Below are 288,358 nucleotides of genomic sequence, written 5' to 3' on the forward strand. Positions count from 1 at the left end.
GTCGCAAGCCTGTCGCGAGATACGTAATCATTCTGCCGTCACGCACCTGTAACTTTTCAAAGTTCCAAAGCAATTTAATATCACTGCTTTTACCAGTACAGGAAAACATCGTGAGGAAACCTGCAATCCTTAAAGCTCTCCATAAAATTCTCATAGGCGTGTCAAGTCCACCAACCCACACTTGGCCAGCGTGGTCGACTACGGCTTATTATTATTCTAAAATTATTCACGTTGTTGCTAACAGAAATTAGGCACTTGTGTTTGGTAAAATAAATTTTAGCAGAATTGTGCCAAAAATTTAAACAATTTTGCGCAGGTACCTTAGCAAAGGCATTCCTTGATACGCTGCACTTAAAATGTAGATGGCGTGGTTCAAGGCACGGCCTGAAGCGGTTCCCGATGACCTCCCTAGGTATTAATGAGGAGGTTTTGGTTTTTTTTTTAATAGTAATTTGTAGACCCATTTGATGTTAATGGAAACCCATCGCCTATATATATAGCAACACTTCACAGTGCCGCCATGTGTCCATCAATTGACGACCAACTAGCGCAGTGGGCAGCGAGCCTGCTTTCTGAGTCCTAGGCAGTGGGTTCGATTCCCACAACTGTAAAATGTTTGTGTGATGAACATGATTGTTTTTCAGTGTCTGGGTGTTTATCTGTATATTATAAGTATGTAGGATCGGGCGGATTTTAACTTGATCCGTCCGACATCGTGTGGGCAATTTTCAGGTATCGTGCAATAAGAACACCTTTAAATTTGACTCGCTTTGTTCGAACACTGAATTTAACTAATATCGTAATAGCAAACTTTTAAAATAATAACCACTAAGATAAACGTAGGACAGTTCCGTGACGACGTCTTTCTGCCTTGCGTCCCAACTAATTAATAATCCCAATCTAGTCAGTAGACCCCGTCACGACTCTGTCGAAGCGCGTCAAAACTGTTGATGCATGCTAGCCGCTAGCTGGCGCGTTTGCGTTGCATTTTAGTGTCCGTACTCATTTCCGGCTGCGACAAGTATTTATGTGTATTATATTCATAAAAATATTCGACAGCTATCTTAGTACCTATAACACAAGCTACGCTTACTTTGGGGCTAGATGGCGATGTGTGTATTGTCGTGGTATACTTATTTATTATCAATCCGAGGCGTAGGTATTAACTATAACGCCTCATGTGTCTTTAATAAATAATACCCGCCACCACGCCATTCATGACGGAACACTGCAATGCTTTTTGGGGCAGGAATAAGCATGGATTTTTATATACAACGTCTGAATGAAAACCGAAATAATACTCCAGAGGCTTTTGAGGAAGAGGTACATAAGATAATGATGTACTCTCGGACTTGTCATTAAAACCAAAACGTTGATTGTTTCTGTGTTCTGCTTTATATTCCAGGAAACATAAGGTTCCCACGGTATTTGTGAAAAACCGTGATAAACGCGGACGAATAATAAAAACAAACTAAAACTTTACCTCTTTACAACATTAGTATAGGTACCTTCCCGGAAGAACTCTGTCATGAAAAGCTGAACTCCTAATAATTGTTAGTAATTCTGACAGGTTTCCTATAACTTGTACCGCATGCATGCACGTGACACATTTTCGGCGGAGCAGTTCCGAGGAAATGTGTTTCCACCTTGCACATTTTGTACTGTTGCATAAAATGCTGAATAAAACTTGACTCCTTATTCCATTTCCCAAGGTGTTAAACGGGTCTTCAAAACATATGTGGAAATAGAATTTTTTGGCGATATCCTTAGCGCTGCGTGAGCGCTGTGGTTTTAAGTGCTGGTTGCGGATTTGATAACCGGCAGAATAATTAAATTTTTAAATTTTCTCTGGTCTTGTCTGTGAAGCTTCGGGTGTGACTAGTTATCAACCTACCAACGAAGACGTGCCTCAAAGCGATTTAGCGTTTTATTTTCTTTTTATTTTATTTATTAGGGACAGTAATGTTAACAGAAATAGCAAAATAGACTTAGCTAAAAATAAAATAGCACTAGCATACCCACATCATTGTCTAAAAACTACTTATCTTATATTGAATAAATAAAGCTACAATAAATGTGAAAAATAAATTTTAAATGAATGTAATTATTTCAGGATTCCGACAGGATTTCAACCTGTGTCTCTGCTACTCCAAGTAGGTAACACACATACAAATTATAAAATTGAAAAAAAAAGATCATAAAAATAAATTAACAATTATTTACTTACTGCAAGCTACTATTAAATGGGACTTATTATTTTTATTTTTATATATTCCGCGTTCCGGTATAATGTTGCGGAGAAACCGACCTAAAAGTCCACCAATCCGCACTGGGCCAGCGTGGTGGACTACAGCCTTAACCCCTTCTTACTGTAGAAGGAGACCCGTGCCCTGCAGTGGGCCGATAATGGGTTGTAATGAAAAAAAGGTACGCCTGTTACCATCTTAAGACTGCATTATCACTGACTTTGGTCCTTGGTTGATCGATACAGGACCTCATGTTGCAGGGCGTGTTCTTTGCATGCCCTGAGAAGCGTTGCCATGTTTATAGGCTATGTTTTTTCCCTCTTCGCACGTGGTGGACCATCAATAAGAAGAAAAACTTAAAATATGGTTTGGCTAACAAAACTTGCAGGTTTAACCCGAGAGTTTCGTAAGCCGAACGATTTTTACCAGTTCCTACGTAGTAAGCGGCTAACGTGGAAACTTATGAATAAATTTCCCGGCAATCCGTCAAAGTTTGCGGATGCGATAGTGCGGACAACCGCTTTAAAACTGTGCAACTTTGTAGATTTCCAACTTAGGACGCGTTAACATAGAGCGTCCGTTTTACAGGTCCGTTTAAACGTATATATTGCTAGCGTATGTAGTTGTATGAGCGAGTTCATTCAGAATACAGTATTCCGGATCCAGTATAAAATAACTATCCGACAAAATAAGCAGCAATCCGTTTTACGGGTCCTTTGAAACGTATATGTTATAAGCGTATGAGTTGTGTGAGCCAGTTCACAAACAATAAACTACCAATTGACATCTTGGAGATGTCTCTTAAAAAGTTCAAAGTTTGTATTAAACGTAAGCTTATAGAAAAGTCCTATTATAGTATAAAGGACTCGTAAACGATAAAAAAGCTTGGGTGTAAATTATTGCTCTAACCAGGTTGATCTTCTAATAATTTAAAATGACATTGTGAGATGGTGATAACAAAAAAAAAAAACACCTGGCTAAGTTTGTTGTGGGCTTCTTCTTAATCCGGGACGCGTTTGGAACCCTCGTAGCTTTAGTTTTAAGTTTACGAATGTGGTTATCGCCATCATCTCACTACCGTGTAATTCTTATGTACGCATCAAAAGTGCCACCTATGGGCCTACTTGAATAAAGATATTTTTGACTTTGACTTTGACTATGACAGTATTCCGGATCCAGTAACAACAGAAATAGTTACTGATCCGTTTTATTGGATCGAAACCGCGCGAGACTTGGCAGTGGCACGGGGGTGCGCGGGGTGCGGTGTGCTGCACACAGCGCCATTTACAACGTCCACCCTCGTAGAAAGTAGACGATACAATGAAGAACGAAAGTCCAGTACCGTCGGATCTGTTAAAATGGGTCCGGTAAATGCTGTGCGAATATCCTCCAGTAGCGACGGATAAGTAAAAACGATCTTGTAAATGCTATGTAATATATTACCACCAGTAGCGACGGACCAGTTAAAATGGATCCTGTAAAATCGGTTATTCTATGTGAACGAGCCCTTATATTCTTTGCCTTCTTTGCTAAGTTGAAGTTGACTTAAGATCCCAGTTTTATTACTTTCCTTTCGGATTCATTGCTGGTGAACTTTAAAGTAATTCACACAATTTCAAAAATACCTGTGTCAATACCTCTTCGACCATTGTACTCGATGAATTACTTTATTATATTAAATATTTATTTAAGTAACGCCTAATCTAATGAGATTTCTAGGCATACCCAAACCGTTCACCAACAGTTATCATCTAAGAGTTGATGAAACGTTTATCATCTATAGACATAGTCGTCTAAATCATTATGCACATTCGATTTAGGCGATACCCTAGGCTTACTGTAATGGGGCATTCGACACAAGTTTTTTTTGTATTATATGCTACGACTAGTAGCCGTAGTTTCTTCTATTTTAACTTAAATACCTTAATTCGGTGACGACCTCCCTGGCAACGGTGAGCGCTGTGAATTTAAGTAGGAGGTCTCGGGTTCGGGTACTAATCAAGATATCATCGATGTAGCATCGTAAGTCGTTCTCCGTTGCCTCTTTCGACACAAGCAGAAAAAAGAATGGTAGTGAAAACTGTATTCTGATCTGCCATCAGACGACAACACAATTAATCTGATCCTAAGGAGCTCAGTTGGATTTACTTAAGGGGGGGGGGGGGGGTGACTACGGGGGTTTTTCTTTATTTTTTAATTTTTCTTTCTTTCTTTCATGCATGTAACATGCTAATCTTTACTTCGAGTGTGTGTGCTAGAGTGTATATGCTTAGCGTGTGTTTTGTGTGTGTGTGTGAGAAAATCTTTCAATTGAATTTATTTTAAAATAATCAAGTTTTTCCGCCTCTTAATGAGATTGAATCTGATTGATTAAAGCCACTTAAACATTTTAACTTACAGAAGTGTCTTGGTAAAGGTATAAAATGCGTTACGTTTATTATGTTACAATTTAAACGAATTCCTTGTTACCGGACCGTAAAATATTAATTAATTACATTATATTTTGGTCGACCGCTGGCTATAAAACGCATAAAGGCTTCATTAATTATACAATTGCGTTCGGTTAAATAATTTATTTGTTTTCGACTAACTTCCAAAAAGGCGGGCGTTATCGATTCTGTATATTTCGATGGTTAAATTTGTACGATTTGGCGTGGAATTGATATTTTTTTAATTCAATAGCGTGAGCATGTGTTGGAAAACGTGGGTATTGGACATGCATGTTGTTTGGTATATAAAATAATATAATACATAATTTAGTTGACTCCTCACTTCTTCTAAGTAATTTTGATTTTGCATGTCGTAGGGTAAATGCTAGTCGTAAAACTCCCTTTGCGTGGGCTAAATGGAAGACGAGGTATTTGGCAAATAATATAATACATAATTTAGTTGACTCCTCACTTCTTCTAAGTAATTTTGATTTTGCATGTCGTAGGGTAAATGCTAGTCGTAAAACTCCCTTTGCGTGGGCTAAATGGAAGACGAGGTATTTGGCTGGTCTTGTGCGTGCAATGCTTTCAACAGCAATAACAATGTGAGGCGGACATTTTCTAAGTCAAAATTGGCACTTTTAGGAAAATAATTATGGCTAAATAAGTAGTAAGCTTTTTAATGTTGTTTTTTTTTTTTTATTTTGTTGTATAATTTTATTTTGGTACTTAGTTTCTAAGCAATTGTGATTAATGTTATCATTTATGTATAAATAAGTTGTTTATGTGATATACAAATACGGCATTACTTTTATATATGATAGTATTGTTTGTTTCCCTTGAATAGCTAATGAATAAAATAAAAATAGACTCGTTTTCTCAGATCAAATATATAACATTTGATCTATAATCGGACAGACCATCCCTTTACCAAATATTTGGTATAAATTGTGGATAAGCGTTACGAAAGTAGGTTTGTTAGAATGGTATCATACTGCCCTCTTATTTTATTTTTTACTTTTACATTTGATAACTGCTTTGAAAAAAAATACACATACATACAATATTAGATTTCTATTTGTAGACAAAAACTAGTTACCACCCTAATGACAAAGACGTGCCACTTAGCGATTAAGATAATTATATACTTATACTAGCGGACCCCAGCGCCATCTGATCTGTCGGGTTGATTTGTGAATCTAAACCATCTAGGGTGCCACCCGAACGCATACCAAAAAAATCATTCAAATCGGTCCAGCCGTTTAGGAGGAGTTCAGTGACATACACACGCACACAATAAACATACATATAAGACTAGCTTTTGCCCGCGGCTTCGCTCACGTTAAGTTTTATTTTTGATTTGTTAAATTTACTACAAAGGGTTAAAAAAAGGTCTTGCTGCTTATAGAAAAATATGAACGGAAATTACTTAGAAAATCAGAAACTTTCATATAAATTTTGATCCCCTATGAAATACGTATTTCTTTATTATAAATCGAAAACCTAAAATCAAAGTTTAATTGATGTAGCTTGAAAAATAAATTGATAAATGGAGAATTTTTTACAAACTTTCATCCCATATTTAACCCTGATGGAATTTAAAAAAATCCTTTCCTAGCGGACGCCTACGTTGTAATAACTATCTGTGTGCAAAATTTCAGCCCAATCCGTCAAGTGGTTCGAGCTGTGTGTTGATAGATCAGTCAATCAGTCAGTCAGTCAGTGACCTTTGCCTTTTATATATTTTGATAATATACAAGTTATCAGCTGCTCAATAAATATTTTACGCAAAAAGGGTAGGTTAGGTATACTTTCGAAAATTTGTGCAGTTATGCTGATAATGCGTTTGGTGAAAATAATTGGTCATATACAATTACCAATCAAGTAATCGGTGAGTACTAAAGCAAAAATGATAACTTTTAGTTTTTTAATAGATGAATAAAATAAAAAAAATGTTTGAAATAAAAAAAAATATTTTCTAAGATTACGTTGACGAAACAGAGACAACTATTGCAATATCCTGTACAACCAATAGCTTGGACATGGTAATTATTAATGATATTATCACTCGCGTTTAGATGTAATTAATGTTTTAAAAGATAAAATTTAATTAAAAAAAAAAAATTGGGATTTTTCATAAAATAAACTTCTTTCTAAAAATATAAGATAAAATTAAATTTATATTTTAAAAAAAATGAATTAAAATAAAACGATAATTGTAAATAAGAAATGTGAATAATAAATGATTAAATGTAGATTAAAATTGTAGCTATATTTAATTAAAAATCGATTAAAATAATTTCTCAGCTTGAAATGACAGCTTAATTTATGTTATTTTTATTTATAAATAATAAAGACAAAAACAGGTTATATTGATAAAAAAAAATCTATTTCAGTTTCATACTCTATATTTAATAGAAGTGTGAAGTTGTTTACTCAAAACCTATTATGTCATTATTACTTTATAAAACTATTTACACTGTAACTTATAATTCATCTTACTTAAATTTGTATTGTTTATCGAAATTATTACTTACGAATAACTATTAATTAAATTTTATTCAATTAATTATTTAAATGTATATATATATATATAGATTATTTATTTATTATTCATAATTAACAATTCATCTCAAGGCCCGCGGATAGACAATATTTTTTGTTTTCTTATTTGGCGTATAAATGTACAAAAATTTTGGATTTCCTAATCTTGAGCAAGCAACATAAAGCTGGCCATGTGAAAAACATGCACTTGATAAATTTAATCCCGTAACTTGTAGCGACTGACCTTGAGCTTTGTTAATCGTCATCGCAAAAGCAAGGCGAATCGGAAACTGTAATCGTTTAAATGTGAATGGTAAATCGCTAGGAATAATAGGAATACGTGGAATCAGAACATCTTCTCCTTTATATTTTCCGACTATTATTGTAGCTTCAATCACATTAGGCATAAGTTTTTTAATGGAAAGTCTAGTTCCGTTACATAATTTTGGCGTATTTAAATTTCTAAGAAGTAGTATTGGAGATCCAATGTTCAACGTCAGCTTGTGTGAAGGCATTCCAGGTGGCTCTAAAGAGTTAAGAAATTCGACTGGATAATTTATAGCATCATTTTCTTCTGTAACTGTGTCAATAGATTTATATTCCGTAAAAGTTCCAGGAATCTTTAATTGTATCCTATCATTTATTTTATTTACATCATCATTCTTAGGAGCTAGGATAGCACGCTCACAAAGCCAATCATGATTCTTAAAGTTGGTGGCGATGTTAGGAAAAACTTTATTGTCAAGATCTTCTATTGATGACTGAAGTTGACAGAAATTCTGTGGGAATGATATTTCCTGTGTTGAAGGATCAACTGGAATTTTACCATCGCCCATATCTAAAAGTTGCTGAGCAAATGTTTTAGCAGAATCATCTTTAAGTAAATGCACACGCATATTAGTCGATAGTGTAATTTTTTTGACGTATTTCCAAAGAAACGAATACTTAAGGCATGCATTCAGCTCATCTGCTGGTGTTGATCGCTGAATAGCATGTTCGTTTTCTCCGTGGAAAAATACATGGTCATACCAATTTTTATGACAATCGGTTGAACGGGGCGGAAGTCGATACTTGACAGCGCCGCCTGGTGGGGAGTTACATCAATGGACATAGCATGTTCGTTTTCTCCGTGGAAAAATACATGGTCATACCAATTTTTATGACAATCGGTTGAACGGGGCGGAAGTCGATACTTGACAGCGCCGCCTGGCGAAGAGTTACATCAATGGGCATAGCATATAAACCTTCTCCGTGAAAAAATACATAAGCATACCAATTTTCATAATGATCGGTCAAATAGTTTCTGAGTTTATCGATGACATATATACAAACATCCTCTTTTATATATATAGATTACAAGCGGACCCCAGCGCCATCTGTCGGGCTGATTTGTGAATCTAAACCATCCAGGGAGGTTAGGAGTTCAGTGACATACACACGCACACAAGAATTATATATTATTTATTATGGGATTATTTTGGCATATTTAATTAAGTTTTTTTCTTTTTTATTGTTAAGCACGCTTAGCAAACCTCTCATCATGTAATAACTTTTGAGTTTTCATAAAAGTGAATAATTTTCTTATGAAAATAATAAATTTCTTAAACCGCGAGAATGCAACGCTTCAACTTTTTCATGGCTCAATGTTGCCAACAAAACTAGATAACCAATATTTTACGATATTATTTTTCGGTAAGTCATAACACAGACTAGGTATATAGTTGTTTAAATAATGAAATATTTGCTTTAGAATTATAACGCATTATACAAAGGAAATAGTTATTATTTTGGCATTTCTATATTATATTCTATATTTTATTTTATTATCTATGAATCCTGAAGTGATGTCGCTGCATGTACCTAAAGTAATTCTATGGCGTAACGTAGGTAAAAGTCGTGTGTCACTCGAGCGAGTTTTTGTTTGTTAGCGAGCGATTAAACTTTTTTTTCTTATTCTGATACATTGGCAAATCCAAATCCTTAAATTGTAAACTTAAGATGAGAACTTAGATCTTTGATAATAAATAGATCATCAAACCTTTAAGTTAAAATCTAACTCCGCTTAGTTGAGTTAAACTTTATAATTTGTACCCTCTGCCTCTAAAATGCGACCAAACTTCACTAAAACAAATAGGGGTTACGACAAATAGCGTACACGTGCGGTTTATGGCATCTGTTAGTTTTTATTTTAATGTGCAGACTAATTAAAGACATTATACAACATATTTTTTAATTCCTTAGTAAAAATTTCTTTAGAACTTTTTAAAAGCAAACCTAGAAATTGTTTTATACACAGTGGTAAATGAAGAAATAAAATTAAAAATATATTCAGATAAAATATTTATTATATTTTTTTTTCTTTTTTAGAGTTATTTCAATAAACAAACATCACTAACAGGTTACATAAAAAAGTAATTGAAAAAAAAGTTAGATAAAATTTGATTGGATATTTATTTTATGCTTCGTTAAGCATCTGGAGTTGACCCCGGTTATTGAAACTAACCAAGGTGCTAGGTTCGATTCCCATGCCTCGCCTAAGCATTCTGCGGAGTGCACGTTTATTCGCCGTACACGGTTATATCGAATCGGTGATAGCGCAGTGGGTAGGAGCTCGACTTCACTTTCGGGGTCCGTGTTCGAATCTCAGTAATTAAACGACGGTGAAGAAAAACATCGAGTGGAAACCTGCATGCCTGAGAGTTCTACATAATGATCTCAAAGTTATGTGGAGACAACCAATCCGCCCTGTGCCAGCGTGGTGGAATACGGCCTTAACCACTTCTCGCTGTGGGAGGAGACCCGTGCTCTGTATTGGGCTGGTAATGGGTCGATATGATGAAGATGATACCACAATGACAAAGACCAAGCAATACCGCTGATCTTCTCTTATTGTTAAATAAGATCATTAAATAAATAAATAAATATTTACTACGACAATACACACATCGCCATCTAGCCCCAAAGTAATCGTAGCTTATGTTATGGGTACTGATGAATAAATATAAATACTTATAATATACATATAAACACCCAGACACTGAAAAACAGTCATGTTCATCACACAAACATTTTCCAGTTGTGGGAATCGAACCCACGGCCTTGGACTCAGAAAGGTTGCTGCCCACTGCGCCAATCAGCCGTCATTACATTATTTTAGTACATTATAAGAGTATTTCTAGATTATTTTCTTGTTTCTAAGAAATTCGTTTTGTAGAAATCCATTCTATTGATAGTATCGATACATTGAGGGAGATTGTCAACCTTAATTAAATGTTCATTCCATACCTACCTGACTAAACGCTAGTCTAGACCTTTTGCAATTAAGGATCGACTTAATAATCTAGGGCGCAAAACAAAGCTACTCCGCGTTTGATCCAATGCGACTGTGGCTTATGCGTTACCAGCTCTATGGTCATCACGTAGTTGGTGGAGTGCCCCGTGGTGGACAGGGTACCAGCGCGGACCAGCGTCTTATACGTTGGACATTCGTAGAGGCCGGACGCCAAGCGATGGTTCTGTTCGGGTTTCATGTAGATTATCGCCATTTCTGCGGAAAATATAACAAATATACAGCGTGTCCCATAAATAATGGATCAAACTTATGCGGAAGATACATCACCCAATTATCTGAAACCAATTTGATCAGTTTAAAAAAAACCGTAGGTTGGTTAATCAACATTTCTTAAATATAGTTCAACAGTTACATACCACGATAATATTTTGGATTTGTTTATATTTCGACCCAGTTGCATGGATCGTTTATTACTAACCGGTACGGGCCGGAATATGTAAACAAATTAGTCATCCTGAACGAACTCGGAAGAAGTGTGTCGTTACGCGTGCGGCTATCTTATTTTTAACAAAGTGCCGGGAAATTAATGTTGTTCCGACTTGTGTGAGAATTGCGCCGCTAAAGATATTCCTAATTCCGAGCAAATTCTACGCATCGCGAGTGTCAAGTCGGAGTCCCGTCACGACCACGAACCATCGACAAATCCAAAAAATTATCGTGGTTTGTACCCGTTGAACTAGTTTTAAGGAACCGTAGTGACCAAGTTTATCGGTTTTTAAATTTTTTTTTAGTTTGTACATTTTTTCTACTCTAATACAGTTATTTTAACGCAGTACCACCTGTAATAAAATTTTTTTTTTTTATCTGATTTCTTTTATATATTGCTGATTAGTTTAATAATGTATTATGAAGACCATTTTTGTAAATAATGTTTTTTCTGTTTCGGAAAAAAAGTTACAATCTAATAATTAATTATCTCTGATTAAGACAACCCATTATAAACAATCTCTTGTAAAAAAAATGTATCACACAAGTGCGGATCTTTTGTGTTTAAATGACAAATCCTCGTTTCATTAGCGGTGTTGAAAGCCTCGTAACCTCGGATATGCCTGCCAAATTCTACTCTCTTGCTCTATGTTTATGTATGTGTAACTACTTTTTTTTTTCTCTGGTATACGGGTATAAGTGTACTAATTCATTCATTCAAACTGCAATCTCATTTTATGCTAACTGAAATAGCGATGGGCGGGTCATGTGGCGCGCTCTAAAGATGAGTGGTGGAGCGAGCGAGTCTTGCACTGGTGGCCCCGTGACCAAAGCAGGCCGCGCGGAAGGCCGCGCGCTCGTTGGAGAGACGACATTGAAGCTGTCGCAGGGCCCACTTGGACGAGGCTCGCCATTAATAGAGTGCAGTGGGGCAAGATGGAGGAGGCATTTACCCGAAGATGGGTCCCAACTAACTTTAATGCATGTTTATTTTTTAGATTTTCTTTATTTTGTTTATTTCTTTTTTTTTTTTTTGTAATTTGATATGTTGCTTGGGATTAAATGGCTTATTTATTTATTTATTTTATTTTTAATTCATTAATGCCTGATAGTTCTCCGTAATGTTCTCTAAATCGTTTAGTCTGCCAATCTGCACTTGACCAGTATTTTGGGACCGCCTATAACCTACTTATGCCTTCTCATGAGAGTAGACACGTTGGCCGGTATTGGGTATGGGTGGACGATGATGAATGAATGAATAAATGAATTAATACATTTTTATTGTACACCAAAGAAAAAAGTAGTTACAGAGTAATAAACATAGCGATTTGTTCCAGGCAATCTGAGGCGTAAAAGGAAAAAAACATAGAAAGGAGGTACAACAAAACAAAATATAGAAAACATGGAAAAAGGATGATGATAAGTAGAGTAAGAAAGATGCCACCAAATTGTACTCTCTTGCTGTATGTTTATATATCTGTAATCTGTAACTAAATTTTTTAATTAATTAGTTCATGATACCAAAACCATAACAAAGAATCTACCTTTAAGTGTGAAGAAGCCATGTTGGGCCGACCCCGAATAAGAAAAGGGACAAGAAGAAAAGTACGGTTACCAGTATGAAGCTCCTTTGGACGACTCTCTTCAAGAGCCATGTCCGCTCCGTTCCAACGAGCACCTTCCAGGAACAGACCGCTCACACAGCAGCCGTCGTCTGGCTTCTTTTGCGGAGGAAGCTGGAGTGCCTATGAGGTGGTGGAGAAGCCATTATTATAACAAGCATAAAGCTTGATGCAAGGTGCCTTAGTACAAGTTTTGTTCTCGCATGTCAAACTCTATACCGACAAAGCAAAATGGTCTCTCTATTTAGAGTCGCAAATCAATCATCCCGTCAAGAAACCCTAAAACGCTTAACCTAACCTAACCTGATTCAAATATGATCCATTTACTCCAATGTTCATTTATTCAAACAAACAAACATTTCAAAGAATTTCAAAAGCAACCTACTGCAGTAAATCTTTGATAGAAAGATAGTCACGAATAAATGATAATAAACATGATAATACACACATCTAGCCCCAAAGTATGCATAGCTTGTGTTATCGGTACTAACTAAGGTGACTGGTGAATATTTTTATGAAAATTATACATAACATATTTAATCACTCAAACATTTTCACGCTGTGGGTCGCTGCACACTGCGCCAAACGGCCGTCAAATTAATCAGCTAAATAAAGTTGTTTATCAGGTACCTCGAAAGCATAAGACACGGTGTCAATGGCTATGACATGTTTCCTTGCATAGTTCTGCAAGGCGCCGGTGAGGAATGCTTGCGGGAAGTAGAATCCAGATATCCAGAAGACCTTAGGGATCCCACCATCAGCCCATTGCTGCATGAATTGGACACGCATACACAGGTCTTTAACCCACGCCGCTGGCAAAAGAACTAAGTATTAATTTCCAAATGGCCCCTGCCGGGGATTGAACCCGGGACCTCCCAATTAAAACCGCACCGCTCACCGCTGCACAAAGAAGATCGTCGACATGGAATTTATATTATCAGTAAGGATTCAGTTAAAATTATGATATTGAATTTTATTCAATATCTCATCATCATCATCATATCAACCGACAGACGTCCGCTGCTGGACATAGGTCTTTTGTAGGGAGTTCCAATTTCCACGGTCCTGTGGCGCTTGGATCTTGGACTGGACTTAATGTGGTCTGTCCACCTCGTTGGGGCCGACCAACGCTGCGCTTACCAGTGCGGGTCTGCCATTCCAGCACCTTGGGACCCCAAAGTTCCATCATTTCCCCGAACTATGTGCCTGGCCCATTGCCACTTCAGCTTCGCGACTCGTTGAGCTATATCATTAACTATGGTTCTTCTACGAATGTCCTCGTTTCTGATTCTTCTATCTCCCGCTGAGTGACTCTAGGCTTTCATATGAGGCCCATATTTAGCGACCATGTTTCTGACTCTGTTTCAGGTCATCACTGGTTATATCTAATACTATGTTTTTTGCGCCTCGTCAAAAAGCCCACCCCTGGTTACTCCCGGGCCAAAAGAGTTCAACAGTCTGATAGTATTTCCGCACTGTATAGCGAACGTCAATCTTCGGGGCCAGGTAATCCCTAGAGCGAAGCCCCTTTCCCGCGAACGGTGCCCAATCGCCCGTTTTCACTGACGAAGGACAAGGCTATGCCTAAGTAAGGCCTTATCTAAGATTCCATACTTTTACCTATCACCAATCGATTTTCACTAGGCAACTCATATAACCCATCTTGTCTATGGTTATTGCCAAAAGGTGTGGCGCGTCAACGTCAATGTCATCTGTCAAGTGTCAGTTTACGAGTCTCCGAACTCTGCGATCCGCCTTTTCCGAACACTTTGACATGACATTGAAATTAATAGTTGTGAAAGTTTTTTTTTCTGTAGGGGACACTTGAGTCACTATGCATCTGATTAAGTTGATTCCTAGGTTCAGTGAAAACTGGTATTAGTGCTTAAACGACGCCTAAAATCCCGTTTGAAACTCTTATTGCCAACTAAAATAGATTTCCCACATTTTACATATGAAACAAAAAGAAAAAGTCTATCTGGACGTATAAAGATGATAGAAATTACTCTTACCCAGAGGTTTAAGCGAGGGGTATGCCCGTGAGCTCCACATACTTGGCACAGCATTACGCGCTAAGCTATTTGACATGCTTTCCAATGCCTCCGACATCACGACCAGACCTTTTAATGCTTTTTGAAGATCTCTGGACACAAACAAATCAGTCAACACGGCTAGCATAGGTGGGAGAAATAAAAGGTATTCCCCGGTTATATTCAGAGACAAGGAATCAAGTTAACTTTTCCATCTGCATCAGCACAGCAACATAGAGAAGTTAAGGTTTGATATTATACGTATCTTCTTCTTTAGGTACCTCCAGAGTGTATGCATAGGGTATGCAGATGATATAAACTGAAGAAAATCACCCGTACGAGTTAAAAAAAAACGTAAGGATAGGCATTGTAAGAGTTATAAAAAGCCTACCCTTAAGTGTTTATAACACGTAGTGATGATTTTCTTAATTTTATATCATCTGCATACCCTGTGCATACTCTCAATGCACGCCACTGGGTGCCTCTACAACTAGTGAAGGTTGGCCGTCAGTTTTTGATAATTTTCCTTCTCTCTCGCGAGGCTAAACAGCTGGGCGGCACTTATACGTATATTATCCGAAGATATTTCTCTCACTTATACGTATATTATCCGAGGATATTTCTCTCACTTATACGTATATTTTCTGGATATTATCTAGTAGGAGTACAGCTTTTTTGCAAAGCTCGTTTTTGACTGAAGGGCGTGGGAGCGGGTGTTATTACATGCGCATGAGATTTGACACCTACGCCTCAAAAAAACGATGGACACAGGGCGGCATATTGCAGGACGTGCTCCTTGCATGCCCTGTGAATTATTACTTTATTTATAAGCGATGATTGTAAACTTATTATCAGGTGAGCCACCTGCTTGCTACGTGAATTATTACGATATAAAAATAAAAATAAACCACCCGCTCGCCAAACACCCATGCTCGAAGAGTGGATAAATTGTGGGAGAAGATAGACATATTGTCCTTTTACCGTGGGGATAAATTACTCCTGTGAATACTAGCCTTGCTGTGTTAATCCAAAATATAGCAACGTCAAATAAATAAATAAAAATACTACGACAATACACACATCGCCATCTAGCCCCAAAGTAAGCGTAGCTTGTGTTATGAGTACTAAGATGGCTGATGAATATTTTTATGAATAGGACAGATAAACACTTATAATATACATATAAACACCCAGACACTGAAAGACATTCATGTTCATCACACAAAAATTTTCCAGTTGTGGGAATCGATCCCACGGCCTTGGACTCAGAAAGCAGAAACGTCAAGTTCTTTGACTTACTATATTTCCATTCGCGAGAAACTCCACTCACAAAAATACAAAATACTTATAACAGGTTATATTACATATGTTTATCTTTAATTCTTGAATAAATATATGAACTTTTATTGTAACCCATATAAATAAAAAAAATATAACAGACAACAATTTTTGTTGTTATTACATCTTTCATTCCAGTTGTCTGTTACATAGAGCAAGTTAGTTCGAAGTTCTAGGCAACAAAAGGCGTAAAAGAACATAGCTATGGAACTAAGTTAGGTGGTGCGAAATGGTTACTTAATTACATTTTATAACAAAATTAATATATATGTATAACAACCATAATATATATAAACATACATAAAATAAAAATAAAAATGATAAAAACTACACAACATTTTGTATGATTCTTTAATATTTTGTTATACTAAAAATCTACTATTATTTCGTGGTTCTCAAATACACACTTTTTCTTTCTTTCTTTCTATTGCCCGACTGCCCCAGATGTAGGTATGTGATATTTTACGTAATAATCTACATTGATCTACATGCTCTTGTTGTACTAATCTAAATCTGTCTATTTCTACTAAGCGATAAGGCCGCCTTTTGTATTCTACTTCCGTCTATGTATTTATATTCTTCTTTTATTTCCTTAACTCCATAGGGCTGTACAAATATAATAATAAAAATTGGTTGTCTGTAAAGTCGGCTTACTGACGATAGTTGAACGTGACAACGTCGTAAGAAAATACTGATGAAATGGTTGCATTTTTCAAAAGAAAATTTTAATTTTATTTGTTTGATAGATATTATCGTTGCTATAAACAATTGACACCACATACACTTTTCACTGCACTTCATCCTTGCCGAAAACATGTTAATGAATTATTGTATAGAAGCCGTCCACGCGGACGCAGCGCTCACTCAAGTAGGAGAGAGACAGATGTCGAACGCGGAGGCCGACTGTGCCTCTTTGTCGCTCGTTCCGCGCTCTCGCTTGCACTTCAAGCCTTGAATGGAACGCCTCAGAGCGAGGTAACGCCGCATACGTCATGTTTTTTCGTGCGTGCAGCCGGCTCCATCGAATTATAAGACGTTGTCACGTCAATAATTTCCTTTGATTGCGCCTCAGTTGGAATACACTAGTTTGTTTATTTAAATGAACTAACCTCAGAGATGTGTTTATGACAGTAAGCAGCTTATTATATCTTATTGCTTCTTGTATCAGCACGGTGTTCAGGGACTCCTTGTATGATACAGGATACCTGGTGGCAAATTGGACGTTTGAATAGTTCATTGTTCGCTTAATTCCATTACTTATAGAACCATTTCCCAAAAGTATATATAAGGTCTACCGTAAAGTTCCGTCCGTTTTAGAATGAAACAAAGGAATACACTTTTTTCATACTTTGGATAAACTTTACTGAATAATATAATTGCCATAATTATTTATGACTTCTTGCCAGCGTTATGGCAATTTGTATATCCCATTTAAAAAAAATGTCTTATCTCTAGAGGCCAAAAATTGAACCAGTGCTTGTCTGAAATCTTCTTCGTTCTTGAATTGTTTGCCCCGCAAGAAATTTTGTAAGGTCAGAAACAAGTGATAATCAGATGGCGCTAGGTCCGAGGAGTATGGTGGATGCGTCAGAATTTCCTCTAACATCATCTTGACAGTATCGTCGTCGATCAAAGATGGTCGCCCAGAGCGTGGCTTGTCAGAAAGGTCGAAATCACTTACATGAAATTTTTCGTATCCGAAACCATCTTCTGCATTCTATCATGTTCTACCAAACACTTTCAATACATTTCTGTACGCTTCTGTAGCATTCCTTCCTTGTTGGAATTCGTACAAAATACGTAATCGTAAATGAACTTTGTCGGTAGCCATGGGTACGCGATCGCGTCTCACTAATTACTAACAAGAGCTTAGTTTTAGTTCATCTGCGACGAAAATGTGTATACATTGTTAGCGATCAAAAGAAAGAGCCAAATATGTGTCCCAGGAACATGCGCATACTTGTTGAAACTGATTCTAACCAGAGCGGACAGAACTTAACGGTAGACCAATTATTATATTGTAACCATCATCATATCAACCCATTGGAGCGACTAGATATTATGCGGAGGTACAACATCAACAGATTTGACGTAGGTGCTCTAACAAGCCTTCTCTCTCAACCGACCACGGAAGATTTCAGGTCAGTTGTTGAGATATTTTTGCGTAGGCAGCAATAAAAGATTGTATCTGTTACATTTCTCTTACAGAAGGTATTATTGTAATAATTAAGTTTTTTGCTATTTACCTAGTTACTTATGGGATGATGGGGCTGGCATATCCGTGTTGGATTAAAGTCCCAAATAAATAAAATAAATAAATATACTACGACAATACACACATCGCCATCTAGCCCCAAACTAAGCGTAGCTTGTGTTATGGGTACTAAGATAACTGATGAATATTTTTATGAATAACATACATAAATACTTAAAATATACATATAATATAAACACACCCAGCACTGCAAAACATTCATGCTCATCACACATACATTTGCCAGTAGTGGGAATCGAACCCACGGCCTTGGGCTCAGAAAGCAGGATTGGCCAATCGGCCGTCAAATAAATAAACATTAAGAAAAAAATATATCAACCCATTACCGGCCCATTACAGGTTACGGGTCTCCTCCCACAATGAGAAGGGGTTAAGTACCTTGGTTCACCACGCTGGCCCAGTGCGGATTGGGGGACTCCACACAGCCTTGAGAACATTATGAAGAACTTTCAGGCATGCAGGTTTTCGATTGTTTTCTTCACCGTGATTTTTAATTGCTTAAAACGCACATAACTCGCACATAACTACAAACAAAGGTTGTCTGGGAGAGATCGCTTTAGCGATAAGACCGCCTTTGCACATCTAAACTAGTTTTTTATTTGTAAATGTGTTTCTTTGTATTGTATTTTGTTTTTGTGTGTGCAATAAAGAATTAAATAATAATAATAACAATGTTAAAAGCTACAGTCTGTTGGGATTCGAACTCGGCCCCCCGAAAGGGAAGTCAAGGTCTTACCCACTGGGCTATCACCGCTTGTAATATCTAGTCGAAATTATCGAAATTTTCCCTTTACCTCAATCTTTATTTTTACTTTAGATAGAGTTGAGTATAAATACTCAACTCTATCTAAAGTAAAAGTAAAACTTAAAAAAAAAAAATCTTTCTTTCAAAAGCAACTGCAAATTCAAGTGACTCTACAATTCTCACCTTAACGTCCGAGACACAGGGGTATATCACCGCCTAGTTTCAAACTCTACGAATTTACTAAGAATGTCTTAAAAGACAAAACCCAGTTCTAAACATGGGCCCGACCGAGGGATGAACCTAGGACCTTGTCTGCAGTCGATATGCTTTCCACGACCGCCATTATTTTTTCGTACAATAAGTGTAAAGGCACTCACGTAGTGGCAATTAACTTCTGGTCGAGCAAAGGTGGTAGTACACCTAGAATATCCTTGGCAGCCAATTCTGTCATCTCCTCTGCGGACAATCCACCTTCACCAATTACTTCCTTAGGTTGGAGATTGCTTAGAATATCTGTGAGAGAGAGCACAGGAATCTTTGAATTTATCTTATTTATATCTGAAATTATTAAATGTTTTTTTTTTATTTAAATAGAGACTGAAATCTCGGAACCTGCGTGATTGGAAACACCGTCTCTGCTTCTGCTCCTTTTGTCAGTTTTATATCCAAATTCAAAGTTAATAAACTTGTCAAAGATAATTTTTTGTCTGAATCTGCGGATCTTCAACATGCCCTTTCCCTTCTGTTTTATTTGTGGTTTGACAATATTGTATATATTTATTTATTATTGATATTAATTATATAGGTATATATTAATTATTATCAGTATCTATATATTTTATAGTAAGTTTATTATATGTATATATTATATTTGTACATATAAGTATATATGCATGTTTATTTAAATGCACCACCTACCTCTCTTCTTGAGCTGTGTTTAACGCTTTTGGTTGGAAGGAAAGGAAGAGATCGCTATGTAGCGATAAGGCCGCCAAATTGTACACTTTTAGTTAAATTTTTATTTATAATTTTACTATATGTTTATGTGGTGTACAATAAAAGTGTATTATATATGACACCACCACCGATTTAGAACGCAGATTCTCCCGAAAATAAGAAGTCAAGTAGTCGTAATCCTCACTTCCAACAACTTAATTTTTTTTTTTTTTTGTAATTTTTATTCTACAACACGTTAGCCCTTGAAGAGAAGAGAAGAATGCGGGCTTTCAAGCCACTTCATCATTCACATTCCTTGCTATCTCGCATGTTACAGTGGTATCAGTGGTAGGTAGGAGGACCGTTGCTTTCAAAGCACTCAGGCTGCGGTAGCCGGAGCGTAGCAATGAATAAATTTCAAAGGAAGATTTCCTTCAAGTGCAGATAAAATTAGGTGTAATATATTGTGTAAGGTATGAATACTTACTGATACAAGTTCTTGTTTCCGATGTGGCGTAACTGATGTTAGCATTGCTATGGAGTCCAAACAAAGACGGGTCGTCATTCAGCGGCAAGGTGCGTATGTATTTCGTGTAATCATCGATTGTGAACCAAGAGGGTTGCTATAAATATAAGTCAATCATTTGAATTAAACAATAAATAAGAGACAGTCGCTATAAGACTAATAGAAAATGCATATACTAATAGGTAGGAGAGCCGTAGCTTAATTGGTAAAGCGCTCAGGCCACGATTGCCAGAGAGTCGCAGGTTCAAATCCTGTTGGTTCCGAAATGTTTTAAATGCATTTTAAATTTATAAAATTAATAACTAAGAGGTTTGCGTTTATCTGCAATTAGCGGGGTAACGAGCACTGTGAGATCTAGAAAACGTTAATCTGAAAAATATCACAAAGAGCAATTCTAAAGCTGTAAGAAAACTCAGTCGGTTAAGTAAATTATTCTATCGGAGGCTCAAAATCAGCCACTTTCCAACCTTGAACTCAAGACACTTATAAGTGGGAAACACTTAATCAATTAAATGATATCAACCTATCACGAACTCCCTGAAATTCTTGCTAACCATCAATAAGTCCGGACAGGAAATATAAGAAACGAATTGAATTCTATCGATTCTCAGCATCATTGAATTATAATATAAAATTTATATCTTCATAGAGTGACTCCATAGAGTGACTCCATAGAGTGACTCCATAGAGTGACTCCATAGAGTGACTCTATAGAGCGTCTGGTCGTGCAGGTCAAGGTGGAGGGCACTAGAGGTCGAGGAAGGTCAGCCATGCGATAGACCGATCAGATTAAGTCTTCTGTGGGTGGCCCTTTGCACGAGTGCACCAGGCTTCCGGCCAGCCGAGAGAAGTGGCGTATGCTGGTGGGGCGTGTGACATCTGCCCTCAGAGACGCTTCATGATGACCACGACCACTCTGTCAAGAGTGTAACGACAAAGAAGAAGAAGAAAATTTATATCAATACAGTTGATTTTATGAAAAACTATATTAAAGATGCTGTCGATAAGAATCACCTGTTTGTAAGCACCACTTTCGTCGAAGATGCAGCGATCATTGAGAACAGCAGTAGTGTAATAGTCAGATAACAAACACAGCAAGCATCGCCGATCCCAGTCGTCAGTAACACGCCCACCGTAATTAATATGCCCTGCTGTGTAGGTCAACATCTAGATTCATGATAAAAAATCATAAAGGTTCATAATATAATGAACGTCAACACATTTTATGAATATAGTTGTAGTGAATGTGTACTAGTGAATTTGGCTTTTGATTAGAACTTGTGACGTTCTTTATGTTACCGTGACGTAGCATTAAAATAATGGTGTGAATTACATAAGGTGTATATCAAGGACGCTAGGAGTCGTTAAATACCGGATATTTAACGTGTCGTTATAGATGTATCGGTTTATTTATTTATTTCATTAGAGATACCAACGATACACTGCATTATCATTTATAATTGTAAATTATAGTCCGAGTACAGTTATCACTTACAGGTATACACAACATTGAAGTTAGACCGGTTAAAAATAATTAAATGAAATTAAAAACAAAAATACTAAGAATATAAGAAATTAATTTTAAACACATGATGAAGATTGATAAAAATTAAAAAAAAAAAATAGTACTCTAAGTTTATTTTCATCTTAAGGCTAAATAAAATGATAGGTTATAATAAGCTTTGGTTTCATTTTAGCACAAGCATTACATAGTGAAATAAAATTCTTACCCTTAAAGGTACTTCAGAATATTCAGTGAGGAACATATGTAGTTGAGAAATGCAGATCCGGAGATCACCATCAGTAAATTCATAGGGAATGTTGAAGCCAAGTGGACCAAACTTTCGCCGCTCCAGTACAACCCCATGGAATAGACATAGAGAAAACATTAGCCACTGCAAAAAAATATCCAATATACTAAAATAATTTTAATTAAATTAATAATTTTTTTTGTATAAATAAATATACAAAAAAAATCATAACAAAACAAATAAAAGAGAAATCAAAATGTTTTCTTTAAAGTGCAATATGGCGAACCAAAATAAATAACGAATCGTGTCAAGTACTTAATTGACTTTTCCATGAGCTACGGTGAAAGAAAATATAACTATGGAACCTTTAACAAAAAAAAAAAACTTTTATGACAGATACCAGATTCACAAAATAAATAATCATAGAGGTCAAAATTTTAGAAATAAAGGTGTAAATATAAAAGGCTTCTTATCTTAGACTTTACCTTAAAATTGGGAACTTTGGTGTCCGAAGAGTTAAAGTAATCGATGAAATCTGGAACTTGATTCATGTATGCTTTTAATAAATTAGCCTTGATACCTCTCGGTGGTTCTACTGTCATTTTGTACCCTGAAATGGTACAGTAAAACGGATTGAAATAACTGAATGGAAGGAAGAATAAATATGATCTGAAAACGAGCAGTTTTCTGAACTCTAGTGCCATGGTATCAAAAAATCCAGAAACTAATTACTATACTTACCATTTTGTAAGAGAGCAACTGGGAAAAATGGAGAAGGGGTCGAGGTTAGCCACAGACGGAAATCCTTATGCACCACTTCTGGTAGGATTTGCTCTACATTTAATTCCAGCACAGGCATCCAGGATGGTGATAGATGACAATTCTAACATTGAAATAAGTAAACAAATAATAAGTAATTGTAAAATAAATAAGTAATATTATATAGTTCTATGTTTGTGCGAGAAATTGGTTTAAATTTTGAAGGGAAGAATACTTGAACTTTGCTTTTTAATTTGCGTTCGGTTTGTTGTATTTTCCTACGAACACGTATACGTTGTAAGGTACTAAAATGGTCTGTAGTCACAATTAACAATTTGAAAATTTAAAATGTACAAGTAACCATTTAAATTATCACCTGGAAAAAGACCCAATTTCCAAAGTCACAACCAACTCTCATCATAGCTTCAGCTATAGGCCCTTGACCTTGCCCCAAGGAAATGCTTTCAAATCTCTTGCCCATTTTCATCTTATCAGCAAATTTTAATAAATCTAAAAAAATTGTAATATTTTTGAGTCAAGTTGAGAGCTAATGCAGGTGGAGATTATAAATTTTGTTTATCACAAAGTGAGATAAATATTTTTACATATACCTAAAATTATATTAGAAGAGAAACTAAAGAAAGTGACAATAGAAAACCAACTCAAAATATAATAGAACATAGCATACTAACCTGCCGCAGGATCAGTACCAGTAGAAAGAACAAAAATTATAGGAGCTAAGGGATCGGACTCCGCATACAGAGCAGCTAAATCTGCTGGCTGTGGCTCTACGAATCTTGCTCCTAAACCTGTTACAACGTAATCCTGAAATAAAAGAGTATCTTGGTATGAGAAAGATTTTATGGTATTTCTGATTTAAGATGAAGAAGAAGAGAATAAGTGAGGTGATTAATAAGTAGAGCGTCGTTTAAAAAATGGTAGGCATCGACTTCAACGGACAGGCTAGAAACAAGGAAAAAGGAAGAGTTAGTGTTGCTTAAACGGGATCTGAAATGTCAGAAAGTCGAAGCGTAAATAATGATCATTGATTGATGATTACTTACGACTGCTTTTTTTACAGATAATTTTTACAGAGTATTTATGTGGAATAAAAACTCTGTGTGTCCCTTGATCGACCTATAAGTGAGAGTACGGGATTCACTTGCGTCACAGCACTCTCGCCACGGTTTTGATCCCCAATGTATGGCAGATCCCATCGTCGATGGCAGTAAGGTTCCTCGGAATCCTCTTAGGAGGCGTGCGCTACACGGCACGCATATACTGCGTTATCATAAAAAATGTATCTTTATAACGTTGAAATTTTACCTGAAGCCCAGGAATAAGTTTGTCTGGTCGAAGACATTTTAATACAAGTAGCCTTTGGAAAGCATCAAGCTGTGAATCCAGTGGTTTTGGGTAAGGTAACCTGAAATCGGTTAGTTGATTTTTTTATTATGATTTTTAGACCAAGTAGGTAGTAATTGTAGCTACTTTTGATTCACATTGCTGATCGCTCAAATATCTGCGGTGCGTTCATTAGAAAACATCCTACTATTAAGTGTGATTAAAAAAAGTGTGTTAGCTGTTTTATGACATAGCGGAAATAAATGAGTGATATCTGCATATCGTCTGCGAAAAGTACAAAAATCCTTTGTGCGGATGGGTATATGCTTTTATAACATGATACCTAAGTTTAAACAATATATTAAACGTATTTAACCAATCGTGGTTACTACACGATGACAAGGCTGCTTGGAGCAGGCCACTCCGCTCTGATCTCTCACAAAACAGAAAAATTCTGAAGATTGTTAAACTATAAAATGATGTCGGAAAAGAGCAATCTGCTGAGTTTCTTGCCGGCTCTTCGCAGTAGAATCTGCCTTCTGAACCGGGGGTAGAGTCTCTACAAACAGACAGACTTGTCGTTTCAAAAGTGCTTATAAACTAGGCCTAGTTTATAATAAGCACTTGAAATAAATGAATTTCGAATTTTGTTTTTTTTTTTTATGAAACTTATTCTAATAAAATAAAAGAAGTATCGCGTAAATTTGGTCGAGTTATATTGAAGCACCATTATCAATCTTGTAAAGGGTCCAGAATAGGGCACGAGTTTCTCAGAATGCTAACTTTGATGGAGACCTGCCTGTTTTTATAAGTTTGCTGATAAATAAATTACTTGTGTGGGTTCCACGCGTCGTAGTAGGATTTGAAGAACTTGATTTGGTTCGGAAAGTCGATAACAAACTGGTGCATGGTTGGCAGCGAAGCAAGTTGTTGCATATCTAGCCACATTCGAGTTGATACCCACTTGGGTTCGGGGTTATCCAACTCCTGAAAATATAGAAAAGGTCCGAATATATTGACATAACCATCTAATGATAAGAAACATAAATACTTGTCCCTTATCGTGAGCGAATTTTCAGAAGGTAAGGCCGCATGATTTAACGTAATTAACTGAGATCTTGAAGATTGCATGAAGCAGAACCATTATATAATGACTGACGTCGACGTATGTCAAAAGTATTAAAGTTTCGAAATACTTTATTTATTTAAATAATACATAGACAGCTAACTAGGTCAGCGCTTAAAACAATAATTTATATTGTAAATCTATAAGCATTAAGATCAAATTTCATGTATGATATAAATCAGTTGAGTTAAATCAACTAGCTCTATTTCCATTAATTTATTCAATTCATAGTTGCAATCAGCCTTACCTCTTCAATCTTGGCTCCATTCAACAAGAAGTTGAACTCCTGACTCCTTATAACTCCTTTGTCGAGTAGAATTCGAGCGCAAAGCAGAAAAGCGAATAGTAGCTTGTGTCTTTCAAAGAGACTTCTGCACACATTCTGATAAAGCAGGAAGGTGAAATGGTCGATTATGGTTTCAACGCGTTCGAAAATGTCTTCTGCAATTATAAAAGAAAATATTGTTGAAAACAAATTTTTGGAGTTCTGAAAGAAAAATCCCGATTATTAGTAGCGGCTCTTTTAGAGTTCACACACAATAATGCTTAGGTGATACATAACAATAACTGTGCCGAATTAAGAATAAGTCTAATCCATAAGGGTCGAAGTATTTGTAGATAAGGGTTTTAATATATTTTGTTATTATATATTTTTAGGACTACTGTTTCTTGTTGTTTCGTTGCGATAAAGTAATTTTTTGCATCTATTTATTTACTTAAAGATCCCGCTCGCGATTTCCCATAAAATTTGCCTTATCTGGGAAGTCAAATAAAAACAATGAAGAAAAAATCACTCATGTAGAAAAGTTGCTTTTATATTATCCCAAAAACAATGCAGAGCGATTTATTCAGTTTAATTGGATTGTTGCAAAATTATCAAAAATATTAAGATGAGGTTACCATTAGGCTCAGTCTCAGACATGCTCCTCACAAATAACTTGACGAACCATTCCAAAGAGTATTGATACATGGGGTCCACGTTGGCCATACCGGATAGGCAGAAGAATAGTATCTGACCACGATTCGCCACTGGGACGTAACCCTGACGAGCGTCGTCTATCTCCGCTGAAGTACGTTCTATGTCTTCTACTTTTATCTGAAAGAATTTAAACACATCAAAGATTTTTTAAAATACATTATATTGATTTTATTATTCACTGAACTGCGTAAAATATTTACGATATTAACTTTTTATATGGGTGCGAAGCTTTTCCAATTATAAGCAGACTACATAACATTATACCGGAATCTCAATATATCAAATAAAACCTGATTTTCTGACTGAGTAGACTACAGAATTTGACCCAGATAGAAGTAAAAATAAGCGTGTGTGCACACACACGCGTTAGAAGTTATACTTCTTTGGCGTAACAAGGTATTTTTTATTTTTTTATTTTATCTTACGCCTTATTCTACGTTTGTAGAGAAAACTACACTAACAATAGACAAAAAAGGTATTTAATACATTGAAAGTGTTAATATAACGCATAATCTAGTTATCTCATTATCGGACCACGAAGTTTCATGGAACATTAAAATTTTAGATTTTTGTACAATTGAATCAATTAAATCACCGGAATGAGCCCGAAGACTTTGACAATTGAAAGTGTACAAGTGTACACTGTCAAACCTTATAGCTAACTTCATGGTGCCGGTTTTTTGTGCGCGCACATCGTAAAAAGTGAGCTGGCGGACGATGTATTCCCCTCTCACTCGGTTTCGCAACCACCTTCATCCTGTTAAAATCGTGCAACCATGTGCGCGCGCATTTCGTATAATTTAACACCCATTATTTCTTCCTAACGCCGCTAACGAAGTATAACTTCAAAAATAATAAAACTAAATTTTTCATCTGCGGTAATTAGATGCAGTAGTTTATTTATGTGGAATATGGTTACAGTGATTCCCGCGGAAATTTTTAAATTCTCCTGGATAAAAAATGCTGCCTTGTTTCCAAATCAGTGCAGTTGTGAAGGAGTAATCCACATTTATCTTATTAGTGAGAAGTAAGATAAGTAAATAAGTGAACTCACCAAAATTTCAGCGCTCTTAATTTTAATAGCTTCAAGTGTTAGTATGAGAGGTAAATCATCTACTGGAGATCCTTCGCTGTTAGATAGACCGTACAGGATGTCAGCTTGCATCTCAGCTAGCTGTGTTGACAGTTGAGCTCGTGATACAATAAGTTGGCCACGTAGCTCTTCTAAATCGGGTCTTTCTTGTGCCACCACTATTGAGAGTAACTGTTCTGCTAAGCCACTGTTAAAGGATTTTTACTATAGTTCATTTTATAGCTACGAGTATATTTATATCTAGTTAAATTTGACCCAGTATTTTAATCGAGACGAACTTTTTTCTGAATTTCTGCTATCGAATCAGATAGCCCTCGGCCCTGGATAAGGACTTCGGCTTTACTCTCGAGGGGCTTAGTTCGAATCCCAGCACGCAATGCACATAACTTTTCAAGTTATGTGCGTTTTATGCAATTAAAATATCACTTGCTTCTACAGTGAAAGAAAAAATCGTGACGAGCCTCAATGCCTGAGAGTTTTCCATGTTCTCAAAGGCGTGTGTCCTTCAATTTGCGCTGGACCAGCGTGGTGGACGGCCTTATCCCTTTTCTTTGTGGGACGAGACCCGTGCCCTGTAGTGGGCCGTTAATGGGTTGATATGGCCATAATTTGTTTTAAATTTCATTAAATTAATAATTTAATGTTGGTATGAAATTAAAATAGATTTTTCTTCTTTAAGTAACCGCTTTTTTATTTGAAAATAATTATATAGTTTAATATTTATTAATTTATTTGTGTAAATCTTTATTTTTACAGCACTCTGTGTAGGAAAATAAAGGACGAATAGAGAGAAACACAGAGACTGGAGTAGAATTCGAAAGGCGGCCTTATCGCTTAGAAGCGGTCTCTCTCTCTGCGGTTTTAAATGCATCTATAAAATTACATCGTATGAGTGACAAGCTGGCTCTTTTCTAGCTAGTTTAAATCTGTAATAATGAATTAAACATACCTCGGTACAAGCGCAAAGTTTACAATTTGCACTTTAACAGAGACCTCAGGTGTATACTTCGGATTCGGTAGTTTGGTCGTGATATACAGACGAAAACCTTTTGTGAAGGGGATCAGTGAATCACCCAGTTTTAGCACTAATTGTCCAGCTTGACGGAAGTATTGTCGCTTAAAATTGTAAATAGATTAATTATTGGACGGATAAGTCAGAAAATAAAATTAGATAGTTAGAATTTTAGACTATATATATTATTGAATTTATTAAAGGCTTGGGTGTAAACAATTGCTCTAACCAGGTTGCTTCTTAAATATTTTCTAATGACAATGTGAGATGGTGATATCAAAAAGAACACCCGGCTTAGTGTGTTGTGGGCTTCTTCTTAGACCAGGGCGCGATTGGAACCCTCGTAGCTCTAGTTTTAAGTTTACGATTGTAGTTATCGCCATCACTACTCACTGCTATGTACACATTTTGTATATAATAACGCATCAAAAGTGCCATCTATGTGCCTATGTGAATAAAGAAATATTTGACTTTGACTTTGACTTTGACTATTTCGATACCTTATATAAATGGGCTTCTAAAGTTACAGATCCTGTTAAAATAATATAACGCTGCGACTAACTGAGACAATTTAATATGTATTAGTTTAATTTAAGCTGATCGTAGTATTACGAAAGTTGCAATCATTATTTTTTGTTTTTTTAAACTCTAATAGACTAGCGCTTGACCACAATCTAACCTGATGGAAATTGTAGATGTGGCCTAAGATGCGACGCGCTTGCCTAGAAGATATCTCTTCACTCTTGTTTTAAAGATACCCACCCAGGTTGTAAGAATTAGGAATACAGAACTCGGAAGGGCGTTACAAATCCCAGCCATGCGGAAAGAAGATGCATTATGATATTAACAACATAGGGATAAAAATCCGCCCGTTGCCTTGCAGTGCGATGGTAGAAAGGTAAGGAGGGGATAAGATCCCAAATAGTTCCTGAGCTTTGAGCTGCTTTATAGGATACACTACCCAAAGTGTATCCTATATAACATCGACAGACTGGCTACCTGACGACTATTATCAAGACTGTAGTTTAGCCAAAAGTGGTGAATCCTCGCCTACGAGTCTCCTTAATAATACACGAAAGTAGTTTTCTTGCATTGCTCTACTGGGATCGAACGATTATCACTGACAGGTATATTACAGCTAATAGACCTGATATAGTGCTAGTCGATCGAGTGCGCCGTGCAATAATCGACATGACGATAATCTGGTGAAAGCTGAAAAGGAAAAAGTATCTAAATATTTGGACCTTGCTCACGAGATTACCGCCATGTGGAATATTGAGTCGACCGTTATTGTTCCGATCGTCGTTTCAGTCATTGGTCTTCTCGCGAAAAACTTCGACCAACATCTTAAGAAGCTTTCGCTTGGTTGTTGGATCACGGGTCGGATACAGAAGGAAGTAGTCCTTGAAACGGCGCGTATTGTGAGGAGGTTCCTCACTCTGGAGCCCTGACCGCCGGTTGCTTGGGCATTCAAAAGCCCCGCAAGCGGAGGGTGGATGTTTTTTTTTATGAATTTTTAATAGTGTTTTTTTATTTTATTTCAAAGCATTGTTAAGAATTTAAAAAAAAAAGAAATGAAAAAGAATAAATGAAGATAAATAACGAAATAATATTATAACGGAAGAATATTCTGGATAGGTCCAGTTTTTTCGGATTGATTCATTCTGGAATCAGAAAGAATCGTTCAGAATTTATCACTAACGGCCGATTGGCGCAGCGGGCAGCGACACTGCTTTCTGAGTCCAAGGCCGTGGGTTCGATTCCCACTACTGGAAAATGTTTGTGTGAAGAACATGAATGTTTTTCAGTGTCTGGGTGTTTATATGTATATTATAAGTATTTATGTATATTATTCATAAAAATATTCATCAGTTATCTTAGTACCCATAACACAAGCTACGCTTACTTTGGGACTAAATGACGGTGTGTGTATTGTCGTAGTATATTTATTTATTTATTTATTTTATTTATTTATCACTTACTTTAAGAACGGGGTCTAATGCAGGATCAAGCTCTTGCCCAACATTTTCCAACAAAACAGGTTTTCCAAATCGCAAAGCAGATTCGAAATTCCTCAACAAATCTCTATCGTTTGGTTTGCAAACGATTAAACCTTCTATTTTGCCCTGAAATATATAATATTTCTTGTGTATTTAGTTTTCAAAATATATTGCGATTTTTTAAAATTCTTATTTGCATCCCTATATGCCCTTGCATATACGCTTTCGCGCAAAAATTACTTAACCGATCCTCATTAAACTTTGTACACAAATTTTTGTAAGTGTTAGAAGTAATATAGGATACTTTTTATCCCGACATTAAGCTCGGTTCCTTTGGGAGAGGGGATGAGTGTTTGGTGATTTTACACCATAACTCCGACAAATTATAACCGATTTAAATAAATATTTTTGCACTATAGAGGTTATAATATGTGTTTAATTTTGCCCAAACTGTGGTTGGAGATAGAGGACAGAACTCCCAGCGGACAGCCCCCCCTCATTTAAGGCTTAGCGATACTGAATACTTTAATTTTTTTTTTGATCTACAACTAAATTTAATGCCATATCAAAAAACAAAATCCAACGCAGACGAAGTCGCGGGCAACAGCTAGTAGTTTTATAAGTTACCGCGTAAGTTACGATAGGTATGTTTTGATGTGATGATGACAATAACTGGCAATCCAGCCGTTGATATAATGTGCTTCTAACAATATAAAACAATAATAAACAGTAGATCGTGGCGTGAAGGCCATTCTTGAGTAAATATGTAAACACACCCCCCCCCCCCCCCCCCCTTTCCTGTCGATGCCCTCCTCTTCCCGTCGGTGTCGTATCAGGCGATTTAGATAAAATCGCAAACTAAGGTCATATACTTAGCTCGTAGCTTAGAATAGCAGTAATAGCCGAGGTAAAAAAGCGGTGATAGCACGCGGTCCGCACGCACCTCTTACTTTTCTAAGTTAAGTGCGCCTTAAACAACAACTTAACTTAACACTTGCTTTAACGGAAACATTGTGAGGAAGCCAGCATGCCTGAGAGTTTTCTATAGTTTTCTTAAAGGCGTGTAAATTCTACTAATTCGCAATTGTGGCGATCAATATCGAGAAAAAAAACTTCTGTTATAATATACGAGTATGTGTGCAACAAATGTTAAAGACGTGTTTGACGGCCGATTGGCGGCGACCCTGCTTTCTGAGGACCCAGGCCGTGGGTTGGAAAATGTTTCTGTGATGAACATGATTGTTTTTCAGTGTCTGGGTGTTTATTTGTGTATATTATTCATAAAAATATTCATCGGTTATCTTAGTAACCAAAACACAAGCTACGCTTACTTTTGGGCTAGATGGCGATGTGTGTATTGTCGTAGTATATTTATCTATTTATTTCATTGATCGTCCACTGGCACACAATGCTAATTATTGAGACCTTTGCTCTGAAGTGGACCGTTCATTGGTCGTTAAAATGATGTTAAAAATTCACCATAGCTCGAATCCACTTGTTGGCTTGCGTCTGAGGGTCAATGATGAGAGGCCAGCGTCTTGAGTTGGACATCAGCACAGCGGATTCAACTGACAGTGGATCACGCGGTAGACCGTACATTTGCCAATTTCTTAAAAATAATGTTACGCAATTAAAATATCACTAGCTTTATTTATTTATTTATACTCTTTATTTGTACACCACTCAAACAAAGAAACAAGACAAAAAAGAACAAACACATGAAGAATGAAGCAGGATACAAAAGGCGGCCTTATCGCTAAGTAGCGATCTCTGCGAGGCAACCTTAGGATTAGGAAAACTAAAAAGAAAACGAATAGGTGGGGTGCACTTTTTAATACATACATACGAATATCTACATACTAATACATAAACCAGACTACACAAATACAAAAATACTATTGATAAATATAAAAAATAAATATACTAATACATATCTTAATATACCATAAATACTTAAATATGAGTTTGAGTAACTTGAACCTTTAACGGTGAAGGGAACATCGTGAGGAAACCTGCATACCTGAGAGTTCTCCATAATGTTCTCAGAGATGTGTGAAGTCCATCAATCCGCACTGGGCCAGCGTGGTGGACTACGGCCTTAACCCCGTCTCATTGTGGGAGGAGACCCGTGCCCTGCACCGGGCCGGTAATGTAGGATGAACATGAATAACACTTTGACGGCCAATCGGCGCAGTGGGCCTGCTTTCTGAGACTCAACGCAATCTCACTTCATGGTAAAAGATGATGCAGTCTAAGATGGTAACGGGCTAACCTGTTAGGGAATATGGTAGTCCTTTACAGATTTCTACGCGACCTCCGGCACACTAAATCGCTTAGCGGCACGTCTTAGTCGGCAGGGTGGTAGCCAGCCACGGCCAAAGCCTCACACCAGACCAGACCAGAGTAAATTCAGAAATCATAAATACCCAAATCCGGGACCTCCTGTTTAAATTCACAGCGCTCACCGTTGCGCCAGACAGGTCGACAAAAGTTCCGTAGAAACAATAGTTGTTAAATTTCCATTACCTTATAACAACTGCGTCGCCAAGAATCGTAAGCGGTGTTCCACCTCTTGTATGCGGTACTTTTATTTCCTGCAAAGAATTTTTAGATTTTATTTTCTTTCACCTATTATATTACCAAATAATTCTATCTCGTATTTATTACTGAAACAATTTTCATCTGAGTAGTGGTCTGTTTGGTGTGGAGTATAAAGATTGAAGTTAAAAATAACACCGTACAAATTCTCCTGCTTTTCGCGGAGTATAGCAAATTAAGCTTAATTTTGATAATATATGATGTAATTTCACAATGTAACGCCTGCTTCTATCCAAATCTGAGTATGATCAACTTAACATCAAACTTATGTTATCATTTCTTATCTTTATATATATATTTCTTGTGTGCGTGTGTATGTCACTGAACTCCTCCTAAACGTCTGGACCGATTGAATGAATTTTTTGGTATACGTTTGGGTAGCACCCTGGATGGTTTAGATACACAAATCAGCCCGACAGATGGCGCTGGCGTCCGCTAGTATATTATAAGATAAGTTTGATGACCATGCTCGCTCATGATCATCTTACTCGGATTACGGATTACGATTTCCAGTTCACGTTGACAGCGTCGGTAGATATCCCATCAAGAGAGTTGCAAGGTTCCAGTTGCTATTGACTAACTCTTAGGAACATTCAAAGTTATTCAAGTTTACTGCCAAGTTTTAAATTATGAAAACAATAATTTCTGCATTTAGAAATTAGGAAGCAGCTGATCAAATGAATTGCCTATTCAAATTTTTTTTTGATTGAATTGATACCGCCGCCGCATCGTGCAATTCTCACTCGATATGGGATGCTCCTTATTTACCAAAGTAATAATTTAATTTTCTTAGTATTTTTTTTGTTTATTAATGTTTACAAGCGGTGAGAACCCAGAGGGTAGGAGTTCGACTTAATTTTCGGGGAGCCGTGTTAGAATCCCAGCACACACCTCTAACTTTTCTGAGTAATGTGCGTTTTAAGCAATTAAAATATCACTTGCATTAACGGTGAAGGAAAACATCGTAAGGACACCTCCATGGAGGAGACCCGTGCACTGTGTTAGGCCGGTAATGGGTTAAAAATAATGACCATTGAAGAGTATACACAGAAAAAATTAACAGTGTTACTTTTGTAAGATGAAAATAGTTCGCGTATATTTATATTTACCACGATATGGTTTATCCATTGATTGAGTAGGTCTCTTCGGAATTCATCTGTAAACGGTGTAACATATCCGACAGCACCTTCAAAAGTATAAATAAAGATAACAGACGTTTAGACCATCAACCCGACTTAAAATATCAATTGCTAAAACGGCGAAGGCAAACATCGTGAGGAAACCCGCATGGCTGAGAGTTGGAAACCTGCATGGCTGAGAGTTGGAAACCTGCATGGCTGAGAGTTTGAAACCTGCATGGCTGAGAGTTGGAAACCTGCATGGCTGAGAGTTGGAAACCTGCATGGCTGAGAGTTTGAAACCTGCATGGCTGAGAGTTGGAAACCTGCATGGCTGAGAGTTTGAAACCTGCATGGCTGAGAGTTGGAAACCTGCATGGCTGAGAGTTTTTATAGCATTCTTAAAGGCTTGTAAATTCTACCAATCACTTCACTTTCTAAGAGGATGCCCATACGCTGTAGTGGGCCAGTAATGGGTGGAAAATGATGAAGAAAAACTGCTTTATAACAGACTGTAATTCATAAAATACTTTCCCACCTTCGTACGGCCGACTGGCGCAGTGGACAGCGAACATCCTTTCTGAGTCGTGGCCGTGGGTTCGATTCCCACAACTGGAAAATGTTCGTGTGAACAAAACAAATAAACATGATTGTTTTTCAGTGTCTGGGTTTTTACCTGTATATTATAAGTAATTCTGTGTATGATATTCATAGAAATATTCAACAGCTATCGTAGTACCCATAACACAAGCTAAGCTTACTTTGGGGCTAGATGGCGGTGTGTGTAATGTCGTAGTATATTTATTTATTATTTATTTACCTTCTTGAGCTGTGTTTGACGCCATTGCCTGGAAGAGATCGCTATGTAGCGATAGGGTCGCCAAATTGTATACTTTGGGATAAATAATAAATAAATAAATATACTACGACAATAAACACATCGCCATCTAGCCCAAAAGTAAGCGTAGCTTGTGTTTTGGTTACTAAGATAACCGATGAATATTTTTATGAATAATATACATAAATACTTATTGTATATAGATAAACACCCAGACAATGAAAAACATTCATGTTCATCACAATTGTCCAGTTGTGGGAATCGAAACCACGGCCTTGGCTCAGAAAGCAGGCTCGCTGCCCACTGCGCCAATCGGCCGTCATTATTCCGTCGTCATTAGCCGTCAAATATTTATTACAATAAAATTACTATTCTTCAAAATATTAACGAATAGTATAAATGAAATATATCTTACAAGCACTTAACATGATGTCTCCAATTAAATTCACTTGCGCAATATCCAAGTCTTTGATAGTTCGAATCCATCTGACACGTTCACTTGATAATCCGTTTAGCAATCTAGAACATTTTTTTGAAAAGAACTAAATAGATTGAGTCATTGTGTTGCATTACATATAAGAAATAGTCAAAAACTGGCTGATGTTAAATCCAAAGTTAAAGTCAAAAATATCTTTATTCAAGACTAACTGATACCACGTCGACAAGTTTTTCATAAATCACTGGAGTTTTTTCGCATTTTTCGGTTATTAAAAATATCACAGGAACCGTTAGACAAAAGGTATCCTATATCCATTTTGACCCGAAATGTGAAAATACTCTTCCCGGGTAGCGAAATTTGCGGCGTAAGTAAGTAAGGCGGCGAAAAAACAGTTGAATTAAAAAGTTTCTTATGAACTCTTCCTCAATTATGAGAGACTCATGATTGAGTTCTAGAGAAGTGTTGTAGAGCTTAATAAACCGAGTATTATGAAAAGGCAGACGAAGTTGCGCGGGTCAGCTAGTTTTAAATATTTTAAGACCATTTTCGTAGTACTACAATATCACCTCATCAGCAACACTGCAAATTGAGTTCGTGAGAGTAAAATATGGTAAGCAAATTGCAAGAGAGTCACGTTTGCAACTTGTTTAATATTAGTCTAACTTGCAGCGACTGAAAAAAGGATTGAAAAGACTCCCTGGTTAAAACCTTTTTTTGTTCTTTGTCTCAACCACGTTCATTTTGAATTCGTGAGTGTAAATTATGATAAGAAAATTTTAAGAACATCACTTTTGCAGTATGTTATACTTTAGTCAACCTTTTTATCACAAAAAAGTTGCGAAAAGACTTCATGGTTTAATTGTTATTTTGCTCTTTTATCTCAACCAATCGACGCTGTCTTAGGTTTTGTGAGAGTAAAATAAGGAAGAAAGAAATTTTATATTTACGATTAACGGACAAACGGATTAAGCCTTGCTTTGTTTCACCTGTTAGCACGATCCATTCTTGCCAAGCACTGATTAATGTCGTCCTCCATTTTTCTCTTTTCATCTTCCTTCTCTTGAAGATAAGCGTTCAATTTTGCAATGCCTTCGAGGAGAGCTTGCATTTTCGACTTGGCGTTTGCCAACATTGCTGTAAAACACGGATAAGTTTTTATGGATTATAATTGTCAACGCCAATGACAGCAGCACGATTAAGCTGATAGTGTGGACTAACTATGTTTATGACTAGATAGTGTGAAAGGAACCTAATACTATAATTGTTTATTGTTTATGATCAAAATCGTTTACTCCGCTGCAAGATTTGGTCGTTTATTCTTCTTCCTGTACTGTATAATACCTGTAATTTCTCGTGTGCTGGTTCAAATAACCAACAATAGTGATGGTGAACTTTTTCATCGCGTCACTTTTCTTCTTGAGTTGAAACTACCTATATTATACAATATACGTTTTCGAATAAATCATCATCCGAAAGGCAATCTACAGCTGCCCAAGTGTAGATTAGTAAACTTCGCACGCCTTTGGGAACACTGGAGAACACTTTCCGGACGTTTACTCAACGATTACTCAAGATGATTTCCTTCACCTGATATTAACCGCCTAGCGGCATTGCACTGTTGCAATGCCGTGTTCTGGTTTGAAGTGCGTTGTTGCCGGTGTTATCACAGGCAAATAAGACTTAACACCTCACCACCTCAGGTTGATGGACACAGGGCGGCGGCAAAAAAAAACTATTAAGGAGAAAATCTTAAACCGTCACTGCCATCCCTAGCTATCAAATGGCAATAAAGAATAGTTAAGCCACCTTCAACTGCAGCTAGTTCTTTCGTCGCGCGCTCAAGAGCTTCCTTCTTGGGTGCAACTGCCTTATTAACGTGATAGAATTTGTACATTGCGTGCACCCACATGCATAAAGACATGCACGCTTTGGAGACCTGCATTTGAAAAATATTGTGATATCTAAAATGGTTTTAAAATAAAATTAAGCTACAGTACATGGTAACAATCAAACAATAAGCCAGAATCCTGATTGATTTATTTGACTTATGGTTGGATAACTTGAAAGTGGTATTGATAGAATTCACTCAGATCTAAATAGGCTGCAGGAATTTTTAATCATCGCTAGTTATTATCTTTCTAGTGTAGACATACCGTCAAGCGATTAGGGTACCGATGTTATGTTTCAAAATTGCTCATTTGAAATAGTATAAAACTCTTTGGCCACCATTTTGGGACTGGATGTGTGATGCTGTAATAGGAGTGTCCAAGGAACTTTTGAACGACTTATAATAATACTAAAATATTAGTACCAGAAACACACTTGTTCTTTTTGTCCGTTTGAAGTAGAAAATAAATGAGTTATATCAATACCCGAAATTAATAGTCGTAATTAGTCTAGTCCAAAATTTTCAGATGTCAAGTTGAGGAGGAAGATAGCATCTTTCCTATAGTCTGTTATCTGTAAATTTTGGATCACATCGATTATTGATTTTGAGTGGTACTAATACAACCGTACAGTGGATATACAACGCAAATTATAAAATTAAAAACCTTTAAAATTTTCATTGGCTCATAGTTAGGATCGGTGACGTATTTTTTGAGCTTCTTGATCATCTCCTCAGTTATGGACTCCTTGTCGTACTTCATGAGGGAGTCCAAGAATGCGGTTGGGTCAGCCAACATTTGCGAGCCTGGTTTCCAATAGTTCAAGACTTTTTGTCCAAAACCAGGTCCTTGCTCCTGTGTAAATATAGTATTATTGTTTCTTATATAAAGTGCCCGGGTCGAAGTTTTACTGAGAAAAAATTTATTGAGGAGATCCGCAGATGAATAAACGTAATATAACACAGCAAGTTGCGATGTTAAAGTGATGATATGTAGGACTCCAATATGCTGGAATACGGCAACTACGCACGAGTGTGTAGTATAAATGTTAAATTTCCATCAGCAAAATACACTCTTGTTTATATTTCATCGCAGGTATTGTTTGAATAACAGCCCACCTTCCTGCAATTAATCCTTAACAAATATTTCCCGTATACTCTAAATTTCCCATGTTAAAAGTATTTTATGTCCTTATCCGGGACACAGACGATAACAGACATCGTTTGGAACTACATTAAATTTCTTTTTATATCCTGATCATACGTTCAAAATTGAAAATTGAAAATTGAATATTTATTTATTTCAAGTACTTTGGTAAGTATTTTGGAATTTTGGACCGTCAAGTCTGTCTGTTTGTAGTGACTCTACCACCGGTTCGGAAGGCAGATTCTACCTAGAAGAAGCCGGCAAGAAACTCAGCAGTTGCCCTTTTCCAACATCAACAATTTATATTTGACATTTTAACATTAATTTTTCTATCTTGTGAGAGATGAAAGCGGAGCCGAATGCTTTCAAGCAACCTTGTCATTAAGAAATTCATCAATTGTATAGTAACCTCGCTGTAATAAATGTGTTTTAACATATTCTTTAAACTTATGCATTGGTAGGTCCAAAATCACGTTAGGAATCATATTATAAAAGCGTATACTCAATCCCACAAACGACTTCTGTACCTTTCGCAGATGATATGCAGATGACACTTATTTATGACCATTTCTTGTAAGTCGACTGTTCATGTTCATTTACAATAATAATGTAATTGAAGTGTTGATTGATTTGATTATTTTCTAATCACTGACCTTAATAGGTTTGATGTCGAATACCACACATAATGATTCGATAACCAGCAGTACGCCTGCAGGTGGTTTCTTCATAGCTTTCACTTCCACTATGTCATTACGGTTTAGTTCTTGTAAGGCCTTCTCAGCTGCCCTTAGCGCTGGCATTGCTTCATCTATTATTACAGATAGTATATAATTAATCACGCGTCGTAATTGAAAAGTTTGCAGTAGGCACAAAGTGCGTAAAGAGCAGTGAGAATCCTCAGTGCTCTTAAAATATAAATGAATTAGGGGTTGCCAGCAACTAAATCTGAACTTCTTATAACCCGTGAAACAAAATAAAAAATTATCGCGGTGTCTGTGCCCACCTTCCGAGAGCAAGATATAGGCATTATAGGCATTTAAATAAAAGTTAACACATCCAATTTGTAGAAAATATCTTGATTAATTAATTTCAAATTTAAATTCACTTGATTTGGAACTTTGAAATGACAGACTTTAATAAGAATTTTCGGTCCCTGTTTAAGTCTGTTAAAAGGTAAACCAAAATTTATAAAAGAATATTCACGAGCACCCGAAAACTCGAAGAATATCCTCTCAAAATATCTAATTGCTACTTTCAGCTGGTTCTCTTAGAAAATATAAATAGCATAAAGCGAATCAATGAAAAAAATCTTGCCTAAATCTCTCTGCGCATCTTCAGCCATTGCAGTGGTTTCCTTTGCCATCAATTCAGCTATGCCTTGTTCCTTTTCCACTTTTATTCTAGCATCTTCTGCTATTTCCTGAATAATGTTAAGCAATTAAAACAAAAATAAATATTTGTTAAAGATAATTTTTGTTTATCAAAACTGTTTTGAGTTTTATTTATTTATTTTAAAAATGATGCTAATATTAATGGTGAAGGAAAACATCTTCAGGAAACCTGCAAGCCTAACAGTTTTCCATAACGTTCTCAAGTGGATCACGGCCTTTACCCCTTCTCATTGTGGGAGGAGACCTGTACCCTGTAATGGGTTGATGTGATGATGACGCTGATGATGCTAATATTTTTCCTAGAAAATTAACTCATCATTCATTTCATCATTTATTTATATTGTTATCAACCAGACTTTTAGAATTATATTATCATTTCATTAAATTAACTCACGGTGTCAACGGCGATTTGTTCAATCACTTTTCTGGTTTCCTCGGCTGCCTTCTCCATTAATGGTTTCAACTCTGCCAGTTCGATTTGCAGTTGTTTTACTTCTACTTCTGTTTGGTTGAGTTTGTTCAGACCTGTTCATTATTTGGAAAATAAAACGTCTTAATTATCTTAAAAGTAAAAAGGTTCCAATAAAGATGGAGTGAGATAGGATTGGTGAAATGAATAAATGAATTTATCGATACTCTAGTTTCTATGGAAATTGAAACCCGTTTTATTGAATGATTACAAAACACCCTTCTGAGAACTAAGTAATTTCAAATGGACCCTTTGAATTTTGCGATTTCAATCTATTGGTTTTTAAGAAATTAATACTCATTCCTAGAAAATAAAATAGGGTGTTATAATTTCTTCGAATTACTAGATTTAAAAGTATTTTTTTCATAAATCATTATATCAGTATCACCTTTAGGTAACTAAGCTAATTAAGTAGCTCTTCAGAAATCTAGTAGCGCTACAATACTATATACCTATCTATTATACCACGTAAGCTGAAATAAATACTTTGTACTGAAAATTGATTTTAGTTGATCTAAAAAAATATTATGGATCTCCTACCTATTGTAAATAAGCCACAATGACGCATTTTGTTTTATTTTTTTAAAAATAATGAAAAAATTAAAATTGTTTTTCAACAAAAATTACTTTGCATAGAATATAATTCCACAACAAAACAACGTTTATTAATGTTGATTATCAAACTATGTTGTGTAGATAAACCTTGCACTTTACAAAATGTTCTTATAGACGTTGTTAAGGAGATAATGAAATGTTTAAAATAAGTCCGTTTAACTGACTACTGGGACACAGTTCAGTAGTCAATGAACAATTGGATTGTTTTACAATTACACATAGGTATTTTGCAATGTCAATGTACCAACCTAATAATTATAACCTACAAATATTATACATGTAAATATTTTGTGAAGTTTTTTATTTGTATTTTGTAGTTGCTATGTTATAAATTATGTACAATATGTTATAAATTAATTAAATAAATGTATAACCCACGTGTCACTCACTCAAAGCTGTGCAGCTTAATCTCGAATTAATACCATAAGTGTAGGTGAGTCCGTGGGGAGCAGCTAGTTCAATATAAGTTCACTTCTCTGTGTTCTTACCAGTTTTAAGAGCATTGGACTCTGTGAGTATAGAGGTTTGCTTCTTTCTGAACATCTCGGCGTAAGCTCCCAGCATTTCCATGTACGACATAGGTGTTACGTAGTTAAGGCGATTAAGTTGCGCGAGGAACTTAGTACTCGCATCCACTACGCTTTGGTGGGCGAAACAGCACACAGACTAAACAAAGAACATTATAAACATTATAAATGTCAATGTAAGTTTGTTTGTTACGCTTTCACGCAAAAACTCCTTAAACGATCCTCATGAAAGTTTGTACACATATTTTTGGAAGTGTTAGAAGTAATATAGAATACTTTTCATCCCGACATTAAGCTCGGTTCCTTTGGTAGAGGGGATGAAAGTGTTTGACGTTTTTACACCATAACTCCGAAAAATTATAACCGATTTAAATAATTATTTTTGTACTATAGAGGTTATAATATGTGTTTAATTTTGCCCAAACTTTGTGTAGATCAGATGAATGTGGTTGGAGATAGAGGACAAAACTCCTCAGCGGACAGCAGCAAACCCTTGATTAAGGCTAAGCGATACTGAACACTAAAACTTAATTTTTTTTAGAGCTACAACTAAATTAAATGCCACATCAAAAAACAAAATCAAACGCAGTCGAAGAAGCGGGCAACAGCTAGTATAATATATATGTACGTTGTACCACCGCCAAGTATATATAGCATTTTTTTCTACGCCTTTGGTTGCCTGGAAGAGAGCGCTTACGAGAGAGATAAGGCCGCCAAATTGTACGTTCTACATTAACGCTCTTTTGTATCTGTATTTTTGTGATTCTTTTGTGTGTATCAATAAAAGTGTATTCATTTATACATTCGTTCATATCCTATTAAAACTAGTTTAAGAATTACAAATAAATCAGAATGAATGCACGAAGGAACTTCTCCAAAATAGTCAGAAAATATATAACGCAGATGCTTAAAGAATCATCATCCATTTGATCCGAAAAATGATACTTATTAAACCAACAAAAACATTCCTAAACGAGTCTAACTCACGCAGGTAGCCCGTCGCAATGATATGCTGAAATAAAAATAACAGGTCAGTCTTCCAGTTTGCAAAAGGACTTGTTGTGCCGGCAACACATAGCTTAAGATACAGACATGAAGAAAAGAGTTAACATCTTAGACTGCCATCGGAATTTAACTTATGAAAAAAATTTTAAGTTATGAAAATTAAGCTTAATTTGCTATACTCCGCGAACAGAAGGAGAATCTAGCAAGCATTATAGACAAATAATTTGCAATAAAATAAAATTGCGACTATAATTAAAGATCTAAGCTATCCTATCTCTTAAGTTGGACCAGACTGCTCACGGTGTGCCAATTTAATTTAAAATCGCTTAAGTAGTTTAGGAGTCCATCGCGGACAAACATCGTGTCAGGAGATTTATATATATTAAGATTATGGATTTTCGCAAAGTAAGGCCTGCTTCTATCCAACATCTGGTGAGATCACCTTGAAGAGAACAAAACAAAACGATGAAATAAGTTTTGTGGAATACTTACAACTAAAGACTCAATGACTTCATCAGTGGTGCGCAGTTCAGGCATGTTAAAGAAGAAATGCCTCGCCACCGACTCCAAAGCGGATTTGGGCCACTCGCTGAACCAGTCAATGGTGCAACAATTGACAAGTGATGGGAATTGCCGCAGGCGAGCCCTGAAGATCTGTAAAAGTTGAAAGATATTTTGGCGTTAGTCAAAATTTTGAATCCTTGTTTTTTAGATATATATATACTAAGTACTAGCTCTTACCCGCGTATTCGTGTGCGTGTGATTTTGTTTTTAAAGTATTCAGTATCGCTAAGCCTTAAATGAGCATAGTAGTATATATATAAAACATGTGACTGTAAATTAATTATAGACAAATAATTTGCAATAAAATAAAATTGCGACTATAATTAAAGATCTATGCTATCCTATCTCTTAAGTTGGAGCAGACTGGTCACGGAGTGCCAATTTAATTTAAAATCGGTTAAGTAGTTTAGGAGTCCATCGCGGACAAACATCGTGACAGGAGATTTATATGTCGGAGATTAAAATTAAAGTGATTATTATTTAGAACGCCATCTGTTATAAAATAGTTGTACTACACAAAATTGTGAAGCGCCGTCTATGTGCGAACTCAGGTATTGTTTGTTCTAGTTTATTTAATAGCTCAATTGACTTCGACATTCAAAATTAAGTCACTCAATTGACTTGGACATTTTGAGGTCAATCGTTCGGTTGAGTTTGACATTCAAACCTGGGTGGGGTTGGTGTGGCGGGGGTTGACGGTTCGTTTAGAGTAGGGCTGGTGCCCGGTAAACAGTAGTTGTTGAGAGCTTAGTGGAGCATGGTCTCTAGTCACACCGCCGCGCCAAACCCATCGTTCGCTACATAGTGCTATTTACCTAGTTATTTACAAAGTGTTTAAAAGTGATATCTGTGTGAACTACAGTGTGTTAATTATTATTCGGAGTGGAAATATTGTGTGCAATAAATCATGTGATTAGCTTCTCGCGTTTATTTGCCCGAGTACCCACAATTATGCAATCGGATCAAGAAGAAGAACTCGCCCACGATAATGAGGTGCCACCGCGGCCTCCGTTTTATATATATTAAAGATAAGCAATTGAGTCTGGCCTTTTTATTTAATTATAATTGCAGGACCAAGCAGATGGCTCACACGATGGTTAATGAAAAACTATTGTAAAAAGTGCAACATATCGCAGGGCATGTAACAAACACGTCTAAACAAACTACCACCCTCATCATCTGGATGCCTGGTATTCTTCTACTGTTCGAAGTACCAGATCTTCTTTACCGCGCACTTGCAAATATGGAACAATCTCCCATCTGATGTGTTCCTCAAAATTACAACCTAGGGTTATTCAAGGGGCGGATAAACAAACTCCTTAAAAGCCGGCAACGCATCGGTGGCTCCTCTGGTGCTGCAGATGTTTATGGGCGGCGGTGATCACTTACCATCAGGTGACCCACTTGCTCGTTTGCCCGCTATTATTATAAAAAAAAAAAAAAAAAAAAACTACCGCCATGTGTCCATAAACCTAATGTGCTTCTGATAACAATGGCAACCGCGTTCTTCGCACCGTGATACAGCGCCAAAAGCACGACTTCTAAACACCGGAAATGTGCTAGAACATTAAAGCTAGTATATTATTTACTTATTTACATTACATTCTTAAATACATTATTTACATTAAATACTTAAATCTATATATATAAAAATCAATGCCACTTTTCGTTGTAATTTTATAACTCAAGAACGGGCTCACCTATCGAAACCAAATGTGGAGACTTTGTTCGAACTATTAGATAGATGGTTTATGTGAAGTTTGCACAAAATCGGTTGAGCGGTACTTCATTTAACACATTTTATTACTAATATATTCAATAAATGGCGGATCATTTTGTTACTGGGGGAAAATTGACAAATTTAAATTTCAGATGGGGATTGTGCTGTCAAATTGGAACTTTTTTCAGTTTTGACAGTATCAGCATGTTGTTATGTCATTCATGCGGTCATTTAATTTTGGACATGCTTCGATTAAAGCAAACTGTTTTTAATATGATTTCAATAAGAAATTCATCAAACGTAACCTGGCTGTATTGATGAAGCAAATATCTCGCAAAGTACTCTAACCTCTCCAACGGGACTCATAACGACAACTATGTGCAGATTGCTTCGCACACGTTTCTGGTAGCAAGCAAATAGGTTTGCCTTTGTAGCGGGCAAGTTCATTTCCATAACAGCATGTCTAACTGACATGAAGATGCTGTCTAAATCTTCAGCTTCGTATATGTTCGGGACGTCTCCTGAACTCAGTATATTGTTCAGGTCTTCAAGAAATGATTCCATTTTTATCTGTAAGTGTAAAACCACAGAATTAAGAACACACAGAATCCGCCATTATTGAACACAGTGCGTTGTGTCTAAAGGCAGAGGAAACGCTCCGAGCACGTCTCACGTTCTGACGGCCGACTAGCGCAGTGGGCGGCGACCCTGCTTTCTGTGTCCATGGCCGTGGGTTCGAATCCCACAACTGCAACATGTTTGTGAGATGAACATGAATGTTTTTCAGTGTCCGAGTGTTTATCTGTATATTATAAGTATTTATGTATATTATTCATAAAAATGTTCATCATTCCTCTTAGAACCCATAACACAAGCTGCGCTTACTTTGGGGCTAGATGGCGATATGTGTATTGTCGAAGTATTTATTTAATTAATTTACACCCGCGGAATGTTACTAGCGCACAAATTTTTCCCATTTTATGGTAAACGTTTAGAACATTAGTGGTAAACTAATTACTGTCAACAACTAATTGAATGAAGTTACTAACGGCCTGTTCGAGAAACTCTACTAAAGTGGAGTGGTTTCTGATGCTTCAATATTAGTCGTTAGTACACGGCTTCTGTATGTTCTAAATTCTTTGTTTAAAACTTGGTTCAGTTTTTCTGCGATATCTACTATGCGATAGAATATATATAGATCTGCGATATAATAATACGTTTTTAGCTCAGATTTAGGAAGTAATAAAGGGAATTTTAACAGTTATAAAAAATTAGAGAAAACCCAAATATCTTAATATTTATCTTATATCTTTAAACGAGCAACTCTTGTATGTATATAATTGGAATCTCGGAATCAGCTCCAACGATGTTCATGAAATTTAGTATAAAGGGGGTTTCGAGGGCTTTAAATCGATCTAGCTAGGATTCATTTTTAGAAAATGTAATTTTTCCGGTAATAACCGATCTGGTGCAGACGAAGTTGCACGGGTCAGCTAGTTGTCTTTAAATAGAAAACAACTCTTTTCGCTTGTCATGTCAATAGGCGCCTTAGTACCATCGCCTAAAGCAGTATTAACAAACAAAGAGGTGTTGCTACGTGATTTAGCGTTCCCGTATTGTTTACGATGGTTTATAACTGCTACACCCCTAACAGGTTAGCCCGTTACCATCATAGACTGCATCATCACAAACCAGCGGGTGAGATGGCAGTCAAGGGCTAACTGAAAAAAGGAAGAGGAAAAAAAGCTGTATTATTAAGATAATACTGTTTTAAGCGATGATAGTAACGCCCTAGCACGGCCTATGCTAGGAGTCGATAAAACTGTGGGAGAAGATAAGGCAAAAGACAAGCTTTCTCCGTTAAGAAAATGTCTCCTATCCATAATACCTACCGCGCACTTGCAAATTATGGAACAATCTCCCATCTGATGTGTTTCCTCAGAAATACAATCTAGGGTTATTCAAGGGGCGGATAAACAAACTCCTTAAAAGCCGGCAACGAATCGGTGGCTCCTCTGGTGCTGCAGATGTTTATGGGCGGCTGTGATCACTTACCATCAGGTGACCCACTTGCTCGTTTAATTCAGGTGACCCGCTATTAATATAAAAAAATAATAATAATAAATTAAACTGACCTGAGCGTCGGAGAACAAAAAGACGATCCCACGATTCTCAGCGCCAGCCTTTAGCATGGTCTTCTTGAGATCGTCTCGCCACTCGGCCTGACCGTACGCCTTAGTGATTTCAATTTGCATACATTGCAGTTCAGCCATATTAGCCGCCAACCGAGACAAAGATTGTCGACCTGCCAATGAACGTTAAGTTACAAACCATTCTCGGACTTCGTAATCTCTAAAATATCCTAGTCTATATTTACGCGACTACCCAAAACTTTTCCATATTTTCCATCTTAGTTATCAGTTGTTATAATAAATATGCATGCTATTGACCGACTTAGATGAATGAGTTATTCTAACGATACTTTAGTTGGAACGCGGAAATGACACCCCGGAATCGCCTTACGCATTCGGCAGATTATGGAGCGTGGAGTGGATCCTTACCAACTAGCAGCAGATGTCTATCGGCTGTAATTAAGTTATTTAACAGTAATAGTTGAGTGCAATGTGTATTCAAGGAACATTGTGGATTTCCACAGACGAGCTCTTTTACAATAATCTCTACTGCGTACGGGTCATCTCCAAGCGGCCAATAGGCCGATCGTGGGTACGGGCAACGCCATAGAATTTTTTTCAGTATATTATTAAGTATTTTTGTATACTATTATAGTGTAAAAGAATACCTTAGTGACAGCAATATACCCACTTAGTTAACTTTTCTAACTGTATAACAACATTTGCAATTGTATTATTTTCCTACTTAATTTAAAATGACATTATTACTTCTTTCTGATTATTGTATTTTTATTCTTTAAATTGTAATGTAATTTATATTTTATTTTTTATTTTTATAAACATTTGCACACTGTCTGTGACAGTCGATTGTGAAGGGTCTGTTTAATGAAGTGTGTTCTTGTTTTTAAATAAATATTATTATTTTTTTTTATCTATCATTTATTATTAATCTTTTTTATTTTTTTTTTTTTTCAAATTATTAACAATGCTTAAAAATAAATTAAAAAACACTATTAAAAATTTATAAAAAAAAAAAAAAAAAAACTTCCACCTTCCGCTTGCGGGGCTTTTGAATACCCAAGCAACCGGTGGTCAGGGCTCCAGAGTGAGGAACCTCCTCACAATACGCGCCGTTTCAAGGACTACTGCCTTCTGTATCCTACCCTTGATCCAACAACCAAGCGAAAGCTTCTTGAGATGTTGGTCGAAGCTTTTCGCGAGAAGACCATTGACAGAAACGACAATCGGAACAACAACGGTCAACTCAACATTATTATATTAATCCTAAAAGTTTTCAACAGTCATCTTAGTACCCATAACACAAGCTACGCTTACTTTGGGGCTAGATGGCGACGTGTGTGTTTCCGTAGTATATTGTATATATGTATGTATGTAACATACCTGATCCTCCCATACCCAATAGTAAAGCATTCGCCATAGGCTGCCTCATAATTCTTGAGAGACGACATAAATGCGCCACTGCGTCTTCAAATAAAACGAGGTCTAAAGGAGCCGTCGTAGATAGATTATACTCGTTCAGGTAATGCGACAGAACTTCATTCAGCTGTTAAAAAGATTCTTATAAACATAGTTGTATAACTAAATCCCGTGGAAGTAGTTCCCTTCCGATATTTAAGAGTCGTCTGAAGGACTACTACCTCTCTTTGAGTGATGAAATTTGAAGTAGATTCTTTATATTCTTTTTTTTTTTTTTTTAACTGTGTTAAAATCTACTTATATATATTATGTTTGTTATATATTTATATATATTATGTATATTTTCTATTTATATATCATGTAGGTATATTTTATATATTACGTATATTTATTTAAATTATATATGTATTTGTATCTTTACATTTTGGTATTTATGTATATCTATCAACACTCTTGGCACTATCCCGTTCTCTTGCTGTAAGTCCTATCTACAAAGGTTGCCTGTAAGAGATTGCTTGCAGCAATAAGGCCGCCTTTGCATGTCTACATTGTGTACTGTATACTCCTTACTGTTTCTTTTCCTGTATGTTATACGTGCAATAAAGTTTCTTCTTCTAAATCCAAAAAAAAAAGTAAATTATATCTAGTTAGTAATTTTTATCTCGTGGAAGACTTGGGCCGATGTTACTTACCATCCCATTGACAAGGTAGCGATTATTTACGTCTTAACAGGTCAGCCCGCTACCACCTGACGCTGCATGATTGCATTCAAGGGCTAACTGGTAGTTGGTTAAAGAAACGAAGATTTTTTTTTAATGCGAAGTGGGTTTGCTTGTTACGCTTTCACGATGAAATGTTGCATACGTAGTTTTAAGTTTATAGTTTATTATTATTATTATTAAACTCTTTATTTGTATACCACAACATTTAAAATGTAACAAAAACAGAAACATCGAAAGAAGTAGTAATACAAAAGGCGGCCTTATCGCTTAATAGCGATCTCTGCCAGGCAACCTTAGAATTAGGAAAAAAAAAAGAAGAGGAGAATAGACTGCTGGTGGTACAAATATTAAAATACATACATGCAAATAACTACATGCCAATACATAAACTAGTGTGCACAAATAGATAAAAAGTAAATAATATAATAAATAAATAAATATAAAAATAAACTAATATATATAATAACAACACTTACATAATTAAATACTTTAACATACAATAAATGAGTAAGTACATATATACATACTATTAAAAGTCGTTAACAATATAATGGGCCTTAACTGCTCTTTTAAATATCGCCAGTGATTTGGATCGTCGTATGCTCAATGGAAGCGCATTCCACAATTCCACAGCTCGTACGCTAAACGAACGCTTATAAAATTTTGACTTATGATAAGGCATACACAGCGTCAGCGCACGGCACGATCTTACACCAGATTGCTCACCAAGAAAAGTGAACTTCTCTTTTAAATACGAGGGAGTATTTAGATGAAATAACACACAGTACAGAAGAGAAAGTACATGCATATCCCGGCGACGACGAATAGGAAGCCACTTGAGTTTTTGTCGAAATACGGAAACATGGTCATATTTGCGAAGGCCAAATATGAACCGAATAGCCAGATTTTGAAGACGCTCAAGTTTATTAAGCTGATCCTCGGTCAGATTAAGAAAGCTTGCATCCGCATAATCGAGAATAGATAGAAAAAGAGAATGTGCTAGCATAACTTTGGTCGGAATTGGAAGAAATGATTGCAGCCTTCGCAACGAGCTCATCGCCACAAACACTTTCTGACTCAGCTCTTTGACATGCACTGTCCATGACAATTCCCGGTCGAGGTATACACCAAGATCTTTCACAGAGTCACAAAAAGGAATAGCGATGCCATTATAAATAACAGAAGGAATGCTCAGCCAATCAACCCTCGCGATCATTCCTGAGCTACCAATAACGATAGCTTTTGATTTTGCAGGATTGACCTTTAGCCCATATTGCCTGCTCCACTCAGAAATTGCAGCCATATCATTATTTATAGCTGCAATAGCAGAACCAAGATTTTGAAGGGTAGATGAGCGATATATTTGGATATCATCTGCATACATGTGATAGAGAGAAGAGATGTTTTGAGTAATAGAGTTAATGAAAATAGAAAAAAGTAAAGGAGATAACACGCCACCCTGAGGTACCCCAGCCGCTACATCACACCAAGACGAAAAGGACTCGTCAATCTGAATGCGCTGTCGACGGCCATTGAGGTAACTCCGAAACCAGTCTATTACTGATGGAGATATGTTAATAGAGCGTAAAAGACTAAGCAAGATGTCAAAGTCAACTGTATTAAAGGCATTGCTAAAGTCAAGCAGAATAAGAATTGTTAGCTGCTTGTTATCCATCGCCCATCGAATATCATCAGTTACTTTAGCAAGAGCAGTAGCCGTACTATGACCAGGACGAAAGCCAGATTGCAAAGAACTGAGAAGGTTATTCTTATTAAGAAAGAGACTAAGTTGTTGAGATACGAGTTTTTCAAGAACTTTTGAGAGAAATGGTAATATAGAAATGGGGCGAAAATCAGAAAACGATGAAGGGTTGTTTTTTTTAGGTAGAGGAATAATCTGAGCAAACTTCCATTCTTCAGGGAATTTGCTACAGAGAATGGAAGAGTTTAAGATATGGGTTAGAATAGGGGAAACAACGTCAAGAATTGGAATGATCATATTACGGGTAATGCTATCTACACCAACAGCATTCGATGCAATGGATATTATGCTCTTCTTAACATCACATTCAGTAAAAGACTCGAAGGTAAATGGTAAAAAGTTAGGAGTTGAGTGGGAAGAAAGAATACTAAGAGTACGTTCTTTATCGGAACTATTAATTGTATCAGAAGTAGAAAAATGTTTATTTAGGAGTTCGATATCAACGTTAATAGAAGATCTATGAGATGATTTACCAACTCCAAGAGACTCAAGAAACTTCCAGGTTTTAGCAGTGTCACCACTTTCAACAGACTTATGAATATGGCGTCGTTGAGCATCCCTACACAATGTATTACAGCGATTCCGTGCTTTATGATATTTTTCCCGGTTAGCGTCAGTATTATTTGTTTTGTATTTATATTTCGCCGCAATCTTTTTGTCCATTAAAATTTTTATCTCTTCTGATAACCAAGGCGCCGGTAGATGTTTCAGCTTGATTGGTCTTAACGGAGCATGCGTATCGTAGAGTTGCGTTATCAGGGAATTAAATATCTCAATTTTGCGGTCAACTGAGTCAACAGCTGCGATAGCCGCCCAGTCCAGATGACTAGCATCATCACACAAGCGACGGCTGTCAATTCCTCCAAAGTTACGCCGCAGAAGTACCCTCGATTTTGCTTTAAGTGGACGTATTTTATATGAAAGATAAATCAAATCATGATAAGAAAATGCATCGGCAGGACACTGGCCATGCTTAAAGACGAAATCCGGAGAAGATACCATAATAAGGTCAAGAAGAGAAGGAGTACAACCAGGAGAATAATGCGTAGCAGCAAGGGGCAGGACAGACAAATTACAGGATTCCACTGTAGTCAAAAATTTCTTGCTGCGATAATCATTTTTGAGTAAACAAGTATTAAAATCTCCAAAAATAATGGAGTGGCTATAAAGAGGAACTTCTTTCTCTAATAAGGATTCAAATGAACGAAAGTAATCAGAAACGTATGGTGGACAATAGAACACTCCAAGAAGAATTTTGGTATGGGAAATAAGAACTTCAACAAGTAGGTGCTCAGCAGCATCAGGTAAGGGGGGTTGTGAAGACATACTAATAACAGTAAAAGGAATATAAGAACGCAAGTAGATCGCTACTCCACCACCCCCCTTACCAACACGGTCATTGCGAATAAGCCTAAAACCTGGCAGCGAATAAGAGGTAGAAGGTAAACAAGTTTTAAGCCAAGACTCAGACACTAGTATAGCATGTATGTTACGGGAATCAAAAGATGCAAGCATATCAGGATAATGAGCTGGGATACTTTGTGCATTAATATGAATGACATTAAGGTTCTTCAAACAATCTGAGAAGCAAGAATCAAGAGTTTTATCAAGTGGAAGGAAAGATGTACTGTGGAAACTATCATCACTAGACGACATAGACAGAAAAACATCACTGTCCATACTATAGTTTAGTTAGTCCATATAGTTTAGTAGTAGTAGTAGTTTTTTTTTTTTTTCTGAGATAATTTGTTACAAATGTTATCATTAATTCAATTAATTTAATATAGCTTTATCCAATTAAACTATCGACATTAAGGATAATAAAAAGGATTTTTATTTATTTATCATATGGATCCAGAAATAAAGAAGAGTTCCTGGATCTACATTAACATTGAATATATCGACAAATACAAGGTTAAATAAAAAACACCAGAAAGCTCCCGGCCTGAAGATGTTGACATAAAAACTAACAATTTTGGTTCTACAACTCTATGGTTTTAAATTAAATATTCAATATGTTACATTAGATACTCTAGTTTGTTATTACTCTGTATGCATCGGCAACAGCGCGCGAACTACGACTATATGTCATGCGGTCACTGACCCGACTTCTTCGACGTTGTCGAATCACATGTCGGTCTCACAATGTAATGTCACTACAGAAATAACATGATTTATTATGTTTTTTGTATGAAACAAATTATAAACGAATTTCGAAAAGTCGTAGAACAAAAGTTGTTCGTTTGAATGATAGGAACTACAAAGCTGAGAGCTTTCTGGTTCATTTTATTTAACCCCGTATATTTTAAATCCACAATTTTCCAACATTATTTTGTTCATATAATATTGTGCTTACGTTATCCTAAAATACAAATGAATTGTATACCCTGATAAAAAAAATGTGGATACAATTCAAACATCAAATCAAATTTTATAAGCATTCGTTCACTGTCAAAGCTACTGAATTGTGGAGTGCACTCCCATAAGACAGTCGAAGTCACTGGGCATATTTAAAAATGCTGTTAAGGCTCATTATCTCGCTCAGTAAAGACGACTATTATTATTTATTTATCTACTCAAACTAATATTTAAGTATTTATGGTATATTAAGATATGTATTAGTATATTTATTTTTTATATTTATCAATAGTATTTTTGTATTTGTGTAGTCTGGTTTATGTATTAGTATGTAGATATTCGTTTGTATGTATTAAATAGTGTACCCCACCTATTCGTTTTCTTTTTAGTTTTCCTAATCCTAAGAATGCCTGGCAGAGATCGCTACTTAGCGATAAGGCCGCCTTTTGTATCCTGCTTCATTCTTCATGTGTTTTTTCTCTTTTTTTGTCTCGTTTTTCTGAGTGGTGTACACCACTACAATAAAGAGTATAAATAAAATAAATAAAATAAATAAATAAACATCAGTACCTCTTCTTGATTAGTGATCTCAACATATTTCTTATCATCAACGCCAATGTCCATGAAATCGCCGAACAGCATTAGTCTTCCAGCGATCACGTCAGCTGATTTCCTCTTAAACTCAGTTTGAATCTTCTTATTTAGCAAACTAAAAGAAGAGGGCAATATTTTTTTTAAACGACCTTCATCGTTTTACGTAGTCATCATCATCATCATCACATCAACCGATAGACGTCCACTGCTGGACATAGGTCTTTTGTAGGGAGTTCCAAGTTCCACGATTCTGAGCCGCTTGGATCCAACGGCTACCTGCGACGCGCTTAATGTCGTCTGTCCACCTCGTTGGGGGTCGACCAACGCTGCGCTTACCAGTACGGGGCTGCCATTCCAGCACCTTGGGACCCCAACGTCCATCCTTTCTCCGAACTATGTGCCCGGCCCATTGCCACTTAAGCTTCGCGACTCGTTGAGCTATGTCGGTAACTTTGGTTCTTCTACGAATCTCCACATTTCTGATTCGATCGCGTAGAGATACTCCGAGCATAGCTCTCTCCATCGACCGCTGAGTGACTCTAAGCCTTCTTATGAGGCCCATAGTTAACGACCATGTTTCAGAGCCATAGGTCATCACTGGCAACACGCACTGTTCGAAGACTTTCGTCTTCAGGCACTGAGGGATTTCTGACGAAAAGATGGCACGGAGTTTCCCGAACGCTGCCCATCCGAGTGGAATTGGGGGTCACCTCCTTCTCGAAATGGGACCTACCTAACTGGATCGTGTGTCCTAGGTATACGTATTCGTCAACAATTTCGAGTGCAGTGTTCTCAACGATTAATGGTTGAAGCGGAACATGAGCATTAGACATAATCTTCGTCTTGCTCATGTTCATTCGTAGGCCAACCTGTTGAGAAGCTCTGCTGAGGCCATCGAGCATCGTATTTAGGTCTCCCAGAGTCTCTGCCATTATGACTACATCGTCGGCAAACCGAAGTTGAGTGATGTACTCGCCGTTAATGTTGATGCCAAGTCCGTTCCATTCCAGAAGCTTAAAGACGTCCTCCAACGCAGCGGTAAATAGTTTCGGGGAGATATCATCTCCCTGTCGCACGCCTCGCTGCAATTGGATTGGTCTCGTAGTCTGATCCTGTAATCGAACTGACATAGTGGCGTTTTTGTACAAACACTGCAACACTTGGATATACCGGTAGTCAATTCGGCATCTCTGCAGTGACCTAAACACAGCCCAAGTTTCCACCGAATCAAAGGCTTTTTCATAGTCCACAAACGCTAAGCAAAGTGGCCGGTTATACTCTTCAGTCTTCTGTATAACCTGCCGCAGCGTATGAATGTGGTCTATGGTACTAAAGCCCTTACGGAAACCGGCTTGTTCGGGAGGCTGGAAGTCATCAAACCTACGAGCGAGACGATTCGTAATGACTCTCGAAAACAGCTTGTAGATATGACTCAGCAGCGAGATGGGTCTGTAATTCTTCAACAAGGTATTATCACCTTTTTTGAAGAACAGAACCACCACACTCCTGTGCCATGCCTCTGGCGTTGTGCCTTGGTGAATAACGGAATCAAACAATCGCTGAAGGACTTTCAGTATCGGTTTTCCACCTGCCTTCAGGAGTTCTGCCGTTATTCCGTCATCACCCGGCGCCTTGCCATTTTTAAGCTGCTTGAGAGCCACACTAATCTCGTATAGGCTGACGTCTGGGATATCTTCGGTATAGTGTCGAGTTAATTTGGCTCTAGGATCCTTAGCCAAATCTTCAACAGGCGTCTGTACTGTGGTGTACAACTGTCCATAAAAGTTCTCAACCTCACCCAAGATCTCAGGTTTGGAAGAGACAAGACTACCATTATTGGTCTTCAGTCGCATCAACTGGCTCTGACCGATAGACAGATCTCTAGCGAACACTTTAGAGCCTCTGTTTTGCTCGATGGCATTTTTAATACGCTCTGTATTGAAGTGCCGCATATCACGAGTCTGTGATTTAGAGATCTGCCTATTAATCCGCCGGTAAGCGGACGCGTCTGCTATAGACTGTAGTCTCATCTCTTGCCTCTCCGTCATAAGCTTGAGTGTATTGGTTGAGAACCTATTGGCCTTGTTTCTACGGTGGGCGTTGTAGAATTTGGACCCGACTGTTTGGACAGTTTCCACCAGCCTGTTGTTCAAATCGTCCACAGTGTCGCAATCTGCTAGGCAACCGAACCGGTTCTGTAGTTCTAGTTGAAAGCTCTCGGGGTTTTGAATATGGGCACGAGTAGGCCGGAGTGTAGACTTCACCAGTCTGACTCTTTCAAGTTGAACGTTTATACTCAATGTGCCTCTTACCATACGGTGATCACTTCCGGTTTTAACCCTGTTGATCACAGAGACATCATTGAATACATGCCGTTTGGTCGACATGATGAAGTCGATCTCGTTTCTCGTGGAACCATCGGGGCTTATCCAGGTCCATTTCCTGTGTGGCCGCTTCTTGAAGAAGGAGTTCATCATATAAAGGCCCTCCTTCTCCATGAAGTCAGCCAACATTTGACCCCTGTGGTTCCGTTGCCCATACCCAAATTGCCCCACCCTCAACTCTGAACCAGTTCGCTCGCCAAGCTTCGCGTTGAAATCCCCCATCACAATATTGTAGTAGGTGTTCGAGGCATGTATGGCTTTTGAAATGTCCTCATACAAAACCTCTACATCCTCGTCTGGGTGTGCCGAAGTCGGCGCGTTACCTGTATGACCTTCAACGAATACCGTTTGGTAATTCTGAGTATAAGGTATGCTACCCTGCTCGACACACTTTCGACTTTTACAACATTGTTGACGAGATACTTGTGGACGATAAACCCGACACCACCCTGTGACTGTTGGTCACCCTCCCGGTAGTAAAACAAGTTGCCGGATTCCAAGATTATCGAGTCCTCCCCCTCTCGCCGGACTTCAGACAATCCTATAATATCCCAGCGCAACTTGCTCACCACTTCTTCCAACTCAATCACCTTTCCATCGGTCCTCAACGTGCGTGTGTTGTATGTTGCCAGGTCAAGTCGTCGGGGTTGGCAGCGGAATCTCTGCCGGAGATTCTTAACACCCCTTGCCCCGCCGTTACCATAACCGCTGCCAGAGCCAGGAATAGCGGGGCCGCCGGGAACTAGGGGCTGTGGTTTTTTTATCCTTCCCATTAAAGATATGCCCGATAATGACCACGCTGGGCAGGCGGGTTGGTCATCGCAGGGCTAGACTGATCGCCCCGGCGTCGCTGCTGCCCGACACCGGTCTGTGCCATTTGTTCAGCCTAGCCAATTCGAAGTGGTTATACCGCCACTTGTCGGTCGCCAGAGCCTCGTCGGTTAAACGGCAGGGTGCACCACGTGCAGGTGAGGTTGGCAATTTGGGTGGCTGACTGGTACTAGCTACACCCACTTACACCCCCCACACCCACTTACACCCCCCACACCCACTTACACCCCCCACACCCACTTACACCCCTACGTAGTACGACTGTGTATAGAAAATCATTAAAAGGTAGTGATTAGGAAACTTTCATTTCCATAACAATTGACGGACGAAGCAGTGGGCCACCACTTGATGGTAAGTGGATAACCATCGCCTATAAACAGCAACACTTCACACGGCATGCCAGGAGCTAAGTTTGTTGTGGGCTCTTCTTAGACGCGTTTGGAACCCTCCTAGGTTTAGGTTTAAGTGGGCGAACGAAGTGATCACAATCCCAGCACTTATCCCTACTAATATTTAAATGTCAATGTAAGTTTGTTTGTTACGCTTTCACGCAAAAAATACTTAACCGATCCTCATGAAACTTTGTACACATATTCTTGGAAGTGTTAGAAGTAGTATAGGATACTTTTTATCCCGACACTAAGCTCGGTTCCTTTGGGAGAGGGGAGGAAAGTGTTTGACGATTTTACACCAAAACTCGGACAAATTAAAACCGATTTAAATAATTATTTTTTTACTATATAGGTTATAATATGTGTTTCGCCACAGCGTTTAAGTGATATTTTAATTGGCTTTCGCCGGTAAGGAACGATACAATAAACCAGTTAGTTTAAACTCTGCTCTATTTTGGTACGAGGCTTTGGGCCATGGTTACTCCCAACTACCGACTAAGACGTGTCGCCAGTTAACCGATTAGTGGAATGGTTTAAATATAATTGCCATACCGTAGGTTAACCCGTTACCATCTTAGACTGCGTCACTTGAGTTAGGAGCTAACTTGTAGTGGAATAGAAAAACGGGAGCGATAATATAATAAATCTGTATGATACACACGTTTATATAGATGCCATTTAAATATCAATTACGAAGTCACAGTTTATTACTATAGACATTAGCTAAAATTCTTTTTTTAGGTATTACAAATAATGTCGTACTTCATTGATGGATACCGCCCACTATGTGAACCCTACGCATTAACAACTACAGATAGACAAGAAAGATAGATAAGAAATTATATTCCACTAGCAGTACCCTGCAACGCTGTGACACATAGTGATTAAATGGTTGAGAAAAATAGATAAAAACAATCCTTGATGCGTAATCATCTAAAATTTCAGCTCGATCGGCCCGATTGGCTCGACCACACAGTGTGCGTTTAAGCCAATTAAAATATCACTTGTTTCCACGGTGAAGGAAAACATCGGAAACCTGCATGCCTGAGAGTTCTCATTAATGCTCTTTAAGATGTGTGGAGTCCACCGACCCGCACTGGGTTAGCGTGGTGGACTGCGGCCTAAACCCTTCTCATTGTGGGATAAGACCCATGCCGTGTAGTGAGACTGTTTTAAGCTATTGATGAATAAAAATCTCGGATTTCTTACACTTGGCCGAAAAATACCACAAAACAGAAAATAAACTTACGTCACAAACCACTTTCGGTCCTCGGCATTGACCAATCTATCCTGATAAACCCGCTGATGCTCATGATACCATAACCTTATCACGTCATCCTCATCCTAAAATTATAGCACGTACATTTTACAAGGATTTCCTATTAAAGGCGCGCAAGTATTGCGGTTTTCACGTACGAAGCCGCATTTGATATGATATTTGTTATATAATATCCGTAGATACAAGTTTTCGCAAGAGACTACATCTGCGTCTTTTTTCGTCCTTTTAAAACCCCGCGGATATTGTAACAAAACGTAAATTATAATATTACAAATAAGTTCAGTACGCTCGCAATCGTGGAGTCGTTTTCGAGTATCGAAAGGCATGACGTGAAAGTAAAGTAGACCTTATTCAACTCGTCCTAGAGTCGCTAATCCAGGTAGAAAGCTGCGTATTAACTTATGGTTGATTAGTTCTATTTTACTCTGTCTTTCAGGGTTTCGATTGTGAAACTCTTAAACGATTGCGAACATGTAAATCATAAACTAAGTGTACTTATAACACAAAACAATTAAAGAAAAGTAGGCATGCAAAGGCAGCCTTACTGTTGTGGGTCACCTTTTTATAAAGTTCGCCCAAGACGGGTTAAGCTGTGCTGTTCAAAGGTAACAAAGGCTATATTTTTTATACTTAGTACTGATCCGGCTCAAATACCTTTATGGACGTCGGATCGACCATCAACATGCCCTGAAAAACTTTGCTCAAGTCCCGAAGGTTAAATGTGTAATGCGATTTGGTGGGCGTTGGCAGAAGTTCCTCTACCAGCGAATTGAACACCTCGATGGAACTCTTGAGGAATGCATTCTCTCGGATGGTGACAGCGCTGTTGAAATTGCGTGTCCACGATTTCAGTATTGTGTTGAAGATTCCGTACTGCGAAATATACATAGGTCTTATTACGTCATCAGATATCAGAAATAACCCCAGATATTATGATTCCATGTGACGATATCCACCAATCTGGGTTTTAACCAATCAAAATATCACTTGCTTCAACATTGAAGGAAAACATTGCGAGGAAACCTGCATGCATAAAAGTTCTCCATGATGTTCTCAAAGGCGTGTAGAGTCCACCAATCCGCATTGGGCCAGCGTGGTGGACTGCGGCCTTAACCCCATCTCATTGTGGGAGGAGACCCGTGCCCTGTAGTGGGCCGGGAATGGGTTGATATGACGATGAAGATGATGATGATAATGATTAAAGTACCACTTTCCACCTTTTTATCGGCTTCACACGCTCAGGTTGCCTTTAAAAGATCACTTTTAGTGATAAGGCCGCCTTTGCACCCTAGCGCTAATTACTATTACTGTTTTCCTTGTGTTTTTCCTATTGTGTTGTGTTGCAATAAAGTTTTGCTATTCAATTCTAGTCCTTAATTGCCATCCCACCAGGGATAATAAATACAACTTTTCGTTCTAAGTGTTGTTAAAGTGCCGATGCTCAGCACAGGTCTTACGCCCACCATGCTCTTTCAATGCGGCTTGGTGGCTTTGATGATTGAATGAATGAATACACTTTTATTGTACACCACAGAGAAAATTTATAATTGTATGTTAACGACAATTTTTGACACAAAGATGTAATTTTAATAAAAAAAGTTGGTGATCCCAAGTTCGACCCCGGCAGGGGTAAATCAGTAATTTATAATGACTACATTATTTTCTCTGGTCTTGTCTAGTGGGAGGCTTCGGCCGTGGCTAGTTACCACTCGACAAACACGTGCTGTTATGTAATTTTGCGTTCCGGTACGATGTCGCTTAGAAACTGCTTAGGGATATCGCTTCAAAATAACTGCCATACAAGAGCCCTTTACCATCGTAGACTGCATTATCACTTAAAAGCAGGTGAGATTGCAGTCAAGGGCTAACGTGTAGAGGAATTAAATATAATTGGAAACTACGACCTCGTCACCATCATCATTTCGACCAATGGAGTCCACTGCTGGAATAAGTGGTAGAAGTGCCGCGTGCTCTGCGACTCGCTTGATGTCACGACCTCGTAAGTAATAAAAAAAGATCACCTTGCTGTTATATTCCATTTCTGTGAAAGATACATAATGGAAATGTCGCATCAGCCGCATGGTCACCGGATTTCGGCCACCGCCAGGTGGTCCCATCGCGGCCACCATACCAACGTCGATCAGCATTTTAAACTCGCCGATGTTGGTTCGGTCATACCAGCCTACAAAAATAAAAGCATATTAGCGGTTCTGAATTGTTTCGCGTATTGTACCGCTGTTCTACACAATGTACCCCGACCCACTACGTCACCCGCCTTCGCCATTACTATGTTTGCACGGCACTTGATATGATATGCAAAAAAACGATTTAAAAATCGTACTAGTATTTTATTTTGCATATTTTGTGCGATATAAAAAATAAACTTTCATCCTCAATTTTTTTTACAGCTTACAAATTGCAAAAATTGTCTCTGATGGAGATTGAACCCGGGATCTCCCATTTATAAGACCACACTGCACACCGCTGCACCAGGGAGGTTTTCAAAAAGTCATCAGGTATTCATACTATGAATCCTCGAACCTTAGCACGTAAAATATGTATCTGCAGCCTAAGGTACGGTCAGAGAAGTACGGTCAGTAGCTTGTTGATTAATGTAACTTCAGAACAATCCAATGAATGAATAAAGAAGTTTATAAAGGACAAAAAAAGAGATATGATTAGTGAGCCGATTAGTGGTGATGGGCGGGGCCCAAAGCTCGGAGAACCGATGGACGTTGGTGTCTTAAGGCGCTGGAATGGCAACCCCGCACCGGTAAACGCAGCGTATGAAGGCCCCCAACGAGATGGACAGACGACATCAGGCGAGTCGCTGGGAGCCGCTGGAGTCCGGCGGGCCAAGACCGTGGATTAATGAACTCCCTCCAAAAGATGTCCAGCAGTGGACGTCAATTGGTTGAATTGAAGAAAGTGAGATTAATGAATGAATGAATACACTTTTATTGTACACCAAAGAAAAAAGTAGTTACAGAGATATCCACATAGAGCAGGAGAGTACAAATTGATGTTATAGCTAACTTACCAGAGAAGTCCATGAACTGACGCAATAGTTCAATGGGTGGTTGCGCTCCGTATACTTCCAGTGCCGGCATGTTGAGATCATCAATAAAGAACACTTGACGCTTGGTTGGCGGTGGGCCAAACACTCCGCGTCGACGTCTCTCCAGCTTGCTATCAATTACGTCCTGTATCCACAGAGCATAACCATCATCATCTATGTTTTTTAATTAGTAGGGTTTTATTCAACAATCGTTGTCAATTGTGACAGATGACGTAAATTTATTAGCATCTGACAACTCAACTGTCAATGTCAAGGGACTCTAAAAAACTTACGGTCCTTAGGATTAAGAAGGCGTCCGCTTGTTTAAATAGCTTTTTGGGGATAATCAACACCACATAATAAACACGTTGGTGAAGTGAACAAAGAACGGAGAAGAAGAAGCCCGCAGGGTGATTACGTATCTTGCGACAGTCTGGCGACAGGCGTAAATCTTGCAATCACTGCTTTCAAACGTCACATTTGTTTACTTTAAGTTTGACGGCAGTGATGGCAAGATTTACGCCTGTCGCAAACCTATCGCAAGGTAAAAACCCTGCCGGTCTCGATGACGACCACTGCACAAGCTTCCAGCAGCACCACATTTCGCCCTCGGGTTCTTTAATTTTGTCGTAGGGTTTGCCCGCTCCGTAACGTTCTGTATCAACCCATTACCGGCCCACTACGAGACACGGGTCTCCTCTCAAAATGAGAAGGATTTAGGCCGTATTCCACCACTGCCAAGTGCGGATTTGTGGGCTTTACTTCCCTTTGAAGAACTCTCAGGCAAGCAGTTCAGGCCACTGTGCAAGCCGAATACTGCACCGTCGGCATTTTACGAAGTCGTCGAGCTTCGTGGCTGTACCTAAATCAGTGCTCTTCGGGCTACCCTTCGAATATCACAAAGCATTTAACTGATTAAAACACACATAACTACGGAAAGTTAGAGATGCGACGTTGCGGAAGACCTAGAAAATAGGCTATCACCGCTTTTAAAAACCCGTCACCTGAGTTTGATTGGCAGAAGTTCTAGCAGAGAAAACTAGGAACTCGCAGATAAACTTCTTGTGAAGTCCTCTCGAGAGCTTGGAGGAGATGGTGACAGTCTTTCCAGTGCCCGTCGGACCGACGCAGATGACGTGATTGTAATTGGTGATCTTGTAGCCGAGGATAGCTGCACTTCGCACATTATCCAATGTTGGCACTTCTATATCTGTATTGGTTGAATATTATGAACTTTTAGAATAAATTTATAGGAAGCGGTGACCTCACTTTCGGGGGGCTGAATTCGATTTGTGTGTGCGTGTATGTATGTGTGTGCGTGTGTGTATGTGTGTGCGTCTGTGTGTATGCGCGTGTGTTTGTGTTAAATGTGTTTGTGTGTGTGTGTGTTTGTGTGGGGTGTGTGTGTTAGAGTTTTTATAAGCGTGTGTGTGAGTGAGTGTGGAAGTGGATGCCACTACAAAATGGCGAATAACATATTATTTCTCACAACTCCCTCATATGGCAAATTAAAGTGCTTGACTAGTTTAATAATGTTCACTACTTTGAAAAACCGGGGTTGTAATATTTGTATGGTGTGGAGTGTAAATATTGAAGAAATCATAAATTACATCGTACAGATTTTTCAGCTTTTTGCAAATTATGCTTAATTTTCATTGTACATCATAATGTGGATTACTTAAATTCATTACCCGCATACTGCCACTCGGGGTCTACTTCGTAATCATCAAGGTTGTCCATCCAGTTGAACCAATATGGATTTGCCGGCTCACCGTCTTCAGTAGGATCAGTAAATCCACCATCATGAAGCCTGAAAAATACTCAAATGTATTTATTTATTTAAATTATCTATACATTAGTGGGTATACATTTTGGTATTTATGTAAATATATCAACACTCTTGGCACTATCCCGTTCTCTTGCTATTAGTCCTGTCTAAAAAAGTTGCCTGTAAGAGATTGCTTGCAGCAATAAGGCCGCCTTTTTATGTCTACATTGTTTACACTATCTTTATACGTGCAATAAAATTTTTCTTCTTCTTTTTATCCTATGTTATTCACTCTTTGGTCGTTGGCTCATGGCTCGTTGGTAATTTTCAGAATCCGGAGTAAGGTGTCTTATCGCGTGACACATAGAGCACGTTACGCAATATTGCACTAAAGTAGCCAACACTCACGTGTAATCATAAACTCTCCCTTCTTTAGGAAAAAGTAGTTTCATCCCATTTTCATTCATGAGATTCCTCAAGAAGTCTGAGAACTTCGCTCGACCGTTGTGGTCACAAGTTGCCCCGACCGACCAGATCACCGACCAAATGACCCAACAAGGTGCTAGTCTTGCTGTAAAAACAAAAATTATCAAAATTATTAAAAATCGTATAGTATCTTATTCTAACTGTCACCACCGGCTGGCTAGGTTTGCGATTTTTTTAATATTTATAAAATAATAGTATTCTATACTTCTCTTTTTCGATATATCACGATATATAAACATTTATGCTTTAACTAGTCTAGTATTTCGACTCACATTTAACCCCTAAAGAGTTCAACTTCGAAAATAAACAGAAGTTTATGTTACTCCTTGATCCCGGTGTAGTACTCTGACAATTAAAATCCCCGTTAGAACCGTTTCGAAGATTAGCCAGAACAAACAGACAAAATTTTAAAAATAGTTCACTGAAGTCTCGTATACACGCACAAAAAAGCATGACTCATTGTCACGTTCCGCCTGAGCCGAACGTGCAAGCGAGAGCGCGGATCAAGCTATAGAGAGGCAGTATCGGCATAACCGTTCGGCTCTATCTATCTCTCTTCGGCATCTTCTCTCGGCATCTATCTCTCTTCTACTCGGACGCATGGTGAAACGTAAACGTTCGTTTTATAAGTACCCTTAGTATAAGCTTTTACATGTATTAAGTCAAAGTTATTGTTTTCAATTTGATCTAAATCATCAAATAATTCAAGGACACTTACGCATCATAGCCAGAAAAGGTGCTCCCGGAGGTGGTCTATCATCTTTACCAGTGAGAGGCCTCAGCCTATAGTCTAAGAGCTCAAGGAATTTTAGTACAAGAGCTGAATCTATGGAGGCGACAATTTCGGTGCAACTTGAGCGTAGAACTTGCAGCGCTGGATACAAGTATATTGTGATAAGACCAGGGAGTATCTTGCGTATGTTGTCGGCAATCTGAAATCAACATAAACTTAGTAAAGAGTAGTAGTAGAAATAGTAGTAAAATATACAGTGATACTATATAGAAAAAGGTAAAGTTGCGTAATTCCTTGATATTCTAAAAACCTCGGATTGCCTTGCTCTGTTATAACATTGGATAAAAGCAGGTGTTACTTTACGGAGTTACATGGTATATTTCGAAAATGAAGTCAGGAGACTTTACAATGAATAATTGTGAAGATTAACAATTACTCATTGTACATTCAACATTTCCTGAGGATGCTTCAGATCGAAACGTGCGTATATTACCTAAGATTTGATTGGTGTGGAGTATAAGAATCAAAGAAATTATAAATTACACCATACAAGTTCTCCTGCTTTTCGCGGAGTGTAGCAGTAAGCTTAATTTCCATAATATGATATAACATATAATAAATCGAGGTTAAATAAAAGTGTTGATAGCCTAGTGGTTAGAGCTTTCCTTACCTTCTGCTTTCCTGCCGGGGTGACCAAGTTCTGTCCCCGGCACGCACGCAACGTGAGTAACGTGAGTTTTTATTTCAAGAAACCAAGGTTATATTAAACCTATATAAGTAAGGCTGGTAGGAAGTAGTGATAACCTAGTGGGATCGGCTTTTGTGGAGACCGTGTTCGAGTCCCGGCACGTACCACAGACTTTTCCAGTTATGTGCGTTTCTGATTTAAGCAATTTTAATATAACTTGCTTTAACGCTGAACATCGTGAGGAAACCTTTATGCTTGCGAGTTCTCTATAACGTACTGGGTGTGAGAAGTCTACCAATCCGCACTTAGCCAGCGTACTAACTTGGCTAGTGACTTGGCATAGTATACTTGGCCCAGCATGGTAGACGACAGCCTAACCTTCGTACCCTGTATTTTACCGGTACTGGGATGACAATTATGATGATGCACCAAGTTTGCAGTTGACTGCAATTGCAATTGGTGGTAAAAGATGAAGTCGAAGTCAAAGTTAAAGTCCTATATGGACTTTGACTTTGACTTTGACTGCATCTTCTAATAGGTTTTTAGGCGAAAATACTGGAACGATGAATCGCTTAGCGGCACGTCTTTGTCGGTAGAGCAGTAAATAGTTACGACCGAAGCCTTCCAGATCAAACCGGAGAAAAATCTGATATGAATACCAAGATTGCCCCGGCCGAGAATCTAACACGAAACCTCTATCTTAGAACATTTACCGGTGGGAGATTGCTCTTCATCCAAGCGCTGACCAACGGTGGTAGACCGACCACCTGCGTGTCGAGGTACACCATGCCACATCGCGACACCGTAGCGGGCGATGCCACAGCTAAATCTGCCACTTCGAAGATCATACGCTGTCTTTCTGTTAGCTTCATGATCTCACCGCTCGAGAGACATAGTTTTTTGTTGTCGTCTAACACCTGTTGAAAATAAAATTTAAATGCTGTCTCCTATACATGTTATGATTAAACCTTTCCCTTCTGTAATAACGACGACACTATCGTGGTATGAAAATTATTCATTGTAAAGTCAACATCTCCTGAGGAGGCTTATGTCTCGGAGCAAAATGTGCGTAGAGAGTAATTTGCCGAAGATCTGCTGGTTGTGAAGTATGAAAGTTGAAGAAATTATAAATTACACCGGAAAGATATCTAAATTTCATTATTTTCCACTAATACGCTGTTTTGGAAACTATTCGAAATTATATAGCATTGTGAATAGCATTGTGAAAAATTATATATTTCTTATTTACTTCAATTGTTGGTGCAACTATTCTTTATAAAAAAAAAAAAAAAAAATTGATTTGTCCGCGTTTGTTTTAGTATGTAATATTATTTTATCTGAAATTTCTCGGAGTTGAAAGTATTTTTAATTCCCCCTAAATTACGTTTAAATTTGTTCTGCAGATGAGCCTACTACAAACAATTATTGTTATAATGAATTCCGTGGGAGCCTTTTATTATTCTAGTCTAAAAAGTATCCTATGTCCGTCTCGGGGATGCAAGCTTTTCCTGTTATATTTAGGGGGATTCAATGGTTATACTCTATACTTACAGTGTTCATGTTTTCGATCCACACTGCGTCCACCGGCCCATCGAAAACATACCAACGTTTGTCCATATCCTCCACTGCTATACCAGCGCGCACCAAACTCGATAGTATGCCATCTGTCCTGATAAAATGACAAAAAATATCATTTTAGAATTTAAACTATAAAATAATAAATAAATAAATAAATATACTACGACAATACACACAATGCCATCTAGCCCCAAAGTAAGCGTAGCTTGTGTTATGGGTATTAAGATAGCTGATGAATATTTTTTTTTATGAATGAAATACACATAAATACTTATAATATACAGATAAACACTCAGACACTGAAAAACATTCATGTTCATCACACAAACATTTTCCAGTTGTGGGAATCGAACCCACGACCTTGGACTCAGAAAGCAGGGTCGCTGCGCACTGCGCCACTAGGCCGTCAAACTAACTATCAATATAATAGTACAGCAGCACGCGAACAAGGTCATGACAAATACTCCCGAATGAGTTCGAAACAAGACGGGCAATCTCCGATAAAAATTCAGGTGAATTAAGCTGTCACTGAAACAGTAACACAAAAAATTGTATACGTAGAAGAGAGATAGATGCGTCAGAAGCTTAACGCTTAGGCTGACCGTGCCACTCATCGCTGAATCCGCGCTCTCGCTTGCACGCTCGGCTCAGGCGAAACGTGACAATGAGTAACTCTTTTTCGTGCGAGCCGGCGTTCATCTCATAAATAATAGACGTTGTCACGTCAAAAAATTAATTTAGATATAGATTTTAAGTAAAATGTAGAAAAACAGGTTTTTGGCTTTTGCTGCGGCTCCCAATGAGGGGTCCAAGTTTGATACCCGGCAAACGACATCTTGTTAATTCAAGCAATACAAATATTTATTTCTTCTTCTCAAGGGCGTGGGAAGTTTGCCAATCAGTTATACTTGGCCAGTGTGGTGGCCTACGGCCTGAGCCCTTAAATTTCTGAGAGGCCATGCTGTGTACGGTAAAGAACTGATAATGATGAAAACAAACCATTCATGGGTGTTCAAATCGAATTCTCCATACAGCTGCCCCATAGTTATCGACTTTGGGTTCACGACAAATGTGTGCACAGGCGTGAATGGGAACCCGTCCGGAGCGAGCCTCCCTTTGATAGCTGTCAACGCATCCCGGAGAATCTCGTAGCACTGAAAAAGTGAGAAATGAAAATTACGTTATATATACAATGTGTGACGGAATTAAGAAATACTGTTCAAGGGTGCATAAGTATATTTCAAATAAGAAACCACCCTGTAAAAATATTAATTTAAAAAAAAGCATAATTTTTATTTTTCCATACAAACTAAATCAAAACATTCTAAGTGTTTACTTATGACAACCCTATTGAAGATAAAAGACTGACACGTGCATACCTACGCTACGCGACGCGTACCTAATAAAGTGACCGGAGTCACTTGATTTTACTTTTGCGTGTGATGTTAGGGCTGTATCTGATATCTTTCAGTTAAAACTATTGCAATGGTTTACCCAAAATCTATTAGCGTTTCGGTTTCACGGATAAGTCTCGGAGATAGTAATAGTAGTAGTAATCAACTCTAAAGCCTCTGAAGTATAATTTCAGAGTCATTTATACGATGTAGTATATATATCTACTAGCGGACCCCAGCGCCATCTGTCGGGCTGATTTGTTAATCTAAACCATCCAGGGTGCCACCCAAACGCATACCAAAAAATTAATTCAAATCGGTCCAGCCGTTAAGGAGGAGTTCAGTGACATACACACGCACACAAGAAATATATATATAAAGATAAGATAAAGATATATATAAAAAAGAATTGCTGTTCGTTAGTCTCACGAACTCGACAACGCCTGGACCGATTTTGCCAATTCAGAATTTGAAATATTTGTGGAAGTCTAGGGAAGGTTTAAACGGTGAGAATATATTATTATCCTTTGATACGTTTGTCACCTAACCACTCCTAAATATGTGGACGGCTTTTGATGTAATTTTGTGTTTATATTTCAATGTATTCCTGGATAGTTCGAAAACACAACGTACGGTAGGTGGCGCTGCTTTACCGGGCAGGACGACGTCTGCTGAATCTACTGAATTCTAATAATAATTAATTGGCGTACCTTAATAAGGAAGCCGTTATTTTTACAGCTAAACAGCATTGATGCAATGCTGTGTTCCGCAGGGTGATTACGTATCTCGCGACGGGATTGCGACAGGCGTAAATCTTGCAATCGTTGCTGTCAAACGTCACTTTTCCATACAATAAATAAACAAAAGTAACGTTTGTCAGCAGCGATTGCAAGATTTACGCCTGTGACAAACCTGTCGTAAGATACGTAATCACCCTGCTCATGCCGGTCTGAAGGGCGTTTTGCTTGTGTAATTACAGGCTCATGAGACTTAACTCTGACTGCCCAGTGGCGCAGTGGGCAGCGACCCTGCTTTCTGAGTCCAGTCGTGGGTTCGATTCCCACAACTAGAAAATGTTTGTGTGATGAACATGAATGTTTTTCAGTGTGTGGGTGTTTATCTGTTTATTAAGTATTTATGTGTATTATATTCGTAAAAAAATATTCATCAGCTGTCTTAGTACCCATAACACAAGCTACGCTCACTTTGGGGTTGGGTGGCGATTGGTGTGTTGTCGAAAAAAAAAACCTCTACGCCTCAAATTGATGGACACCGGGCGGCATGTTGCAGGACGTGTCCTGTGAAGTGTTGCTCCCTTAGGCGATGGTTACTATTAGGAAGGCCATCTTCTCAGTCCATCAAATATTACTATCAAATATATGATTATTTTTTTTCTTTTTTTTGACGTGACAACGTCTTATAATTCGATGGAGCCGGCTGCACGCACGAAAAAACATGACGCATGCGGCGTTACCTCGCTCTGAGGCGTTCCATTCAAGGCTTGAAGTGCAAGCGAGAGCGCGGAACGAGCGACAAAGAGGCACAGTCGGCCTCCGCGTTCGACATCTGTCTCTCTCCTACTTGAGTGAGCGATGCGTCCGCGTGGACAGCTCCTATACAATAATACATTAACATGTTTTCGGCAAGGATGAAGTGCAGTGAAAAGTGAATGTGGTGTCAATTGTTTATAGCAACGATAATATCTATCAAACAAATAAAATTAAAATTTTCTTTTGAAAAATGCAACCATTCCATCGGTATTTTCTTACGACGTTGTCACGTTCAACTATCAGTAAGCCGACTTTACAGACAACCAATTTTTTATATATATAATAATATCCTATCCTATCCTATCCTACTAATATTATAAATGTCAATGCAAGTTTGTTTGTTACGCTTTCACGCAGAAACTACTTAACCGATCCTAATGAAACATTGTACACATATTCTTGGAAGTAATAGAAGTATCATAGGATACTTTTTATCCCGATATTAAGCACGGTTCCTTAGGGAGAGGGGATGAAAGTGTTTGACGATTTTACACCATAACTCCGACAAATTATAACCGATATAAATAATTATTTTTGTTCTATAGATGTTATAATATGTGTTTAATTTTGCCCAAACTTTGTGTAGATCTGATGAATGTGGTTGGAGAAAGAGGACATAAATCCTCAGCGGACAGCAGCAAATCCCTCATTTAAGGCTTAGCGATACTGAAAACTTTATTTTTTTTTTAGAACTACGCGTACAACTAAATTGAATGCCACATCAAAAAAACAAAATCAAACGCAGGCGAAGTCGCGGGCAACAGCTAGTAATATAATTATTGTTGATTGTTAAATAAAACATAGGTACAAGTTGCATTACATCTGCACATTAGGTATAATTTATATTATTGTTATAATTTACGCGGATAAACAGAAATCAACTGACCCTAAGCTAGGTATAAACGTGTGTTATAGGCGACAGTGCCTTATAAATTATGGCTCGTTTAAAACAAAAAAAAAAAGGTTATGAATTCACAGGTAACTCTGGTAAAATATTATGGTAATTAACGCAGGTAATTTAAATCCCGCGGGGTTTTTTTCCAGGTGCATTTCTGGGATACAAAGTATCTCAATTTTTATACAATGTAATACAAAGTGCCATAACTTTATAGGGCCCACGCAAATCTATTTAAGAAATGGAAGGAGTACCTTTGTTTTACCGACTCCTGCAGGTCCCACCAACATCAATCCGTGTCGCACTACAGTCGTCTCGTACAGTTGGATGATTTTAAATATAAAAGCTGCAATGATATTAAAAGGTTTCGGGTTTAGATCATAAATTTGCTGAATTGTTTGCTTCATATGTCCAAGGAACTACAAGTAATATTTTTTAACTCAGAATGCATCATCCATCACGGCCCATAGGCACAGTGGGCAGCGACCCTGCTGTCTGAGTCCCAGGCCGTGGGTTCGATTCCCACAACCGGACAATGTTTGTGTGATGAACATTAATGTTTTTCAGACTCTGGGTGTTTAACTATCCCTACTAATATTATAAATGTCAATGTAAGTTTGTTTGTTACGCTTTCACGCAAAAACTACTTAACCGATTCTCATGAAACTTTGTACACATATTCTTGGAAGTGTTAGAAATAATATAGGATATTTTTTATCCCAACATTAAGCTCAGTTCCTTTGGGAGCGGGGATGAAAGTGTTTGACGATTTTACACCATGACTCCGACAAATTATAACCGATTTAAATAATTATTTTTGTACTATACAGGTTATAATAAGTGTTTGATCTTGTCCAAACTTTGTGTAGATCTGATGAATGTGGTTGGAGATAGAGGACAGAACTCCTCAGCGGACAGCAGCAAACCCCTTATTTAAGGCTTAGCGATACTGAACTTTAATTTTTTTTAGAACTACAACTAAATTGAACGCCACATCAAAAAACAAAATCAAACGCAGACAAAGTCGCGGGCAGCAGCTAGTATATTATAAGTATCTATCGTAGAGTCACTACAAACAGACCGACAAGAAGTTTCAAAAGTGCTTATAAACTAGGCCTCCTTAAAATAAACGAATTTAGAATTTAGAATTTTTGAATTACGTATATTATTCATAAAATTATTTTTCAGTCATATTAGTATCCATAAAACAAGCTACGCTTACTTTGGAGCTACTCGTAGATGGGGATGTGTGTATTGCAGTAGTTTTATTTATTTATTTTATCCATATCCTAATCCACTACTGGAATAATTGCCTCGCCGGAAGGGTTTGCCCATAATCACCACGCTGGACGAATTATTGATCGCAGTATATTGTAGTAGTTGCACAGAGGACACTGCTGCTCGCTGTCCCATTTATTCCTTTAGTCATGAAAAGATGAGGGGTGGTGAGAACTGTATTTTGATCTATCGTCGCCACACGCCCGTAATCACCACGCTGAGTAGACGGTTCAGTGATCGCAGAAGATGGTAGTAGCTGCACAGAGGACGCTGCTGCTCGCTGTCCCATATATTCCTTCAGTCACGATAAAAAAAACCCTGTGCAATTTTTTTACACACGGCAGAAGTGTAACTAAAAGTAGCCTACGAGAGATTGAGGTGGATGTAGAGTATCAGAACTATAAAGATAAATGTAAGGTTTATCATTTAGTTTCCATCCATGTTTTCTATCTCACTCTGTCCTATATATGTGTTAATTTAAATGTGTTTATAGTTGTTATAATTTTAAAATTAATTTATCAAGGAGATGAAAATATTGACACAAAATAAAAATTCATCAACAATCGACACACTTATACTAAAAATTTCTAATACGCAGGCGCAAACACATGTGTTCCTTCTCATTCTCTCGCCGACTGAATCCTACACATTTTTGTATTTGTGTCCCTTACCTGTCGTTTTTCCGTTGCATCCGGTTTGAAATCACAACGATTCTAAAGAAGGGACACTTCAAAAACATTCACGAAGAGATGAGGTGGTGAGAACTGTATTCGAAACTAAAGTCGCCATACGTCTTAGAATATAGTCTTGATTATTATTAAACTTACTGTACAAATCGTCGTACCCTCTCTTGACAAGTATATTTCTTATAGACTGTTCCATGATACCGTAATCGACTACCGGGATTTCTACTCGCGGAAAAAGATCTGATATTATACCTACACAAAGCAAAAGAAAAATCGCAAGATTATTATTTTTATTGGCCTCTTAAAATGTGGACCTACCTCTATCATCATTAACATTTTTTTTTTTAATTTCATTCAAAGGCTATTTCATTATATATTAGGTATCTACATCTAGACTGATATTATATCTGAACGAAACAAAAGAAAAATCGCAGGATTATTATTTTTATTGGCCTCTTAAAAAAGTGGACCTACCGGACATCATTAACATTTTTTTTTATTCCATTCAAAGGCTATTTCATTATCTATTATTTATCTACGTCTTAACAATTTCTGTCTATCTCGAAAACGGTACTCGATCACACACGCAAGATTTCACACAGAAAGCAGAATTCAATATAGCTTGTAAAAGAGCTACTTTGAAAGATTAAGATTATTTGGAAATTCTATTGAATTAACCGAATGTGCTAACGAGTTCCGTGTCCCATTCTAATTAGACCTAAATATAGTTCGATAGGAAAAATCAAAAAACTATGTTTGAATTACATAATAATAAAAATAATTATATTCTTTGTTTTGGCCCAACTATAACCCAATTTGAATTTCCACACAATTGTTATTTAAACAAAATAAAACAGCGTCTTTTGTGCTACAACGTGTAGCCGATTGACGCAATATTGTTGAAGGGTGTATAAGTATATTCCATAAGGAATCACCCTGTAAAAGTATTAAATGAAAAGAAACATGTTTATTTTTCCAAAGAAACTAATTCAAGACATTTTAAGTGTTTACACAATTCAACCAACCCTATTAAGGATAAAAGACCGACACGCCCATGGCACGTATGCTAGATTAAATAAGTGACAGGTGTCACTGAATGCAATTTTGCATATGATGTTAGCTGTATCTGATTGTTTTCAGTAAGAATTAATAGCGTTTCGGTTTCTTAAGTAAAAAATGTGCCTCTAAAGCCTACGTATTATTATTTAAGTAAGTATTATTTCGGTTTTCATTTACACGCTGCATACACATTAGTTATTAATATAAGATATAAAATAAACAATAAGGTTAAAAATATTAAAGTAATAATTATTATACCGTTAAATAGTACAAGGTCGTCCGCAAGGAACTTCGGTACGTTGACGTCACGCAAAGCACGTAGTACGATTTGACGTTCATCGCCATCCGGCATTTGACGGATAAGGTTTCCAGCTACTAGGATAACCGTTTTAACCGCGCGCATTCCAAAATCGTAATGCTCCTGTAAAATATAATCACATATTGTTTGTTTGTTTATAACCCACGATGCAAAACGACTAGGTTTTACAAGTTTGATGTATTTCTATGTGTTTATCTGTCTGTGGCATTAATTAGGTTTACTTACAAACACTTACACTACAACAACCGTTTTTTAAATTTTAACTATTCTATTTAAGTGTAATGTTTTCTTAAAAGTAAACACAGCATATGGAAATAAATATAACTAGCTGTTGCCCGCAACTTCGTCTGCTTTTGATTTTGTTTTTGAATTTAGTTGTAGATCTAAGCCTTAAATGAGGGGTTTGATGCTGTCCGCTGAGGAGTTCTGTTCTCTATCTCCAACCACACTTTGGGCAAAATTTAACACATATTATAACCTCTATAGTACAAAAATAATTATTTATATCGGTTATAATTCGTCGGAGTTATTGTGTGTGAACCGAGCTTAATGTCGGGATAAAAAGTATCCTATATTACTTCTAACACTTCCAAGAATATGTGTACAAAGTTTCATGAGGATCGGTTAAGTAGTTTTTGCGTGAAAGCGTAACAAACAAACTTACATTGTCATTTATAATATTAGTAAGGATAAGTTAGAGTTAATGTTATAAATATATCGTAATACCATATAATGAAAAGAATAGGTATTGTGAATGAGAATATAATAATAAAATATCTCATATACTATAAAAAAAAAACAAAGTGAATTAGTGAAGAGCGCCGTTAGCTATGTTTTATGGAAATTGTCCAAGATGGCCGCCGTCACAAAATGGCGGATTGCTTTTTGCTCATTTTAATATCATAATTATTACTGTTATGACTATGCACTAAACGTTATACGTCGTTATTGCTAACAACTGTCGATTAAATCATATTATATTTTAAATACTATAGCATATTGAAATTAGTTCAGTTTAATTGACGTCCCGTAAAGCAACAAGTAAATTATTATAAGTAACATATTGTGAGACAAAAATCACAAAAAATAAAAAACAATCACATAAACTTTACTTGAGATGACAGCTGTTCAGAGCTCAGCCGGAACGTTGTGGTTATTTTTCCAGCAAGGATCTTGGCTTCAAAGAAACCGTAAGAGAACAGTGATATTTCAGCTATTAGGGCATAGTCCGGCACCATCATAGCGATAGGTCGGAATAGCGCTTTCAGATTATCCGGCAATTCCGTGCGACCTGCAAACAACCATTTATTATAAACCTTTTGCATATATACAATATACAGTCACGGAATGACAAAGTTCGTCACCTTAGTGTCGGTTTTCGCTTGCAATAGTATCTTCTGCAGATTGACAATAGTTTTAGCAAAAATAATATTGGCAGGCTGAACCAACATAAGGTTTTATACCTTAGGATTAGGACAACAAGAGCGAGAACAAATAGGTGTAAAATTATTATAAACCTACATTCAAATAACTACATACGAATACTAAATAAAAAAAAAAAAAATGATGTATATATGAAATAAATAATAAAAATAAAAAACTTAAGGTTGTGGTTCACCAAACATATTCATGTTGACAAGATAAATAGTCAAACGATCTAAGCAAATGTTGAACTTACGGACTAACTAACGGACAGTTAAACGTTCTTTTCTCTAACTCGATTTTATTCTGTAATTTAGTTTCAAAAAGGAATATGCGATCGCGATACGTTGAACGAATCAATTTGAAAATCGAAGAACCTTTTCATTCCGTGACTGTAACTATAAATAAAATTATATTTTTCCAAATTTTGTTAATTATATTATGTTCTTAGTTCAATGGTTTTGACACTTTTCTGAGGTTGTTTTTTAAAAAATCTCTGTCTATCACATTTTTGGACACCTGGTATCGAAATGCCTCCTCAACTAAACTCGTGAAAATTTTCGTGGGTGTTATAACATTTCGGTTAATTATGTAAAATCTAAAAAGGAACTGGAAAGTTGTAAAGCAAGTAATAATTTTATTATAAATAATATGCTTTGCAGAGATTAAAAAAAAAAAAAACATCAAGCTTTATTGACGAAAATCCGCAACCTATTAAAGTAGACATAAACAACAAAGTCCGGTGCCGGAGGAAAATGCGATATGATAAATTTGCAGCATGTAGATTGCCTGAATTACTCGGATAACATCTTTTAACGATTTTAAACTAGAATGCTAAATAGTTATCTACTAGTTGAACGGTACGGTTTGATAAGTGGTAACGCATCTTCTTCTCTTTCTTTACCTGCGTAACCAGGGTTCATAGTGATAAACACGGAGCAAGAAGCTTTCAGAGGCAATTCCACACCCTCAAACATAAACTTCTCCTGGCGAGCTACTTGAGCCTTCTGGATTGTGACCACCTAAGAATTCAACAGATAATATTTTTACGTGAGTATTTTTTAAGCGGGGATAGCCTAGTGATGAACAACTTCGACTTATCTTTAAGAAGCTACTACAGTGATAACTACGATTATATTTTCATATAGTTGCATAATATTTATATTTTTATTACCTGTCGAGCTACTGCAGTGATATTTATGATGATATTTTTAGATTGTTGAATTTTAATATTTGTTTTACCTGTTGAGCTACTACAGACAATACTTCGATATCGATTCGATTGAACTCGTCGAAGCAAGCCCATGCTCCAGATCTGAGAAATTCAAACTTCGTTAAACTTTTACACTAAATACTAGTAGTGAATATTCAATCTGGTGAATTAAATAAGAATACCTTTAGTACAAGGTTTAATCGCTTGCAATCGAGGAGCCAGTTTAAAGTATTGTAATACTTCATTTATTTATTGAAATAAAAATATTTTACATACATTATTAATTATAATTATATATATATAGAATACATTTATAATTTTTCCTGTATTTTTATGTGGTGTGCAATAAGTGTATTCATTCATTCATTTATTGTTTTTTCGCACCCTTTAAGCCATGTCGACTTGTCAGGGTACTGAACATTTCTCTTAAATTACATGTGGTCCTTCAATACTAAAATAAAATGAAACAGAAGTCATCATGCTCGCAATGTAGGTATGCGAGAAAAAAAATTGTTGCTAGGGTATTCTGCAACGTAAACAGTACCAAACACATTGCGTAGTTCGAAGAAGAAAGGAATGAAATGTCATAGACTGCTTGTTATATAAGCGTTAAATATCAGTTTATTTTTTATTTTTAGTGTATTGTATGTATTTATCTAAGTATACTAAAAATAATTAGTAACTTAGCGAGACTTAAGCACAATTAACATTTTGACTGTTTTTAAATTAAGCAACCGAATGAAATTGATCTTATTAATATGTAGCTAAATTCCAAATTTACTTTCAATTTGACGGCCGATTGGCGCAGTTTGCAGCGACCCTGCTTTCTGAGTCCAAGGCCGTGGGTTCGATTCCCACAACTGGAAAATGTTTGTGTGATGAGCATGAATGTTTTTCAGTGTCTGGGTGTTTATATATATATTTTAAAGTATTTATGTATATTATTCATAAAAATATTCATCAGTCATCTTAGTACCCATAACACAAGCTACGCTTACTTTGGGGCTAGGTGGCGATATGTGTATTGTCGTAGTATATTTATTTATTTATTTATTTATTTATTTAATTCTGTAGCTTTTGGCAAGATGAAAATTAAAATTAGAAGAACAGGATATGCGACTGTAAATCGATAGACATAGGACGCATTTTTCTTTGACAGTATATGGTTTGGTATTTAAACAGGACTCATCGATTGCGAGTAAGCGAATGTGTACTAAGGCTACAGACTTATTGAAGATCTACGCTCCGCCACTTAAAATAAATTTCCAACGAAGGGTTGTTTGAAAATAAGGGATTTTCTTGGAAACTGTTGATCTCTAAAGTTCGGGAGCGCGATTTTCTTGTAGGTGCCCCATCAGATTAATAGTTTAATAGATTAAGCCTCAAATTGCCTAATTTGATGTAGCCTTAAATGAGTTAAACTCATTCTCATTTTTAGGTTTTCTGGTTGTAAAAAGGTAAGGTAGGTGATTCCTAAGGTAATTTTGGACCTACCAATCCATAAGTTTAAAGAATGTGTTAAAACACATTTATTACAGCGAGGTTATTATACAATTGATGAGTTTCTTAATGACAAGGTTGCTTGGAAGCATCCGGCTCCGCTTTCATCTCTCACAAGATAGAAAAATGAATGTTAAAATATAAAATGTAAATTTTTGATGTTGGAAAAGAGCAACTGCTGAGTTTCTTGCCGGCTTCTTCTCGGTAGAATCTGCCTTCCGAACCGGTGGTAGAGTCACTACACACGGACAGACTTGACGTTTCAAAAGTGCTTGTATTAGGCCTACTTGAAATAAATGAATTTTGAATTTTGAATTTTTTTTGAAAAAAAAAGAAAACACATCTCATGAGAAAATAAGACAGAAATCGCCTTGTGCTAGTTAGAGGGAAACTAACGAAGACAAATATGTGAGATATTATGAGATTTGTAAGCTTTTAATCGAATGAAGGTTTTGATAATCGATACTCAGTAAAGTAAGCGAAAATGGAATTGGTTAAACTTGGTTTAAAGTTCAAATTCATCCATGCATCTACAGCATGAATTCCGAGCAAAAACAAGATTACCGAATTTACGACTTAACGGTTATCAACATTAGGTCCAGATTTCTTTGCCGCTAGTGTTTTTTCTACATCACAACGACGTTCCGATTGCGAGCATGCGAATGTCATACTCTGTGTTTTAAAATTTTTGAGGACAAGAAGTAGAGGAAGATTATAGAATAGATGAATGGATTGTGTCTAAGAAATGTTGAGAGGTAGATAGTGATATGACTGACGGCTTATAAAAGTGATTGGAAGAAGAAGATTTGTTGTGCCGATCCTACTTTTGTCTGGGAGGCTTCGACGGTGTCTTTTTGACAGTCTACTGAAATGTACATGCCACCAAGCAATTTAAAATCCGGTCCGATGCCTTGTAGAAACTGATTAGGACTTTAATATAATATATGAGAGTTAACATGTTAGCCCGCTACCTTCCTAGATTGCTAGACCGCTTTTCACCAGACATGATTGCAGTCAAAGGTTTAGTTGTAGTGGAATAAAAAACTTAGCGTGAGAAAGTAAGAAGAAAAAGAAGACTGGTAAGACCCTGGCAAACCCTCTTAAGAATTTTCCCATAGCCATAAAGTCGAGTTGGTCTGAGCAGTTAAATACCACACATTGTACTGCCAAGGTTTTTGCCAAGTCCTTAGTCTTCTCCGATTTACCAGTGCCAGCAGGATCGGCTGGCGGTGGTAAAGCGGGGAATAACAAAGTAGAAAGGAGACTGGTAACTCACTCTGCCAGCCGTTTGAAGAATTTCCCCATAGCCATTAAGTCCAGTTGGTCTGAACAATTGAAGACCACACATTTTACTGCCAAGGCTTCTGCCAAGACCATTGTCTTCTCCGATTTACCAGTGCCAGCAGGATCGGCTGGCGGTGGCAAAGCGGGGAATAAGAAAGTAGAAAGAAGACTGGTAACTCACGCTGCCAGCCCTTTGAAGAATTTCCCCATAGCCATAAAGTCCAGTTGGTCTGAGCAGTTGAAGACCACACATTGTACTGCCAAGGCTTTTGCCAAGTCCTTCGTCGTTTCTGTTTTGCCAGTGCCAGCGGGGCCTGCCGGTGCTCCGCCGAACTTAAGGTGCATTGCGCACATAAGTGTCAAATAGCAGCGATCAGTCAGGGGCGTTATTACAAGACGACCACTGTAAAGGGTAACAATTTTTAAAATAATGGTCAAAATTTATTTAGTTTATCTTTTAGTTTAGTTTATTTTGTATGCATAAAAAGTGTAAACTTTAGACACAGAAAAAGATTTATAGAATTACTAGCGGACCCCAGCGTCATCTGTCAGGCTGATTTGTAAATCTAAACCATCCAGGATGCCACAAAAACGCATACCAAAAAAATCATTCAAATCGGTCCAGCCGTTTAGGACGAGTTCAGTGACATACACACGCATATAAGAAATATATATATATATATATAAGATATTGCTCCAGATCTAAACGCAACGCCAACTTAAACAGGTTTTAAGTAGTGTCAAACTGTGGCGAAATATATATCAAGTATTGTATTATTTTGAAGCATTCATTTGTTTCTTTTAATTTGCTAAGAAAGTGAATTCGCAATTGTTCATTGCAAAGTCAGTAACATCTTTAGCTAAAGGTATAAAATATAAATACTCTTTTATTTATCTCTTGGTTATTTAATAATAACCAATAAATTAAAATAATAGGTTGATGTCGTAGCAGGTTATCTTCGACTGCCGAGTGGTGCAGTGGGCAGCGACCCTGCTTTCTGAGTCCAAGGCTGTGGGTTCGATTCCCACAACTGGAAAATCTTTCTGGGATGAACATGAATGTTTTTCAATGTCTGGGTGTTTATGTGTATAATTCATAAAAATATTGGTCAGTCATCTTAGTACCATAACACAAGTTACGCTTAGTTTGGGGCTTAATGGCGATGTGTGTAGTGTCTATAATAATTTATTATTTATTTATCTCAGGTTTCTTCTGCATCATTAGAACTTTTGTGAGCCTTGCAAACCGTGCATACGTCCGAAGAAATTAAATATTCGAGCATCTATGCAAAGTTTTATCAAAATCCATTTAGCTGTAGCCTTTAATAGCTAACAAAGATAATTTAGTTTCAATTCTTGCGGAAACGATTCCCAGTTAACCGATAAAAAGAAACAAACAAATGTACAAACAAACACATTGAAATATTTATAAAAAGTACAGAAGTATAGATAAGCTAATAAATCGAACGATTTGCGCTATTCCAATCTTGCGATCAAAATACGAATACTAGGATATGATGAAATTCGAATACCTGTTCCCCAAATATTCGCACTGATACGTGAACACAGAGTTCAGCGCTCGTACATCGCAATTATTCTGGCTGAATTGTCTGTAATACATTGATGTGTCTAAACGATTCTCATCTTGATATATCTCTGGGATCTCACCATCTTCCAGTGGTATCATATCCTTTATTATTTGGTAGTATCTAAAAATAAGATATTAAATAAAAATTGTGAATTTCCTGTATATTTTAATGGGTTAGTATTTCTTCTGCAATATTATTATTTTAAAAAGGTACATTATATGAAATACCTTATCTAACTAGCCATGGCCAAAGCCTACCATCAGACCAGACCATTGCACCTGCCGGGAATCGAACCCTGGACCTCCTACCTTAAAATCCACAGCGCAAACCGTTGCGCCAGGGAGGTCGTCAAAACTCATCAAGCTACTATATTAAGCTGATTCCAGAATGTTAAGTGTATTTTTTGAGTTGTCCAATGTTTGGAAGTAATGAAATTATTTTGGTGTAAACTGACCTTAGTTTTCAATATAGCATTATAAATGTTCGCGAAATAAAAGTCAATGAAACTGAGTTTTCAATACAATCAATACCTATAAACACCTAAAATCTGACTTCTATTAAAAAGGGATGACAGACTTTAATCTAATTACACGATCATAACGTTCATAGGTAATAAATGTTAATGAGAACCTTAATTGACAGATCCACTGAAAGTCCGAAACGTTTTTGACATTTTCATCCACCAGAGTCCTCGTCACATCTCGAGCATGTACTTCAATCACTATTAGAGCACATAACACTTCACGTTGGAAGTACGTCAGCTCTCCCTTCACCAGAGCTCGCAGGCTGTCCAACTGATGACCATAAGAAAGAGGTTGAACAAGCATAAAAAATATATCTGAAGAAACCAGGTTAAGTCATTACAGTTTATTTTTAGGAACATATTAAAAGATGCAGGTGTAACAAAGGAAGAAACGTAATAATGAAACGTTTTCTAAACAACCGCATTTAACTGGGGGCGCATCTATAACTATATACAGCGCTACATACACTTAATGAAGTGTAATGAGCGCTGAATATAGTTAACATAAAAAAAAATTAGAAAAAACCGACTGCGTTGATCAATGTTACCAATTAAAAGACAAGAAATAAATATTATCTTTTTTGGAACGAAGTTCCTTACGGCAGGCTTGGAGGGGATAGGGATTTTGCTGCGCGACCGAACTGAAAAAAATTGTGATAGTAAAACCGTAAGAAAAAATCCGTGGAAAAAAGTGCGTGGAATAAAACCGTTTAATGAGACGTGCGCAGGCGCGACAATCTTTTCTATTTCTATGTAAATTTATGTTGTCAAACAAAAATAAAGAGACATATAACAAATAACAAATTATTTTAGTTGATAATTTGAATTACGATGTTTTTTTTATTTTAAGTAATTTATTATTTCCTAAAATACTGAATTTCCTAAATACTTTCTTGTACTTAAATAAAAACTAATCAGCAAAATTTTAGAAAAAAATCAAGAAAACCTACATAAAATTGAGCACGATTTTTTTGCAATTTGTGTCGATTCTACTTTAGCCGAAGGAACTTCGTTCCTACCTGGTGTCCCAAAACACCACATCATTTTTTTTTCTTTATTAACGCGCACGCTTGGCGACGATCATGCCCGTGAGAAAGCGTTGATGAGATCTAGGATCTAGGAAGCCCACAACAAACTTAGCCGGGTGTTTTTTTTTTGTTATCACCATCTCACAATGTCATTTTAAATTATTAGAAGAGCAACCTGGGTAGAACAATAATTTACAACCAAGCTTTTTTATCGATTACGTAGTCCTTTATACTATAACTAGCTGTTGCCCGCGACTTCGTCTGCGTTTGATTTTGTTTTTAAAGTATTCAGTATCGCTAAGCCTTAAATGAGTATATATATATATATATATATATATATATATATATATATATATATATATATATAACTATATACTATATAGTATATATATATATATATATATATATATAACATGTGACTGTCAATTAATTATAGACAAATCATTTGCAATAAAATACAATTGTGACTATAATTAAAGATCTAAGCTATCCTATCTCTTAAGTTGGACCAGACTGCTCACGGTGTGCCAATTTAATTTAAAATCGGTTAAGTAGTTTAGGAGTCCATCGCGGACAAACATCGTGACAGGAGATTTTTATATATTAAGATAGGACTTTTCTATAAGATTACGTTTAATACAAACTTTGAACTTTTTAAGAGACAAAAATACTAATAAAAAATATTAAACTAGATCTTGATGTCAATTGGAACACCTTAAAAGTATACCGTTTCAAATCAAGTAATAAATAAAGGAGATCAAACAACCAAATTAAAAAAAAAAAAACTACTGCCCAGGGTTCATGTTTCTATTGCCCAAAAGCCAAAACTGATATGACGGATGCACCTGTTGCAAGTTCTCTTCATAAAATATGTCCATCTGGTATTCGGAGATGGCGTTTTCGACTCCAGCCGTCCAAGCGGTCTGCGAGCCGGCAATGACGACTTGACCTGGCCAACGCAGCACCCATTCGGCACGCTGCATCGTATATATTTCATCCATTGCTGCTACTAGAGTAAGGCGTACTAGAAAAATGAAAAATTACATTTAAAAAAACAATGGTTTTCTAAAAGTTATCGGTGCGTTAAATTTATGGTCAAATTACAATGCAATGTGCACTTGTAATTCAATCAGTCCATGTTTTTGTGTGTGTGCTATGTTAAATAACGTGTAATATGCATGTTGTTAGTGCTCTTAATAAATAAATTCCTAAGGTAATTTTGGACCTACCAATGCATAAGTTTAAAGAATGTGTTAAAACACATTTATTACAGCGAGGTTATTATACAATTGATGAATTTCTTAATGACAAGGTTGCTTGGAAGCATCCGGCTCCGCTTTCATCTCTCACAAGATAGAAAAATGAATTTTGAAATGTAAAATGTAAATTGTTAATGTTGGAAAAGAGCAACTGCTGAGTTTCTTGCCGGCTTCTTCTCGGTAGAATCTGCCTTCCGAACCGGTGGTAGAGTCACTACACACAGACAGACTTGACGTTTCAGAAGTGCTTATATTAGGCCTACTTGAAATAAATGAATTTTGAATTTTGAAATAAATTTCTAGTAAGGAAAGAATGATTACAGCACTTTTTTAATATTAGATAGAAAGCAGTCGTTATTTTGCGGCATCCCATGTTAGATTATGGAAATCGAGATATGATTTGAGCTATACTCCTCGAAAAGCAAGAGAATCTATGTGGTGCAAATTGTAATTTCTTCAATATTTATACTCCACCCCAAACAGATCTTCAGTAGTACGTACGTTTCGCTCCAATACCGGAGCATCCTCGGGAGATGTTGACTTCACAATGAATAATGATTACGTGAAAAATTAGCCAAATGTGTCGCCTTTTATAGCTTTTTTTTTAGCAGATATCAGGGGTATTTAAACTCCAATGTACTGAATGCCACGCCTCATATGATCTTCAGCAGTGTACTCTCTACGCACGTTTCGCTCCGACACCGGAGCATGAGATGTTGGCTTTACAATGAATGACTGAATAAAATATTACACCTTTATACCTTTTTACAGACAGATAGATGAGACAGTAAGCAGAAATGCCACGTTTCATATGTAGGTCAGACTGGACGTTAATTTCAAAACGTGTTACAAAGAGCATATGGCAGCCAAGTGTAGATTGGCAGACTTCACAGGCCTTTCAGAAAACTATGGCGAATTCTCAAGCATACGATTTTCTTCATGATGTTATAAATTTAAAATGCATATAAAAATTTTCGGAACAGGATTTGAACCTGTGACTCTGTGGCAATCGCGGCCTGTGCGCTTTATCCAATTAAGCTACGGCTCTCCTACCGTCGATGCCGAAATTGGCATATGCCTTGCACATCAGCCTTGTAGCGTCATCAAGTAGGAAGCGTTAAATTTAAAACATTGATAATTTCTCCAAGTGTAGGTAAAAACACTAAAAAAAATCATAAAAATTTGTTCATGATGTTTTCCTTCACAAGCCAGCCTTCCACAATGGAAGCCAAAGCTTTACCCACTGGTATATCAATGCTCTGTGATGACAAAGATCTATTTATTGTACTAACTGGTATGTCTCATGGTATCTTCCAGAAGCAAAAGCCATTGCTCCACATTGGATGATGGATAAAATTTGTATTTCAGGTCTACAATCTCACCCTCGCTTGAATGCATCTGCGTTATCTTTAGGTCAGGTTCAAAAGTGACCTGTTCCAAAAATATACTCTTTAAGTTGAAGCAGTTTGACTCTCGTGAAAAGGGTGTCTTTCAACACCCTCACGACATATCCAAGTTGTGTACACAAACTTTGGGTTGTAGCTTAGAACAAACTTGTTATTACTAATATTTCGATCTACCTTTAGTTATTACCTGTTTTGTTTACCTAATAACAATAAACAATAAACATGTATGCAAGATTTTATTTAGTAGATAAGGGTTAAAGCGCAACAAACAAACAAATAAACTCATATTAGCATTTGTAATCAAATTTTTAATAGGTGAGAATTGTCCTGGGGTTAGTATTGGAAAATTAAGGAGCGAAGGTTTTCGACTTTATGTATCTCGGAATAAGATGCGGAATATTGATACTTATCTGATAAAGCAGGTCAGGGGCATCCAAAGTATTACGAACAATTTTATAGGGAGTCAAAAGGTCAGTCACTTGCCTACGTTTTTTCAGGGAATGGATTTTTAAAGTGAGTTAGGCGAGCGATGGAACACGTCCTGCAATGTGTTGCCCTGCACCCATCAAGAGATAAGGTGAGGCGTAGTTTGAAGTTTGTCACCCAACTAATGACAGGCCTAAGAAGGTGGCGTGCCGTGTAGTGTTGGCGAGAGTGCGGTGAATACGCAAGAGAATCTCGTGCTCTCACTAATAGGTCTATCGAGGGACACACAGAGTTTTAGTGGATGCAAGTCCCAAATAACTACTCCGTTTCCCCCAACGGAGTGGTATGCGTCAGGCATTTTCTCTCAAAAAAAAGGTGGGGCGTAGGTATGTGCCTGTAATTACACGGTCTCCACGCCCTTCAGAACCGAATACGTATGGCGGTAGTACTGGCTCTACAAAAAAAAGCTATTGTACTACCTTAGACAAATACATATATTCGCATTCAATCATAACTGCAATTCCTATTCGGCTGTCCCGAGGCAAAGTTTAGCCGATACCAAATTACATATTTAAATTTCAATATGTGTGATGTGATGAATTACTAAACGGTGAGCGCTATGAATTTTAGTAGGTTCGATTCCCTGCAGAGGAAATTTGAGAATTTCTAATTTCAGAATTGTCTCTGGTCTGGTCTCGTGGGAGGCTTTGGCCGTTGCTAGTTACCACCCTACCGACAAAGACGTGCCGCTAAGCGATTTAGTGTTCCGATGCGATGTCGCGCAGAAACCGCTCAGGGAATGTATAATTTCTGAATTTTCTCTGGTCTGGTCTGGTGGGAGGCTTTGGCCGTTGCTAGTTACCACCCTATCGACAAAGACGTGCCGCTAAGCGATTTAGTGTTCCGATGCGATGTCATGATTATTCTTAACCTTAGCAATGTTCTCGAAGCATTTTCTCAGATGGGGTTGTACAGCTTTGGGATTTCGGGACTGAGACAATATCTCCAGCAACTCATCGTCGCTGAGGAAAAAAAATCGCGGGAATCGAAGTCGCTTCAGTTCCATATATTCGTTCAGTCCACGTGACACGACTGCTAGGAGGTGGCGGGCTTCAACAAGACTGTCTAATAGTCTACTGTCTGGGCATATAACCATTATCTGTGGGCAAAGATTATTAACGAATTCATTAAATTTTTTTTGTTTTAAAATACATTCGGTACGGGCTCCTACGCCTTGGGATTTTTTGAGATAAGCGCAAGTTTATACAACTTTTCCTGCACGTACGAACTTCCGGGAAGTCCGTATACACAGCAGACTGGCGGTTTTCCGCGAGTTCGACCACGTACAACTTGTTATTAGTATATTTGTCCCATAGAAACATTCACTCTGCGATGTGCGCGTTGCATAACCCGCCCATTCCTCAATTCCTATGGGTCCTAGCGTCCTTAAATACACGGTTTATGGCATTTTTTAAGTATAAGGCTACCATTTGATAGCCACTTGCCAAAATATATATATTATAGTGTGACCGTGAAATGCAGCTTATATATATAAATATATATACATATATATATAAGCTGTATTTCACGGTTTCACAGTTCAAAAATATGAGTGCTCCGATCGTCACCAAACTTTACAGGATTATTTGCCAGGTTAATTCGGAGATTCCCCAAAAGTTTCATTGAAATCGGTCCAGCCGTTTCGGAGCCCATACGGAACATACCCACACACTTTCTCTTTTATATTTGTAAGGAATAAAATCACACTGTACGAGTATTCAATCAAAATAAGCATATTTAATTTTCCATAAAAACCAATTCCAAAAATTCTAAGTGTTTATGACAACCCTATTGAAGATAAAAGATCGGCACGCGCATAGTACCTACGCTACACGACGCGTACCTAATAAAGTGTCAGGAGTCACATGATTTAAATTTAGCATTTGATGTTTGTTAGGGCTGTATCTGATTTCTTTCAGTAAAAGCTATGGCTGTGTTTCACTCAAAAACTGTAAGGTTTTGGGTTTCACAGATATGTCTCAGAGACACTAAATAATGTACTTCTAAATCCTATGAATTATTATTTAAATGTATAGATAGAACGTGTATATAAATACAACACACGTTCTATATACATTTAAAATACATAAAAGAATAACTATACATATATTAATATATATGCAATTTTTGGACATACGTCCTAATGGGTGGTTTTCCCCACAGTCACCACACGCTGGGTGGACGGGTTGGTGATCGCCGTGAGTTGACGGTTGTAGTAGCGCTAACCCTAATTAAAAAATTATGCTCGAGTGACTTTGTTAAGTTTGCGATAGAAAGAACTTTGTTGGTACCAAACATACGTTGCGCAGGCGCAATCATCCTGAGGAATTTCCCTCAGTACCATATCATCGATGGACATGCCGATGGTACCTAAGTGTCGTTTTAGAAAGAGACAGATGTTGAGGATGCAGCGCGTGCATCGAGAGAAGAGAGAAGCGAGACGCAGTAACGGTTAGTGCATACCTTAGGGCATACTTGGGCCGCAGACATTATTCTTCTCCATATTCTCTCCATAGTGCCGTACTTCTTAGCTTCCAGTGGCAGCTGTCTTGATATGTCTTCTGATGTGAAGATGGGCTCTAAATACATCCATTCCCTGCAATGGAATTAATCAAGATGCAGTTCTGAATAATTTTGGCACAAAATGGTGAGTTGGTATAGCCAAATTCTTGGTGGTTAGATTAGATATTTTTTTTTTTTTATAAATCAACTACGACAATACACACATCGCTATCTAGCCCCAAAGTAAGCGTAGCTTTTGTTATGGGTACTAAGATAGCTGATGAATATTTTTTTATGAATATAATACACATAAATATAATATACACTGAAAAACATTCATGTTCATCACACAAACATTTTCCAGTTGTGGGAATCGAGCCCACGACTTTGGACTCAGAAAGCAGGGTCGCTGACCACTGCGCCACTCGGCCGTCGAAGAAAACCTGCTACGACATCAACCTATTAAATAACCAAGTGATAAATAAAACAGTATTTATATTTTATACTTTTATCTGTTATCATGCTTTAAATCCTAATATATTCTGCAACAGTTAGCTTATACATTAAAACACCCAATGTCGTCGAAGCATCAAAAACCACTTCACTTTAGTAGTGTTTCTCAAACAGTCGGTTAGTCACTTCTTTCTATTTAACAGTTGATAGTTGACAGCAATTATTTTACCTCTACTTTTCTAAACTTTTACCATGAAATAGGTAAAATGGGAAAAGTTTGTGAGTTTCCGCGAGCGTTTTCACTGTTTTTAGATGGTTTCTTTATATTCTTAATTCTGTGATGAGTACAAATAAAAAAATAGAATCTTCTAGGCAAGCGTGCTTTATCTTAGGCTGCATCATGTCCATGAGGTGCGATAGCAGTGAAATATTAAAATATACTTAATTTAGCTAAATACCAAATAATATTAAGTTTTATAAAGTAAAAAGTACTTTTGGCACTCCATCCATTCTTCCACAACCTTTTGGGTAAGGCGTATTTTATCATCCCACTCCTGAATGCGGAGCTCGAAGGCCGCTTTGAAAGGACTGAAACCAAGCTGCTGGGTGGCGAGGAGATGCTCATCTAGTAGCTGAAGAGTTTCATCAGCTATCTTCATAATAAAGGTTCCTGTAATAAATATGTAGAAATAAGCTGTTCTCCTTATAATTCCTTGATACGGTTGGGAGCTAGTTAGGATACGGTTGGACTTGTTGTTCTCGGTTATAGGCGTTTTAGCGGTGATGACTAAGTAGCAAGGAGCCCGAAAGTGAGGACTTTTCAAGGAACCAGTTCGTTTTCCCGAACCTATAACTTTTCGCAGTTATGTGCGTTGTAAGCAATTAAATATCCCTTGCTTTAATGTAGTTAAACATCTTGTTTGAATGATGCTCTCAAAGGCGTGTTAAATGCAACTCTCTCACACCACACAAAGATTTAGTTCTACTAGAAAAAATCTACTACTGCTAATAAATTTATAGAAAGCAATGATGAGGTACAGGTTAGGACGCGTTTATTAAAAAAAATGTCCATTAACTCTCTAGCCTTGAAGGTACTCAAGTTATAAGTGCGTTGAAACGCATATAAGGCGAGAAGGCGTTGTTATGTTTCTTTTATTATGGCAAAATACTAACCAGTATTCTTATACGGAGTGACTTCCATGGTCCTGGTGGCCCAGTCATTAAGCATCTTGTCCAAAGACTGCTCAATCACGTACTCCTTACTCGCCAACTCTCCGATCTCAGAGATAAGCTCCGCGTGCCGATCTACCCCTTGCTTGAGGCACATCGCGAAGGTTTGTTTATCGTTCATCGTTACAGTTATGCCTGCAAAGTAAATTTTACTATCATCATGTCAACCAATAAATGTTGACTGCTGGACATAACTTTCAATTTGACTCGTGATGTCGTCTCTCTACCTTGCCAGGGATCTACCAACGTTGCGTTTAACGGTGCAAGGTCAACATTCCAGCATCTTGGGACCATAGCTTCCATCGGTTTTCCGAGCTATGCCCACGCACATTGACAGTTCAGCTTTGCGACTCGTTGAGCTACGTCCGGAACTCTGGTTCTTCCACGGATCTCATTATTTTTGATTTGATTACATAGAGATTCCGAACTGAGTACCCAAATCTCAAGGTCAAATTAATTGACAGTTAAAAACGTAATATTATGGAAATTTTATATAGTCTAGTGTCTTTAGCGATGCCTTAAGGAAGTGACGTCCAAAAATATTTTGCTACTTACCAGCTTTCTCCATGAATTCATTCCAATGGCGTTCTTTCATTCCTGGATTTCTCACGGCTTGTATCACTGGTATCAGTGGTCTGAATTCATCCATATCATCCTGAAATTTATCGTTGCCTATTACATCAATAGTGGCTATTAGTTGTTGTTCTATTCAGCACATAAGAATTAGTCAGTTGACTACGGACACGTCACGCCACGTCTTGGGTTTTATAAAGCATTTTTTTTGTAACAGTCTTGTTAAGACATATCGTTGTCCATGTTAGTGCCTCTGAGAGCCTTCGTTCCCTATCGATAACGTAACACTATTCCTTAAGGGAAGGTCAAAGCTATAAAATTCCTACTTCTTCCGCTAACTCTCCTAATGCATAGAGGACTATGTCTAACTTTTGGAACTTTATAAGCTGGTCAGAATGATGATGATCTTTAGATTCCGACTTCAGCTTTCCACCACCCAACTGCAAGATGTCAAGATCTGGACCGTAGTTGATCATTAACATTACTCTGGATTCCATGGACACTTTACTCCAGAGTAATGTTAATGAAAGTCTGTGACAAGCAGAGGGGGTAGCTATCAATCGAGTAGTCTTGTGATAGACAAGGTATGGATTGGACGTGCGCCTGCACTCGCGACTGTGTAGTAGTGAGCTTGTGTGTGTATCTATTTAATATAAAATGTTAGTAATATATCTTAACCTATGTTAGTGCTCAACTGAATCACAATTTAAAAAATAATTTAAAACTTATTAGGGCCCCCTCTGACACTTGTGTGGAAGCATCTCCGGAGCGAGCTATCCAGCTTACATGCGAATGTACTGAGGAAAGTGTCGGTGCTGCTCACTGGTTTGCTTAACATAGATGATCGCGTAAGAATCATCCACACGAGTATACGCAAACGAAGCCGAAGAACTGCAACGCCGAGGCTTCTTTGACACCGCCCTCAGCACAATGTTGTACTGGATACGAAGGGCGCTGTAGGCTCGCTGCTAATAATTCTTCCACAGACTGCATGTGTACAGTGATTGGCAGTAATAATATTTACCCGTATTGTAAGTGCAACATGTTGTACTTTCGGCAAGTCCGCAAATGTGCGTATACACTTGATAATAGTTTTGTAATACTCGTTGATTGTTGGCTCTATTGTGTCCGCGTCCACGTACATGAGGGGGTTGTCGAACCACACCTCCTTTGATTTCAGAAAATCTGGTAAGAGATGTTATTATTGTTAGTTTTTTTAGATTTAAGCGAATTGATTTAGGTACACTATGCCTAACCGCTCTTAAAAGGTTTCCTTGTACACAATGCCAATCTACTCGTAACTAGAAATGAGCGTTTAAGTGTCCAACACAGTGAGACATTGAACACGAGCGGTCAATCAACCTAGTCAATGCTCACGCAAGAAAACCGATCGATAACCGGTTTAAAAATTACTTTTTATGAAACCGTTATTAAATATTTATTATAATGTTGGAGGATAGCTGTTCAAGAACAAGATCAAGAAAGTAAAGTCAAGTGAAAAATAAAGAGAAACAAAAACAAGAATGTTCCACACAAATGTTATGAATACGAAAACGTGTTGTTTGTTTATTTATGTATCACTAATTTTGTGCACGGTCCAACTGCTGACAAAATTTGCCAAACTTTAAACTTGGCACAAGAATAACTTGCCTGTATCTTGAAGCTAGACATAAATTATTTTTATCCTTGGAAAACAAAGGATTCCTACGGGATTAAAATAAACTTTTATTATTCATGTTCTGGAAACGGGTAAACTGTGGGAATATTTTTTTTTACGGGGAGTCATCATTTGTACTCAGACACCGCTGGCGAGTGATAGTCTATTTTTTAAAGGAATAATTGAAAGACGGATCAGATTTCTCACCTGAATCTATTAAGTGAGAAACTATTGCCTATAAACTATAAACTGAGCAACATTTCGCAGGGCATGCAAGGGCCATGTCGTACAATTTACCGCCCTGTTCCATCAAACTGAGGAATAGGTGTTAAGACTTATGCGCCTGTAATTACACCGGCGATCATGCTCTTCAGACCGCAGCACAGCATGCGTGGCAGCATAAATAAGAATTTCGGAGTACTCCCCAGATGAGTACTGTCACAAAAACCTTTATTACGTTCTACTAAAATAACAACGGTATAAAAAGCTTATGTAATCACTCACCAGAAGCAGTGACCCATAGATTCCGGTACGGCTCAAACTCTTTCACCAATCGGTTAAGATCCGCAAAAGGTACGACTGGTTGATCAAACATCTTCTGTCTCTGATTGAGGATACGGCCCCAATCTTGGGAATCCTTCATGCCCTTCCAAGCCTTCTTGATGTCGTTTGCTATTTCGTGGACCTGGAGTAGGTACATTTGCGAAAATTGTAATCCAACAAAAAATTCAAAATTCAAAGTTCATTTATTTCAAGTAGGCATAATATAAGCACTTTTGAAATTTCAAGTCTGCCTGTTTGCAGTAACCCTACCACTGGTTTGGAAGGCAGATTCTACCGAGAAGAAGCCGGCAACAAACTCAGCAGTTGCTCTTTTCCAACATCAATTGTTTGCATTTAACACTTTTCATTTTAACATTAGTTAGCTGCTTAGCGGCAGAATTAAACTACTACTACTAGTAATATCAGTTTTCCTACGAGTAACTAATATTCCTAAGTATATGAGAGTGGGTGTTTGTTTGTTTGTCCTTCCTTTACGCCCTAACTTCGTACCCTAGCATATTTGACGACCTCCGCGTAGCAGCGGTTAGCGCTGTTTAAAGCTGGAGGCTGGGGGTTCGATTCCCGGCAATCAAATTATTACCATACCATCACCATTTACCACCAGAAGCGATTGCAATTTGCAGCCAAGCCTAGTAGATATATATATGAACATATTGCTGGGCCCCTCCGTCCCAAAGTGATGGGCTGAACAGTTGAAATCGTCAAACTCGCGAAGCCGATGGACAACAAAGACATAGGCTGTCCCTGTTGGCTGTTTTTAGAACCTTTAAAGGAACAACTGAGTCATAGGTACGTGGTTTTATCGAAAACTTAACCATTTACGCAGCGAACACAGCGGCAGCTCTGAAAAGGAAAAATAAAACCCTTGGTTTTAGCGTGATGATATTATATAGCGTGTATATAGCCTTCATCGATAAATGGGCTATCCAACACTGAAATAATTCTTTCACTCGGACCACTACAAACAAACAAACTCTTCAGCTTTATTTATTAGTGTAAGATATGTCACCTTTCCAAAATCACTTTGTAATGTAAGCGCCATGCATTGAGCTGTGAACATGTCGATCTTATCGTAAAGAGTCTGCTCATCTTGCTGGTGAAGTTTCCAGAACTTCTCCTGTTCCTCTTCCAGATAATCAGTTGTTACCACCACCTGAATACGATAAAGTTTTAACATTAACCACTAAAATATTATAAAAATAGCTGTTTGAGCGGTGGTAACCTAGTGGTTAGAGCTAAGACCTCCCCTACGGGGGACCGAGCCCAAGCTCCGGTACGCACCTCTAATTTTTAGGAGTTATGTGAGTTTTAATTTAAGCAATTAAGATGTTCACTTGCTCTTACGTTAAAAACAAAAATTGCCATAGTTGTCATAGTATATTTATGACTATTTACTTATATATATATATATATATATAGCCCATGTAGCTATATATATATATATTTATAGCCCTATATATAATATATATATATTTATAGCCCTATATATAATATATATATATATATATAGCCCATGTAGCTCATAAACTATGTCTATGCCAAAAATCACGTCTCCTGGCAAAGTTTAGAAGAAATAGAAACACTTTATTGCACGTATAACATACATATAGGAAAAGAAACATTAATGAAACAGTACACAATGTAGACATGCAAAGGCGGCCTTATTGCTGCAAGCAATCTCTCACAGGTAACCTTTGTAGAAATGACTTAGAGCAAGAGAGCGGGATAGTGCCAAGAGTGTTGTAATATATATATAAATACCAATTTATTTAATTATTATTTACGTACCATAAATTGTGAACATAAGACACATGAAGTGTACATAGGGAAGCTTATCTCTATAAGAGATCTCTTCCAGCTACCCCAGGATGTGAGTAAGATGATTTTATTGTGGTATAGTTCAAATAAAGGTACAATATACTAGGAGTTATCATTTAACTCCTAAAAATATGCAATAAATCTAAATATTAACAAAATTCGACATACTAATAAAGAATTATATTTGAAGATATTATATTATGTATATTATATAATTAGCCGAGAATTAGTCTTGACTAGTCAGGTTTGGGGGCGTGGCCTACTCGGACGATGCCGTGGCGTGAGGCAAGCGAACTTGGAGGGGCGCGCGAGGTACGCGGCTGCGCGCACGCCAAACGGAGCTCAGTTCAGCTTCAGCACCAAAGATAGACGGACGTTATAGTTAATTGCTGTCCATTTGCATAATCATTTCATAAAGTGTTTCTTAATTTGATAATTATTAAATGTTTTCTTTAGTTTTTGTTTATTAATTGTTTTTTTTTTTTAGTTAAAATAAATCTTAATTGCTTACTATATTATATTATATTATTTTATGTGTCAATATAATGATGACGTACATAATACGTACCTATATTCTGCTGTACTGACCTGTTTAGTTATATTCAGCGGCCAGCCAACAGCTTCCCATAGAGCTCTGAAATCTTCATTCTCAAGAGGAAAAAAGAATACGTCTAGTACTTCGTAATCCTATAGGAAAAAAAGGGAATCAATTTATTATATGTATAAGCGGTGATAGCCCAGTGGGTAGGAGCTCGACTACACTTTCGGGACCCGAGTTCGAATCGGCACGCAACTGTCACTTTTTAAAGTTATGTGCGTTTTAAGTAATTAAAATATCAGTTGTTTCAACGGTGAATGCAAACATTGTGAGGAAACCTGCATGCCTTAGAGCTCTCCATGATGTTCTCAAAGTCCACCAATCCGCAGTCCCAAGAGTGGTGGGTTACGGCCTTAATCCTTTCTCATTGTGGGAGAAGACCCATGCCCTGTAGTGGGCGGTAATGTGTTGATATGATGATGATGATGTATGTACTGGATTTGGCTCTTTGATATACCTGGTAAGTTGTATAGTGGCAAGCGCTGTCATATAAGTGGATTGTTCCGAGTTCGATTCCTACATGGCAATTAAAAAATTTTTAATTTCTGAAATCTCTCTGGATTCCAGTGCAATGCCGGTAATAAATCACAAAATAAACAATAGAAAATTCAGAAATTATAAATTCCAAAATTGCCCCGCCGAGGATCGAAACCGAGACCGTCCACTTTAAAGCACAGCTCTCATCGCTGCGCCAGGGAGGTCGTCGCAGGTGATGATGTGATATTATAAACTTACAGTGTTGACTTTTTTCATTATGTCTTCTTGCGTCTTCAAAGCAAAAGGTATGGATTCCATCCATTCTCTGATTTCGAACACGTGTTCTATAGAATTAGGCTTCTCCCCTAGTTTCCTCATGATGTTTTTGTAAGCTTGGAGCACATCGTCCACCACGAGGCGCACTTCTTCGGCCCACATTGTTAATAGCGCTTTTATAATATCCGATCTTTTTGTCACTAGCATTTGCTGGAATTAAATGGATAAGAAATTGTATTTAACAGATTACAATACATGCTCGTGTAATAAATGCATAAATGTGTAAATTATTTGATCGTATTCATTTTTTACACAAAATAGTATTAATTCTTCGAGGATAAAATACATCAAGGTTACGATACTATTGATGAATAAACGTTTTGCTATCATCTCACACAAGATAGGTTGTTAAATTATAAAATGATGTTGAAAAAAGGCAACTGCTGAGTTTTTTGCCGGCTTCTTGTCAGTAGAATCGTCCTTCCGTACCGATGCTTCAAACAGACAGACTTGACGTTTCAAAAGTGCTTATATTAAGCTTACTTGAAATAAAGGAATTTTTATTCCAATTTAAATTTAATAAGAAAATTCGCAAAGTAAAAGATACAACAGAACACATTAGAAGGGTAAAATGGCATTGTAAGACAAAAAAAAGGAATAAAAATAGAAATGGACAATTTCACATAATAGTAAGGCGAAAGAATGAAAAGGAGGCAAAGGAAACGGTGAGAAGATGATGTTAAAGAGATGGCAGGACTAACGTTAAGAGAACAAAGAAGGAAAATTTGGAAGCCTCTGAAGGAGACTTATGATGTAGAAAAAGCTGATGCATAGTCAGAATAAAGGCAAGGAATCTGATTATGACTACTCAAATCCGGCTCAAAAATTGCAGAGATGTTGACGAAATTTAGCACAAATATAGTTTACATACGACAAAGTGCGTAGGATACTTTAGAACTTTTAACTTATTTCCGGAAACCAGAAAGTAACCGTTCTCGCGGAGTTTCGAAATTCAAACAAGACTGATCTTAAAAGTATTCTGTCTCGACATAGCATGCTAGAAACTAAAAAAATATACATTTTAAGTCAGGAACACACTGTTTTCTCAGGATATTAGGAAACTGTAACAATCTTCAAAAACATTAGCCAGACCATACTTATATTATAAAAATGTCAAAGTGCGTCTGTTAGTTTGCTTGTTTGGTTCAATATTCGGCTCAATCGTTAAACAAATCTTAATGAAATATTGTTAAACATGTAGCTGTCATCTTAAAGGTGAACATAGGATACAATTTATACAGAAAATAAATGCTGGTAAGCTTTACCGCTAAATTTATCTGGGTGAACATTTGCATACAGATAATTTGCATCCTTGAGACGGAAATAGGATACATTTTATATCAGGAAAAGTCCTGCGGGATATTTATCAACCAAAAATAGACGTGGGACGTGGACGAAGTCACAGGCGAGTTGTTAATAAAGAAAAAAATTTCTTCTATAATTTATCTTTGCTGACACTTAACGCAGTGTGCCAGAACTGTTACAGGCTAAAATCTTAGATCGTCATAAAAATTCGGGATAACCTTCAAAGTGTCCACATTGATAGCGAATGGTCCAATATTAATATATTGCGGTAGTCGCCATATCAAATCTATTTTTGCGTCGTAGTGCATTTGTACTTCTTCTCTAGTTTCAGATGCCGAATGCTTCTCTTCACGGAATGTTCTAGAAAGCCATATTTAAATACGAGTAAGTCTATTTATAGGTGCTATGAAATCTTATAATCATCATCGTCGTCATCATATAAACCGATTACCGGCCCACTACAGGGCAAGGATCTCCTCCCACAATGAGAAGGGGTTAAGGCCGTAGTCCACCACGCTGGCCCAGTGCGGGTTGGTGGACTCCACACACCTTTGAGAGCATTATGGAGAACTCTGAGGCATGCTCACGCTGTTTTCCTTTACCGTTGAAGCAACAGATATTTAAATTGTAAAACCTTTTAATAGCATAACATTAATTGTAAATTTCAAATTTAAACCACCGACACTAAAACATTCCCTTTCAATATAGTGTAGATTAATCTACTAGTCAAGCTTTTTTTTGATACCCATTTCGGAACTTTAAAATGGGTCTTTTTTTTCAGCAATCGAAATCAAAATAATACAAGCTCTTAGACATCAGACATTCAAAATATTATGATCTGCCTGACTAATCTTTAAAACAGCTGAACCGATTTTGATTTGGTCTTCAATCTTCAATTGGATCTAGAGGATTCTACAGGGGGTGATATAGGAATTTAATATACTGGATGAAAGGCGAAGATAAGGTAAGGTTGATAAGGTTTTGGGGAGGAAATTAATTATGATTCTATAAAAGATTCAAATTTAGAAGGTACATAGGTATGTTTCATTAAGGCGGTTGGTAATTGATATCTCCTAAGAATGCGTTTTTATAAAATCCACTTCGTTAGGAAATAAAATTGCGTTGAAGATATCAAAGTCTAAAATAGGGACTTTAAATCTGCAATTATATGGAACACTACCCTTGGGTGTACCTACTCAAGTTTAACTAGTATTTACGTATAAAAAAAAGTACGCCGTTGGTGCTAAATAAAGGACTAATGCTGAAAGTTCAGACTGATTTGCAATTTGCGTCGGGGAGTATAAAATTATGTACACTTACTCAACGTATTCCTCTATATCCAAGACGTAAATATCTCTGTAACAATCGTACTCGTGCATGTACGCAATCAGAGGTATAATCGATTTTCTGTAAGCCTTCAGTAACCTTTCTCTGTAATCCACCACATTCGGCTCCATGAGACCTTGAAAATTTATTATTTACTAGCTGTTGCCCGCGACTTCGTCTGCGTTTGATTTTGTTTTTAAAGTATTCAGTATCGCTAAGCCTTAAATGAGTATAGTAGTATATATATATATATATATATACTACTTCTACTATCTTAATATATATAAATCTCCTGTCACGATGTTTGTCCGCGATGGACTCTTAAACTATTTAACCGATTTTAAATTAAATTGGCACACCGTGAGCAGTCTGGTCCAACTTAAGAGATAGGTTACCTTAGATCTTTAATTATAGTCGCAATTTTATTTTATTGCAAATTATTTGTCTATAATGAATTGACAGTCACGTGTTATATATATATACTTACTACTATAGTCATTTAAGTCTTAGCGATACTGAATACTTTAAAAACAAAATCAAACGCAGACGAAGTCGCGGGCAACAGCTAGTACTATATATATATATATATATATGTATAACATGTGACTGTCAATTAATTATAGACAAATAATTTGCAATAAAATAAAATTGCGACTATAATTAAAGCTATCCTATCACTTAAGTTGGACCAGACTGCTCACGGTGTGCCAATTTAATTCAAAATCGGTTAAGTAGTTTAGGAGTCCATCGCGGACAAACATCGTGACAGGAGATTTATATATATTAAGATATTAAACCATAGTTAACCAATTCTTGCAACTAATTTGAGTTCACCCCCGCTTATTATGGTTTCGCCCCGCCCCGTGGCTTGCATAGAGGGTTCGCACAGGGTATGCACAGGGTATGCAGATTATATAAAACGAAGAAAATCTCCAGTACGAGTTATAAATAATTAAGGGTAGGCTTTTAATTACTATTGCAATTCATATCCTTAAGTTTTGTATAACTCGTACTGGAGATTTCCTTAATTTTATTTCATCTGCCTACCCTGTGCATACCCTCTATGCATGCCACTGATTAGTGGTAAGACTACAATATTCCCAAACACGGTCAGCCCGCTACCATCTTAGACTGCATCATCACTTGCCACCAGGTGAGATTGTAGTCAAGGGCTTAATGGTAGAGAATCCGATTTGCATAGAGGATGCACGCCACTGCCCCAAATCGGTTTCTACGCGACATCGCACCGAAACACTAAATCGCTTAGCACGTATTTGCCGGTAGGGTCGTAACTTGCCACGGCCAAAGCCTCCCGCTAGACAAACAAACAGAATCTTCAAGCTTTATATTAGTACTAGCTGTTGCCCGCGACTTCGTCTGCGTTTGATTTTGTTTTTTGATGTGGCATTCAATTTTCATTCAAGTATTCAGTATCGCTAAGCGTTAAATGAGGGGTTTGCTGCTGTCCGCTGAGGATTTCTGTCCTCTATATCCAACTACATTCATCAGATCTGCGCAAAGTTTCGGCAAAATTAAACACATATTATAACCTCTATAGTACAAAAATAATTATTTAAATCGGTTATAATTTGTCGGAGTGAAGGCGTAAAATCATCAAACACTTTCAACCCCTCTCCCAAATTAGCCGTGCTTAATGTTGAGATAAAAAGTATCCTATATTACTTTTAACACTTCCAAAAATATGTGTACAAAGTTTCATGAGAATCGGTTAAGTAGTTTTTGCGTGAAAGCGTAACAAACAAACGTATATTGACATTTATAATATTCGTAGGGATAGGATTACAAAATGACTCACCAATCGACGTCAGGAATAGCTCCTTATCGAAGACGAGACCAGTCATGATTTTCGGATGCACTTGCGGTATGAAATGGCAGCGATACAGCATCTCCCGAAATAATCGTTGGATTACTATCTGTTTTGAGATAACTGAATGAATGAATGAATGAATACACTTGTATTGTACACCAAAAAAAAAAACAAATTTATTATTATTATTTTTTATTTTAAATTTCTTATTATTTTTTATTGTACACCAAAGAAAATATTACCATGAAAAAAACCTAACATAAAACAAAGGCACAGCTATACACAGGCATCGCTAAACGCCCTACGAGTTCTGTATAATGATGGTTTTTCAGAACAAATCAAGAAAACTTTGAAGCTTTAAAACCTCAAACTGCTCCGGCGGAGTGGTATAGTACGGGCCGTCAGGAGACATCATCAAGTAGAAATGGAACAGGGTGATGGTGGGTGAGCGGAAGGGTGTGTTGATGAGGTCCCTGGAGTCCCACTTGAAATCTTCATCACAAACGTAAGTGCAGAGGCAAGGAGTTTCTGTTAGCGCGACGAACATCGCCATGGACTGTTCTATGGAGTAACGTATCGCGTACTGAAAAATAAGGAACAGTTATGACATGTCGTCGCTTAGCTGCGCAAGTGAACAAAAACATATCTATACTTCTATACTTATATTCTAGAGCTGAATAATTTTGTTGGTTGAGCACGCTAGTTTCAGGAATTACAGGAGCGATTTGTAGTTATGTAGGCCTTAGGCTATTCTTGTGAATACATCTATATATGTATAAAAGAGAAAGTGTGTGGGTATATTCCGCATAGGCGCCGAAACGGCTGGACCGATTTCAATGAAACTTTCAGGGAATCTCCGGATTGACCTGGCGAGTAATCGTGTAAAGTCTGGTGACGATAGAAGCACTCCTATTTTTGAACTGTCAAACTGTCAAATACAGCTTATATTTACTATGATGATATTCTATTGTTGGGTATACATGGGTGTAGATAATGATCTTCACCCGCTCGGGAAGAGCATAGAAGAGAATGAATACCTCCGTATTCCATCATCAGAAATAAATGATTTAATATATTATGAGACTTAAATTAAAAATTTAATGATGTAAGTTTATTGTTTAAATAAAATAAAGCGAAATCTATTATGAAAATGAAGCTCAATTTGCCATACCCCGCGAAAAGCAGGAGAATCTGTATGATGTAGTTATAATTTTTTCAATCCTTATAGGTACTCGACACCAAACAGATCTTTTTCAAGGTACCCTCTACGCACGAATAATTGTTTAGTAAAGTAAAAGCAAGTCATTGTAAAGTCAACATCTCAACATCAAACCGGAGCATCCTGTGGATGCTCCGGTTTCGGAGCGAAACGTGCGTAGATCTGTTTGGTGCGGAGTATAAGGATTGAAGAAAAAATAATCACACCATACAGATTCTCCTGCGAGTATATCATAGATTTCCGCAAAGTAACGCCTGCTTCTATCCAATATTTATTATTATTATTATATAACATCAATCGACCAATAGCGGCAGAGCATCAATGAAAAACGTTGCAAAAACGGGAATAATTAAGTTACGCCAAAATGATATATGATGGATTGGTTCCCGTTTCAAAGTTTGCGACAGCATATGTCTATTTTTGATTATACGCATGGCGACCTGGGCGGCCGGCTAAGCTTCTGGAGTGAGCACGGCTGGCTGGAATGACCCAGCAGGGAGCCGTACCAGTGGCACTACGTACAACGGAAGGTTCCGGCCAAAGTACGGAGACAGGACCAGGGAAAGAAAAATAAGATTTATAGTTTTTGGAAACTTTAATTTTCCAATCAGAAAAGCAAGATCATTGAGACATCTTTTCACCTGCATCCGGAACCTGACGAGTTGCATAAACCGGCACAGCTTACTGATCCCGTAAAAGTCCCAGTACTTTTCATAGATGTTAAACCACCTGCGCGAAGATAGAATATTGAATTAATAAATATTTTCTGAAGCTATACTTCTTTTGGCGCGTTAGGGAAAAATAATGAGAGTAAATTTTTGCGATGCGCGCGCACACCGTCACAAAAAATCAACACCCTGAAGTTAGCTGTAGTCAGTGTACACTCTCAATCATCTAAGTGTACGGGCTCATTCCGGCGATTTAATTGATTCAATTGTACAAAAATTGTAATATCGAGTGAAACTTTGTTCTCCGATAATGTTTCTATTAGTATTCCAAATTTTAATTACGTTTACTATGTCCATTTCTATCTGTGGTATTTAAATAAACTTTATTCAACTAAATAATGCGTTATAATAAAACTTTCAAAACCTTTTTTCTATTGTTAATCTTTTCTACAAACGTAGACGTAAAGATAAAATTTATGAAAAGATTTTTATCTTGTTCCGCCAAAGAAGTATAACTTCTAACGCGTATACATAAGTACAAACACGTTTTTTTTTTTTAATATAATTGACTACAATTTTTTTTTAGTTTTAAATTATATTTTTTTAAGCTGTTAGGTTTTTTACAAATACGTTAATAATTATGACATTTTTTTTTTAATTCATCATGCGATCAGCTGAAGCAGCTATAAGCAGATTTCCTCCGTGTGTTTTGTGACATGTAAGGCCGGCCATCCATCAATGGCTCTGCCTCTTATTTTACGAAGTGCATGTGTTAGTAAAATCCCAAATGGATGCACGTTTAAGCCTTCTAATCTCCATTGGGACACTGAGAGAAGTAGCCAGTTGGTTACTATGAGTGTTCATTCGCTTATAGCTCTTTGCTCTGTGCAATTATAACAATTAAGATTATTATTTATCATCATCATCAACAGCCTATTAAAGTCCACTGCTGGACTAAAGGCCTCTCCCAACTTGAGGATTTGCCCATAATCACCACACTGGGCAGGCGGGTTGTAAATAATTTTGAGTGTCTGGGTGTTTATCTGTATATCATAATGTATATTATTCTTAAAAATATTCATCAGTCATTTTAGTACCCATAACACAAGATACGCTTACTTTGGGGCTAAATAGCGATGTGTGTATCGTAGTTTATTTTTTTATTACCATTATTTTTTTATTACATATATTGACCAATAGCATGAGCCACACATTATTATTTAATCTGGAGATTTTGAATTATATTTAATAAGTACTTCAAGCGCTAGAAGTATTTCTCAACAAACTGAGTTGAGTTCTCGCAACATCAAATTAATGGGAAAATAGAGACGAAAGAAGAAAAATCCTGTTATAATATTAAGGATTACATGTATGATGAAACAGCTTGGGTATAAGTTGCTCTTACTTCATAGCTCAACATAAACTAGACTGTGAGATGGTGATAACAAAAAAACCTGGCTAAGTTTGTTGTGGGCTCTTCTTAGACCAGGGCGCGTTTGGAACCCTCCTAGCTTTAGTTTTAAGTTAACGAATGTTAACACCATCACCAACATTAGTGTAACATAAACGCTTCACAAGTGCCTCTAAGAATTACTACATGAATAAATCATTTTTGAATTTTTGTTTTTTTTTTTTTTTTTTAAACAAAAGAAGCTTATTACCCTTTACCAACGTCTCTGTAAGACATCCGGATCGCATGCGCAGTATTATTCAACCAGGTTATGTTCAGGTATTTAAGCATCTGTAGAGAACATGCAAATTTGAGCAAGTACGCTTTAAATTTGAACTAAAAAGTATAACTCTTTTTTTCTTTTTTTATTCTTCTACGTGGTGGTGATGATGCAATTTATATATATATATAGATATATATCACCATCTTATACCATATATATTTACATATATATATATATATATATATATGTAAAGAACACTTTTCTCGAGTTCATATATTGAACCTTTTCTGAAAGTCACCAATGTTTTTACAGTGATAAGTGACATAAAGAAAAGGATGTTTAAGAAGAAATTATTTTGATTTTAAAGACCTGAAGTAAGGGCTTTAAATGTTGTTTCTTGTATTTTCACAGAAACGCAATATCGTCTTTATTTCAACTACCCATTGAAGGGAGTATTATAAACATTATTATATATATATATATATAGTATAAGTATAGTGTCGATAAGATGGTAGCGGGCTAACTTGTCAGGGAGTATGGTAAACATACCCCTAACCGGTTTCTACGCGACATCGCACCGGAACACTAAATCGCTTAGCGGCACGTCTTTGTCGGTAGGGTGGTAACTAGCGACGGCCAAGGCCTCCTATACAAAACTCAATATGATTTCTTACCATAGAGGTACAGTGACACTGAGCAGCATCGAACTCAGCGAGGCTTACATTCCTACCGTAGTTTGACGTAAAGAACAGCATGGATTCCACCTGAAAATGTAAAAAGTTGAAGAAACATCTTCATGAAACTCTCTTGCTACTTGAAAATGGGATTGTATGTTCAAATTCAAATTCATTTATTTCAAGTAGGCCTACTTTATAAGCACTTTTGAAACGTCAAGTATGCATGTTTGTGTGACTCTACCACCGGTTCGTAAAGCAGATTCTACCGAGAAGAGCCGGCAAGAAACTCAGTAGTTGCTCTTTTCCAACATGAAGATTTAAATATATAAATAAATATATTACAACAGTACACAGGTAGCTATCTAACCCCCAAAGTAAGCGTAGCTTGTGCTATGGGGACTAAGATAACTGATGAATAATATACATAAATAATTTACTCTAAAACCTTTGCATTACTCACTCTGTTCACTAGTGAAAACGGCATGAAAATGCGTTCGGTAGTTTTTCAGTTTTTTGCGCCCAGACAGATAGACAAACGCGGAGTGGGACTTTGTTTTAAAATATGCAAAGAAATTGAAAAGAGTATTTTTTTATTTTAATTTTATAAAGTTATGTTATAAATGCGAAAGTGTGTTTGTTTGATTGTCTGTGCGCATTTCCTCGTTCACGCCCTAACTTAGATACAGATAAATATGTCAATGTTCTAAACACAAACTATTGAGTTATTGGGAATCGAGCCCACAGCCTCAATAAGACAATAAACTCTGAATGATGGGCCACTGTCCACTGCACCAATCGGTCGTCTACTTACTATGTGATGTACATAAAGATTAAGAACATGTTCCTACTAGCATAAATTACCCGCAAACAGTATCAATTATACTTTATTCATAGAAATTATTATAACTTCAAATAACGTTTATGTTTTCATATGAATGAATTAATTAATGAATAAATACACTTTTATTGTACACCACATAAATATACAGACAAATTGTAAATAAATTTTTTTACGCAAAGTATCGTTAGCGGCCTTATCGCTACATATCGATCTATTCCGGGGAACCAATGGCGTAAAACACAGCTCAAGAAGAGATCTAGGTGGAGTATATAAAGATACATATATATTTGCATATATATCTATAAATACATAAAAACTATATATCTAGAACAAAAAAAAAATACATATACAATCAATTCGATATGTGTGTATATAATCAATCGACGGCCGGGTGGCGCAGTGGGCAGCGACCCTGCTTTCTGGGTCCAAGGTCGTGGGTTCGATTCCCACAACTGGAAAATGTCTGTGTGATGAACATGGATGTTTTTTAGTGTCTGGGTGTTTATCTGTATATTATAAGTATTTATGTGTATTATATTCATAAAAAAATATACATCAGCTATCTTAGTACCCATAACACAAGCTACGCTTACTTTGGGGCTATGTGGCAATGTGTGTATTGTCATAGTATATATTTATTTATATTTATATACAAAAAATAATAACTATTTCTTATGACTTAAAATAACAGCTACAGGTGTAGGTACGTGTGTGCGTATGAACGTGTGTGTAGATTTTTGTTTTCACATTATTTATAGATTATAGCTACGGAGAACCGATGGACGTTGGGGTCCCATAGAGCTAGACTGGCGACCCCGCACTGGAAAGCACAGTGTGAATAGACCCCACTAGTTTGACAGACGAACTAAAATGATTCGCTGGATACAAGCGGCACAAAACCGCAGCGAGTTGAAATCACTAGACCTATGTTCAGCAGTTGACGTACTGTGGTTAATTTATAGAACCGATGTAGGCACTATGTAGGCGTGACATACTCGTTAGAGCAACCTTGGAGATGAGTAACTTTTATATACTCCATGGTTTGAGATGATACTTAAAATAAAGAAAAAAATTGCTTCTCTTTACCTTCAGACATTCATCCACAACCATGTGTATACAGGAGACGGATTCCGTGAGCACGTAAAGTGAGAACCATTGGTTGTGTTGTAATCTTCCGGCAAAGTCCACCATATCGCATGGGTAACGACCTATCAAATCGTGGTTAAAGTTATTTTTGACAGATCTCGTCCTGCAGGGCTAGCGCAGGCAGGGGACAAAAATTATATCAGGCATCCCCTGACAGCGTATTCATTAAACATTGGCGAAAAGTGCACCAGATTCCAAACACGAAATAATATAACATAGTTGGATTTTAATTTTAATTTTAATTGAAATTTAATTTATTGTAATTTTTAATTCTAGATTTTTATTAATCACTGTTTTTTTTTCTTTATTTATTTATTTTTAAAATCTCTCTTTTATATTTATTTTGTGTTAAATTTTGTATATGGGTCCCTGACCTGCAATAAAATGATTTTATTTATAATTAACGTGTCCACCTGCTAAAGCACGGGAACATGGAATAGGAGAAGTTTACCCCCGTTTATTATCACACATAATATTTTATTTGGATATTATTTCCACTTGTGCGCCAGTGCTCTGAGAGTTGATAAAGCTGTGGGAGAAGATACATTTTTATTCTTTCCCCGGGGAGATAAATTGTCGCCTGCCCATGATAGCCATGCTGGGAAGTTTTACTTCCGCTTATTTCTGAAAAAAACGTTGTTTCGTTTCAATATTCAATGTATCCGATGGTACCCATACTAGGTATTCCTGCATCGGGGGTGCCTTTTTACAATTTCAGTTTATAGTATCACTTGATTTACAGACGATTCAACAATTTGCACAATACAAGTTTTCAAAACATACTTACATTGTCATTATTGTACTACCTAATATTATATACATTACCCATCTCTTGTTTATCCGTAGTTGGGTGTGTCGCTTACCATAATCCGGTACCGGGGGCACGTACTCCTTAGAAGGCGGTTTAATAAAGTTATATAAACTGGGATACTTCAGGATTGTATTGATTATTTTCATCTTTCCTTCTATTTTCCTGTAGTTATTATCTACCTGTTGTGAAACAGATAAAAACACCTTGACAATCTCTCAAATGCGGTTTATCTTTATGGAGTTTGAAACTGTTGTCCATAATGGCGCCTTTACTTCTCAGTGGGTGGCCGTGGGGCATTGCACTAGGTATTGGATAGAAGCAGGCGTTACTTTGCGGAAATCCATGATATATTATCAAAATTAATAAAAATTAAGACTTAAAAATTAATCATTGTAAAGTCAACATCTCCTGAGGATGCTCCGGTTTCGGAGCGAAACGTGCGTAGAGGGTATATTGCCGAAGATCTGTTTGGTGTGGAGTATAAGGATTGGAGAAATTATAAATTACACCACACAGATTCTCGTGCTTTTCGCGGAGTATAGCAAATTAAGCTTAATTTTGATAATTGCACTAGGTCTTAAACAGGAAAAGTATCGAGCAAGTACATGCAATCGAATGTAAAATATATTTCACCAAGCAATAGAATCGAATCAGAAATGTGGAGATTCGTAGCAGAACCAGAGTTACCGACATAGCGCAACGAGTCGCGAAGCTGAAGTGGCAATGAGCCGGCCACATCGTTCGGAGAAAGGATGGACGTTGGGGTCCCAAGGTGCGGGGTCGACCAACACTGCGCTTACCAGTTCGGGGTTGCCACTCCAACACCTTGGAACCCCAACGTCCATCGGTTCTCCGAGCTATGTGCCCCGCCCGTCGGTAACTTTAGTTCTTCCACGGATCTCCTCATTTCTGATTTGATCACGTAGAGATACTCCTAACATAGCTCTTTCCATCGCTCGCTGAGTGAGCCTTTTTATGACGCCCATATTTAGCGTAGCATAGCTTATGTATATAATATTTACCTCTTGTTTGAGTCCTTGAAGATGTTCTTGGTCCACATCCTTGGCTTGTTGGTGAATTAAGACCATCTTTAATATTGCAGGCATGAAACTTAATGGCATTCGAGGTAGCCCTTCGAGGATCAAACAATCTAAATATAAGTAGAATCTGTGAAAAGATGAATACGCATCAGTTTAAAATGATTCCAAAGTTCAATGGTCAATCGTAATAAGTAAATTTGTAGCAAGATGATCTATAATCGTAGTCGGCTCCCCTTCCCACTTACCTTCTCCGATTCTCGCTAACTCGATCGATGCTCGGGTTCAATACACGCTGCTGAGTAGTGTGCCCCGGAAGGTAGACGCGAGCTCGAAAGTGTAGTGTACGGATGATAAAACGGGAAGCCCGCGTCTCCTAGTGCTTTGATAAAATAAACTTAAAACCTACCGTATTATAAATAGAGTTATCTTAGTTTATACTTGCTTTAAGTTCCTTTGAACTATTTACTCTATTGATAAGTTTAATTATAGTGATATACAGTGTGATAACCCAGTGGTTAGGAATTTAGCACTTTGGGGGGGCGAGTTTGAATCCTAGCCCCACCTCTAAAAGTTGAATGAATGAATGCATGAATACACTTTTATTGTACACCAAAGAAAAGAAAGTAGTTACAAAGATATAAATACGTATCAAGAGAGTACAATTTGGTGCGTGCACAGCAAGTTATGTGCGTTTTAAGCAAATGAAAAAACACTTCCTTCAACGGTGAAGGAAAAGATCGTGAGGAAACCTGCTTGCCTGAGAGTTCTCCATAGGTTTTCAAAAGCGTGTGAAGTCCACCAATCCGCACTGGGCCAGCGTGGTGGACTACGGCCCAAACCCTTCTCAATGTGGGAGGATATCCCTGCCCTGTGTTTGGTAGATATGATGATGGGGACAGTAAACTAAAATTAACTATATGCAACAGAGATATAGATTTTGAACTTACGCCATTGTCATCATACTACTAGCTTAGACCATTCTACCCAGAATGCATGACTAGGAAGAACTAAGGGGAAAAAATTTACTTACCGGAAATTATTCTCTACTTCTTTACGTAAATCGACCGCAAACTTTACACGCTCCGCAAACGTTTCAGGGTCATCAGCCTTGAACATCAATCGGATACGTGGTACACTGAAATTAAGTTAAAGTCATATATTTCTTAATTCAGATAGGCCCATAGATGGCAGTTTGGATGCGTACGGTAGGTACAGAAAACATGCGTACACGGTAGTGAGATGATGGCGATAACTACGTTCGTGATCTTAAAACTAAAGCTACGAGGATTTAAGAAGAAGGCAACGAACTTAACCGGGTGTTTTTTTTGTTAGCACCATCTCACATTGTAATTTGAAACTAATAAAAAGCAACCTGGCTATTACTTGTATCTTTATTAGATACTGGTAGTTGAGAACACCCCTAACCTTCAGGCACAGCGTTTATTGGTTTGTGTTAAAGAATCAAATCCAACGCTGGTTTATTAATTCTATATTTATATACTTTATATTACACATATCTTTATATATATATTTCTTGTGTGCGTGTGTATGTCACTGAACTCCTCCTAAACGGCTGGACCGATTTGAATGATTTTTTTAGTATGCGTTTGGGTGGCACCCTGGATGGTTTAGATTCACAAATCAGCCCTACAGATGGCGTTGGGGTCCGCTAGTAATCTTATATGTATGTTTCTTGTGTGCGTGTGTATGTCACTGAACTCCTCCTAAACGGCTGGACCGATTTGAATGATTTTTTTGGTATGCGTTCGGGTGGCACCCTGGATGGTTTAGATTCACAAATCAGCCCGACAGATCAGATGGCGCTGGGGTCCGCTAGTATAAGTATATAATTATCTTAATCGCTAAGTCGCACGTCTTTGTCATTAGGGTGGTAACTAGTTTTTGTCTACAAATACAAATCTAATATTGTATGTATGTGTATTTTTTTTCAAAGCAGTTATCAAATGTAAAAGTACGCACCTTGCACTACGATTCAGCTTAGTCAGTGAATTAAGGGTTTTTTCATCAAAGTTTTCTATAACGTGGACCTTGTAACATCGAAATGTAATCTTACCGTACTTGGTGCATAATATACTATTTTCATTTATTTATTTATTAAGAATACTTTATTGCACAAACTTAGAAACAATACAAGAAACACACAAGAAAAGAAAAAAACAATTAAAAATAAAATACTATATTAATAAATGTAAGCTTTATTTGCTTGGTCTGCTTTATTAAGTTTTGAAATTGTCATGTCTTACTTGAATCGACGTTTCGATCCGTCTAAAGCCATAATTTCCCATTTTTCCGTGCCTTTGTCGTAGCCGAATGCTGCTACATTAGTCCACTGAAATAAAGGGATTTTTAATTGTGAATTGCAAAGAAGAATATTATAACACCCTCTTGTCTATAAGATTCGAGTTGCTTGAAACCATCACTTAAAGCAGTATTATTTTAATATTTATCTATTATACACACACACACACACACACTTTCTCTTTTATATATATATATAAAAGAGAAAGTGTGTGGGTATGTTCCGTATAGGCTCCGAAACGGCTGGACCGATTTCAATGAAACTTTCAGGGAATCTCCGGATTGACCTGGCGAGTAATCCTGTAAAGTTTGGTGACGATCGGAGCACTCCTATTTTTGAACGGTCAAACTGTCAAATACAGCTTTTATTTACTATGATGATATTCTATTGATGGGTGTACATGGGTGTAGATAATGATCTTCACCCGCTCGAGAAGAGAATAGAAGAGAATGAATACGAAGAGAAATAAATGATTTAATATATTATGAGACTTACATTAAAAATTTAATGATGTAAGTTTATTGTTTAAATAAAATAAAACAAAATCTAGCCCGGCGAAGCGGGTTGGGTACGCTAGTTGAAAATAAACAACAACCTCACTACGAATATACATACAAATACGTTTTTGATAATAAATGAGTCATATATAATAATACATAAATATATAAATACTATATTTCAATGATTCTTTGTTACTGCCATCATGTCTATAGAATGGTACATTCGTGTTACGTAACTCTAGATATATCTATTTAAGGTCCGAACTGCCATTCAATTTATTTATTTACACTCTTTATTTGTACACCACATTATTCAGAAAAACAAAAAAAAAAGAAAACACTTCAAGAATGAAGCAGGATACAAAAGGCGGCTTTATCGCTAAGTAGCGATCTCTGCCAGGCACCGTTAGGATTAGGAAAATAGAAAGAAAAACGAAAAGGTGGGATACACTTTTAACATACATACGAATACATAAACCAGACTACACAAATACAACAATACTATTAATAAATATAAAAAATAAATATACTACACTACATTCTTTAACATTCCATAAATACTTAAATATGAGTTAGATTAGATAAATAAATAATAGTCAACGGGTTCAACGGGAGTGCATTCCAAAATTCAGTAGCTTTGATTCAATCGTCACTACCAAAAGTCCAGAACTTATTGCTTTTTCAGTCTTAATCGTATATCCGTAAGTGAATGAACTTGGGTATTTTTGTAGACTACACTGTTAAACATACATACGAATAACTACATACTAATACATAAACCAGACACAAATACTACAATACTAATAATAAATATAAAAAATAAATATACTAATACATACTATAACATTCCATAAATACTTGAACATGAGTTAGAGTAGATAAATAAATAATAGTCGTCTTTATTGAGCGAGAAAATGAGCCTTAACAGCATTTTTAAATATACCCAGTGATTTCGACTGTCTTATGTTCAATTTAATTCAATTGTCACTACCAAAAGTCCAGAACTTTTTAGCATTAATCGTATATCCGTAATTGAATGAACATTGTCTTTTTGTAGTGATTTGCAAAATCCACGTGCGTGCCTTAACTTCGCTTTATGTCCCGCCCATTGATACATGTGCTTCACTTAAGAACTTCACTCACATGTCAGTGACCCTATTTCCTTGGACGGATCTCCTCATTTTTTATGAGATACTCGGGAAATAGCTGTCTATATCGCTAAGTGACAGTTTTCTTATCGGGCTCATGGTAAACTACCTTGAAAAGTTCTCAGAAATTTATCACGTTTTTTGACCTCTGTTGTCTAATACTGGAGAGGCCGTTGTCACATGGTTAGATCTGATATTCGAAGACAACAGTAGGAACGATCTGGATGCTTATCTTGACTATCTTAAAGTAAGGCCACCCTGCAATATTGCTTAAACTTGACGGTAACATTACATATCCACACTGTGAACGCATAATAGAGCAAGTGGCTGTTGCCGCACGTGACAGTGAAACAATGATGATGATGATGATGATGAGATTTGATATAATCATTTTTGACGTGACAACGTCTTATAATTCGATGGAGCCGGCTGCACGCACGAAAAAACATGACGTATGCGGCGTTACCTCGCTATGAGGCGTTCAAGGCTTGAAGTGTTAGCGAGAGCGCGGAACGAGCGACAAAGAGGCACAGTCGGCCTCCGCGTTCGACATCTGTCTCTCACCTACTTGAGTGAGCGATGCGTCCGCGTGGACAGCTTCTATACAATAATACGTTAACATGTTTTCGGCAAGGATGAAGTGCAGTGAAAAGTGAATGTGGTGTCAGTTGTTTATAGCAACGATAATATCTATCAAACAAAAAAAAATAAAATTTTCGTTTGAAAAATGCAACCATTCCATCAGTATTTTCTTACGACGTTGTCACGTTCAACTATCGTCAGTAAGCCGACTTTACAGACAACCAATTTTTTTTAACCCTCTATAAGTTACAAGGGTTAACTTGCAGGGGGATAAAAAACCTCACATGGTGATAAGTGATGATGCTAAGTTAAGATGGTAGTGGGCTTAATCGGGGTATGCCGATACGGTAAGCCCTTGGAAAGCTAAATCTAAATATAATTAAATAATAATAACAACTTTATAAATTTAAAATTTTCGTAACCTGTAGAAATTGAACCTGTGACTCTCTGGTAATCGCGGCATGAGCACTTTAACTACTAAGCTACGATTCTCCTACCGCCGAGGCCGAAATTAGTATATGCCTTTTATATCAGTTTTATAACGACTGTTGCGCCATCAAGTAGGAAACATTGCAGTTTTCATCTACCTTTCCAAAGGTCCATATTAGAGTGAGACAGGTTTGAAACAAGATATGACACTTTGCTTTTATATAATTTCGCAACGCCGTAAGGAGAGCTGTAGCTTTGTGGTTAAAGCGCTGGGGCTGCGATTGCCAGAGTGTCGCAGGTTCAAATCCTTTCGGTTCCGAAAAATTTTATATGCATTTTAAATTTATAAAATTAATAATTCCTCCAAGTGTAGGTGAAAACACTAATAAAATTTATAAATTATACTCTCAAATAATTACCTCGTAAGAGTTGTTTAGCATCTGTAACAAATCTGAATACGGTTTGGTGGCCTTTCCTTCCACTCTTGGTATGAAAGCTAATCCTGGACACGGATATTGTTCGCCTTCAATAAAACCCAGGTTTAACCATTCTTCTGGAATCCTAAGAAATAGCAAATGTAATAAATTAAAAGTTTAAAAACCCGCGACACTGTAAATTGAGGGATTTGTAAAAAAAAATGTTAACATTATGTATAGTATACTACTAGTCAAGCCTTTCACTTGATACCCATATTGAGGGATATAAATTCCGTCAATTTGTGGCGGCGGCCATTTTGGACCGTTTTTTATCAAGAACTAAGAAAACTATTGACTAATTCAACTGTCAAGAAAAAAATCTGGCGTCCCCGTTTGGTAGCTCCTGAAATCACACAGACACACGCACACACAAACACACGCACTCACACACAAAAATAATATAGAACGACTTTTTTTAGCATACAGTTTTATCAAATCTCCAAAGAGAGTGAACTCCAAAGGTGAAGTAATTCATTTTGAGAGTTACCCTATAATAGCTAACAACCTTTGTTATATATTACAAGGTACGTACCTCATATAGTACCCCATGCATGGTCTGGTTGGAGACTTCTGTCAAAATCATACCGCCATACGTTTTAGCGTTCCGGTATGATACTGCGTTCAGTGGCGTGCACTGGGTTGCTTACCAGGGTATGCATACACCAGGAAAATGGAAAAAATCCTCCTCTTATACGGGCTATATTTCAATTTTAGGGTATGCAGTGCTTTTGTGCATGTATGAAGTGCACGCCACTGACTGCGTTCTACCGATTAGGGGAATGGGTTAAATTTAATTCTGATCCGCACCGCTAGGATCTGGAATGCTTTTCCAGCTTCCATTTTACCCAGTGGCTACAATATGAGTACCTTCAAATCAAGAGTGAATATGCATCTTCTAGGCAAGCGCGCTCCACCTTAGGCTGCATCATCGCTTACCAACTGCTAGTTACCCCGCTACCTTCATCAACCTGTATTCCACCGGGTGAGGTTGCAGTTGGCTTACTGTAGTGGTATAAAAAAACTTACCTGCAGTCATAATCAGTATTATCAAATGGTTCCAAGTCCATCTTAGGATAGATGCTGTACAGGCTGTAGTACTCCTCATTCGTCAATGGGTACTCAGAAGGAGGTATTAGAGTATAAGGCTGTATGCCTCGCTCCCGTAACATTTTCTGTTATTGGATACAAGCAGGCGTTACTTTGCGGAAATCCTTAATATAATATGAAAATTAAGCTTAATTTGCTATACTCCGCGAACAGCAGGAGAATCTGTATGGTGTAATTTATAATTTCTTCAATCCGTATACTCCACACCAAACAGATCCTCGGCAATGTAACCTCTACGCACGTTTCGCTCCGAAACCGGAGCATCCTCAGGAGATGTTGACTTTACAATGAATAATTGTTAACAATTATTCATTGTAAAGTCGAAACGTGCGTAGAGGATACATTGCCAAGGATCTGTTTGGTGTGGAATATACGGATTGAAGTAATTATAAATTACACCATACAGATTCTCCTGCTGTTCGCGGAGTATAACAAATTAAGCTTAATTTTCATAATAAATTTTCTGTTTCAAAATTGCCGGTAAGGTAAGACGAGGTGAGATCAGTGGCGTGCATACAGGGTATGTCCATGGTATGCCCAGGGTACGCACTAAGCGGGCAGGTGATAAAAAAGAATAAGAAACCAGTATGACTCATAAAAAAAGTTGAGGATTAGGCATTGTAAGAGTTATAAAAAGCCTACCCTTAAGTTTTCATAACTCGTACTGGGGATTTTCTACATTTTATATCATCTGCATACCCTGTGCATACCCTCTATGCACGCCACTGGGTAAGATGGGGTAAAATGTGGTAAATTAAGGGGTTTTTTTTAAATTATTCTTCCTTTGGGAAAGAATAGCAGGACACCTCCGACATGGTGGTCTGAGACCTTGATATTCTTTGTTAATTTTTACATAACGATTTCTTGTAAATTTAAAGTGGGATGTAAAAAATAAATGAATAATGGATGTAATTATATTTTTAAGGCAATTTAAATTATTTTATTGGGTTAGGTGAGGTAAAGTATGAGACCCCGTGTGGGGTTGCTAGTCCCCCATCGGGCGCGTCCCCGGGTGGTGGATAGGGGAACGCCTCCCAGATATGGGGGGTACCGGGGAAACCCGGCGCGAACCAAAACTAGCACGAGGCGGGGTGGGGCGCTTCTGTGCGCTGCCACTGAGGGTGGGGCCTTACAGGCCGTGAGGAAGGACAACCTCGGTAAAAAATCACCGGTGTGGGTGGAAACGCCCAGCGCGGCGGGCTCTCCGATCTTCATGGCCGGTGAGCGCTGGCTTCGGCCACCGTCGGGCAACCCGTAATCCGCACTGAGCGGAACCGGGGGTCCCGCGCACTGAGCGTGGGGCTGCGAGGAAGACAACCTCTATAAAAAATTACCCCAATCCTAAGGTTTGATGCCCGCCGATGGGATGCATGGTTGCTGGGAGTGCAGCCACTAGGGTGTCTGGGGAGGGTCCCCATTAGGCCTAAAAAACAAAAATGGAAGTACGAATTGGAAATAAATCTACCCGGGAGGGTCCCCGCGAGGGGGAATCCCTTGGTGCGTCACTAGTGGCGCATCGGCCCCATGTATACGGGGGGGCCACCATTCGTAAGGAAGAGGAGAAGATTGTGTGGGGTTTAGGGATAGATGGAAACGTGCAAGGGGGGAAAGAATTGGTAGTTGCCTTAGAGAGGTGCGAACTCCTAGCTGAAAAGCACGAGAGAGAAATGCGTAAGGAGGAAGAGTTAGGATTGGGGGGGGAAATTTTGGATGGATGTAGGAGAAGGGGGGAGGAAGAGGAGCGGAACTGAAGAGGCGGCGTCGGAATCCGACTGCAGCCTTATAACCGTCGAGAGCAGGCCCAGATCGGGCTCAGGCTCGTCGGTGGTGTTTTCAGTGTCCGATATGACAGGAGTGAAGCGCCCACGCCTCAGTGAGGGCGATGATATGTCGACTGACGAGGAAAGGCCGGGGACACCAGTCCCTGTAAGAGGAAGAGGGCGTCCACCTACCCATGGGCGTTATGTCGGCCTGGGCAAGGCCAGGGAGGCCCTTAATTTGGAGAAAAGAGCCGAGGTGAAAGCCCAGGCCAAACAAAAGGCGGAGGATGACCTCCTCAAGGAGGCTGCTGTCGCCCGTTTCCGGCGGGAGACGCGTAAAGAAGAGCTATCTCCAGTTGGGCAGCGTGTGGACGAGAAGACCGCAGCCCGGCTGCAGGACCAAGTCTGGGAAGACTTGGACCTCATCAGAAAGGTGGCTACTAAGTCTGCCCACTTGAAGGGCACCTTCGTGCGTGACCTGAAAGACGCTGCGGCTTCCATCAAGGAGACAGTAGAAGTCCTCGGGTCGCGCACCGTTTCGGATGAGACGCGGCGACTGCAGGCGGACAACACACGCCTGCAAGCCGAGATGGCTAGCCTCCGCAGAGAGCTGGCCCAATTACGGACAGAGATGGAGGGTATGCGGAAGCAGGGTTCCGCTCACTCTTCCCCGGACAAGACAGAGGAGGCGCCCCCTGCAATGCGTCCTCCTCAAAAGGCAAAACTGGGGTTACCCCAGCTGCACCTTCATTGGAGGAGATTTGTCGTACGGTGATGGTCCAGGTTGGAGGAATGTTGAATGCCCGCCTGGAGTCACTAGAGGACAGACTCCTCCCGGAGAGGAACCTCCGGCCGCCTTTGGCGACCGACAAAAGACGAGACGGGCGCACATATGCTGCCGCGGCTTCGGGATCTGCACCAGGCACCGCAAAACCGCCTACTGAAGGCGCACCTCCGGGATCCACCCGATCTGGACAAAGCAGGCCCGCAGGGCAGTCGCCCTCGGCACCACCTCAGCACCCAGCTGGGTCCACGTCGAGTCAGCCACGAGCACGGATGGCACCAGACCCTTCTACTTCCTCTTCTACCCCACCTTCCGCGGGGAAGAAGAGAAAGAAGAAGAATAAACGGAGAAAGAAAGGGGGTCAGGAGTCCGGCCTACACCAGGGAAAGAGCCAGTCAACGGAATGGACGAAGGTGGGTCCTAAGACACGACCTGAAGTGAAAAGTCGCGCCAGCAAACTCAGCACACCTCGGTCATCAGCAGTAGTACTGACGCTACAACCGGGGGCAAAAGAAAGAGGCGCGACTTATGCAAAAGTCATTGCCACTGCGAAAGCGAATATAAACGCAGCAGACATTGGTGCTCAAGGAGTCCGACTTCGTAAGGCGGCGACCGGAGGCCGCCTGTTCGAATTCCCTGAGGCCTCCAGTGCTGAGAAGGCGGACTCCTTGGCTAAAAAGCTCAGAGAGGTCTTGGGTGACGAGGTCGTTCGGGTCTCTAGGCCTTCGAAGTCTGTTGACCTGCGGATTACAGGCCTGGACGACTCCGTCACCAGCACCGAGGTTATCGCTGCGGTGGCAATGGTAGGAGGATGTCCTGTCGAGCAAGTGCGGGCTGGCGAAGTTGTCAGTGGCTACGACGGGCTAGGGGCAGTGTTAGTGCACTGTCCCGTTGCAGCTGCCAAGAAGGTCGTAGCAGGAGGAAGGCTCCTCGTGGGATGGGTGTCTACGCAAGTGAAGTTGCTGGACGCCCGTCCCCTAATGTGCTATCGGTGCCTGGCACCTGGGCACATGGGTGCCCAGTGCAAGGCAGGGGTCGACCGCAGTGGTTTGTGCTATCGCTGCGGCCAACCGGGTCATAAGGCCCGTGAATGCTCCGCTTCACCACATTGCGTGGTCTGTGCGGCGGATGGCAGACCGGCGGAACATCGCGTGGGCAGCAAGTCCTGCGTATCCCCACAGAAGGGCAAGAAGAAGAGAGGGAAGGCAGGCCAGGCTACTGAGCAGTCTTCTTGCTCACCTCAGCAAGCGGAAACGCAGCAGGGGACTGAGGAGGTTCCAATGGCTGAAGATTAATAATGGACCTAAACCTCCTCCAGGTGAATATCAACCACTGCGCCAGAGCTCAGGACCTCCTCTTTCAGAGCATGGCGGAGTGGTCGATCCACGTAGCCGTGGTAGCTGAGCCCTACCGCGTCCCTTCTGGGGATAATTGGGTGGGAGATACGGACGGAGTTGTAGCCATGACGTCCCGGTCCATAGTGGGCTCCCCGGCCTTCGTTAATGTAGTGCGAGGTCGGGGATACGTCTCGGCCTTTATTGACGACGTAATGGTGGTTGCAGTGTACTTCTCGCCGAATAAGAGTCTCGCTGACTTCGAGCAGTTTCTTGCTGAAGTCGGCGTCCTGATAAGCAGAAGACGCCCCGGCCGCGTTCTTGTCGCTGGGGACCTTAATGCAAAATCTGTGGCATGGGGGTGTCCAGCGACAGATCCACGTGGACGAGAGCTGAAGGAATGGGCGACAGCGACTGGCCTCACGGTCTTAAACCGAGGGTCGGTAAACACATGCGTGCGGCAACAGGGCGGCTCCATTGTGGACGTCACTTTCGCAGATGCTGCCCTGGCACGCCGTGTTCGGGGCTGGGAGGTGCTGGAGAACGTGGAGACGTTGTCGGACCACAGATACTTGAGGTTCGGCATCTCCGCAAGTTCAGTATTCCCGAGCGGTCCAACCCCCTTGCGAGGGGACGGTCCTCGTTGGTCGCTGTCGCGCCTTGACCGGGACTTTTTGGTCGAGGTTGCCCTCGTCGAGGCGTGGTTTTCCGCACCTCGAGAGGGCAACTTGGTAGATGTGGAAGGGGAAGTGGCACGTCTCGGCGTGGCAATGTCACATATCTGCGACGGGGCCATGCCGAGAGTACACTCTGTCCCCTCGAAGCGAGCGGTGTATTGGTGGTCTGGAGAGCTCACGTTGCTGCGCAGATCTTGCGTGGCGGCGAGACGCCAATACACCCGTTGCCGCCGGCGGAGAAGACGCCACTTTATGGAAGAGGAGCGGCTCTACTCCCTCTACAGGGACGCGGTTAGATTGTTGCGTACGGCCATCGGCGTTGCCAAAGATCTGGCTGATGACGAGATGCTGGAGACATTGGATGGTGACCCATTCGGAAGGCCATACAAGGCCGTCCGTAAGAAACTCCGGTCTTGGGCCCCTCCACTCACGCAGAGTCTCCAGCCTCTTGTCCTGGAGTCGGTGTTTGCGGCTCTGTTTACAAACAGAGCCGAACGCGAGGCACCTCGTATGGCGCCTCCCATTGTAGAGGGAGACTGGAACCCGGGCGCGCCCGCAGTCACAGAGGGAGAGTTGTGGGCGGCGGTGCTGCGCATGCGCGCGAGAAACACCGCCCCAGGCCCCGACGGCATCCCTGGCCATGCCTGGGCTCTAGCCTTAAGGCCGCTCGAGCCGTGGGTCCGGGCCTTGTTTAGTGCATGTCTCGAGCAGGGTCAGTTTCCGGGAGAGTGGAAAAGAGGGAAACTGGTTCTGCTCCGGAAGGACGGACGCCCGGCCCCCGAACCGTCGGCGTACCGACCGATCGTGTTGCTGGACGAGGTGAGCAAGCTCTTCGAGCGTGTCATTGCAGCTCGCCTCGTCCACCACTTGGAGACAGTGGGGCCTGACCTCAGCGCAAATCAGTTCGGCTTCCGCCGTGGCAGGTCCACAATGGACGCAATAGCGCGTGTGAGGGCCCTAGCGGACACTGCGGTGTCCCGGGACGAGGTGTTGGTGGCAGTGTCTCTTGACATTGCCAATGCCTTCAACACCCTACCCTGGGGCTGCATTAGGGAGGCGCTGAGGTACCATGCGGTTCCTCTCTACCTCAGGAGGATCGTTGCGGCCTACCTCTCTGAGCGATCGGTCGGGTACCCGACCAGCAGGGGCTGGTCAGAGAGGGAAATGACGTGCGGTGTTCCACAGGGTTCGGTTCTTGGGCCTCTCCTGTGGAACATCGGGTACGACTGGGTGCTGCGCGGAGCCGTTCTGTGGGGCGCTGACGTGATCTGCTACGCCGACGATTCCCTACTGACGGCTCGCGGCAGCAACTTTTGGGAGGCTCGGTGTAGGGCCACAGAGCCTGTGGCCCATATCGTAGCCAGAATTCGGACTTTGTGTCTGGAGGTAGCCTTGCACAAATCTGAGGCCCTGTGCTTTCATGGGCCTCGAAGAGCGCCCCCTGCCCGGTCTGAATTGGTGGTGGGTGGAGTTTCCATCGGTGTTGAGCGTACGATGAAGTACCTAGGACTCGTCCTCGACAGCCGATGGACGTTTGAAGAGCACTTTCGGCGTCTTCTCCCAAAGCTCGTGGGAACCGCTGGAGCCCTGAGTCGGCTCCTGCCAAACTTGGGCGGACCGAGCTCGCGGTGTCGCCGCCTATACGCGGGCGTGGTGCGGTCCATGGCGCTCTACGGGGCGCCCGTTTGGTCGGACACTCTGACTGCTCTGACTCGGGCCCTGTTGCGAAAACCGCAGAGGGTCATGGCAGTGAGAGTGATACGGGGGTATCGCACCATATCGTGCGAGGCAGCCTGTGTATTGGCGGGGACCCCGCCATGGGATTTGGACGCCGAAATGCTCTCGAGCGCATACTGGCGGAGGGTGGATGCCCGGCTGAGGGGGGAGCACCCTGCGCCGGTGAGTGATCGTGCGTGGCGGTCAACGGCGGAGGCCCATCTCGTCGCTCGTTGGCGGGAGCGGCTTCTTGCGCCGACGGCCGGCCACCGTACGATCGAGGCGATCCAGCCCGTCCTCGGGCTCTGGACGGGCCGGAAGCACGGCTCTCTGTCTTTCCACCTTGTGCAGATCCTCTCTGGGCACGGATGCTTCGGGAGGTATCTGTGCAAGGTCGCAAGACGTGAGCCCACAGAGGTGTGCCACGAGTGCGGTTACGCCGAGGACTCGGCACAGCACACACTGGACTCGTGCGTTCAATGGTCGATGCAGCGAGCCGCACTGGTGGCAATAGTTGGTCCCGATCTATCGCTGCCCACTGTTGTTCGTGCCATGGTGAGCGGCGAGAGGTCCTGGAACGCCGTCGCCCATGACGCAGAAGGAGGCAGCGGAACGGCGGCGGGAGGAGGACGCAGTCGCGGATCCTCTCCGTCGCCGAAGAGCGGGTCGCAGGCGACGTGCTCACGAACGCCACCTGCCACCCTAACGAGGAGCCTCGGGCGACTGATTTGAGGTATCGGTCGACCGACGAGAAACGGCCTCGAGTCGGGAGGCGCACCGAATGTTCCTGGTACGCCTCTGACGGAGTTTGGAGACCTCGAAAAGGTCCCCCTGTGGAGGGTCTGCCTCGGCAGACGCCGCTGGCTGGGATGTGGAAGATTGCGCAAGTGTTCCCATGTCCCAGTCACTAGGCGACGAGTAGGAACATCGCTGGGTTTTAGTGGGTATTCTGGCCGCTTTATGCCAGTGAGTCCCACATACCCCTCCGGAAACGGCGCAGCTTCGGATGCGCTGTTTCCGGAGGGGATGCATAAACGCATTTTCCAGCGTTAAAAAAAAAAAAAAAAAAAAAAAAAGTAGTTGAGCGCAGAGATTCCAAAAAATTACATCTAGCAAAAACTGCGCTTTTATTAAGTCAGTATATATTGCTCAGTACATTATCGACAGAGTTGAAGGACGCGTAGGACCAGAGAAACTCTTTAATTATATATTTATCAAAATAAAAAATATCTTTCTCAAGTAATCCCATAGATGGCACTTATAATTTGTACATTCCATAAGAAATCTGTACAAGGTAGTGAATGTTCTAAACGCGCTCTGGTCTAAGAAGTAGCCCACAAAAAAAATAGCCGGGTGACAAAACTTAGCCGGGTGTGTTATCACATTACTAAATTTGAATATTTAAAAAGTAACTGCAAAGCAGAACTAACCTTAATATTCGCAGCTAGAAATTTCCTTCGGAGTCTTTCAATCTTGACAAGTCTTGGTAGTTCTTTGGGTAAAACAACGCTCAAAAACTGCAATTTCGGCACAAATGTTTCAAATGGGAATTGCTGAAAATATTTTAAAATAAATTTTAGCTAACAATGATATAGTATACTCAAATCTACCTTCACAACTTCTATCTTTTTAAAATTCTAACAATTGACGTACAATGACGGCCGACTGGCGCAGCGACCCTGCTTTCTGAGTCCATGGCCGTAGGTGCGATACCCAAAACTAGAACATGTTTTTGTGATGAACACGGATGTTTTTTAGTGTCTTTTTATCTATATATTATAAGTATTTATGTATATTATTCATAAAAATATTCATCAGTCATCTTAGTACCCATAACACAAGCTACGCTTACTTTGGGGCTAGATGGCGATGTGTGTATTGTGGTAGTATATTTATATTTATATTTAAAGCAAGTCGCCCATCTGATGTTTAGTTGAAATGCCTATAAATTAGAATGAGTAGAACAAAAATTCGTAGGGCATGCAAGGAACGTGTCCGACAAAATGCCCCCCGATGCCCATCAATCTGAGGCGTAGGTATTTTTGTATTTTGTTTTATTTTAATGCAAGTTCTTCCCTCGACAGCAATTTGACCTTGTACTAAATAGCAGGATAGCTGTTAAATTAAACCTACATCCCTAATCCGGAATAATGGAACACTAAAGTGATTGGTGGCACGTCTTTCACGCTAGGGTGGTAAACAGTCACGCCGGACAAAAAGTCAGCCTAAATTAAATATTTAATCCGTAATTTTGTGGCGTAGTTTTTCATCAAACATAGCTCAAGAACACTCACGACTAATTCAACTGTCGAACAAAAAAAAATGTCAAACAAACTGAGGCGTAGTTCTAACTTCATTTCCTTGTAATTGCACCCACGCCGTTCAGACCGGAATACAGCTATGCTATATTATCAAAATTAAGCTTAATTTGCTATACTCCGGTGTAATTTATAATTTCTTCAATCCTTATACTCCACACCAAACAGATCCTCGGCAATACACCCTCTACGCACGTTTCGCTCCGAAACCGGAGCATCATCAGGAGATGTTGACTTTACAATGAATAATTGTTCATTGTATTCAGATTCTCCTGCTTTTCGCGGAGTATAGCAAATTAAGCTTAATTTTGATAATATATCATGGATTTCCGCCGCGAAGTAACGCCTGCTTCTATACAATACAGCTATGCTGTTTGGCAACAGAAAAACTGTAGATATTCCGGACTCGTTGGCTTCTTCTCAGTGTTCCAAGTGTTTGCGTCTTGGTTCGGCTATATACAGTCGAGAATCGACGACGTGTGATGGGCATCTTGCAGTAAACACGACCGAAGGTCGATAGAAGAATAGGAAGGATATGAGTTAAACTTATATAACATATGAATGTATGTATCGATGCTCCAGTTTTGTATCACCTCAATTGTGCCAGATTTGATAATGTGGGTATCTCGTTGGCTTCCTCTCAGCTACACATGTGTTTGCATTTTAGTTCAGCGATAGACAGGCGAGAATCGACGACGTAGCAGACCATGCCATCGTTAGCAGTAATAATTATGCGGTGAATGCTGAAAATACGTGCGAGCCTTGTTACCCGTCCTGTAACGCCACGGGTATAAAATAAACATGACCGAAGACTAACAGTGCATTTCTGCTATGATAATATAAGTAACTAGCTTCTGTCCGGCGCGTCTGCGTGGACTTCAGAATTGGGTCTAAACTCGTTAACAACTTTCATTTTACCTCGGGAACTACATAAAGAATCGGGATAAAATGTAGCCTATGTTCTTTTCCATGTCAAAGGCTGCATGCATGCCAAATTTCATCCAAATCCGTTCAGCCGTTTTTAAGTGATCGAGCAACAACATCCGCACTTTCACATTTATAATATTGGTAGGATTAATTGGTTTAATTAGATCACGAAAATGTTACTCGCCATTTTCGGTTAGGTATTTTGACGCAGTGGTGATTGCTGTGGCCTTAAGAGTGGCGATCTCGGGTTCAATCCCCGACAGGGGCACTATAGATCTTATAATTATTGAATTTTTCTTCTTGCGTCTGGTTCAAAGCTTCGACCGTGGCTAGTTACCACCCTACCGACAAAGACGTTCTGCCAAGCGATTTAGCATTCCGGCACACCGTCGCAGCTATTAGTTGTTCCAGGTCTCTCTCTCTCTCTCTCTCCCTCTTATTATTATAAAAGAGAAAATAGATTTAGAGAGATAAGACAAGCAGCAGATTTATTCCAAAGCAGAAGCCACACTGCGGCGTCCTAACCTGCGTTCTTAGCTACCTTAGCATATTTAGGAGATAAATCCTTTGTGGGGTTGAGTATACGCTTTTACAACATGATTCCTAAGGAAATTCTTGACCTACCAATGCATACATTTAAAAAATGTGTAAAAACGCATCTAGTACAGCGAGGTTACTATACATTTGATGAATTCCTCAATGACAAGGTAGAATGGAAGCAGCCAGCCTCGCTCTCATCTCCCGCAAGATAGCAAAATGATTGTAAATGTTGATGTTGGAAAAGAGCAACTACTGAGTTTCTTGCCGGCTCTTCTCGGTAGAATCTGCTTTCCGAACCGGTGGTAGAGTCACACAAACATGCATACTTGACGTTTCAAAAGTGCTTATAAAGTAGGCCTACTTGAAATAAATGAATTTGAATTTGAATTTGAATTTGAAATATTATATCCCTCGATTATATCCTCTGGCAAGGGTTAAAATTTACGTGTCCACATGCCAAAGCACGGCAACGGCGAATAGGAAACTTATCCCAATTTATTAGACTTAATTTATCGCAACATTATTAGCACACATGCGCCACTGCTCGGATAGATAAATAAATAAATAAATAAATAATAATAAATAAATAAATAATAATAAATAGATAGTCAGTGTTCTTCTCAGTGTCCCAAGTGTTTGCGTCTTTGTTCGGCTGTATACAGTCGAGTATCGACGACGTGTGATGGTGACGTGTGACGCCACTGCTCGGATAGATAAATAAATAAATAATAATAAATAGATAGGTATACAACACACATCACCACCTAGCCCCAAGGTAAGCGTAGCTTGTGTTATGGGTACTAAGTTGACTGCTTAATATTTTTATGAATAATATACATAAATATTTATTATATACAGATAAACACCCAGACACTGAAAAACATTAATGCTCATCTCACAAACATTTTCCAGCTGTGGGAATCGAGCCCACGGCCTGGACTCAGAAACTAGGATCGCTGCCCACTACGCCAATCGGCCGGATAGTTGATAAAGCAGTGGGGGAAGCATAATGGTGTAATATCCGGGGAAAAAAATGTCTCCTGCCCATGCCAGCCTAGACTTGGTCATAGGCGCACTCAGTGGCGTGCACTCCATGCACGCACAAAATCACTGCATACCCTAACATTGATATGTAACTCGTATAGGAGGAGAATTTGTGCCGTTTTATACTGTGCGCGCTACTGGGCACACTTCTTAATCGCAGGTTATATGCAACAGTTTAGTCTTTCCCTTAGTCGTTTGGACTTACAATACTGTCATCCTCGCTGTATGTAGTCCATCGTCCTGGAGGCAACAAGAGCTTTGGTTTCTGTGGTCTCGGGAGTGACATCAGCATTGGTGCCAACTTGTCTGTTTTGGCCTAAAATTATAAATGGCTATTGAGTAGTCATTAAAATAAATTCCATGTATACGATAATATTATAAGGCTGAAGAGAGACTGACTAACTCACCGACTAACTCACTGACTGACTGCTCACTCACTCACGGACTGGCTAACTGTCTGCCTCTCTGATTGATTGACTTACTGACTGACCGACTCTCTGACTGATCGACTTAATGACTGACTCACTTAAATTCTTCACTAACTCCATTGATACCGACTCAATTACCCACTGACTTACTAAATTATTCAAGTCATTTACTCAATTAGTCCCTTACTCGATTATTACCCACTTATTCAATACTTCACTATATCAATTACTCACTTATTCGCTGATTCACTGACTAACCGACTTACTGACTGACTGATTATGTAATATCAAACACTTGATGGTTTGGGCAAATTTGGCTTATAGATTGCTATTATGACGCTAGCGTCCGCAAACAAAGGATTTTTGAATATTAATGCAAATACTACTTCTATTAATAATACTAATTTATGTTAAAATAGAACTTGGAAAAAAGTAAAAGCTTATAAATTAAAAATATAAAATGACGATCGACCTGCAATAAAAGCTTCATACGTTTCTTAGCAAAAACCAACTTAGAGTCATCGTCCTTTGTCATATTGGATACCAGCTCGGAATAATATCCCCTTTTTGGGATTTCATCTCGATCCACGTTGTCGTATACGACATCGTGCCGCTTTATTTTCTTCTTCCTACTTTGCATCTTTATTTATTTTATATTTAAGAAAAATATTTTTAAGAGCAAAAATTAATTATTAACAGTTTTTCAAGGAAATTGTAAACTATCAATGTCAAATGTTTTATGATTTACGTTGTCATTCCTTTTTGTCATGATTTATTTTATGATTCACCAGTATTAATAACAACGAGTAGTCCATACCGGAAATATATTATGAAAGTTTTTTTTTACTCTACTACTAGTTGGACTAACTGACTGCAATCTCACCTGGTGGTAAGTGAATATGCAGTCTAAAATGGTAGGGGGCACACCTTTTAGGGAGTACGGTAGTCATACCCCTAATCGGTTTCTACGCGACTTCGCACTGGAACACTAAATTGCTTAGCGGCACGTCTTTGTCGGAAAGTTGGTAAGAAAGGCTCCCACCAGACCAGACTAGAGAAAATTAAGAAATTATATATTCCCGAATTGGCCCTGCCGGGCTTCGAACCCGGGACCTCCTACATAAATTCACAGCGCTCATCGTTGCGCCAGAGAGGTTGCCTGATGTGCCATCTTCTTCAATTCTGACTAGGTATGTCGGTGTCGTACTCTCTTTTATCGTCGAACCACTTCTTCCTCGGTCTCCCAGGGTCTTTTTTCGGGTAATTTTCCGTTCAACGATCAGCCTTGGAAACTCGTACAGGTGTCCTCTGTGTAGGTGACCGAAAAACGAAACCTTCCTTTGTATGACGGTTGTCATCAGTTTTCGTTGGCATTTTTCCCAATCGTAATACTTGAGCGTTTGAGATGAATTGTCTCCATGACATTTTAAACATTTTTTTGTAAAAACAAACAAACAAGTATGCACACAAACAAACAGACACACATTTTTATTTATAATAGACTAGTGTTAGTGTTATCCGCGATGAATTAGTCTGCACATTGTAACTTATTACCTACAATAAAAAATCATTTCCAGGACTAAAAGTAGCCTGTTACTCTCCGTCATTTCAACTAACTCTATTGTGAAAATCAAGTAGTTAGGTCGTGAAGGAAGGGCAAACAAACAAAACAACTTTCGCATTTATAATATTAGTAGGATAGTAGGATGGTAGAAAGTAGGATAGTAGGATAGTAGGAAGAGAGATCTCGTTTAATTCCACTGGCGGATATATTATTGAACTATTTTGTGGTACGACAAACAAACAAACATACTTTTGCATTATAATATTAGTACCTAAGGATGTATGGAACGTGAATCACAGAATTAAGAACATACAGAACCCGCATTAAATCATTATTGAGTGCAGTGCATTGTGTCCAAAAACAGTGAAAACGCCCCGCGCACGACTCTGTGTCAATCAAAACCGCGTTATGTTCCTAGCTCACAAACTCTTTCTTATTTTTCCCATTTTATGGAGAACGTTTAGAACACTGAAGGCCGAATGGCGCAGTGGGCAGCTACCCTGCTTTCTGAGTCCAAAGCCGTGGGATCGGATTCCACTGGAAAATGTTTGTGTGAGGAACATGAATATTTTTCAGTGTCTGGGTGTTTATATGTATATTATAAGTATTTACGTGTATTATATTCATCAGCTACTTAGTACCCATAGCACAAGCTACGCTTATTTTTGGGCTAGATGGCGATGATGTGTGTGTGTGTCGTAGTGTATTTATTTATTAGAGGTTAAATAATTACTGTCAACTGCTAAATGGAGTGAAGTGAGTAACGGCCTGTTCGCGAAACACTTCCAAAGTAGAGTGATTTTTGATGCTTCAATATTAGTCGTTTACACGGTTTCTGTATATTCTTAATTCTGTGGCATGCATTGTTGCTTGAATGCATTAAAAGGATCTCATAGTAATTCCATTTTCAAGCCACTAAACCAAATAGCTTCTGAGTATACTTAACTATTGTTAATAAACCGAAACTTCATAGAAACAAGCATAACTTTAAAGGAGTTTCCAATGAGAAATACGCAGTCAATTTTCCATTTTAAGCTGGAATATTCCCTTTATACTGCAGCCCAAACTAGACCACATGCAATTACTGGCAACATCGTAGGTTACAGCAAATCTTGTGTATTCATAACCGTACGGTCAGCAAAAAAATTCTTTTGTATTATTAACATTAACGTATGTTAGTTATCATACTAGTATTGTTAGGACCTGGAAGCGGGTCGATTTTTAAAAAAAAAGGAACGTTTCTGTAAACTCTTGGAAATTTGATGTTTTTCTTTTCCAAAAGAAGCCTTTATTACTTCCTGACATTTAAACTAACTGTATGCTAAAATGTATTTTAAACAACATACTAATAACTGTCGTCGTTTTTATGTCTCCTCCGATTATACAGTGCAAATTAAAATAATTAAAACTTAATTTTTTGTTGTTGTCAGCTCTGTGTTGAAAGATCTTAGCAGTACCGCTAAGGAATACTGCGACGCTGAATTTTCAGTAGGTAGGTATTAGGTAGGTATTTATTTATTTATAATATTATAGTATTCTCTTTTTCATTAGAATTGTGAGTACAATATTATACTTCAGAGACTTTATGACAATGATTTAATATGTGTATTTCTTTTTTTTTTTCAAGATAGATGTATAGAAGGCTGATTGGCGCTGTGGGAAGCGGCCCTGCTTTCTGAGTCCAAGGCTTTGATGAACATTAATGTTTTTCTGTATTTTATAAGTATTAATTTTTTTTATTCATAAAATCATTCATCAGTTATCTTAGTACCCATAACACAAGCTACGCTTTCTTTGGGGCTGCATGGCAATGTGTGTATTGTCGTAGTTTACATATATATATATATAAATTGTATAACTATACCTCTACGGTTTCTACACGACATAATGCCAGAACCTTATTGGCTTAGTGACGTCTTCATCAGTAGAATGGTAACTAGCCACGGCCGATGTCTCCCATCAGACCAGACCACAGAAAATTAAAAAAAAATCCAAATTGACCCAATATGAATCGAACCCAAGATCTCAACGCTGCGCCTATTAGGTTGTCAGTCAGGGCAGTCTCTTAAAAATTTACTATATTCACAATTATTTGGTAGTCAACCCTATTTTTTCTACTGACGCTACTCATTTTACCGGCTTCTCCCACAGCATGCCCGTTTGTGTGGTAGCCACTAAAGATTCTAATCTATGTATACCTCTAATTGGTGCCTCTGTCTGTTTATGATAATAAAACGTTTAAATAATTATACAATTGTTTTCTGACACATTTTAGTTTCGCCCTCATCTCTTCCGCTCACTTTACGCTTTGTAATATTACTACTCTAATTCAAATTCAAATTCAGAATGCATTCCTTAAATGTGGGCCTTTTTCCATTCCTTTTTTTTTGGGCCGAATTCCTTAAAAGTCAAGTCTGTGGTCTCTTTCTCTGTGGAGTCTTCTTTTGGCGCGTTAGGGAAAAATGGTGAGAGTAAATTTTTACGATGCGCGCGCACACCGTCACAAAAACCGACACCATCAAGTTAGCTATAGTCAACATTTTAGTTTTCTAAAAAAGGTTTGACAGTTGACTTTCAATAATTTAAACAAGTCGTTTTTTCTACAAACGTAGAATAAGGCGAAAGATTTTTGAAAAGATTTTTATCTTGTTACGCAAAAGAATTATAACTTACAAAGTACACGAAGGTTTTTGTTTTACTTTTTTTTTTGTAGGTACGTTTGCAGTCTAAGTTATAATAAGCGAATGTCAACTGCTCGTAACCTTCTATAAAATATTGCTTTTCTCGAAGCGTTAATGCATGATGAGTTCTCCCGGTACTTCACCATTACCAGCGTAATACTTATTATTGTGTACTTCCGGTGGCCATCCTAGTCTTCACCATCAGTTTAACTTAACCGAATGCTGCTTTTCGATAGTATAAGCTCAAATTACCTTAAAAAACCTTCAAATATTACAGGTGTCATTATAAGAGTTCCCTTAATTTCTCCATGATCCCTTCAATTGACCTTGACCTGCAAATGGGTGAAACAAAACAAAAATACAACCAAATTTCATAATAAAAAGAATTTTTCTTGAAGTCGGTAAAAAACTGATTATACCGAGAAGAAGCCGGCAAGAAACTCAGTAAACATGAGCATCTCTCTTAAAACATGAGCATTCCACAATCATTATGCTGTCCTGCAATGAAGCAAACTTCCAAGCAACCTTGTTTATTAATTCATCAATTATATAGTAGTATTTATAGTAGTATTTTAGCTTTTTAGGGCAGAGCTCGTCCGGGAAAGTACGCCATGCACAATTTTTAAACCACCACGGAATATCCCTCTCGTTGGCTTTACTAGACGCCCGGGGAACTTGTCGTATACTTCCCAGACGTCTACCAACTGCCCCAGCCGAATGTTGGGGCTCCCGCGCTAAAAAGGAGGTTAGCGGGACAGCGTGATTCCCCCTTTAGCCAGTAAGGAGACTCGTATAGTGCTGGGTAGATAGCTCAATAGCTTTCCGCCCACTCCCAAGGGAAGCTGACGAGCGGGAAATTGCCGCAGTCTTCTTCCTCCCCGTCTAAGCCCCGCCGATCTCCGCCACCAGAGTGCGGCGCTGAGGATCCCATTTGATGCACACCTCGAGTATATTACTTTATTATTTACTAGCGGACCCGCGCGACTTCGTCCGCGATCTACTTCAAAAAATAATGCTGTCGCGGACTGTTTTATAGAACTTTAAAGAAACAACAATTCCGACAAATCCGATATACTTACTACATACTTCCGTCGTTTGGCGTAACGTTTACCGTTCACGCATCGCAGAATCTCTTAAAAAGGATATTTTTTGCAATTTTTGGAACATTTCTCATTAATGATAGTAGCGTGACGTTATATAGCCATAATTGTTACCTACTAGAAATCTAAAAAAAAAAAACGAAACAGCATCTGAGATTAGCGCGTTCAACCAAATAACTACGTAAATCTAAAACTCCGTTGCGCCGATTTTGAAAGACAAATGCGGAAAAAATATTGATGCTATCCTGTAGAAGCTGTTTGCTTTTGAGCTATGAGCTATTCCAGACTATATTGTAGGTATCTCTGCCAGATTTCAGATACCAACCATCCATGCATCTGTACTCACCAACTTTCGCATTTATAATATTAGTAGGATGGTACGCATGCATTCGTTCGTTGTCCCATATGTCTCGCGACTTGCAATCTGTGAAGAATTATGTCCTTGATCTCCGACAATATTCATCAGATCTTCATTAAATTAGACAATACATGCTTGGTAGTATACACTGTCAAATAAAAAAAGAATTAATAAAATCGGTGCAAATTTAACGGAGATATGAAATAAAATTGATAAAAAAAATCATCCCATTTCGCGCATGAAACTTATTGTTTATCGGGATAAAAAGTAGCCTATATGTTGACCCGGGATATCAGCTACCACTGTACCAAATCTTATTTCAATCCGTCCAGTAGTTTTTACGTGATGCCCGGACAGACAGACAGACAGACAGACAGACAAAAATGAAATAAAAATCTGTTTTGGACTCAGTATCCATTATAAAGCATCCCCCGGTCAACATTTTAAAAATATATTAAATGTACAGAAATCTCCCAGTTACAGTTTTATTATAAGTAAAGATTATTATACTGCCGCTATTGTTGCAATGCTGTGACCCTGTCTGAAGGGCCGGTGCCGGTGTTATTATAATCACATGAGGCTAAAAACCTACGAGTACGTCTCAAATTGACGGACACAGGGCGGTATGTCGCAGCACATGCTCCTCGCATCTCCTGTGAATTTTGAATCTTACGAGATTCGGTTTTAGAGCATTGGCCCACCACGCGCTTAACGAATGCGGGTGTGTGGGCCGATCTGTATGTACTAAGTGAAACAGGGTAATATTATTTAAAAGATATATTTTAAATTTAACTGAATTCAAGTCAACCACCTGGCCTTAACGTAAAGCAGGTGTGAAAACTTGGAGGTAATTCGGTGACCATTTTTGGTCGTTTCTCGTAGGAGTAATAAATTGGACCAATTTATCACTGTGGGTGACCATAATTTGTCCTAGAACTAGCCGTTTTGTTACTACCTTTGCAATAAAAGCTTTTCGTATTTTTAGTACTGAATTTAGGAAAACGGCTAAGTCTGAGTTTGACTTGTGCAAGGTTCCGTACCAATATGAAATATAAGCCACTACATTTTATTTATATTATAGTTATTTACATATACAGTCGAACATTTAATAGTTTTAAATGACAATGTGAGATGGTGATAACAAAAAAAAAATAACAACCAGCTAAGTTTGCTGTGGGCTTCTTCTTAGACCAGGGTGCGTTTGGCACCCTCGCAGCTTTAGTTTTAAGTTGCCGAATTTAGTTATCGCCATCAACTCACTTCTATGTCATATTTAACATGTAGTGTATACATCAAAAGTGCCATCTATGTGCCTATTTGAATAAAAAAATATTTACCTTTGACTTTGACTTCGACTTTGACTTTGAACACAAAGACACGTGATAGCACCCCGACGTTTTTGTTTAAAAGAAAAACAGAGAGCTTGCACCGAACTCTGGGTTATGTCGAAAATGCAAACGACTCTTGTATACAGTCGCTCAGTAAGTTGTTTCATTGTGACATTAGACACTTTTGTCAACTTGCTACATTTCAGGAGCCGTTTGTTTAAGGCTCTTTGGGGGAATATGAGCTTGTGTACTTTTAAACAAGTGTTGTAAGCAGCACAATGAAATGCTATTTGCATCTCTGCATTTTGTAGTGAGAAAACATCCGCGGATATACGAAACAGAATTCAAATAGAAGAGAGAAATACAGAAAATAATACAGCAATGAATAATTAGTTATATTACGTGTGTTTTTTGACTTTTAAGCATAGAATTTCAATAGTATAGATTAAGAATTATTTTTTATCTTTTATCATTTATTCTTTTTTATTTTTGTTTAAATTCCTAACAATGCTTAAAAAAAATAAAAAACACTATTCAAAATTTATAAAAAAAAACATCCACCCTCCGCTTGCGAGGCTTTTAAATGTCCAAGCAACTGGTGGTCAGGGCTCCAGAGTGAGGAACCTCCTCACAATACGCGCCGTTTCAAGGACTACTGCCTTCTGTATCCGATCCTTGATCCAACAACCAAGCGAAAGCTTCTTAAGATGTTGGTCGATGCTTTTCGCGGGAAGACCATTAACTGAAACGACGATCGGGACAATAACGGTCGACTCAACATTCCACATGGCGGAAATCTAGTGAGCAAGGTCCAAGTATTTAGATACTTTTTACTTTTCAGCTTTCACAAGATTATAGTCTTGTGGAATAGTAATGTCAACAATCATTGCAAGGCGCACTGATCGATCGACTAGCACTGTATCAGGTCTATTAGCTGTCAGTGATAATCGTTCCATCCCAGTAAGGCAACGCACTGCCATTATTATTATTTGGCCCTAGTAAAACATCAATTTTTCAAAGGTGGTTTACTAGTAGACTGCTATATGCTATTGATCTAAGGACCAACTTTACAGATATCCCTGTAACAAGCAAATAAAACTCAATTTGAGTATCCCATACGTTCGTAAACGTGACCATTCTATAGCTGTTATAGATAGTACTTCCGACCCGGTATCTGGCAATAAGAATTTCCTAACGTTTCCGGCATCAAAAGAAATGTTTTGTATGGTTTTATTGCTTCGGATGTTGGAAAGGTTCCTTTTGGGTCTCGTAACTTTCAATAACCTTTCCCGGACCTTTCGAGATGAAAATAAAAATATTCTAATATCGAAAATCGGACGGACGGATAGACAAGAAATATTAATTATTTTTTTATTATGAACTAGCGTGGATTTCGCTTGGTGAATTTGCTTATTTTTTTTGAAATCCTGTAAGGGTTTTTTTCGTCGTTAACTATGGGCCTCATCAGAAGGCTCAGTGTCACTCAGCGGGCGATGGCGAGAGCTATGCTCGGAGTATCTCTACGCGATCGAATCAGAAATGTGAAGATTCGTAGCAGAACCAGAGTTACCGACATAGCTCAACGAGCCGCGAAGCTGAAGTGACAATGGGCCGGGCACATAGTTCGGAGAAAGAACGGACGTTGGGGTCCCAAGGAATGGAATGGCAGCCCCGAACTGGTAAGCTCAGCGTTGGTCGACCCCCAACGAGGTGGACAGACGACATTAAGCGCGTCGCAGGTAGCCGCGGGATCCAAGCGGCACAGAACCGTGGAATTTGGAACTCCATCGTCGTGGACGTCTATCGGTTGATTTGATGATGATGATGATGTAAGGGTAAGGCCAACTACACAACACGGGTTTCTTCTTACAATCAGAAGGGGTTAAGGCCGTAGTCCACCACGCTGGCTCAGTGCGGATTGGTGGACTCCACACTCTTCGAGAATATTATGTAGAGCTCTCAGGCATGCAGGTATCCTCACGATGTATTCCTTCAGCGTTGAAGCAAGTGATATTTTAATTACTTAAAACGCACGTAACTTAGAAAAGTTAGAGGTGCGTGCTGGGATTCGAACTCGGCCCCAGTCGAAGTCGAGCTCATGCCAAATGCCCAACACATCCACGTCTAAGTCAACTTAACAAAAGTCTAAGGTGACTTAACAATTATTCATTGTAAAGTTCGCGGAGTACAGCAAATTAAGCTTCATTTTCATAATATTTTATGGATTTCCGCAAAGTAAATGCTTCTATCCAATATGTAGTGGAATAAAAAAAAAATAGTTATTTAAATTCTATTTGGCAGAACTAGAAACCCCTGACCGAATGGCCAAATGTTCTGGGAATTTTGACGTCCAATCCACCGTACGAATTTGTGATGCAACATATTGTAGCGGACTTTCAATACCCACCGTTCAGGTTTCCATCTTTTATCCACTTTGCGACCTAAATCCAAGTAAAAAATTTGTTTCAAAATTCATGTACGTACGTATTTCGTATAAAAACAGTTCCTAGACACTTTAGTATGAAAACTATACCTAAAATCTATAGAACTTTTTGTTTCTCGTTTTAGTTTTGCTAATCCTAAGGCCAGGCACGGTAGAGATCGATACTTTGCGATAAGTCCTACTCACTGCTATGTAGACATTGTGTATAATATAATCAACGCATCAAAAGTGCCATCTATGTGCCTATTAGAATAAAGAAATATATAAATGATTCTGAAATACTGAACTTATTGATAACATTAAAACACCGAATGTCATAACAACCATTATAAAATCCAAACGGATGATATAATGTTGTACTGAATTTCATTACAACACTCCTTTGTTTTTTTTTCGATCCCTTCTGCGCAAAGGGTTTCACACAGACAGCCAATTACTTATTGCTCGATGCGTGGTATGTGTATGAATTTCAAAAAAAGAACATTGCCATTCACGCGCGTCGCTGCCTGAATGCCGCGCGACGTAAAAAAAAAATAGGTTATTAAAATTCGAAATTTCAATTTTCCAATTTTCTGTGTGTTTTTCTTATGTGATACTATTATGATGAATACATCGGTAGCATCAACGACTATAAACCTTTCTAGAGAATTATGCAAACAAAATCCAAAAAAAAACATTTTTCAAATCCGACCGGGAAATAAGTTCAAATAAACAAAAATATTATTTATTTATTCTTAACCCTCCAGCGATTCAAGATTTTCGAGATAACGCCAAATATATTAAGCTACATAGTTTTCAAAGTAAGCGAGTAGAATTTAAATAAACTGAAGTCAGTATCGTTTATAACTGTACTCTATTTATCTCAGGGGTAGAGATAACTACTGAATATGAGAAATAGTTTATATCTCCTTTTAAATAATACCAGATATTTAAATTACTTAAAACGCACATAACTTAGAAAAGTTAGAGGTGCGGGCTGGGATTCGAACTCGGTCCCCTGAAAGTGAACTCGAGCTCCTACCCAATGCGCTATCACCGCTTAAAAGACATGGTGAAAGGTAAATGTATGCCAGGAAATCTTCTTTTATTAGGCGTTATTTACTTAGGAATGGCCTGTTATTGTATATATTGTACGTTGTTAGTGAAAACGGGCATTATTCACTCAAGATCTGATTTATTTATAACAATATAGTATTTGTAAGACAAAACATTACTCTTTATAAACGAACAGTGGATATAAACAACCGCCTTACTCGGAATGGACATAAGTTAGTGACATTTGCATATCGTTTGCGAAAGGTGCAGAAGTGGGATTGAGTATATGCTTTTATAATCTGATTCCCATGGTAATTTTGGACCTGCTAATGCATAAGTTTAAAAATGTCTTTTTATAATTTTTATTCGTGTTTTTACCTACACTTGGTGGAATTATCAATTTTATAAATTTAAAATGCATATAACAATTTTCGGAACCGACAGGATTTGAAACTTCGACTCTCGGACAATCGCGGCTTGAGCGCTTTCACCAATTAAGCTACGGCTCTCCTACCGTCGATGCCGAAATTAGTATATGCCTTTCACATCAGTCTTATAGCGACTGTAGCGTCATCTAGTAGGAAACGGTGCGGTTTCGATCTACTTTTTCAAAGGTCCATATTACATTGATACACGTTTGAAACAAGAGATGACACATTGCTTTTTTATATTTTTATAATGTTTATTGTATTTGTATACTATACTAATTTTGGCATCGAAGGTAGGAGAGCCGTAGCTTAATTGGTGAAAGCGCTCAGGCCGCGATTGCCCGAGAGTCGCAGGTTCAAATCCTGTCGGTTCCGAAAATTTTTATATGCATTTTAAATTTATAAAATTAAACAATGTGTTAAAACACATTGAATAAATCGTGGTTACTATACGATTGATGAATTTCTTAGCCTGGAAGCAGGCGCCGCTCTCATCTCTCACAAGATAGAAAATTTAATGTATATTTTTTTCAATGTAAACTGTAAAATGATGTTGTAAAAGACAATCTGCTAAGTTTCTCTCTCTGGTGGAATCTGCCTTCCGAACCGGTGGTAGAGTCACTGTACGCAGACTGACTTGACGTTTCAAAAGTGCTTATATACTTGGCCTGCTTGAAATAAATGAATTTTGAACTTTGAAGATTTTACAGCGAAGGCCAAATATATTAAGTTTGAAGAAAACGAGTGTCTGGAATTTAAATAAACTGTAGCTACCGGCAACGTCTGCAGCTGTGCTCTATTTGTCTCGCGGCAAAGCGAACTACCGAAGCAGGGCAGCTGTGAATCTGTATTTCTACTACTTAACGTGATTTGAATATTTCGTGAGAAGAAACAGCTCGGAAAATACCACGGAGTCTTATTAGGTACTAAAATTCTATTTAATTTATTTGGCAATTCTTACGCTCACAAACCCGCCGTTTTTTTACATGGCATAAACATGGCGGAAATACGAGTACTTCGCGGACAAGCTTTGTTACAAAAAGCTATATTACTGCAATAGCTCTACTACTACCTCATTTAAACCAGTTCACCTAATGATTATATCTAGATAAAGATTTTTAATTTAGTGTACATTATTCTACTAGTCAAGCCATTTGGCACCCATGTTGAGTTAGTAGTGAAAAAAATGTCATTGGCCATTTTAGGTTGGCGGCCATAAGAAATTGGAAATTTGTCCTAGTGTATATTATTCTACAAGCCCTTTAATTTAGCACCCATATTGAGTGAGTTGTGAAAATATACGTAATACGCTATGCCAGATTTTCATCAAATATAGCTAAGAAAATTTCCGTTATCTTGTACAGATGTATGCATGAACATCGATCGAACATAGTTAGCTAAATAATTGCATTAGGGTAGAAATGAGAAGCTTATTTTTCCAAGAGAGCTAAAAATAATTAAAATATCCACCACTGAAACCGCTACGCTAGCCGTATTTCAAAAGAGTGTAATATTTTAGAGCAACAAGATATTTTATGATGACAGATATTAAATCTCGCGAGTGCCTTAAAAGGATAGTTGCTCATGTTTTAGTTTTTATATACAAGCCGCGTAAGAAAGCTGTACATAAAACCGTAAAACACTTTCACATAAGGTGATACCGGCTTGTTCTTTTTTACTATTAAGACCCGGTGCAAAAACCAGGGGTGTTGAATCCAAGCCGTGGTTGATATTAAATCAAGCGAGTGCCTTAAAAGGTTAGTTGATGTTTTAGTTTTTATATACAAGCCGCGTAAGAAAGCTGTACATAAAACCGTAAAACACTTTCACATAAGGTGATACCGGCTTGTTCTTTTTTACTATTAATACCCGGTGCAAAAACCAGGGGTGTTGAATCCAAGCCGTGGTTGATATTAAATCAAGCGAGTGCCTTAAAAGGTTAGTTGATGTTTTAGTTTTTATATACAAGCCGCGTAAGAAAGCTGTACCGTAAAACCGTAAAACACTATCACATAAGGTGAGACCTGCTTGTTCTTTTTTACTATTAATACCCGGTGCAAAAACCAGGGGTGTTGAATCGAAGCTGTGGTTGATATTAAATCAAGCGAGTGCCTTAAAAGGTTAGTTGATGTTTTAGTTTTTATATACAAGCCGCGTAAGAAAGCTGTACCGTAAAACCGTAAAACACTATCACATAAGGTGAGACCTGCTTGTTCTTTTTTACTATTAAGACCCGGTGCAAAAACCAGGGGTGTTGAATCGAAGCCGTGGTTGATATTAAATCAAGCGAGTGCCTTAAAAGGTTAGTTGATGTTTTAGTTTTTATATACAAGCCGCGTAAGAAAGCTGTACATAAAACCGTAAAACACTTTCACATAAGGTGAGACCTGCTTGTTCTTTTTTACTATTAAGACCCGCTGCAAAAACCAGGGGTGTTGAATCGAAGCTGTGGTTGATATTAAATCAAGCGAGTGCCTTAAAAGGTTAGTTGATGTTTTAGTTTTTATATACAAGCCGCGTAAGAAAGCTGTACCGTAAAACCGTAAAACACTATCACATAAGGTGAGACCTGCTTGTTCTTTTTTACTATTAATACCCGGTGCAAAAACCAGGGGTGTTGAATCGAAGCTGTGGTTGATATTAAATCAAGCGAGTGCCTTAAAAGGTTAGTTGATGTTTTAGTTTTTATATACACATGCTAGCCGTACAGAGGTGTAAGATGATACCCGCTTGTTCTTTTTTACTATTAACCACCGGTGCAAAAACCAGGGGTGTTCAATCGAAGCCGTGGTTGACATTAAATCAAGCGAGTGCCTTAAAAAGTTAGTTGATGTTTTAGTTTTTATAGACAAGCCACGTAAGCAAGCTGTACATAAAACCGTAAAACACTTTAATTTTTGCATACCTTACAATTTACACTGATGTAGTAGGTGGGACCTGATTTTTCTTTTTTTCTAATAACCCCCGCTGCAAAAACGAGGGGGTGTTGAATCGGAGGCGTAGTTGCGTCTTGCACCTACGCCTTAGGTTGGCGGGCACTGGGCGACACTTTATATGCTATGCGAACTGGGGACCTTGTATGCTATGCGAAGTGTTGCTCTGTTCATTGGACATGGTTTTCTTAACGTCTGTGGTCATCTCCTTGGTCTGTTAAATATAACAATATAAAAAAAAAAACAGGAGATAGTTGTGGGACCAAAGTTTTTTATTATAATGAATTCTGTAATCTTAGCTTATATTGGTCGGTCATCTTTGAAAGCGGACTAAAAAGAAAACATTTTTTTTTACTCCACTACAATTTAGCCCTTGATTGCAATCTCACCTCCACAGCGATCTAGCGCCAGGTAGGTATTCATAAGCTAAACTAAATTATTGAATAGGAAGGTAAAAGACGAAAGTATGTTTCGTTAATAGTTACGTATATGTTCTGTTTGTCGTGGAAACTCAGAGGCAATGGAGTCTAAGTGCAAAAAAATTCTTGAGAGAACTTCAACGCGCTGGCTCATTTTTTGCACAAAGAATCAACCTGGCTGTTCAGGGCGGAAAAGCAGTCAGCATTCTTGGCACTATTCCACGCTGGCTGGCCTTCACAGTAATTAGTTTCGTTATAAGTTTTATTGTCACCCACGCAACCTTAAAAGATAGACATACGCGGTCGCGGACTTTTTTCAGGGGAACAACTCTGTAAGACAAGTTTATATAAAACGTAAGCTTATAGAAAAAATCCTATTGTAATATTAACAACTAAATGTATGACAAAAAGCTTGGTTATGAATTATTCTGAATTTGTAGCTCAACATTAACTCGACTGTGAGATGGTGATAACAAAAAAAACCTGGCTAAGTTTGTTGCGTCCTCTTCTTAGACCAGGGCGCTCTTGGAACCTCCTATCTTTAGTTTTAAGTTAACGAATGTAGTTATCACCATCACTAACATTAGTGTTACATGTTAAATGTATAAACGCTTCATAAGAGCCTGTGATAAAGTCTACCATGAAAAAAAAATTTTTGAATTTTGATTTTTTTTTTTAATATTGGATTTTGAAAGTTTTGTTTTACCGTTTCCGCAGCGCAGGCAGCGGGAGCTCTCTAAAGGCAAACACGCCTTGATTTTGAAGCATTATCTAATAATTGGTGCGTTGCTCCTATTTGAATCAGCGTGATGATATAATTTAGCTTATAGCCTTCCTCAAATCTACAATAAACTACCCATTGACATCTTGGAGATGTCTCTTAAAAAGTTCAAAGTTGGTATTAAACGTAAGCTTACAGAAAAAGTCCTATTGTAGTATAAATTACTACGTAATCGAACAAAAAGCTTGGGTGTGAATTATTGCTCTAACCAGGTTGCTCTTCTTATAATTTTAAATGACAATGTGAGATGGTGATAACAAAAGAAAACATCCGGCTAAGTTCGTTGTGGGCTTCTTCTTAAACCAGGATGCGTTTGGAACCCTCGTAGCTTTAGTTTTAAGTTTACGAATATGGTTATCGCCATCATATCACTACCGTGTACAGTGTACGCATGTAATGTACGCATCAAAAGTGCCACCTACTTGGATTAAGATATTTTTGACTTTTTTTTGACTTTGATAAAGGGCTATCCAACACTGACATTTTTTTTATCTGACCAATAAACAAACAAACTCTGCAGCTTTACATATAAGTATACATAAGATTATCATTAAAACTTATATCTTAATTATTTACACCATTGGCTTAGAAAGGATTACGTAAAAGCCTTTTATAGTAACTCAGAAAAACAAGTTAAGCACACATCATAAACCTGGTACAATCGCTCTTATCTTTAAGAGAAATTGGGTAGAATTAGTCAAGCTTAGACTATATCAGGCTCTTAAGTAAATCGGCACTCAGAGATAATACCCAAGTGTATTTGGGACTCGTTGAATGCGGGGCTCCGTTTGGTTAAGACGCAGATACTTGTATATAGGAATATAGTACAGAATTAGGATTCAGCATTTCGTCCAATCTTAACTTTGGACAATGCATCGAATTCAAAGCTAAAACTGCTGGCAAAAAACTTGGCATCCTTAAAAAAGTTAAGCGCTACTTCACTCCGGAACAGCTTCTAACCCTGTACCAAGTTCGGTCGTGCATGGAGTACTGCAGCCATTTATGGGATGGCTCTGCCAAGTACCAGCTCGATGCTTTGGATTCGGTGGATCGTCGTGCTAGGAGACTCATTGGCAACTACCTTGTAGTCAGTACACTTCAAAGCCTTGAAAACCAGCGCAAGGTTGCCTGTCTAGCTGTATTCTACAAGATACATTTCGGAGAGTGTGCTCAGTAGCTATTCGATTTGGTTAAACCATCTCCTTTCTACCATCGAACTGCGAGGTACCGAAAGAATCTGCACCGTTACGTTATTGAAATACCATCAACACGTACGAAGAGTTTTGCTTCTTTCTTTCTGATCCGCACTGTTAAGGCCTGGAATGCCCTCCCATCTTCCGTCTTCCCCGATACCTATAATCTGGGTTCCTTTAAATCAAGATCGCGTCTTCTAGGCAAGCGCGCTTCATCTTAGGCTGCATCATCACTTACCATCAGGTGTGATTGCAGTCAACACTTGTCTATTTATTAAAAAAAAAAATATATAATAAGATCATACAGAACTCTCATTTGGCCATTATTCCATGCAGTGCATTGTGTCCAAGAACAGTGAAAACGCCTCGCGCACGTCTCATTTCACACCCGCGGAATGTTCCAGAAACATTCTCACAAACTTTCTCATTTTCCCCATTGGTGACCGTTTAGAACATTAGAGAGATTATTAAACCCTACTGGAGTTAATAATTAAATTGTTCAAACAAACTAAAAAAACACGCTTGGTATAAAAAACTAAACTAATTTCTTTCTTTTAGTTTATTCATAATAACGATTTTTTTTAGTTTTCCTTGATCTATTATTTTTATTAGAGCAAAATTAATCGGTAACCATTAAAGAGATAATTTTTTTTTTTTTTATTCAGTGTGCCCGTCTCTCGAAATGCAAGTTCTAATTATTATTTAAAACAGGCCATTAAAAAGTAATAGCCAACGCCCTCTACCATCTAGTAGCTTAATGTTCTCTGTGGAATTTGTTAGGTACGCGAACGCCATAGGTTTTTTACATTTGGGTCTAGATGGCGCTGTAGTAATTAGTAAAAAATCTTATTTTTTATAGTGAAAATTTGAATAATCTTTTCAGATTAGTGTATTGTCATCGGTCCTCGATATGTCTACAAAGTTTGAAAGAAATCTGACCGTTTAAAGTGGGTCAAAATCGCGCCCAAAGAAGTCGGTTACAAACAAACATACAAGTGAAGCTAATATAAAGCGTGTAAAAAATATACTAACATCGCCATCGCCAAAGTAAGCGTAGCTTTTGTTATGGGTACCAAGATGACTGATGAATATTTTTATGAATGATACACATAAATACTTATAAAAATTTGTGAGCCGTCACGGGACGCCTGGCAGATGTGAGACATCGTAATTATGTTGTACAAGTAATAGGCACAAAGAAAAGATTAAGACAGGAACTAAATATGACATTATAAAAAAATACAATTTTACGAATTTTCTCCAGAAAATGATGACTGTTTATTTAATATACATTTATTTTCTATATATACAAAATGTTTTAATTCAAAAATTTCTTTAAAAATGTGACAACTCAAGTATTTTCATCAACGTATGGTACATATATTCTATCGTACAGCGTGGCGATGCGTCGCCACGGCCTGTGTCGCCCAGAATCAGGTATACCCTCCGCCTATTGATGTGCCTATCGACGCCTATCGAGTCGTGCGCTGACTTTGAGCATGGCGTCCCACTAAACGAAGTTTTATAAGCATTCGTTAATTGTCAAAGCTACTGATTTGTGGAATGCACTCCCATTGAACATAAGACAGTCGAAGTCATTGGGCATATTTAAAAAAGCTGTTAAGGCTCATTATCTCGCTCAGTAAAGACGACTATTATTATTTATTTATCTACTCAAACTCATATTTAAGTATTTACGGTATATTAAGATATGTATTAGTATATTTATTTTTTATATTTATCAATAGTATTTTTGTATTTGTGTAGTCTGGTTTATGTATTAGTATGTAGATATTCGTATGTATGTACTAAAATAGTGTACCCCACCTATTTGTTTTCTTTTTAGTTTTCCTAATCCAAAGGTTGCCTGGCAGAGATCGCTACTTAGCGATAAGGCCGCCTTTTGTATTGCTTCATTCTTCATGTGTTTCTTCTTTTTTTGTCTCGTTTTTCTGAGTGGTGTACAAATAAAGAGTATAAATGATGTTTCACATCAAAATTAGCCATTTCGCCAGGGTTGTCAGCCATAGCTACCCGTCACTAGACAAGCCTCTCTACGGTCTGAGAGGGGTTCAAGCTGTCCTGACCCCCTCCTCGCTAGCACGGGAGCCCCAATTTGAAATTTGTCATAGTATTATACCACATAGTCCCACCTGAGGATCGAAACCCCTACTTATAAGTTTTCAAAGTTCACCACTGCGCTAAAGAGGTCGTCGTAAGATAGAAGTCAGCATAATTTTTTTAATCTTAAAAAATAAGCAAAATATGTTTCACGGCCGCAGAGAGCAACGCAACAATTAAAAGCTTTTAATATTTTAAAGCGGCAAGATGTTTATGATAGCAGAAATTATATCTCTCGCGGGATTTAAAAATACGGTACTGCAGTTTTTATTTCTTGTTGTGAGAGAAGTAAGAAAATTGTTTGTTACTTGTTTTGCGAGGGCCAATTTCTTTTCTCTTTACTTTTTTCGTTATTATGTTGGATCATCATCATTTCAATCCCATTGTTTGCCCACTATAGGGCACGGGTCTCCTCCCACAATGAGAAAGGGTTAATAGGGGGACATAGTGCGGATAAAATTCAATAAAATTAAGGGGTGTGTAACTCAGTTGTTATGGCTTCAGCCTCCCGTACGAGGGAACCGAGTTCGATCCCCGAAACGCACCTGTAACTTTTCAGAGCTATGCGAGTTCTGAAAATTGTTCTATCAAATTAAAATAAAAAATTACAGCTAGTTCCAGTGATACAGACTAACATATAAAAAAAATACTTAGTTTTATTATTCGGCCCACTACAGAGCACGGTTTTCCTCTCAGAATTATAAGGGTCTAGACCGTAGTTTACCAAGCTGGCCACTTGCGGATAGGTATACTTCCCACGCCATTGAGAACATTATGGAGAGCTCTCAGGCATGCACGGCGCTCTCAGGCCGACGATCCATTCGTTTCTTCGAGCCCTTGGGTTCAAACTCTTCCTGGCAGAGCCCCATTCCGAGGCTCGCCAACAAGTCCGCGTTACGCTGTTAAAATCATTAGGGTTAATCAGCTACTCACAATCAGTAAAAAAAACAAAAAAATTTCAGGTAACAGGTTTCCTCACGATATTTTTCTTCACCGTTTACAGAAAGTGATATTTTAAATTGCTTACATTAAAAACGCACATAACTCCAAAAAAGTGGTGCGTGCCCATATCAACCCAATACAGGCCCACTACAGGCCACGGGTCTCCACTCAGAACGAGAAGGGTTTAGTTCTACCACGTTGGCCAAGTGCGGATGGGTGGACTTCCCACACCTTTGAGAACATTATGTAGAACTCTCAGGCATGCAGGTTTACCATTAAAAGCGAGTGACATTTAAATTGCTTGAATTAAAAACGCACATAACTCCGAAAAGTCAGTAGTGCGTGCCGGGATTCGAACTTAGTATTCACCAAAGTTAAAGCCGGAGCCTTACCCATTAGGCTATTATACGAGTAAGAGTTTTATTATAAGCATAAAAGATTTCACATTTAATCTACTGCAACCTCGTTTAAAACGGACTTATTCACTCTAATGTACCTATTTATTAATTAAAACATAGTTATATGCGAATTTAATTAACGCAAGCATCTCTTTGAAACATTTTAATTATCTTCACCGTTCAGTGATTTTAATCAATATAATTTATGTTCCATAATATTATACAATACTCTTGACGGCCGATTGGCGCAGTGGGCAGCTTCCCTGCTTTCTGAGTCCAAGGCCGTGGGTTCGATTCCCGCAACTGGGAAATGTTTGAGTGATGAACATTAATGTTTTTAGTGCCTGTATATTATAAGTATTTGTATATATTATTCATAAAAATATTCATCAGTCTTCTTAGAAACCATAACTAAAACTACGCATATTTTAGGGTTAGCTGGCGGTGTGTCGTAGTCCTCATCATCACCTCAACCAATTGACGTCCACTGCTGGACTTAGGTCTTTGGTAGGTTGTTCCACAATACACGGTCCCGGGCCGCCTGCCTTCAGCGGCTCCCACCTACTCGCCTGATGACATCTGTCCACCTCGTTGGCGGCCGAACTATGCTGCGTTTACCGGTGCGGGGCTGCCATTCCAGCATCTTAAGACCCTAACGTCCGGTTATCCGAGCGATGTGCCCCGCCCATTCCCACTTTAGCTTCGCGACTCACTGAGCTATGTCGGTAACTCTAGTTCTTCTACGGATCTCCTCATTTCTGATTTGATGACGTAACATAACTCTCTCCATCGCCCGCTGAGTGACTCTGAGCCTTCTTATGAGGCCCATAGTTAGCAACCATGTCTCTGATCCGTAAGTCATCACTGGCAACACGCACTGTTCGAAGACTTTAGTCTTCAGGCACTGGGGGATTTTGCACGAGAAGTGACATCTTCAAGTCCAAAATCCCGAAGTTTCCCGAACGCTGCCCATCCGAGTTGGATTCGGCGGTTCACCTCTTTCTCGAAATTAGACCTACCTAACTGGATCGTGTATCCTAGGAATATGTACTCGTCTACAATTTCGAGTGCAGAGCTCCCAACAATTATTGGGTGAAGCGGAACATGAGCGTCAGACATTATTTTCGTCTTGCTCATGTTCATACGAAGGCCCACCTGTTGAGAATCTCTGCTGAGGTCATTGAGCATCGCATTAAGGTCTCCCAGAGTCTCTGCCATTATGACTAAATCGTTGGCAAACCGAAGTTGAGTACTCGCCGTTAATGTTGATGCCAAGCCCGTTCCAATCCAGAAGCTTAAAAACGTCTTCCAACGCAGTGGTAAACAATAAGGGGAGATAACATCTCCTTGTCTCACTCCTCGCTGCAGTTGGATCGGTTTTGTAGGCTGGACCTATATACGGACTGACATAGTGGCGTTTTTGTACAAACATTTCAAAACTTCGATGTACCGGTAGTCAATTTGGCATCTCTGCAGTGACCTTAACATGGCCCAGATTTCCACCAAATCAAAGGCTTTCCCATAGTCCACAAGCGCTAGGCAAAGTGACCGGTTATACTCTTGAGTCTTCTGTATAACCTGCCGCAGCGTATGTATGTTGTCTATTGTACTTGCAAACCGGCTTGTTCGGGAGGCTGGAAGTCGTCGAACCTATTCGCGAGACGATTCGTAATGACTCCCGAGAACAACTAGTAGACATGCATCAGCAGCGAGATAGGTCTGTAGTTCTTCAGCAAGGTATTGTCACCTTTTTTGAAGAACAGAACCACGCTCTTCTGCCATGCCTCTGGCGTTGTGCCTTGGTGAATGACGGAATTGACCAACCGCTGAAGGACTGTAAGTATCGGTTTTCCACCCGCTTTCAGGACTTCTGCTGTGATTCCGTCATCACCCGGTGCCTTGCTGTTCTTAAGTCGTTTGAGAGACATACTAATCTCGTAAAAGCTGACGTCCGGGATATCTTCGGTGAAGTGTCGGGTCAAATTGGCTCTAGGGTCTTTAGCCAAACTTTCAACAGGCTTTTGTATTGAGGTGTATGTCCATAGAATTTCACAACCGAGACTACCATTGTCAATCTTCAGACATGCCAAGGCTCTGTCCGATAGACAGATCTCTTGCGAACACTTTCGAGCCTTTGTTGTGCTCAATGGTGACTTTAATTTTCTCAGTATTAATGTGTCGCAAGTCTTACATCTGTGACTTCGAGATCTGTCTATTAATACGCCGATATTCCAACGCATCTTTTGAAGACTGTAGTCTCTTTTCTTGTCTCTTCTCCATAAGCCCGAGTGTATGGGCTGAGAACTTTTTGGTTCTATGTTTACGGTGGGTCTTAAAGATCTTGGATCCAACCGTATGTACAGTTTCCACGAGCCTGTTGTTTAGATCGTCCACAGAATCGCAGTCCATGCAATCAAACCGGTTTTGCAGTTCCAGTTGTATGCTCTCGGGGTTTTGGATATGAGCACGAGTAGGCGGGAGCGTAGACTTTACCAGTCTGACCCTTTCCAGCTTTACATTTATATTCAATGTGCATCTAACCATACAGTGATCGCTTCCAGTTTTAACCCTGTTGATCACAGAGACATCATTGAATATATGCCGTTTGGTCGACATGATAAAGTTGATCTCATTTCTCGTCGAACCATCTGGGCTCAGCCAGGTCCATTTCCTGTGCGTCGTAGTGTATCCATTTATTAATTTTAAAAAGGCAAAAGGTTGAATATAACTATCATGACTCTATCGGGTTAGTCCGCTACCATCTTAGACTTCAACATCTCAGGAGCTATTCGATTTGGTTGAACGATCTCCTTTCTACCATCGAACTGCGAAACACCGAAAGAATCTGCATCGTTATGTTCTTAAAATACTATCAACCCGTACGAAGCGTTTTGCTTTTGCACTTGTCTATATGTTAAAAAGTCGTCATCATCATAACTTACCACTAGGTGTCATAACAATCAAGGACTAAAAGGAGTTGCTGAGTAAAAAAAACTTTCGCAAAGTCATTAATCTGCTGGACCTACGAGTACATCGCCAAACATACTTTAAAGGGGACGGGTTTCACGTATATTGCCCATAGACATTTTTCACAGCTCCTATTATAAAGCTCTGTACACACTATTCCGACCCCCATTTATTAAAACAACTGCGTAAGCAACAGTCAGTAATTTGGCGACAAATTATAAACTTTGCCTATTAACACTGTTTACGGCTTAACCGTATGAATAATTTGGTTTAATGGCGCTCGTTTTGTTTGGTTATTATTGCAGTGGACAACCATGGGTGATGATGATTTTTTTATTTTATTTATTTATACACTTTATTTGTATACCGCAAATAGAAAAAAAAACAATAGACACAACAAGAAGAAACTTAAAAAGTAGGATACAAAAGGCGGCCATATCGCTTAGTAGCGATCTCTTACAGGCAACCTTAGGTTTAGGAAAACCAAGGGAAACCGATTGGTGGGGTGTATTATTTCTATATACATACTTAGAACACTACTTACACTAAAACTTATTCAGATTACACACATAAAATAATCGGACGGCCGAGTCGCGCAGTGGGCAGCGACCCTGCTTTCTAAGTCCAAGGTCGTGGTTCGATTCCAACAACTGGAAAATGTTTGTGTGATGAACATGAATGTTTTTCAGTGCCTGGGTGTTTATCTGTATATTATAAGTATTTATGTGTATTATATTCATAAAAAAATATTCATCAGCTATCTTAGTAGCCATAACACAAGCTACGCTTACTTCGGGGCTAGATGGCGATGTGTGTATTGTCTCAGTATATTTATTTAATAATAATAAATATAAAAAAATAATAAATGATGATGAAGAGGCTAGTCCTTATCTATAGTTATAATAAAACTGTAACTGGAAAATTTCTGTACATTTAATATATTTCGAAAATTTTAACCGGGGTATGCTATATAATCGATACTGAGTCCAAAACTGATTTTTATTTAATTTTTGTCTGTCTGCCTGTCTGTCCGGGCATCACGTGAAAACTACTGAACGGATTGAAATAAAATTTGTCGTAGTGGTAGCTGATATTCCGGGTCAAAATATAGAATACTTTTTATCCCGATACACAATAATTTTCCTCCGGGAAATGGGATGAAATTTTTTATCTATTTTACTTCATAGCTCCATTACATTTGAACTAATTTTTATAATTCTCTTTTCATTTGAAGGTGTACACAATCAAACCGGTTTTTGTCTAATCTATTGTCAGAGATAAAGGACATAACTCTTCGCCCCTACCCTACTTATATTATAAATGTGAAAGTTTGTGAGGATGGATGAATAGATTGATGTATGTATATATGTATCAACTAAAATAATGACAACTTACTAACTCAGTATACCACGTAAAATAATAGTTAGTACATAGTTAGCCACGATGATTATGATGTTAGCATCAGATCTATTGACTCATACGCAGACGAAGTCGCGAGGGACCGCTAGTCTATAATAAAACAACGTAATACGGGTGTAGTCGTGTCCCGCCTAGGGCGTAACCGCACACGTCACGAAGTAAATCTGATTCCGATTGGGTTACCCGATCGGATGAGCCTCATGGACTGTTGATTGCATTTGGTTTCAACGCTCCCGGTTACCAGAGTGTGAAACGATCGTTTCATTTAAATTTAGTTATAGGATTTGATGGTATGACGCTCATACCTTGGAGGCTTGGAAGGTCACTTCTGTGGGATGCAACTTGTGTTGATACCCTAGCTGCATCACACATCCAGGCCACTTCGTCAATGGTAGGTGCGGCTGCTTCCAGTGCCGAGCAGGCCAAGAGGCGTAAATATGAAAACCTGGATAGCAGCTTCATTTTTGTGCCTTTTGGAGTAGAGACTTTGGGACCGTGGGGTCCGGAGGCAAGAGCCCTTTTCAAAGAATTATCGAAAAGGGTTATAGAGTCTACCGGTGATCCTAGAGCGGGCAGTTACCTTGGCCAACGAATTAGTTTGGCCATCCAAAGGGGCAATGCTGCCAGCATCTTAGGAACTGTGCCTCGCTGCGGTGGTTTCGAGGACGTTTTAGATTTTATTTAGTTTTTAAATAGTTTATTTTAGGTTATATTTATAATTTTATTTCAAACTGTTCTAAATAAATAAATACCTCGTGTAAAAATAATAAAAAAAAAAAAAGTTATAGGATTTAGATTTATTTAATCTTACTCTTGCTCAGTTAAAAAAACATCTTTATTCTAAATTCTAACTTCTAATTGTTCTACGTAAATGCTTTCACATATCCACTTTGATGGATATTGTTAATAAGGGTCTTCCCTTATTTACATTATCTGTCAATAATATGTGTTTTATACATATTCTAAAGTTTCATAATTAAGTTATAAGTTTGCTGTCAATTTTAATGTATTCGTTAGATTTATTAGCGGCTAGTTAATTGGTGTATGTGTTATTTTCTTTGTACTAATTTTAAGTATTAAGTATACTGTTTGGGCCCTAATAAATAAAATAAAATAAAAATAAAATAAACGATACCGAATTCCTGCTATCGATTGCATTTATCGTGTCACGAGAAAGAAGAAATCAACAATTGTAATAATACTAGCGGACCCCAGCGCCATCTGTCGGGCTGATTTGAGAATCGAAACCATCCAGGGTGCTAACCCGAGCTGAAGTCGAGCTTCTACCCAATGCTTCATTGAGACTGTGGCTGGTGAAAACTTGCATGAAGAAGCGCTAAACAGAGCTGAGTGGCAAAAAATGGAGGAGGCTTTTACCCAGGGGGCCCTTGGTTGCATATCTCAACTTGTCAAAAAAAAAAAAAACTTAAATTCTACTCTATTTTTTTTCTTTTATCTTTTTTGTTTATTATTTTCTTTACTTATCAACCAATGATTAAAAATGCTTTTTTTATTTACTTATTTATTATTATTATAATAATTCAAATTTAATAATTAAAATAAATTATTAATAATAATAAATAAATCAAAATATAGTTTCATAGAAACGATATCTAATTTTTCTGCTAACAATTGCTTTTATCTTGTCACGAGAAAAAAATAATCATCAAAAATCCATTCAGATAATAATAATGCGAAACCATAATTGGTTTTTCATAACTTACCATCAGGTGAGATTGCGTTCAAAAACTGACTTGTAGTGAAAAAAAAATGTCTCTTATGGACAGAGGAATTATGGGTTTATAAAGCTGCCAGCACAGTTTAAGCCTTGTGAATACGACACGTTGAATTTTGGTTACCGGTTAGCATATCAGAGAGATTGTTTGTTTAGGATCTGATTGGTATTTGCCTTGAGCCCACATACAACGTACAGCTCAACACTTTATTTATTAGTGGATCACAAGACTAGTGCTGATTTAATCGGAAATTTAGAGCGAACTAGCAATTTGTTAAATTGGAATATTCTTGTATCCTGTCATCATGGTATGATATATTAATAAATTCGATTCGATTTTCTTGGCAAGAATGCATACACTAAGGTTAGTAAAATTCATTAGCAACGAATCTGTTAGTCTTTCATCTTTCACAGGCGACCCGTCGCGGCTTCGCACGTATTCAATACTAATGGAGAGAGAGATGAAATTTGGAGAGATTAATCAAACAATTCCGTAGTACATTAATTTAAACTATATCGTAAGGTTAACCCAGCGTTTGCAATGTAAGCGCTAAAAAATTTAATTAAATTTCTTTGCTTTCCTCGACTACAATATGAATTTTTACTTTTTACTACCTTCCTCTGCAAACACTCTTTCTATTGCTGAGAATTGTATTATAATCTGTTATAAACTTAACGTTTAAAAGGTCTAAGCGTGCAAACCGCGGAAGCGACTTCGTTTTATTCTATCTAAAGATACTGATTTACTAAAAGGTTATCTATTGAAATTGTACTGAGTAGAGAAAATACAGAGGCTCGCACAAACTTCACGGATAAATATTGAGTGGAGTCAAACAAGTGCCACGCTCTACAATTCAGCTTTCAACCAGTTTAAACCAGTTCGCCCCAGTTAAAACTAGTTCAGGACTAAAGTGCTTTGGAATAAAGCGATATGGCATTAATATGTTTTTTTTTGCATAATTTTGATAACATTAAAACATTTATTTTATACAAGTCGTTCTATATATAGAACATATTATGTTTAGATAAGGGGTTTTTTTAATGAGGAAAGAATTGAATTTTCTGTGGAGGGTTCCGTGTATTCGAACGTTTAAATAGCTAGATAGCTTGGCTAAATATTTATTCGACTAGATAACACCAAACTGCTTAACAAAGCAGTAGTAGTAGTTTAGTGGTAGTAGAGCTTTTTGTGGCAGAGCTCGTCCGGGAAAGTATCGCCATGCTTATAACTGCCGCCAAGCGACATTGTTGCAATCCTGTGTTCCGGTCTGAAGGGCTTGGTTGCCGGTGTTATATTTATATATATATATTTCTATCATTTGCATACTCTGTGCATACCCTCTATGCACGCCACTGACATGGGATAGCGCCTTTGGTTGATGGACACGTTGCAAAAAGTGTTCCATGCATGCCTTGCTAAATGTCGCCCTAGGTTTAAATTTACCATTATATTGGCCATCTACTTCTACTACTACTATAGTCTTACTACTAGATAATAATAACAATAATAATAATAATAATAAGTTTATTTCAATTAACAGTTACACAGTAAATTAAAAATAGTACAAAATAAGGCGAACATAAGGTAATGTGTATCATGAAACCCAAATTCGATAATACTGCTATAGTGCAAGACTAAGTCGCACTTATTATCGCCCATCTCTGGAGAGAGAACCATACACTTAAATTAAATCTAGTGAGATTAATAAAAATAGAAACCTAAAAACCTTTTGAATCAAATTCAATTTAAAGCATTGATAGTTTTTTTTTTAGTTTTTTTTTAGATTATTAGCGAATCTAATATACTTAGTATAAAGCATCTATTACAGTATAAAGGACTACTTAATCGATAAAAAAGCTTTGGTGTGATTTATTGCTCTAACCAGGTTGCTCTTCTAATAATTTTAAATGAAAATGTGAGATGGTGATAACAAAAAAATAACACCCGGCTAAGTTTGTTGTGGGCTTCTTCTTAGACCAGGACGCGTTTGGAACCCTCGTAGCTTTATTTTTAAGTTTACGTCTGTGGTTATCGCCATCATCTCACAACCGTGTATTTCTCATGTAATGTACGCATCAAAAGTGACATCTATGGGAAGATATTTTTTTGGGAGGTTTATGGGGAAATAAATATCCAAATTATCTACCCAGAAGGGTCTCGCTTGCGGGAAATTCCTTGGTGGGCTAGTCAGCCAGTGCATTGGCCCCAACGTTTACGGGGGGCCCACCAGCGTAAGGAAAAAGAGTTAAGAATGGGGGAAAACTTTGGATGGATGTAGTAGAGTGAGATGTAGTAGATGGTAAGGAGAAGGGGGAACTATAAGTATACGCTTATAGTTCCCCCTTCTCCTTACCATACCTACGTATCCAAATATGTACATATATATATGTGTATATATATATATATTACATACCTACGTATCCAAATATTTACATAAACACACCGCAAGCGAAGTGAACCGAGGTAGTCGCGAGCAAAAATAACAGAAATGGCTACATTTCTGTATGAAAGGAAGTACGAAAAATGTAACCAACTGGTAAATTGCCTCAGCACCGAATAAACGGAATTATGAAAACTAACAAGGACAACGTAGTTTACAATTCACGCAATTCACAATGAAGTTCGTCATACAAAGCGTCTGGCTGCGAGCCAAGGCAAATTAGGGTGGCCTAACTAACACTATTGTTGGGATATTGGAGGGAATTTTCTAGAATTTTTGACCAGTACGCTGTGTACATCTTGAGGCAATAAGGGATTTTTACGTCCAAAATCTTGGTTTTTGCAGCACTAGGCTATCACATAAGATCTCACTAAACTTTATGCATACTATACCTACACAGTCAAAATTTCTATCTAATATTCATCCATCGTAGGTACTTTAATATGAAGATCACATAATATGACGTCATTTCAGTATCTGGCAAGGTTCTCAAGCTTATATAATGAGGCTTAGGCTGGAATGATAATCAGTTTATTAACCATGTAGCGATCTCCAAATTAACAAACTAGATGGGGCCACCAGGATCCTGCATCGCGCTTACGAAGTTTTCACAAAAATTGACGATATATGAAACTTTCAAAGATGAATGGTCGGAACACGATCACCTGCTTGGAGGAAGATCTTCCGATTGTTACGATCGAGAGCATCACCATTGGTACTACCATCTCTTATATGAAGGTCTAAGGATTGTGTAAAGTGTTACTCATAAAACTGGATACCAGAGTCTTCAAACATTACGTGATGCCAGTGATGACTTACGGCTCTGAATCGCTTACAATGGGCCTCCTACTAAGCTATGTCCGGAGTATCGGAGTATCTACGTGATGAAATCAGAAATGAGGACATCCGTAGAAGTACAGCTATCGGTATATAGCTCATGAGTCGTGAAACTGAAGTGGCCATGGGCAGGGCACGGGTTTTTTTTAAATTAATAATCGACAGACAAAGCAGATGGCCCACCAGATGGTAAGTGAAAAACTATGTCCTATAAACAGAGCAACACTTCACAGTTCATGCGAGGAGCACGTCCTGCGACATGCCGCCGTGTGTCCATAAATTTGAGGCGTAGGTGTTAAGCCGCATGTGCCAGTAATCACACCGGTAACCACGCCCTTCAGACAGAAATAAGCATAGCAGAGCTCGGAGAACCGTAGAAGTTGAGGTTCCAAGGTGCTGGAACGGAAAACCCGCACCGTTGATCGACCCCAACGAGGTGGACGGACGACATCAAATGAATCGCTGGGAGCCACTGGAAACAGGTGGCCCAGGAAAGTGGATTTAGGAACTTTCTACAAAAGACCAATATCCAGCAGTGGAGGTCAGTCGGTTGATGACGCTAAGTATGAAATTTACATGCCCGGAATGCAAGATACGTCAAAGCAAAATGGACCTAACGATATTCATTTAAGAATCGCACATTCTATAATCCTGTTTTTTTAATTTTGCTAAGAGGGCTTTCCCAGTTTACAAGTGGCGACCTATATGGTTAGGACTTCGGTTTCACTCTCGGGGGACCGAGTTTTGTGCCCTGCATGCACCTCTAACTTTTAGCTTCAAATCCATTGCCTATAAACAGTACAACCATTCGCAGAGCATGCAAGAAAGAGAAACATGTCCTCGATAATGCCGCCCGGTGTTCGTCAAACTATAGCATAGGTGTTATATCTCATGTGCCTGTAAAAACACCGGAACCCAGCATTCCTACTGGCAGCAGAATTACGCATGACGTTAGTACTTTCTCGGACGAGTTCTTACGAAACTAATCAACTCAAACACTACTAGAATATATAATAAAAGATAGGCTATATGCCTACTTCTGCAAGGCTATGCCTGCCTCTTTCCGATAAATTATCCTTACAAAAACATGGTGTCTCTAAGTAAAATGCTCTCGCGTTGTCTGGATAGTCAACGCTTGGGGAGTAATTAAAACTTCAGGTGTGACACGTTTCACTATTTTCAGACTATTTGCACAATTTTTGCTTCGCAAATAAATAGTGTAACTTATATTTAGTTTAATTAGCTTTAAACAACAACCTTATTTACCTTACCTTTACCTTTACTTTACCTTTGGTAAACTGCGTCGATTCTTCAATTCGCCGATGATAGACTTCAACGAGTGTATCCTGCCTGAAATGACACAAGGAGCGGAGACGTGGACACTGACAGTCGACCTGATCCACAAACTTAAAGTTGCGCAACGCGCTATGGAGCGAGCTATGTTGGGAGTCTCTCTTCGGGATAGAATTCGCAACGACGAAATCCGTTGAAGAACCAAGGTCACCGACATAGCTCAAAGGATAAGCAAGTTGAAGTGGCAGTGGGCGGGTCATGTCTGTCGTAGGACTGGAGGATGTTCTGGAGTGGAGGCCGCGAATCGGTAAGCGCAGTGTGGGACAACCTCCAGCCCGCTGGACAGATGTCCTATTTATTATTATTTATTTATTTAGGTCTTGTGGTGTGGTCTCCCACCAGACCAGACGAGAGAAAATTCAAAATAATAAATTCCCAAATTGCCATTGCCGGAAATCGAACCCGGGGCCTTCTGCTTAAATTCACAGCGCTCACCGTTGCGACAGGGAGTTCGTCAGACCTGCTAGGAAACGTCTGGTTATAATAATTTAAATAACTTATCAGGTGCTATTAAAAGACACCATAATTAATAGAAACAATTGAGCGCTGTTGTTTCTTTTTCTAATCGTAATACGCGTTTTATTTAAATATTCGTAGAGTTTTTCAAATATTAGTCGATATATTTTTGGTCATTTCGTTCTTATAGTGACAAGAACTACATTTGAGAGGTTCAATGCAGATGAGTGAAACTAAGTTTAATTGTATTAAACTATCACAATTAATTACTTTAGATATTAACTTTTGTCGACGGCACGATGGTGTACGGGAAAATTCGTAAGAATTTATGATTACACCATAATAGTTTTAAGTCAACTTGTGAATTTTGGTTAATAAATTATTATTATTATTATTTCTATCGTTTATTATTTTTCTTTTTCTTTAAATTATTAACAATGCTTAAAAATAAATTAAAAACACTATTAAAAATTTATAAAAAAAAAACTTCCACCCTCCGCTTGCGGGGCTTTTGAATACCCAAGCAACCGATGGTCAGGGCTCCAGAGTGAGGAACCTCCTCACAATACGCGCCATATAATTATTATTATTATTATTATTATTATCACGATCATAACGTACTGGGTACGAATTCTGGAGCTGGCCAAAAATTGGTAGGTACTGTGTTTTCCAGTTGAAGAATTTTTAGTACCAGCCCGGAGTTAGGAAGTTGGCAGCGTCAACCCCCGTGCCTCGCAGAGCCTCTTTACCAACCCGCGTTTGAGCAGCGTGGTTGGGTTATGCTCTGAAACCTATGTCATATGAGAGACGAGGCTGTGCCCAGCGGTAGGACGTTAATAGGCTACGGACGATGATGAGTTAAACTAGTCCTATGAGTAACTGGGTTTTCTCAAATTTAAGAACCTAAGAACACAGCCACACCCACATCCACTGGGTGAGAACGTTGGTGGGGTTGGGTGTGGCAATAGGAGTGGCGGTGGATGTGGCAGTTTGAGTGTTAGTTAAAGTGGCAAAGCTATGGATGTGACTGTGGATCTGTCGATGACAAAGTTGTTTGGAATCATCCGGCTCCGCTTTCATCTCTCACAAGATAGAAAAATGAATTTTAAAATGTAAAATGTAAGATTTATATCGGAAAAGAGCAACTGCTGAGTTTCTTGCCGGCTTCTTCTCGGTAGAATCTGCCTTCCGAACCGGTGGTAGAGTCACTACACATACAGACTTGACGTTTCAAAAGTGCTTGTATTAGGCCTACTTGAAATAAATTAATTTTGAATTTAGATTTTTTTTTAATTTTTTTTTTTTTGATGAGTGTAGCTGTGGCTAAGCTGATATGGTATTTTGTGTGGGTGTGTTGGTGGTTGTGGCTGTAGGTATGGATTTGGCTGTGAGAGTGGCAGTGTGTACGTTTTAGCACAATGCACAATTCTTATGACATACACATACCAAGTGAAAAGAAAATGAAAAATCAAATAATATCTTTCTAAAATCATTATCTGACGAATCATATTTTGGTGAATTAAATAATAATATCAAAATTGCACAAGTACCTACTAACTAAAATAATTTTAATTTCCAATTTACGGCTAATGTGATACCAGTGATTACCGCGCATAATAATGTTTCAAATTTTGATTCGTATCGTTAATGTTTTAATGCTATTACCGTTAATCGCGCTCCAATGGAATGATGGAAATAAACGAGATTAAAAGCTCTAATTAGTGTGTAAAGCTGACAATTATTTTTTGTTTGCAACTGAATATGATAACATGGATGTATAAAGTTCAACGCAGACTGTCGCATGAGCAACTGTATCATAGGTATTCTCAGTAGCGTGCATAGAGGGTATACATAGGGTGTGCAGGTGATACAAAATGAAGAAAATCTCTAGTACGATTTATAACTACTTAGGAGTAGGCTTTTTATAATCTTACAATGCCTCATCATCGTCATCATCCACTGCTGGACATATAGGTCTTTTGTAGGGAATTCCAAGTTCCACGGTTCTGAGCCGCTTGGATCCAGCGGCTACCTGCGACGCGCTTAATGTCGTCTGTCCACCTCGTTGGGGGCCGACCAACGCTGCGCTTACCAGTTCGGGGCTGCCATTCCAGCACCTTGGGACCCCAACGTCCATCCTTTCTCCGAACTATGTCTATATTACAATGCCTATCCTTAAGTTATTGATGTAAAACATCTATAGACGGAGGGTAAACCTGATTTTTGGCGTGGCGACACAGGCCGTGCCGACGCATCGCCACGTGATTGAATTTTTGTATTTAGTATGTAACAATAAAAATGAATATTAATTTTGTAATAAAACAGTCATTATTAACCGACTTACAAAAATGAGTGGTTATCCATTTGGTTGTATTTTTCTTTTATTTGCGGATCAAATTTGTAATGCTTTATCTTTTCATTATGCAATATCTACAATAACTTACAAAAAACAATTTCGATGTTTCACATCTGCCAGGCGTCCCGTGACGGCTCACACGTTTATTTATAACTCCTACTGGATAGATAGACTTTCTTCATTTTATATCATCTGTATACCCTGTGCATACCCTCTCTGCACGCCACTGGGTACTCTTCAGACTATTGTCTGTTCCAATTTAATGGTGGAAACTGCCGTGTTCATGGTGTATTTAAATAATACATTAAAGGTCTCAGACAGACCTAGGTGTAATCATCGAACGGAAAAAACATAAAAGCATAATAACCCAAGGAAAACGTTGCCACAGTGGGAGTGGCTCATAAAGTGTGCCCCGCGCGTTAAGTTCGCTAATCAGAGTGCTGACAGATTAACGGCCAATCACAGGTGGTCCCGTGACATACGGTAGAACCAATCATGTATTTTGCGATTCAATTCGAGGCGCGTGCGCATACATTCAGTGACGACGAAGATAAAGGGGCTGGCTGAAAACCAGTGCTGCGCTTTTAAGTATGCAGTATACTGAGCCAGCTCCTTTGACACACATTTTTACTTTAACAAATTTATGTGGTGATAATAAAGACGATTTTTCTTTAAAAAAAATAAAAGTATCTGTTTCGAATGAAAGTTTGACTTCTATGTTTTTTGCGTATTGCATAGGTACTACGGTGGGTACTTTTGAATTATCACTGATTACATGTTTACTATTGACGTATAAATTGTTTACAAAGCTGACCACAGATTTATAAAACACATACTTATTTAACAAAGACGTATTTTCAAATGATTGATAAATTATTTACCCGGCTTAGTTGGTTGTGGGCTTCTTCTTAGACCAGGGCACGTTTGGAACCCGCGTAGCTTTAGTTTTAAGTTTACGAATGTAGTTATCGCCATCACTACTCACTACTGTGTACACATTTTGTATGCAATCAACGCATCCAAAGTGCTATCTATTTGCCTATTTGAATAAACAAATATTTGACTTTGACTTTGACTTATTTATTTGTGGAAACTACATAGGACTGGAGTAAGATTTTATTGTTATGCTAGATGTACAAGTCTCAGACATACTTAGGCGTAATTAATAGAAATTACGAAACTGTACAGGTACAAAGGAATCATTTATCATTGAATTCTGGTTTACTGCTGACATATTAAATGATACTTAATCCGCACTATTCATAGGTAACAAACAAACATACAGACTCACTAAGTAATATTAGTATTGATATATAGATATCATCATCATTACTGGCACATAACCGAAAATCTAGAGGTTCATGTCAGGTATCAAACTCAGTTTCCCCGAAAGACAGGCCGAGGCACAAATCACTAGGCTATAGGGACTTTTTACATAGATATCTTCACATCAGCACATTACCGGCCCACTACAGAGCTCGGGTCTCCACCTACAATGAGAACGGGTTAAGATCGTGGTCCACCGTGCTGTCCCAGTGCGGTTTGGTGGGCTGCACACACCTTTGAGAACATTATGTAGAACTCTCAGGCATGCAGATGTTTTCCTTCACCGTTGAAGCTTAAGTTAAACGATAAAAAAGCTTGGGTGTGAATTGCTCTCGCTTCATTAATATAACTGTGAGATGGATGGACAAAAAAAATTACCCTGCTATGTCTGTTGTGGGATCTTCTTAGACCGGGCGCGTTTGGAACCCTCGTAGCTTTAGGTTTAAGTTGGCGAACGAAGTTATCACCATCCACTTACAATTATGTAAACGTATATGTATGAACGCTTCATAACTGCCTGTGATAGGCCTACAGGAATAAAGAAATTTCAAATTTGAATTTGAGTTTGATATTTTAATTACTTAAAAAAAGCACATAACTTATAAATGTTAGAGGTGCGTGCTGGGATTCGAAATCAGCCCCCCGGAAGTTAAGTCGAGGTCCTACCCAATGCGCTATCACCGTTTCACATAGATATACTTGCGTTGTAATATAATAGAACAGCAGTTGTTACCCGTAATAAATGTACAAATCGGACGGGCAGCGAAGCGTCCTTTTAATCTGGGATCGTTGAAATTGTTTTGTGACATTCCCCGGACTGGGCCGCATTGGTCCGGGTAAAAATAGGATCAAATACTTAACTCTTTCGGGGCTTAAAATATTGCGTAGCCAAGCTTTCCGATACAATATTGAATTCATTTGGTTTAATGTCAGTTTGTTAAAAATTTTATTCGATCAGGTTCAGCATGGGCTCTGTATGGGCCTCATAAGAAGGCTCAGAGTCACTCAGCGGGCGATGGAGAGAGCTATGATAGGAATATCTCTACGTGATTAAATAGCATATTTAACTTCATCTCCCTACTCCAGGCATTCATATCTCCGTTAAACGGCATAGTGTATTCACTATGTATCCCTCTTAGCACAGGAAGAAGTATTTATGGTTCTAATATCTCTTATTGAAATACAGGTAGTTGCGAGCCCCAACACACACTGCGCAACGGTGGACTCCTACCCGATCTCGGACAATCTGGTCTTGTGAACTTGCTTCTGACGCTTAGTCTTGAGTTATTATGGAACAACAAGGTTGAGGTATTAGACTCTGGATGATCATGTGACAGTATTATTTAAGAAATTATGAAACCTTACGGAGAGTTCTTTGTTAGGAACCAGTTGGTTTGGTTACAGTACACACGCCCACAAGTTATTTGTCTTGTTTGTAGTTTAAAAGTTATTTTTAATTATTATAGACGTCTAAGATTAAGATCGATTAAATCATCGACTCTTCAACCCCTCCCTATTCTACACTGACATCTTATTATTTTGCCGTGCGTGGCAACGAGTACATGCGCCCCCTCCTTTCGCATGTTTTGTTTAAGTACAGTCAAACCTGGATAAGCGAGAGTTCAAGGGAGCACAATCTCATTCTCGCTTATAGAGGTTTCTCACTAACCCGAGTTTCTCGCTTATGCAGGTACATGGGTAGCGTTTCTCTCTTATAGAGGTACGCAGCAATAATGAGACATATATTCATGCACTATGTAATTTTATTTTATTTAGAACTTATTTACATTCAAAAAAATCCTTCAATTTCGTTTGGGTTTCTGTTTTGTATTTTGAATGTTTTTCTCTAACTCATAAATTTTGTCGAATATTGCTTGCTCGACTGTCGCTTATAGAGGTATAGATAAGTAGCAGTCTCACTTACGGAGGTCCATGAGGGAAAAACTACTCTCTCTTACGAAGGTTTCTGTTTCTCGCTAATAGAGGTTTTGGGAGCTTAAAATGACGGGTCCTGGCTTTTTCTCTCACTTATAGAGTTTTCTCACTAACCCAGGTTTGACTGTATTTGTATTTTTTTTTGAATTTATACTAAAATGTATGTATGTTTTTGTTTGCGGCGCTAGATTCGTCAAGTTTATGTCACAGCCTGATGGATCTAACAGCTTACACTTTCATGTCTCTCTTAATCGTTTTTTCTCCTTCTAACTGACAATCTAGTTTTTTATTCGCAAGTTGTAGCAGTCTCTAAGTGGTTCTACAATATTACATTTATATGTTTTATCTTCTTTTGTTTAGTTTTATAAGAGTTTATGTAACCTGTTGATTGTCCATTAAATAAATAAATAAAAAAAAAATTTGTAGTTCAAAAAGTTTTTTGTTCAAAAAGTATTAAGTTTTTATCTTAACATTAAACTTACTGATTAACTAGGGCTGTTTGCGTCTCTAACAGCTATGTTACTCTCGTTTGAACCAATCAAATCAAGTCAATTAGATGCTAAGTTAGAGCGTGAAGTATGTACAAACAAACACACCTTCTCATTTATAATATTAGTAAGGATTCTTAAACTTGCAATACCTGTTTTTACCTTACCGCTTTAATTGAGTTTAAAATCTTATTTTTGACTTTCCGTGCCAGCTTGTATATCTACAACAATATATACATGTGTGTAACGGAAAGCGCAATGCGATTTATTATAGAAATACAGAGAAGTACAAAGTAGAGCGGGCCCCGTGTCGCGATAACGTCAATTATATAAGAAATACGGCGTTTTGTGTACGTTGCTGTGACATAATTATGCTCGCATTTGCATTGATAATTCCTTTTTCAATACATTGGCAAGTGAAGTGGCTTATAAATGTTTGCCAGTTTACGCACTAGTGCATTTTCTATAATGTCAAAGACAAAGTCAAAGTCAAATATTTCTTTATTCAAATAGATAGATGGCACTTTTGATGCGTACATTACATGTAAAATATGACGTGGAAGTGAGTTGATGGCGATAACTAAATTCGGCAACTTAAAACTAAAGCTACGAGGGTTCCAAGCGCGCCCTGGTCTAAGAAGAAGCCCACAACAAACTTAGTGTTATCACATTGTCATTTAAAACTATTAATATTGTCACCTTAATGGTGATAATATTAAAAATGACTTAGTTTATTGACAGACTTATGGTCATATTTGCAATAGTAAATCCTTTTTCAATACATTGAAAAGTAAAGTGGGTTATAACTGTTTGCCAGATTTTACGCACTAGTGCATTTTCTAAAATATTGTCCACATTAATGCGAAAATAAACATTACTCAGTTTATCTAAAGACTAATGGTCGTATTTGCAATACTAAATCCTTTTTCAATACGTTGGCAAGTAAAGTGGCTTATAACTGTATGCCAACTGTATTCTATAATATTGTCCGCATTAAAAGAGAATTAAACATTACCCAGTTTATTGACAGACTATTAGTCGTATTTGCAATAGTAAATCCTTTTTCAATACATTGGCTATAATAATGCCTCTAATTTTAAGTTAGTAGCTTATACTGGTACATTTTAAGTAACAGTTTTCCGCATTCGAATAGAATAAAAACAATATTATAGGTATATTTCCTAATTATACTCGTTCTTCGGCTTGAAGACATTTATTTCTCAAAAAGAACACATACACTCTAAAAAAAGAAAGCCAACTAAGAGAGATTTTCTCTGTACCATATTATTTAAAGGTAAAATAATTTGCGGGTGGTTAAACAAAAGTTAGCGAGCGATAATACAAATCGTTTTGTAGGAAAGAGGTCACATTAACTTAACTGAACGGTATTTTGTACATGTTCAATAACAAGTTTTTTTAAATATTGGTAAACTTTTAGTGTTAACGATTATCTCAGGTAAATTATTGTACAACAGCACTCCCTCACACAGTATGCTTTTCTTTCCATAATTGGTTCTAGTTTTAGATAGTAAAAATTTAGTTTTACGTTTTCTTAGATATGATTTTTGTTTGAAATCGTAATTGTGAGAATATATCTGTGCTTATTTTTCTTATGCAGTGCAGGTTTTTAATGCGTATAATTGATTTATATTAAGAATTTGCGTCTCTGTATACAATGTATTTGTAGGAGTTAAATAGTTATACTTATAAAGAGCTTCAATAATTTTATTTTCAATAATTTACGAATTTTTTAATATGTGATTTCGCGGCGGTTCCCCAATTTTGGATGAGTTGTTCTAGGGAAAGTTATTCCTTTTTTAAATTCAATGGCTAGTGAATGGTATATAATCGATATCAGATTATATTACGCACTTATTCATTGTTGCTTTTGTCATCCTACCACTTCCCTTAGGATGGATATGGGACGATCACGCTAATCCAATGTCAACATTTCGGGGTACCATACTGGGGACTTTAATTGGTAACAATAACATGATGTCAATGATCATGATTATGTGTAATTCATACGCAAGAGAGAGAGAGAGAGAGAGAATTTTGTATGTTTAAAACCGTGTCAATCCTGTCATGTTACTCAAGCAAAGAAATCGATTTATTCGCTTTATTACTACAATAATTAATGAGTAAGATTATACAACAAGTGCATAAAGTAAGCCGTTTGAAGACCCTGTACGATTTTCTATTTTAAAAAAATATCATTCGCACTATGGAAATCCTATACAAATTTGATTGTACTTTTGCCATTAGACTCTGCTTTTTTTTATAGTAATTATTGACAGACCAGATGGCCCACCTGATGGCAAGTGGAAATCAATCGCCTATAAACAGAGCAAAACTTCACAGGGCATGCAAGGAGAACGTCCTGCGACATGCTGCCCTGGGTCCATCAATTTGAGGCGTAGGTTGTAAGTCTCATGACCATGTAATTACATCGGCATCTGCTTAGCGGCAGAAATAAGCATAATGATAGTACTTCCCCGGACGAGCTCTGTCACGAAATGCTGTACGACTACTAAAAAAAAACTATAAGCATTTTTGAATCACAAGAGCATAAAAATCTATTTTAGTCCGTTAACACAGAGCAGCAATTTAAGAACCTTGGCTGTAGGGAAGCGAGGCAGAAAAATATAATCTATAAAATACATTTTTCCCTTCACATCATATATACACATACATATACATGATGAGAAGGGAAAAATGTATTTCATTCGGATCCATACAAAATTTAAATGTTCATTACAAGATACATGGAATCCGTAATCAAAATTTAAATGCGTCATCGGAATTTCATTTACACTCGATGTATTGAGTTGCCGCTCCGATTCGTCGCTTCGGAATATTGCTTCGAATTGATCAACGCATTCATTAATTAGTAAATCTGGTAAATGAAGCGCGTTCGGGATCTGTTTGTCTTTTGTGTTTGACAATTATATTGGATGGAAGATGGAACTTTATGGAATTCTATGGACAATGGATATATTTTGAGCCTATATTACTGAACTATATTGAAGACCTCCCTGGCGCAATGGGGACCGCTGTTTTCAAATTCAAATTCAAATTCAAATTCATTTATTTCAAGTAGGCCTACTTTATAAGCACATTTGAAACGTCAAGTATGTATGTTTGTGTGACTCTACCACCGGTTCGGAAAGCAGATTCTACCGAGAAGAGCCGGCAAGAAACTCAGTAGTTGATCTTTTCCAACATCAACATTTACAATCATTTTGCTATCTTGTGGGAGATGAGAGCGAGGCTGGCTGCTTCCATTCTACCTTGTCATTGAGGAATTCATCAAATGTATAGTAACCTCGCTGTACTAGATGCGTTTTTACACATTTTTTAAATGTATGCATTGGTAGGTCAAGAATTTTGAGAAGAGGTTAGGGTAGGGCAATTTAGGAATTTTCTGATCTGGATCCGTCTTGTCTGGAAGGCTTTGGTCGTGGCTAGTTACCACCCTACCCGCAAAGGCATGCCGCTAGCGTTCCAGTACGATGTCACGTAGAAACCGATCAGGGATATAGGATTTAGTATCCTCCCCACTCTCCCATAGTGAGAAGGTGGCCACCTATCCGCACATAGTCCACCGCGCTGGCCCAGTGATGGACTCCACACGTCTGAAAACATTATGGAGAACATTCAGGCATGCAGGTTTCCTCGTGATGTTTTCCTTCACCGATGAAGCAGATGATATTTTAATCGCTAAAAAAAAGCACATAATTCAGAAATGTTAGAGGTGCGTTCTTGGAATCGAACTCGGACCTCCAGAAGTGAAACCGAAGTCCTAACCACTAAGCTATGACAGTTTTTTCAAATATTATCTTGCAAAGCAACCACATTCAAGATTTTTACACCCAGTAATATAAAGCAGAGAAACCATGAAATTGCCGAAGATTCCCAGAGCTCATGAAATTTTAACGGAAATCCGTAAGAGAATTATAGTCCAATATAACTTGGGGATTGTAGCACCGCTTGAATGAGTCGTCAATTCTCTTTACTGCATCTTATAAGTTAACAACCGTACAGAAATCTGCTTTAGCGGTTCATATTAAAGTAACTTGCGTAACTGATGGTTTGGTCTGATAGCGTAAGAACAAAGTAATCGATAATAAAGCTTTGTTATGACTTTAAATACATTTTGTAATAATTTTTGTTATTTTGCTGATTGTGCAACAAGCATTTTTGAATCGAGGTGGATCATTGCGGGTTCTTTACAAATTTTTAGAATAGTGGAGTGAAGTTGGTGTCGCCAACCCGCCGCTCTGTTTAGTAGTTCAATTTCATATAGTGAATATTGTACCTGCAGAATTAAATTGTATGAAACGGTGTACATTGTTTGGTGCCTATATTTAACCCCAGTATCGCCCACTAGAACAGTGAACGATAACGGTGATGTCCACAAGGATCGCCTTTCTCAGACAAAAATTACATTTTATTTGTGTAATCTTTGTTTATGTAGTTACTAGATGTGCCCTGCCGCTTCGCCCGCGTAATTCTAGGAGGCCGCGTACTGTTACATAGCATTCACATAATCGTATAGTCATATATGAGATTTTTAGATTTATTCACAAACATGTGTACACAAACATACTCAGTGGCGTGCATAGAGCGTATACACGGGGTATACAGATGATATAAAATTCATCAAATTTCCAGTACGAGTTATAAAAAACTTAAGGATAGGCATTGCAAGAGTTATAAAAAGCCTACCCTTAAGTATTTGTAACTCGTACTGGGGATTTCCTTCATTTTGTATCACCTGCATACCCTGTGCATACCCTCTATGCACCCCACTGAGTATTCGTATTATTTCTAATACCTCCAAGAATATGTATAAAGAGTTTCATGAAGATCGGTTAGGTAGTTTTCGGGTGAAAACGTAACAAACAAACTTACATTCACATTTATAATATTAGTAGGCATAGGGATAGGGATTTGAATGTAGGTTAACAATAATTTTACACCACCTATTTGATTTCGCTCATGTTGTCCTAATCCTAAGGTTACCTGGCAAAGGTCGCTTTTAAACGATAAGGCCGCCTTTTGTATTCTACTCCAGTCTTTGTGTTTCTCTCTATTCGTCCGTTATTTTCCTTACTATTTATTTATTCATAAGACACACCAGCAATTAATTGTAACTACATTCATAAAAAAAAGTTATGTGTTAGAATTACAAATTCTGTCCAGTGCCATTACCATAATCAATTGTAGGTAGGTGTATACAGCATTATCGTTGTTATCTCCGATCGCAATTTAAAAACTTAAGATATTTAACTAAAGATTATTAAAAATAATAATATAAATGTGAATTATGCTATTAGAACAGATTAAGATTATTTATATTTAATTTACATACTATTTTCTTCCTAAAACTTTCTAGTGAAAGATATCAATTTTGAATTTGACGGCCGAGTGGCGCAGTGGGCAGCAACCTTGCTTTCTGAGTCGTGGATTCGATTCCCACAACTGAAAAATGTTTGTGTGATGAACATGAATGTTTTTCAGTGTCTGGGTGTTTATCTGTATATTATAAGTATTTATGTGTATTATATTCATAAAAAAATATTCATTAGCTATCTTAGTACCCATAACACAAGCTACGCTTACTTTGGGGCTAGATGGCGATGTGTGTATTGTCGTAGTATATTTATTTATTTATTATTTATTTATCAATGTCAGGGTTGGTCAGGTTGTTGTAACTATTAACTAGACGATTAATTGGAGCGAATCTGCCTAGATTACTTTTTGGAAAATGTGGTAAGAAAATATTTTGCAAATGGTGTCTTCTATATATGGTGTACAAATAAATTAATCCTAAAAAAACCCTTTATTGCTTTATTGTGTAAAACCCTCGCCTTATGGGGTGACCTTTAGTCCAGCTGTGGACTGTTATAGGCTTCGATAACACATTTTATGGTGTAAAATAAAACACCTAGATACACACTTCCACATTTCTCGTGGCAAGGCTGAGGTCTGAAACAAATAAGGAATTTAACACGGACGAAGGTATTTTAATCTAACCTGAAGTGGATTTCGCCTTAAGATCTCGTTCTTATATGACCAAATTCTCGCTTACCGCTTCCTAGCTTTAAGTACCCATATATCCGACACGGTGCTTGCATTTTAAAATTCCGCTCCCAGTGTGAGGTTACGAAAGTATTTGAATTTTTACTTGGATTTCGCTTTAAGGCTTTACTTGGGAGTTACGCAGGGAGAGCTACCGCAACGTTAGCGGTTATACATATTGTCTTATTAAAAAAAAAATATATAATAAATAACCTAAACTCCGCATTTTCTAAGCCAATTTCATCGTTATGATCAACTCATTACCGGTAACAGGTCACAGAAAAAAAAAGAGATTTTGATAAGATTTATAATATACGGAAGTATATCTTATATCTTTAAACGAGCAATTCTTATTTCTTATATATCTTTATATATATATTTCTTGTGTGCGTGTGTATGTCACTGAACTCCTCCTAAACCGCTGGACCGATTTGAATGAATTTTTCGGTATGCGTTTGGGTGACACCCTGGATGGTTTAGATTCACAAATCAGCCCGACAGATGGCGCTGGGGTCCGCTAGTATATATATATATATAATTGGAATCTCGGAATCGGCTCCAGCGACTTTCATGAAATTTAGTATACAGGGGGTTTCGGGGGCGATAAATCAATCTAGATAGGATTCATTTTTAGAAAATGTCATTTTATTCGTGTTTTATCATTACCCAGTTTATTTCATGTTATAATGTTGGGTTGAAATAAGTTTTTCCGCATTTGTCTTTCAGAATCCGCGCAACGGAGTTTTAGATTGACGTGGTTTTTTGGATAAGCATCGTTGAAATATTACAAAGCTTTTAAATTTTGTTCGGTTAAACGCACTAATCTGAAAAAATTCTGTTACGACATTGTTTTTGTTTGGTAGGAACAATTATGGCTATTATAGGCTATTATATACTATATAACATCACGCTACGACCAATGGATACTATAATTAATGAGAAATGTTGCAAAAACTGCAAAAAATATCCTTTTTGAGAGATTCTGATGTGTGCGATCGTGAACAGTAATCGTTACGCCAAACCACGGAAGTATGTAGTAAGAATGTCGGAATTTTTGTTTATTTAAAGTTTTATAAAACAGTCCGCGAAAATATACGACTATTTTTTGAAGTCGACTCATTCGCGGAAGTAAGTCGCGCGGGTCCGCTAGTTTAAATGGTATACGGTGGATAGAGCTCGTCCGGGGAAGTATTTCTGCCGCTTAGCAGCATTGTTGGTGTCGTTTTTGGACGCAGTGCATGCAATAATGGCTAAATGAGGATTCTGTATCATCATATCGACCCATTATCACGCTGGCCCAGTGCGGATTGGTGGACGCCGCACACCATTGAGAACATTATGTAGAACTCTCAGGCATGCAGGTTTCCTCACGATGTTTACCTTCACCGCGGAAGCAAGTTATATTTTAATTAGTCAAATCGCACATAACTTAAAAAAGTTAGAGATGAGTGCCGGGATTTGAACTCGACCCTCTGAAAGTGAAGTCAAGCTCGTAACCATTGGGCTATCACTGCTTCTAAAAAGTATTCATTAGTGTATATAGGCAATGTGTGCGAGTTTTTAAGTTAGTTTTAAAGTACCACAAATACGAATTGTTTCAAAGACACACGATTATCTAATGAGGTGAACCGAGAAAATGGAGCAAATCGTAGCAGGCAATTCAAAGTTTGTTGCTAAGAATCCGTAGAACTTCACGCTCCCGCGGCTTGGAGTGGCTTTGGTATAAGATTTAGACTTCTACTTTGTAACTACAGAAAAACTTGGATGGAAAGCTTACTTTAGTTTGTCTTTGGTAGTGTAGGCGAGTAATACAGAGAAGATTGTCTACAGAAAATTGAAACGACTGGCGCAAAAGTTTTTTTTTTTAGTTTGCTTTGAAGTGAAAATTCTTAGGCAACGGTTTGATATTTTCGGACGGTAAGTTATTAATTATGAGTGGAAGGGGAAAATTGTTTCTTGTATGAGGAATAGACCCAAAAAGGATTGTAATGCATATTAATGAATCGCATATTGATTTGTACCATTTGATCTCTATCAACATTATGATAATCAGCCCAGTAATCAAAACCCACAAAAAAAGTATAACAGAAAAACCACAGTCAATAAAAAACATTTTCTTTTCAAACCTCGTGTATTTGAATACTCTTTGGACCTCCAAAATTCTTCATCAAAGTTATTATAGGTTAGGTTAGCATATGTATCTTTGTATTACTTTATTTATTTGTGGTTTATTTAACCTTTATTTCGCATGTGTGCATTTTTATTTTGCTATTTTTTTTATGTTCTAGGTGTACTAGATATACTTCTTTTGGCGCGTTAGGTAAAAATTATGAGAGTAAATGCTTACCATGTGCGCGTCTCAACATTTTAGTTTTTAAAAAAAGAGGTTTGACAGTCGACAATTTCAATTGTCGAAATCTGCGGGCTCATTCCGGTGATTTAATTGTACAAAAATTTCAATGATGAGTTAAACTTGGTTGTCCGATGAAAGAGATAACTAGATAATGTGTCATAATGAAACTTTCAATGTATTCATTTTTATACCTTTTTTCTATTGTTAGTGTCGTTTTTTCTACAAGCGGAAGATAACAATTTTGAAAAGATTTTAATCTTGTTACGCCAAAGAAGTATAACTTCTAAAGCGTGTACATAAGTAGACATACGCTTTTTTAATAAACTTTATTCAGCTTCCACACATAAGTAAACTAATTACTTATTACTTTAAAACTATATTACAAACTAAATGCCTTATCGAAAGGTGCTTTAGCTGAAAAGGTTGCTACCCCAGTATGACACTTCAAAATCTTATATCTCTTCAGTTTTTTTTTGTCTTTTTTACTTTTGAACTCTTCTCTATCTACGTACAGTAATTAAAAACCCTGTCCACTTTATCAAAGTTTTTTTGAAAAATATACTTTACATGCTTTTAAAAGCAAACTCTCAAACATGCAGAATTTCTCACGATGTTTTCTACCACGGTCAAAGCAAGTCAAATTTAATTGCTAAAACCGCTTATAGCTTCGAAAGGTATGTGATCCGGGGATCAAATTGTCCACCCTAAAGTGTGGCAAGAGTCTTAACAGATAAACTATATGGACGGAGATCTCTACGATATTATTGGTATTATTAGTTTTACCTCGTCTAACCGGAGTACTGAGGAACCGCTGAAGTCGCACAAGTAATAGGGAGTGACTTTCAACCCGAGTCATATCCAACTCCAACTGTCCTAATTTCCTATTATAAAATGTTGGATTACATGTATGATAAACACGCTTGGTAGCAAGGGTATGAATTGCTCTAATTTCATAGCTAGTTATTAAGTCGACTGTGAGATGGTGATAACAAAAAAAACTGAGCTAAGTTTGTTGTAAGCTCTTTTTAGACAAGACTAGACTTTCTAGACCGTGTTCGCTTTTTGAACCCTTAGCTTTAATTTAAAATTAACGAATGCAGTTATCACCATCACCTAACATTATTGGTAACGTGTTATATGTGTGAACGCATAAATTCCTGTGATAAGGTCTACAGGAATAAAACATTTTTGTTTTTTTTTATAAATTTTTACAGGTGACGGATTCCCCGCATCCATCGCCCGGAGGTCCTTATCGATCCTGGCAGGCGGCGTTATTGAGCAAAACGTGTACCGAAAAAAAAACCAAGTACAAGTTGCTTTAAATATCGTATGTGCGATCTTTATTACTTAAACAATGTTGCTCTTATCAATGTTTATTCTACATTTTTGTACACATCTGTGTGTGTATGTGTGTCTGGCTGTGGCATATTGCGCGATCGAATGAATGATTTAGATTTTTTTTTTCGTTTGAAAGGAGAGAGATTACACGTAAGTGCTCTGATTTTAAACATAACCAATGTTTGATGAAAATCTCTCCAAGATGGTCGACGCCCCAAAACCCAAAACGCAAATTTTTTCACAACACCCAAAACAGGCTTGACTGAAATCAAAGATGGCCGCCACCAAATTGAATTAATTGGTGAAATACATTTTTTTTTCACCACTCTCTCAATATCAATTAATAGATAACTTTACTTGTACATTATTGTACACAAGGTATATTGAAAGTCAGTGGTTTTTAAAAAAAAATTTAATCTATCATTCGTGTAAAGAAATATGCCTCGGTGACCTTTTGCATATTCGTGTGCCGCGTGAAACAAATAATTTCGAGCGACACTTTTAAAACCGTTTCTTATAATTTAGCAAACTATGAAACAAAAAATATAGCAAATAGCTTAATTACAAAACAGCCGGCGTTTGGCGTCGCGCCAAGTTAAATTTTCTCACGTTATCGTAGGAGTTGCTGGGAAAATAATTATTTTCCAGGTATGCAGTGGTGTTACTTTTTAAAATAAGTTTTTTAAATTAGTGACAAGATTGCTTGGAAGCAAGCCGCTCCGCGTTCATCTCACACAAGATAGAACAATGATTGTTAAATTGTAAAATTATGTTGGAAAAGTACAACTACAGAGTCTCTTCTTCCCGCTAGAATCTGCCTTCCGTACCGGCGGTGGAGTCAGTACAAACAACAGGCTTGACGTTTCAGAAGTTCTTATTATTAACTTCCTTACAAGACGCTGAGATTACTGAACTCGGCACTGGCAGACTCAATAATTGGATACGGTCTGAGTAGTTAAGGTAGAACATATAAAACATATATTACCCGAATATACAACTTACAACTAAAAATGTAAAAAAAAATGAATGCCATGAATTATTCACACATTGTAAATTATTGCCAGTGCAGAGCAAAGTAAAATTGGCTGTACTCAAGGAAGAATTTAGTAATATACAACATCTTAGGCGTAAAGAGCGAGATGGTAATTTTCGGAAACTGCCTAGTTATAAAAAGTTTATTCTACCGAAAACACATAATGTGTACGGAGAAAGGAATTATAAATACATATTACCCAAAATATTTGAAGATCTCCCACCCGCTTTGCAATGTTTTAATGAAAAAAAACATATAAAATAAAAGTAAAAGACATTAGCTAACGGTGCAAAAAAAATACCACTGTTCGATTAAGATTGTCTAAATGATTTACATTAAGATAAAGTAACATTTACATTTCGATTAAATCTATAAAGATATATACTTGCGAACCCGCCATCCTCACCAAAAACGCATAGTTTCTAAGGGGATGGATAATTATGTTGGAAAATATTTGTTACAACTTATTTTGAACAATAAATAAAATAAAAAAAAAGTTTGTTACTAAATTACAGGACGAGACGTGAACACGAATGTGAAGAATTTTATGTTTTTTTTGATTTACGCTCGTACCATGCGATAACGGTAGATCAGAATACAGTTTTCAACAACCTTCGTGGCGTAGAAGTACCCGGGTAGTGTCGTAGCCGCGTAGTGTCGTAGCCGCGGGAAGAGGTGTGGAAGTGAAAAAAGGTTTTCAAAACCCTGTACATTGAATCTAACAATTGTATTTTTAGTGTAGACCAGTCATGGGCTCTTAATATGACTTTTATTAAAACACATGTCATCTTACATCGCTATGATGACACTAACATAGGTACAGAAAAATGTCAATTATTAAAAAAAAACGCACTTTATACGCCATTAATTGGAAAAGTTTCACATACGAATCCATTAAGATTGCAATCAGCGTGGACATTGTAACATTTTCATTTGAAATTGAAATTGCAGAAGCCTGTCAAATAGTTATTAACAATTAAAAGCTTGTGTAAAGTTGTATTTAAATGCTAGTATTCTATTTGACATGCAGCGATAGCCTAGTGGTGAGGGCTTCGGCTTACCTTCGCGGGACCGAGTTAATCCCCGGCACAAACCTCGTTAACTTTTCGGAGTTATGTGCGTTTCTAATTTATGCAATTAAACTATCACTTGCTTTATCGGTGAAGGAAACATCGTAAGGAAACTTGCACGCGTGAGAGTTCTCCATAACGTTCTCAATGGCGTGTGTTCATAGTGTGATGTCTTACGGGATTTTATTATGGGGCAAAGCTGCTGAAACTATATTCATATTGCAGAAAAGAGCTGTACGGTCAATATGTAAACTTAAATCACGTGAAACCCTCCCTGAAAAATTAAAAGAAATAGGTATACTTACGGTAGCGTCAAAATATATTTTTAACAATATAGTATTTGTAAGACACGGCATTGGTCTATATAAACAAAAAGTGGATATAAACATTAGACTTACAAGAAATGGTCATAAATTAGTGGCATCTGCATATCGTCTGCGAAAGGTGCAGAAGTCATTTGTGGGATTGAGTATACGCTTTTATAATATGATTCCGAAGGTAATTTTGGTCCTACCAATACATAAGTTTAAAGAATGTGTTAAAACACATTTTTAACACATTCTTTTTATTACAGCGAGGTTATTATACAATTTATGAATTTCTTAATGAAAAGGTTGCTTGGAAGCATCCGACTCCGCTTTCACCTCTCACAAGATAGAAAAATTAATTTTAAAATGTAAAATGTAAATGGTTGATATTGAATGAATCCGCATTCCGAACCGGTGGTAGTCACTACACACAGACAGACTTGACGTTTCAAAAGTGATTATATTAGGCCTACTTGTAATAAATGTTTTTTTAATTTTTGACACGAATCCACAAATGGCCAGCTTGGTGGATGGACTACGGCCTTAACCCTCTGAGAGTAGATCCGTGCCTTGCAGTGGACCGGTAAAGGGTTATAATACTGATGATATTGTTTTATTTTAAACCAGTTGTCGACTTAACATTTGTTTTTTTTTTAACACACATCGTTTTACATCGCTACGTCGACTCAAATCCAACAATAGGTTATAGATAGTGGTTAAATAAATAAATAAATAAATATATTAAGACAGTACACACATCGCCACAGCTAGCCCCAAAGTAAGCGTAGCTCGTGTTATGGGTACTAAGACAGCTGACGAATATTGTTATGAATATAATACACAGAAATAATTATAATATACAGATAAACACCCAGACACTGATAAACATTCATGTTCATCACACAAACATTTTCCAGTTGTGGGAATCGAACCCACGGCCACGACTCAGAAAGCAGATTCGCTTCCCACTGCGCCAGTCAGCCGTCAAATATTATTATATTTAATAAAGCTTATTTTTGCTATGTAAGCTGAAAATTATTTACACCATGTGTGTATGTATACGAATCCAATAAGGTTGCAATCAGCATTGCATTTTAATTTGAAATAAAGTTTCCACAGCCCTGTCAAATAGTAATTAACAAATAAAGGCCAGTGTACATTGAGTCTTAATATTTAATTTAAATTATAAGTACTCCATTTATTACATTGTGTTATATATGCCTTTTATAAACGGACATGTTGTCTTACAGCGCTACAATAACACAATAACTTTCTTTTTAACCTCTGACGCCACAGACACCGACAACGACAGGTTGTTATAAGTTAGTGGTGTCTCTGTGTCGGATTTTATCACAGTGACAATACTCACACGAATCCATTATGATTGCAATCAGGTTCCTGACATTTTAATTAGTTAAATTTTAAAAGCACTGCGAAAGGTCGTTTATCTATGAGTGAGCTACGAAATACGAAAATCTCTTATTCAAAGGTTTTGGGGTCAGTAATAATTCTTAAATCCGATATACGTTTGACGACCTCCCTGGCGCAGCGGGGAGCGCTGTAGTTTTAAGTCGGAGGTCCCAGGTTCAATCCCAGGCAGGGACAATTTGGGAATTAAAAAATTCAAAATTTTCTCTGGTCTGATCTGGTGGGAGGTTTCGGCCGTGGCTAGTTACTACCCTACCCACAGACGTGCTACTAAGCGAGTTAGCGTTCCTGTACGATTTCGTGTAGAAACCGATAAGAGGTATGTGTTTAGTTTATCTGCCCTGCCCCAATAGGCTAGCCCGTTACCATCTTGGACTGCATCACCATTGTCCAGCAGGTGAGATTGCAGTCAAGGGCTAACTTAGTGAAATAAAAAAATAAATAAAAATATTTTACGTATCAGTTTAAATTGCAATCTGGATTGAAATTGTAACATTTTAGTTTGAAATGAAATTTTCTCAACCCTGTCAACTTGTAATTAGAAAGTTAAGGCCAATGTACATTTGCTTTCAAAATTTAATACTAGTTTTATATTAACATATTAACTAGCGGACCCCAGCGCCATCTGTCGGGCTGATTTGTGAATTTAAACCATCCAGGGTGCCACCCAAACGCATACCAAAAAATTTATTCAAATCGGTCCAGCCGTTTAGGAGGAGTTCAGTGACATACACACGCACACAAGAAATATATATATAAAGATAATAAATTTAATTTTTATTTAATGCCTATAAAAATACTAGTTGGTTAGTATTTTAATACTTGTTATTGCAAATTTTATTATTTTTTTTTGTGGTTATTTTTTGACCCCTGAACTATCGCTATGCAATAATTAAGTCGATTTCTTGCTATTTCCGGCGAAAGCTCATAATAGCCATATAAACGCTCGGGATCGTCTGTATTAAATACTAAAACAAAAAAAAATACTTTATTTTCAAAAAGGTTACAAGAATCAATTGCTAGGGGTCTCCACACTAGGTAGCCTGTGTCGTAGAGGCCATGAGACTAAGGTTCGTTTGGCACCATTGTAGCTTTAGTTTTAAGTTTACGAATATGGTTAACGCCATCATCTCACTACCATATAAACATTTGTTATGTATTGTACGCATCATAAGTGCCACCTATGGGTTTACTTGAATAAATATATTTTTGACTTTGACGAAGTTCTGATTCATAGTAGCCCAGTGATCTCTCTGTAACCGTTTGAGCGTTGAACTTCATACTTTCATGGTTACCTTTGCGGTCACTGTCACGGTCACTTTTGGGGTCACGATAAATTTTAAAATTACGAATTTTTGGAAAAAATCACGAGAATGAACCTAGTGACATATAGTTCTTTATCTCTTTATCTGTGAAATAGGATACTAAGTTGACTGTTACTTTTATACAGAAAATCCCATTTTTTATAACAAAAGAGTTTTACAAGAGATCCTTGAAGCGTAACTCGATACGGGGTTATGAGCGGATCATTATCAGCGCACAAAGGGTCAGGGCTGTGAAAGGGAATATTGTCTAGACCTTTCCGGTTTAGGGTGAATGCTCATTAGCCGTATAAACGCTCGGGCGGGATCATCTTAATTAAACCTTATGTTCTGATTCGGTCATATTCATTGTAACCCAGTGATCGCAATAATTATTGTTTTCACTTTAGGTAAAACCGACAGTCCCCTGTGCAGAGCATGCATGGAGACAGATGAAACACCAACTAACGTATTGCTCCGATGTAGAGGAGTAGCAGAGCAATGCGCAGCATACCTTGGCACCCCAGCATCACTCCCTGAAGCACTTGGCGACCTGGGCGGCCTGCTAAGCTTCTGGAGTGAGCTCTGCTGGCTAGAGTGACAGCGGGGAGCCGTACGAGTGGCACTACGTACAACGGAAGGTTCCGGCCGACCAAGTACCGAGACAAGCCCAGAGAAAGAAAGAAGAAGAAGAAGAAGGAAGATGACTAATTTAGATAAACTTCGTTTTGATGTTCCGAAGGTACTATATCATGTAATAATATATTTCCCGCGAAAACGCTCGCTGGCTCGTCATGGCCACACTCGTGAAGTCATAAGCATATTAGAGCTTAGGAAGTCCTTGTTCAATTGCTAAAGATGAAAGAATTTGGTATTGATAACAAAAAACTTAGTAACTGACAGTTTAAAATGAACTCACAAAATACTTGTAAGTTCAAGCGGTACAAAATTATCTATATATAGCCGTGACGTCATAACTGAATTCGGCGTTATACTTATCATAGCGGATAGCTAAATTTTGTAGTTTTATTTACGGGCACTGTAGTGGTCACAAGGTCACTGGTAATCATTTGATGGAGCACTTACAATTTTATTGGAACTTATGTAAATAGGTATTACGATATGTAAAAAATGTAAATAAAAATAATATCTTATGTAATAAATTGCACGATTTTTTGGCAAAGAAAATCTTCTAATATAGCAGCAAGATTTTCGTTTCACTACACATAGGGAACGCCTAAATCGGATGCCTAGTGATTTAGGTGATACCTAGAGAAAAAAACTAATCGACCTTATTCGACGTTAGTCAAAAAGGGCATTAGTTTCAAGTCCTTCCTATGAAATAGGATAGTTGACTGTTTAATTTTATACAGAAAATCCCTTTTTTGTTACAAAAGAGTTTTATAAGAGAGCCTCGAAGCGTAATTCAAGACGGGGTTATGAGCGGCCATTATCAGCGCACAAAGGATCAGAAATGGAATCTTATCTAGGCCTTTCCGGCTAAAGGCGAATGTGCATTAGTCGTAAAAACGCGCGTGTTCATCATAATTAAACCTAAATGAATGTTCTCATTCATTATGAAGTATGTAACTTTTACTGTCCGTTTTAATTTATGATGAACTAGTGTACCCAGCCCGCTTCGCCGGGCGAGATTTTGCTTTATTTTATTTAAACAATAAACTTACATCATTAAATTTTTAATTTAAGTCTCATAATATATTAAATAATTTATTTATTTTCGTATTCATTCCCTTCTATTCTCTTCTCGAGCGGGTGAAGATCATTATCTACACCCATGTACACCCAACAATAGAATATCATCATAGTAAATTAAAGCTGTATTTGACAGTTTGACAGTTCAAAAATAGGTGTGCACCGATCGTCACCAAACTTTACAGGATTACTCGCCAGGTCAATCCGGAGATTCCCTGAAAGTTTCATTGAAATCGGTCCAGCCGTTTCGGAGCCTATACGGAATATACCCACACACTTTCTCTTTTATATATATAGACTATGGTAAAGTGATAGCTTAGTTGTAAAGGCTTCGGTTTTAATTGGTGTGCCGGGTTCGAATCCCAGCACGCACCTCTTTTCCAAAGTTATGTGCGTTATAAGAAATTAAAATATGACTTGCTTTAACGGTGAAGGAAAACAGCATGAGGAATCCTGCATGCTTGAGAGTTCTCCATAAGGTTCTCAATAGGCGTGTAGAGTCCACCAATCCGCGCTAGGCTAACGTGGTGGATACTCGTGCCCTGTAGTGGGCCAATAATGGCTTTTTTATGATGATGATAAAGTAAAATAAAAAAATTAAAAATAGTTTATTTGGGTAAATAAAATTACTGTAAACACTAATTGCTGGAGCCTTCTTTTAAGTACCCTTAAAAGAAGGCTCCAGCAAGTATTACTACCCCTGTGTTAGAAGACACCGCTCTTCCATAACAAGAAATAAACATAAAAACGAGGGTAGGTATACAAACAAAAATATTTGTGTTGATATTAGAAATAATAGACATGTTACATGATGATGATGGTAAATTGACGAGCTTAATTACAGATTGGTTTTGTGTTTTATTTGTGTTAGTATGAACTAGAGCTAGAGTACGGGATGTCTCGTGTCTGGAAATCCCAGGACTTTCGTGTACGCTTCGAAGTTGGCCAGTAATTCCATCGGTAGCCTATAACCGTCTACTGCTGCCTCTCCTAACCGGATTATTTGCCCATAATCGACACGCTGGGATTATGGGCAAAAAATCCGGGTTCGGGGTTCGAACGATCATACATATAACAGAGTGGTATCCCAGAGACGGTAAGAGAAGGAGGGAAGACCATTCTAAATGTGAGAAGATGACCTAAGAAATACAGCGGGATAACTGTGGAGAAGGAAAACAACTGATCGCAAAGTATGGAAAAACCTGGGCTCCCCCAGGCAGGATACCTATCTTAAAATAAAGACATTTCAGCGATACCGGTAAGCGCTGTGTTATATATGGGAGTTGCGGGTTCTATCCCAGATGTAGGGGCTATTAGGGATTTATTTTATCTAAATTTTCTAAGGTCTGGTTAGGTAAGGCTTCGGCCAGTCGCTGTATACACCCTGCCGACACGTGCCGCTAAGCGGTTTAGCGTTCCAGTACTACTTCGCGTAAAAAAGGGTAGATATGGATATAACTACCCTTAACCGGTTAGCCCGTTACCATTTTTAGCCAGGTGAGATTGCAGTCACAGGTTAACTTGTACTGCAATAAAAAATAAAAATAAAATGGTTGAAAACACTGAAAATAAATAAACAACATAAAAAGAAGGAATAACGCTGTTATCGCCTCGTAAAGTCTGAATAAAGGTTTTATATGTTTAGGGTACGGCTTAAAACTAACAAATATAGAAACCTAGAGAAGGTTCATACAGATTAGAAACGAATAGAGACTTGTGGCACACATGGAAACACTAAACATATCTGCGATGATAGTGGTTAGGATTTTGCCTGCATAGACTGAGTTTTAACCTCAGTTCTCCTTTAACTTTGAGTTTTAACTGAGTTTCAACGACCACGCCACCTGTAACTTCTAAAGTTTAAAGCTCTTAAATGTCACTTACTTTAACAGTTAACAAAAAACTATTGTATGTGAAGTTTATTGTATGTATTTGGTAGACTGCGGTTTGAACCCTTCTCTGTCTAAGAGGAGACCCGTGCCGGTAGTGGGCCGGTAATTTGTTTAAAATGATGGTGATAAATAAATAAATATACTACGACAATGCACACATCGCCATGCAGGCCCAAAGTAAGCGTAGCTTATGTTATGGGTACTAAAATGACCGTTGACTATTTTTATGAATAATATACATAAATATAAAAAATAAATATAAATATACCCAGACACTGAAAAACATTCATGGTCATCACACAAACATTTTCCAATAGTGAGAATTGAACCCACGGCCTTGGACTCAGAAAGCAGGGTCGCTGCCCACTGCGCCACTCGGCCGTCAATGAAGATTATGATGATGAGAAGAAACTAAAATAGTTACTAATTACGGAATTGTTACGGTGAATTATGTGGGAGTGTATGTGTCAGTGGCGTGCATAGAGGGTATGCAGATAATATTAAAATGAAGAAAATCTCATGTACGAGTTATAAATACTTAATGGTATGCTTTTTATAACTCTTACAATGCCTATCCTTATGTTTTTTAAAACTCCATGCACGCCACTGGTATGTGTGGGGTATGAAAGGATTATTCGTGTAGGTGTCCCCAAAGGGGATAGAACGGTGATGAAAAGGTGATGAAAGTATGAAAAATAAAATTAAAATAACTACACGGTTCAACTTACGAGCTTCAGCTACTAATGAAATGTAAACCGATCGATTGATAATCTCATTAATTTCGGACGTAAACTAACAGGATAAGCAAGGTGAATAAATTACTCTGTGATTAATCTACTCTGTCCGATAAGCGTACGGAACCTCTTTACGGGTAATTTAACACATACAATGCGGAAAGCATTTATTTTGAACCCTCCGAGTGCTCCGCTAATGAGGTCGAAGTTTTCATTAACGCGTATGGTAAGGAAATTAATTCCACTTCCCCAAAATGTATTTAGGTTACATCAACACTTCGCCCTAATGCCCTGGTGACGGCAGATCCGAAAATAATTATTGTCATACTATTCCCGCAGTTACTAAGTTTCTTGCCGGCACTTCTCGGTAAAATCTGCTTTCCGAACCGGTGGTAGAGTTTTCATACAGACATACGTGACGTTTCAAAAGTGCTTATAAAGTAGGCATACTTGAAATAAATGAATTTTGAATTTTTTTTTTAAAGTTGCAAGTGGTTATAGCCCAGTGGGTAGGACTTCGACATCACTTTCGAGGCGCCGTGTTCGAATCCCAGCAAGCACCTCTAACTTTCTAAATTATGTGCCTTCATGCCTCTATGCAGTAAATACACTTTCCAATAATTTCGGGCCCGCAGTTTACGTTGAATGGTACCCAAAGGCCACGCGTCGGCCACGCATTATATACTTCAATACATTATGGTGTTTGAATACATGATATACGTTATGGTGTTTGAAGTATACAATACCGATGCGTGGCCTTCGGATAAATAAAAAATAATGCACAATTTTTACAGTGCCATTAAGCCTATTTCAGACGGCCGATTGGCGCAGTGGGCAGCGACCCTGCTTTCTGAGTCCAAGGCCGTGGCCAATATACAGATAACACCCAGACACTGAAAAACAATTATGTTCATCACACAAACATTTTCCAGTTGTGGGAATCGAACCCACGGCCTAGGACTCAGAAAGCAGGGTCGCTGCCCACTGCGCCAGTCGGCCAATCAAGTATTTATGTATATAATAAATAAAATTATTCATCCCATAACACAAGCTACGCTTACTTTGGGGACTAGATGGCGATGTGTGTATTGTCATAGTTTATTCATTTATTTATTTAAAATAGAAAAAGGTTTGAGTTCAACTTTAACCTAAATTTCAGAGCTTTAATTTGAGATGAGATTCTTCAGTCTATATGGCATGTTAAGCCCAAATTTCCGATGTTTTTGCAAAATAAATTCCCCTGGACAATTTCGCTCTTCAAATAATTGTTCAATTAGCCAGTATAGCACTTAAATGCACTAAAAGGCGGATGACATTCCGCAAAACTACATTGCGGTCGGAGCGGCCGTGAACGATTTTCAGTGTATATTTGATTAAAGTATTTACTGGTACCAAATGAAGGTACAATACAACTGTTTGGGCCCATTTACGTGAATAATAATAATAATAATAATAATCTCTTTATTAAGACAACTAAGGTCCACCTTTGTTAGTAATACATCTTAAACGACTATGTTAGTATTAATTAATTATATTAGATTATAGGATAAATTCAATACAATTTGCTTCACCGTACAAGCACCGACATGAAGTGTTGCAAGATAGGTGAATCAAACTTTCCCGCTAACATATTCAGGATACTGTTTGTGATCGACCGCAACCTTGTCAGGAGGGATGCCGTCTTTTTCCTTATAATGGCGTAAAAATCATCGATTCGCTCCTGAGCGAACATCCCGGACGCTGAACAGAACCTCAGCAAACCCAACAGTATCCTAAACCCATTATTATACTGTACACGTAATGTGTTCAGTGCCCTTTGAGTATATTTAACTCACAGGCCTCCCGTGAAAAAGGTTTTAATGTTTCTGTTCTTTTGTCCACTACAAGTTAGCCCTTAACTGCAATCTCATCTGGTGGTAAGTGATAATGCAGTCGAAGATGGTAGCTGGCTAGCCAATCTGTTAGGGAGTATGGTAGTCATACCCATATTGGTTTATAGTTCCGGAGTACTAAATCGCTTAGCGGCACGTCTATGTCGGTATGGTGGTAACGATCCACAGCCAAAACCAGACCAGACCAGAGAAAATTCCGAAATTATAAATTCCCAATCCTTCTGGGAATCGAACCCAGAGCAGGAGAAAATTATTTTCTCTCTCAGCTTTTTCAATTCTCAGAGAACTGGCGCATTTTTGGAAATAATATGATTTGGGAATGGGTTATAGTTGCTGTACGTTGTACACTGCATGCACTGGGTTTTTTACCAGGGTATGCACACAGCAGGAAAATTGCATAAAACGGCAAAAATCCTCCTCCTATACTAAGTTTTTATAAATTTTAGGGTAGGCAGTGCTTTTGTGCATATATGAAGTGCACTCCGCTGGCTGTACGTGGGTACTGACAATGATTTCGACGCATTGGCGGTAAAACTGATATTGCGACGCCGCAAAGTTGCTAAAAAGTGCTGTAACAGCGGACCACTGAACTCTTCACGTATGTATATGTAGATTTATACAAGAAGTATATATAAGGTAGATACCACGCTCACTGTCTGCTTTAAACAAAGTGTGACATATTTTCATTTGACTGGAATAAATTAATACGCCAGTTACTTATAAATCAATACAAACATGCACATAAATATGTACCTATATGCTATATTTATAGTAAACTAGCTGTTGCCCGCGACTTCGTCTGCGTTTGATTTTGTTTTTGGATGTGGCATTAAATTTAGTTGTAGATCTAAAAAAAATGAAAGTATTCAGTATCGCCTTAACCCCTCAGGTTTGCTGTTGTCCGCTGAGGAGTTCTGTCCTCTATCTCCAACCACAGTTTGGGCAAAATTAAACACATATTATAACCTCTATAGTACAAAAATAATTATTTAAATCGGTTATAATTTCTCGGAGTTATGGTGTAAAATCGTCAAACACTCATCCCAAGTATCCTATATTAACTTCTAACTCTTCCAAGAATATGTGTACAAAGTTTCATGAGGATCGGTTAAGTAGTTTTTGCGTGAAAGTGTAACAAACAACCTTACATTGACATTTATATTATTAGTAGGGGTAGGGATATTAAGTACTTATAATAGTGGGTTTAATATGATTTTCTGGACGAGATTTATTTAGCAATAAGATCGCCTTTGCATACCAAAGTTATTATAAATGTTTTGTTTTTGTGTTGTTTCCGTCGAATTTGTGTGCAATAAAGTATTTATCGATATGTAAATCTCTTTTATTATCACTGCACCGGAATAAAACATGGTATCTTTGCCCACAGTTTTATAAATTCTCTTACAATGGGTGGAAATAATATCTAAATAATATACGTGAAATAACAAACGGGGGTCAACTTCTCCTATTCCCTGTTTCTTTTTTTTATCCCTTTTCAGGGTATATAATAGGGGGAAATCATTTTTATCCCCTGCATATGCTAGCCAAGCTGGAATAATAGAGTTAACTTTGATTATAGTCTCTAATTGATTAACGCGGTATTGGCGCTGTACACAACGTTTAACCGAATTACGAAATACTGTTGAAAGGTGCATATGTATATTTCACAAGGAATCACCCCGTAAAAGGTTTTTTTAAAAAAGAAGCATATTTATTTTACCATACAAAGTAATTCAAAATATTCTTAGTGTTTACTTGTGACAACCCTATTGAAGATAAAAGGCCGACACGCGCGTAGTACCTACGCTACGCGACACGTACGTAATAAAGTGACAGGGGTCACTTGATTTTACTTTGCATGTGATGTGAAAACTATCGCAGTGGTTTACTCAATAACTATTAGCGTTTCGGTTTATCCCCAGATTATTCCCAGAGACAATAAATAATGTACCTCTAAATCATGTGAAGTAGCATTTCGCTTTTACACGTTGTATTTGTGCTTAATTGCTATAAACCACTACTTTATGAGTTCCAGAGACTAGATAGATAAAGTGCAATTTTTATAACGTCTTTTTGCTAAAATGGCCGATCAAACATCATCATTCATATCAACCAATTCATGCCCACTGCTGGACATAGCCGTGTTTTTAGGTAGATCTAAATCTCTCGGTCTGTGTTCGATGAGTGTTATTTTGATTGAATGCTTTATTATTATGTTTAGTAACGGCTTAGTAGTTTGTTTTAATATAACTCGTTTATAGCTATGATCTCCTGGTATCTATTTTGCGATCACACGTATGAAAATATTATTATACACATCGCAGCGATAAAATAATATCACAACTGCAAAAGTCTATGTTTAAATTTTGTCTTAAGGCTTTAACGCAGTAACTTTTAGATTTATAACATAAGTAGAGAAATAGGAACAAATAAACGCGCATGATACATGTGGAGATAGTTGAGATATAAGTTACGTAAACTGAAAGCGGTAACGCAGTAGCTTAATAAATCTAGAACGATGTCGCGCAGCGTGCGATGAATGTGTTTGTTCAGAGCTGTCTGTGTAACTTTAAAACTATGATTGCCTGGTAACTATTATTTGGTCTCAAGTTATCCTTACAAATTTTTTACGAGTGCGAAAGTGTATATTTTGTTTGTTTGTTCTACTTCCACGCAGCAACGGAGCAATTGATGTAATTCGTTCTTTGTTTGATTTTCCGTTATCCGTACAAGTGAACATGTTATAAATGCCAACAAAGAGTGTTTTTTTGTTTATACTTTGGGTAACAGATTTATGTTGTCAGTCAGTATGAACCAGATAGGGACATAGAGAATTTTTACATCCCTGGTATATGCATGGTTTCTATGGGATTGATCTACAGCACAAGTCTGTTGTTACCTTCTCATGTTAAAATAGCTTAAACATAAAGAGCTATTTGAGATATAAGTCATGAAAGCTCAGCTTAATACATCTAAAACGGTGTCAACGAATGAGTTTGTTTAGGGCTTCTGAAGTAACAGAGTGCTTTGTTTACCGGCCTAGTATACATCGCTCTATCTAATTTGATTTTCGGAAACTCTGTTATATCTATGATTGCCTGGTACCTATTTTTGATCTGACGCTATCCTTACAAATGTTTGTTGGTTCGTTTGTTTGTTAGTCCTGCTTTCACGCAGCAACTGAGCAATCGATTTAATCTATACTAATATATAAATCTATAGAGTTTTTTTACGGTTGTTCCGTTAAAACTATTAAACTATACATCCGATTGAATTGAAATTTTGCATCCATGTAGAGGATACATTGACTTAATGGATAGGCTAACTTTTTTATAAGTGTTAAATCTCCGAAGTGTATAGCGGGGGCGTTAATGATTAGAAAAAATCATAAAAAACTAAATTTTGAATTTTAACTCTTTTAGACATGAAATTTGGACAGAATTTTTTTGGGCTATGTTACGAGCAAACAATAATGGATTGAATGAAGTTTAAATCACAAAATCGGTAACGGGGGTGAATGAATGAATGAATGAATGAATGAATGAATACACTTTTATTGTACACCAAAGAAACAAAAAGTAGTTACAAAGATATAAATACAATCAAGAGAGTACAATTTGGTGGCCTTATCGCTACATAGCGATTTCTTCCAGGCAACCAATGGCGTAAAAGGAAAAAACGTAGAAAAGAGGTAGGTGGTGCAATAAATAAGATTTAAAAATTATACAAAAATATAAATAAATATAAATAAAATATATAATATATATATATATATATATATATATAAATATAACTATAATATATATATAAATATATTATATATAAATACAAATAAAATATATAACATAAATATCTATATAAATATATTACATATAACATCCCCAATTAGTATGAAATACATAAATAATTCAAATTACACACTTAAAATGATTCGCTTCAGCGTTGTTCGGCTGAAAGAGACAAATAATGATCCTTCACTAGTTTCTTGAAGGTCCCAATCGATTGTGCCTCACGGATATCTAACGGCAAGGCGTTCCATAATTTAATAGCCTGAACCGTAAATGATCCGTTGAAGAAGGAGGATTTGTGACCAGGCACCTTCAAGACTAACTTCCTCGTAGAACGAAGTTCGTCTGGGACTCCTACAAATTTAAACCTCTCTTTCAGGTAAAAAGGAGTAGAAGGATGAAACAAAACACAGTACAGAATAGAAACAATGTGCAAATTCCGGCGAAGTCTGATAGGTAACCACTTGAGACGAGACCGAAATTGAGAAATATGATCATATTTGCGCAACCCAAATATGAAACGAATGCTAGAATTCTGGAGTCTCTCAAGTTTATTTAACTGATCTTCAGTTAAGTTAACATAGCTTGCGTCAGCGTAGTCAAGAATGGGAAGGAGTAGAGTCTGTGCGAGCATAATTTTGGTAGGTATAGGAAGTAAATACCGAAGACGACGCAAAGAGCCTAGAGCTGCAAATGTCTTTCTGCTGATCTCATTAATATGGTACGTCCAACTTAAGGTTCGGTCAAGATAAATGCCCAAGTTCTTTACATTTTCACAGTATGGGACTGTGACACTATCAAACTCAATGGAGGGGAGGGAAAACCAGTCAATCCTTGAAATCTGCCTTCGACTGCCAATAACAATAGCTTGAGTTTTTTTTGGATTAACGTTAAGGCCATGCGCTTTACTCCAATTTGAAATAACGCGCAAGTCTTTGTTAATGCTAGCTATTGCGATTGGAAGATTATCAAAGGTTGACTGGGTGTAAATTTGGACATCGTCAGCATACATATGGTAGACAGAAGATATATTCCGAGTAATGGAGTTGATGAAAATAGAAAAGAGTAATGGAGATAGCACGCCGCCTTGAGGTACGCCGTAATATCACACCATGAGGAATGAGATTCCTCAGTGTGAATACGCTGCCGACGACCATGAAGATAACTATGAAACCAGTCAATCACTGATGGAGATATGTTAAGAGAACGCAACTGACTCAACAGAATGTCGAAATCTACCGTATTAAAAGCATTACTGAAGTCCAGCAATACCAGAACTGTGAGCAGTTTATTGTCCATACCCCAACGTATATCATCGGTAACTTTAATAAGAGCAGTAGCCGTACTATGCCCAGGACGAAAACCGGATTGGAATGGATTATGCAAGCAATTTCGATTAATGAAAAGGTTCAGCTGTTGGTAAATGAGCTTTTCAAGGGCTTTGGAAAGAAAGGGTAAAATAGAGATGGGACGAAAATCAGAGAAGCTAGCTGGAAGAGCCTTCTTAGGAAGAGGTATAACATGAGCGCTCTTCCAAGCCTCAGGAAATTTGGAAGTGAATACAGATTCATTTAATAAGTGAGTAATGACAGGAGCTATAACATCAAGAAGAGGAACCAGCATATTACGGCTAATATCATCGCTACCGACAGCATTTGAGGCAATGGACAAAATGCTCTTCTTAACATCACATGCAGTAAACTGACTAAACTCAAACGGAGGATAATTAGAGGTTGGAATTGTAGATAGAGAAAGAATAGTACGCATTTTATCTGAACTATCAAAAGAGTTAGAAGGGTTGGAAAAATATTGATTTAAAAGTTCAACATCAACATGAGAAGGTGAAGAATTTCTGGATGATTTACCAATTCCAACAGTTTCAAGAAACTTCCAAACTCTGGAAGAGTCGCCGTTTTCGACAGATGTATGAATATGGCGTCGCTGTGCATCTCTACATAATGTATTGCAGCGATTCCTGATCTTATGATATTTTCTTTCATTTTCAGCAGATTTTTTGCTCTTAAATTTAGACTTGGCTAAATTTTTCTTTAAAATTGTATTTTTTAATTCATCAGTAAGCCAGGGCGCAGGTAAATGTTTAATCTTGACAGATTTAATAGGTGCATGTATGTCATACAGTTGTGTGAGAACAGAAAATTTCAACTTTCACATTAATACAAGATGCGGATTCTACAGCAGACCAGTCAACATTACGAGCATCATCACACAATCGATCAACATCCATACCACCAAAATTACGTCGCAGAAGTATTTTAGGTTTATTTTTTGGAGGGCGCAGTTTATATGACAGAAAAATTAAATCATGATAAGAAAAGGCATCAGCAGAACATTGCCCGTGCTGAGAAACAAGATCGGGAGAAGACACAATTATTATGTCAAGAAGAGAAGGAAAACAACCTGGAAAGTAATTGGTAGCCGAAAGGGGAAGAGTATGTAAATTACATGCTTTAATAACAGATTTTAGTTTGCTAGCCCGGGTGTCACATTTAAGTAAACATGTATTGAAGTCACCCATTATAATCGTATGGCTATAAGTAGGGTCAAAAGTTTCGAGAAGAGTCTCAAAGGGATTAAAATAATTTAATAAAAGAGAGGGACAATAGAACACGCCAAGTAGTATCTTAGTCTGCGACAAAGAAACCTCCACTAGTAAATGCTCTGCTGAGTCCGCAGGAGGTGGTTGACATGACGAGCTAACAACTCGAAAAGGAATAAAGGATCTAAGATAGATCGCCACACCACCACCACTCCAAACAAGGCTTGAGCCAAGATTCAGATACTAAAATGGCGTGAATATTTTGGGACTCAAATGACGCAAGCATATCTGGATAATGAGCCGGAATGCTTTGGGCATTAATGTGAATGGCATTAAAGTTTTTCGCGCAGTCGGAGAAGTGAGAATTTAAGAGATCGTTGAGGGGAATGGAAGTGGTTGCACTGTGATAACTTGCTTCACTAAGTGTCTCATCACCCGAAGACAACGACAGAAACAAATCACTATTAATGCTAATATTTGAGGAAGACATCACTAATATAATAATATAATACGAAATAATAAATAAGTCTATTAATATATACAATAATATAATAATATAGATAATAAATATAATCAAGTTAAAATGAATAATTAAGTATAAAAATAACTAGGTATAATAATAATTTAATAATGCAAAATGTACCCAAGATACAACCACCAGCACCATTCCAAATAAAGCAATAATAGGAAAGACTTATAAATTAATAATTGTTCAAACAAAGCCTTAATACTACTTACTAAAACTCAAACTAACTTAACAATATCTATAAAAGTAGCTTACAGCAACAACAAAAAATAATTCTAATATGGTATAATTCTAGTATGGATGGGAAACAGGTCATTAATTGCTACAACAGCTCACTATAGTTCACTAAAGTTGTGACTTTTGTGAGTGTCCTCTTTGGTTAAAAAGAGCTGGATTACGAAATGCAAAATTTAAAAACACAATCACTAGCGAAACTATACGAAACTATGTATACAAATGGCTCTAATTAAATATAATAATAATATAACTAACAAACAACTATAAAATAAACGCATTAAAACTATTCAATTGTTCTTAGAAATACCGATCCTTGTCTATTCCAATAGTTGACAAGTGACAACTGACAGTGGCAAAGTAAAAATGACAGAAGACAGTCTAATGAAATGTCAGGTTAAAAATAATAACAAACCATTATTATTGTTCTACCGGCCCTTATAAAAATAATGAAATTACCTGCCAAACTACAAGTGTAATTAAATGCTGATTGCTGCAAACAACTTGACCTAAATAAATAAAGTAACAACTATACGTTCTTATCATAGTGAAAACCAAAGTCAACTAAGTACGCTAACAAATATGTGGAATAAACGTTACCAGACTATTTTCTAATGGGCTTTCTGGCCCTAACAGTCACATTAGGCTTCTGAGTAACCAAGGCAGCTGTCGCCGCAGCAGACGCAGCTGAGCTTGTCGCGTTGTCTGCAACAGAGGTTGAAGCATGCAGCAGGGGTGCTCATGAAAAAATATTAAAATTTTATACTAAAATTCCCACAGACTTAAAATTTAATAAAAGTTTCATGTTTGTTAAATTAAGGTCACTTACTATTAGATTAGTAATAAATGATGAACCAAGCTGTGGTAACCTAATGGTTAGTAAAAAACCATAATTTGTTACATAAACAGAGGAACACATCCTATGAAATGACAACCTTCTGACTGGAACGCAGCTTAGCAGCTTAAATAGGCATGGGGGTAGTAGGGACTTCCCTGGACAAGCTTGGCCACAAAATGCTTTAATAGGTGCTACTAATACTTTAAGTACGGAAGAGTCTATGTAAAATTTGCATATCTATAATTTCCAAGTAATACTGGTTGCCTCTGGAAGTAGGAGGGACATCTTTAGTGCTAAAACACATATCTATATATAAAAACAAATATCAATATATATATAAATGTTATGTTGGTTTGTGTACGCTTCAAAAACTCAAAAAAATCTGCAATGATCGGGCTGAAATATTGGCATGATATTGATATGCATCAAGGATTGTTTTTATCTATTTTTCTCAACCATTCAATTACAATGTGCCACAGCGAAGCGTGATATAACTATATATGCAACTAGTTGTACCCTACAACTAGTTGCATATATAGTTATAGTTCATGGACCAGATAATTTATATGTCCGAAAACCCAAAAAATACTAGGAATTAGAAAATAGTTAGTAAATCGTCGGGATAGTAAATTTTCGAAAATCGAGACACCGTAACGACAGACTTAAATGGCAGTTACGTCCCTTGCGTTAAAGCTGAAATTACAGCCAGCGGATTACAAGCAAGACAGACACAACAAGACAGTAAAATAAAAATGTACACAATTTTACGACTTTAAATCTAGCAAAACAAGGTCTATTTTACTATGATATTAAAGTGTTTCGACAGGTCGCAGATGAAACTAGTAAGCACGTAGTGTTGAAGCTTAATAAATCCTACAGGGGCCAGCGCACAACGTGCGATGAATGTATTTACTCAGGCCTCGAGGAGTAACAGATGTCTTTGTGTGAGATTCAAATACTTACTAATAAAAAGTATACAAGGTTTTTCGGAAAGGAGTTCTACCTGTTAAAAATATTATTAACTAGCTGAACGACAAACAATATTTTTTCCCACGCGAGAGTCATTTGTTTTTAGTTTTTTAATAAACAGCTTTCTCAATTTTTCAACACAGTTCGAAATTTAAATTAAACCTTTGATAAGTTACTTGGTTGGTATGTTTTGGAGTAAAAGATCGTTCCATTTTGAAACAGCACGATAGATATGAGTTTACTTTTTAATTTATTTGGCCGTTAAACCACGACAGATATGGATTATCGTAAAACTTTTACCGGCTGCTGTTCGCATGTATTTAGCCACTATTTCGATTCATTTGTTTCAGAAAAGGTTTATTTGTTCTGTTTATTGAGTGCTTTTTTTAATATAATCTGCATCTGAACGGAGGTAGAGGCACAAGTAATATTCAATTTAAACGGTGTTTATCTGAGAGATTAGTTTGTATGTATTCAGCGCTACGATTTCATTCAATCATTCGTTTTGTACCATTTCCAATCAGTAATTCGAATGAACGGAGTGAATTAGAATTTAAAGCGTGCGGAGAATTTCAATCAAAGCGTTATTCGATTAGGTACTCAGAAATGCACTTCGCTCTAAACGGACCTCACTAATTCCTCTCAACGAATAGATAGTTCTACAACCAAATAATAATGTATATTGTTTTGAAGTTTATTTGGATCACGTTTTTTATTGATTCCATTTTTTTTTTCTTTTGTAATAAATTGAATCAATAATTAATATAGTTACGACTTGTTCAACTATGTCGGTGACTCTAGTTCTTCTAAGGATCTCCTAATTCCTGATTTTACGAAAGAAACGTAGAGATACTCCGAGCTTAGCTCTCTCTATCACCAGCTGAATGACTCTGAGCCTCTGAGTTAATCATATAAAATAATAAATAAACTTTGTAGTTGATAGGGGTTTGGCTGTTGGCTGTCTCCTATTTAGTTGATACGCGACATCGTACCGGAACGCTAAATCGCTGGGTGCCACATCTTTGTTGTGAAGGTGATAACACGCCACGGCTGAAGCCTCCCACCAGACCAAACCAGAAGAAATTCGATAAATACAAATTCCCAAATTGCCCCTGTCAGGGATAGAACCCGGACATCATACTTAAAACCACAGTGCTCACTGCTACGCCAAGGAGGTTGTCAAAAATATTCACTTATAACACAGGAAAAATAACTCGCGCTTCGCGCTCGTGATTTTTTAACCTGAAAAACTTGAATCCTTCATTTGTTTGCAACGAACCTATCGGGAAATACCCGATAATTTTGAAGCTCGTGTGGTATTCGGGGGATTATTTTTCCGTCCCAAATGTCGGCCAATAGAATTGCACCATGAGACGAAATGTACAGTTAACAAATAAGAATTTCATAATGAATAAATATAACAAAATATATATAGCAACTACCAGAGAAAATTTTCAAAAAATTATCAGTATAATACCATGTAGGTTGTACCACGTGACGTCGAATGGTGCAATTCTATTGGTCGATATTTGGGTCGGAAAAATGATCATTGTTATTCATAGGATCTGGGACTTATCGTAGATATTATACGAGTTGTTAATAACCATTTATTTATTTATTTATTTATTTTTATTAGAACTACCAACAAAATTACATGAATTATAGTTATGAAAAAAGCAAGCCTTAGGTTACTAATGACACATAATTTCACTTATATACAAGCATTATTAAAAGATATGTATATTTATAATAATCAAATTTAAACAGAAACCATTGCTTCAACCAGGTTGCTTGATTATTATATGAAAATATTAAACAAGCAACCTGGTTGCTATGAATTTGTGATAGCAAAAAGAACACCTGGCCAAGTTTGTTGTGACCTTCTTCTTAGACAAAGGTGCGTTTGGAACCCTCGTAGCTTTAGTTTTGAGTGTACGATTAATTTAGTTATAGCAATCACTAATCACTACTATGTACACATTCTGTATGTAATCAACGCATCAAAAGTGCCATCTATGTGCCTATTTGAATAAAGAAAGATTTGACTTTGACTTTGACAAATATTGAAGTTATACTTATTTATCGCGATGGAGAAAAATGATGAGAGTGAATTTTTACGATGCGCGCGCACACCGACACCTGAATTCGACATCGTACAGTTAGTTCTAAGTTGCATGAAAACTATGTTCAAGTTGTATATTCTAGTATTTTTATATTTAGAACACGTGTTTCGTAACAGTACAAACAGTGTGTTAGATAAATATTATAAACTTAATAAATCCTTTTTTATTTAAATAAAAACTTTTTGATTAATTTTAATATTTATCGTTAATCACTACTGCATTTTAGTTTTTTTTCCATACGCCAAAGAAGTATAACTTCTAACGCGTGTACATAAGTACACACACTCTTTTTTTTTAGTTGTTGAAACCCACGGCCTTGGAATAGAAAGCAGGCTCACTGCCCACTGCGCCAATCGGACGTCTTTAATCTAACATTAGATTTAATATATTTATAATGTTATACATTTGAAATATTAGTATACTTTACAACACCGATACTCTATCTCATCGGGACCATGCTTATTTTTGGTAAGAAAACTAACTCTATACAAAAGAAATAAAATATCTCCGCCATCTTTGGAAGTCCGCCATATTGGATTGAGAAATACGTCATTTAGCTACCATGCATTGCTATCCAATCCGAACTAGTATGCGGAAATTCAGCTTAATTACGTCTGACATATATTATTCTAAACCTGTACGCTTTGTTAATAAAATTAAGGTAACTGAAATAGCTTTTGACATAAATTCGTAACACGTAAAACGTCTATTCGCATAGCTGTGTGATATCGGTCCTTTAAGTTCACTTAAATCTTTGATGTACTGAAACCCCTTGAGAGTTAGCCTTGTCTTAAAACCGAGTCGCCATTATTAGAACTCATGAAACTTTGTACACATATTCTTGGAAGTGTTAGAAGTAATATAGGATACTTTTTATCCCGACATTAAGCTCGGTTCCTTTGGGAGAGGAGATGAAAGTGTTTGACGATTTTACACCATTACTCCGACAAATTATAACCGTTTTAAATAATTATTTTTGTACTATAGAGGTTATATGTGATGTGTGTGTAAGAATGTGGTTGGAGATAGAGGACAGAACTCCTCAGCGGACAACAGCAAACTCCTCATTGAAGGCTTAACGATACTGAATACTTAATTTTTTCTTTAGAACAACTAGGTACTAAATTGAATGCCACATCAAAAAACAAAATCAAACGCAGACGAAGTCGCGGGCTACAGCTAGTTTTAATATAATTAAAATTGTCTATTTTATCATTAAATAATTAATATTGACAATTTTGCACTTGGCACTGCTGTTCAATTTAGCAGCAAATCACTTGAGTGCACTAAAAGGCCGCTGTAATTTCGCATTGCGAATTTATCGGTGATACTATTTGCATAAATTAACTCTTGCTTGTATAAAATACCATTTTGGTAACGCTAGGTAATTGCTTTTCGCATTTCATTGACCAAAATATATTCCTGGGAATAATTTAGAATCAGATTACAAACAAAAAAAGTTGTCAAGGACAAATCAGAATACGCGTCATAATTCATAATTCATAATACATATATTGCATAAAATGTACGTTTAATGGTCTTATGAGATAAAAGTTTGGGGCTAACAGTTTGCCATTTCAGGCGTGCAATATTATTTAAGCAGTGAACATATAAATAGTTACATATTAAAAAATTAAAAATAAAATCGCAAAGCAAAAGTCATATTTTAACTCGAAGTTTTCTGAAACATTCAAATTTAATTCTAAATTAATGAGACACTAAACCTTGTGTGGCAGTTATAAAAATGAAAGTATGAAGCCAAATAATCTAGAATAGTATTGAATTATTTGATTATTCAACTAGGTAGTCGGGCGCCATGTTGCGGATTGCCGCCGTGTAAAATAAATAACAACTCCAATTTGTATTAAATTGTATGAAAGCCCATTGTTATCACGTACCTGCCTTGCTTTCTAGTCTTGGGAGACGCTATCAGCAAATTGCTCTTTGCCATTGAATAGCTTAATGCGCGAACTTGGCCGTTTACATGGCAATTTAGATTCGCATGCGAAAACCTATGAAAATAAACAAGAATATCAATAAGAGTGGCACTGAAAGTTTTCTTCACTGAAAGTTGCAGGACCCGAACCTATCATACCAAATACTTTTCAGTGAATATAAAACGTGGCTACATAAACAGACGCAATCCTCACATTCAGAGCTATGGATTAACGGAAATTAGTGTAAACATACAAAGGAGGTCTTTCCAAACCTAAACACACGACTAACAACCAACCTACTAAAACTAAGTCGGAACAAACTAAGGACGGCAGTAAGCATGATATCAGAGCATTGCTCACTAAACAAAAACCATTTCATTTTAGGTATAACAGACAGTCCTCTGTGCAGGGCATGCATGGAGGCAGATGAAACACCGACTCACGTACTGCTCCGCTAAATAATTTAAATAAATATTAATAATATATATGAATACCTATATAATATATTTAAGAACTCCATGATACCTTATCCATAATATTATAAATGTTAAAGTGGGTCTGTTTATTTGTTTGCTATGTTCCGCTCAACAGCAATACCGATCAAATATACCTATGATTAAAAAAAAGAATCATAGCGTTATATCTATAAAAAAACCGATGGCTATATTATACATTTCAACCAAATCATAGTTTGTATACTCATTGATAGTCTGTTAATATTCATAGTTATATGTAAATAGAATCATAGCCTTTACTAGGTTCGCAAAGTAAAACATATTATCTATAGCGGAGATGCGAGTTTGACAAGTTCGATGGGTGCGAAAAGAAATGTTAGGACGGATATGAATTAATTAATTGTGAAAATGATAAAAGACATTTGCTTGTTTTGAGGTTAATACCTGGTTCCCAATGGATTTTTGTAGCACGTGCAACCGCAGGCACACCTAGTCATTTTAAAGTGGAACTTTATTTACATCGTCTTAGAATTTTTCGACTGTGTGTTGCATGTCGCGTGACGGTCGGCCGCGGAGTAGGGATAAAGTGGCAGGCGCTAAGCCTATGTTCGCATCAGCTGACCGTGTAGTGTATAGACTATCACTCATTTGTGCCAGTGCTCCATAAAATATTGGTAACATTTATAAACTGTGAAACTCATGATGAAGATGGAATTGATAATGATTGAAAATAATTGAAAAACTGATTGAAATAACTTAACGATTATAAAATATTATTTTCAGTTTTTTTAATGTGTATATCATCTAAATAATTGTTAAGTGTTATGTATGTCGTACTCTAAAATACAGAGATCTATAAAAATACTACTGGACACCAGCGCCATCTGTCGGGCTGATTTGTGAATCTAAACCATCCAGGGTGCCACCCAAAGGCATACCAAAAAATTCATTCAAATCGGTCCAGCCGTTTAGGAGTTCAGTGACATACACACGCACACAAGAATTATATATATAAAGATTAGTTATCATTACCATTTTCCAAGTATAAAGAAGATTGATGGTGCGATTTTTATACCCTTAATGGAATATTATTCCGAAAATTTTTAGTTAAATGTCTATAATGTGAAAAATGATCATTTTTACTGTTGTTTCATAAAACCACGCAATCTTTTTATTTAATTTTCTTTGTAACCTGACATTATTGCAATGTCCAGAAAAATCACAATTCTTTTTTCGTGTTAATGTCTATAACAAAGCATACGTCAATATTTCCCTCTGGTTTACACTGGTGCACTACAAAGCTAACAAATTAAAAAGCATCGACCCAAAAGCTCACCTCCCGCTGCCTTTGTAACTTCCAAATAATTATGTCAAATGTTCGAAATTCTCATTGAAACCATAGCTATACGACCAGTCGTTTTTGTGGAGAAACAGTATGGTCATCATCATATCAACCAATAGACGTCTACTGCTGGACATAGGTATTTTAAAGGAAATTCCAAATTTCAGGGTTTTGTGCCGCTTGGACCCAGCGGCTACCTGCGACGCGCATAATGTCTGTCCACCTCGTTGGGGGTCAACCAACGCTGCGCTTGCGGGGAGGGCGGGTGCGGGGCTGCCATTCCAGCACCTTGGGACCCCAACGTCCATCATTTTCTGAACTATGTGCCCCGTCCATTGCCACTTTAGCTTCGCGGCTCGCTTAGCTATGTCGGTAACTCTGGTTCTTCTACGGATCTCCTCATTTCTGATTTAATCACGTAGAGATACTCCGAACATAGCTCTTTCTATCCCCCGCTGTGTGACTTCTTATGAGGCCCATAGTTAGCTACCATGTTTCGGAGCCATAGGTCATCACTGGCAACACGCACTGTTCGAAAACTGGTCTTCAGGCACTGAGGAATTTTTGACAAAAATATGTCACGAAGTTTTCCGAACGCTGCCCATCCGAGTTGGATTCGGCAGTTCACCTACTTCTCGAAAACAATATATCTCTATAAATTATGTACAAATATACAAGTGAAAACTGCGATTTTGGTACAGAACAAAAACTTATGATTTCGCGTCACCGATGCCCTCGACATGCAAGTGACACTAGTGACACGTAGTAAGGTGTTCCGTGTACTATTGATCTAACCTCATAGCTCAAAATAAACTAGACTATGAGATGGTGATAACAAAAAAAAAACTGGATAAGTTTGTTGTGGGCTCTTCTTAGACCAGGGCGTGTTTGAAACCCTCCTAGCTTTAGTTTTAAGTTAACGAATGCAGTTATCACCATCACTAACATTAGTGTAACATGTTAAATATATGAACGCTTTATAAGTGCCTGTAATAAGGTCTACATAAATAAAATATTTTTTAATTTGAATATTATATGTCTATGTATACGTCCTGTGTACTAATAGACATGTTTGAATTTTTGGATAGGTGAAATTTTGTAAATTCGTGTCACCCACAGATGCCATTTTTGTAATTCTATTGTTTTGAATTTTCGCGGATGCCCTTATGAATACGTATTTTTTTTACTTTACATATCAGTTGATTTATAGTCAAGGTTACCACCTTGGTTTCTGTGCGTCATCGTACTTGAAAGCCAAGTCGCTTGGAGGCATGTCTTTATCGATAAGCAACCAAACCCGAAACCTAAACCAGATCAGATTAGATAGATAAAACTCAGAAATTATAAGTTACAAATTTGGCGGGAATCAAACGCAAAACTCCCACTTATAAGAAATATATATAATAAGAGAATGTTCACACTACTCACCAATGTGCCAAGGTCGTCAAAAAATATTATGTTTAATGTAAATATTTATTCTTTTTATTTTAAGAATGTATATGCTTTTAGGAGTGTGCTCGGAAACTTTATAATTGAAATTCCTTTACACCTTTCTAAAACGGAACAGTGGGATGCCAGAGCGGTGGCATTTTTATATTTAACCTTTTTTATTCTCAACACATCAAAAAGTTTCTAACAACCATCCTGTACCCGTGTTCCCCACTACATATAAGGCTAGACATTTTGTAGACGAGTTAAACTCATACTGTTATTAATTATTATTGATAATAAAGCTTGTTAAATTGAATGCATTAATCTTTGGAACTAATACAAGATTTGCACACTCGCAATAGAGGAGTCGTTTAGGAGTTTGGAAATACCTACACGTTGGAGTAAAATGGATCATATCTGCATTCAATTAAAGATCAAATTTGTCTACAAATCTTTAGCTGGACTTACGACAGAACGTTTCGAAAACAAAAGTCAAAAGAACAGTTTTTTAGATTCGATATCCGAATTCTTGCGAAAGGCGATGTTAAACTTTAAAGTTATAAATAAATATACATATATTACGACAATACACATATCGCCATTTAGCCCCAAAAATAAGCGTAGCTTGTGTTATGAGTACTGAGATGACTGATAAATATTTTTATGAATAATAAGTATACATAAATACTTATAAAATACATATTAACACCCGGATACTGAAAAACATTCGTGTTCATCACACAAACATTTTTCAGTCGTGGGAATCGAACCCGAAGCCTTGTATTTGTTTATCTGTATATTATAATTATTTATGTATATTATTTATAAAATTTTTCAGCAGTCATCGTAATAGAAGCTACGCTTACTTTGGAGCTAGGTGGCGATGTGCGTATTGTACCCACTAGTGTATTTATTTATAATTTATTATTTCAATTTATTTCAAATCCTTTTAAATAGTTATAAATTATTACTTTATATTATATTCTACCGGGAATTCAGTTACAAAGTTATCAAGTACGGATATAATGCTATTTATTTTATTTACCTTAAATTTATCTTTTAAAATACGAACGATTAAATATATTTTTGAATTGAAATATACGTTTAGAAGTTATACGGATCCCTAAAAATGGAGAAAACAATAATTTACAAAAATGTATTCATCGTGAAGTTCAAAGGTCAAATCCGACGAGAACCCTACACACTCGTACCAACGAACATTACCATAAAATGTATTTTTAATCTAAATTCTTTTAATATAGGCGCAATTGTGCTTTACAGTCGGAATCGGGATTTAAATAAAAGCGTAAGGCTAAAGTAGCAAATTTATATGTACCTAGACATTCTCATTGTTTTAAATTTTGCTTTCTACTGACCGACTTCAAAAGAGTAAGAGGTTATCAAACGCTTATTTTGAAATTTTTGTACGTCTAATTTGTGAAAATATTTTATTGTATCTACTGAAGAAGTTTATTCCGATATGGTCTTGTTTAAATAAACATTTTGTTGCATGTTTTAATTTATTTTGGGTGTTTTTTTTCAATGTCTATACCCTACTCATAAACAAACACACATAGACACACAAACACACACACACACAAACACACACGCGCGCGCGACGACCTCCCTGGCGCAAAAGTGTGCGCTGTGAATTTAAGAAGGAGGTGCGATTCGATTCCCGGCAAAAGATTCCGACATCTGTCCCGCACGGATGTCTGTCTCGCGACCGATTACGATTAGTGCAGTGAAGTTCCAGGATCTAGGATTCTGCAAGTACACGTATTATTATTAGCGTAGTTCATCACCCTCCGTCACCCCTTTTAGGCACACACCCCAACCGCTGCCCCGGGGGCCGTGATGGCCCTCGCCGACACCAACCTCAATCTGGAGGCCCTCCAGCTCCAGGAGGTCATTTAGACCTTCAAAAAAACAACGCGGGTTACTTAAACCGCTTTAGGACTGCTAGGCCGATGAGTCGAGTGTTCACGGACAGCCAGCAATCCAAGGCTCCCGCAGAGCCTATCACCATCGACGAAGACCCGGTCGCTATCCCTCAGATAGTGATCGAGTCATCGACCTTCCCGGCAACCTCCGAGGCCGACGACGGCTTCACTGTCGTCGGTGCAAAGAAGCGGAAGCCTAAGGCTGCCAGTCAGTCCAACGGAGCGGAGCGAGGCAGCGGAGCCGAGAAACGGAGAAATATTAACCAATAGGATTGCACAAAATCTCCGCTGCTCTTAAGTGAACCAGACACAGTACGCAACTGCGCTCCGTATTAGTTCGTTTCTCGGCTCCGCTGCCTCGCTCCGCTCCGGTGGCAAGGCAGCATAAGGCTTCCAAATCTAAGGCGAACCCGCCTAAAAAAGTAGTTATTGACCGCCCCGCTAGGACCCTGTCCCAAGCGCCCCGCACAGCGTCCCATGCCTCCCTTGCCGACGTAAGCGAGCCCGAAGACTCCCCCATGGAGGAGCAACTCCAACCCAGGGATAGAATCCCACCCCTTTTCCTCCGCGACAAGCTCGCATGGATGAAAATCATCCCGCTCCTTGAAGCGAACGGCATCGGCTTCACCGGTGCCCGATCTACCGCCATCGGCGTTCGGGTACAATGCCTGTCCTCAGACGACCATCGTCGGTTAACTGACTAACTCAGAGAGCACAACATAGGTTTCCATACCTACGCCCTAAGAGACGAACGCATTCTCCGCGTCGTCATAAAAGGATTACCGAAGGAGATTAGCACCGAGGTAATAAAAGCCGACCTTCCTTCCCGAAGCCTTTGTCGCAAAACTTGCCTGTCTTGGAGGTACATATGATCGCTGATCCTATTAGGATGTACAATACCAGGACAAAGTACGTCTACGAGATGAGATGGTTCTCGTATTATTAGAACTTTCCCCCGAAGGGAAAGAAATGTACAATATCGAGAAAGTGTAAATAAATAAATATACTACGCTTACTTTGGGGTTATGATACTAAGATAACTGATGTTTATTTTTATGAATAATATACATAAATACTTATAATATACATATAAACACCCAGACACTGAACAACATTCATGTTCTTCACACAAACATTTTCCAGTTGTGGGAATCGAACCCACGGCCTTGGACTCAGAAAGCAGGCTGCCCGCTGTGCCAATCGCCCGGTAGTGTGCCACCTATCAGGCCTCATCATCGAGAAGCCCCATAACAGAGGCAAGGTCGACCGATGTTGTGTTACCGATGCCATTCCACAAGGAATTGTTTCGCCCGCCCTAGGTGCGTCAAGTGCCTGGGCGACCACGGCACCGCTGACTGCTCCCGACGGGACCCGACCGTCCACGAACCACAAAGCTGTGTACTCTGCTACACCCAAGAGCACCCCGCGAATTATCTTAGCAGTGGCGTGCACAGAGGGTATGCACGTATGCAGACGGTACAAAATGAAGAAAATCACCAGTAAGAGTTATAAATACTCAAGGGTAGGCTTCTATAACTCCTACAATGCCTATCATCATCATCATCATCTCAACCAATTGACGTCCACTGCTGGATATAGGTCTTTTGTAGGGAGTTTCACAATACACGGCCCTGGGCCGCTTGCCTCCAGCGGCTCCCAGCGACTCGCCTGATGTCATCTGTCCACCTCGTTTGGGGCCGACCTACGCTGCGTTTACCGGTGCGCTGTCGCCATTCCAGCACCTTAAGACCCCAACGTCCATCGGTTCTCCGAGCTATGTGCCCCGCCCATTGCCACTTCAGCTTCGCAACTCGCTGAGCTATGTCGGTAACTCTAGTTCTTCTACGGATCTCCTCATTTCTGATTTGATCACGTAGAGATACTCATAATATAGCTCTCTCCATCGCCAAATTGACCCGACACTTCACTGAAGATATCCCGGACGTCAGCCTTTACGAGATTAGTATGGCTCTCAAACAACTTAAGAACAATGCCTATGCTTAAGTTTTATTATAACTCTTGCTGGACATTTTCTTAATTGTATATCATCTGCATACCCTGTGCATACTCTCTATGCATGCCACTATGGAACCCTCGTAGCTTAAGTTTTAAGTTTACGAATGTAGTTATCACCATCACTCAATGCTATGTACACATTTTGCATATAATCAACGCATCAAATCTATGTGCCTATTTGAATAAAGAAATATGAGACTTTGACTTTGACTAGCCACGGCCGAAGACTCCCACATATCACATGCTGGTTTTCCCACGAAGAAAGTCGCGAGCTACTGTTAGTTAATACTAATCCCAAAACGATCGCGATCGCTAAAACAAAATCGCGTTCTCGGTCGGCGAAAGCGCGGCTCCTGTAATGTGGTCATATATTCAGATAAAGGCCTTTCCGGGTGATAGCGCTGAAAATAAAAGAAATGTTTAAGTTAAATCTACCGGAACAGAATAATGAGATACGAAACCCTATTCTTTTGATAAGAACGGGTCGGGTGCGAAACTGTTTATAAGCTCGCAAGTATAGCCATAGATACATCTATCTTAACTACTATATGAATGATTGCTCTAACCAGGTTGCTCTTCTAATAATATTAAATGACAATGTGAGATGGTGATATCAAAAAAAATAAAAAACACCCAGCTAAGTTTTTGTGGGCTTCTTCTTAAACCAGGACGCGTTTGGAACCCTCGTAGCTTTAGTTTTAAGTTTATGAATATGGTTAACGCCATCATCTCACTACCACAAAAGTGCCACCTATGAGCCTACTTAAATAAAGATATTTTAAGGGGGGAAATCTCTTGTAAGCAAGATGACCCCACTTCCGACCCACTGAAACCCCCTCGGTGGCCGTCAGCAGCACATATCTTAATATATATAAATCTCCTGTCACGATGTTTGTCCGCGATGGACTCCTAAACTACTTAACCGATTTTAAATTAAATTGGCACACCGTGAGCAGTCTGGTCCAACTTAAGAGATAGGATAGCTTAGATCTTTAATTATAGTTGCAATTTTATTCTATTGCAAATTATTTGTCTATAATTAATTGACAGTCACATGACAGTCATACTACTATACTCATTTAAGGCTTAGCGATACTGAATACTTTAAAAACAAAATCAAACGCAGACGAAGTCGCGGGCCACAGCTAGTATAGTATATATTTTAAATAATTAGGGGGAAGTTGCATAATGCGGACGTTTTAGGTCAGATGAATCTTTGTGCCCTGGACTGGTTCGTGTGGCGCAGGCGCACCAAATTGCTCAACAAGGCGCCGCTGACGCGCGCGATTCGCACCCTTAACGACATAGCTGAGAGAACGGATCTGATTTGTTGTACTCTGATTGAACTCACAAAGGTTGCTCTATGGTGTGTTACATTGATTAAGTTTAGAATGTAGGTTAGTAAAATATAGTTATAATTTACTAGCTGTTGCCCGCGACTTCGTCTGCGTTTGGTTTTGTTTTTTGATGTGGCGTTCAATTTAGTTGTATTTCTAAAATTCAATTATTCAGTATCGCTAAGCCTCAAATGAGAGGTTTGCTGCTGCCGGTTGAGGAGTTCTGTCCTCTATCTCCAACCACATTCAGATCTACACAAAATTTGGGCAGAATTATAACCTGTATAATACAAAAATAATTATTTAAATCGATTATAATTTGTCGGAGTTATGGTGTAAAATCTTCAAAAGCTTTCATCTCCTCTCCCACAGGAACCGAGCTTATTGTCGGGGTCAAAAGTATCCTATATTACTTCTAACACTTCCAAGAATATGTGTACAAAGTTTCATGAGGATCGGTTAAGTAGTTTTTGCGTGAAAGCGTAACAAACAAACTTACATTGCCATTTGTAATATTAGTAGGGATAGAGATAGGGATAGGTGCATCAGAATCTACACTAGTGCATTAGGAAAATTCATGTAATACTAGTCGTAAGTTAAAAAATAAATAGATAAATAAATAAATAATTGGGAGGCTCCGGGATGTTCTAAGAACACACCGGTGTCTCCCTTTAATATAATAATATACTACCTAAAAGTCTAGCTGCGTCTAATTTCACAAAATAAATAAAATTACATGTGTATCTGTGTCTCTGGGCACGCGCGCGAGCTTGCATGTGTCTCTGCGTATGAGTGTGTGTGAGTGCGTGTGTGTGTGAGCCATTATGTGTGTGTGAGTGTGTGTGTGTGTGTGCGCGCGTATTATTGACGTGTGACGTGTATTTATTGACAGTACAAGTTGATCGCCAACCTGATGGTAACTAGTATGATTATCATCATCATATCAACCCATTACCGGCATACAGGGCACGGGTCTCCTCCCACAGTGAGAAGGGTTTAGGCCGTAGTCCACCACGCTGGCCCAGTGCGGATTGGTGGATTCTACACACCTTTGAGAACATTATCGAGAATTCTTAGGCATGCAGATTTCACTGGTTTCCTTCACCGTTGAAGCGAGTGATATTTTAATTACTTTAAAAATTGCACATAACTTAGAAGAGTTAGAGATGCGTGCTGGGATTCAAATTCAAATTCAAAAATTCTTTATTCATGTAGGCCTATCACAGGCACTTATGAAGCTTTCATACATAATTGTTTACATAATTGTAACGGGATGGTGATAACTTCGTTCGCCAACTTAAATCTAAAGCTACGAGGGTTCCAAACGCGCCCTGGTCTAAGAAGAGCCCACAACAAACTTAGCCGGGTAAATTTATTTTTTTGTTATCACCATCTTCCATTAAATTTATATTAAGCTATGAAGCTAGAGCAATTCACACCGAAGCTTTTTTATCGTTTAAATAATCCTTAATATTATTATAGCATTTTTCTGTAAGCTTACGTTTTATATAAACTTTGAACTTATTGAGAGACATCTCAAAGATTTCATTTGGTAATTTGTTATAAAATAATATACAATTGCCCTTGAATGAATTTGCAATTTTGTGTAGCCTAGTAAACTGCACAACGAGTTTATTTCTGCTTTTATTATTAATATTGTTACAGTCCATTTTCTTTTTAAAATTTAAATTCGAGAGACCGAGTCTCTCGAAAGTGAAGTCGAGCTCCTTCCCACTGGGCTATCACCGCTGGACTGTAAATAATAATAATAATAATAAAATATATACTACGACAAGACACACATCGCTATCTAGCCCCAAAGTAAGCGTAACTTGTGTTATGGGTACTAAGATAGCTGATGAATATTTTTATGAATATAATACACGTTAATACTTATAATATACATATAAACACCCAGACACTGAAAAACATTCATGTTCATCACACAAACATTTTTCCAGTTGTGGGAATCGAACCAACGGCCTTTGACGCGGAAAGCAGGGTCACTGCCCACTGCGCCACTCGGCTGTCAAACTATAATATTACTTAATTAACTTTTACACTTAATTAATTAACTGTGTAACGGGGTGCAAAAGTGTTATTAAAATGGTAATTTTCGACCCTTCTTGCTATTCCGCTAGCCCCCCGGGGAATGAGTAATTAATTACGTAATTTCATAGTTAATATTATTATCTATATAGCATCGGTCAAGGGCGTGCTTTATGATAAACTAGTTATTGAATATCTGCTCTCCCCGTGAAGCGCGGATAACCCAATGGGTAGGAGCTCGACTTACCTTTCGAAAGTTGGAGAACTTTCATAAGTTATGAGCGTTTTAAGCAATTCAAATATCACTTGCTTTAACGGTGAAGGAAAACATCGTGAGGAAACTTGCATGCCTGAGAGTTTTCCAAAATGTTCTTTGACAGCCGATTGGCGCAGTGGGCTGTGACCCTCTGAGACCAAGCCGTGGGATCGATTCCCACAGCTGGAAAATGTTTCTGTGATGAACATGAATGTTTTTCAGTGTCTGGGTGTTTGTCTGTTTATCTGTATTTTATAAGTATTTATGTATATCTATATATATAAAAATGTTACGTTGGTTTGTGTGTACGCTTAAAAATCTCAAAAAGTTCAGCACCGATCGAGCTGAAGTTTTAGCATGATATATAATACGCATTAAGGATTTTTTTTATCTATTTTTCTCAACCATTCAATCGCTACGTGCCACCGCGAAGCGTGGCAGGGTACAGCTAGTTATTCATCAGTCATGTTAGTACGTATTACACAAGCTACGCTAACTTTGGGGCCATATGGCGATGTGTGTATTGTCGTAGTATATTTATTTTATTTAAAGGTGTGTGGAGTCCACCAGTCTGCACTGGACCAGACCACCTTTTCCAATTACCATTGTGGGAGGAAACCCGTAGTCGCCGGTAGTGGGCCGATAATGAATTGATATGATGAGGATGATGACATAAATGTACGGAAGTGAGGTTACAATAAAGCATGGGTGGAACGATGCGCGGAGCTAAGAAAATTTAACGACTTGAATGCCAGAATTTATTCTAAAACAGTAATAATTTTCCCATTCAAAAAAAGGGGCGTTCCTGTCCTAATTTGAGGCCCATTACACAAATTGCTCGCTTTACTAATTATAGTCAGAAATGTTCTGAACTCTGAAGCGCTGTGAGTGAAATTTACGGAGAAATTAGGTTAAATATAACCCGAAGGTATTTGGTCGGTGCACCAACCAAGATGTGGTTTAATTATTACTACGCGGTACCTGATTAACTTCAGAGTTAACTTTAAATTAAGTTTATATGGTTTCGTTCGCACAAATAGTTTCTGCGCTTTGTTATGCCGATACGAAACAGCCGCTAAATCCTGCTGGAAGGCAGCGGCGGCTACTTCAAATACTCGGCACTTGCTGTAAACCCTCATTTTATACTGGTGCGTCATAATGGACTGTTATAGGCTGTGGACGCTAGTGATTATGAATTATTATCATTAGCACTCAAGACCTGAATAAGGCCATCTGAAAGGTTAGTAATAATGACGATAAAATAGTGATTATAAGTCTGATAAGTGAATGTAAGTGAAATTTTGTTCGCACAAATAGTTTCTACACTTCGTTATGCTAACACAAAACAGCCGCTAAGTCCTACTTTAAGGTAGCGTCGGCTACTTTAAAGACTAGGCACTCTTTGACTTCTTCAATGTATATTGACGTAACTAATTTTTTTTATCACCCTCACTAGCATAAACGGTCACCTCTGGACTCAAGACCTTTAATCACCACGCTGGGCAGACGAGTTGGTGATCGTAATAGTTGGTAGTAGTAGCATAGAGGAAATTGCTGTCCGTTCTCTGTTATTGTTTTTTTTTATTATTTTGCTACAATCTTGACTGCAATCTCACCTGGTGGTAAATTATTTATTTATTTATTAATTTAGTATCTATTACCCATCACTACGCACTACACTATAAAATAAATAGAATAATTAAAAACTAAACTAAATAAAAAAAAAACAAAAAAAAAACTTATATTAAATATTAATATGCAATATAAAAAAAAAGCTGCAAATTAAAATTTCTGCGCCCAGGCAGCCCTACGTGGAGTTTAATATACAACTTGTAAATCGGAGAGTCGCATCGATTTATTAGTGCTTTCAGAATGCCGTTTCTGCTTACCCACGTTCTTTTCATCAAGGATGCTATTCGATTTCTTCTGATGGCAAAAAAGTCATCAGTATGAGCCCCGCGAACATTTCTGATACACTACAATAACGGGGTAAGCCCAAAAGCATTCTGAAACCATCATTATACTAAACTCGTAGGGCGTTTAGCGTTTATTCATGATGCCGTCTAAGATGGTACAGAGCTAACCTGTTAAGGTATGACAGATATGTTAAATCCATACCCTTAATCGGTTTTAAGCAACATCGCACCGAAACGCTAAATCGCTTGGCGGCACGTCTTTGTCGGTAGGGTGATAACTGTTGGAATATACCAAAAATACAAGTCTTTGGTGCAATATTTGCAAATTGTCTGTGTTGTCTGCGGCTATGATTAATTCCAACACTCGCTCCTAACCTTTTATGTCATTCTTTTCCTGTTAGTTTCTTGTTTAATGTTTTTCTGAATTTATTTAATATAAAGTAGACAGTCGAACAGTGCACACGTCTTTTCTTTTCCCTGCGACCCATATATATACCAACAATAACTATCTAAGACAGAAGCCTCCCTCTAGGCCAGACCCGAGAAAATTCGAAAATAATAAATTTCCTAAATGTCTCTGCGATCGGACCCGTGACCTCTCACTTAAAACAGCGCTCATCACTGCGTGAGGTCTTGCATTCAAATAAACTAAGTAAATCTTATATAACCTCTCCTTGCATCGATGAGTCCAGATAAGACCCCATAAAGTGTAATATTGTCACCCCATGAATTCCCATTGTATGCGATAGTGCCAAGCGATAGTTTATAGCCGATATTGTTATATGGGCTTGATCCCAGCGTTACTATTGAAATCTATTTTGCGGTTAAAGTATCGAGTATTTATAATTCACAGATTAATAACATGCTAACTTGGTTAATAAGTACCTAAGGCTAAATATTGTAATATTAACGAATATTTTTGTGACAGTTCTTAATTAGTGTCTAAAAATTTAAAATTTCAAGTGTTAATATAATAGTCATATGTAAAAACGAAGAAAAATGCAAGCCACTGTAGGAACTATTCCCACTGAAAACACCAAAAAAATTTACACGGTTAAAGCAATAAAATTTATTCTATTCTTCTTCTTAGTCGTTTCATTCTTGACAGACTGGTCGTGGTCGTCATCTGGGTGTTGTGGCTCGGTTGACAATACTTCGCCACTCTTCTCTAACGGTTGCCTTTCTTGCGCATTCATGTAGAGGAGCCTCGATTGTAGCCTTCACTTGGTCCGTCCATCTCATCGGTGATCTTCCGCGTGCTCTGGTACCTTCTTCATTCATTCACATCAACCGATAGACGTCCACTGCTGGACATAGGTCTTTTGTAGGGAGTTCCAAGTTCCACGATTCTGAGCCGCTTGGATCCAGCGGCTACCTGCGACGCGCTTAATGTCGACCAAACTTTACCTTGAACCACAAGTCGCTAAATGGACACGTCATTACGCCTGGACACGTGACCGAAGAAACTAAGAATTCGCACTGGAACTGCAGAAGAAAGGCGCTGTTTGATACTATTCTATTGCGTGTAAAAATTATTAAAATAAAATAAATTATTAAATTTTATTACATGTCTCTATTGATATCTTAATATATATAAATCTCCTGTCACGATGTTTGTCCGCGATGGACTCCTAAACTACTGAACCGATTTTAAATTAAATTGGCACACCGTGAGCAGTCTGGTCCAACTTAAGAGATAGGATAGCTTAGATCTTTAAGTAAAGTCACAATTTTATTTTATTGCAAATTATTGGTATATAATTAATTGACAGTCACATGTTATATGTATATACAACTATACTCATTTAAGGCTAGCGATACTGAATACTTTAAAAACAAAATCAAACGCAGACGTAGTCGTGGGCAACAGCTAGTAATATATAAAAAAGATTTAAACAGCCCTTTTCTTTGAATATAGTGTACATTAATCTACTACTCAAGAATTTTATTTGAAACCCTTATTGAGAGTACCTAATGAAAAAAATATATAATTCTATATTTAATGGTGGCCATCTGGGATTTGAAAATTGTCTTAGTGTATTATAGTACTTGTCAAGCTTTTTCATTTGATACCCACATCGCGGGAGTTGTGCAAACATTACGGCAATATTGGTTAGAAATATGTCACACACACACACACACACACACTCACACACTCACACACGGACACTCACTCACACTCTTAGAACGCCACTCACACACTATGTATACTAAGCAACCCTTCTTTATTTTAAATAACTAGATTAAATATCGTCTAGATTAAAAGACTTCTCCGCCTAAACATGTATTAACTGAACTTTGAGACGTGTAGTAAGAAGAGTTGTGAAATCACACTCACAGTATGCTTAATGCTAGTTTAACTAGATTTATCAGATGTGATTGCAGTGGCGTGCATAGAGGGTATGCACAGGGTATGCAGGCGATATAAAACGAAGAAAATCTCCAGTAGGCGAGTTAAAAAAACTTAAGGACATGCATTGTAAGAGGTATAAAAAACCTACCCTTATGTATTTATACCTCGTTATAGAGATTTTCTTCATTTTATATCATCTGCATACCCTGTGCATACCTCTATGCACGCCACTGTGTGATTGCCTTCTTATTTTAATTACCTACTATTTCGGAATACATGTTGCTAATTATAAAAATCTGGTGTAACCACATAACCACACGGCATGCAATGCCTCACGTACCTGTAATTACACTTCACTCATGCCCGACAGAACATAACAGAGCAATGCTACTTGGTTTCAATAATAAGAAAGAAGTGTTTGTCTCAAAAAGCTCAACTTATAAAAAACAGTTTAATACTAAACATTATAGTGCAATACAAAGCAATCTGTCAATATCTTGCTTCAAAGTATGCCTTCATATATTTCAAGTAAAAAAATGACAAAAAATGTAAAAAAAAAAAAATTTAAATTAATTTTTCAACATTACACTTAAATAGGATAGTTAAAATTTTAAAAACGTTGTATTAGTGTAAGTGCTTGTAAGTATACCAAATGAATAAAATAAATAAATAAAAAACCTTTGAAAAGCAGATCGAATGAAAAAGGCATATATTAATTTCGGCATTAGCAGTATGAGAACCGTAGCTTACTGGTAACCGCTCAACCGAAATTGCCAGAGAATCGTAGCTCTCAAGTTCGAATCCTGTTAGTTCCAAAATTTTTATATGCATTTTATAATTTGTTAAAATTTATATTTAGTTTTTGCGTTGGGCGTCAAAACATTGTAAAATAATAATTATAAAAAAGCTCTAATACTGCTGTAGTTAATTAAAGTGATAAGCTTTGTACCGTAGTGTTTATTTTCCCTTTGGCATTGTACGTTATTCGGGTCAGTAAGGAAACCGTGTTGCTAGTTGCAAATTAGGAGGCTGTTTCCACAGATGTTGACGTCACTTACCATAACAGCTTGCTGAGCACACATACAAACCGCTTAAACAATAATACAATGCGAAGCGAAATGGTCAAGATTATTTATAGCTATTACAGCTACAGAACCTAGGTACAGCTATTGGACGTAGATTAGCAGAAGGAAATTAAATAGATCTCAAATTGTTACAAAAATTGTCCGATAATCAATGACTTTTATGACGCAAGAATATCTAAAGGTAAACGAAGAATACATGTTTTTTTATGACTGGTAAATAACTAAAACAAATTTAGGAAGACATTTTTTTTTATTTGATAAAATGACCCGTGCAAAAAACCCAAAAGCTTAGCCGCTTTAGTAGTTAGGAAGATACTTAGTAACTTTTATTACATCCAGCTTTGCTCTCATCTCGCAGAATGAAAATTTATTGTAAATGTTGACGTTCGAAAAGAGCAACTACCGAGTTTCTTAGTGGCTCTTTTCGGTAGAATCCACGTTCCGAAACGGTGGTAGATACACTACAAAATGTAAACAAAAGAAACATCCTATTTATGATTGTTAAATAACTAAATCCAATTTAGGGAGACATTTTTTTATTTTAAAAAATGACCCATTTGAAAAACTCAAAGGCTTAGCCGCTATTATTATAGCTAGAAAGTAATTTTTATTATTGCCAGCCTTCGCTCTCATCTCCCGCAAGATAGAAAATTGATTGTAAATTTTGATGTTCGAAAAGAGCAACTACTAATTTTCTTGCCGGCTCTTCTCGGCAAAATCTGCTTTCCAAACCGATGAATTTCCAAACCATATTAGAACTTTAGTAGGATAGCGATGAGACCACGAAAAGATGCAAATAGACGTACTATAAAAACAAAACTTTATTAATTTACTTTTAAGAATAAGTTCATATTGTCATAGTTTAACTTATTCTTCACAACCACGCATTTAAACACGCACGCCAAGAAGAAAAACCCAAGTCTCCCGCAAAAACTTACAGCCGTCCAGGTAAGATTCAAGCAAATTGATTGATTCCCGCCATTATGTGTCTACCGGCGTTAACCAATCGGAGAATGACAACCGATTGTCTCGTTCAAAAATAAGATTCAATAAAAAAAAACAAAGAATTGAAATTTACAACGCTAATAAAAAATCCTAACATTAGGTATACAGCAAACAGACATACTTGACGTTTCAAAAGTGCTTATAAAGTAGGCCTACTTGAAATAAAAGAATTTTGAGTTATTTTACTGGTATTTGACGACTTAAAAATGTTTATTTATATATATAAAACACTAGCTGTTGCCCGCGACTTCGTCTGCGTTTGATTTTGTTTTTAAAGTATTCAGTATCGCTTAGCCTTAAGTGAGTATTGTAGTATATATATACATATATATATAACATGTGGCAAATAATTTGCAATAAAATAAAATTGCGACTATAATTAAAGATCTAAGATATCCTATCTCTTAAGTTGGACCAGACTGCTCACGGTGAGCCAATTTAATTTAAAATCGGTTAAGTAGTTTAGTAGTCCATCGCGGACAAACATCGTGACAGGAGATTTATATATATTAAGATTTATTTCTTGTTTTTCACGAAGTCAGATAGAAGTCTTTTATATTTCATTCACAAAATCGAGATATCATAGTAACGATACAGCAATCGTTGGTATAACGAGATCGTTAAATTACCACGTAATTTACGATACAGGTAATCGCGATCGGCTCTATTGATACAGCTAATATCGCACCAGATATGCTGTTGTGCTAGGATGCATAAAATAACAGCGTTCGCAAATCTACTAAGCCTTCATTAGGGTGCGTTTAGACGACGTCATAGTTTTCATGCAGCAACCGCGCGATAGACGCTTGGTCATCGCGTGACCCTAATGACTTTGAATTATTTTATCAACACAACCAAGTTTATATTCCTTTAAAAGTCGCGCGGCTTCCTCGCATACGTTAAGAGAATAGTGTAGGCGGGTTCAGTAGTAGTGTAGTGTAGTTCATAATATCAAAGTATAGTGTAGACATGTCGTTATTATAACTTTGCTTTGAAAAGCTAATTACTTTAGATAATCTGATTCTCTAAAATAACCAAAAGCTTACCTTTATTACCAAGTTCAAGGGACTCAAAGACAAACATGAAAAAAATAACATGAATGAGAGTAAGAATAAGGTAGACGTGATCTTTCTGAAAAAAATTAAGACAAAAATACTTTAAATCAACTCAGTTTTTGATGGGAAAACATCGTTCTCATTAAATTTTATATGTATTTTTTGACCTGAGATTCAACTGTTCTTATCCCACTCTACCAAGGAAGACGTCAGTTCGGGCTGTAAGAGACATTTGTCGCACGAAAGTTTCATGCCATGTAAGCACAGCCTAATAAGCCATCTGTTCCGAAGTAGTATTGAAAATAGAATAAGAGAAATAAAACATGTTGCCTTCAACGTAAACAATAGGAAAGAAAATAATGATATATGGCCATCGCAGAACGAAGTAATATGAATTGTAAAATATTTAAGATAAGAGTAGAATTTTCAATTATTGCATTTGTAGGTAATAAAAAAAACGGCTAGCACCATTTACTTTCGGAGCTATGTGCGTTTTAATTTAAGCAATTTAAATATCAATTGCTTTAAACGGTGAAGCAAAACATCGTGAGGAAACCTGCATGCCCGAGAGTTCTCCATAACGATCTCAAGGACGTGTGAAGGGTACCAATTACACTTGGCCAGCGTGGTAGACTACGGCCTTTACCCTTCTCATTCTGAGAAGAGTACGATGCCCTGTAGTGGGACGGTAATGGGTTTGCTGATGATAATTGATGGATATCTTTGACTTTGATATTTATATTGATTGATAGATAATATTTGACCCCCAACAAGGTAGACAGAAGACATTAAGCGCGTCGCAGGTAGCCGCTGGATCCATGCGGAACAGCACCGTGGAATTTAGATTTTATTTATTTATTTTGCAGAGAATACCTCTGCAAAACGTCGCCCTTTTTCCATGAAACGAAGGCGTTGATTTTTGGCGCCACAATAGATAGTAACCGATCAACGTGATACCAGGTACCAGGCGAACATGAACCGCAAGCAGGAGAAGAAGAAGGCGAAGATGTTAAGTTTAAAATTTGCTTATAATTACAAAGGCAACTGCGCCCTTGAGACCGGAACACTACTATGCTACTTAGCGGCAGAAATAACCATGGTGGTTGTACTTACCCGGACGAGCTCGGACAGTAAAAATTTACTTCTATTGAAAGGTTTCATTCCGAGCCCCTCACTCACATCACGATTGCAATACTAGACGTCTTCGTAAGTCTCTGTATCTTTGCTCTGCGATTATACTAGAGTCGAAAGCTAAAGTTTACCAAGGGGGGTCTGTAAAAGATATTTTTTTTTTAATTGTGTTTAATTTTAATTATTTTTTCTTTTTTTCTGTGTTTCTTGTATTGTTTCTAAGTTTGTGCAATAAAGTATTCTAAATAAATAAATAAAAATTATAAAGCACTGTTCCAAAATAAAAGATATTTAAATCTTCTTTTTTTCGATAAGTTAGCCCTTGACAACAATCTCATCCAATGGTAAGTGATGATATACTCCAAGATAAGGTTATGACATATATGTTTTAAGTCCGTAACTCTGTTCGATTTCTACTCAGTATCATACCAGAACGCTACATCGCTGGGTGGCACTTCTATGACGGTAGGGTACCTAAGCACGAGCGAGGACTCCCACTCCCTCTCCCACTCCACAAATTACATATTCCCCTGTCGGATATAGAACCCGGGCTGTCCCCCTTATAAGACCATAGCTCTCACCGCTGCGCCGACGTGATCGACACAGATTATGGCATATATGTTAAATCCATACCTCGTTTCGATTTCTATTTAGCATCATACCAGAACGCTAATTCGCTGGGTGGCACTTTTATGTCGGTAGCTAGCCACGACCGAGGACTCCCACTCCATAAATAACAAAATTCCCCTACCGGGGATCGAACCCGGGCTGTCCCCCTTATAAGACCATAGTTCTAACTGATGCGCAGTGGCGTGCATAGAGGGTATGCACAGGGTATGCAGATGATATAAAATGAAGAAAATCTCCAGTTAGATTTATAAATACTTAAGGGTAGGCTTTTCATAACTCTTACAATGCCTATCCTAAAGTTTTTAATAACTCGTACTGGAGATTTTCTTCATTTTATATCATCTGCATACCCTGTGCATACCCTCTATGCACGCCACTGCTGATGCGCTAACGTGACAAAGATTATATAACTCTCAACATAGTTAAACATAGTTATGGGCATATGTGACATACGTTCAAAAAAATTCGACTGGAAAGGGAATATTAATTCGTTGGAGGGTTGCCAAGAGAGGCAACCCAAATATGTTAGTCCCTGTCGATCAACGTAAGGACTGAAATGGCTTTTGGCCAAACGAGGCATTTATTGTTTTTTAAAACCTTTTTTTTTTGCTGACGAAACGATAATTACAACTGGCTAAGATTGGAAGAATAAAATAACTCTCAGGTATAGGAGATTTATAGTAGCTAAACGGCTCATACTCAGGACCTAAACTCTCAGCAGTGAGTCAGGTTAAATGTATGGATACAGGTTAAATGTAAAGATAGAAACCTCATAAATGAGAAAAAATTAAAATTTCCGACTTTATTATTTATTTAGTCAAGCCTTTTCACTTGATACACATATTGTCAGAGTTGTGATTTTGCGGCGGCGGCCATCTTGGACCGATTATCATCAAACGTTGCTAAGAACACTCCCGACTAATAATAATATTTTTTATTTCAGGCATAAAAACTCAAACTTTTTGTTATAAAAAATACAAAATTCGAAAAAAAATCAAAATTGAAAAATGTTTAGTTCATGTAAACCCTATTACAGGCAGTTACTTATGAAGCGTTCATACATTTAAAGTTTGGTTGCCTCATAAAATTGGATGTAGATTGTAGTGTCAATATTTGAAGACCACCACCTTAGATCATCTAATAAGTTATCAGATTTGCGGAGTTACCAAGTACCTAGATAGGAAACTACAGTGTATTAAATTATATATGAATAATTAAGCAACGAAAATATAATAATTGCTCTTTTATATCTTTTAAATGGGTACAGCCTTCAATATCTTGTTCTTTTACTGATTGTGGGACTAAGTTGAGTTGGTCTGTGGTATGGACGTTTATATTTTGAAATTCTCTTGCGAACATCCCTTTGATTCGTAATTTAATATTTCTGGATTTAACTGTTTTCCTTTGGTGCCCGTTTATTCCTTCTATTATTAGGTTTTTGCGAGGTACAGTTACACCTATTTGATCGGCGACGTGGTCTAACAGTAATGTTCCAGTCGATCCTTCATCCAGTAGAGCCATAACAGTTGCAAATCCGCTTGGTCCGTGTAGTTCAACTGGAATAATTTTTAAATAGGCTTTTGTTGGATTGAGGTGATTAACTGAAACGATCTCATTCGGTTCATGTTTCAATTGGTGTCTCTATGTAAGAGCTCTTGATGTGATCTAAAACAACCATTTTTGCCACATGGTTTATATTTACAAGTGAGAACACTGTGGTCAGTTTTAAGACATTTATAACATAATTTAAGATTCTTGACTATTTCCCATCTTTCATCAATGGGTTTCTTTTTAAACTCACTACACTTCATAATTTCATGTGTTTGTTTACAAAAAGGACATTTTTCTTTTTTTATGGCAGTGGTGGCTAAGGCTATACTCATCTCTTCTTCAAATTTGCATAGCTGCCGAAGACCGCGAAGCCTGTGGGGAAGATCGTTTCACGCGCTACAGACACAAGAAGTCCCATCTACAACGCATTGGCAAAAAGGAATTCACCATAGCTGCGGGTGCATTGAAGCAAAGCTCTGGAGTAGCTGCTGAAGACCGCGAGGCTATTGGGAAGATCGTTTTGCCGTGCTGCTGAGAAGACCTACAAAGAAGTCTTACCTTCAACATACGAAGAGGAATCCACCATCGCTGCGGGTGCATTGAGGCAAAGCTCTGCGTAGCTGCCGAAGACCGCGAGGCCTGTTGGGAAGATCGCTTCGCAACGTAGAAAAGAAGACTCAAAGCGGTTGACCGCGCCTCATCTGTTCACCACCACCGTTCGCGTGAGATAGCGCCCAGCTTTATTCAAATAGGCACATAGATGGCACTTTTGATGCGTTATTATATACAAAATGTGTCTATGTACACATAGTAAATAACTATCGATGTCAATATCGATATCGATATTATGATCGATATCTATATCGATAGTACTTCTGACCCCACTAACATCAGACCAATATCAGCATTGCCCAGTTTCAGTAACATTTTTGAAAAACTTATTATAAATCAGTTATTTTCATAAGTATGATTTACTCCACGTTAAACAATTTGGTTTTACACGGGGTCGCTCAACTATCGACGCTGGTGTTGAGCTAATACAAAATATATTTGAAGCTTGGGAGGAGTCACGTGATGCACTTGGTGTGTTCTGCGATTTGTCTAAGGCGTTTGATTGTGTTGTACATGAAACGTTAGTCAGAAAACTAAACCACTATGGAATTCAAGGTGTAGCTCTCAACTTGATTAGTTACTACTTGCGTGATAGGGTTTAAATGGGAGATATTATGATCGATATCGATAAAGATATCGATCATAATTTAGATCATAATAGATAATCATAATAATAGATCATATCGATATCGATATAGATATCAATATCGATATTAAAATAGATATCGACATCGACATTATGATCGATTTTAATATCGATATTTAAATAGATATCGACATCGATATTGACTTCGATAGTCGATATTATGATCAATACCTATGTCGATATACATAATAACCATCGATGTCAATATCGATATTGATATTGTTATTATTTATATCGATATCAATATCGATATCTATATCGTATCGATATCAATATAAAAATTTATATCGGTATCGATATTAAAATCGATAGTTTTTATGTTTATAGTTTAGTTTTTATGTGTATATTAAAATCGATGTCAATATCGATATCGATATAGATATCGATCATAATATTGATATCGATATTGATAGTTATTATTTATATGAATATTGATATTGATATCGATATCGATATTATGATCGATTTTAATATCGATATCGATATCGATATAAATAATAACTAACAATATCGATATCAATATAGATATCAATCATAATATCGATATTGACATCGATTTTAATATCGATATCGATATCAATCATAATATCGATATCGATATCGATCATAATATCGATATCGATATCGATCATAATATCGATATCAATATTATGATATCCCTACCTCTCCGTGCAGGGAGTGGGTAATTTGCGCGCCTGCTGCCTTCCTTGGATGTGGTAGCAGTTTCGCAGGCTCCCTCTCTCCGGAATCGAACCCTGATTCCCCGATCGATATGATCGATATCTATATCGTATCGATATCAATATTAAAATTGATATCGGTATCGATATTAAAATCGAGGTCAATATTGATATCGATATCAATATCGATATTAAAATTGATATCGATATCGATATTGATATTTCGATATCGATATTAAAATTGATATCGATATCGATACTAAAATCGAGGTCAATATTGATATCGATATCAATATCGATATTAAAATCGAGGTCAATATCGATATCTATATTATGATATCGATATATATAATAACTATCGATGTCAATATCGATATCGAAGTCAATATCGATATTAAAATCGATGTCAATATAGATATTAATATCGATCGAAGCAACCTGGTTAGAGCAATTGTTTACACCCAATCGCGAGACATCGTCTAAAGCTAATTCACGTCTCTTAATTTTGAACATAAGATAATATGTATCATCAGCAAACAATACTATCCCGTGATTGTCCTTAACAAGGTAAGGCAGGTCTATAATGTAAATAAGGAATAGAAAAGGTCCTAATATAGAACCCTGTGGAACACCAATTTTCACAAATGACCCATTAGACCGCTTTCCATTAACGTCTACCATTTGCACCCTATCACGCAAGTAGTAACTAATCAAGTCAAGAGCTACACCCTGAATTCCATAGTGGTGTAGTTTTCTGATATTGGCATCGATTTTAATATCGATATTGACATCGATATCGATATTGACATCGATAGTTATTATATATATCGATATCGATATCGATCATAAAATCGATGTCAATATCGATATCAATGTCAATATCGATATAGAAATCAATCTTAATATCGATATTGATATCGATATCGATATTAATATCTATATTGACATCGATTTTAATATCGATATTGACATCGATATCGATATTGACATCGATAGTTATTATATATATCGATATCGATATCGATCATAAAATCGATGTCAATATCAGAATATCGATATAGATATCCATATCGATATGTATAATAACTATCGATATCAATATAGATATCGATCATAATATCGATATTGACATCGATTTTAATATCGATATCGATATTGATCTCGATAGTTATTATATATATCGATATAGGTATCGATCATAATATCGATATCGATATTGACCTCGATTTTAATATCGATATCGATATCAATTTTAATATCATTATCGAAATATCAATATCGATATCGATATCGACATCAATTTTAATATCGATATCGATATCGATATAGATATCAATCTTAATATCGATATTGATATCAATTTTAATATCGATATCGATATCAATATAGATATCGATATAGATATCGATTTTAATATCGATCATAATATCGATATCAATATTGACCTCGATTTTAATATCGATATCGATATCAATTTTAATATCGATACCGAAATATCAATATCGATATCAATTTTAATATCGATATTGATATCGATATCGATATTAATATCTATATTGACATCGATTTTAATATCGATATTGACATCGATATCTATATTGACATCAATAGTTATTATATATATCGATATCGATATCGATCATAAAATCGATGTCAATATCAGAATATCGATATAGATATCGATATCGATATATATAATAACTATCGATATCAATATACATATCGATCATAATATCGATATTGACCTCGATTTTAATATCGATATCGATATCAATTTTAATATCGATATCGATATCAATTTTAATATCGATATCGATATCCATTTTAATATCGATATCGATATCGATATAGATATCAATCTTAATATCGATAATGATATCAATTTTAATATCGATATCGATATCAATATAGATATCGATATAGATATCGATTTCAATATCGATATCGATATTGATCTCGATAGTTATTATATATATTGATATAGGTATCGATCATAATATCGATATCAATATTGACCTCGATTTTAATATCGATATCGAAATATCAATATCGATATCGATATCAATTTTAATATCGATATCGATATCGATATAGATATCAATCTTAATATCGATATTGATATTATTATCTATATTGACATCGATTTTAATATCAATATTGACATCGATATCGATATCGATATAATGATCGATACCTATATCTTTTATTATGTTATTTATTAATGGTATATTTTTAATATCATATCAATATGGTACCCCGATGTACATCTTTCAAATGTCTGCCTTTATCAACTTTCGATGGTAGTTTCTGCGACTACCATTGTTTGTCACGGGTATAGAGGAATCAGGGTTCGATTCCGGAGAGAGGGAGCCTGAGAAACTGCTACCACATCCAAGGAAGGCAGCAGGCGCGCAAATTACCGCCTCCCGGCACGGGGAGGTAGGGGTAGGTAGTGACGAAAAATAACGATACGGGACTCTTACGAGGTCTCGTAATCGGAATGAGTTTCTGCGACTACCATTGTTTGTCGCGAGTAACGGGGAATCAGGGTTCGATTCCGGAGAGAGGGAGCCTGAGAAACTGCTACCACATCCAAGAAAGGCAGCAGGCGCGCAAATTACCCACTCCCTGCACGGGGAGGTAGGGGTATCATATTATCGATATCGATATCATAATATCGATATCGATATGATCGATATCTATATCGTATCGATATCAATATTAAAATTGATATCGGTATCGATATTAAAATCGATGTCAATATCGATATCGATTTTAATATCGATATTAAAATCGAGGTCAATATCGATATCGATATTATGATCGATACCTATATCGATATATATATTAACTATCAAGATCAATATCGATATCAATATTAAAATCGATGTCAATATAGATATAAATATCGATATCGATATCTATATCGATATCGATATAAATATTAAAATTGATATCGATATCGATATTGATATTTCGATATCGATATTAATATCTATATTGACATCGATATTGATAACGATATCGATATTAATATCTATATTGACATCGATTTTAATATCGATATCGATATTGATCTCGATAGTTATTATATTAATCGATATAGGTATAGATCATAATATCGATATCGATATTGACCTCATTTTAATATATTGATCGATTTTAATATCGTTATTTGATACCGATATCGATATTGACATCGATAGTTATTATATATATCGATATCGATATCGATCATAATATCGATGTCGACCTCGATTTTAATATCGATATCGATATCAATTTTAATATCGATATCGAAATATCAATATCGATATCGATATCAATTTTAATATCGATATCGATATAGATATCAATTTTAATATCTATATCGATATCGATATAGATATCAATATCGAATATATTATTTTAATATCGATATTAAAATCGATGTCAATATAGATATAAATATCGATATCGATATCAATATCGATATTATGATCGATATCTATATTTATATCGATATTGATATTTCGATATCGATATTAAAATTGATATCGATATCGATATTAAAATCGAGGTCAATATCGATATCGATATTATGATCGATATCGTTATCGATATATATAATAACTATCGATGTCAATATCGATATCGATATAAATATCGATATTAAAATCGATGTCAATATAGATATTTATATCGATATCGATATCAATATCGATATTAAGATTGATATCGATATCGATATCGATATCAATTTTAATATCGATATCGATATCTATAAAGATATCGATATCGATATAATATCGATATTGACATCGATTTTAATATCGATATCGAAATATCAATTTCGATATCCAAATATCAATTTCGATATCGATATCAATTTTAATATTGATATCGATATCGATATAAATATCTATATTGACATCGATTTTAATATCGATATTTATATCGATATCGATATTGACATCGATAGTTATTATATATATCGATAACGATATCGATCATAATATCGATATCGATATTGACCTCGATTTTAATATCGATATCGATATCAATTTTAATATCGACATCGAAATATCAATATCGATATAAATATAGATATCGATCATTATATCGATATTGATATCGATATCGATATTTATATCTATATTGACATCGATTTTAATATCGATATTAAAATAATATATTCGATATTGATATCTATATCGATATCGATATAGATATTAAAATTGATATCTATATCGATATCGATATTAAAATTGATATCGATATTGATATTGATATTTAGATATCGATATTAAAATTGATATCGATATCGATATTAAAATCGAGGTCGACATCGATATTATGATCGATATCGATATCGATATATATAATAACTATCGATGTCAATATCGATATCGGTATCAAATTACGATATTAAAATCAATCAATATATTAAAATGAGGTCAATATCGATATCGATATTATGATCTATACCTATATCGATTAATATAATAACTATCGAGATCAATATCGATATCGATATTAAAATCGATGTCAATATAGATATTAATATCGATATCGAAATATCAATATCGATATTGATATCCATTTTAATATTTATATTGATATCGATATAGATATAATTTTAAAATCGATATTGATATTTCGATATCGATATTAAGATTGATATCAATATCGATATCGATATCAATTTTAATATCGATATCAATATCGATAGAGATATCGATCATAATATCGATATTGATATCGATATCAATCTTAATATCGATATCGAAATATCAATATTGATCGATATCGATATTGATAACGATATCGATATTAATGTCTATATTGACATCGATTTTAATATCGATATCGATATCGATAAAGATATTAAAATCGATGTCAATATCAAAATATCGATATAGATATAAATATCGATATCGATATCAATTTTAATATCGATATCGAAATATCAATATCGATATCGATATCAATTTTAATATCTATATCGATATCGATGTCAATATCAGAATATCGATATAGATATAAATATCGATATCGATATCAATTTTAATATCGATATCGAAATATCAATATCGATATCGATATTAATTTTTAAATCGATATTGATATTTCGATATCGATATTAAGATTGATATCTTTATCGATATCGATATCGATATTAAAGTTGATATCGATATCGAAATATAGATATTAATATCGATATCGATAGCAATATCGATATTATGATATCGATATCGAAATATCAATATCGATATCGATATCAATTTTAATATCTATATCGATATCAATGTCAATATCAGAATATCGATATAGATATAAATATCGATATCGATATCAATTTTAATATCTATATCGATATCGATATAGATAAGATTGATATCTATATCGATAAATCGATATATCTATATCGAAATATCAATATCGACATCGATATAGATAACAATCTTAATATCGATATTGATATTGATATCGATATAAATATCTATATTGACATCGATTTTAATATCGATATTGATATCGATATCGATATTGACATCGATAGTTATTAAATATATCGATATCGATATCGATCATAATATCGATATCGACCTCGATTTTAATATCGATATCGATATCAATATATATAATAACTATCGATGTCAATATCGATATTAAAATCGATATTTATATCTATATCGATATTCTGATATTGACATCGATATCGATATAGATATTAATATTGATATCGATATCGATATTTATATCTATATCGATATTTTAATATTGACATCGATTTTAATATCGATATCGATATCGATATAGATATCAATCTTATCTATATCGATAATATCGATATTAAAATTGATTATAATTAATAATAATATTAAGATTGATATCTATATCGATATCGATAACGATATTAAAATTGATATCGATATCGATATTGATATTTTGATATTGATATCGATTTTAATATCGATATCGATATCGATATAGATATCAATCTTAATATAGATATCAATATCGAATATATTATTTTAATATCGATATTTAAATCGATGTCAATATAGATATTAATATCGATATCGATATCAATATCGATATTATGATCGATATCTATATTGATATCGATATTGATATTTCGATATCGATATTAAAATTGATATCGATATCGATATTAAAATCGAGGTCGACATCGATATTATGATCGATATCGATATCGATATATATAATAACTATCGATGTCAATATCGATATCGGTATCAAATTACGATATTAAAATCGATCAATATATTAAAATGAGGTCAATATCGATATCGATATAATGATCTATACCTATATCGATTAATATAATAACTATCGAGATCAATATCGATATCGATATTAAAATCGATGTCAATATAGATATTAATATCGATATCGTTATCAATATCGATATCGATATCAATTTAAATATCGATATCGATATCGATAAAGATATTAAAATTGATATCGATATCGATATTATGATCGATACCTATATCGATTAATATAATAACTATCGAGATTAATATCGATATCGATATTAAAATCGATGTCAATATAGATATTAAAATCGATATTTATATCTATATCGATATTCTGATATTGACATTGATATCGATATAGATATTAATATTGATATCGATATCGATATTTATATCTATATCGATATTTTAATATTGACATCGATTTTAATATCGATATCGATATCGATATAGATATCAATCTTATCTATATTATTTTAATATCGATATTAAAATCGATGTCAATAAAGATATAAATATCGATTTCGATATAAATATCGATATAATGATCGATATCTATATTGATATCGATATTGATATTTCGATATCGATATTAAAGTTGATATCGATATCGATATTAAAATCGAGGTCGACATCGATATTATGATCGATATCGATATCGATATATATAATAACTATCGATGTCAATATCGATATCGGTATCAAATTACGATATTAAAATCGATCAATATATTAAAATGAGGTCAATATCGATATCGATATTATGATCTATACCTATATCGAATAATATAATAACTATCGAGATCAATATCGATATCGATATTAAAATCGATGTCAATATAGATATTAATATCGATATCGTTATCAATATCGATATCGATATCAATTTTAATATCGATATCGATATCGATAAAGATATTAAAATTGATATCGATATCGATATTATGATCGATACCTATATCGATTAATATAATAACTATCGAGATTAATATCGATATCGATATTAAAATCGATGTCAATATAGATATTAATATCGATATCGAAATATCAATATCGATATCGATATCAATTTTAATATTTATATCGATATCGATATAGATATCGATATCGATATAAATATCTATAATGACATCGATTTTAATATCGATATTAATACCTATATTAAGATTGATATCTATATCGATATCGATATAGATATTAAAATTGATATCGATATCGATATAGATATCCATTTTAATATCGATATTGACATCGATAGTTATTATATATATTGATATCGATATCGATATTAAAGTCGATGTCAATATCGATATCGATATCAATATCGATATTAAAATCGATGTCAATATAGATATTTATATCGATATTAAGATTGATATCTATATCGATGTCGATTTTGATATTTCGATATCGATATTAAAATCGATGTCAATATAGATATTTATATCGATATCAATAACAATATCGATATTAAGATTGATATCTATATCGATGTCGATTTTGATATTTCGATATCGATATTAAAATTGATGTCAATATAGATATTAATATCGATATCGAAATATCAATATCGATATCGATATCTATATAGATATCGATCATAATATCGATATTGTCATCGATTTTAATATCGATATCGAAATATCAATTTCGATATCGATATCAATTTTAATATCGATATCGATATCGATATAGATATCAATCTTTATATCGATATGAATATCTATATCGATATGAATATCTATATTGACATCGATTTTAATATCGATATTGATATCGATATCGATATTGACATCGATAGTTATTATATATATCGATAACGATATCGATCATAATATCGATATCGATAAAGACCTCGATTTTAATATCGATATCGATATCAATTTTAATATCGATATCGAAATATCAATATCGATATCAATATAGATATCGATCATTATATCGATATTTATATCGAAATCGATATTTATATCTTTATTGACATCGATTTTAATATCGATATTAAAATAATATATTCTATATTGATATCTATATTAAGATTGATATCTATATCGATATCGATATAGATATTAAAATTGATATCGATATCGATATAGATATCGATTTTAATATCGATATTGACATCGATAGTTATTATATATATTGATATCGATATCGATATTAAAATCGAGGTCGATATCGATATTATGATCGATATCGATATCGATATATTTAATAACTATCGATGTCAATATCGATATCGATATCAATATCGATATTAAAATCGATGTCAATATAGATATTTATATCGATATCAATATCAATATCGATATTAAGATTGTTATCTATATCGATGTCGATATTGATATTTCGATATAGATATTAAAATCGATGTCAATATAGATATTAATATCGATATCGAAATATCAATATCTATATCGATATCAATTTTAATATCGATATCGATATATATATAGATATCAATCATAATATCGATATTGATATTGATATCGATATTAATATCTATATTGACATCGATTTTAATATCGATATTAAAATAATATATTCGATATTGATATCTATATTAAGATTGATATCTATATCGATATCGATATTAAAATTGATATCGATATCGATATTGATATTTCGATATCGATATTAAAATTGATATCGATATCGATATTAAAATCGAGGTCGACATCGATATTATGATCGATATTGATATCGATATATATAATAACTATCGATGTCAATATCGATATCGGTATCAAATTACGATATTAAAATCGATCAATATATTAAAATGAGGTCAATATCGATATCGATATTATGATCTATACCTATAACGATTAATATAATAACTATCGAGATCAATATCGATATCGATATTAAAATCGATGTCAATATAGATATTAATATCGATATCGTTATCAATATCGATATCGATATCAATTTTAATATCGATATCGATATATCAATATCGATATCGATATCAATTTTAATATCGATATCGATATCGATAAAGATATTAAAATTGATATCGATATCGATATTATGATCGATACCTATATCGATTAATATAATAACTATCGAGATTAATATCGATATCGATATTAAAATCGATGTCAATATAGATATTAATATCGATATCGAAATATCAATATCGATATCGATATCAATTTTAATATTTATATCGATATCGATATAGATATCGATATCGATATTAATATCTATATTGACATCGATTTTAATATTGATATCGATATTGATCTTGATAGTTAATATATATATCGATATAGGTATCGATCATAATATCGATATCGATATTGACCTCGATTTTAATATCGATATTAAAATCGATATCGATATTGACATCGATTTTAATATCGATACCGATATCAATTTTAATATTGATATCGATACGATATAGATATCGATCATATCGATATCGATATTATGATATCGATATCGATATTATGATACCCCTACCTCCCCGTGCAGGGAGTGGGTAATTTGCGCGCCTGCTGCCTTCCTTGGATGTGGTAGCAGTTTCTCAGGCTCCCTCTCTCCGGAATCGAACCCTGATTCCCCGTTACTCGCGACAAACAATGGTAGTCGCAGAAACTCATTCCGATTACGAGACCTCGTAAGAGTCCCGTATCGTTATTTTTCGTCACTACCTACCTACGATTTTGATATTTCGATATCGATATTAAAATCGATATCTATATCGATACAGATATCAATTTTAATATCTATATCGATATCGATATAGATATCAATATCGAATATATTATTTTAAAATCGATATTAAAATCGATGTCAATATAGATATAAATATCGATATCGATATCAATATCGATATTATGATCGATATCTATATTTATATCGATATTGATATTTCGATATCGATATTAAAATTGATATCGATATCGATATTAAAATCGAGGTCAATATCGATATCGATATTATGATCGATATCGTTATCGATATATATAATAACTATCGATGTCAATATCGATATTAAAATCGATGTCAATATAGATATTTATATCGATATCGATATCAATATCGATATTAAGATTGATATCTATATCTATATCGATATCGATATTAAAATTGATATCGATATCGAAATTGATATTTCGATATCGATATTAATATCTATATTGACATCAATTTTAATATCGATATCGAAATATCAAAATCGACATCGATATAGATATCAATCTTAATATCGATATTGATATTGATATCGATATAAATATCTATATTGACATCGATTTTAATATCGATATCGAAATATCAAAATCGACATCGATATAGATATCAATCTTTATATTGATATTGATATTGATATCGATATAAATATCTATATTGACATCGATTTTAATATCGATATTGATATCGATATCGATATTTTTCATTTCATTTTCATTTATTCATTTTCATTTATTCATTTATTTCAAGTAGGCCTACTTTATAAGCACTTTTGAAACGTCAAGTATGCATGTTTGTGTGACTCTACCACCGGTTCGGAAAGCAGATTCTACCGAGAAGAGCCGGCAAGAAACTCAGTAGTTGCTCTTTTCCAACATCAACATTTACAATCATTTTGCTATCTTGCGGGAGATGAGAGCGAGGCTGGCTGCTTCCATTCTACCTTGTCATTGAGGAATTCATAGTAACCTGTATGTATAGTAACCTTGCTGTACTAGATGCGTTTTTACACATTTTTTAAATGTATGCATTGGTAGGTCAAGAATTTCCTTAGGAATCATGTTGTAAAAGCGTATACTCAACCCCACAAAGGAGTTCTGCACCTTTCGCAGACGATATGCAGATATCACTAATTTATGACCGTTTCTGGTAAGTCGATTGTTAATTTCAGCTTTTGATTTATAAAGAGTAATATTTTGCCTCACAAAGACTATATTACTATAAATGTATTGCGAAGCTACTGTAAGAATACCTATTTGTTTAAATTTTTCACGAAGCGATTCGCGTGATCCAAGTTTATATATTGATCGTACGGCTCTTTTCTGTAGTATAAATATACTTTCAATATCTGCAGCTTTTCCCCACAGCAAGATCCCATAGGACATAATACTGTGAAAGTATGCGAAATAAACAAGCCTAGCTGTTTCAACATCGGTAAGCTGTCTAATTTTCCTGATTGCATATGCAGCCGAGCTGAGTTTACTCGCTAGGCTTTCTATATGGGTACCCCACTGTAGCTTACAATCTAAGGTCACTCCTAGAAAAACAGTGGAGTTTTCTATTTCAAGTGTTTCTCCATTTATTATGATGTTTTTATCATTTTTTTTTACGTTAGGCAAAACAAATTCCAAACACTTAGTTTTTTTTGCATTTAAAAGTAAGTTATTAACAGTAAACCAGTCTGACACATGTGACAAAGCACGGTTTACGTCGTCAAAATTATCTTTGTTTCTATCAGTCTTAAAAATGAGAGATGTATCATCTGCAAACAGTACAATCTCACAAGTGCCCCTGACATGGTGTGGCAGATCATTTATATACACCAGAAACAATAAGGGACCCAAAATTGAGCCTTGTGGGACACCCATTAAGGCAGATGATCCCTTAGACTTTATGTCTTTTACGCATACCCTTTGAACTCTATCACTTAGATAAGAGGCAATTAAATTGAGTGCAACGTTTTTGATGCCATAGTGGCTTAGTTTTAATAACAACGTTTTGTGTTCAACGCAATCGAATGCTTTGGACAGATCACAGAAAACACCAATGGCATTCTGCGAACGTTCCCAGGCATCGTAAATATGCTTTATGAGTCTTGCGCCTGCATCCGTTGTACTACGACCTTTAGTGAAGCCGTACTGCTCCGGATGAAGTAAGTTATTTACATTAAAATGATTTAAAAGTTGATAAAGTATAATTTTTTCAAAGACCTTACTAAGAGTTGGCAAGATTGAAATAGGCCTGTAATTGTTAAGGTCATTTTTATGACCCGATTTAAAAAGGGGTATTAATTTACTACATTTCATTAGGTTCGGAAAAATACCCATATCAACACATTCATTAAAAATTACAGCTAGATAAGGGGCAATAACGTCAATAATGTTAGAAATGACCATCACCGACATACCCCACAGATCACCGGTTTTTTTCAACTTTAATAACCTGAAATTCTTTACAATATCTATTGCAGATATATGTTTAAAATTAAATAAAACATTGCACTCTTTAACATTATCTCTCAATATACGCTGAGCTGCTATTGGTGAAGAGCTTAGAGAATCTGTTAACAAAATGGGAACATTCTGAAAGAAGTTTTCGAAAGTATTAGCAACCTCCCTGTCAGACGTCACTTTATTGTTATCAACAATAAGTTCAAAATCCACATCACGAGATTTAGTTTTTCCTGACTCGTAATTAACTATTTTCCAGGTTGTTTGTATTTTGTTATCAGATTTCATTATACTATATTTAATGTGTAGCGATTTCGCATTAGTGCAAACATTCTTAAATATTTTAGAGTATTTTTTTACGTGTTCTACGAAAGTTGGAGTATGATTAAATTGTTTTTCATCATACAGCTCATACAACTTCTCCCTACTTTTATATATACCTACAGTAGCCCAGTCACTAAATTTTAATTTATTACTGACATTGATGTGCTTAAAGTTGAATACTCTATTAAATTCGTTGTTTATAGTATTAAATAGTGCACTATAAAGACTGTCCGGATGAAAATGTTCGCACGCAATACCAGGGATTTTCGCAGTAATTTCACGTTTAAATCGCATTAATTTAGTCTTAGTTATTGGCCTACACTTTATAATTTGTCTGCTTTTATTGATAGTATTTAAAACAGTAATAAGTTGACCACAATGATCTGACCTTAAATTATTAATTATTCTTTTATCTAAAATGTCACAATTGAAAAAAATATTATCTAAGCAGGATGCTGAAGTTGCAGTTACTCTAGTAGGTTCACTAAAAGTGTGACACAAATTAAAACATTTAAATAAGTTAAGCAATCTAGCAGTTGTTGCATTTTCTAGTAAAATGTCGACATTGAAATCGCCACATACAATTACTTTTTTAGTAGAAAGACACAAACGCTTTAGTACATCCTCCATGACATTCTCGAAATCGCTAAAATCACCTGAAGGGGGTCGGTATACACTCACTATTATAAATCGCTCCAGCTCCACACAAGACAGTTCTGCAATGCGTTCAACAGAAAGACCAACTATGTCTTTTCGTTCTTTACAAATTATATTATTACGTACAAAAATTAAAGATCCCGTGACCGTGAATTGCAGTCCTTCTGAAGAACGCACTTGACAATATAAAGTTATCGATGTTTACTGCTACTTGTGTACCAGTGAGCCAGTGCTCAGTTATACACAAAATATGTACATTGAGTTTCTCCACAAACAGCTCTATTTCTAATTCTTTGCCGGTGAAGCTCTGTATATTTTGGTGTACAATGTTCATATGGCAGAGCTCCTCCGTTGTCTTATTAACTAGTTTAAATCATTATTAAATTTCTTAATAGTACTAGCGCAAGTACTAGGGTCAGTAATAGAAATAGAAGTACTTGAAGTACAATTTGTAAAAGTGTCAATAGACTTTGTTACAACAGTTGTAACAGTATCATTTAAATTATAAGCTAGTAAAAACGCTATCTGCTGCTTACACTTTTTAGGCAGATACAATTTATCTCTTGTCATTACAAATGATGACGTGAATTTATTAATGTAAAAATAAAAAATTGCGTCGCTATGACGGTATGTCAAATTATAGATTAATAAGTTTAATTTATAAATATGTTCATTTTGTTTTGAGTTTAGAGTGCCACAATAAGGAAAGGCACACATTACAAACTTACATTTAGTTTTGTTATTTAAAAGCAGTAATTTTTCAATGCATCTTATAATCTGATGCTTTTTGACATTTAAACTGTCCCCTAACAATAAGACAACATTTGTATGCCTATCTAGATTTTTTTCATTTAGGCTATTAATGACACAATCAAAACTAGCCCCCGGTGAACATATATTTGTCACTGAGTGGTTTAGGTAACAATTCATAATAGGACCTAAACCTCTACCTATTTTGTCAGATATTACTATACTTTGTTTTTTAGGTTTAGCAGATAAAGTAGAATTTAAGGATACAGGAACATGTGTTGCATTTCCAGACCTCTCTGGGCAAATATCCAAATTGTCAGTGAATATATTACTACAGTCTTGACTAGGTATAGGTATGTCATGAGTACATTGACATTTATTTGTTAAAGACTCAAAACGAGCCATATTATACGTTCCTAGGGCTAACAACTCATCAGCTGCCTGGATTTGCTTATTGACATCGATAGTTATTAAATATATCGATATCGATATCGATCATGATATCGATATCGACCTCGATTTTAATATCGATATCGATATCAATATATATAATAACTATCGATGTCAATATCGATATTAAAATCGATATCTATATCGATATCGATATCAATTTTAATATCTATATCGATATCGATAGAGATATCGATCATAATATCGATATTGATATCGATATCAATCTTAATATCGATATCGAAATATCAATATTGATCGATATCGATATTGATAACGATATCGATATTAATATCTATATTGACATCGATTTTAATATCGATATCGATATCGATAAAGATATTAAAATCGATGTCAATATCAAAATATCGATATAGATATAAATATCGATATCGATATCAATTTTAATATCGATATCGAAATATCAATATCGATATCGATATCGATATTAAAATCGATGTCAATATCAAAATATCGATATAGATATAAATATCGATATCGATATCAATTTTAATATCGATATCGAAATATCAATATCGATATCGATATCAATTTTAATATCTATATCGATATCGATGTCAATATCAGAATATCGATATCGAAATATCAATATCGATATCGATATCAATTTTAATATCGATATCGAAATATCAATATCGATATCAATATAGATATCGATCATAATATCGATATTGATATCGATATCGATATCAATTTTAATATCGATATCGATATCGATATAGATATCAATCTTATCTATATCGATATCGATATAGATATTAAAATTAATATCGATATCGATATTGATATTTCGATATCGATATTAAAATTGATATTTCGATATCGATATTAAGAATGATATCGATATCGATATTAGAATCGAGGTCAATATCGATATCGATATTTTGATCGATACCTATATCGATATATATAATAACTATCGAGATCAATATCGATATCGAAATTAAAATCGATATTGATATCGATATTAAAATTGATATCGATATCGATATAGATATCAATTTTAAAATCGATATTGATATTTCGATATCGATATTAAAATCAATGTCATTATAGATATTTATATCGATATCGATATCTATATCGATATCGATATAAATATTAAAATTGATATCGATATCGATATTGATATTTCGATATCGATATTAATATCTATATTGACATCGATTTTAATATCGATATCGATATTAATCTCGATAGTTATTATATTAATCGATATAGGTATCGATCATAATATCGATATCGATATCAATTTTAATATCTTTATCGATATCGATATCGATATTAAAATTGATATCGATATCGATATTGATAACGATATCGATATTAATATCTATATTGACATCGATTTTAATATCGATATCGATATTGATCTCGATAGTTATTATATTAATCGATATAGGTATAGATCATAATATCGATATCGATATTGACCTCATTTTAATATATTGATCGATTTTAATATCGTAATTTGATACCGATATCGATATTGACATCGATAGTTATTATATATATCGATATCGATATCGATCATAATATCGATGTCGACCTCGATTTTAATATCGATATCGATATCAATTTTAATATCGATATCGAAATATCAATATCGATATCAATATAGATATCGATCATAATATCGATATTGATATCGATATCGATATTAATATCTATATTGACATCGATTTAAATATCGATATTAAAATAATATATTCGATATTGATATCTATATTAAGATTGATATCTATATCGATATCGATATCGATATTAAAATCGATGTCAATATCAAAATATCAATATCGATATCGATATCAATTTTAATATCGTTATCGATATCGATATAGATATCAATCTTAATATTATTATTAATTATAATCAATTTTAATATCGATATTATCGATATAGATATTAATATTGATATCGATATCGATATTTATATCTATATCGATATTTTAATATTGACATCGATTTTAATATCGATATCGATATCGATATAGATATCAATCTTATCTATATCGATAATATCGATATTAAAATTGATTATAATTAATAATAATTTTAAGATTGATATCTATATCGATATCGATAACGATATTAAAATTGATATCGATATCGATATTGATATTTTGATATTGACATCGATTTTTATATCGATATCGATATCGATATAGATATCAATCTTAATATAGATATCAATATCGAATATATTATTTTAATATCGATATTTAAATCGATGTCAATATAGATATTAATATCGATATCGATATCAATATCGATATTATGATCGATATCTATATTGATATCGATATTGATATTTCGATATCGATATTAAAATTGATATCGATATCGATATTAAAATCGAGGTCGACATCGATATTATGATCGATATCGATATCGATATATATAATAACTATCGATGTCAATATCGATATCGGTATCAAATTACGATATTAAAATCGATCAATATATTAAAATGAGGTCAATATCGATATCGATATTATGATCTATACCTATATCGATTAATATAATAACTATCGAGATCAATATCGATATCGATATTAAAATCGATGTCAATATAGATATTAATATCGATATCGTTATCAATATCGATATCGATATCAATTTTAATATCGATATCGATATCGATAAAGATATTAAAATTGATATCGATATCGATATTATGATCGATACCTATATCGATTAATATAATAACTATCGAGATTAATATCGATATCGATATTAAAATCGATGTCAATATAGATATTAATATCGATATCGAAATATCAATATCGATATCGATATCAATTTTAATATTTATATCGATATCGATATAGATATCGATATCGATATAAATATCTATAATGACATTGATTTTAATATCGATATCGAAATATCAATATCGATTTTAAAATTGATATCTATATCGATATCGATATCAATTTTAATATCGATATCAATATCGATTTTAATTTCGATATCGATATTGATCTCGATAGTTATTATATATATCGATATAGGTATCGATCAAAATATCGATATCGATATTGACCTCGATTCTAATATCGATATCGATATCATTCTTAATATCGATATCGAAATATCAATTTTAATATCGATATCGAAATATCAATATCGATATCGATATTAATTTTAATATCTATATCGATATCGATATAGATAAGATTGATATCTATATCGATATCGATATCGATATTAAAATTGATATCGATATCGATATCAATATCGATATTATGATCGATATCTATATTGATATCGATATTGATATTTCGATATCGATATTAAAATTGATATCGATATCGATATTAAAATCGAGGTCGACATCGATATTATGATCGATATCGATATCGATATATATAATAACTATCGATGTCAATATCGATATCGGTATCAAATTACGATATTAAAATCGATCAATATATTAAAATGAGGTCAATATCGATATCGATATTATGATCTATACCTATATCGATTAATATAATAACTATCGAGATCAATATCGATATCGATATTAAAATCGATGTCAATATAGATATTAATATCGATATCGTTATCAATATCGATATCGATATCAATTTTAATATCGATATCGATATCGATAAAGATATTAAAATTGATATCGATATCGATATTTTGATCGATACCTATATCGATTAATAAAATAACTATCGAGATTAATATCGATATCGATATTAAAATCGATGTCAATATAGATATTAATATCGATATCGAAATATCAATATTGATATCGATATCAATTTTAATATTTATATCGATATAGATATCGATATAGATATCGATCATAATATCGATATTGCTATTGATATCGATATTAATATCTATATTTCGATATCGATATCTACTTTAATATTATTTTTAATTATAATCGATTTTAATATCGATATTATCGATATAGATAAGATTGATATCTATATCGATATCGATATCGATATTAAAATCGATGTCAATATCAAAATATCGATATAGATATAAATATCGATATCGATATCAATTTTAATATCGATATCGAAATATCAATATCGATATCGATATCAATTTTAATATCTATATCGATATCGATGTCAATATCAGAATATCGATATAGATATAAATATCGATATCGATATCGATATTGATATTTCGATATCGATATTAATATCTATATTGACATCGATTTTAATATCTTTATCGAAATATCAATATCGACATCGATATAGATAACAATCTTAATATCGATATTGATATTGATATCGATATAAATATCTATATTGACATCGATTTTAATATCGATATTGATATCGAGATCGATATTGACATCGATAGTTATTAAATATATCGATATCGATATCGATCATTATATCGATATCGACCTCGATTTTAATATCGATATCGATATCAATATATATAATAACTATCGATGTCAATATCGATATTAAAATCGATATTTATATCTATATCGATATTCTGATATTGACATTGATATCGATATAGATATTAATATTGATATCGATATCGATATTTATATCTATATCGATATTTTAATATTGACATCGATTTTAATATCGATATCGATATCGATATAGATATCAATCTTATCTATATCGATAATATCGATATTTAAATCGATGTCAATATAGATATTAATATCGATATCGATATCAATATCGATATTATGATCGATATCTATATTGATATCGATATTGATATTTCGATATCGATATTAAAGTTGATATCGATATCGATATTAAAATCGAGGTCGACATCGATATTATGATCGATATCGATATCGATATATATAATAACTATCGATGTCAATATCGATATCGGTATCAAATTACGATATTAAAATCGATCAATATATTAAAATGAGGTCAATATCGATATCGATATTATGATCTATACCTATATCGATTAATATAATAACTATCGAGATCAATATCGATATCGATATTAAAATCGATGTCAATATAGATATTAATATCGATATCGTTATCAATATCGATATCGATATCAATTTTAATATCGATATCGATATCGATAAAGATATTAAAATTGATATCGATATCGATATTATGATCGATACCTATATCGATTAATATAATAACTATCGAGATTAATATCGATATCGATATTAAAATCGATGTCAATATAGATATTAATATCGATATCGAAATATCAATATCGATATCGATATCAATTTTAATATTTATATCGATATCGATATAGATATCGATATCGATATAAATATCTATAATTACATCGATTTTAATATCGATATTAAAATAATATATTCGATATTGATACCTATATTAAGATTGATATCTATATCGATATCGATATAGATATTAAAATTGATATCGATATCGATATAGATATCCATTTTAATATCGATATTGACATCGATAGTTATTATATATATTGATATCGATATCGATATTAAAGTCGATGTCAATATCGATATCGATATCGATATTAAAGTCGATGTCAATATCGATATCGATATCAATATCGATATTAAAATCGATGTCAATATAGATATTTATATCGATATCAATATCAATATCGATATTAAGATTGATATCTATATCGATGTCGATTTTGATATTTCGATATCGATATTAAAATCGATGTCAATATAGATATTTATATCGATATCAATAACAATATCGATATTAAGATTGATATCTATATCGATGTCGATTTTGATATTTCGATATCGATATTAAAATTGATGTCAATATAGATATTAATATCGATATCGAAATATCAATATCGATATCGATATCTATATAGATATCGATCATAATATCGATATTGTCATCGATTTTAATATCGATATCGAAATATCAATTTCGATATCGATATCGATATCGAAATATCAATTTCGATATCGATATCAATTTTAATATCGATATCGATATCGATATAGATATAAATCTTAATATTGATATTGATATTGATATCGATATAAATATCTATATTGACATCGATTTTAATATCGATATTGATATCGATATCGATATTGACATCGATAGTTATTAAATATATCGATATCGATATCGATCATAATATCGATATCGACCTCGATTTTAATATCGATATCGATATCAATATATATAATAACTATCGATGTCAATATCGATATTAAAATCGATATCTATATCGATATCGATATCAATTTTAATATCTATATCGATATCGATATAGATATCAATCTTAATATAGATATCAATATCGAATATATTATTTTAATATCGATATTAAAATCGATGTCATTATAGATATTAATATCGATATCGATATCAATATCGATATTATGATCGATATCTATATTGATATCGATATTGATATTTCGATATCGATATTAAAATTGATATCGATATCGATATTAAAATCGAGGTCAATATCGATATCGATATTATGATCGATATCGTTATCGATATATATAATAACTATCGATGTCAATATCGATATCGATATCAATATCGATATTAAAATCGATGTCAATATAGATATTTATATCGATATCGATATATATATTATTATTATATATATATTAATTTTAATATCGATATCGATATATATAATAACTATCGATGTCTATATCGATATCGATGTCAATATCGATATTAAAATCGATGTCAATATAGATATTAATATCGATATCAATATCGATATTAAGATTGATATCTATATCGATATCGATATAAATATTAAAATTGATATCGATATCGATATTAAAATCGAGGTCAATATCGATATCGATATTATGATCGATACCTATATCGATATATATAATAACTATCAAGATCAATATCGATATCGATATTAAAATTGATATCGATATCGATATTAAAATCGAGGTCGACATCGATATTATGATCGATATCGATATCGATATATATAATAACTATCGATGTCAATATCGATATCGGTATCAAATTACGATATTAAAATCGATCAATATATTAAAATGAGGTCAATATCGATATCGATATTATGATCTATACCTATATCGATTAATATAATAACTATCGAGATCAATATCGATATCGATATTAAAATCGATGTCAATATAGATATTAATATCGATATCGTTATCAATAACTTCCCTAAGGCACACCGGCTCTGATGGGTCGCTCCGTGGACAGCGCGTCTTCAACCCCCACTTGAAAACGTCTGTCTTGCAAGAAGGTGCCCACAGTCTTGACTATTCAACGGGGAATAGTCGACGTGGACAGCTTGTAGATGAGACCGGCGTGCCAGACGCGATCGAACGCCTTCTCCATGTCCAGGAAGACTGCAATAGAGTGCTCTCGCTTGTTTCTGGCGGAAGCGAGGTGGTGCAGTACCCTGTTGACTTGGAGACAGCGCCGGCATATTTGGCGGCGTGAAGGCCGCCGGGATCCTGGGTCCTCGTTTTGGCGGGGACGGGAATCTTCCCACGGCGATGTCCGCCTGTGCGGCGATGAAACGTGGCGATCGCGGGGATGGTATTGGTGCCGCGGGCCTGGTCTGCGTCACCATGGCCGCAGCAGCAGTAGTCCTAATCCTTGGGTTGGAAGGTGCATCAGCGGTGGTCGGGATCGGGGTCGGTATCGATATCTTAATCGATATTATAATATCGATACTGATATAATATCTATTCCAATATCGATTAATACAGAAATAGGATATCAGTATATATAGGATAACGTTATCTATATCGTTATCCATATTGTATAAATATCGATTATGGTATCAATTTGGTATGTGATATTAAGATCGATATTTAAATCTATATTTTTAAATCGATTAAGATATGAATAACAGTTATCGAGTACAATATCGATATTGGATATCCGATATCGAAAATTTAATCAATAACAAAATCGATACTGTAATCGATATTTATACAATATGGATAACGATATAGATAGCTTTATCCTTATTATAATAAATTATGATCTAAATGAATATCGAGCAAAATATCGATATTCATATCGATTTAAATAACGAGTACAATATCGATATTGTAATCGATATCAATACACACATAGCCATCTAGCAACAAAGTAAGCGTAGCTTGTCTTATGGGTATTAAGATGACTGATGAATATTATTTATAAAAATATTCATCAGTTTTTCAGTGTCTGGGTTTTACATGTATATTCTTATTCATGTAAATACCCAAGACACTGAAAAACATTCATGTTCATCACACAAACTGTCGGCGACTAGCTTTTAGCTTAGATTATAATAATGAATACAAGTATTAAAGTAGTTAAAATAATAATTATAGGCGCTTAGATATTAATTATTATAAGCATTTAAGATTTTAAGGTAATATAGATATTAGAGACAATTATTTAGTACGATTAGATTACGTAACAATTATTATTAAATAAAGAGGCGGTCCATTGGCGGTCGAGTATTTTCACACTCGGTAGCTCACCAATATAAAAATATCGATATAGATATCGATATCGATATATATAATAACTATCGATATCAATATAGATATCGATCATAATATCGATATTGACATCGATTTAAATATCGATATCGATATTGATCTTGATAGTTATTATATATATCGATATAGGTATCGATCATAATATCGATATCGATATTGACCTCGATTTTAATATCGATATCGATATCAATTTTAATATTTATATCGATATCGATATAGATATCAATCTTAATATCGATATTGATATCGATATTAATATCTATATTGACATCGATTTTAATATCGATATTGACATCGATATCGATATAGACATCGATAGTTATTATATATATCGATATCGATATTAAAATTAATATATATATAATAATAATATATATATCGATATCGATATAAATATCTATATTGACATCGATTTTAATATCGATATTGATATCGATATCGATATTGACATCGATAGTTATTATATATATCGATAACGATATCGATCATAATATCGATATCGATATTGACCTCGATTTTAATATCGATATCGATATCAATTTTAATATCGATATCGAAATATCAATATCGATATCAATATAGATATCGATCATAATATCGATATTGATATCGATATCGATATTAATATCTATAATGACATCGATTTTAATATCGATATTAAAATAATATATTCGATATTGATATCTATATTAAGATTGATATCTATATCGATATCGATATAGATATTAAAATTGATATCGATATCGATATAGATATCGATTTTAATATCGATATTGACATCGATAGTTATTATATATATTGATATCGATATCGATATTAAAATCGAGGTCGATATCGATATTATGATCGATATCGATATCGATATATTTAATAACTATCGATGTCAATATCGATATCGATATCAATATCGATATTAAAATCGATGTCAATATAGATATTTATATCGATATCAATATCAATATCAATATTAAGATTGATATCTATATCGATATCGATATCGATATTAAAATTGATATCGATATCGAAATTGATATTTCGATATCGATATCGATATCGAAATTGATATTTCGATATCGATATTAAAATCGATGACAATATCGATATTATGATCGATATCTATATAGATATCGATATCTATATTGACATCAATTTTAATATCGATATCGAAATATCAAAATCGACATCGATATAGATATCAATCTTAATATCGATATTGTTATTGATATCGATATAAATATCTATATTGACATCGATTTTAATATCGATATCGAAATATCAAAATCGACATCGATATAGATATCAATCTTAATATCGATATTGATATTGATATCGATATAAATATCTATATTGACATCGATTTTAATATCGATATTGATATCGATATCGATATTGACATCGACTTTAATATCGATATCGATATCGATATTGACATCGACTTTAATATCGATATCGATATCAATATATATAATAACTATCGATGTCAATATCGATATTAAAATGGATATCTATATCGATATCGATATCAATTTTAATATCTATATCGATATCGATATAGATATCAATCTTAATATAGGTATCAATATCGAATATATTATTTTAATATCGATATTAAAATCGATGTAATTATAGATATTTATATCGATATCGATATCTATATCGATATCGATATAAATATTAAAATTGATATCGATATCGATATTGATATTTCGATATCGATATTAATATCTATATTGACATCGATTTTAATATCGATATCGATATTAATCTCGATAGTTATTATATTAATCGATATAGGTATCGATCATAATATCGATATCGATATCAATTTTAATATCTTTATCGATATCGATATCGATATTAAAATTGATATCGATATCGATATTGATAACGATATCGATATTAATATCTATATTGACATCGATTTTAATATCGATATCGATATTGATCTCGATAGTTATTATATTAATCGATATAGGTATAGATCATAATATCGATATCGATATTGACCTCATTTTAATATATTGATCGATTTTAATATCGTAATTTGATACCGATATCGATATTGACATCGATAGTTATTATATATATCGATATCGATATCGATCATAATATCGATGTCGACCTCGATTTTAATATCGATATCGATATCAACTTTAATATCGATATCGAAATATCAATATCGATATCAATATAGATATCGATCATAATATCGATATTGATATCGATATCGATATTAATATCTATATTGACATCGATTTAAATATCGATATTATCGATATAGATAAGATTGATATCTATATCGATATCGATATCGATATTAAAATCGATGTCAATATTAAAATATCGATATAGATATAAATATCGATATCGATATCAATATTAATATCTATATCGATATCAATGTCAATATCAGAATATCGATATAGATATAAATATCGATTTTAATATCGATATTGACATCGATAGTTATTATATATATTGATATCGATATCGATATTAAAATCGAGGTCGATATCGATATAATGATCGATATCGATATCGATATATTTAATAACTATCGATGTCAATATCGATATCGATATCAATATCGATATTAAAATCGATGTCAATATAGATATTTATATCGATATCAATATCAATATCGATATTAAGATTGTTATCTATATCGATGTCGATATTGATATTTCGATATAGATATTAAAATCGATGTCAATATAGATATTAATATCGATATCGAAATATCAATATCGATATCGATATCGATATTTATATCTATATCGATATTCTGATATTGACATCGATATCGATATAGATATTAAAATTGATATCGATATCGATATTGATATTTCGATATCGATATTAAAATTGATATCGATATCGATATTTATATCTATATCGATATTTTGATATTGACATCGATTTTAATATCGATATCGGTATCAAATTACGATATTAAAATCGATCAATATATTAAAATGAGGTCAATATCGATATCGATATTATGATCTATACCTATATCGATTAATATAATAACTATCGAGATCAATATCGATATCGATATTAAAATCGATGTCAATATAGATATTAATATCGATATCGTTATCAATATCGATATCGATATCAATTTTAATATCGATATCGATATCGATAAAGATATTAAAATTGATATCGATATCGATATTTTGATCGATACCTATATCGATTAATATAATAACTATCGAGATTAATATCGATATCGATATTAAAATCGATGTCAATATAGATATTAATATCGATATCGAAATATCAATATTGATATCGATATCAATTTTAATATTTATATCGATATAGATATCGATATAGATATCGATCATAATATCGATATTGCTATTGATATCGATATTAATATCTATATTTCGATATCGATATCTACTTTAATATTATTTTTAATTATAATCGATTTTAATATCGATATTATCGATATAGATAAGATTGATATCTATATCGATATCGATATCGATATTAAAATCGATGTCAATATCAAAATATCGATATAGATATAAATATCGATATCGATATCAATTTTAATATCGATATCGAAATATCAATATCGATATCGATATCAATTTTAATATCTATATCGATATCGATGTCAATATCAGAATATCGATATAGATATAAATATCGATATCGATATCGATATTGATATTTCGATATCGATATTAATATCTATATTGACATCGATTTTAATATCTATATCGAAATATCAATATCGACATCGATATAGATAACAATCTTAATATCGATATTGATATTGATATCGATATAAATATCTATATTGACATCGATTTTAATATCGATATTGATATCGATATCGATATTGACATCGATAGTTATTAAATATATCGATATCGATATCGATCATTATATCGATATCGACCTCGATTTTAATATCGATATCGATATCAATATATATAATAACTATCGATGTCAATATCGATATTAAAATCGATATTTATATCTATATCGATATTCTGATATTGACATTGATATCGATATAGATATTAATATTGATATCGATATCGATATTTATATCTATATCGATATTTTAATATTGACATCGATTTTAATATCGATATCGATATCGATATAGATATCAATCTTATCTATATCGATAATATCGATATTTAAATCGATGTCAATATAGATATTAATATCGATATCGATATCAATATCGATATTATGATCGATATCTATATTGATATCGATATTGATATTTCGATATCGATATTAAAGTTGATATCGATATCGATATTAAAATCGAGGTCGACATCGATATTATGATCGATATCGATATCGATATATATAATAACTATCGATGTCAATATCGATATCGGTATCAAATTACGATATTAAAATCGATCAATATATTAAAATGAGGTCAATATCGATATCGATATTATGATCTATACCTATATCGATTAATATAATAACTATCGAGATCAATATCGATATCGATATTAAAATCGATGTCAATATAGATATTAATATCGATATCGTTATCAATATCGATATCGATATCAATTTTAATATCGATATCGATATCGATAAAGATATTAAAATTGATATCGATATCGATATTATGATCGATACCTATATCGATTAATATAATAACTATCGAGATTAATATCGATATCGATATTAAAATCGATGTCAATATAGATATTAATATCGATATCGAAATATCAATATCGATATCGATATCAATTTTAATATTTATATCGATATCGATATAGATATCGATATCGATATAAATATCTATAATTACATCGATTTTAATATCGATATTAAAATAATATATTCGATATTGATACCTATATTAAGATTGATATCTATATCGATATCGATATAGATATTAAAATTGATATCGATATCGATATAGATATCCATTTTAATATCGATATTGACATCGATAGTTATTATATATATTGATATCGATATCGATATTAAAGTCGATGTCAATATCGATATCGATATCGATATTAAAGTCGATGTCAATATCGATATCGATATCAATATCGATATTAAAATCGATGTCAATATAGATATTTATATCGATATCAATATCAATATCGATATTAAGATTGATATCTATATCGATGTCGATTTTGATATTTCGATATCGATATTAAAATCGATGTCAATATAGATATTTATATCGATATCAATAACAATATCGATATTAAGATTGATATCTATATCGATGTCGATTTTGATATTTCGATATCGATATTAAAATTGATGTCAATATAGATATCGATATCTATATAGATATCGATCATAATATCGATATTGTCATCGATTTTAATATCGATATCGAAATATCAATTTCGATATCGATATCGATATCGAAATATCAATTTCGATATCGATATCAATTTTAATATCGATATCGATATCGATATAGATATCAATCTTAATATTGATATTGATATTGATATCGATATAAATATCTATATTGACATCGATTTTAATATCGATATTGATATCGATATCGATATTGACATCGATAGTTATTAAATATATCGATATCGATATCGATCATAATATCGATATCGACCTCGATTTTAATATCGATATCGATATCAATATATATAATAACTATCGATGTCAATATCGATATTAAAATCGATATCTATATCGATATCGATATCAATTTTAATATCTATATCGATATCGATATAGATATCAATCTTAATATAGATATCAATATCGAATATATTATTTTAATATCGATATTAAAATCGATGTCATTATAGATATTAATATCGATATCGATATCAATATCGATATTATGATCGATATCTATATTGATATCGATATTGATATTTCGATATCGATATTAAAATTGATATCGATATCGATATTAAAATCGAGGTCAATATCGATATCGATATTATGATCGATATCGTTATCGATATATATAATAACTATCGATGTCAATATCGATATTAAAATCGATGTCAATATAGATATTTATATCGATATCGATATATATATTATTATTATATATATATTAATTTTAATATCGATATCGATATATATAATAACTATCGATGTCTATATCGATATCGATGTCAATATCGATATTAAAATCGATGTCAATATAGATATTAATATCGATATCAATATCGATATTAAGATTGATATCTATATCGATATCGATATAAATATTAAAATTGATATCGATATCGATATTAAAATCGAGGTCAATATCGATATCGATATTATGATCGATACCTATATCGATATATATAATAACTATCAAGATCAATATCGATATCGATATTTAAATCGATGTCAATATCGATATTATGATCGATATCTATATTGATATCGATAGTTATTATATATATCGATATCGATATCTATATCGATATTTTTATATTGGTGAGCTACCGAGTGTGAAAATACTCGACCGCCAATGGACCGCCTCTTTATTTAATAATAATTGTTACGTAATCTAATCGTACTAAATAATTGTCTCTAATATCTATATTACCTTAAAATCTTAAATGCTTATAATAATTAATATCTAAGCGCCTATAATTATTATTTTAACTACTTTAATACTTGTATTCATTATTATAATCTAAGCTAAAAGCTAGTCGCCGACAGTTTGTGTGATGAACATGAATGTTTTTCAGTGTCTTGGGTATTTACATGAATAAGAATATACATGTAAAACCCAGACACTGAAAAACTGATGAATATTTTTATAAATAATATTCATCAGTCATCTTAATACCCATAAGACAAGCTACGCTTACTTTGTTGCTAGATGGCTATGTGTGTATTGATATCGATTACAATATCGATATTGTACTCGTTATTTAAATCGATATGAATATCGATATTTTGCTCGATATTCATTTAGATCATAATTTATTATAATAAGGATAAAGCTATCTATATCGTTATCCATATTGTATAAATATCGATTACAGTATCGATTTTGTTATTGATTAAATTTTCGATATCGGATATCCAATATCGATATTGTACTCGATAACTGTTATTCATATCTTAATCGATTTAAAAATATAGATTTAAATATCGATCTTAATATCACATACCAAATTGATACCATAATCGATATTTATACAATATGGATAACGATATAGATAACGTTATCCTATATATACTGATATCCTATTTCTGTATTAATCGATATTGGAATAGATATTATATCAGTATCGATATTATAATATCGATTAAGATATCGATACCGACCCCGATCCCGACCACCGCTGATGCACCTTCCAACCCAAGGATTAGGACTACTGCTGCTGCGGCCATGGTGACGCAGACCAGGCCCGCGGCACCAATACCATCCCCGCGATCGCCACGTTTCATCGCCGCACAGGCGGACATCGCCGTGGGAAGATTCCCGTCCCCGCCAAAACGAGGACCCAGGATCCCGGCGGCCTTCACGCCGCCAAATATGCCGGCGCTGTCTCCAAGTCAACAGGGTACTGCACCACCTCGCTTCCGCCAGAAACAAGCGAGAGCACTCTATTGCAGTCTTCCTGGACATGGAGAAGGCGTTCGATCGCGTCTGGCACGCCGGTCTCATCTACAAGCTGTCCACGTCGACTATTCCCCGTTGAATAGTCAAGACTGTGGGCACCTTCTTGCAAGACAGACGTTTTCAAGTGGGGGTTGAAGACGCGCTGTCCACGGAGCGACCCATCAGAGCCGGTGTGCCTTAGGGAAGTTGCCTGTCGCCCGTCTGCTATGGCAGATACACGAACGACATTCCAGTTCCAGACGGCGCTATGCTTGCGCTGTATGCAGACGACGCAGCCTACGTCACGACGTCGCTCACGGGCCCACACGCTGCAATTAAGATGCAGCGAGCACTGGACGCACTTCCCACTTGGCTGAAGGACTGGCGACTTAAGGTCAACGTGGCCAAAACTCAGGCGATCTCCATTGGACGGTCGGCATGGACCCCCGCACCCCCTCCGGTCTCGCTTCTGGGAGAAACCGTCGATTGGTCCCCCACGGCTAAATACCTGGGGGTCACCATCGACAGGGGTCTCTTGAAACAAGAAACATCTCAGCAGTCTTTTATTGCGAAGCAAATCCTGCTATCTGAAGAACGGTGTCGCTACCCCCACCACGGGCTACGACTACCTGGAACACGGTGGAAGTCACGACCGGTGTGCGTAGCAGACGGGCGCTGACCAGCGCAAGAGACAGAGCTCCAACTCTGTCTCAGAACATAAGGCAGGGTTCTTATACCTGCCTTATTTCGCGCCTCGTCACCCAGTGGGACACGTTCCCTTGGCTTTGCTTCGGTATAAAACGCCGACACGCCGCAACACAAACATTTTTCAGTAATGGGACTCGAACCCACGGCCTTGGGCTCAGAAAGCAGGGTCGCTGCAAACTGCGTTAATCGGCCGTCAATGATGGGAATTAATTTATGAAAAAATTAAAATGAATAGTTTTGTATTATAAATTAAAATCTGACCAAACAGCATTGGCCTAAAACTATCGATTCCAAATTCTATGAAAAGAATAATCAATATCGAATAATGGCTAGCGGACCTGCGCGACTTCGTCCGCGTGTGAGTCGACTTAAAAAATAGTCATATGTTGTCACAGACTGTTTTATAGAACTTTAAAGCAACAACAATTAAGACAACTCCGTAATACTTACTACATATTTCCGTCGTTTGGCGTAACGTTTACCGTTCACGTATTGCACGCATCGGAATCTCTCAAAAAGGATATTTTTTGCAGTTTTTGCAACATTTCTCATCAATGATATAGCCATTTGTTGTAGCGTGATGTTATATAACCATAATTCTAACTACCAAGTTGCGCGGATTTTGAAAGACAAATGCCGAAAAAATAGCTGTTTGCTTTTCCGGGATAAAAAGAAGCCTATGAGCTATTCCAGACTATATTGTAGGTATCTCTGCAAAATTTTAGCCAAATCGGTTCATTCGTTGTTCGTCAAATTATAATAACACCTTAATTATTAAATTATTTTTCCAATTTATACAAAATGTCAGAAAATTAAGGTATCAAAAATTGTGAAATTAAATGACAATGTCGTCTTAAAATTAAATAATGTAAAGTAAACCAAAATATAAACCTAGAAATACAATAATGTAAGCCTTTGATTTTAGATATTCATCTACTGTATAAAATTTATGAAGCATAAGCCATTCAATAATTTTAATCTTAAATTTAGGCAGAGTTATGTCAATTAAAGTATTTGGTAGTTACTAATAAATTGTTATTGCCATACAATAAACATTTCTTTTATATAAAGTGACGTATTTTGTGAAGTATTTTACATTTTAACATTAATTTTTCTATCTTGTGAGAGGTGAAAGCGGAGCCAGATGCTTCCAAGCAACCGTCTCATTAAGAAATTTATCAATTGTGTAGTAACCTCGCTGAAATAAATGCCAATCAATCCCCGAGTTTAAAATTTTCGATTGATATATCGCTTTGGTGGGTCAAAAATTTAACATATTAGCAGCTAACTCCGATTTAAATAACATAACCCTGGGTGTCGCAAGCGGGACTAATTCTGTTAAACGACATGTTATACTTGCGGGACTAATTCTGTTAAAAGACACGTAATACTTTTAAGTTTAATGTTTTCTCTAATAGGCGAAGTTATGTTATTCTTTTGAGAAATCAAGAATTTAACGGAAGGTACTCTATCCAAACAATTAACACCAAAAAAGCGCTTAATTTGAATCCACAAATCGTCCGTCCATTTAGCCTTGATTAATGTTGAAGGCTCGTCAAGCGGTTGGTCGCGTCGTGTCATTGCTTTTAATTAAGCTTAATTGGCTTGCGGACGTCACTTTGGTTATGTAATGTATTTCATTTTACGTCATTAACATATGACGTCCTCCCTGGCATTTGGTCAGCTCTATGGTCTTATATATGGGCCATTGGTTCGGTGGGTGTTTTTGGAAACGTCACCAGCGCTAATCTAATGATCTAACAATAAAAAAAATCTATACTTCGACAATACACACATCGCCAACTAGCTCCAACGTAAGCGTAGCTTGTGTTTTGGGTACTAAAACGACTGATGAATATGTTTATCTATACTTATAATAAAACTGTAACTGGAAGATTTCTGTACATTAAATATATTTTGAAAATTTTGAACGGGGGATGCTTTATAATCGACATTGAGTCTGCCCATTCTCCGTTATATTCACCTAGTCGCCTCGTATGACACCCTTGCGTAGAAGAGGGTTGGTGACCACTGGATTCTGACCTATGGTCACATCAGAATGGACTATATATACATAATATAGTTTAGAGTCTAAACTAAATCGATACGACCGTTAGATTTCTGTTTTTCAGTAAACGGAGTGGTAAATATACACATAATAAACCGTTGAGTATAATGATAAATAGGTTTACCTTTTATACTTGCTGCGGGAAGGCCCAAATAAATTTACTTAGGACCAACGTTATTTAGAGGTTAGCGAAATTTTGCCGAGTTCTCTATATTATGTAGATGTTATTTTATATGCTAAAAAGGATGGACATTCATACTAATATTATAGATGCGTAAGTTTGTCTGTTTTGTTTTTTTTTTACTAACGTAGGACAATCATGCCCGTTAGAAAGCAATGATGAGGGCTAGGTTGGAGCACGCTTGCCTAGAAGGTACTCAAGTTATACGTGGCAGGAAACATTGCCGGAGGTCTTTCCACATCCTAACGGTACGTATCAGAAACGTGGATAAATCGATTGTCTGTAAATTCGGTTTACTGACGAGAATACTGATGAAATGGTTGCATTTTTCAAAAGAAAAATTAAATTTTATTTGTTTGATAGATATTTTGTATGGATGGAGTAGACAGATGGAAATCACAACTGAATTGATCAAGTTACATTTATTTGTACGCATAAATACAATTATGTAATTTTTTTTTACAATGTACATAGTTTCTATCATCATCGTTGCTATAAACAATTGACACCACATTCACTTTGCACTGCACTTCATACTTGACGAAAACATGTAAATTATTGTATAGCAGCTGTCCACGCGGACGCATCGCTCACTCAAGCGAGAGAGAGACAGATGTCAAACGCTACCGAACGCGGAGGCCGATTGTGCCTCTTTGTCGCACGTTCCGCGCTCTCGCTTGCACTTCAAGTCTTAAATGGAACGCCTCAGAGCTAGGTAACGCCGCATGAGTCATGTTTTTTCGTGCGTGCAGCCGGCTCCATCGAATTATAAGACGTTGTCACGTCAAAAACGTTTCGTGCGTGTTGATGGAATATGAACCACATAAGGATGCCACCGCTCACGGCGTCTCGCTGTTCTTAAATTTTTTTTATTCCACTACACGGGCTAATGGCTAACCCTTGACTGCAATCTCACCTGGTTGTAAGTAATGATGCAGTCCAAGATGGTAGCGGGCTTACCTGCTATAAATATGGCATATATATAAAACCCGCACATATGTTTCTACATGGCATCGTACTGGAACGCCATTTTTATTTTTTTTTTTTGTCGTGGTGGAAAAGCTATATGGCTACCTCTGTCCTTTTGGGCAGGACAGAGGTTATGTGGGACTCGTTTACCCGAACTAAAAACCACCACGGCATGTCCCTCTCGTTGGCTTTATTGGACGGGGAACCCGTTGTATACTTCCCAGACGTCTACCAACAACCCCAACTGATTGCCAGCGCTACTACGCTAAGGAGGAGGGCATCAGGACAGCTTGACCCCCCCTCAGACAGTAGGGAGACTCATATAGGGACGGGTAGCTGGATCGTACTGGAACGCCTAATCACTTGGCGTATTTTGTAGGGTGTCAGTAGGTTTTGTTTGTTTCTGTAGGGTGCTACGAGTCAATGATGAGGAGTGAACTTGGGACCCCACTTTTAAGAATACAGAGCTCAGCACTGAGTCAAAACGTTTGAGTTAGACATAAAAAATAGTAGTAAAATTCATGGAATATCTTTTGTTACGTAATACATATATGTTACGTTTTTGAAGAGCTCATTGGCGCAACGGTGAGCGCTGGAATTTAAGTAGCAGGTACCGGATTCGATTCCCGGCAGATGCAATTTATTATTTCTGAATTTTCTCTGGTCTGGTCCGTGGGGAGGCTTTTGCCGTGGCTAGTTACCACCCTACTGAAAAAGAAGTGCTGCTAAGTGATTTAGTGTTCCTGTGCGATGACGTGTAGAAGCCGATTAGGGGTATGACTACCATACTCCCTAACAGGTTAGCCTGCTACCATGTTAGACTGCAACTGCAGCTGAGATTGCAGTCAAGGGGTAATCCAACAGATTACTGTAAAGGAATATAAAAAAAATTAAACACAGACAGTTATTAAAAATGCGTAATAAACTAAAAGTGGACACTTTATTTAAGTACACAAGTATGGTGATAACAAAAAAAAAATACCCGGCTAAGTTTGTTGTGGGCTCTTCTTAGACCAGGGCGCGTTTCGAACCCTCCTAGCTTTAGGTTTATGTTGGCGAACGAAGTTATTACCAACCCCTTACAATTATGTAAACATGTACTCGTATGTATGAACGCTTCATAAGTGCCTGTCATAGGCCTACATGAATTAAGAAATTTTGAATTTGAATTTGAATTTACATTATTATTGATCGAAAGTTTTAGTAAACCACCCGACTGAAACATAGTTTTTTTTTTATATAATGTACTAAATGATGATCGGTTGTAAACTGAATAGTAACGCTAATTCTTGGCGAGAAACCGACCGAGTTTTTCAGGCAATATTTTCAGGAATTACCAAAATTGTAGCCATAATAACTGGCATGAATAAATTTCATTCACAAATATTCCAAGTTCTTGTAACTTATTATGGTCGTAAGTATTCTAAAACTTAAGTAAAAGGGTTATAAATCTAAAGAATCGTTTGAAAATCTCTCACCAAACGGTCCCGAGTGCTTTGGTACACGTGTTTCTACGAACTCTGCATCGAATAATGTAAAATCGATGCCAATTGAGCATTATTCTTACATTTACCGCTCGCTTCTGCTAGCTGAACCTTTTAAACGACTTGTGTATACACTTCAGCGCTGTGGCTTATTTCTATAAGTTTTTCTTTATTTTCTTCATAATCTTTAAAAGGTTTTCGCCCATAGCGGAAATTTATCTTAAAAAACAAAATATTTTCGACGACCTCTCTGGTCCGGTCTGGTGGGAGGCTTTGGCTGTGGCTAGTTACCACCCTACCGACAAAGACGTGCCGCTAAGTGATTTAGTGATCCGGTGCGATGTCGCGTAGAAACCTATTAGTGGTATGACTACCGTATTCCCTAACAGGTTAGCCCGATATCATCTTAGGCTGCATCATCCCACATTGCATTGAGATTGTCCCACAGTCAAGGGCTAACTGGGTTGGTTTTTATATCGTGCGCCACGAATTTTATTAAAATGAGATGTGCATTCGATAGAAGACAGTCCTAACAAACTGCTTTTCTTTTTCTGAGCAAATGCGTAGTTTTTGTGAAAATCGAAAATCAAAATTTTTGTTAATGAAATTCAATAATATCGTATAAACTTTGCGAAAGTGAATTTGAGGTGTCGTATCGATAGAATGGTAGTGAGTTTTCGTAGCAAACTGCTTTTCTTTTTCTGTGGAAATGCGTAGTTTTGGTGAAAATCAATAATGAAAATAAAAAAATTGAGGTTATTTTTGTTTTAAAAACGCAACTTTAAATAAAAGTTAAATTCACTGTCATATCAAGAAGTCTAATTACCCCGCATATATACAACATTCATAATTCATTCATTACGTTTGTGTAAATGCATTTAAAAAACTGGGTTAGGTTAGGTAGAAAATTATAGAACCACTCAAGAGCCAAGCGGAGCGGACCGAGGCGTTCCCTATAGTCTATAGTATAATATAGTAGTAAAAGATAAACATAACCTCAAATTGTATAAGTTATAAAAACATTTGTTTCAAAAACTAGATATTGCCTTCAAAAAAAAAAAGGTACCAGTGGAGTAGGGTGGCACTCCCCAACCCCCTCAAATTTAGGGCGCACGATTCAAAAATTTAACCGGCTAACTTGTAGTGGAATAAATAATATATTGTGAATTGGACTCAAAATTAGTATTTGTAAGACAAAACATTGCTCTTTGTAAACGAACAGTGGATATAAACAACCCACTTACTTGAAATGGATATAATTTAGTGACATCTGAATGACGCCTGCGAAACGTACAGAGCTTCATTATATAAAGAAAAATACAAATACTTAATACACAATAATAACGATGTTTGTTCAAATTACTTCACTCAAAGATAGATAGTACTTTTTAAGATGACAAATATGGGAAGGGATTGACTTTTACGGATGTCAGCAGGCAAATTATGGCAAAGCACAACAGCCTTAAAAGTGGAAGAATTCGAGGTTTACGTCAAGCTAAATTTTCTTCACTCGTGGATAAAAATATTATATAACCGAAAATACATGCTAATGTTCGTTAGTGACAATAAATTTTCATGACCTGCCAAAAGAATTAGCATTTTTATGAACACCCGTAGGGTTCAGACATAAATTAGTAAAGTTTAAATAAATCCGCCGACAAAACGTGTCTATCCTTACAAGGAATATTAATTACGTTTGTCTTTGGAGGCTTTGGCCGTGACTATTTGCTACCCAAATTAAACACGTGCCGCCAAGCGTTGTAGCGTTCCGGTACGATGACACGTAGAAAACGATTAGAGGTATGGATTTTTTATGCCATCTTCGAATAGGTACCATCTTGGACTGTACCATTTCTTACTAGGTGATCTTTTTGACGACCTTCCTGGCGCATCGGAGAGCGCTGTGAATATAAGTTGAAGGTCCAGGGTTCGATTCCCAGAAGGGACCATTTGGAAATTTACAAGTACTGAATTCTCTCTGGTGTGGTCTGCTTGGAGAGAAAGTCGTGAGGCGAAGCAATTTAGTTATTTTGTGTGTTTGATTGGGGCTATGACTATCGTTCTCCCTAACACGGTAGACCGCTACCGCCTTAGGTGATATTGCAGTCAAGGGCTAACTTGTAGTGAAATAAAAAAAAAATTTTGCACACAAATCTTCAATCAATCAATCAATCAATCAATTATTTATTTTGCTTTAAAATGGTACATGCAACATGTTTACATAGGTGTTAATTAAATTTTATGAGTATCACATACCCTGTCACCTTGCAGTGGATTAATATCTTTTATTCTAATTTAATAACGAAACATAACAAACTTATTTATTAATAGAAAAAAAAAATCGAAAGCAATGGTTGTTTCTAAATAAAATTATTCTTTTATTGTTTTATTTTTCTACTTCATAATAAATAAATAAATATACTACGACAATAAACACATCGCCATCTAGTCCCAAAGTAAGCGTAGCTTGTGTTATGGGTACTAAGATAACTGATGAATAACTTTTATGAATAATATACATAAATACTTATAATATACAGATAACCACCCAGACACTGAAAAACATTCATGTTCATCACACAAATATTGTCCAGTTGTGGCAATCGAACCCACGGCCTTGGACTCAGAAAGCAGGGTCGCTGCCCACTGCGCCAATCGGCCGTCAAATGTTCGTAAAGGTGTGCGAATCGGTGGATTACGGCCTAAAATCTTCTCATTGTGAGATGAGACTCATGCCCTTTAGTGGGCTGGTAATATCATGATGATGATGACATGGTTACTCATTAATTTCAGGTAAAAGGTTTATTTATCCATGACCTTCAAAAAAACTCCTTATCAAATAATAAACAAAGGTTTTTAAGGTTTCTCTACCTTAAAAATGCTCCGAAAAACGGCTTGTCATCGCAAAATGATATTTGCGAGCTCATTTTTACTTATATCACGCAACCCAAGTGGGAAATCGTTGAAAGTGATTCGAGCCAGGCACGAGCATTCGAATCACGCTTCTGTTACATTTTAGCTTTTAGTGTGATTGTAGATGGATTATATAACTATGCTATTAGGTTTTAAAATACAGCTAAGTATGAGTGGGACCAAAGTCAAAAGTCAAAGTCAAATATTTCTTTATTCAAATAGGCAAATAGATAGCAATTTTGATGCGAACATTACCGCCACGTTATCACACATATTAGTGACTAGATGGCGCCACAAAGATCCTGCATCGCGTTATCGAAGTTGTCATAAACGATTACCATTTAACTCCCAAAGATAAATATACTTCCAATGCACATGTATAGACTATTTATAGACACATTTATAACAGCGAAATTACGTTATAATTGATGAATTTCTTACTGGCAAGGTTTCCTTAATCTTTCGCAATACAGAATAGTCATTGTAAATAAGCTTGAGTTGGAAAAGAACAACTGCTGTGGTTCATCTCGGTAGAATCCGCTTTTTAAGCCATGGTAGAGTAACACTGGAAGTTTCAATTTTGAAATTTTGTATATTTTTTTTTTCAGAAGTGGGATATTAACATTAGAAGTTAAAACAGCTCTTATACAGCTTAAACTCCCATTGTTTCCGCATTGCACTAGTTGGCCAATCACTTGGTGACCTGAAATCCGTTTTTAATTGCATCGATGAATGACACTTTTTCATTCCAATTTGATTGGAATTTTTCACAGCTGTCAAGTAGAAATTGGGTGGTCAGGCTTAATTTTTCCCTGCATCGGCGAACTTTTTTCGATCGATAGTTTTAAACTAAAGATTGGCAAATTGTTTTGGTTCTATTTTAAGACCGTGGCATGATCTGGTTCGATTTCAGTAGTTAATGTTGCCTTTTGTTTAGTTATACGAGCCGTCGAGTCCGGTATAAATTAAACTTAGAATATTTATTTTCTTGTATTTACCTATGTCAATCAGCTTGTATGAAAACCTGACGGGTTGAAAACCTACTACCGGGTTACCTTAAAACGCACATCCCCAGAGCTCTAGCTTACTGGGTATCTTATTGTGTGAGTTGAATCTGCTTGTAACACCTATCATAGCCATATATCCCATTACTGGCCCACCAAAGGGCATGGGTCACCTTCTATTATTAGAATGGTCGAGACAGTAGTCCACAACGCTAGCCAAGTGCGGATAGGTAGACTTCACACGCCTTTGAGAAAATTATAGAGACCTCTCAGGCATGCAGGTTTCCTCACGATGTCTTCTTTCACCGTTGAAGCAAGAGATATTTTATTAAGATTTTATCTGGGTCTGGGTGTTATATGTATATTCTAAGTATTTATGTATATAAATCATAAAAATATTCATCAGGCATCTCAGTACCCAGTACACAAGCTACGCTTACTTTGGCTAGTAAACTTAGAAAACGTAGAAACTATAAAATTCTTAGGTATAACAATAGATAAAAAACACTTGCAAAAAAATTAACAAATTTGTATTCGCTTTACGAAGAATAAGTCAAATTTCCTTTATACAGGCTTCCTTGAGTGCCTACCATGGGTATGTGTCACCTATCCTTAATTATGGTCTTATTTTGTGGGGTAACTCACCAGATTTCGAGAGAGCATTCAGAGCTCAAAAAAATTGTGTCAGGGCAATAACTGGGGCACATTTTTTGGATAGTGCAAAACCAATCTTTAAAAGACTTAATATTTTACCCTTACCCTGCATGTATATTAAGGAAATGTGCCTATTTGTAAAAAAGTATGGACATTACTTTATAACTAAAAAAGTACAGCAGGCGAAGGATTGTAGGCGGGGTATTAAATTAGTATGGCCCAAAGTAAACCTCACTTTATATAAAAGAAATGTTTATTGTATGGCAATAACAATTTATAACAAATTACCAAATACTTTAATTGACATACCTCTGCCTAAATTTAAGATTAAAATTATTGAATGGCTTATGCTTCATCAATTTTATTCAGTAGACGAATATCTAAAATCAAAGGCTTAAATTATTGTATTTCTAGGTTTATATTTTGGTTTACTTAACATTATTTAATTTTAAGTTGACATTGTAATTTAATTTCATAATTTTTGATACCTTAATATTCTGACATTTTGTATAAATTGGAAAAATAATTTTATAATTAAGGTGTTATTATAATTTGCATGCCATAGAATGGCAGATTGTAGCACGTAACTTGTTATGTTTTAGTATAAGATCAAATTTGTTAACCTGCAATCACGCAAATAAAGATTTGAATTTGAATTTGAATTTGGGGCTAGATGGCGATGTGTGCTACAGGGCACGGGTCTCCTTCCACAATGAGAAGGGCTTAAGCCGTAGACCATCACGCTGGCCCAGTGCAGATTGGTGGACTTCACACGTCTTTTTTTTTTTTCTAAGACAATACACACACCGCCATTTAGCCCCAAAGTAAGCGTAGCTTGTGTTATGGGTACTAAGATGAGTGATGAATATTTGTATGAAAAACATACATAAATACTTAGAATATACATATAAACACCCAGACACTGAAAAACATTCATGCTCATCACACAAACATTTTCCAGTCGTGGGAACCTAACCCACGGCCTTGGGCTCAGAAAGCAGGGTCGGTGAAAACTGCGCCAATCGGACGTCTGTCTTTGAGAACATTATAGAGAACTCTCAGGAATGCAGGTTTCCCACGATGTTTTCCTTCAACGTTGAAGAAAGTAGTTTAAAAAAAAAATTGGTTGCCTGTAAAGTCGGTATACGGGCGAAAGTTTTACGTGACAACGACTTTGAGTGGTAAAATAATTTTAATGTGAATATTCATTCGTATAGTAGGAAGAAGGATGAAATAATAGTAACAATTTAAAACATTTATTTATACAAAGAATTATATTTAAAACATTAATTTATACAAAGAATCTCGCACTGAATTTCATATTAACAAAATTTTATTTTTACCTTTACACGTACATACGTATTTATATACAAATATACATACAATAACATGCAATACATTTGCGTACAATGAAACAGCGTTTACTACAAAGGGACGCGTGCCTTTCACTTTTTATGTCTGTCTCTCTCGCTCTTAGGCGGGCTAACCATGCCCGAGTGGAAGGGACGCGTGCCTCTCACTCGCTCTCATTGTGAGCGCATAACGTGAGCGGAGCGTAACGCAGTTTCTTGAAGTGTCACCCGGCAAACCAATTTATAAGACGTTGTCACGTCAAAACCTTATCAATCCGTATTTTCTCTAATTCTTATCTTATGTAGTGCAAAATCTCTCTAAGGGATCTTGTAGGTGATACATCAATCATTTGTGATGGCAGAAGCCGCTTTTAGCTCGTGATGTGATCTATGTTGAATGAAGACAAATGACTGTAAAGCCTTAAGGTACTGATGTACGCGGGCAACTAGTTGCTCACAATTGCTGAGCAATATTGGCTCACCAAGGCATTTATTGTTTGTTAATTTTTTTTTTTTATTGCAGTTGGCCTTTGGAGACACTTTGATGAGTACATACAAAGTTTTAGATGTTAGTAAGATTAGAAATGGCGCAGTGGGCAGACCCTGCCTTCTGAGTCCAAGGCCGTCAGTTCGATTCCCACAACTGGATAATGTTTGCTCACACGAAAATTTTCCATTTGAACATGAATGTTTTTCAGTGTCTGCGTGTTTATCTGTATATTCTTAATATTTATGTATGTTATATTCATCAAAATATTCAGCTATTTCAGTATAATAGTAACTTAGTATCACAAGCAATTTTTACTATAGGGCTACTTGGCGATGTATGTATTGTCGTGGTATATTTTTTATTATCTATTTATTTACGATAACTAAATTTGTAAAAGTAAACTATGCGGGTTCCAATCGCGTTCCAAAGTTCCGTTTCTAAGAAGAAGCCCCCATCTTAGCCGGGAGCTATTTTTGTTTTCACTATCTAACCTATTTACTAAAACTATCTAAAGAGCAATAACTAACAACCAAACTTATCCCTCTTTTTAAATAACGTTAGGCCAACGCTTGGCGACAATCATGCCTATTAATAAGCAATTATGACGTCTAGGTTGGAGCACGCTTGTCTAGAAAAAGCCTATTGACTCTTGCCTTGAATGCACTCAAGTTATAGGTAAGAAAAGAAAGAAAGAAAAATCGTATTTATTGTCACACATTTGTGTAAAATGTTACATTTGTGAAATAAAATAATTGTTAAAGTATAAAAATAAAAAATAAATGTGTGACAAAGGAGCTGGCTCAGTATAGCTGCATATTAAATCGCGCAGCACTGGTTTTCAGCCAGCCCTATTATCTTCGTCGTCACTGAATCCTCGCGACTAAACAATAACAAAATAATTTTAAAAAAGGACAATAACATAGAATATAGGTAATATACAAACAGAGAAAAGATATTTTTTCATTAAAACAAGCTTATTTACGTCGAGAAATACAAAATCATTAAAGAGGTAAATACTAAACAATCAAAAAATATGAAATTAATAAACATGAAAAACTGAAAAAAAGAAAAAACTAAAAATTTGAGTGTCTGTAATGTGAAATAAAGGAAAAAATTATATAAGGTATGTTTCAGGAAATAAACGTATCAGAAACGTGGATAGCAAACGTTTTCTATCAACTATGTTAAGTTTTAAACTATAATAGGTCTTTTCATGAACTTTTAATATAAACTTTGAAATTTTTTAAGACAGCCATAAGATTATCTCCACTAAGTAGTAAATATTTAGTCTAGTGATTACCGCCTCTCCTAAATTTATATTCTCATTCACGATACCTTTTCTTTTCATGTTATGGTGTTATTGTATATTTTCATATGCTGTGTTTACTTTTAAGAAAACATTACACTTAAATAGAATAGTGTTGTAAACAGTAATAGTAGTAATAGTGTGTAAACTCTTGCTTCTACTAAACATATATGTGTTTGTAGTCATGATTTGTTTATTTTTATTAAAATTTTACCTCTTGTTCCTAAAAATAGTTAAAATTTTAAAAACGGTTGTATTAGTGTAAGTGTTTGTAAGTAAACCTAATAAATAAAATAAAAAAATAAAAATCTGTAGCAACAGTTATTTGTACTAATGGTCCAATAAGCTTGTATAAAGTTCTTTAAAACTATAAAAAAATAAAAAAAAATATTCAAAAAATCCGTTGTTGTCAAGTGTCAAATGAATCTGTTGATCTGTTGCTGCATTATTAATTTTTTTTTTATTCCTTTACACTGCGAGTTAACCCGTGATGGTAATTGATGAACACTAACCTGATAGAGGTATGGAAATAATATTAAACCATTACCCCTACGGTTTCTTCGCGGCACTGTACCAGCACGCTAAATCCTTTGGTCGCATGTATTTGTATGGAGTGTGCTAAATTATACCTACCTGCCAGGGATCGCCAAATTCGCCAGTGAGGACGACAAAACAACAAACAAACACACACTTTCGTATTTATAATATTGAGTTCGTATTTCGTATTTATTGATTGATCTTTCAGTGAGCAATTTTATTGCTCAAAAAATTGCCCGTCTAGCGTACACGATCCACCTTAAGTCATCTGAGTGCATAGCAAATAAGGATTTACTGGGGTCTATTATTTTATCAGTTCAAAGTTTATGGATGACAAACCAGAAGGTTGAAGGCGCCAAGAAAGATCCAGCGATGATATTGATGTGTTCTTGTAGTCCGGGGAATTACCTACTACCTAGTACGTAGTAGTACTACGTACGGTAACTCCCCGGACGAACTCCGTCTACGTGTTCTGGTCTGAAGAGCGTGGTTGTCTGTGTAAATAAAGGCACTTAACACCTCAGTTAGAGGCGTGATGGGCACAGGACGGCACGTTGTAGGACCTGTTTCTATGTATGAGCGTTGGTTATACAATTGCGAAAAGGTAGGTCATCTGCTTGGGCCGTCAATTGTGCTTTAAAAAAACCTTTATTATTTAAGTCTTTGGTACATTGATGCTAGGACTGTTTTTTTCAATAGTAATAATTATTAAATAAATGAAATAAATAAATAAATATACTACGCCAATACACACATCGCCACCTGGCCCCAAAGTAAGCGAAGTTTGTGTTGTGTTATGGACTGATGAATATTTTATGAATTATATACATAAATACTTAGAATATACCTATAAACATAAATACAATATAAATTGTTTTTCATATTCGTCACTTAAACATTTTCCAGTAGTGGGAATCGAACCCACGGCCTTGGGCTCTGAAAGCAGGGTCGCTGGTAACTGCGCCAATCGGCCGTCAAGGCCGTTATCTGTTATCACGACGCGACATGCTGCGGTCCTGTTTTCTTTCTTTCCATTAACCCGTGATCATGTTACATCACTGTACTCTAATTATATTTTGTGCTTTCAATAAACTACTAATCTGAAGTGATGTATTTTTTATTTTCATCATTACTATTATAAACGGCCGATTGGCACAGTGACCCTGCTTTCTGAGTCCAAGGCCGTTCCGGAGCCCGATTCGCCGTAGTTCGATTCCCAGAAAAGGAAAATGTTTGTGTGATAAACATAGATGTTTTTCAATGGATTGGTGTTTATCTGAATATTATAAGTATTTAATGTATATTATTCATAAAAATATTCATTAGTCATATAAGTAACTATAACACAAGCTAAGCTTACTCTGGGGCTAGATTGCGATGTGTGTATTGTCGTGTTATATTTATTTATTTATTTATACAGCTCCGTTATCCAGCAAAGAGTAACATGAAGTTTATGGCAGTTAGGAATTTCTGTTCAGTTAGCAATAGGAAGTTCTAACAGTTTCCGATGATTTTTTTGATCCAAGCACGCCGATTTTCAAGCATAACCCATGGTAACTTCACGGTTGGATGGAGACCATTGTGTGTGTGTGTGTATGTGCGATTGTATTGTTTGTGTGTGTGTGTATGTGTTGCTTGTATCTGCATATTCTAAGGCTAGGCGTATATGATTAATGGCTATCGTTAAAAACACGGTTACTTCTTCTTTTGACAAGTAAAAATCTTCAAACGTTCAAAAAACTGTAAAACACAATAAAAGTCTCATAATATCCGGTCTTTCCCTTTATTCTTTTGTTTAACGGAAAAAAGGAAATTTACATAAATCGATAACAACTCAAACGCGAAAGGTCGGACTCGAGTCTCGATCCGAAGGTCAGCATTATTAACGACTACACACGACCAGGGCTCCAACTTACCGTTCCAACTTAGTCTTCTTCATCGTAACTTATTTCACTAACTAACCTTAGTTCCTTGTGGGGGGAAAGAGCTCGAACGCCGGCACGCCCTAACTTATCGGAATTACATGCGTTTTTAATATAAGCATTTAAATATTATTTGTTCAACGGTAAAGAAGAGAAGCAGACCCGTGCCCTGTAGCGGGCCGGTAATGCCAGTACTATTTCACGTAGAAGTCGATTAGAAGCATGAGCTCAATATCACTTTTATATCCCTAACAGGTTAGATTGCTACCATATTAGACATCATCATCTAACTTTGAAATGAAATGAAATTTATATTCGCCCCCAAAATCGCTTACAATTGTAATACAAAAATATATCTAACAAAAAGCATGTGGACAAATACTCAAAGACGTGTTTGCGATTGCTTCATCCATGCCAAAACCTTCAGTCTAAACATAATAAAAATAAAATTAAAAATAAAACACGGTACGGAATATAAAATTTACAGAGCTAAACCAAGAAGCTTACTACAAAGTCGGGCAGTGTCCATGGTAACGCTAGATACGCCGTCTGTACATACGCCAGAAATAAATTGCAGCCCTGCTACTATAGTGTTTTTCACACACAAACGCATACGGAAAAATAGCTGATTCAAAGAAAAGCCTCATTAATGTTGTTTTAAGAACTATCTGTTCGATCGCAATCGAAGAATAGTTTTCGTATCAAACTCTGTATCGTCAAAGTAAAATCAACCTAATGCCACTCTTTTTAAGAGTAGAAAATCCTGCACTTTTTACTTTTGTTTTGTCAAAAGCAGAAGCTAAAGAATTGTAGGCAAATTTGAGCTATAATTGAATAACTTGTAGTGGGATAAAAATAAGATAAATAGATAAATTCTTTATTGCACAGAATTAAGGGATAGTGATAATATAAATTGAAAATATAAATATACGAAGAATAAAAATGCGCAAAGGCGGTCTTATCGCTTTAAGCGATCTCCTCCAGACAACCCTTAATAAAAGAAGAAAATGATTATGGAATCGGGATAGAGCATAAGATTAATGACATTTCCTAGTTAGCAAATCAGGGCAGAAGTTGGTCCAATGAGTAGTCTCTAAAGTACATGCCCTTTGACCTTTTACCGTTATCGTGTAAAAAGGAAGTTTTAATTAGAAACTTTTTTCTGCCACACCATTTTAATATATATTGCGAATTGTTAATCAAGATATTGTAAAATTTAGCTATTTTTCGATCTTTATGGAATTAATTTGATGGAATACATTTTTATCAAGTACCATTACTTCAAATTATTTCTCAGTAAAAGAATTGACTCTTTTAATAGGGCGTTTTTTTGAAAATCCAGTTTTTAGGGCAAGTATAGCTAGATCGACACTCGTTACCGTTACCGGGATACAGAATGTTCTACTATAAAGGTTATCGAGCCATTCGGTGGGAATTTAGTTATAGTGTTTATGCTTTCCACTAAAAACAAATAGTACATAAGGGATTTTGATGACACTTTTTTGTAGATACGATAAAAAATATTATATTACCCTTAAAACATTTATCTGCTGTTCTACGCCAAGCCGCATTTGCTATTCTATTTTGCTAGGCGGTTTTTCTCTTTTTTTTCTTGTTGTTCGAATCCTAAGGGTCGAAGCGCCTTGTTAAATGGACCATAACTTTTTTAAAACAATTTTGCTATGAGTATGAAATTTTTTTTCCTGGTGATTATCATTTGAACCTTTTAATCCCCGCCGCAAAAAGGATGGGGTGTTATATGTTTGACACACACATACGTGTGTGTCTGTCCGTGACATCTTAGTTCCCGGACGGATGAACCGATTTTGATTTTATTTTTTTGTTATTTAAAAGGGGAATAAATCGGTAGTGTTTTAGCTATATTTGATGGAAATCAGTCTTAAATGGAGAATGACATTTTTTGTTCAAAATTCCCCCAATATGGGTGTCGAGTGAAAGGGCTTGACTAGTAGAGTATTACATATATTAGATAGCTTCAAATCCAAGATGGCCGCCACCAAGAAATTGCGAATAGCTTTAATAATGTGCACTAACAAAAAAATTTAGTTTATTTATCAATTTGAGGCGTTGGTGCTAAGCTCATGTGCCTGTTATTACACCGGCAACCGCACCCTTTAGGCCGGAGCACAGCCTGCAATGCTGCTTAGCGGTAGAAATAAGCATCGCGATAGTAGGGACTTCCCGAACGAGCTCTACTACTGCTACTTGAAAGCCGGGGATTTTTAAACATTTAACTTAAATATTGTTGAATAAACTATAGGTTGCCTGGAAGAGATCGCTACTAAGCGATAAGGCCGCACTTTGTATCCTACTTTTTAAGTTGTTTTTTTTTTTACTATTTGTGGTTTACAAATAAAATGTATAAATAAATAGTTTGTGAGTAAAACACTAATTAATGCAGCGGAGATCTAAAGCCTGAATATAGTACATGAAGATGTACTGTCATAAATTCAGCTTACAATGCGGAACGCAAGATCTATTCAACTGTTAGACCAAACAGTAATCTATCACTAACACCTCACGCTGATGAAATGTGGGAACTCCGTCAAAGGTAATCCGTATCTAATTGGCAATCTGGCCGCGATCCAGCTGACGGCTTTAGGAGCCGTTCGTTCAGGCTTTAGTTACAGTGTTTATATGTTCGTTACTAACCAGAAATTAAATCTTCTGTTAAAATAAAGAAATTCATTATTTAAAATATAGAACACAAAGTTACTCTTACTTAATTTAAATATTACCGAATAACTGTGATTATAACATTACTTAAACTATATTATATTCATCCTTGTATACTTTATCCTGGGGAAAGGGCCTGGTGGCTTGAGATACAGGTTCTACCTAGTTCAAGCATCAGTCCCCACATTATTTGTATTTTATATTGTACTCGTACTTATAAGTAATGTGGAGAAATAAATAAATCATTCATTCATTCAATTGTGGAGGAGGGATTCTTTATGACACCTCTTTAGAGAGATTATTGAAACTTTATTTATATTATGAAAATTAAGCTTAATTTGCTATGCTCCGCGAACAGCAGGAGAATCTGTATGGTGTAATTTATAATTACTTCAATCCGTATACTCCACACCAAACAGATCCTCGGCAATGTAACCTCTACGCACGTTTCGCTCCGAAACCGGAGCATCCTCAGGAGATGTTTACTTTACAATGAATAATTGTTAAAGTCAAACACAAGACAATTGTTAAAGACATTTAAGCTTAATTTTCATTATACTATGGATTTCCGCAAAGTAACGCCTGCTTCTATCCAATATATTTATATTGCAGAAAAGAGCAGTACGGTCAATATATACACTTAAATCACGTGAATTCCTCCGTGAAAATTTAAAGAAATAGGTATACTTACGGTAGCCTCACAATATATTTATAATAAAATAGTAGTTGTAAGACAACATAGTCTATATAAACAAAAAGTAGATATAAACAGTCGACTTACAAGAAATGGTCATAAATTAGTGACATCTGCATATCGTCCGCGAAAGTTGCAGAAGTCATTTGTGGGATTGAGTATACGCTTTTATAATATGTTTCCTTAGGTAATTTTGGACCTACCAATGCACAAGTTTACAGAATATGTTAAAACACATTTATTACAGCGAGGTTACTATTCAATTGATGAATTTCTTAATGGCAAGGTTGCTGGGAATCAGTCAGGAAATCTCTCAAGATAGAAAAATGAATGTTAAAATGTAAAATGTAAATTATTGATGTTGGAAAAGAGCAACTGCTAGTTTCTTGCCGGCATCTCCTCGGTAGAATCTGCCGGTAGAGAGACTTCTAAAGTGCTTATATTGGGCCTACTTGAAATAAATGAATTTTGAATTTCCATTCGAAGGTATAGGAAATAAATATGATAGTGTTTTTAAAGATCTCACAAAAACGTGCAAATGATATTCGCCAAAACAAATAATGTTTCAATGCATTTTTAAATTCTAAAATCAACAACAAATTTTTGGAAATGACTTAGTTAGTCATAATAACTTTGCGAATCGCTATAAGGATTCATATTCAATTCAGTCAATTCCTCATAATGTATGCCTGGAACCTATCCCTACTAATATTATAAATGTCAATGTAAGTTTGTTTGTCACGCTTTCACGCAAAAACTACTTAACCGATCCTCATGAAACTTCGTACACATATTCTTGGAAGTGTTAGAAGTGATAAAGGATACTTTTTATCCCGACATTAAGCTCGGTTCCTTTGGGAGAGGGCATGAAAGTGTTTGACGATTTTACACCATAACTCCGACAAATTATAACCGATTTAAAAAAATATTTTTGTACTATAGAGGTTATAATAGGTATGTGTTTAATTTTGCTCAAACTGTGGTTGGAGATAGAGGACAGAACTCCTCAGCGGCAAACCCCTCATTTAAGGCTTAGCGATACTGAATACTTTAACTTTTTTTTAGATCAAGAACTAAATTTAATACTACATCAAAAAACAAAATCAAACGCAGACGAAGTCGCGGGCAACAGCTAGTAAGTTAAAAGGCCGCCTATGTTACACAAATTTAAATTACATGTATCTTTGTTCTTTTTGATCTATTTTATTCTTGTGTGCAACAAAGTATTCTTGATTGATTGATTGATAAGAATCTGTACCGTTACGTTGTAAATATACCATCATCAGGTACAAGCGTTTTGCTTCTTCTTCTCTGATCCGCACCGCTTAGGCCTGGAATGCCCTCCCATTTTCCCAAAACCTATAATCTGGGTACCTTCAAATCAAGAGTGAATAGGCTATATATCATCATGCTAGGAAAAATAGAAGCATAGCACCAATGAAGAATGTGTGAAAATCGGGTTTTTTTTTCCGTTTTAGGAGCTTCCGCTGCGTGCGCTGGGTATATGTATGACAAAGATTTTCCCATTTAAAAGTTGTACAAAAAAGCAAATTTCCATCTTTTAAGGTTGACCTATACGCGGGCGAAGTCGCGATTTATAAAAACAATGCACAATAATTTTAGTTACTTAAAGTTTATTACGTTATAAACATGTTCAATTGTTCTACATACGTTTAATAGGTAAGCAGTATTAAAGTGCAATATTGTAATAATATGGAATAATGCCACAAATCTCCCCAAATTGTTGGATTTATTCGCGACGTAGCGCGATTTCGTGGTCGTAATTTCTCCTCTGGGAGAGTGCCGTGAGGGTAGTGCGGTATAGTATTTACTGTGTAATATATTACAGTGAAACCCATCTGTCTAGTTATATACCTGCTTTTTGTAATAATAAGGAGTTCTGTTCTATTTTCAAAACTATATAACCTTTACCCCCCCTGCACGTTTAGCAACGAGACAAAAATTATATCTTGACGTTTCAAAAGTGTTTATAAAGTAGGCTTACTTAATAAAAATTATAATTGATACGAGACTTAAAGATAAGCACAAGTAATAATATTTTTATTGTAATTTGTGAAAATACGAGAAATTAATATTTACAATAAATATAAGCCGTCTAAATGTTCACTTATGGGCATGGTACCCAAAGTAAGTTACTAGAACTAGAATAGTTAGACTTGGCCGTTGGGCTAAATAAGCGCCAGCTCTAATTTATATTTAAATCTATTTACATTTGATTTTGTAATTGTTATTTCCCTGTAATAAATATTTGAATTTTAAAAATTGAATTTTTAAATCCTGAATTGAGAAGCGATGATAGCCTAGTGGGTAAGGCTTCGGCTTTCCTTTCGTGGAGACCGAGTTTGAGCCCCGGCACGCGCCGCTGACTTTCGGAGTTATAGTCGTTTTAATTTAAGCAATTTAAATATCAATTGCTTTAAACCAGTGAAGGAAATCATTGTCGGGAAATCTGTATGTTCCCTTAGTCACCTCGTACGACAAAACAAACCCACGGAAAGAAAAGTGTGACAACTGTATTCTGATCAGCCGTCACCACACGGCACAAGAAAGCCCTTAAGAATACCAAAATAACAGTATTTTTTCTAGGTTTTTTTTTATAAATATACTACTTTATCAAAATTAAGCTTAATTTGCTATACTCCGCGAAAAGCAGGAGAATCTGTGTGGTGTAATTTATAATTTCTTCAATCCTTATACCCCACACCAAACAGATCTTCGGCAATATACCCTCTACGCACGTTTCGCTCCGAAACCGGAGCATCATCAGGAGATGTTGACTTTACAATGAATAATTAAGTAATAATTGTTAAGACAACATGACTTAACAATTAATCATTGTAAAGTCAACATCTCCTGATGATGCTCCGGTTTCGGAGCGAAACGTGCGTAGAGGGTATATTGCCGAAGATCTGTTTGGTGTGGGGTATAAGGATTGAAGAAATTATAAATTCCACCACACAGATTCTCCTGCTTTTCGCGGAGTATAGCAAATTAAGCTTAATTTTGATAATATATCATGGATTTCCGCAAAGTAACGCCTGCTTCTATCCAATATTTAAATATACTACGACAATACACACATCGCCATCTAGTCCCAAAGTAAGCGTAGCTTGTGTTATGGGTACTAAGATGACTGATGAATATTTTTATAAATGATATACATAAATACTTATAATATACAGATAAACACCCAGACACTGAAAAACATTTATGTTCATCACACGAACATTTTCCAGTTGTGGGAATCGAACCCACAGCCAAGGACTCAGAAAGCAGGGTCGCTGCCCATTGCGCCAGTCGGCTGTCAAACACAAGTTCACGATTTGGCGACAAGTCACCTAACGCGTGTTACCTAACGGATAAAGTGTCAGTTGGATTGTTAACAGCTTTCAACCACGAAACATAGTTTAAGGACTCCATTTTATATTATTAAATCCTTTCCTGATCCTATTAATTATTTTAAAAAATTCCGTTTCCTTTTTTAAAAAACTTAGTTTGTTTTACAATGTAAAAAGTTTCCTCGTTTAAAAAAAAATGTTTAAATAAAAATAACACTTGACTACAGAATAAGCACTTGACAATGGTTCAATCGCTTAGCGCGCAGAACCAATAAACCAAAAAGAAGAAGCACGAAACATAAGAATGGGAGTTGTACAAAGGGCGAATAGAGCAATGGTTTCTTGCAAACGAAATCGACAATGACGTCGACAAGTCGGGAGCTATGCGGCTAGCGATCCTGCAGAACAGTCTTGCCGAAGCGGCATTTAAACTCATTAGTTTTCACTGTGTTTGGACACAACGCACTGCATGCAATGATGGCTGAACGAGGTTCTGTTTGTTTTTAATTCTGTTGCGCTATTCAGTACTAATTGCAGTATTTGCATAACCAACTTTATACATGAAAACGACAATAATTAATAATAATAAAAAAGTGTGTGCGTGTAACCTTTACGCGCAATTGAAGTAAAACTTATTTTTATTATTTATTGATAAAAGAGTGAAATGTTCCTGGGACTCCGCCATTTCATTTAATATTAATTATTTCATTTTATATTCTACTTAAAATTCATTAATATCACTTTCACATTTTATAAATATTTTCATATGTTGAAAGAAAGAAAGTTGATCAGCCTGTCAATATAACCTTGTCATTAAAAATTATAGAATGTCGCAATCGTATAAAAATTTTATTAATTATTTATTTATTGCAAAAGTAATAAATAAACAAGTATGTTTAGAGACTGTTGAATTTTTATCCAATTGGCTATTCACAAATCACAATTGATCCGTTTGAAAATATTGGAAATAAATAATCCTAATTGATTATGATATTTGCGACTAACTAGCTAGCTATATGACATATACTTACAACCAATCCAAATTATTAATTTTAAATAGAGGAAACGACACAGCGTTACTTCGGTCAGAAAAATAATCAGAGTTACTCCCTAATCGTAACTAAAGAAGTTTAACTTCAGAAACAAAAATAAAAATAAAAAAACCTTAATTTTAATTTAGTTTGACTGTATCGTTACCTATTCATCTATTCCTCCAAGCTCCATCCATCCATTGATTGCAGTGCAACACTAATTTGTAGTGAATAAAACAACATAATATATAAAAAGCCTCAACTTGGCCCTGACGGTGAATCTAGGACCAGGCACTGCGGCGGCGGGTAGTCGGCAATCTTCCTAATGCAATGTGAATAGTGATGCCGCAAATCTAACAAAATTGATGAATTTATCCGTAGCGTAGGAGGTATGCACACATGCCCTTGGGCACGCGACGCCTACGATACCGAAATACCGACGTATTTACCCAAAAATATCTGCTGTACTCTTCAATCGACAAAACATTAGAATAACGGTTTCCCGCGACTTTGTTCGTAAAACTTATGATAAGTAAACTTTTGTATCGCGAAATTATAACTGACAATACATTTAGATGCTCCGCTTTCATCTCTCACAAGATAGGAAAATGAATGTTAAAATGTAAAATGTAAATTTTTGATGTTGGAAAAGAGCAACTGCTGAGTTTCTTGCCGGCTTCTTCTTAGAATCTGTAGAATCTTCTTCGGTAGAATCTGCCTTCCGATCCGGTGGTAGAGTCACTACAAACAGACAGCCTTGACATTTCAAAAGTGCTTGTATTACGCCTACTTGAAATAAATGAATTTTGAATTTTGAATTTTGAATTTTAAGGTGTCGTTTGGGGAGGTACTTACTACTACCGCGATGCTTTCTGTTCCAGTCTCTAACTCGCGTGTAACAGGCACATAACAAAAACTCGCAAAATTAAAATATTTTTCCGATTATTGAGAGTTATTTGCATAGTATGCTGTACATATGGAAGCATGCGGTACAATGCAGATTTCCATGATATACGATGAATTCTACTGTCAAATATTAAACATCTGTAATCAAAGATTTCGCCAAGGCACTGACACTGATACTGTTATTTTGCCTATATTTTTCACAAAAGTTATAATCCACAAAATGATTTTACTTATGTACACGCGTTAGAAGTTATACTTCTCTGGTGTAACAAGATGAAAATTTTGGATTTTTTTTTTATCTTACGCCTTATTCTACTTTTATTGAGAATACGACTAACAACCGAAAAAAGGTATTTAATACATTGAAAGTTTTATTACAACGCATTATCTAGTTATGTCATCATCGGACCACCAAGTTTCACTGAACATTAAAATTTGAGATTTTTGTTCAATTAAATGACCGGAATGAGCCCGCAGACTTTGACAATTGAAAGTGTAAACTGTCAAACCTTATAGATAACTTCAGTGTGCCGGTTTTTTTTGTGACGGTGTGCGCGCGCATCGTAATAAGTGAGCTGGTGGACGACGTATTCCCCTCTCACTCTGTTTCGCAACTACCTTCATCCTGTTAAAACGTGCGCATTTCGTTACAGCTTGGGTGTAAACAATTGCTCTAACCAGGTTGCTTCTTAAATATTTTCTAAAGACAATGTGAGATGGTGATAACAAAAAGAACACCCGGCTAAGTTTGTTGTGGGCTTCTTCTTAGACCAGGGCGCGATTGGAACCCTCGTAGCTTTAGTATACGATATATTTAAGTTTACGATTGTAGTTATCGCCATCACTACTCACTGCTATATACACATTTTGTATATAATAACGCATCAAAAGTGCCATCTACGTGCCTATTTGAATAAAGAAATATTTGACTTTGACTTTTGTCATCGTGTAATTTCACTCCCATGATTTCCTAACGCCGCTAACGAAGTATAACTGAAAAATGTAATGATTTTTTTAATTCATTAATGAATATTTAATGCATAATTAAAAAAATTATTAGCATCTTGCACTCCTCCAATATATAAACTACTAGCTTATGTCCGCGACTTTGTCCGCGTTCGTTAGTTTTTTAGAGATTCTTATTGTAACATAATATTTAGCCAGGCTTAGTTTCTTAGTTATGCAGGGTCTACTTCCAGGATATTCGAATAAAAGGATATTATTATAAACTAGTCTTGCTGCTAAGCCGTTTAAATATAACACTTTGTGATAGATGTAAACGTTTATTTTAGTAAAAAACATACCTACACCATAATCATCTAGGAATTAGGAACTCATGAAAAAAGATTTATTAAAATCGATTGAGATATGACAGAGTTATGTTTTAAAATCGAATAAAGCTATAATAATAATTTCTCGGATTTAGATTTATTTAATCTTACTCTTGCTCAGTTAAAAAAACATCTTTATTCTAAATTCTAATTTCTAATTGTTCTACGTAAAAGTTCTACTTATGTTTTCACATATCCACTTGGATTGGATGGATATTGTTAATAAGGGTATTCCCTTATTTACATTATCTGTCAATAATATGTGTTTATACATATTCTAAAGTTTCATAATTATGTTATAAGTTTGCTGTCGATTTTAATGTATTTCGTTAGATTTATTAGCGGCTACTTAATTGGTGTATGTGTTATTTTCTTTGTACTAATTTTAAGTATTAAGTATACTGTTTGGGCCTTAATAAATAAAATAAAAATAAAATAAAATAAATATTTCATCCCTTATCCCACAGGAACCCTATTGTCTTTGGGATAAAAAAGGCTTTAATGTTTAATCCGATATATCAGCTATAAATATACCAACTCACGGCACTCAAAGCCTTTCAATAAATACTTTGCGCGTAGGGAAGACAGACAGAGAGACAAAATTAATTGAATTTTTTTTATATATAATATTTTATTTTTATATAGCAAGCTATCGACGAAGGTTGAGCCAAATGTAGAATAAAAAGAAACAGACAAGTTATTTTATTCCTTAATTATACCCTTTTGGGATAGAATTTTCAAAAACTGGGATGCACATATTTCTCTATTTAATATTAAGCCACGTTTCGTGGATATTACTTTCAAACAGATTTTAAACCCATATTTAACCCTTTTGGGGGTGGATTTTCAAAAAAATCCTGCCTTAGTGTGCTGTGTGACATACAATAAACCTAATGTCAAAATTTCAAGTTTCTAACCCCCGGTTTCGGCTGTGCGTTGATTATCAGTCAGTGAGGACATTTATATAAAAATAATAATAACAAATAAATATACTACGACAATACAAACATCGCCATCTAGCCCCAAAGTAAGCGTAGCTTGTGTTATGGGTACTAGGATAGCTGATGAATATTTTTATGAATCATATAGCACTGAAAAACATTCATGTAAATCACACAAACCGGCTGTCTAATGTGTGTTATATATATATATAGATACGAGTAAGTGTGGGAAATTTCATACTCCTCCGTCCGAGCAATTTTTGTTAAAAGGGTTACAAAATTTTAGCTTCACGTACTAATATATAGATAAATAATTCAATGCTTCAAGCACGTTTTTCCGGATAAAGCGAATTGAATACCTGAGTTAAACTGATAAAAGGATTGTTATACTCCGCATGCGGTAGTCACGTTCTGAAAGTATACATTTAAAATGCTTTAACAAAGCCATAATGGCATAGTTGTTATGGATTTTACATACGGCTCCACATCTCGTTATAAAATTCGAAAAGTTTGTCTGCAGCGCGTTATTTTTACACGCTTTATATTAGCTTCACTTGTGTGTTTGTATGTTTGTAACCGACTTCTTTGGATTTGATTTTGACCCTCCTCAAACGGTCGATTTCGTTCAAACTTTGAACATATATCGAGGACCGATGACAATATACTAATTTGATAAGACTATTCCATTTTTTGCTATAATCACTAAGGCAGGCTATGATGTTAATTTTAATTTCTAACCATTATATTCTCTCTTTGATCTCTAATAATCTCTTTGATGGTGAATGGGTTACCGATTAATTTTGCTCTAATAAAAATAATAGATCAAGAAAAACTAAAAAAATTCGCTTCTATAAATAAACTTCCATTATATCATCATCATCATCATCTCAACCAATCGACGTCCACTGCTGGACATAGGTCTTTTGTAGGGAGTTCCACAATGCACGGTCCTGGGCCGCTTGCCTCCAACGGCTCCTAGCTACTCGCCTGATGTCATCTGTCCACCTCGTTTGGGGCCGACCTACGCTGCGTTTACCGGTGCGGGGTCGCCATTCCAGCACCTTAAGACCCCAACGTCCTTTGGTTCTCCAAGCTATGTGCCCCGCCCATTGCCACTTCAGCTATTATATGATATCCATTTATATTTATTCCATTATATGATAGTAAATAATTGTAATGTGGGGTGACAGTAGTTAAGAATACAGTTGTCGCCAGCCGTCATCTACTCGCGGGTGTCGCAAAAAGCTACACGAAGCTATATGACGAAGAGCGGACAGCAGCGTTCTCTGGGCTTCTAACATCTACTGCGATTTCCAACTCGTTTGGTAAGCGTAGATTATGGGCAAAGAGGCCTTAAGTCCGCACAGAATAAATAAATAAATATACTACGACAATACACACATCGCCATCTAGCCCCAAAGTAAGCGTAGCTTGTGTTATGGGTACTAAGATGACTGATGAATATTTTTATGAATTATATACATAAATACTTATAATATAAAGATAAACACCCAGACACTGAAGAACAATCATGTTCATCACACAAACATTTTCCAGTAGTGGGAATCGAACCCCCGGCCTAGGACTCTGAAAGCACTGCCCACTGCGCCAGTCGGCCATCAAATCAATATAGTCATAGGATACTGGTTTTTGTTACTAACATTATTTTATATTTATTTTTTATATTTATTTTAATACTTATTTCGTGTTTATTTTATAATTTTACTATTTGTGTGTTTTTTTTTAAGTTAATTTTTTTAAATGGTAATTGCACAGCATACGGGCTACGCCGGAAATAAAATTTATTATTATTATTATTAAAAATAAAACGCACGCTACCAAAAAGTTATTTTAGAAAAAGCCTTTATGCAGAGCGTTCGGCATAAATCAGCGTGGAAACCGGCAGCATCCCAAACACTCTGTATACTGTGTCAACAGATTTTCGGTCTTACTGCTTTATTTTTTAAACTGTACACCCGAAACTTGTCCCACGATATATTTGGCTTATTCTACGTTGTGACGTCGTTATTGTATACTGTAGACTAGTTTCTGTCTGCGTCTATCTTTGTGTCTTTGTATTGACTTGCTTTCAATCTCTCTGTTATCTGTTGATATGTTGCTAAGGATATGTGCTATTTGTTATCAAATTGTGCATTGATGTTTTTTGACAATAACAACGATTTTGAGTAATAAATCTGTACCCAATTATATACTTTTTTTAATTTATATAATTCGTCGGCCGATTGGCACAGTGGGCAGCGACTCTGTCTTCTCAGTCCAAGGCCGTGGGTTCGATTCCCACAACTCAATAATGTTTGTGGGATGAACATGATTTTTTTACAGTATCTGACGACATCTTCAGCTAGCCATAAAGGAGATTAGGAGTTTGACAGCCTGATCAAAAGGTTTTAAAACATACCTATATCCATCCATTGGTTTAATATCTTAATATATAAAAATCTCCTGTCACGATGTTTGTCCGCGATGGACTCCTAAACTACTTAACCGATTTTAAATTAAATTGGCACACCATGAGCAGTCTGGTCCAACTTAAGAGATAGGATAGCTTAGATCTTTAATTATAGTCACAATTTTATTTTATTGCAAATTATTTGTCTATAATTAATTGACTGTCACATGTTATATATATACTACTATACTCATTTAAGGCTTAGCGATACTGAATACTTTAAAAAAAAAATAAACGCAGACGAAGTTGCGGGCAACAGCTAGTGTTTAATATGTTACAATCTGATAAAAACATATTATGTGAAAAATTCCTAAATTACTTTCGTGATAGAATTATTAACTGCCTGCTTAAAAAATAATAATAGACTGAAAATTACGGAGCTTAAAGCAACGTTACCAAGGAAAGGAAAATTGAGGAAATTGCACCGGAACACCGAACACGTGTTCCCAAGCGCCCGAAAGCATTTCTGAATTGTTTTCCGAGCGATTTCATTGATTTATGAACTGCTTTGATGCAAAACGTAAACGCTTGATACGAAACTCTCGTTTTTTTCGTTCGAGGTGCGTGCTGGGATCTGGCTTATCACGTATCCGTCGAATCCAGAATCTGTCCAATACCCAATAAAGGATTAAAATCATTACCATTTATGATCGCCTTCGGCCACGATTATGTCTCCAACGCATTGCCAGCCTACTATAGGGCACGGTTCTTTTCTCAGAATGAAGATAGTTTAGGCCAAGGTCCATCACGCTGGCCAAGTGCGGATTGGTGGACTTCACACGCCTCTGAGAACGTTATGGAGAACACTCAGGAAGGCAGGTTTCCTCATGATGTTTTCCTTCACCGCTGAAGCAAGTGATATTTTATTATTAAATATGAATTAAGGTTTGACGACCTCACTGGCGCAATGGTGAGCGCTGTGAATTGAAATAGTTGACCGGGCGTCTACGAAAGCCAACAAATGGGTCATGCCGTGGTGGTTTTTTATTTTGGGTATACCCCTTAAGGGGGGGAGTCCCACATACTGTCCTGCCCAAGGGTCGGAGGGCGCAATAATGAGGTCCCGGGTTCGATTCCCGTCGAGGCAATTTTGGAATTTGTAATTTCTGAATTTTCTGCGGTCTGGTCTCGTGGAAGGCTTTGGCCGTGGCTAGTCACCATCCTACCGACAAAGACGTCGCAATGCGATTTAATGTTACGGTGCGATGTCACGTAGATACCGATTAGGAGTGTGACTATCATACCCCTCAACAGGTTTGCCCGCTATTATCTTAGCCTGCATCATGAGGTACCACGAGGTGAGATTGCAGTCAAGGGCTAAACTATAATTCAATTAAAAAATAACTGCGCAATTCCTAACCGCTAAGCTATCAACGCGTCACTAATAGACATAAGCAAGTTTTAACTCCTTGTTAAAATACATAATATCCTCAAATATTAACGTTTTGTCTCATTGACAAAGGTAAATAACTAGATGCGCGCAGTAGATGAGCGAAATTAACAATTCACGTTACCCGCTCGAGTAAAATTTAATTTATTGATATAAATTTATAATTACCTCTGATAGAACAGGGAGGCGTTAGAGCTTACAAAGGTTTAATTGCCTGTCTGTACCGAGTAAACTTTAATTTACCAACGTTTCTTCCTGATCTTAACGTAACACGTAACGTTTTTGTAACTTTGTATCCGAATCTATCTTATATCTTTAAACGAGCAATTTTTGTACATATTTATATATATAATTGATATCTCGGAATCGGCTCCAACGATTTTCATGAAATTTAGTATACAGGGGGTTTGGGGGGCGATAAATCGATCTAGCTAGAATTCATTTTAAGAAAATGTCATTTTATTCGTATTTTATCGATAAATATATGTAGGTATATATGTAATTGATATCTCGGAATCGGCTCCAACGATTTTCATGACATTTAGTATACAGGGGGTTTCGGGGGCGATAAATCGATCTAGCTAGGATTCATTTATATTGGAATCTCGTGCAAAAACTGCAAAAAATAACCTTTTTGAGAGATTCTGATGCGGGCGATGCGTGAACGGTAAACGTTACGCCAAACCACGGAAGTATGTAGTAAGTATATCGGAATTGCCGGAATTGTTGATTCTTTAAAGTTCTATAAAACAGTCCGCGACATCATACGATTATTATTTTAAGTCGACTCATTCGCGAATGAAGTCGCGCGGGTCCGCTAATATTTATAAAAGCTAAAGGTGACTGACTGACTGACTGATCTATCAACGCACTAACCACTTGACAGATCGGGCTGAAATTTTGCGCACAGTTAGTTATTACAACGTAGGCATCCGCTAATAAAGTATTTTTGAAAATTCCAACCCTAAGAGGGTTAAATGGGGGATGAAAGTTTGTATAAAATCCTTCATTTATCAATTTATTTCTCAAGTTACATCCAAGAAACATTAATTATAGGTTTTCGATTAAAAGTAAAGAAATACGTATTTCACAAATTTTAAAAATTCCAGCTGTAAAGGCAGCGCGTAGCTTGTTTTATGGGTACTGAGATAGCTGATGAATATTTTTTTATGAATGTTATGAAAATATGCTTCATTCTTCATGTGTTTGTTCTTTTTTTTGTCTCGTTTTTCTGAGTGGTGTACAAAAAAAGAATATAAAAAAATACTTAGAATATACATATAAAGACCCAGACACTGAAAAACATTCATGCTAATCACACAGTCATTTTCCAGTAGTGGGAATCGAACCCACGGCCTTGGGCTCAGAAAGCGGGGTCGCTGCAAACTGCGCCAATCGGCCGTCAAATGTTATAACGTTTAACGCTGCGTTATAACGTTTGGAAATCGAACGAAAATAAATCGAATCACGTCACGCTCTTAATAACATTAATACATAAAACATTGGTAGAGTTGTATGATTGATCTCAACCCGTCATGTCCCGCTCGGGTGTATGCGGTTATCCCCACGTTGGCCGACATTGACATATCGGGGACAACTGCGTGAGGGGGAAGGGGGGACGGCGGTGAAATTAAACAGGGACATGTGCAATGTAATTAATAGCAAAAGGATTGGCGCGTCATTCATACAATTTCTGATATTTATATATCTTAATATATATAAATCTCCTGTCACGATGTTTGTCCGCGATGGACTCCTAAACAACTTAACCGATTTTAAATTAAATTGGCACACCGTGAGCAGTCTGGTCCAACTTAAGAGATAGGATCGCTTAGATCCTTAATTATAGTCGCAATTTTATTTAATTGCAAATTATTTGTTTATAATTAATTGACAGTCACATGTTTTATATATATATACTACTATATATACTCATTTAAGGCTTAGGGATACTGAATACTTTAAAAACAAAATCAATCTCACATAAGGCTTCGTCTGCGTTTGATTTTGTTTTTAAAGTATTCAGTATCGCTTATCCTTAAATGGGGGGTTTGATGCTGTCCGCTGAGGAGTTCTGTCCTCTATCTCCAACCACATTCAGATCTACACAAAGTTTGGGCAAAATTAAACACATAATATAAACTCTATAGTACAAAAATAATTATTTAAATAGGTTTTAATTTGTCGGAGTTATGGTGTAAAATCATCAAACACTTTCATCCCCTCTCCCAAATGAACCGAGCTTAATGTCGGGGTAAAAAGTATCCTATGATACTTCTATTACTTCCAAGAATATGTGTACAAAGTTTCATGAGGATCGGTTAAGTAGTTTTTGCGTGAAAGCGTAACAAACAAACTTACATTGGCATTTATAATATTAGTAGGGAAAACATATTTTTTATAATAATTCATGGACCAAGCAGATGGTAAGTGGAAAACTCCTTAGCGCAACGGTGGGCGCTGTGAATTTAAGTAGGCGGGCCGGGGTTCGATTCCCGGCAGAGGCCATTTGGGAATTTATAATTTCTGAATCTTTCTCTGGTCTGGTCTGGTGGGAGGCTTTGACCGTGGCTAGTTACCACCCTACCGACACAAACGAGCCGCTAAGCGATTTACTGTTCCGATGCGATGTCAAGAAACCGATTAGGGGTATGACTACTATACTTCCTAGCAGGTTAGTCCGCTACCATCTTAGTCAAAAAATTACCTGTAGTGGAATAAAAAAATAGATAAAGAAAATAGTATCATATATTGACGGCCGATTGGCGCAGTTTGCAGCGACCCTGCTTTCTGAGCCTAGGGCCGTGGGTTCGATTCCCACAACTGGAAAATGTTTGTGTGATGAGCATGAATGTTTGTCAGTGGCTGGGTGTTTATATGTATATTATTCATAAAAATATTCATCAGTCATCTTAGTACCCATAACACAAGCTACGCTTACTTTGGGGCTAGATGGCGGTGTGTGTATTGTCGTAGTATATTTATTTTATTTATTTATTTATATCGATAGTGATTATCCTTTCGGTCTTTTAGAAACATATATATATATATATATACTTGCCAACAAATCCAATCGGTATTAATCAAATGTCCGTGATAAATCCGACCTCCCTTCCACATATGCTCCCGATACGTCAATCTCTGACACCTAAAAGGATAGCCGCTAATACCCCAACGTAAATTGGACCATTTTTTGCACATACGGGTATAATTAATAAGAAGTACTTATGTATATATATAATAAAATATAAATAATTGTCAAATTTAAACAAACCCCCAACTTTCAGTAGTGTTCATTATTTTAGACAAGACCTTTTATTTGATATCCATATTGAGTTGTGGAAAAATATCTAATCCGCCATTTTGTGGCGGCGGCCATGTTGGGCCGATTTTCATCAATCATAGCTCTACACTCCCGAATAATTCACCTTTGAAAGAAAAAAAAACAAAATATACCTACCTTTTTTTTTTGTTTTTTTTTTGTTATCGGGGGGGAAATCTTCAAAGATACCCGACCTCAAAGAAGATCGGGTTATGTGGGATTTTTACCCACTAAAACCCCCTCGGTGGCCATCCTCGGCACATAATTGGGAGGCTCCGGGATCTCCTAAGAACGCACCGGTGCCTCCCTCGTACAGCGCATGTAGAGCTCGTCCCGGGAGAAAATATTCCCCCGACCTCATTTGCCTTGCTTTGGCTACGGCAAGCTGCTATCCTACCCGGGTCGTGTAAATTGGTATTAAACGGCGACAGCCCCAGACTGTCCGACACGACCCGATGTCCCTTCATCTGGGACTAAAGATCAGATGGAATTGGGCGATGATTGCCATCTGCACGCCTCGGTCGTCTCCGAGAAGGATCGGCTCTCTCTCGATCGCGCTCGGCAGCCTCCTTTTTAGCCATTACGATCTCGCAGAAGGTGACCATCGCAATCCATGCTTCATCCTCTGCAAGCATTGCTGCTACTACTGCTGAGGGAAAAAGGTCGCTCCCTACGTGACTGACTAGGGCAACGCGCTCTGGGTTCCAAGCAGAACACTCCGCAAGGGTATGCTGTGCTGTGTCCTGATTCTCCCCACAATGGTGACATCGCGGTGTTGCCTCGCGACCGATCCGACACAAGTACTCCCCAAAACAACCATGCCCAGTGAGTACCTGTGTCAGTCTAAAGGTGACATTTCCACGGCTTCTTGCCAACCAGGCCTCAAAGTTTGGGAGTATCGCACCAACAGCGCGTTGGCGAGCGTTTCTTTCCTGCTCAAGACGCACCCGCCAAATGGTGATGGCCTGTTGGCGCGCTTGCTGTCTGAGCGCTTTGGGTTCCACCTCTGCGTCCGTACTCCTCTGGCTAATAGTGCGACTTTCAGCATATATCCTTGCGTCCATGTCCGCCAAAATATACCTACCTATTGATGGCCGAGTGGCGCAGTGAGCAGCCACCCTGCTTTATGAGTCCAAGGTCGTGGGTTCGATTCCCACAACTGAAAAATGTTTGTGTGATGAACATGAATGCTTTTCAGTGTCTGGGTGTTTATCTGTATATTATAAGTATTTATATGTATTATATTCATAAAAAAATATTCATCAGCTATCTCAGTACCCATAACACAAGCTACGCTTACTTTGGGGCTAGATGGCGATGTGTGTATTGTCGTAGTATATTTATTTATTTATTTACCTTTGTCAGAATGTATGAAGATTTTAATGTTCCTGTAAATCGTCCTAAACCCATAGTTCCAGTTTTATCAACCAATATTTAATTAGCAAGCTTTTATTTATTTATTTATACTCATTATTTGCACACAAAAAAAAAATACAGAAGAAGAATAAAAAAGCACAGATAGATGCAGTATACAAAAAGCGGTCTTTTCGCTTCGTAGCGATCGCTTCCAGGCAACCTTAGGATAAGGAAAACAAAAGGATAACAGTCTGCAGTTGTGGAATATAATAATCATACTAACAGTCATATTACGTCAGTGTTACAGTATTAGATAATAAATCTTTAGACGACTCTTAAAAATATGTTATTTAGCGTTACGAATGGCGATATATCAGTGTTATAGTGACTGTAGCACCAAGTAGTAGAAAACATTGTCGTTTCGATCTACTTTTCAAAGGTCCATATTACAATAAAACACTTTGAAAATAGTTTTTTGTACCTCTAAGTGTATGTAAAACACTATTTAAAAAATCTATAAATTTATATACCTTGCTTTAATAACGTCATATCCCTTGGTAGATAAAGATAGCTTTTCAGCAATAAGGTCTTTTTTCTCAAAGGGTTTTTATGTTATGATTTTAATTAATTTACGAAGTACCTACGTAATAAAGTTATTCTCATTTTATTTTATTTTCGTTTCAAACGAATAAATCTTTCCTCTTTCTATTATCAGTAAAGATATACTATTAGTATTCAATATGGTTTCGTTTTGACCAGTTCTATAACGAAACATGTACAATATCTTGTAAATGTATTCAATGTATCCGAAGTGCTGATAAGGGAAATCCTGTACACATCCCCAGGATATCCTGTTTAGGGTGTAAATTAGGTCGAGAGGAATATACGAGTACCTGTAGCCTTACTACAAGATATGCTCGCGATCGAGGATTCAGTGTCGCATATTAAACTTTGAGTCCTCATGTACTCAATTTAGAGTCGCAAATCCTTTACTTCCGATTTTTGTTTTACAATCGTTTTGTCAAAAGCCCGAGCCCTGGCGTAAAAATATGCTCAAGCAGAGAAGGACTTGGAACATATAAATCTATATATATATAAAAGGCAAAGGTGACTGACTAACTGATTTATCAACGCAAAGTTTGACGGATCGGGCTGAAATTTTGCACACAGATATTTATTACAACGTATGCATCTGCCAAGAAAGGATTTTTTGAA

At 36.4% G+C, this 288,358-nt stretch overlaps 2 protein-coding genes across 2 annotated transcripts; both read right to left on the minus strand.

The window, feature by feature from the left end:
* Positions 1–10,361: 10,361 nt before the first annotated feature.
* Positions 10,362–127,414, minus strand: LOC120634944 (dynein heavy chain 1, axonemal-like). The gene is made up of 85 exons (XM_039905841.1): positions 127,247–127,414; positions 126,552–126,662; positions 122,948–123,070; positions 115,166–115,311; positions 114,083–114,224; positions 110,949–111,034; positions 109,715–109,819; positions 108,667–108,811; positions 107,697–107,823; positions 106,774–106,895; positions 104,844–104,933; positions 104,158–104,237; positions 102,470–102,557; positions 100,974–101,192; positions 100,598–100,715; positions 98,776–98,917; positions 97,674–97,815; positions 96,073–96,300; positions 95,328–95,426; positions 93,931–94,074; positions 92,862–93,042; positions 91,725–91,885; positions 90,683–90,782; positions 90,071–90,262; positions 89,390–89,567; positions 88,406–88,538; positions 86,814–87,041; positions 85,343–85,481; positions 83,637–83,815; positions 81,871–82,034; positions 81,184–81,360; positions 79,833–80,054; positions 76,897–76,969; positions 76,559–76,676; positions 75,345–75,523; positions 74,172–74,334; positions 72,996–73,106; positions 71,145–71,236; positions 68,051–68,205; positions 67,025–67,142; positions 66,187–66,390; positions 64,771–64,984; positions 63,975–64,137; positions 63,490–63,608; positions 62,803–63,008; positions 61,781–61,943; positions 60,762–60,922; positions 59,395–59,613; positions 58,711–58,805; positions 53,831–53,969; positions 48,383–48,545; positions 46,985–47,154; positions 45,198–45,419; positions 43,058–43,219; positions 41,522–41,699; positions 40,344–40,474; positions 39,873–39,978; positions 39,212–39,366; positions 38,079–38,267; positions 37,333–37,462; positions 36,513–36,660; positions 35,503–35,606; positions 34,241–34,317; positions 33,060–33,127; positions 32,013–32,142; positions 30,516–30,659; positions 28,471–28,637; positions 27,483–27,708; positions 26,350–26,545; positions 25,697–25,890; positions 25,156–25,310; positions 24,306–24,405; positions 23,672–23,804; positions 23,356–23,489; positions 22,962–23,103; positions 22,706–22,830; positions 22,200–22,364; positions 21,484–21,636; positions 20,431–20,566; positions 19,385–19,520; positions 17,097–17,192; positions 14,632–14,762; positions 13,250–13,431; positions 12,613–12,742; positions 10,362–10,766 (listed from the first exon to the last, which is right to left on the minus strand). The coding sequence occupies exons 1-85, from the start codon at positions 127,412–127,414 to the stop codon at positions 10,552–10,554; spliced, it is 12,564 nt and encodes a 4,187-aa protein (XP_039761775.1). The 3' UTR covers positions 10,362–10,551.
* Positions 127,415–286,260: 158,846 nt separating this feature from the next.
* LOC120634735 lies at positions 286,261–286,851 on the minus strand. The gene has a single exon (XM_039905511.1). The coding sequence runs from the start codon at positions 286,849–286,851 to the stop codon at positions 286,261–286,263; it is 591 nt and encodes a 196-aa protein (XP_039761445.1).
* Positions 286,852–288,358: the final 1,507 nt, after the last annotated feature.

Source organism: Pararge aegeria, chromosome 25, assembly GCF_905163445.1.
Source record: "Pararge aegeria chromosome 25, ilParAegt1.1, whole genome shotgun sequence".
In the NCBI taxonomy this organism is placed as follows: domain Eukaryota; kingdom Metazoa; phylum Arthropoda; class Insecta; order Lepidoptera; family Nymphalidae; genus Pararge; species Pararge aegeria.

Coding starts and splice junctions, on each gene's coding strand:
- LOC120634944 (XM_039905841.1), bottom strand. CDS start 127,414: ATGCAAAGTAGGAAGAAGAAAATAAAGCGGCACGATGTCGTATACGAC. Junction 64,985..66,186: donor TGAAGAGCAATCTCCCACCG/GTAAATGTTCTA, acceptor TGTTGATTTCAG/ATTGCCGACAACATACGCAA. Junction 25,891..26,349: donor GTCTGAGACTGAGCCTAATG/GTAACCTCATCT, acceptor TTATAATTGCAG/AAGACATTTTCGAACGCGTT.
- LOC120634735 (XM_039905511.1), bottom strand. CDS start 286,851: ATGGACGCAAGGATATATGCTGAAAGTCGCACTATTAGCCAGAGGAGT.